This window comes from Biomphalaria glabrata, chromosome 10, assembly GCF_947242115.1.
Source record: "Biomphalaria glabrata chromosome 10, xgBioGlab47.1, whole genome shotgun sequence".
NCBI lineage: Eukaryota > Metazoa > Mollusca > Gastropoda > Planorbidae > Biomphalaria > Biomphalaria glabrata.
The window spans coordinates 7,324,445-7,612,802 of NC_074720.1; the positions used below are offsets into that span (position 1 = coordinate 7,324,445).

At 36.3% G+C, this 288,358-nt stretch overlaps 6 protein-coding genes, 3 long non-coding RNA genes and 1 other non-coding gene across 25 annotated transcripts in view; 4 read left to right on the top strand and 6 right to left on the bottom strand.

Moving 5' to 3' along the window:
• Positions 1 to 16,143, bottom strand: part of LOC106077969 (homeobox protein GBX-2-like) — a 106,557-nt gene extending 90,414 nt beyond the window's left edge. Inside the window, exons 1-2 of the mRNA XM_056044059.1 lie at positions 15,706 to 16,143; positions 2,440 to 2,969 (exon numbers count right to left, since the gene is read on the bottom strand). Of these exons, the coding sequence (XP_055900034.1) occupies positions 2,440 to 2,656 (217 nt within the window). The 5' untranslated portion in view covers positions 2,657 to 2,969; positions 15,706 to 16,143. The remainder of the gene's footprint in view (positions 1 to 2,439; positions 2,970 to 15,705) is intronic.
• Positions 16,144 to 17,992: 1,849 nt separating this feature from the next.
• On the top strand, positions 17,993 to 18,064 carry Trnat-cgu (transfer RNA threonine (anticodon CGU)). The gene has a single exon. It is a non-coding gene; the product is annotated as a tRNA-Thr (tRNA).
• Positions 18,065 to 22,477: 4,413 nt separating this feature from the next.
• On the bottom strand, positions 22,478 to 26,320 carry LOC129928748 (uncharacterized protein K02A2.6-like). The gene has a single exon (XM_056044534.1). The coding sequence runs from the start codon at positions 26,318 to 26,320 to the stop codon at positions 22,478 to 22,480; it is 3,843 nt and encodes a 1,280-aa protein (XP_055900509.1).
• Positions 26,321 to 42,083: 15,763 nt separating this feature from the next.
• On the top strand, positions 42,084 to 49,214 carry LOC106075263 (uncharacterized). 2 transcript variants are annotated; one of them, XM_013236217.2, is made up of 3 exons: positions 42,084 to 42,579; positions 42,900 to 44,415; positions 46,933 to 49,214. In XM_013236217.2, the coding sequence occupies exons 2-3, from the start codon at positions 42,955 to 42,957 to the stop codon at positions 47,140 to 47,142; spliced, it is 1,671 nt and encodes a 556-aa protein (XP_013091671.2). In that variant the 5' UTR covers positions 42,084 to 42,579; positions 42,900 to 42,954; the 3' UTR covers positions 47,143 to 49,214. The 2 variants fall into 2 exon arrangements, with proteins under 2 accessions (XP_013091671.2, XP_055900087.1); XM_056044112.1 differs by having other exon boundaries at positions 42,084 to 44,415.
• Positions 49,215 to 88,898: 39,684 nt separating this feature from the next.
• LOC106075264 (uncharacterized) lies at positions 88,899 to 112,468 on the top strand. 5 transcript variants are annotated; one of them, XM_013236222.2, is made up of 15 exons: positions 89,104 to 89,240; positions 90,170 to 90,451; positions 92,156 to 92,219; positions 93,201 to 93,246; positions 94,163 to 94,191; positions 94,927 to 95,777; positions 95,882 to 96,028; positions 97,241 to 97,378; positions 99,033 to 101,820; positions 103,694 to 103,743; positions 105,491 to 105,603; positions 107,125 to 107,254; positions 109,321 to 109,630; positions 109,802 to 109,815; positions 112,337 to 112,468. In XM_013236222.2, the coding sequence occupies exons 2-15, from the start codon at positions 90,248 to 90,250 to the stop codon at positions 112,370 to 112,372; spliced, it is 4,920 nt and encodes a 1,639-aa protein (XP_013091676.2). In that variant the 5' UTR covers positions 89,104 to 89,240; positions 90,170 to 90,247; the 3' UTR covers positions 112,373 to 112,468. The 5 variants fall into 5 exon arrangements, 1 of the variants encoding a protein (XP_013091676.2); XR_008780245.1 differs by lacking the exon at positions 89,104 to 89,240 and adding an exon at positions 88,899 to 89,033 and having other exon boundaries at positions 109,321 to 109,815; XR_008780242.1 differs by having other exon boundaries at positions 89,089 to 89,184; positions 109,321 to 109,815.
• On the bottom strand, positions 102,443 to 103,758 carry LOC129928783 (uncharacterized). The gene is made up of 2 exons (XR_008780246.1): positions 103,680 to 103,758; positions 102,443 to 102,566 (listed from the first exon to the last, which is right to left on the bottom strand). It is a non-coding gene; the product is annotated as an uncharacterized LOC129928783 (long non-coding RNA).
• Positions 112,469 to 118,790: 6,322 nt separating the features above from the next.
• On the top strand, positions 118,791 to 231,760 carry LOC106075267 (MOB kinase activator 2-like). Of its 9 annotated transcripts, none has more exons than XM_056044704.1 (6): positions 128,895 to 129,097; positions 131,844 to 132,190; positions 214,335 to 214,501; positions 223,615 to 223,711; positions 225,231 to 225,355; positions 225,711 to 231,760. In XM_056044704.1, the coding sequence occupies exons 2-6, from the start codon at positions 132,093 to 132,095 to the stop codon at positions 226,313 to 226,315; spliced, it is 1,092 nt and encodes a 363-aa protein (XP_055900679.1). In that variant the 5' UTR covers positions 128,895 to 129,097; positions 131,844 to 132,092; the 3' UTR covers positions 226,316 to 231,760. The 9 variants fall into 9 exon arrangements, with proteins under 9 accessions (XP_013091684.1, XP_013091681.1, XP_055900679.1 ...); XM_013236226.2 differs by having other exon boundaries at positions 131,982 to 132,190; XM_056044705.1 differs by having other exon boundaries at positions 128,897 to 129,053.
• LOC129928790 (uncharacterized) lies at positions 122,169 to 123,987 on the bottom strand. The gene is made up of 2 exons (XR_008780253.1): positions 123,282 to 123,987; positions 122,169 to 123,007 (listed from the first exon to the last, which is right to left on the bottom strand). It is a non-coding gene; the product is annotated as an uncharacterized LOC129928790 (long non-coding RNA).
• LOC129928791 (uncharacterized) lies at positions 180,270 to 183,406 on the bottom strand. Its single transcript, XR_008780254.1, has 2 exons — positions 183,306 to 183,406; positions 180,270 to 180,381 (listed from the first exon to the last, which is right to left on the bottom strand). It is a non-coding gene; the product is annotated as an uncharacterized LOC129928791 (long non-coding RNA).
• A 4,607-nt stretch (positions 231,761 to 236,367) lies between the features above and the next one.
• LOC106075268 (muscle LIM protein Mlp84B-like) lies at positions 236,368 to 251,550 on the bottom strand. Of its 3 annotated transcripts, none has more exons than XM_056044639.1 (12): positions 251,434 to 251,550; positions 249,735 to 249,881; positions 248,800 to 248,926; positions 247,502 to 247,589; positions 246,710 to 246,803; positions 246,442 to 246,541; positions 245,585 to 245,735; positions 245,292 to 245,385; positions 244,332 to 244,431; positions 243,604 to 243,754; positions 242,445 to 242,538; positions 236,368 to 241,590 (listed from the first exon to the last, which is right to left on the bottom strand). In XM_056044639.1, the coding sequence occupies exons 2-12, from the start codon at positions 249,847 to 249,849 to the stop codon at positions 241,520 to 241,522; spliced, it is 1,185 nt and encodes a 394-aa protein (XP_055900614.1). In that variant the 5' UTR covers positions 249,850 to 249,881; positions 251,434 to 251,550; the 3' UTR covers positions 236,368 to 241,519. The 3 variants fall into 3 exon arrangements, 2 of the variants coding, with proteins under 2 accessions (XP_055900614.1, XP_055900615.1); XM_056044640.1 differs by having other exon boundaries at positions 251,359 to 251,444; XR_008780241.1 differs by lacking the exon at positions 236,368 to 241,590 and having other exon boundaries at positions 244,319 to 244,431.
• Positions 251,551 to 288,358: the final 36,808 nt, after the last annotated feature.

The window sequence follows — 288,358 nt, forward strand, 5'->3', positions numbered from 1 at the left end:
TCTCTCTCCACATAGTGCGGTCTACAGTAGTCCCCATCTCTCTTCCCAGAAGTCAACATTGCTTTCCCAGTTAAATTGCATCCACATATTAGAGGTGTTGTATTACATTAGAATTAATGCGCAAAAGGATTTAGTTACTTGGATTTAAGTATGTATGGTTTTGTAAATGAGATATATCCAAATTATTCATTAATTTATTACAAACTAATGTCCCATTAACCGTTTAATAATGAAACCAATTACGACAAGCCTAAATCTACTCCTATGACTAGCCCTAAGGCAAATATTTTTCTTAATTTATATGTTTTAGTACACTAGACATTCATATTTCTTTGTCACTGTGAAATCAAAAAACAAAATATGGCCAGGATATTATGGGATGGAACCCATGACGTTCGCGTTAAACGCGCGACACTCTATTAACTCTGCTTCAAGTAACCTTTAATAAATGCCTCCTCCTGCACAAGGCGTAGGACGTAATCATCTTCTTTTTTTGAAGTAACGTCTGTATTTTATAAGATAAAATCATTTTAACCCAGCTACCATAATAAGTAAGTAAGATTCCCCTTTTAGACCTTGTGGTCTATAGGGCAGATGATGTAAAGGTCATCTGTTTTTGTGGCCTACGGTTAACGAGGGTGTCATGTAGCCAGCACAACGACCAACCGCCTTTACTTTTCCCTAACTAATGTCAGGTACCCATTAGAGCTGGGTGGACTCAGAGGCGCCCGAAGATCCCGAAATAAAAAATCCCAGTCTTCACCAGGATTCGAACCCGGGGCCCCTGGTTCGGAAGCCAAGCGCTTTACCGCTACCATAATAAATGCCGCCAATTCTAACCCAGATACCTTTTTTTTTTTTTCAATTCCTTTTAGCTATTTGTGGCGGAGGGTGGGTGGACAATATCTCGAAAACAGCTCTAACAATTTTTCTAGCATTGATATTTGACAGTTTAATCTATATATTTCGGGACACAGTAAAAACTCTGGTTTGACTGCTATAATTTTTCAAAATTATTGGGGACACAGTAACAACTCTGGTTTGACCGTTATAATTTTTCAAAATATAACTATGTTAAAATTAAATTTGGTTTACGTCTTATATAGCATTCAGGAATATTTTGTGCAACGTCTAATGTAGAAATTCGGGCTGCTGGAATTTATTTGTGACAATATACTTCAGTTTATAATACTTAAACAATTTATTGATTAACAATATAAATACTGTATCAGATGTATCTCTAACTAGATCCAGTATTCTAGTCTACACTACTGTCTTTTAATGTTTTTTTTTTTTTTATGTCTGGATCTATATCATCAAACTAGAATTTTCTATATTCTGAGTAGATCTATACATTGGCGTAACCAGGATTTTATTTCCTTTGATTGGGGCGGAGTAAAAAAAATCCTTTTTTTTTCTATCATTCATTATTTATTTAGAGCGAAGTAATTGCTCTCACAAAAAGTCATCGGCTCCATAAAGGAGAAATTGTCTTCAAAAATAAAACAAAAAAAAAACTTTATTTTATGTTATTTTTTTAATTTATAAAATAATGTATAATATTTTTTTTTTAAATATACGAAAAGTACATTCATTTTCTGCTTTAGTGAATAAGTAATACCAGATGCAACCCAAAATATAGGTCATTCAGATAATTGAATGGTTAAAAGGAGCAGTTTCAATGAGTTCCTACACCTTGTAGGATGTTAGGGGACGCACCATAATTGACGTACTTTGAACGCGGCATTTGGTAACGTCACGGAAATTGGGGTTAAGATTGCTCATGTTAATAATGTTCAGTTTAAGGCGACAACTTCGTATTACGGACAGAGACTAGACTGTGGCCTTTTCGTATTAAACTTCGTTTAAGTTATTCAACGGTCTGGACTTAGTTCTTCGCTTGTTCTTGTGTCAGAGTATGTTTGTTAGCTCGTGATTGCAAGTAAAACACCCGTACAAAATATCTTCTGAGTGATCTGTCGAAGCCAGACTGCCATTTATAAGTACAAGACACATGTATTGCAAGAATTCTAATAGAGACCGGGGATCAAGTCTGTAATCCAGAGGCGAAGTGTGGGGGGGGGCAAGGGGGACACGATGCCACGGGCGCCACCTTTAGCGGTGCGCCATATGCAGAGAGGCGAAAAAAAAAAAGAATTTTTGTAGATATTTTAGGTAATACATTCTAAGGTTATTTGGATTATGTTATTTTAAAATACTGTTTATTTATAAGCCTATATTTCTATGTGATGTTCATGGAAAATGGGGGGGGGGGCGGGAGAGAGGGCGCCAATACAGTTTCTTGCCCCGGGCGCACGTCTTGCTCACTACGCCTCTGCTGTAATCTGATTGTTTGTTGTTGTTTTTTTTTTTTTTTTGTCTGATCTAGTATTTCTTCGATTCTATGGAATTAGTGTATATATTACTAGATCTACTGACCTTTGAGAGAATTGGGTCCCAGTCGACCGTGTCCAAGAATGCCGTCGATAGAATAACCATTCATCCGCTGGTTAGCGTCCATGATTCCTCGGGCCATCATATCGTCCGGGTGGGCGATGTGTCCTGGGAGACCCTGGCCGTCTCCAAGGCCTCGGGGGAGAGGAGAGAATCCGAACATTCTCGCCTCTGATTTCAAGAAGTCGGCAGTTGTCGCCATCTTCGGAAAACCGGGGAAACTCCGGCAAGTAATAGATCTATGTCTAGAATGAAGCTATTTATTTAAACGAAGGCTTTCATATGTACATCCAATCATTTAACATAGTTGTCATTAATCCTTTAAGTTCGATTTCCGTTGTTTGCCTGAGAAAAATAAGAGTTATAGATTTCCAATCTTCATTTCCTGTTAGAAGATGATGTGACTGATACACGGTACTGGAAACGTTGAATGAAGAGACAGACTTGCAATGCTGATTGAGTCTGATGTTCTTTCCTTAGAAATGTCTCAGTCAGTTGTCTTCTTGGGTCGGACACTGGAGAAACAATAACAGAAAGTGGAAATAATTAAAAATAAAGTAAACATTTTAAACAAGCAAAAGAAAAAAAAAGATTACTTTTAAAAAAAAAGACAAAGCGTATCTTAAGGAATGAACCGGTAATAACTGCTACAAGCGGGCACTTCTGATCCACGACAGTGCTGCCAAGCGTATTAAAGTAAAATGTGATAATCATATTTAAAATCAAGAAAAATTAAAAAATAAATAGATAAAAAATTCAAGTTTCATATCCGGTGGATATTCTATTTCGTTTGGGGGCCCCTTTATTGTGGATTCCCTTAAATCCGACCCTGACACTGAGCCAGCAATCAGTAACCGCCTTTTGTGCTACTTTGGGGGCTTTATTATACAAATCAATATCGCAAACCCTGTACTAAAATCTATGTTACACTTTACAGTAGACAATTTAGACTAATCACCGATTAGAACCATGTCAGTCGTGACGCGTATATGCGTTACGCTACAGCTGACCTTAACTGGAGTGAAAAATTTTGTTGGCTGGAAATCTGATTCAATCACCGGATGTTTAGCATTCGGAACACAACGGGAGCCGGTCGACAGGAAGCGGGGCGTATAAAAAAAAATGTTACGCCGCTACGGTGACGTCAGTCGGCGGTCAGCGCTGACCATCTCAAGCTGGAAGATGGGGCGGAGGGGTGAGTCGGACAGTGCTAGGGAGCCTCCCCCAGGGCATCTGAAACTCTAAACAACATAATCTCCGGAAGACGATTGGGTTACGGTTTGTTGTTGTCTAAGAGGGGAACAAGGGAACTTGGGGAAAAGGGAACACTATCAGTGACCCACTGCTTGCTGTCAAACAAAACATAAATATAAAAAAAGGTTCCTCCCAACTGACCCTTCTCTTCACCCTTGTAAGTCGATGGACCATTACGTAGAGGAAAAATTGTGATGAAAATTTTACAGAACACTAAAGAATTAGGTCAAATCTTAACACCCTGAAAAAAATTTCACGACTATTTTATTTGAAATAAGAAAAAGAAAGTTTCATGTAATTGATTGGTCCAGCTGATGATTTCTACATAAGACTTTACATCAAGAATTAAATAAGAAATAAGAATGTATTCGGTTCAATAAATTCATTACATTCAATGCTGTTTAACAGTACACAGATCAAGTGATTTTAATCTCTCTAAAAAACAAAATTAGACAAAAAGATAAATATAATACACAGTAATATTTTTAAAAGCCAGTTAGAATTATAGATGTTTAAAAATTGTAGATGTTTAAATTGTTATTTTCGCTAGTATAATTAAGTCTAAAAACCTCTTTATATTTATTGAGGATTCAGTTTTTTTTCAGTTTTACATGTTTTGGATATTCCGACAGACCAATGAAACGACAGTCCAGAGCGCTAACCACAGGTCATAAATAATTCAAATGATTCAATTTTTAATCCAATGATGCTTTAAGTTTTTACTTAGTAATTTTAAAAAAATTGATAAGACTGTAAAACTTAGATTATTAGAGTTTAAAAAAAAAATCTAAATCTAAAATATTTTAAACGTATTGAATATATAGATCTAGATGTAAGCCAATTTTTAAATCTGCAAAGCGACTCTAATATATATCTTAAAATGTGTTTCCTAGTACAATGCCACTATGTATATCATTTCATCAAAAGAGACGCATGAATCAATAATGAATAAATCAATAATGAATGAATCAATAATGAATGAATCAATAATGAATGAATCAATAATGAATGAATCAATAATGAATGAATCAATAATGAATGAATCAATAATGAATGAATCAATAATGAATGAATCAATAATGAATGAATTAATAATGAATGAATCAATAATGAATGAATCAATAATGAATGAATCAATAATGAATGAATCACTAATGTACTAAATCTGACTTAAAGGAAAGAACTCAAAATCACTACCATACATTTCAATACCGAAGAAATAAGGTAGGCTACTCTTTAAAGAAAAACAAAGCAAAATTAATTAATTACCACTAATTGATTAGCTAATTGGTCAACTTTTTGATCGATGGATATAGTGTCTTTGACTATGAATAACTCTGTAAAATTTCAACTTGATCCGATAATGGGAGAAAAAAAAAACGTGTACAAAACGTGATATGAGGAATAAGTCCATAAAAAAAAAACAGCCTAATCTCTCAATAAGTAGCATTTCTTTCTCTTATTCGATAACAAACGAACAAAAATTAACGGCCACTAATTAATTAATTAATTAATTGGTTATTTTTTTTAATTCATGTTTTGTTAGATACAATAAATAATTGTGTAAAGTTTCAACTTAATTCGAGATTGGATGTGGGAGAAATAGCATACATGAAAATTATACCAGACAGACAGACAGAGTGAACTGATGAAAGCCTTGTAAAAATTATTAGAAGTAAACTCCCATATTACAAGTATTATGAATGAAAACGTTTGTAAACAAAATAAAATAAATACTTAATGGTCAGTCCACTGAAATGCCTTTGCTTCGATGACTATGGTGGCAAAGTAAAAGGCTTACACTTTTTATTTAATTAATGTTTTATGTTAATTATTCTTTTTAGCTGCAACTATCACAGTAAGCTAATTAGAAGATGTCAATTGAATTATAAGTGTGGAGACAAAATGGAAATACGAGTGGGCAAGGTCGGATTTAAGTGTGTGGAGACCCCGGGACAGAATTTTTGTGAATGCCCCTTACGCTTTTCAAAGGTTTTAATAAAAATCCACTTATTAATAAAAAAAAAAAAATTAAAAAAAAACGAATATCTAAAAGCATGCAAAAATATAAAAGTGAAAGGAGTACTTATAAATTAAATTAAAATTCTCCCTCGTTACAAAAATTAAACTATCAAAATATTCAATATGCATACTTTAGTAACAAGAAATGGGAAGTTTAGGGTCTATGCAATTTAGTAAATCCGGAGTATATTACGAGAATGCAAGCGGACATTTATGAACCACGACAATGTCGCAAACTGTAAGATTTTAAGTATTGTTGGTAAAAATGCGGAAAAAAAAATTAACAAAAAATGTAAAGTTGTTGACCCTTCGAACTATGGATTTTTTTCTATTGTGGGCCCCCTTCTCTGTGCGTATGCAAAAGAAATAATAATAATAATAATGATAATAATAATGAGTTTTATTATCCGTGAGGAATAAGTTTTACAATTGTGCATTACAAATAATAAGACACTATAAGAGCAAACAATTTAAAAGTATGCATATATTTCATGTAATTTATCAATTAGTTATGTGATTGTTTTATTTTATTATATTTCCTAAGCATAAAGGAGATTCAATAACTTGACCAACCCAGTCATGGACATGTTTTCATGTTATGTCATCCAGTTTTTTATTGGTGATTTTCATACCAAAAGTTAATCAGAGTAATCTGCTCTTTGTTTTCACCTTAATTATTTTTAACATCCCGTTGATGTTCTGTAAGCAATAAGATACAGAGTAAGAGTGAGAAACGAGCAAGCGATGTGAAAAAAATGTGGTGGCCATGTAATGGAATCTAATGAATAACATTACAAAATGAAGAGAGAAGTAATTTCGAAATAAATATACACACTTAAACGATGTCATGAGTGCCTTATTGAAGAATCACTGTTGCCAACTGGATTATAAAAATTACTTCAAGCTACAAGAGAAAGTACTTACAAATCAGATTCTACAGTGTTGAAAAGTGACTAAAAAAAATATTATATTGTTTATTAAAACACCTCGCATATTAATTCTTTACATCGGATACCCACCTAAAAACATGTACAATATGGCTTTGCCACCGGAATATAGAAAGTCCTTATCATCTATATAATTTGGAAAAATTTGCTACAAGATTTCGCCCCTTTTATATACAGTGTAAAAATAATTTATTTATTTTTTTGGTCTATAGTACTCTATAGCTATGATTTGTTTAGTTGGCAACAGCGTTCGTTACGTGTGACATCCTTGACATTGTTTAGATGGGTTTTTGTTTTTGTTTTTTCGTTGCTGTTTTTTTTTTTTTTATTTGTTTGTTTGTTTGTTTTCAAAATTTCTCAAAAAATTTCTCAATCTATTTTTCCTACGTTTTTCTTTCGATTTCCTTATATCGCCTCCACAGTAGGCCCTACTCTATATCGTTTTGTCTTCTTTATCTACGTTATTTAACCGCTACTATGAAATGGAGTCAAATAGGACATCACTAAGTTTAACATTTATCGTGCAATATACCCAATCAGTTGACAACCAATATATACATAAATAAAAAATATAAATACACATATGGAGTTATAGCCTATTTTTGTTTCTTCGAAAGGGGAAAAAGCCGCTATTAGTTTTGATTTGTCTGTCCGTTTGTCAGTCCGTCCGCTGTCTATCACGTTTAGATATCAAAAAGTAGAATAGATAGTGAAAATCCGCTTTCATGATAGTTTTCACCGTGCAAAAATGTGGCGAAACTGTTACTTTTAATCATATAAAAGAAACCTTTTTTTTTTTTATTAAATATGCAATAAATAAAAAAAAAAACACCCTTTCTAAATTATAAATATGCAAAATTTAAAAGGCAAGTATTTTTATTTTTCTGTATATTTCTATAACATTTATGCTAAGAGTTTTGTTATTTTAAAAAATGTTATTTAAAAAAATACATTATTAAATTAATTGTTTTCTTTAATACTAACAATTTTACGGAAAACGAATATTTATTAAAAAAAAAGATGCATTTCCAATGTATTACTATATTGCAACAAGATTTATTGAGCAGCGTTAAAAGTGGTGTCGAGAATTGAACATGTACAAAGAAATTCAAAACACCTGGAGCTTAGAGAAGTATTGCTTTCGTTTCCAAGTGAAACATTAAGACCAGATCTAGACCTTTACCCAACATACACCGCGTAGACAAAGTTACCAAGGCCGGTTAAACGTGTAAGAAATCAATCATTATTTGATATTTATATTTATGGTTTAAAAACTATCAAATATCTGGCGTATTGGTGTATCTGGTGTCCCGAATAAAACAACAACTGTTGATTAAGGAATGCTTTGTAAAACGTTTATGATTTGTATATGATTTTGTTTCCACTTTTTAACACTGAGGAATCTAATTTTCTGTTTATAGCATAAAACAATGTCAGTATACAGAGGGTACTACACTTTCACTTTATGACTTTAATCTTATCAATAAACAAATGGGCAACTAACTAACGGTAACCAAGGAGATCCGATGCGAAGATCAACTGTTACGCATTGAGATATCGATAATTTATAGCTGTACTCTTGTGTTATGTGGCTGGCAACAGTGAAACTCCATTGAGCGACCTTGGACATTGATTAGCTCATCGTGAAAATCTTTTAATACGTTACTCAAGGAACGAACGAATGTGATTCGGGGGTTGTGTTTATTTCTTTATTCAAGTTTCATTTTAAAACCAAAAAGTTGAACTGAAAATTTCACTCGCCAACAATCGACTTGGGGGGAACTGTACAGGGCAGGCAGGGGGTTGACGGATGAAGAGTGGAGACCCCTACGCCATGTATCTGCATAGTCCCCCCAGCAGGGGGTCAATGCTCACAATCTTCCCCTTAACATCTGCCCTCAGCAGCACGCCTTAGCGTTTTCCCGCTCCCCCCTCCTCCCCCTCCCTTAATCGTAAAATCAAACTATATCAACCAGTATGGGAGATTGTCTCAGCTTCTTAATGGTTTAGAACGAGCAACAGGAAAGTGAGATATTTATATGGAAGGAGAGAGAAAAAAACAACAACATTCAGACGGGAAGATCTGCGCAATCATCTCTATAAAAGATACAGTCTCGTATGGCCATATTTGTAGAGCACTATCTGATAGATGAACATTGTTACAACGATATTTTGTTCGCAAAAAAAAAAAAAAAGTCAAATATGAAGATGTCTTATCCAAATGCCATGTTGTTAGGTTTTTTTTCGTTTTAACCTTTTTTTAAGAGTTTTTTTTTTAAGCGAACGGAGATTGGGGGGGGGGGGGGGGGAGAAAATTTATTGAGTTTTAAAACTAGACTACTTTAAGTTTGACAAGGAATGCTGGGAACGGAAGGAAGCAAAGTAGAAGTGGAGGGCGTGGTGGTGACTGGAATTATGGGAAGCGGAAGAGGCTTTAAAGAGAGTGACCACAGCAACTACAAAGTTGGGAGGAAGTTTTAAATAAGATGGTGTAAGAGAGACAGATATGCAAATAGAGAGAGAGGGGGGGGGAGTCAGAGAGAGGGAGAGAGAGAAAGTGAACAAGTATAGATTAAGTGTGTGGATTACGAAGAGAGAGAGAGAGAGAGAGAGAGAGAGAGAAACAACAAGTTAATATAGAAGCCGAAAGAGCAGAAACCTTTTATGATGCATTGAAATAGTTTATTACTGGAGGTCTATAGTTTCTTTTTTTTTTACATTAGCCATTACTTATTTCATGATAAACATTACTTAGTGATGGTCACTACGTTAATCTTATTATTTCTATTTATATTAGCCATTATTTATTCCACAATTAATGTTACATAGTGATGTTAACAGAAACATCTGTTCACTAAGTTAATAAAAAAAAAGGGTATTAAGGCAGAACTTGTAAGGGCACCCACTACCCATTTTAGACCTTGTAATCTATTGAGGCAGATGATGCTCATCTGTATGGTAAACCAAGGTGTCATGTGGCCAGCACAACGACCAATCGGCTTTACTTTTCCCAAATTATTGTCAGTTACCCATTAGAAATTGGTGGACTCAGGAGTGTCCTAAAAGAAATTCCATGGATAGAAATTCCAGTTTCTCCGCGATTCAACAATACTTACTACATCGATTAAATTCTCCAATACAATGCCCACTTATTAAAACACAAATACTGTAAAAAAAAAAAAAAAAAAAAAAAAAAACTTTGCTTGGCTGATTTTGTAAGTAAAAAAAAAGTTTCCTTTCCAGACTTTGCGTTCTATAGGGCACATGATGTAAAAGTCATCTGTTTCTGTGGCCTTCGGTTAACGAGGGTGTCATGTGGCCAGCACCACGACCAACCGCCTTTATTATTTTACCCAACTAATGTCAGGTACGCATTAGAGCTGGGGTGCACTCAGTTACGCCCCAAAATACCTAAATAAAAAAAAAATCCAAGTCTTCACCAGAATTCGAGCCCGGGATCCATCGGTTCGGAAGTCAAGCGCTCTACCACTCAGCCACCGCGCCTCTCCCGCTGAGTTTAAGACATTCATTAACTTCTGTCCGAAAAGTTTTCGCCTCTAACGTCGTAAGTCCTGAGATAGTAAATCCTTTGTTTCGTTCATCCAAACCTCCATCTCAGAACGAGGCATGGCTTAAATCATCACTGGTCAGTCAATGTATATACAATCACTTAAAGGGAAACTCCGATGGTTTTGACAATTTTTGATATAATATGTGTTTTGATCTACAGATAATGAATGTATTATTATTTTGTTTTTATTTGCAATAATAACTTAGTAATTGATATTTTTCTGACATAATTTTCCTGCGCATCCAAAAACGGTCAGACTTTCACCGGGTTTCTATGTGACGTCACTCATGCCTATTAATTTAATCTATTGACTTACTGTATAACGGAAAACCATTACAGTAACGTTTACATTCTAGTAAAAGAAATATATCTTCGTCTATGCAGTTAGATCTAGATCTTGTAAGCAAAGAAAAAATGCGTATTAAAGGAGATTTACATGCTTGACTATCCACGGCAGTGTGTATCTTCTTGCCTGACCACTCAACACACAACAAGCACTATCGCTTGGTTGTCTTGTCATGACTGGCTACACGTAGTCTAGACTAGCCTTCCACTGACCAGTTTGTTCGAAGAGCCTAACAGCTACTGTAAGAATGAAGCGATACGATTGGTCAAATCTAGTTTCCCTTTCAGTATTGTTGAGGGAAGTGACGTATGGCTAACCTAAAAACAAAATATCAAAGAACTCTGTTTTTTTTTTTTGTGTTTTTTTTTTGAGATGTCAAGAATTTACTGTCTAATTTATTAAATATAAATGTTTCAAAGCATTTAAATAAAAAAATGGTAAAATATTTACTGTTACAACTTTTTACTTAGAATTTAAATATGTCAATAACTCAAATTTGAAAAACCATCGGAGTTTCCCTTTAAGATCCGTTCCATCCGCTCCCCTTCCCAAATGTTCCCATGTTTCCACAAAGAGAAACAGGTACACTGTCTACTAAAACATACAAAAAATGCCTATCTTGACAGCTACAACCTCCCCCCCCCCTTTACATCTTACCGCTTAGCTTTTAACAGCCTCTAAAACCAAATTAACTACTAACTGCCAACTCTCATAAATTTCTTTTGTCGCGAAGCAAGCGATGCCGGATTATCAGATCTTAATCTGGGACGGAGTAAAACTTATAAGTTGATAAATTCTACGAGATAACAATAAAAACGTAGAAGGTAGATCTAGTATCTAAATCCATTCGCAAATTCGCCTGGTCGTGCGGTTTGCGCGCTGGACTGTCGTTTGGATTTATCGAGTTCATACCCTGCAAAACAAAAAAGGTTTGCTATTCTAATATTACTTTAAAAAAGAGGTAAAGAGAGAGAAAGAGATGAAAAGAGAGTGATAGAAAGAAAAAAGAATTAGATTCAGAGAGAAATAGAGAATAGGACAATGAAAACCAAAAACAAGAGATGGCCAGTATGGTTGCCTGGACGTGCGGTTTTCGCGCTGAACTGTCGTTCGGACTTATCGATGGTCCCGGGTTCAAACCCTACCCATCTCCCGTCGTCCTGCGGGAGGTTTGGACTAGGAAGTAAACTATCTTCAATTCTAAAGGAACATCCGAAACATGTAAAACAAAACAACAAACAAATTAATCACTTAGCAAAACTTGAATTGTACAGCTAGTCCACACACAGCTAAATAAGATAATAAGACAAGACAAGATAACTTTTATTGGTCCAATCAAATGGAAATTCAGTTTGACTACAGTTGACTACAAATATATTTATTTTAGCCTTTTTTTATAGACTCACGCTCGACTGCACAAAGCAGCTATTAACTGACCAGGCTAGAGGTCAAGCAGTGTATGTGTAGAGCCATGATCAAAATATGGGTGTGTAATGCACAAATTATAAGATAAATTTTCTTAATGAATAATAAAGATTATTATTATAATTATTACTATTATTATTAAATTCTTTATGGGGTCAGACTAAAATTTTGGGAAACCTTTTAGCGAGAAATTTTAGTAAATAAATATGCGGGTCTTTGAAAAAGTGGTAACTTAGTGTAAAGATGGACGCATTCATTTCGAATAGTCTATTTGGAGACCAATTGAAAAAAAACAACAGATTAAGATATCGAGGTAATTGTTCGTTGGTCAGTGATTAGTATAATCATTGGTTATGACTGATTTTTCGCCTTCCTTTGTTTAACATTGGGTCGCTTTAACCAAACTACTTTATTACTATGATTTACACAAGTATTTTGTGTTTGTTGTAGACATTAGTTATCGTTGTAGTATTTATTTTATTGGATTGAGTTTGAAGATCCTTTACTCTGTTGGACCGTTTGGGGCACCACACAAGATCTGTAGGCCGTCTTTCTCTATTCTTCTCAATCTTTTGACATTGATAGAATCTCGTTCAATGTCAGGGCCGTCCATTCCTTTCTCTGCCCTGGTACTGTTCCCTAAAGGAAAGTTTTCGCGAGCCCTGATGACCTAGTGATCTGGCTATAGAGTTTTTGTTGCGTTTTTATTTTGACAGTAGTTAGCTGATCATCGTGGGGTTCTATCACTAAACTTATCCTGTATCTTATCTCGTCGTTTGTGATGTGATCTTTGTATGTGAGCTTGAATATATTAAACTCTAAACGCTACTGAGGAGATAGTATAAGATAGGCTTAGGATATGTTTTAGCTACGAGTCAAACTATCGGCTACGTTAAATTTAGGATCTGTTGTAGCTACGAGTCAAACTTCCCTTCGAAGTGGTCATTACACTTGAAATTGACCTGTTAATGTATAGTTAACATCGTCACGTGGTTATCTTCTGTTTGTTATGCCACAAACTGAAGAAAAGAGAAAAACCTACTTCCCAGTTCTGTCATGTTAGTTCCTTTCACTTAGGAAGTTTTGGAAATCAATTTAAAAAAAATCACCAAGTAATAATTAATTAGTCAGTGGTAATTAATTACTTTTCTTTTATATTTTACAAAAGGGAAATAAATATCACAGTATTAAGAGATATTTTTGTCAGTATGCAATTCTTTCCCTTATATAAGCATTCTTCGTTTTTTGTTATTTTTTTTTTTTATTTTTTTTTTATATATTCTGCTTATTTGTATTGTATATGTGACAACATCCAAGCAGGTAATCATCATTTTATCCGGATCAACGATTTTTGACAAAATACAAGTTTGGCTTATCTGAATAAAAACTGATTATTGGAGGCATTGCTTGTAAGAAAAACATTATAAAAGCCGGCACCTACCTTAACTTTAAACAAAAAATTGCATCTCGCTTATGAAGTAAGTAAATGAAAGATGCTTCACATAATTGAAGGTCCTGGCGAACCAAATTGAATCAGGTGTACAAGACAGCGACCAGGTGTTGCCCTTATTTCAAAGCCAACGGAATTGTCTTTTCAATGAAAGTTGTTCGCGCGAGGTGTTGTTTTTTTTTTTTTTTTTTTTTTTTTTTTTTCATTATCTAATATCTCATGATAATTATTTCATCACGTGACAATCCCAACTACTCAAGGGGGCTAATTTGTTTGGCTTTTGTTTGCTATTTCATAAACATTTTTTAAATGTTGTTTTTTTCCCTTTTCTATTATTATCTGTTGTAGTTTCTACGTGTGGTCATTGGATGGGTTATTATTTTAACCGTAATGTTTAATTGTTCTTATTGTTGTATCTGTTGTTACTAATTTAAGTTTGCATAATTTTGATTTTTTTTAATGGCTACTTTATTTACTTATTTATTACTCAGTAGAAGATGACATTGCCCAAAAACACATAAGACAAAACCATAAGTTCCATGTTTTCACAACAATTAAGGTGAACATTGTTCAGAAATTGTTTAAACTTGACGATCATCAGGGTTGATATTAATGTTAATGAGTGATAATTGCCACTACGTTTTAGTTGTTTAAATTGTTCTTATTGTTGTATTTGTTGTTACTAATTTTAGTTTGCATTCTTTTGAATTGTTTTTAATTGCTACATTGGTCGTTATAAATGTTGTTGTTTTTTGTTGTTATGTTATATTTGTTTTGTAGATAATTTTTTGCTATTATTATTGAATTTTCATGTCACAAATTTTGTTGGTTACTTAGTTGTTGTTTTTTTGTTTGTACTTATTTATTGTTACTGTTGTTATTACTTTTGTTGCCGATTATATATTTATATTTTTATAAATTTATTGCTAGATTTTAATTTGTAAAAAAAAAATAGAGCAATGACCTCTGAACCCATTACTTTGGGCATAATTACTTTGAACATTAAGTACTTTTAATATAATTATTTTGAATATCTTGTAATCTTGGTGTGAAAACAGTGTATCATGGTAAGGATTGTCTTTAAAACATGTATCTTAACATATAAGAATGTGTTTTATATTAATCATTAATAAGTCAGTCTTAGAAGTATATTGAATCTCGTCATGTCAGCTACACAAGCGCCCTCTAAAGAGAAGATAACTATGTTCTACGCAAACTCCATATGTTGATCTATTCGTGCATGTTCATTAGAAACTCCTCTAGTTCATGGGTTTCCCTGGCTGATTCAACTTCTTCCACGCTCTAATGGCTCTATCAAAGAAAGAGCACTTATACGAAATCTTCCTAGAATACGGAATAAGAAATCTTTTTTTTTAAGAGAGCTACAGTCACAAGGCTTTGTTAGTTTATTTTATATATTACAGACGTTACTTAAAATAAAAAGTTACATCCTACGCATTTTATGTGTCATCGATGACTTAAACTCTGCTAAGTCGTTGGTTTTCTTGGCTGATTCAGGCAACCATTCTCTAATGGCACTAGGGAAGAAGGAGCACTTGTACGAATTTGTTCTAGCGTATAGAATAAGAATGTGCTTTATATCTGTGTGTTTTTCTGAGTATTTAATTACATTGTGTATTTCTATGTGTAAAATATCTTATCTTATGTAATACAGACGTTACTTCAAAAAAGAAGATGATTACGTCCTACGCGTCATGCATTTAGTCATGCATATTTGACTTAAATTCTGCCAAGTGTCTGGTTTTCCTGGCTAGCTCAGGCAACCCATGCTCTTATAGCACTAGGGAAGAAGGAGTATTTGTACAAGAAGGAGTATTTAAATTTAAATTATGGTTCAGTGTCTAATGTATTATACCTACTTTCATTTTTATTCTTCTGTCCTGAAGTGTCTCTAAGTTTAGTGATTCTACTAATGTTGTTACTCTAATCAAATTGGAATATTCACTTGTTATAGTCTCAAATGTTTTACTAGACGCAAGTTATAACTAACTTTGTTTTGTTGATTTATAATAAGATCCTCATTCTAAGTAAAAGTGTGAAGGAACAAGACTATAAGTTGTATAATCTATACTCATTACGTTGTACAATATAGAATATGTTTTGTAATCGAACTAATCGTCTAAGACTTAATAGATCTAGATCTAAGTATCAGACACTTACAAACTAGAGAAATGAAATTAGCATGCCTGGTTTAATGCCATAACAAAAGGGTTACCTTTCGGTGTCTTTATCAGAGCTAAATCAACTTAAGTCCTCAATTACAGCAGCCCGAATCCAACACGCAAGCGCGCACGCTCTCCCACAAATGCTTTGTGTAGTGTGTGAGGGTGGGTCTCGCAGGCCCCCGGGTGAATTATAACTCCCTGCGTTTGTGAATCAGAAGAACTGGCGTTAATTCACAAGATAATGCTCCTCGGTCCCCGCTCGCTGCGTAATCAGTGAAAAATAAGCGGGAACTCACTGGAATCACAGTGCCTCAAGTTAACTCCTAATGTCTTAATCCAGAAAGAGGAAGAAACTGAGGACTATCGAAGATCTAGAACTAGATCAAGATCTAGAACGTTGTTACGTTTTATTGAAATAAAAGAGGTCTTGATGCCTTTGAATATTTTCCCCTCTCTCTCTCACTCTCTCTTTAGTCTGATGTGCTCATCTTTTTATTTCTCAAGGAAATCGTATCACGTTAACTTATTATTAAGTCGATATGTCACCAGCCTGTAATAGTTCCCGCCCATTTTCTTGACCACTGGCCCCTCCCCCTGCTGACGTAAGCCCCTCCCCTGCTGGTTCTGCTCGAAGCGCTTCCAAAATAACAAAATAAGGATGGGGAGAGAACTCTAGGAAGAGGGGGCTTGGCTTTTTTACCGGTGCCAGAGTTATGGGCCGTGAGATTGACGACGGTGTAAACAAACTGAAATATTCGTGATGAAGCTGGAATAGAAGGAAGGGGGAGGGGTGAGAATAAAAAAAAAAAACAGGGGGAGGTCTCACACACACATTCAAAAAAAAAAAAAAGAACTGCATCTATGTCAGTAGGTGAGAGGCAGAGTGATCGGGGCGCCGGGGCTGGCATTTTGTTACAGACACACCAGCCAACACGCTCTCGTGCTGAGAAGCTCGTGAAAGAGCATGTGCATCATCTGCGAGCCAGTTGGGTGCTAGCATAGCAACAGAGACAGAATACATAAGGAGGATGACCGAGGGGTGGGGAGCGAGAGGGGGGGGGGGAGGCCAAAGAAAGAGGGTCACCTCCCGCTGACACAGAAAATGGTTTTAGTTTTATGGTCTGGGCTCAGCTTCGGTGGATTGCCCATGTTCTTTTTTTTTTTCTTTCTTTCTTGTACATAAGCGGCGCCCCCCTATCAGGCTTCCCCCCGTGACTCCATTACAACTCCGCTCCCCCCTACTCATCCCACAGCGTATTACATGTATAGAGTCGGAGTCGGACAGAGCTATTGTTTCTAGCTTATTGTTTACTCTCTCGAGAGGAGCTCGCTTGTCCGGATGACTTTTGTCAATTTACATCCTAAGTCAGATTACTGAGTCCGCAATGCCTAACATAGTAGACCAAGAGTTTGGTAAACAAATATAGGAACCTGGGGGGGGGGGTATAACAAGTGACGAATTTACGTACGTTGAAGCTTGGCTCATGATATTTGTTGAGAACCGCCGACCCCGTCCCCCCCCCCCCCCCGCTCCTACCCTCTTTCAAAAGTGTTCCTCGAAAATCCCTCGATAATAATACAAGTATTTCATAAAAGGCACGTCAGGTTTAAAAAAAAAAAAACAAATTAAGTGCTTGTAATTTGAATCTTATTTTCTTATTTATTTATTTATTTACTATTCCTCATTGATCCGTGTAAACTCATTTCTTAAAAATATCACATTTATTATTCCATATGCTAGGACAAAGTCGTCCAAGTTCTCTATCTTTCTTTGTGGCATTAGAGCGTGGAATGGCTTGCCTGAATCAGCCAAGAAAACTAAAGACTTAGCAGAGTTGAAGTCTCAAAGATGCATGACTAGATTAACACATGGATACGTGAAGGAAGAAATTATATTCTGTTTTAAAGGAACGTCTGCAATGTATAAGATAAGATATGAGCAACCCCCCCAAAAAAAGCAAACAATACTGCATGTAATAGACATGAATTATTTCGATCTAGGATTTTTGAAACATTATCTCAATGGAAACAAACAGGAAATGGCTATGTTTCATATATATGCGTGAATAAATAGTTCTGTGATTAATAGCCCATTCTTGATCTTATTGATAAAACAACGAAAAAATATTGTCACGTGACAACCATCATGAATTAAACATTAGATCGTAAATTATATTGAAGAGATAGAGCACCACGTGGCTAAATGTTGTTTGTTTACGATTGGTGAATGAGGTCCATTAACTGACTGCATTGAAAATATGACTTAGAAATTTTAAAAGATTTACTGGAATCTGATGGCCAATTATTGAATAAAAAGCAAACTCATAATATTACGAAGCCTTCGTGGCCAAGTGGTAAGGCGTCGGTCTCGTAAACCGAAGATCCAGGGTTCAAGTCCCTGCGGAGGCATTATTTATCCATCGTTACAAGTAACATTTTTTGGTCTTGCAGGTTTCAGCAATATAAAATGTATATGTCATTCATGTTAAATGCATGGGCGTAGCCACGATTTTTTTTTTCGTGGTGGGAAGCGGTCTTAGCCTAGACCTCCTGCAAAAAAAAAGTGAACGACGGATAGAGATTTGTTAAAATGTTTAAGATTAATTTGTGCAGATTTTAATTATCCTGATCACGATCGTATTACGATAAAGCAAAACTGTGCATACTTGGACTTATACCCTCCTACGCCGTTCGCGTCTCTCCACAAAGATCGGTCACTGGCGACTTGCACAGGCTCCTCCAAACTGCTGCCCATTGATTTTAGGTGCTCAAAGACGGCATTTTTTTCGCTTTTCAGCTTCCATGATAAGACTGAATTTGGCAAACGTGTTTCGTCTTGTCTAAGGTTATGTCCCGCGAACCTCAAAGGACGTTCTGTCGCCATTTCAGTCCTGGATCGAGTGCATGTGGGATAAAGAACTTCTCTCTTGGTGACATGATCTCTGTCTGTGATTCCTAGGATCATTCTCAGCCGATGACGTTGAGCCACGTTTAGTCTCGTTTCAATTGTAATGGACGACTTCTAAGTCTCGCAAGCGTTCGTGGCCGATGGACGATGTTTGTATCGTGGAAGTGGATCTTGCTCTCCAGGCGGATTGATTTGTTTGCCCTGATATGACGTAGTTTTTGGAAGATGGCTCCTGCTTTCCCTATCCGATATGCAACATCGTGGTATGCGACTCCATTGCTTGTGATAACGACGCCAAGACCTCACCTTTAAAAGGGGTCCTCCAGATTTCAAAGAAATATATATTTGTAATAAAAATGCAATTTTAAATTTAAAAAAAAAAGGTAAGGGAAATTAGATTAAAATTAAAAGTACTCAACTTTATTCTTCACAAATATGGGCTGATGACCTGTAGTCACGTGCTTTTAAATGGATTAATATTATTAAGCCCATTTATATTGAAGTTTCAAGATGGTGGAGGCATTAGCAACAATCCACCCCAAGGCCTCCCATTACTAAACTCCGGCACTAGAAGTCCTCATAATTTTTATGTATTTGCGTCCATGTCGTAGAGTTGAGTTTATAATTGTATGACCCTCTGATTAATGGTTTCATATTGTCCAATTAAACAAACCAAGAGGGTTTATTAAAGAAATTTTTAGAAATAAAACAAAAGAAAAGTAAAATGCTTTGCGTCTTCTGCTTAAGACCCGTCATAAGAACAGTCGCAAAATAGAGCCGAACAATTTATAAAAAACGAATTTTCACCAAAAAAAAATAAATACAATCCGTTAATTTAAGCTTAATTAAGAGACAATTCAGGACAGAAGACTAAAAAGTAAAGCAGCTACAATACTACAGAGCACAAAGAGTGTCTGTGTAATCACACAAACTTAGATGCGGTTAATATCGGATCCGCCCGTGGACAAGGAATATTGAAGCTATGGACTTGTTTTTGTTTTTTTTTTTTTGGGGGGGGGGGGGGGGCACTAAAAATAAAAAAAAATTAACTTATTAATTGAGACTCTACTGACGGTGTATATATCATTATACATGGAAGGCGCTCTAATGAAAGAATCACGTTGAATAAAAAGTCGATTCTAAAAAAGGTGTGTAATAATTACATAAAAAAGTTCATTATTAGCCTTTAATAAAGTAAATGAAGGTTTTCTAATAACATTTGGTACAACGTATACCAGAATTAAGTGTACGTCATATAATATATTTATACATTTATTTGTAATTTTTGAAAAAATACTAAATATATTTTTAAGAATGAATTTTTTTAAATTACACAAAAATTATCTTTCTTTCATAATGTAATTTCCCTTACATTATGTATTGTTGCATAAGAGTGTATTTCCGTAAAAACAATTACATCAATAAAAAAAAATTCATAAAAACAAAACTGTTCAATGTCAGAAGATAAAAAGTAACCGCTGCACCAGAACTTTGGAGGATCCACTCCACAATATCAAATATGTATTATCTTTTCTGTTATTTCTTGTGAGACTTACGGACGGAGCAGCAGACATATTACACAAAATTAATGGAAACTTTTCCCCTCTCGGGGAACGCTAATAAAACACTGAACCACAACTTACAAATACAAACAGAGCACGATAGAATAGAAAGACTCAAAGTGATGACACATTTAATGTTTTTATATAAGCTTGGACAAGTCGTTTAAGTGCCCTTTGTTTCCAGGATCATTAGATCATGGAGGAAAACCAATGACTTGGCAGAGCTTAAGTCTCCAATTATCTCAAACGTCCTTATCAACACATGGATAGACGTGATGATCTCCCTTTTCCCAAGGAACGTCTGTAACTTATAAAATAAGATAAGGCTACAAGAACACCGTATTACACACTGACCGTATGAAACAATGAAGGCTTCTACGTCATCTACCTACCCCCCCCCCTTTTTTTTCACATTTTTCCATGATATAGGATCGTTATTTAAACTTGTATTTTATAAATTGCACTTTGTGTGTATGTGAGTGTGTGTGATGGCGTGCTTTATTATTATTTGTGTTTACCCGGTGGCGCCAGATTGGTCAAACTGTTCAGCACGTTCTGCCCCAGCGCCCCCTGGTGTCAAGGCTAAGCTGTCAAAACGACCAGGTCCATGTAATCGCCCTGCTGTTTATTTGCTCATCACCCAAGCGTGAGGGGGGGGGAGAGGGAAGCGCGCGCGGGGAAGGGGGAAAAATACATTACCCAGTTACCCCCCCCCCACACACACACACACCTATCGTAACTGACCACATTCCGATTTAACGGAGCTTGAATATGTTTAATAAGGATGCAGATGTGAGCTCGCTTTTTAATTTATATAAAGTTGTTCAATTATTCTTACGCTACCAATCATCGAGATGTTAATTATAAATTGCAGACGTGTCTTCAGCCAAATAAAAAAAAAAGGTGATGATCATGACGTCATACGAGTATCGATGTGTTAATCTCTTCGTGCATGTTATCCGGATAATTACACTCTACTAAGCCATTGCCTCGTTGGATGACCCAGACAACACGTTGTATTCTATATTGACACCAGGGAAGAATTTGTCCCAGCACATGGAATAAGAAATGTGCCTTTATCTTGGCCTGAGTATTTTACTAGGCCTTGTTTTTTTTTTTTTTTTTTTTTTTTGTATTTTGTAAGTTACGGCTCAGTGTTTTTATGTATTATTGGTACTTACAGAGGTCGACCACCACGGACCGAATTCCACTATCAAAGCCTTGATTTTCTGAGGACACATGTCATTATAGAGTTCAGCCACAGAAACAAATACGCAGATCTATAGGTGTACGCGCAATCCATATTTAAATTGATCAATTCAAGACTAGATTATCACAAAGATTTGTCTAGGGCGTAATTATCTTTTTTTCTTTTAAAAAACCATGGAATCAAGGAGACAAACCAATGACTTGGCAGAGTTTTAGTCTTCAATTATCTCTAACGACTTGATCAACACATTGATATCTTATCTTATCTTATATAATACAGACGTTAGTTCAAAGAAGAAGATGATTACGTCCTACGCGTCATGCATTTAGTCATGCATATTAACCAACGACTTAAATTCTGCCAAGTCACTGGTTTTCCTGGCTAGCTCAGGCAACCCATTCCATGCTCTAATAGCACTAGGGAAAAAGGAGTATTTGTAAAAAATTTTCCTAGCATATGGGACGAGGAATGTCTTTCAGAGTATTTTATTAAATTTTGTTTTTGTATTTGAAGATTATGGTTCAGTGTTTTATGTATAATTGCTACTTTACTTTTGAGTCTTCTGTCCTGAAGGTTTTCTAAATTTAGTGATTTTACTAATGGTGTTACTCTAGTCAAATGTGAATATTCCTTTGTTATGAATCTCACTGCTCTATTTTGTGTTTGTTCCAGTTTCTTAATGTTTTCTTGAGTTGAGGGACCCCAAACGGAGGATGTATATTCTATTATTGGCCTAACCAAGTTTAAATAACATTTTAGTTTTATGTTCTTATTTGATTTATAGAAATTTCTTTTAATAAATCCTAATGCTTTTGTTACGATGGACACTCAAATATAAATACACTTGACATAAGAACAATCTCAGGTTAACGTAAACAAGTTTAATCAGCCATCTTGATTACTAGAGTAGTTTCCCCTGTGCATGGGCACAACTCTTCATACAATATCACATCCCATCAACATCCCTTCTCCTCCCCAAAAAAAAAATTAAAAAAAAAAGGAAAGTTGAAAAAAAAAATATAATGAAAAAAATAATTATACAATCACATTGACAAAACTATTTACAACCGTAAATATGTTTCAAATTAAAAAACTACAATCAGATCAACAAAACTATTTCCAACAGTTCACATATACAGTTTTTAAACATAGTCTCCATATCTTGATGGTTTCTGGAGAGTGGCCCTAGGTCGCAGAGAGTACCGGTGAGTGTTTTCGGCGTTGGGCGGACTGTTACTACACTCATTCTCTGCGTCTGGGAAAATGTCAGTACAATTACTTTCTCTATCTGGATAAAAGTCTATGTTGTTAGTGGTGTCAGGTCTTAGGTGCCTTCTGTTTCTTTGGTACTTAAAACCATTTTCACCTTCTACAATATAGGCACGTTCGTTCACTTTCCGACATACTCTGCCTTGTCTCCAGGTAGTATCGTTTGGCGATTGATAGAAGACTTTCTGTCCGACGTTTATAAGCTTCATGTCACGAGCTGTTTGGTTGTAGTGTTTTCTAACACTTTGCTGTCGCTTCTCCCGTTTGGCCGCGGCTTCTTGTTGTGACATTCTTGCAGGATGCTCTCTTCTTGGCAATAGCGTTCTTGTTACCCTTCCAAAGAGCATCTGAGCCGGACTTAAGTTGGTATCTTGCCTGGGTGTATTTCTAAACTCTAATAGGGCTTCATAGGCATCTGATTTACTTTCTTTGGATTTTTTCATCAGATTCTTTAATATTTTCACTGCTGCCTCTGCCTTGCCGTTTGACTGATGGTGTCCTGGTGAAGATTTTAAATGGTGGACACCCCATGCTGCCATAAATGCGGTGAATTCAGCAGATGAAAACTGAGGTCCAAAATCACTGATGCACACTTTGGGGACTCCATATCTGGCAAACAAATTTTTTAGTTTTCTTATAACAACTTGACTTGTTGTTGTGTGCAAATGTTCTACTTCAATAAAATTTGAATAGTAGTCAACTATGGCAAGGTATTGTTGGTCAAATATTTGGAACAAATCTATTCCAACTTTGTCCCAGGGATTTGAACCCTCATTATGCTGTATTAAGCTTTCTTTCTGGTTTGCAGGTTTACTTTGCTGACAAGGTTGGCATGCATTGGCTATTTCTTTTATTCTTGCCGCTATTCCCGGCCAGAAAACTGCGTCCCTTGCTCTTCTCATCATGGCATCATACCCTAAATGTGCTGCATGTAGTTTGGTTTCAACTTCTTTTCTTAATGCTCTTGGGATAATTATTCTCTCCCCTTTCATTAGAAGGCCATCCTCATAGGTCAGTACATCTGCAAGTGACCAATATTGTTTGAGTTCTGGTACAATATGATGTTTGTCTGGCCAACCGTTCAGTATGTACTGTTTCAACATCTGCATCTCATTGTCTATTTTGACTGCATCTTTAACTTTATCTAACATTATATCTGGGAGGGCCAGTCCTACAGTGTTGATAGAAGTGTCAGGAAAATCTTCCTGTTCTGGCAAAGGGTCTCTGCTTAGCGTGTCAGCAATCTGTAGTCTGTTTCCTTTGGTATACTGGTACTGAACATCGTATCGGTACAAGCGCATCATTAAGCTTTGAAGCCTTTTAGGTGCACAACTGAGGGGTTTATTGAGTATATTTTCCAAAGGTTTATGATCATTCTGTATTATTATTGTTCTGCCGTACGTGTACTGGTCAAATTTTTCTAGAGCTACTACTACAGCCAAGAGTTCCTTTTCGATTTGAGCCCACTTTTTCTGAGGCTCTGTGAGTGATCTTGATGTGTATGCTATGGGTTTGTCATCTTGTAGTAGTACAGCTCCTAGGCCATTTTGACTGCTGTCCGCCTGAATAGTTACTTTCTTCTCCGGGTCGAAATAACTTAGGGTTCCATGATTGGATATCTTCTGTTTGACACTATTAAATGCTTTCTCGCAGTCATTCGACCACACAAATAGCTTGTGTTTCTTAGTCAGTTCTGTTATTGGTTGTAGGTCTGCTGAAAGACCTGGGATGAATCTTGATAGATATTGTATCATTCCACAAAATCTACGAACCGATGTAATGTCTTCAGGGGTTTTTAGATTTGTTATGGCTCTCACCTTGTTTGGGTCTGGTTTTATTCCTGACTGGGAAATAATGTGTCCCAGAAACACAATTTCTGACTTTCGGAATGCTGATTTCTTTTCATTTAGTCTGATGTTCTTTTCCTTTAGCCTATTGAGTAATTTTGATAGGTTTTCCTCATGATTTTTGCGAGCCTCTTCTACTGTGTCCCCCTTTCCAATTACCATTATATCATCCACCACGTTAAAACATCCTGTTAGTCCCTCCAACGCATCATTCAAATGTCTTTGAAAGACTTCCGAGCTTACTTTGAGACCAAAAGGAAGTCTATTCCATTTGTATCTACCGAATGGGGTCGCCATTGCAGTGAGACCTGATGAGTCCGGGTCTAGTTTGATATGCCAAAAAGCTTCTTGAATATCGACTTTGCTAAATATCTTGGCGTTACCCATTTCAGCCAAAATGTCTTCTAGTGTTGTTAGGTTGTAGTGCTCCCTCAGTAGTGCCTTGTTCAAGGGTTGAGGATCAATGCAGATTCTGATACTGCCATCTGATTTCTCTACCAATGCCATTTGACTAACCCACTCTGTGGGCTCAGTTATTCTTTCCAGAATTCCTCGTTGAACTAATGAGTTTAGTTGGGCTCTGACTTTCTCTTTTAATGCTATAGGAATTCTTCTACATGGTAGGACTTTGGGCTTCACTGTTTTGTCTATTTTCAATGTAGCCACGCCCAAGTCACCGAGTGTGTCAATGTTTTGATGTTTGTTCCCTGTGGCTTCCACTTTGGCAATAAATCGGTCTTCATTAATGTGAATGAGTTCCATCTTCCTCAGTGTTGATAATCCTAGCAGGCATGTTAGATCATTTGGTACTACCACATACTCAACATTGAATTTCTCATTGGTCTTTAGATTGGTGGTTACCAAGGTAGCTTTTCCTTTTGGCTCCATTACCGTCTTATTCCACATTGTTAATCTCTGGGACGTCGGTACTATCTGGTCTGGGCACACATATTTTTCGTTTATGGTATTGACGTCGGCGGCACTGTCCACTTGGAATCTGACTCTTTGGTTGTTGATCATCATGACGGCAGTCATCCTATGCTTTTTGGGGCCATTCATTGCCATCACCCATTCAGTTTGGAGTGTAACTTCATCTTCTTCTGTGTCTGAGTCTATGTTGCTCCGTGTCTTTGATTGCGTAATGCTGTATATTTTCTTTTTGCAGACTGAGGCGAAATGATTCCTGCCTCCACAAATGTGACATGATTTTCCCCAGGCCGGACATTTTTCCTTTATGTATTCATGGTCGCCCTTGCAAAATTTACAAGTTTTACTTTGTCTTGGCCCCTTGTCACTCTGTTGATATTCCTTTCTGTATTTTGGACCTGACTTAGATGTTGAAATTCTTTCAATTGTTGGTTTGTCCAAAGGTTCGTTTCTTCCTTCTCTGATATCTTTCATTTGCCTTTGTGATCTTTCATATATCCTACACACATCTATGCATTTCTGTAGGGTTAGTTTATCATCTTGCAACAGTTTCATCTTTAAGTGTTCACTTCTGACCCCTAAGATAATTCGGTCTCTAATCAGACTCTCTTCTAGTTTATCAAAGTTGCAGCTGCTTGCCAGTTTCTTCAGGGCAGTTATGTACGAGTCAATGTTCTCGTCCTCTTCTTGTCTTCTCGTATTGAAGACATATCTCTCATATGTTTCGTTAGTTCTCCCAACATAGAACTCTTCAAAACTCTTTAAAATTTCATTTATTTTTGTCTCCTGCCCTTTTCCAAATGAATCAAACACGTCTGCTGCCTCACTTCCAATTATGGTCATTAGAGTTGCTACACGTATATCTTCTGTCTCTGTTGTGAGTTTCGTGGCCTTTTCATAGTTATCCCAGTCTCTTCTGAATCTTTTCCAATTGGCCGCCATATTGCCTGTTTGCAATAGCGGTTGCGGTACTGGGAAATATCTGTTAGCAGTTGCCATTTTAGCTACTGATTTCTTATATTTTCCTCAAGTTACTCTAGGTTATCGTTTACCTTTATTTGATGTGTAAACCGCTGCCACCATGTTACGATGGACACTCAAATATAAATACACTTGACATAAGAACAATCTCAGGTTAACGTAAACAAGTTTAATCAGCCATCTTGATTACTAGAGTAGTTTCCCCTGTGCATGGGCACAACTCTTCATACAATATCACATCCCATCAACAGCTTTGTTTGATTTTTTTGTAGTTTCATCAATATGTGGATTCCATGACAGTTTTTCATTTATTATAACACCTAGGTATTTTGCGTTTTTAGTCTGTGTTACTGGTTTGCCATGAATAAGATAAGTGGAATTAATTTGTTTTAGTTTTTTTGTTACTCTTAACAACTGACATTTTTCTGGGTGGAAAGACATGCTCCAATTTGATTCCCATTTCTGTAATTCATCTAATTCTCTTTGTAAAATATCTGTGTCTTGTGTTGTTTTTATTGTTCTATATATTATGTAATCGTCTGCAAATAATCTGACTTTTCTTCCTGAACTAATGCAATTTGGTAAATCATTTATGTAAATTAAAAATAGTAGTGGACCCAAGACTGTTCCTTGAGGTACACCTGAGTTTACTGTTATCGGTGTTGATTTAGAGCCATTTATTATTACAGTTTGTTCTCTCCCTATCAGAAAATCTTCAATCCACTGATGCAGTGGACCATTAATGCCATAATATTTTAATTTTTTAAGCAAACTATGGTGGTGAACTTTGTCAAAAGCCTTGGAAAAATCTAGTAAGATATCATCTATTTGTTCACTATTATCTAAACCTTTTGAAAAATCATCAATTAGTCCTATTAGTTGTGTTTCACATGATCTATATTTAATAAAGCCATGTTGGTATGGGGCGAGGACATTATGTTTGTCTAAGTGGTTTATGATGTTGCTACATATTATGTGTTCTAGGATTTTACATGTGATGCTGGTAAGTGATACTGGTCTGTAGTTTCCTGAGTCAGATTTTTATCCTTTTTTAAATAGGCTGAGAATGCTGATGCAAAGTATTTGTTTAGGATGTTTGCTTTAGTTTCATTATCATTATGTAATTATGTCATGTTCATCTTTTAATGGCGCTATGCCTGTTGTTTCCATTTTCTTAGACTTAATGTATGACCATAGTTTTTTGTTGTTATCTTTAGATATTACATTGTTTATGTATTCACTCTGCAGCTGTCTGCTTACTTTTTGGGTTAAGTGTTTAATTTTTATATACTTTTTGTAAACTCTTTCTGCCTTAGTTTCTTTAAATTTTCTATATAGGTTTTCCTTCTGTTTACAAAGCTTCTTTAGTCTATTATTAAACCAGCATTTATTTATTTTGTTTGATGTGTATTTAGTTGGTATATGATTTTCTATAATGCTTTTAAGATGGTTTTTAATGAAATTCCAGAGGTCATCGACTGGTAATATGTACAGGGCGTGGTAATCTTTCTTTTTCAAAAGAACGTCTTTAACTTATAAGATAAGAATATTAGAAAACCATGTATTTTATAAGATAAGAATATAAGAAAACCATGTAGGGTTAATTTTTTTTTAAAGAGGAAGCTAAGATAATCCAAGTATATATGAATTTTAAATAAAACGCACCGGAAGACACAAACAAGTCTGGGAATTTCTTCCGGTGACCTATTTTTTTTTGTCCAATTATCTTAGGGTTCCCCTAGCAGACGTACTTGTTTATCAAACATACATTTACTTGTAAATCCAACGTTCTCTTCTCATCTCGATATGTATGTATTGAAGGCTTGTTGTTAATATTGTAATGCGTTTACATACGTAAGCTGTAGATCTAAATATCCTCTTTTAAAAACATTTGTAAAAAAAAAATATATATAAATTATTATATTTTTATTACTTTTGAATATTCTAGATCTTTCTTTTTTTTTTTTTGTGTGGGTTTAAAATGTTTATTGTAAGAGATCTGACTAACACGAGAGCGCAGACGATCTTCAGGACCACGCAATCGTTAGATCAACTCTCCCGCGCGCGCTCTCTATTTACTTCTGCTCGGCCAAGCCTCGTGGACCAGACGCCTTCTCGCGAGCAGACGTTGTAAACCACGGACGGGAAATGAAAGCGGCCATCCCGGCTTCCCCTAATGGCCTATTTTATCACAGATTAGGGATTCGAACGCGGGCTGCCTGTGATGTACACTTACGCGCTGCCAAACAGATGCGGGCGATAAGCGGTCACGTGGTTATCGAAGGCGCAGCTGGTTGTCTGTGTTTGGGGTGGAGCAGTTTTATGATAGCCAAGGGCATCTGAAGTATCTATCAGCAATAGAAGGTGTTTCCTTGCAACGAAACGAAGGCCTGGATCTAAAGTTAATCATTTCATTATTAAAAGGGGCCATCGTAGTTATGTTGTTTCATATTTAAGTAAAAAAAAAAAGGGAGGTGCGGTGGTTGAGTGGTAAAATGCTTGGCTTCCGAACCGATTGGTCCCAGGTTCGAATCCTAGTGGTAAAGCACATTTACCCGCCACAGCTCATCAGTTATTATAACAACTTTATTTATCTGTAAATGAAAAAAATACAAGGAATGAGGGTTGTCGCCTACTAGTGGGAAATTATATTAGGGGGTCGCGTAACTAAAAAAGGTTAAGAACCGCTCTATCATAAGTTTATCATTGCGAATATAGGAGCATGAGCGAGTAGTCAGAACAAGATCAATTTTTACAAAGCTTATATCAACTAATTTGTTTGTGTGTCTGTCTGTGTGTCTGTCTGTCTGGCCAAAAGTTTCTACACGTTATTTCTCCGAGACCCAATCTCAGATTAAGCTGAAATTTCCACCAACTATTTCTTTGACCTGACAACTCGAGAATTTTTTTTTTAAATTAAACAATTAGCTAATTAACTATTGGTAATAAATTACTTTGTTTTGTATTTCAAACAAGGGAAAGAAATAGTACTTGACCGAAGTCGTGGTATAAGCTGAATTAGTACCCTTGATATTGAGCTGCCGCCCGAGACTTAGTGAACGCAAACATGAAATAGAAACAATAGATAACTCTACAATCTTACATGTTCATAGACTCTTCGGTAGCAGAGTGGTTACCGCTTTGGCTTGAGAATACCCACATATCGAATTGAAAAAAAAAAATAATTTAAAAAAGCGATCACCCAGCTACCCCGTTCTTTCTACCCCTTTCCAACTGGTCCAGACAAGTGTTAGGATCATAGCGTATTGAGAACGCTAAAAGCATGAAATTTTGATTAACAAAAACAATCGGTAAAAAAATATTTCTAAACGCCTAGATTTATTATTGTTAGTCTAGATCTATTACAAATTTAATTACACGACTTATCCAAACTAATTGATACACATTAATAGAATTTTTTTGAAAAATGTATATTGCTTGTTAATGTTTATCACAAGGAACCAAGATCCCAGTGTTTATAGTTCATGGTTGTACTATTAGTTATTTGGTTACTATCAAAGCTGAAAGTTCGGCGCCATTCTCATGAGTTATACAATACAAATTATTTTAAAGTTCATATCACTGGCGGATCCAGGGGGGGGGGGCGGTAGGGGCGATCGCCCCCCCCCCCACTCGACCGACGAATTTTAGTATAGAAGTCACACAATTTGTATACGAATTTATTACTTATGTTAATAATATATACTAATTATTTATATTTCAAACTATGTTTAGATTATTTCGCCCCCACCCTCTAGTATGTTGGCCGATTAGGTGGGGTCGGGAGGGGGCGATAGCATCAATCCGCCCCCCCCCCCAACCATAAACTTTTGAGTGGGGGGGGGAGCGGTCCAATTTATTTGTAGAAATCACAGCTTGCCAAAAGAATCAATTAAATATCTATATGATTAAAACTTGTTATTGATATTTTAACCGATCTTTATATTATGTCGTTCCCCTGTTGTCCGATTTATGTGTGTGGGAGGGGGGGGGGCGAACCCTCTACTGCCCTCCTACCTAAACCCTTTGAGTGGGGGGGGGGCGGTCCTACTTTTATGGAGAAATCATAGTTTGTGAGCAAGATTAGTTGCATTGATATATAAATTTGATATTATGTCGCTCTCCTTCAGGTATCTTGGCCGATTCGGTGGGGTAAGGAGGGCGGGGGGCGATTGCATGTACTGCCCTCCCTGCTCTAGCCATCTGAGTGGGGGGGGGGCGGTCATATTTTTATGAAGGAATCATAGTTTGTGAACAAAAATAGTTGAATTTCTATATAATTGATATGTGAAACCATTTCTATATTATGTCGCACCACACTCTAATCTCAAATTTTATGATTAGTAAATATAAAAGGAAAAAGGTGGGAGGGGCCATACATGCACTCTCCTTTCCCTCATCGGACGAAGCAATAATTTTTCTTTTTGTATTATAGTTAAGAAATTACAAAATGGAAAAAAAAAATCAGCCACTAATATAATTTATATATGCAATAAATTAAATTCTCGTATCGAGTGGCCCCACCCTTATTCTTTAATGCCAAATGCAATCATTAGCAGAAATTATAAAAAGGAGCGAGGATAAATCGTTTTCATTCTACCGCCCCTCCCATTTCCAGACAGAGTTTATGTAATTTCACATGAATTTATCATAATTATTTTAAGAAAGACTTTGCTTTGGAAAAGTTAGAGTTCAAACAAAAATTTTCAGTATAAGAGTCACGATTGAGATGAGTAGCCTTTTTTCCAACCTCTACTCAATGTAATATTTTTCTAGTTAAATTTGGGACTATAACTCACAATCTATGCTTCAATTTTATTGAATATTATTTATCAAATTTTTTTTTCGGCGGCGATCCTCAAAGCCTTAATCTAAATATGTGGGGTATCTGATCTTTTCAAGGAACAAATCGGTTTTATTTGCAATGTATTAAGGTCGTCTACATTCAAATTAGAATATTTTTGAAGTACAATATTATTCAAAAGGTCCTTTTTTAATAGGATGAATAATGAACTTTAGGAGAATGCGTTTCTTCAGTGAAGAATGCATGAAAACGCTTTATGCGTCGGGGCTACGCCCCGAAACTCACTAATTAATAATGAGCTGTAGATGTCAGGAGAATGCGTTTCTTCAGCGAAGAATGCAAGAAAACGCTTTTAGCGTCGGGGCTTCGCCCCAAAACTCACTGATGGATAGTGAGCTGTAGTTGTCAGGAGCAGGCGTTTCTGCAGTGAAAAATGCAAGAAAACGCTTTTTGGCGTTGGGGCTTCGCCCCGAACTCCACTGATTAATAATGTGCTGTAGATGTCAGGAGAATGCGTTTCTTCAGTGAAGAATGCATGAAAACGCTTTATGCGTCGGGGCTACGCCCCGAAACTCACTGATTAATAATGAGCTGTAGATGTCAGGAGAATGCGTTTCTTCAGTGAAGAATGCATGAAAACGCTTTATGCGTCGGGGCTACGTCCCGAAACTCACTGATGAATAGTGAGCTGTAGATGTCAGGAGCAGGCGTTCCTGCAGTGAGAAATGCAAGAAAACGCTTTTTGGCGTCGGGGCTTCGCCCCGAACTCCACTGATGGATAAAGAGCTTTAGATGTCAGGAGAATGCGTTTCTGCAGTGAAGAATGCATGAAAATACTGAGAAATACTGCTTATTTATTCTTATATATATATATATATATATATATATATATGTGTGTGTGCTGTACGCACGTTTATGCATAGGGTTAGGGTTTACTGGGCGTTAGGGTTAGGGTTTGGAAAAAAATCGCCCCCCCCCCCACTCCAAAGTTCTGGATCCGCTAGTGGTTCATATAATGTATGCCAGTTGAGCTTTCCTACAAGCAAACTTCAATTATTAGCTAGAAAATGTTTCCTGAAATGTCAGCATATTATGTCATGCTACGAAATAGAAGATAAGAGTTTTAATCATACGAATATGTAACCTATAATATAATTGTAAGTCTGTTCTGGAGACAATATTTTTCATTAGCCTGGATTTCGGAATAAAATGTTTGCGTGGATTTTAAATATATAGTTATTATTAACAGCTTTTTTTCTGGTTTTTATAATTTAAATATATAGGAAATAAATAAATGAATATTTTAATTTTACACTTTTAATTAATCTTAACTAAACAAATCTCAAAGTTTATTTAATATATATGTTACCGGCAAAGTGCGAATGCCTCAAATCGTCAGGCAAAGTACAAAATGAATTCTTGAATACTTTGAACGACTGCGTTGTAGGCCTACTAGGTAAAATTTGAAACAAAAGATATTCTATATTTTGTTATGTTGAAGGAGAATTTGTCGAATATGTAATCAAGGAAACTACAACTACTAAGAATGAATCACTTGACTAGATATTCATTTAAAACCCAATAACACGTTTCGTTGTAGTGATCGAGAAAAACACCAGACAAATTATCATTTTAAACAAGGCTTCATTTTTTGTCTGAAATATTGACAAATAATTACGTCATCAAAAATAGTGCTTCTACCTGATTATTATAAACTTGTCTTCAAATTGAACTTAATAACCAATGCAGTGGCGACTATTTTACACAAAAATAGACAAGTATACATTTTTTTTTTTAAAGTTTTGTTCGAAAGATAGACAGTTCTACGAAGTCATTGAGAAACTGAGGATAAATATATGAATTGTAGATCCTATGATGTGCTAACGATTTTTAAATTAAATACTTTGTAAGTCAAGTTGATTTAACGTTCACACGGACATGTGTTTATTATCTTTCCTCCTTTTGTAAGGCTTTGTCTCTTTAATTGTCCTCCTGTCGGTTTGAAGGTTTCTGGTAAGCCACTTTGGGCATACTTTGCCCGGCGGTTCCGCCCGAACTATGACTCCCGATGCCGCCACTGCGGAGAGAGCGTCGAAACAGTGTCGCATGTCTTGTACGAGTGTCCCCAGCTCCGAGAGCTAAGGGCGGACGTGTCTAGGCAGTCACTCGACTTGTCTGGTAGCTACGAGGACTTTGAATACGAGATTGACCCTTTACAAAACAAGTAGATCAATTAGATAGTCATTATAACACATCAGTTAGGTAAGAGATTGACCCTTTACAAAACAATAACGTCAATTAGATAGTCATTATAACACATCAGTTAGACCAGTTTCATATCTAACCTCACATTCACTTTCACTTTCTGCTGGACCATTGCGGCACCACACATAATCTGTCAACATTCCTTCCCCATTCCTCTCTGTCATTTGCCCTTGATAGAATTTCATTCTGATATTCTTTCTAAAAATATTGAAACAAGCCTTTTTGCGTCCCTGGGTGGACCACTTCGAGGGCCGATTTTGAGTTTGTGTTTCTACACAAACGTCTTTGTAACCTTGTTAAATTTCTTTTTTTTTCTTTTCAGTTTGAAAATGTTTCAAAACAATTTAATAAGATAACTCTCATTAGTTTAATCTAATGAACTACTCTGTTAGTCTAATAATCTATTCAAGATCAGTATAATTCAGTCTAATGAGTTGTTCAATGGCAGTCTAATGAGTTGTTTGCATCAGTCTAATAAGCTGATTTAAGTCATTCTAATAAGTTTCTCACGTCAGTCTAATTAGGTGTTCTAGATCAGTCTTATAAACTGTTGTCAAGTCAGTCTAATAAGCTGTTGAAGGTCAGTCCATTAAGCTGTTCGATGTCAGTCTAATAAGATGTTCTAAGTCAGTCTAATAAACTGTTCAATGTCAGTTTAATAAGATGTTCTAGGTCAGTCTAATAAGCTGATCTGCCAGTCTAATCAGTTGTTCACATCAGTCTAATAATCTGTTCTAAGTCAGTCTAATAAACTGTTGAATGTCAGTCTAATAATCTGTTCTAAGTCAGTCTAATAAACTGTTAAATGTCAGTCTAATAAGCTGTTATAGGTCAGTCTAAATGTGTTGTTTTTGGGGGTCAGTCTCATAAGCTGTTCTATTTCCATCTAACACAATATGGTGAGTCCAGACTCTCGCGTGAAAGCACAATGAGGTTCAAGATGGACATCACCACACCCGGAGAGCTGCACTTTTTTGTGCGTCTGTGTGTTTGGCCAATCTGCAGGCGAGTCTAAACTATCTGAAGTGACCGCTAGACAAAGCACAAACAAAAACAGTGAGGGTCCAGTAGACTGGTCGAAGTATGTCGTCTTAAGAGCTATCTTTATATCAGACTACCGAAATTTAGACTAAACTATAAAACACCATGTTTTCATATTTTGTTTCTTAATCTTATATAAACATGTTTAACCCTCTGGGCCTATCCTATTTATTCTTGAAGTATGGGTATATGTGAAACTCTAGTATGAACGGATATCTGTCTATATTCTGTGTCGTATTGTTATTTGTATGGTTATATGTATAGTACAATTGTAATTGTACAAATATCCTCAAGATTATCAATATTTCAATGGCAAACAGAATACTAAAAAAAATAAATGTATACATAAAGTATATCTTCAACATTTGTTAGATTTAATCATTGGATATTTAATAGGTTTCGTAAAACTAATAAAAACCCTATGTTCTTTCTATATGCACTCATCTATAACTAATCTCTCTAGCTTTTGGTGGGATATGTTTACTGTGTAGGTTTATGAATGTGTCCTTGAATTCTGTCACCCCAAGAACTCTCCCCCACTTAATCCTATTCACTAGGCTTTCCTGTAACAGATTTTTAAGTGTTGTGTATGATTCTTTGGTTTTGTTGTGTATTAAATGTTCCTTACCAGGTAAAATTCTTGAAATAGATCTGTAAAATGGATGAGTGACTGTACCAAAATAGTGAGGAGTATCATTGTGTATTGGAAGAAGACTACTTAATCTTAAACCATAATAGTAAATTGTCAAGGGAAAGTTTGTTGGGTTTCTAACTACTTGACCTACAAATTTTAGCCTTAGCGACTGTATTTTTGTTTTAACATCTTGCAAGTTTATCCCCCCATCCTCTTTGTTTTGAATGAGTGTAGTGTGCTTAATGCTCCTAATAGTGTTTTTAAATATAAAGCTTCTAATTAACTTGTTCAGCTTGTTTATGAATTTAGGAGGTGGCTCTGTAATGTTAGCTAAATAGACAATCTTTGGAATGACCAAACTATTTATCAATACAGCTCTACCAAATATTGTAGAACCTGTGTGCTGATAAAGTTTAATTAAGTTTGAGGCTTTGACAAAAATATTCTCCCACTGGTCTTTACAATAGAACAAAGGATTACAGGTATAGACAATACCACAAATCTTGATTTTATCAACAATTCTGAAAGCGCAATTCTCTTTGAATTTCCATTTCCCTAGTCCCATTACAGAGGATTTATTTATATTTATTTTTGAACCACTAGCTTCTCCGAAAAGTGTAAATTTCTTTAGTATATTCTCAATATCTTGCTCTGAAGATGAAAAAAATGTTGTATCATCCGCATAGGCTTTGACTTTGATGGTTGAGAAGGAACGACCCGGTATATTTATCCCAATAATAGATGGGTCAGATCTTACAGATTCCAAGAAAGGTTCCAAGCAAAGGATATACAAGAAGGGGGATAAGGGACAGCCCTGTCTGACAGACCTTTGTATGAGGATACTCCTACTGAGAGAATGATTAATTATCAATCTACTTGTTGCATTGGTATAGACAAGCTTTATATATCTGATTAACAGGGAACTTATTTTACATTTCTCAAGCACTCATCTAACAATGAATATCTTTACTGATGTGAATTTTCGGATTGCAAAAAAAATTTTAGAGATGGAACTGTTTCTGATCCAACATTACGTTTTAAAGTTGGCACTGTGTCAGTTGCATAATTTGCTGTTATAATCAACTTTTCATCAAGTTCCAAGAGTGACAGCGTTTCTATCGCCAGTAAATCCTAGTCGATATAGTTATTGATCAACTTATTGAAATTCTAAGAGCAAACATCCTTTGCATAAATTACACAAAATGACATGGGGAAATTAATGAAGATGCTAACACGAACCTTCAGTACGAAGTCTGGAAAAGGCCGCGGCTCGGTGGTCTACCCTGACACGCCATCTTATTCTATTCTGGCGGGAAAGTGAAACGTGCATAAGTCTAGTAGTGTAAGATATGCCAAAGTCTGACGGTCAGTGACACGTCAGGAACCCCAGAGTGGAGCGCCGGTATCACACTTCTCTGCCATAGAGTTTAGCTGGACCAGACAACGCTTACCAGCTTATTGAATTAAATGGACACAGGATGTTATGCAGTGGGGTAGCGAGCAATAGTTACCTTTTCTTTTTTTTTTTTAAATCAAAGCACGGAATAGAAACCAGGCGGGAGGGGAATAGGGTGGACAAAAAAAAAAAAGGGGGGCGGTAGGGGCTTCGATGGAGAGTTTTACCTAGTTAGTTATGTTGAATTAGAACGGCGGCATGGCCCATTTAGATTTAGGCCCAACTCCCAGACATGACAAGCAAGGTTAAGGTATGAAAAGAATACAATCACTCACCACTAGCCTGAGAATTCTTATTCTCGTTTCTAACTTTCTCCCGTCACCACTCAAAAAACAACAATAAAAATTGGCATAAAAACACTGACTTTTTCTTCGGCCTCTTAATGTAATAGTATGGTATTTCATAAGCTATATATAAGCGCTATATAAAAAAGCTATAATAATAAGCTCAATGCATCTGGTCAGACTTCCTTTTTTTTTTTTTTTTTTAATTTTCACCCTGGCGTCGAAGTACTCTCTCACTCAAGTATTATTTATTTTTTACTCCACCCTCAAGACACAAAATAATATCTTATCTTATCTTATATATTACAGACGTTACTTTAAAAAAAAAGATATTTTCGTCCTACGCATTTCATGTGTCGATCTAGTCATGCATGTAGTTATGAAGACCTACGTTTCATTTTGGTTGTATAAAATGTGTACACACAAAATACGTATTCAGTCCATGTCGGCTTCAGGTGACATTAGAAACAAATAGTGTCTCGTGCACTGTGTACAAAAGCAAGCTGTACTTTTTGATATGTTGGCTTTAACGTATCGGGTCGAAATCGCGTGTAAGAAATCGTTTTTGTTAAAATTAGCCGCTGCAGTTTCGATTTTGAAAATGGCTTTAGTCGCTCTAGGTCAAGGGTAAGTAATAGTAGGTTAAATGTCCTTATTCGTTCGCTGAGGGCAAGTGGGATATTAGTGATGGTGAGTCAGTGAAACTAAGACAAGCAGATGCCCATGCTGCGCTACGGTCGAAAACTAGTAATATTGAATATGCACGAACATTTCTTTTGGCGCGTCAGTTGCAAGTTTTCTTGTCTGCCTACATTATAACGCCCCCTCACACACATGCTGCTAGCCGTAGAATAGAACCGCCAGAATTACATTAACATCACTTTTTTTTTTTTGACACCCTTCAATAGAAAGGCCTCAGTTCCAAATTTCCAATCACGAACACTTGGGCCGCCCCCACTTTTGTTATCCGGCAAAGGAAAGGATAGTAAAGAACGAATTGTCGTGTGAACGAATTGTCGCGAACCAACTGTTGGTGAAAAAGTTGTCTGTGAGCAAGTTGTCGGTGAGCGATATGTCGAGTGAACGAATAGTCGTGTGAGCGAATTGTCGTGTCCCCGTAAAGCCCAGTTTTAAACATAGCATACACTTCTTTGAATGCCCGTTGCATCCTAGAATATATAAAAATGCCCCCACACTGCACATATTTTTACAGGTTTATATATCCCCTCTCCGGGCAAAAAGAAAAAAAAATTAATATACATTCAATAGGCCTTATGATCACTGTGACAATTTTTAGAATTTTTTATTTAGAATACAGGCCTACTTGTAGATCTCGATCTAGTCGTTCTAAATTGTTCTACACATTTTAATTAACCACATCTTTACATTTCAAAATGTAGTGGGTTTTTTTTTTTCACCAAACACTCTTTCTTACAGATGTTTCGTGTCTTAGTCAAATTACATTTGATAATCACACTGATCTAAGGAGAATGTCTCACATTAAATCTGAGAATTATTTACATCTAGAGGAGATTTCAATCTAGATCTGTGTTGAAATAAACATAGATTTACTAAAAATAAAAACTGAAATGAAAGTTACGCACCATAATAGTGCTAATAAGTGCTTAAAGAGAAAGGACAAGACCACGTGTGGTCAAGACGCGTCTCGCAGACAGGAGACAACCAATGCACAGAAGGGTCTAACACGACTCCGAACTCTATGGAACAACAGGTTTCTGCCAGAGCCCTTGATGGTATCAATTCCCACAATGAATAAGCTAGATGAAGTACCCACCTTAGTAGAATAGACAAGATGGCTGCCGGCATAGCTCCTGGATGCGATAGTAATCCCCCCAGGGCCGGTCTTAGGCCACTACAACATATGCGGCCGCAGTGGGCCCCGCACTTTTATAGGTCCCGCGCGATGCAAATTCTAGGTGTAAATTATTAAATTAAACTATTTTAACTTATTATTTAAAGGTTCCAGCAATTCTCCTAAAATAAAAAAAAAATAAGAAAAAGGCATAAAAATCTCCTGAAATTATTAAAATCTCCTGAAATTATTAAAATCTTCTGAAAACTTATACAAATCTACTTAAAACAGACAAAATTCTCATTTCGGGGTGTCATTCAATATGGAAAACGCCAATCCTACAGCTTTAATTTAATAAAAAATGTAATAATAGGCCGAATTTTAACCAAAACAAGAATTTCAAATACTTAATTTACTTTAATAGTCATTGGCATACAAATGTAGATCTAAATCTATCTCTACCTCTTAGGAAAAAAAAGCGATATTTTGCTAGTCGATTTTAAATCTTAGGGGCAAATCTGAATGTTTATCGGCTTTTTGTTGGAAAACTACTGTCTACTGTAGATGGTTCGCAAAGTTAATTTGACACTGATTTTGTGCTTAGTAAAGTATAAATAAAATGCAAAGACGAATTTATTTTCTAATACAAAATCTTAATTTTAACTTATCACAACCCAAATTAGGCCCCGCGAAATCCGTTTCGCATAGGGCCCCGCAACCTGTAGGACCGGCCCTGAATCCCCCCCCCCTTTTTTTTTTTTTCCAGATCCTCTGAAACAAATACAAAACTACACGAAGCCAACCTCTACGTCAACTGCTCTGCAAAAGTTGGCAAGAAGGTGCTGTGCCACAGGATCTGCGGGATGCAAAGATCATCACCCTGTACAAGAACAAAGGTGACAGAAGTGACTGCAACAACTACAGGGGGATCTTTTCAAAGCATTTTAGGCAAAGGCTTTGCTCAAGTGATACTTCCCAGGCTACAAAAACTCGCTGATCGGGTCTATCCAGAATCACAGTGCGGCTTTCGCTCAGGGAGATCCACAATAGGCAGGATATTCCTCATTCGTCAACTTCAGGCAAAATGCAGAGAACAAAGAATGCATTTGTACATTGCGTTCATTTTTTTAACTTCTTTGGTATCATTGAAATGCTATATTATAAGCGCCTATAAAGCTATTTGACCTAGCCTACATTACAATAGCTTTGGAGTCAAGGGTTATTTTTCAACACCTTGTTGATATAAAGGGCCACAACGTTCAAGTATTAATTTCTTAAAAGTAAACGTAAAATATTGAAATAGAGTGAGTTTATTGAAACATGTGTCAAGGGAACTAATCAAAAGAAAACCTAGCAAGAGTCGTTCACAAATGCTTTATCAATTTAAAGGACATGAACTCTTCCACCGATACAGCGTGGATGTAATTACTCAGTTGTCTTTCTTTGTTCAACTCTTTCTAGAACAGCCTCTATCGGCATGAAATAGAAATATATTTATAATTGAAACTGAAATTTCACAATTCAATCTGCTTTATTTCTTGCCATATTAAAACAAAAGTGTCGAAAGCTGTTTTTTTTTTAGGGTGGAGGGATGTCATGAAGCAGATCAAAGTAAAATATTCCAACTCTAAATCTGCCGACCATAGGTCCATTCTCTGTAGGGTCTTATAGTATGCACCTGTTGTTAAAATTTAGAATCGACAATTACCATTAGAGCTGGGTGGACTCAGAGGCGCCCCAAGATCACGAAATAATAAATCCCAGTCTTCACCAGGATTCGAACCCGGGACCCCCGCTCAGCCACCGCGCCCACTGTATGCCTTATGATGGGGATCAATTCGTATCTGTCCTCATATGTAAAGTTTGGTATTACATTAAAAACTGAACACTCCCATTACTTACACTGTAAAACTTTTTTTTTTCATCTTTAATAAAAGGTCACAGCAGTTAACGGGGTCATTTTATAAGTAGGCCTACTTTTAATTTTTTATAGGCTCTTCTATCATTCAAAGCTACTATTAAACGTTGACCCCCACCGGCCCATTGAGTGCCGGCCCAAAAGCCCTAATGCTCAAGTAGCCAGCCCGTCCCTGCTAAAACCTATTTCAATATGGACCTCAGCTATCTTAGTTTGTTGTTTCGTTTATAAATTCTAGACGTTCTATCATGACTGACGATTATTACATCCAGGCCCATACTTTTGTAGGGCTGCAGGGGGAATGAGAGCAGGGTTCGAACTCAAAACCACCACGACAATATATTGGAGCGCACACCACTCGACCAGTGAGCCATCGTTAGTAATATGTCCAGTTTGCAGTCAAACATCTAAAGCGACAATAGATCAAGGCTTCACTAGTAGAAATAGATACAAGCAATATGCGCGAGCATTGAAATGTTTTGAGACTACCAACTGGCTCTTATCCCCTGACCTTCATTGGGAATGATGGGCGTACAGCAGATGTTTCCATTAACTAGTGGCTAAAGTAGGTCAGTTAACTGCAAGTAAGTGTTAAAGGTCAATGAAACAGACGCGTTCATGAATCTGTTCTATAAGTAATTATCTTGACTTTTTATTTCGGACTAATTAGGCTTACAAATTTAAACCAATAGTGTCTAAGACAATGTTTCCCTGCGAAAAAAAAAAAAAAGAGCATAAATGTAGTGGATTAATAAAGAACAACAAAAAGTGTCATCACATAGCAAAGATGATCATCCTTCTTTGAATTTTAGCATTTGATTTATATTTAGACATACATATCTATTTAAATATAATGTCTTAAAATATATTTCTATGTTTCTATATTTTATATTCTAATGTGTGAATGCTGTTTGTGTTGGTATCTAGGTCAGATCTATATTTGTAATTGTCATATCAAGTGCTTTTATTTTTTTGTTTTGTAAAAAAAAAAAAAATGGGTGCCGGTACTCAGTGATTGATTGCCTAACTTTTAACTACTAATAAATTAATAATATACGTTAAAATACAAGAAAAGTAATATCTTTTCCCCACATTCAAAAGGGTGCCGGTACGCCGCGCCGTACCGGTGCGTATCGATACAAAAAAGCCCTGGTTATAAGTAAACACTGAGACAGTAATTTTTCACATTTGTATCAGTTCGAACCAACCAAATTGTTAGGCCTATATCTATATCGTTGCTTAAAGACATATTTAGCTTAATAGACTAGTATCTAGATCTAATGCGAGTATAAAAAAGTTTCTAAATGTATGGATTAGATCTATATTATTATTACTATTTATTATTATTATAGATCTATAATTCTAGTGAAATCCATGACAATCGCGCATGCCGTCAATTACCTCCCCTTCTTTTCTGTGAAACTGGTTTATTCTGATGCAATCTAGAAGTAGTTCTGATATAAAAATAACCAGAATAAATGCGCTTTCATTTTTGTATTGTTTTTCTAAAATAAATTAAAAAGATGTAGCCAAGTAATAATATAAACTAATATAATAAAATTATAATACTTAAATGGTGCTAATTTTAAAAAATAATAGACACAAAGTTAAGGACAAATATTTTGTGGACTATATTTTTTATCAGATGAACACAACAGCTGTCAGACATCCGTATTTATCAAGTTAACATGGAGAATATGATTAAACAGATTGGATGTGAATTTCTAACAATATAAAGTGACTATTACGATTCATATTATGGATACATTAATACAAGTGACCGATATATTACCTTTATTTGTTATGATTAGCTTTATTTCAACATATTTTGCTGAAAGTTATCTTTGTAAAATCTTTACAACACAACAATTGTTATTTCCATGCGCCGGTGAAAAAATACCGCCAGTTCAACACCATTTCACAGAAAGTGAAAGAAACAACCAAGGATTAGGATACATGAATTTGTGGATGTTTGGAACATCTCCTGGAGTTTGGCCTTCTACAGGTACTGCTTTGGGATCTAGACAAGGATCATATTAGATCTAAGTCTTTCTTTGATAGTTCAGTGTTGTGAATATTTGTCAAGATTAACTGTCTTTACTTAGAATATGAGAATTGTATAAAATTTGTTCAGTTGTTGGCAAGAATTGAATCTTCGGTGTAGTTTTTACACTAAGACGGCCAAGCCGGATTCTAATATATGATCTAGATCTACAAAGTAGATATCTAGATAGAGTCTTGGTGCTATAGATCTTTCTACTCATTGAATAAGAATCTATCTAGATTCTAGATCCAAGTCTAAATCTTCTTTTTTGTTTTTAATAGCTAGATTCAAGATCTAGAGATTCATGAACTTTTACAAGTCATGACTGTCTGATACATGATTCACGTGTTTAACAAGTTTGCAATTTTAATGAACAGCCAACTTCAGAAGTCTTGTGATTTTAAAGATCACACAAAAAGTCATTTACTACCATATAGATCTATGCCTAGCCAAGCATCATCCACGAAACTTTTAACAATGCCTGGATTGTTACGTTTAAATAGTGTTGGTGAAGATTCATCAATCAATCATGTGAAAACCAATGAGATCAGTCTAGCAGGCATACGATCGTTGCCATTGGCATCGATTTTTCAGTTAACACCACATAATCATTTGAAAAAGTCATTTTCTTCTCCCCTGTCTTCAACAACAGTTGGCCATACTTTGCAAGGAAGATCAAGGATGTCTCTCTTCAGTCAGTTAACAAATTCAGGAAAACAGTCTTTTTCTTTAGATCACAGTTTTAAATACAGCCATCACACAGATTCAAGTTTTCAAAGTCCTTTGAGACTAAACATGAGTAGAGCTTTACACAGCTATCACAGTGCTCCCGACTTCAGTTCTGCTAGCCTACCCTCAACATCGTTGGCTAAACTTTTACAGCCTGAAATTCAAACTGCGACAAAAATTATTGCAGAATCATTTCAGCCAGCGCTGGTAATCAGTCCAGATCAGCCTGCTAATCTCTGCAAAGAAGAGAGCCGAAACATGCATACTCATGAAGCAGACGTAGAAGTTAATACTCAGGAAATTTTAAATGCTAGTGACAGCTCAGTATGTAGTATTGAAACTTCTCAGGTTGTCGATGAAGATGAAAGTGACTTGTCAGATAGTTTCAGCTGTAATCATTCGGTTAGTGATATTAGCAGTAGTCATAATAGTAACATTTTAAACAAGCCACAAGCTTCGAACTGTATGGGCCAGCTCTCTGTTCTTTCTACGCAAAGGAAAGTTGTGAAAAAAGGCCGTCCATCATCCAAAAAGCAAAGAAAAAGACAGCGTCAAAAACAGAAACATGCCATGAATTGTTCTTCAAAGGAATCTTCTTCAAAAACTCTTGACTGTAGTGCTGTGATAAATTCTGCATGTAAATCATCCACACCTGTTAAATTTGAATCAAAAATGAGCAAACAGCCTTCCTGTGTTTTATTTACTCTGCAGTCAGATTCGGATCTGTCTGATTGTGAAAGTGAGGACAGTGACTGGTCAAGTTGTGATGCTACAGTTTCTCCAATGAAAGATAACTCTTTCAGTGTTGCCTTAAGTCTTGATGCAATTTTTAAGCAGAAGAACATTCCTAGTCTTGAAAGTGTCATCACCTCCGCTAGTGATAGCTCCTCCGATTCAGACTTTTCTTTCCTGTCTGTTAATGACGAAACAGATGGTGGTGAGCAGTTGGTGAATGGTAATGCAATAGAAGAAATTAATGCCAAGTGGGAAAAGTGCTACCCCTCTGCTGGCTTCAGAAGCTGTGTAGCTATGACTACAAAAGAAAACATTGAGAACCCTCTCATTAAGGTATTTACTTTCTTAATAAATAAACTTTTTCTAAATGCATTCCCAGGTTCCATCCCTGCCAGCCCATCGTCCTGTGTGAGGTTTGGGCCAGGATGTAATTATCTTCAACATCCTAAACAAACAAATTAAGACAAATCTCTCAAATTAACATTTTTAAAATAGGTTCAAAATGTCACCAGAAATAAAAGTATGCCATGTTGTTTCTTTGGCGACTGTTTACAAAATGGCAGTTACTAATGCTTTAACCTAAATCTTTTTTTGGTACAAAGTATTATGATTTAAGCATCTGGTTTCAGAATCCTAAAAATGCTTATGGTTTTTATAAACAATGTTGAAAAGTATGTCTTATAAGTACAATTATTTGAAAGTTTTTTTTTGTGTAAATTAAGCATTTTTTTAATCTTATTTGTATTTAAAAGTTCGCCTTTAAATTTTAACTTTTTATTTAATCTGGGTGATGTAATGTATACTATTGCAGCTCCAGAATTCAATATTATTAAAGACTAAGTTTGAAAAAAATAACAAATCTTAACCGAAGCATAAACATAGACCATGGACATCGAACTTAAAAGGTCAATGTTATACGCACTGGTCTGGACTTACCTTTGTTTCACCGTATTTATCTTTTTCTAAGTCTTCACTTAATGACTGGGTCAGGGACTAGAAAGCCTGTCTTTAATATAGTTGAACTGGTGAATGAGAATACCCCATGCTACTAGAAATTGTTAAGACTTTCATTCCACCTTCCTACTGCTGTTTGATCTTCATCTTAGTGTCTAGGTCTATGGTGTTATTGGGCCTCTTAGCAGAAGTTATACTATTCCTTTCATCAGCCGTGTTGATGGGATGATCTTTAAATTATAATAAAAAAAAAATGAATGCAGTGATGGGAATTTTCCGACAATTGTCGGAATTCCGATAATTTCTTCTGGTCCGATTTTCTAGCAAAAAAATCCGAAGTTTTCCAGACATTTTTTTTTTTTAAATCCGATTTTATTATTTTTCCATTTTCGGAAGAATGCGAAATAAGATTTTTGATTTGTTTTGAACTCCGCACATCCGGTCTTTTGACACAGTTAAAGTTCTATTTTTTTTTTTAAATCTTGTGTTACCGTATTGTCTTATAAGTCTAGATCTCGGTCCAGATTAGAGTGGTTTGAATCAGTCTAGATAGATATCTAGATTCTTTAATTTGAATACTTTTGATCTAGATCTAGACTTCAATGGCTGCTTGCCAGCTTTTGAAAAGTATTCGACTTAAACTTAACTTAGACTTAAGAGTATCAATCATGAATGATGCCCGGTCACTATGTTACGACGTATGTAGCGCTAATCGCCGCTATTACTACAATTCAAGATCTATTATTTTTTCACTGTTGTTACGATGACCCCTAGATTTTTCTAATTTGAACCCTGCCTGCCGACTTCCTTGAGTTCAAATGGGATTAGATTTAGACATCTAGATCTATTATAATAATAATAAGATCTAGATCTACTCATCTAATAGAGTGATACTGTGATAGACCTACCGTGTACCGACCATCTGGATTTATATATAGAATATACTTTTTTTATATAGTAGTAAGTAGGCCTTCTTAAACTTCTTAACATGACTATAGTGAGTTACTGAGTATAAGCCTGACAGAATGTAGATATCTAATAATAATATATTGGATCTAGAATCTAGAAAAGTTATTAGATATAAGTAGTAGTAGCTCTACATTATAGATCTATCTATAGTGAGGGATATGTATATATTTTAATATAAAACTTATCATTACTAATTTTAAAAGCATGTTTTTCAAACACATTTAATCCTTATAGTTGTTTGAGAAAGAAGTTGTTACAATATCTGTAAAGCAGTTATCTATTATAGAATGCTCAGACTGCAAAAAGCTTTCTCCTCCCATCAATATATATACAAACAATAGTGCCATGAATGCATTTTGAGTGCAGTAATGCTAAATGAAGTGCAGTTTGTGTGCAGTAATGCACAATGCAGTGTAAATGTTATGTAATACAACATTAATTAAAGAAAATATGAAATTAAATGATTCTACGTAGTTTAAAAAAATTCAGCAACATCTTTTTTTAAGTCGTCGCCACGACAGGCCAGTTAAAAAACGGGTGGGGGGGGGGGGGGGGTTACAAAATTTCCTAAAATTTTTGCAAAGTCAGTTCCCATCACTGTGAATGGAAATGTTCTCGTGCGTTGATGTGTGAGAAAGAGTGATTGCATTGTTGGGATGAGCTGTCTAAGCCCAGCTTATTGTACACAGCATAACACTGTGTTGCTGCTGCGCCGCGCACTGTACAAAATAAACACCACTTTGCCATCTGTTGTATCTTTGATTGTATATTAGAATTAAATGGAGTCAAAGTGTGGGATAACTTATAGGCGTCTTAAACGACATCATTATATATTCATTCATTGTGTCACACTAAACTTCATGATTTAACCTAATAGTCTTTAGATGATGTTTTTGCTGAAAATTTTTTTATTTATTTTTTTTGCAGGTACGTTTTGCAGCAGAGCCTGAACTGTTGACAGTTTATTTGGTTGGAACCGAAGATCGCTGTGGAACATGGCAGCACTATGCATTAGATAGAGAGCGTTTTGGGAGACGCATTCAGGAAATCAGTAACATAGTTTCACCTATCCTTGAACAGCAACATCGTGCCAAAGTTTGTGAACGAAATATCAAACTTGTCAGCTGTGCAATTTGAAATAAGAAAAAAATGTGGACATGAACTTTGCTCCCCTTATTACTTTCTGTTTTGAAACAATCTAGTCTTACACCTACGTTTTGGTTATATCTTCAAAAGTATCCTCATTAATTTGTTCTCTTTTATTTTTTCCAAAGGAGTTACTTTTTTTTTTAATTTAAACATTGAAATAAAGATTTAATCTTTTTGTTCTTTTTTTTTTTTTTTCTTTTAGTTAATGTACTGTATGTATGGCAAAGGGTTTTGGGTTTAATTGGCTATTTTAAACTGTTTTTTTTTGTTTCCTAGTAAGAGATTGTTTCTTGGTGTCACATTCCACACTTGCTTCTCACACTCCTCATGGTTTTCATTTTACATCCTGCCACATCCCTCACGTGTTGTTCTCTTAGCAATACATAGTCTGTGATTGATTGTAAGTTATTTATTGGGTAAACGTTTGGCTCATGTTATTGCTTACCTGTACAATACTGTATCTGTTTATAAATATGGTTTTCATCATGATCACCTAATTCTCAACTTTTTTTGTTTTTAAACCCAAAGGATGGGTGTGTGGTTGTTCGCTGTGGAATGTTATCTGATTATTACCATGATGGTTCTGGGCTGAACCTTCAGTAATACCTTACTGTCTTGTCGAAGGTCTGGGGTTTGGACTTAATCTTCATTTTTTAAGCAGATTACCAAATCCCTAGGTATAAAAGTTAAAAATGATATTGTACTTATAAATTGACAGCTGCTTGTCTGAATAAACATTTTATGTCCATTTCTTAATGTTGAATGAAGATCTATATATATTCATTGAATAGAAGTTTGTGTTTTTATTAGATATATTTTTTAAAAAAATGTATTTATTTTGTGCACATTATGATAAACTCTAATAAATCTCAAATCTATTAGTTTATTCTATTCAAGGTTTATTTTTAAAAAATCAAATCTACAGCACCCTGTGCGAGGAACACATTTCTAGAGATAACTATTGTGGTCAAATCGATATATGGTATTGGTAACTAAAATATTTCTACTGATGTTCCATGATTCTTTAATTAAGTCCTGGCAGTGTCCAACTGTTACTTTTCATGGGAAAAGGATGTGTCAAACTCAAAATGGTTACTAGTGCATTTTTTTTAATGGTTAAGCTTTCTTAATTCAGACACATTTATAATTTAATATAAAAATAAAAGGGGGGGGGGCATTCAACAAATCCTCACATTGTTTTGTAAATGTTTTCATTGTATAATTCTGTTAGATGGGCAATCTATTTATCCTAGCACTAAAAAGTAGGAGTTGTTTTGATAAAGATGTTTGCTAATAAAATGTTTTTAGATTGCAATACATCCATTCATGTTGCTACAACAATTACATACGTTGGAAATTCAAATTCATATTATTTTGACATTATTTTTTTAGTTATTGTTTAATTTATATCTTTTTTTTTTTTAACTTGGAATCGTTTGTATGTGTGAGTACCGTACTGTCATTTTTATTCAACGTCTTTCATTTGTATAAAATTTAATTGATTCGATTTTCTTGTTTGTTCATCTTTATATTTTCATTTTGATGTATTGGTTTCAAACTTGTTTGTCTGTACAATTTATTTAGCTGCATAAGCCTTCTTGTAGTTATTAATGTAAAGACATTGTACACATCTTAGGTTTTATTGTTGAGATTGTGAACAAGTTGTTTGTGTGTGTGTTAGCAGTGGTTAGTGGGTCACTTTAATTAACCCTCCTCTCCTTATTTTTATTAACTTCTTTAAATTTCTACTTATATCAAATTGGCTATTTTAATTGATTATACCCCCCTCCTCCTTTTTTTTTTTTTCTCATACAAAAAAAAATTATGTATTCCATTATCACAACTTTTATACAGTATGTATGTAGAAAGGTGAAGCTGTTTGCTCAGACTGTTGACTAGTTATATAACTAATTTGTTTTGCTGTAAATAAAAGTTTGAACATTCACTAAGCCTATGTATAGGGTGTGGGGGTAATGCTCATTAATTCACTAATGTCATTACAAACTTCACACACTGTTGTATTGAAGTATTCTTGTAATAAATGCATTTCTAAATCGAAATGTCACTTTGTTGTCTAGTATATTTGCATTGCTGAATTTTGGATTTACTTAAAGGCAACTTAAAAGCTATAGCTTGGTGGCCCTCCAGGGATATATTTCAATTGTTTAGATTACTTTAGAAGAATGAGCACATGTAAAATTACCTTACAAATGGCCCATGTCTCTAATGGTTTTGGTTCTTATCAATTTTAAATCAGGTCCTGTATATAATGTCTCTAATGGTTTTGGTTCTTATCAATTTTAAATCAGGTCCTGTATATAATGTCTCTAATGGTTTTGGTTCTTATCAATTTTAAATCAGGCCCTATATATACAGGGATGTAAGGTAATTAAATTTAGTTTGCTCTACTACATATTTGTAGTTCTTTCTCATGATGTAATTTTTTGTCAAAGTTTCATAAAATATAGATTTGACTGGCAAAACCAAAAATCATGTGTCATTATCGCCCTCACTTGAGATCTTAATTTTTAGGCGTAAATGCGGCTAATTTTAGCTTGTTTGGAGCAAGCCCTTAGTCATGACTCATGTGGCTATTTATAGGTTGCTGACGTCACAAGTAGCAACGCTGTTCTAAGGGGAGAATACCCTTGTGTGGGAAGTTATTTTTAGAGGAACTTGTTTTGTTTACTGTTTTTGTGAACTTTCCTTTGAAATTCGTCCTCAACATGCACGTGATCTGACAGACTTATACACGTCGCACATAAGAGAGTTATTGCAGTATAATTAGTAGTGTGTGCTTTTTTTTTTTTTCAATCATTCTCAAAGTACCTTTTTTTTTTTTTATCTTGGATGAGGTCGAACCATGTAAGATTATCTACATTTTCAACTCGCACTGTTCCAATAACTTTTCTAGTCAATACAAGTTCATTGAATCAATACCGGTATAAGTTCATTTAAAACAAAAAAAAATGGTCGGAGTATAAAATATAATTAGTTCCTACACTTGAAAAATATACCATTAGTTTTGAAGACTTTGGATTACATTGACATGACTGAAAGAAAAGCCCGTTGAAGTCGGTGACATGTGAAGTTCAAACGATCCCAGTGTGTGAGGAATGTACGAGCTGATGTAACAGTTCACTTGTTGAAATGGCCAAAGGGTTGAATGGTTACTCCAGCAAGGTGGTATTGACCCCGTGAACCTGGGAGGATACGGACGGCACGTACTCTGTACAAACTGAAGACCTTTCTGAAGCTTGAAGTAAGCAAGGAACACGTGACCTAGAAGTCAAATTGTGTTTGAAATAAAAATACATTTACAAGAAAATACAGTTTCTTAAACAAATAGAAATATTGGTTATTATAGTACTGCCATCTCAGTCTCGGTATAGTACTTCGAACTTGTGTGTTGCAATTAACACAATGCGATAAACCGGTAATACAAGTAGGGTTAGGTTGATGACAGGTCAAATACAAGCCGAACATGGGTTTCTTTTATTATTATTATTGGTGATTTGTGGTAAACCTACAATCTTAATCGACCACCGGCGGACAATGGGTATTCTTGCCCTGGTGTTGCAAAATATGTAGGTCACAGCTGGGGCTGCGTAGCCACGGGAAAATAAACTGCATACCGGTACCTCATTAATCTTCGAACTCGAAGACCAGCCTTATTATGATTATTGGTTGTCATGACACATATGGTTTTAAGAAAATACCGGTATATACAACTAGAGACAATCACCTATACACACATTCGTTTTTATTGATTCAGTTAAACTAGTGTTATCTTCCCTTGCATCAATGCACACATTATAATTAGAGGTTTAACAGTTTTAACTACAGGTATATATTCTACTAAGATATTTTTATTAGCCATGTCAGGATAAAACCCTCACAAACACACACACACACTTTTCTCCTCCCTTCTTCACCAATTTTTTAAAGATACATTTTGCTAAAAGGTTATAATTACCGGGTACCTGAAAATAGTGATCGCATTTAAATGTATATCAATTATACCGGTATTTTTAAATATTCATCTCTCTTAGCACAGGTCTATTCCATCCACATGACTTGGAATGTCCTATTCATTATCCCACCCCTTTATTTTTGTCTTTTATGTCACCATAATCTGAAGTTCAATCAAACAGAAGTCCCTCACCATAACGTCGCCTTCGGATTTGTTTATTTGGCTCAATATCTTGAGAAAGAATGCTTGTAGATCATAGTGGCAGAAGACTACGTGCCAAGTTGAGGGTGTCAGCAGTGCTAGCTGCTTGTTTATTCTCCGTCTTGAACCAGAAATAACCGCATTGCAGCAGACAAGTTCATAAGGTCACATTCTAAGCAGACCCATATATAGACTACACTGTTCTTGATCTATCTATATCCGTGACAAAAGTTTATACCTTATACATTTCCCGCATAAAATGGTTTTCACAACAAAGACTTTTACGTACGCTATAGAATAGACTCTATATAAACCATACAAAAAATGATTAAGACACACGATTATCAACTTATTTAGATTATATGAATATAAACTACAAAAACATAAAAATACCTTTTAAAAATCCAAGCTTATATGAAGTGTAATTGTATCAATTAGTTAAAATCTTACATGAAATTAAATTTGTAATAGATCAAGACTATTCTAGACCAACAACAATACATCTGTGCAATTAAAAAAAAGCATTTTGACCACTTGTTTTTGTTTAGCGGTCGACAAATCTTGCCTGGTGCTCTAACAGACTAAGGGATAGGTAAAGGTAAAAAAAAAAAGGTAAATTTCATTCATTTAGCATTCTCAACTCTCTATGATCCTATCACTTGACTGGACCAGTTGGGAAAATGGGAGAGGGGTGGAGAAAGAAAGAGATCCATCCCAGTGGCGCTACAGCTCATGGAGGGGGCCCTGGCCTGCTTTAGCACATCTCTCCAATCTGATCTCTCCTGTGCTTTACGTCTCCATGCCCGGACTTTGAGCTCTTGTAGATCCGCCTCTACGTCATCACAGGGAAAAAAATAATTCGTTTTGTGGGTTTTGCAAGTTCCGGATGTCCTTTCAGAATCGATAAGATATTACATCCTAGCCCAAACTTCCCGCAGGGTTCTAACCCGGAGTCATTGAACAACAGTCCACAGCGCATACCGCACGGCCAACGCTAGAGATTTCACCCCATAAAACACGTACAATAGTGTGCATACTTGAGCCAGAAAGTGGACGCGAGGCGACTTATTATGTAGGCCTATTATATAAATACAATGCATATTTACACCGTTATCTGATAATAATGATACATAATGCTTCAAGATAGGCCCCGGACCGAGGCTACATAAGTAGAATGATCATTATGTACCTGTCATTTGTAATATGAATGAAACAGATAACTTAAAATATTGTTTTTACAAGTAGACCCCTATTGTCTATGAATGTAATTCTAAAGCCACCCTTACATGATAAGAATAATAACAATGTTTTATAGAATAGTAATTATCAACTAAATCATTGGAAAATTATTATGAAGCCTATATTCTGTATTCTTATGATTTACAACATGACAGTCACACTGTTATAGTCTACTTCCTACACCCACCCACACACACACATTCCCTAACAACAAGATGTGACGGAGAGTCTGTCCTAATACATTTGCCGGTAGGGTAAATCTAAATATGTTTCTACATTTTAAATCGCAACACCAACTCAATCACTAAACAAGCCAAAGTCTTTTTAACTCTTTCTCTCCGTAATTATTACCACATTCTGGTGGAATCAACGTTGATATCGTCAGTTAAGAGAGAAAGAGTTAAAAAATACTTTTAAAAAAGGTTATACACGGGAAACGAGCAGTACAATTACTGCCATATCTCTATCAATACTGAACGGATTATCTCCCCTTATATATATATATATATATATATATATATATATATATATAAGACAAAGTTAATCATAATTACCTCTATCCGATTAACTATTTGTTTGGTTGTCTCACTGATCCGTGCTTTGTCTTCGACAATTAATAACGGGGCAATGTTGTAACTTCATTATAGAATAGGAAGGGGGAATAAATATCTTGTACAAGATTTGTACCAGACAGATGGTTGCCTGACCGTGCGGTTTGCGCGCTGGACTGTTGTTTGGATTTATCGATGGTCCCGGGTTCATGCCTTGCCCGCTCCCATCCCCCGTCGTCTTGCGGGAGGTTTGGACTAGGAAGTAAACTATCTTCAACTCTGAAGGAACATCTGAAACATATAAAACACCAAAACAGAGTCGATATAGCTTTAAAAAAAAAGACAGCCTGATAAGTAGATCTTATAACTTTGATATTACTAAACAGTTTCGCTCGTGATAGTGATTCAAATGGAATGAAACACTAAGGCAAAGTAGGTTACATAGAGTCATAGACTATTATCAATTCCATATGTAAATTATATAGCCTACACCTGCTAAGTCGTGTGTGTTACTGGATTTGTAGGCCTATTTTATTGTTAAAAATGTCTTTAAACGAGTTAACTGACCATTGTTCTATTTTGTAACCAGAAATAATTAAGGTCTATTCTAAAAGTAAGACGGTTGCTTTGAAGTCTATTGGCGATAGAACTGGAGCACTGTGAGTCTGTGACATTCTTAACCAGTTGACCTAATTCAGTCAGTGACATGTCAATGACACTAAGTGAAGTTTCGAGACTGATTTCATTTTTCCACGCAGTAGGCGTGTCTAAGTGTGTTTGTTGTTGTAGTTGCCGGGGGAGGAGGGGGGAATTCCTGCTTCATATTAATACCGTGTAAAAGCCGCGGAACTTCCTTAACGGCTCTATTTCCTCGGCTGTAGGCTGTAAGCCATTACTATTTGCCGAAGTGTCTGAAAACTCAAAGCCCTAAGTTAATGTACATACTGTAATAAGAAAATTAGGTCAAAGGTTCCAATTATTGATTAGGTGGGCATTAGAGAAGGAAATGTGTCATGTTCATTGACTGCTCAACTAAACGTGAGGATCAATAAACGAATGAAAAGTTGACACAATGCATTACCCCGTTCTTATCACAACTACGTAGTCTTACACTAGTGCGTACAGTTATTGTAAGCTTTACATATAGGTTTCAAATTTTGTCAATGGCGATTCTAGGGAGGGGGCGATCGAACTCCCACTCGATTTAAGGCTTCCGCAGCAGAGTAGGGGTAGGGGGAATTTGGTAGGGGAGGGGGAGTGCATTATGTGAGAGCATTTGTACATTTGGATTTAGTCTAGATCTTCTAGATCTAGTATGTAGATATAATCTATATAGGATTTACGTAAAAATTTAAGAAAAACTTATAAAATTTAATAAATGGTAGCAACTTTAAATTTACTGTTAACGCATTATTACGGTAATACGTCTGACCCCACCATGTTGGCTCTAGACCTAGATAGATTTGTATGTCTGTAGCCAAATTTACATTTATTTTTTTTTTCCTTTGAAAAATTATAACGGTCAAACTAGAGTTTTATCCATGTGGCCAACGAGCTAGTAATTCTTTTCGCAGCGACATACATCAACTGCAAAATTTCTAGGAAAATCGTTAGAGCAGTAGCATATTCTATGAAGGAATGACTTGAATAGAGGTATCGTAAAAAAGAGATTTACAACACAATTTTAAACAAAGAAATACTTGAAATGTAAATTGTTTTAACTCTGCCCCTGTACCGGTATTTATGGTGTGCACCATTTAGAACCGGTTTAAAACACAATTGTTTTTTTTTTAAAAAGAACCTTTATGTCGCCCAAATGGAAAAGTAAAGGAATCACAGCGTCTGGCGTGCGTTCTGAAACAAGAGGAAAGAGGATTCCACTGTCCTTCGTCCTGCCTGGTATCTTTTGGGAGACTGATGCTGTGGACCTGGAGCAACACTGGGAAGTGAGTTATTGGTGCGGCACAGCGGGAGTTGCATGAGTCGTGAACTGGCATGTTTCGCTTGAAGGAGGGGTGAACGTAGCGAGAGAACAAGACTTTGTGTTTGACGGAAGAGAACTTAAGTTTGACAGTCGCTGTTTTGTGTTCTTGTCATCATCTACAAAGGGAGCCTATCATTCTTCATTATAAATAAACATCCATCATAGTCTTCCTCATTCGTTGAGTTGTCTCCCTTAAGTTAAAAATAATATCATATTTATGATTTTTTTTACTATCATCTTCATATCAATTTTAATCAAATGAGTTTTCTATCACAATTTTCGGAACAGACTAAATTACTTTGGTTTTTATTACTTCAACCAGTACAGAATTTTATTATCTTTTTTATATGGAGGCATGACACACAAACTGAATTTTAATAGCGAGCTTAATAGCGAGCTCCTCTACACTTAGTGCTATGTTTCTGTTGTGTTGTCTTTATACGATATAAGGATCAATAAAGCAGTCTTAGTCTTATTTAATCAAACTGTATCCATAGCCCCATTTTCGAAGATATCTATCAAAGTATGAATATATATCACAAAAGAAACCCAACCTCAAAATATCTGGGAATGCCTTTGGGTCTAGTAACCTAAGTAAATCGGTGAACGGGAATATCCAGTACGAGGATACTTGAAAAACTAGTCAACAATACAAACGAATACTCAATTTATAAGAAGCTTATGTTAAGATTACATATTTATTTTTCTAAAAAAAAAATTAAATAAATAAATAGATTTAGTCTATAAAAAAAAAAGAATTACCGAAGCTGATTTTGGTGGGAAAATACTTTCGTAGTCCTAGCTGACGCAAGCGTCATAAGTCTGTTATTTCTACCGTAAATATATTTTGGCAGAATTCGGCACCAGACAAAGTCTTACACTCATATGCTTACCGAGGTATAAGGAGGTCAGAATCAAAGATTACTCCATTTAGAGTTAGATCAGCGGCATGACCCTTATGACGGAGGTCAAAGTTTACAAACCGGCTGGCCAAATGATAGGCCTGAATGTCAGCAAAGTCAGATGAAGGCTATTTATAAAAGACACATGTAAAGATTTAATGGAGGCGCAGTGTTTGAGAGATCTGAAGGGGAACTTTTACCTATAAAGATTTTAGAATGCAATATTATGTGACATATAAATTACACTTTATAAATAGGGCCTACCACGATACGTGGGAGAAACTAAACGAATATTTTGTGTCAGCGTGCAAGACAGTGTTTCCCAAACTGTGTTTCGCGGAACCCTAGTGCACTGCCAAGGCCGCCTCTGTTGTTTATATTGGCCAATTTCAAAACGTCCCGATTGGTCCAATTTCAAAGAAAATGTCATACCGTCATAATGCTTTGGTCTAATTTTAGTAAATCTGCTTGAACAATTTAAATCTATTCCAGTAGGCGCACTAAATATAGTTAAAGGAAACAGATCAGCTACGAAGACTCAGAACAATTTTCTAACTTGTATTACTATTCAATGTAGAACAGAGTTAGAATCATTATAGACACGAGATAAATGACAATAATGAAATAGACTTATTAACAAGAACAAGAATACTTTGGAAAAAAAAAAACAAAGCGTATATTAAGTGTAACTGTATCGATTAGTTTTGATCAGTGGTGTAATTAAATTTATAATGTAGATGTAGATTAAAGAAATCTTCAAAACATAGTCTAGTCTATTCAAGATAACTAAACCAGAATTAAATCTATTGGCATCTGTCGATAATGAGAATTTAATTTAATTTAATACAATCATGATATCTCACTAAAGAGTACATTCCTATATATCTTGCAGAAATTGTATACCGACTTCCTACGACCCAAAGGACTCAATATTCTTACATATCTTCCAGTGGCGTAGCTATGATGGGAATGGGGAGGGGAGGGAATTTGAAAATCCCCCCTCGTGGGGACCCCCAAATGAGAGTTCGAATTTTTTTTTTTTACATTAAACATTAAATATTACGCGATTATCTCATGCCATGATATCAAATGTCAAAATGCAGGGGGCTTTAAAAAGGTCAAGCCACCAGGGCGCCCAAATAATGGCGAAACTCCAGCTACGCCCCTGATATATTCCAAACTATTGGTGACAATTGGTGTAGTCAGTACCAAATAATTGTAGGGGCTCAAGAGATGAGATGCTCAAATGAAAAACAAATATAAAAAAAAACTTCAACCCTCTTGGTAGGCCTATTAGTAAAGACACAATAAATGTTAAGAAATCTTCTACACAAAGACGCAGAGAAGATACGTCACGCTTCACTATAGGGCCTACTGTCTTCTGCGGTTTATTACTATAGTTTATCGGTTACTATAGTTGACCTATATATTAATATTATTTATACTTGTCACAGACTTTTTTTTTAATTGTAACAATGCATACTAAATGGGGAAAAATAAAAATAGCTTTTGTGGTCAAGTAGGCCTTCCCTTGTGATTCACTTCCTAGTAATAATTAGGTCAGTCTCTACTGAAAGAATAGTGTCGCTGAAGGGGTCACCACAAACTTAAATCTGGCACTGAATTTTGATGTAGATATGTTTAAGAAAGGCTTGTATATCAATTAAAAATCCAGATAACGAAAAAAAATAGTCTGTCTCGAGGAGAAATCATATTGACACTTCAAAGATTGCGAATCAGGAATCTGCCGTAACTGTCGATCAAGCAGAACGCTCCAATAACCATGGAGCCAAACACTAGTGGAGAGTATACACACATAAATAAAAAGGGAGAGAACTAATATATGAAACCTATCCTAAACTTTAATAGAGTTTAAGCCCTTGACTTTTTTTTTTTTTTTGTATATTTTTTTTTTGGATGAAAATATGTTCGTAGAACACTTTTAACTCTTTCTCTCCCAATCGACGATACCATCGTTGATTTTGACCTCATTAAATTAAATTAATGTTTAATTTTTTAAACTTGACTTTGAATTGTATAAAAAGAGCATGCATTTCCCTATAAGTCTATATCAAATGTAACATCTTCTGATAACAAACAACAAAGCTATTGAAGCCCAATCATAACAGGGGTAGTGAAATAGTAATGAGCCAAATGAAGAAGTCCGTCAAACGTGGAAAAATAATTGCGGAGAGAAAGAGTTAAAATCAGGTTACACACGAATCTATTTTTTTTTTTAAATATTAGTTTTAACGAGAAGAGTAACGTATTCTGTAGCATCTAGTAAAATTTGACTATATACACCTAGTTCGTCCATCGTGGTTCGATGATGACCACTTTTGTCATCCAGGGGGCTGAGGGTTTTGCACTGGGGTTTTGTGCTTCCTCATGTGGCTGGTGAGACCTATGTGAGCCCGGAATGTTCGGCTGCACTCTGGGCAGGTTATTCCAGCTGGAGCTAGTGTCATTGGCCTTAATTTTCTTCTCTGGCGCTTTTCTTCAGCTGACCATAATAATAAGCGAATATACTAATATTACAGTGGCGTAGCTAGTCATGTGCGGGTGGTGCAGGCCGCACGGGGCTTCATGTGATGAGGGGCATCAAACTAAGGATACATTTTCTCAGTAAAAACAACACATTCAATGCTTCTTGTAAAGTTAACTACCACTGTGCAATGACAACAATATTTCTTATTCAAATAATCTTTTTTACTTTTTTTTTCTTCATTACTAATTAGTTGATGGTAATACTGTCATGTAAACAATATCATGGGAGTTGCTCAAAGTCTGAAAAATCTGGGTAGTGCGCATAGTGCTAGCTCAGATTGAGAAATTGTCAGCTCAGGTTAAAAGGGTTGACGGTAGGGATCAAAGAGCCAAAAAAGGTAAAAATCTGAAAATAGCACATGAAAAGAATCTGGAATATATGCATATACTTGATATGCATATCGAAAAAATTAAAAAACAATGGCAAATAAAAAACTCTAGGTAACTACCAAGTACAATCTACTCTCGAGAGTACATGTTCTCCGAACAATACTAGATCCAGACCAAATACGTACATGTCCCTACAAATATATAACAAAGTTATTGTAATATGATTACGGGTGAAATATTTCTCCATTACTTAGTCAGTACACCAGACATATCAAAACTGGATCAACTTTCTCAAATGTTAAGGTTACGTTGTCATGAGTAATGAAGAGGTATACACACAGAAGAAAGACCTCCAGATGGAAATGTATTCTGTCTTGGATGGGATAGCTCAAGAAATAATCACCCGATATGAGCAATATCATGATGTGGTTGGTAAATATGAATTTTTGTCGCCATCCCAACTATTGAATCCTCAGATCGAAATTAATCTCGATAATTCCCATAGCGACATTGACACAAAAAAATCTCGTCTGGAGCAAAAGATAAAAAGAGACCTCAACGGTTTGCCGCAGTTTTTTAAGAAACCTCTGAACTTCTGAAACAAGGACCGTTTGAGCTCTTGAGTTTAAAAAAAAAAGCTATTGGCTAGATGATTCAGTTCAAAATATGTTGTTGTTTTTTTTTTGTTGTTGTTTTTTTGCATATTTCTGATAATTGCGGTTAGTGTGGTTCTATGCGAGCGAGGTTTTTTTCAGACTTAAGTTGATCAAGAATTGCTATCAACGATGAAAAATTTGCGACTCTAATTTGGCAATTGGTGGTAAAATTACATTTCTAAAAAATTGTTGATAGTTTTGCGAGCAAGAAAGCACGTACGATTTATTTCTTGTATCATTCTGTTCAACTCATATTTTTGTTGCAAATTAATCATACCGGTACTTTAAAAATGAATACACATTAGTTTAAAAAACAAACAAACATGTCTTTTCGCGGCTTCACGTGTTATATTTTATTTTGGGGGGCGGGGTGGGGGGCATCACAAGGATCTGCCGTAATGGGCATCATATAACCTAGCTACGCCACTGTAACATTATATCTATATAATAGTCAAACTGAGACAGAAATTATTTTCATTATGACCGTGCTTGGAGGGTCGCACATTTTAAAAGTACAGTCCAATTGTTTCTGTCGTCTGCTCCAGGCCTCTTTGTGTTATGTCTAGACTTGCAATTCACAGTCTGACATCAAGCTAATAGAAAAAAAAAAGGTCCAGGAAAAAAAAACACGGGGGTGGAAGATTAAAGGGAAAAAGGAGGTTTCATGTCAGATTTCGGCCAGTCAAAATAGACAGAACATAGGCCTCCATTGAGTTGATTATAAAGATCACTTTCAAGATGTGTTAATGTATGTATACACCAATGCTTCTCAAACTTTTTATTAGAAGACCTAAAAATCCGTAACCACTTTAGCTTGGAAGAAACCGAGAATGTGAAGAGAGTAAGTAAGTAAAAAATATATATTACTAATATAGTGTTCCCGTGCTTTAGGAAGACAACCCTAAAGTCTGGCGGACAACAAACTTATTTTTTTTTTAAACTAGCAATCGAGAAATGTTGAGTATAAAGGAACACAAAGTGAACAACACTGGAATAACTCATCAGCAGGCTAGTCTTACTAATTGTTGTTGAACCAAGTTACTTATAATGTCTCGTGATTCTATTCTACTACTATGTAAATCACGTTTACGCCTAAGCGCAGATGTACCTTTGTCTACGTTCTCAATGTGCGTACATTTAGGCGTACGTACTTTGCATAAATTGTGCGCTTATTTTGCGTTATGAAATACTTAATGCTGCGGGTCTGTTCTCTATGAGGTTCAATCAGGGTCGGCCTAACGAATTTTTTTTTAAACAACTATTACTATTAACTAGATTATTATGCCAGTATTTGTTAGACAACATGCATAGTAAGCTACTCAAACGCAATAGGTGCCTGTGGGTTAATTAAAGTTACGTTAATCGTACGATAAGCCTACACTAAATATGTTAACCCTTGAAGTCCTACATCTTTAAAAGTCCGTGACAAGAGCCATGAATGGTAGTGATGTGTTTAATATAAATTGCGGGGACCCGGCCAGGCGCAGGGCTTAATTGGAACAATCGGTCAAATCGGCCCAAGGCCGGTCCTGGGTTCAGTTATTATTATATTTATTAAATACATTTGCTTATTAATTCAAGGAACAGGGGGAGAGGGAAATCACACTTGGCAGTAGTTTCCCCTTGCGATCTATGGGGCAGATAATGTTAAGGTCATCTGTTTCTTTGGCCAACGGTTAAAGAGCAGGGTGTCATGTGGCCAGCACAAAGACCAACCGCCTTAACTTTCCCCAACTAAATTAAGATACCCAATAGAGTTGGTTGGACTCAGGGGGCGAGATTCGAACCCAGTGCCCCAGGTTCGGAAGCCAAGCACTTAACCACTCAGCCACCGCCCCCCCCCGTCCCCCATACTTGGCAGACAAATCATTAAACTACTTTAGGCATTCATACAAGAAAACTATTCCATGCCCAACAAAAAGACTCGGTTAAAAATATTTTTTTATTTTTTTTATAGAAGAAAATAAAAAAAACAACAACAAAGAAACCAGAAACAACTTTGCAAAAAAATATTTTCGAAGTTTTATAGTCGCACACCTAGCTCTAGTTAACAATGCATAAAACCCAGGAGAATAAGATTCAGGATAACAGAAATACCCAGCTTTCCACCTCACCAGGGCTGCACCTCAGAAACTTCAAGATTTAATATGCTAAACAAGCAAGCGTAGGTTCATCTATTTCTATGAAGACACAGTAGCATGGGTAAGAAGATAGAGAAACAGTACCATGGGTAAGAAGATGAACAAACAGTACCATGGGTAAGAAGATGAAGAAACAGTACCATGGGCAGGGGCGTAACTAGGGATTTGGGGGCCCGGGGGGATTGACCTCTTTGGGGGCCCCTTGCATTTTGACATTCGACATATGTCATGAGATAATGTACGCAAAAATATTTAAGCCCCAAATCAAATTGGTTCAGTATATCAGTAAACTTAACAAAAAGTAATCATGAAGACTCTTTTAATGAATAATACCGTTGTTTATTAGTTAAATAATGCACAAGTGACAAATCTAAATTGATATCGCTTCACGTAGTGCATTCTGTGCAGCAAAGACATCTATAACAACATCTACATCGATACTTTCTAGTATTTGTGACTTCACTGACATTAAGGCCATGATAAGCCTTTCTTGCGTCATTGTGCTCCTGAGATAGTTTTTGATGAGCTTGAGCTTTGAGAATGATCTCTCACATGACGTAATGTCGTAATGGAAGTGGCCTGAGTTAGCGGTATTCGGAGGAGGTTGCAAAGTCTGAGCACACGTAATTCCCATATGAAGCCTGTTTCCTCAATATGTCTATTGGTGATTGTATTACTGTTTGTTGATGAAAAGTGCTCGTGCATCAATGACATCATTGAAAAAGCTATTTTCCATTTATTTCATCATACAAACAGGAAAAGTAGCACAGTTTGTCACAAGCGTGTCTTCTAACAGGTGTCTTGGTTCAAGAAGAAACCCAAAGGTATCCATTTTCTTTCCAGCCTTTGGAATCTGCCCTTCATCTCCATATGAAATCTGTCCAGCACTTCTGTCACAACACGTTTGAATTGCAGTTGTATTGACAGTCCTACATTAGAACTCAACTTCCCATCAAGTCTTTTCTTTCATATTGTTGTAAACCTGATGGTGACACAGATGGGGGTAGTGCTGTGTGTTTTTAGCCTACCCAAATCGCCACAGTCCAGCGCAGGACGAGCGGTCAACTGTGACCAGTGACAGTACACGCCAGTTCGGCAACGACCTGTGTGTAAATATTACGCACGCAAGTCACGGCGATTGTGATCATTCTGAGTGGTCAAGAACGTTCCATCCGATTCTAGAAGGCCATTAGAGACACTATATAAGTTTGTTAGAAAGACCTCACTTCACGTTACCTCGCTATGTGACCAGTACGAGGCGAGAACCAGCACGGTGTGTGAAGTCAGGCGGAGCAAGACTAGGTTTTTGTAAAGACAGTGTTAATGTTGTTGCCAATTGCGATGTATTTGAAATTAAACTGACTGATACTTTGGAGCCCTGAGTTGTGAGGTTCTTTAAGTTCGTTGTGTCGTATGGTGCAGTTTGAAGAGAGCCTGGGCAGTTGAGGAGAGATACGTAACAATATGGTTGTTTTGATTACAGGGAATCCATAGTATTCATTACCTTCTTTTGCTTTTTCGATGGATTGGGTTTTTGTCAGTTTCTCATCATTTTGCAGAAAGCATGAAAGGGTACTAATTTCTTTAGCAGATTCCCGTATATGCAGTCCAGACTTTTGTAGTTTCTTCCGAACTATATTAATTGGGCACAGGAGCTTTGACCAGAATTCCAGATAGGCAAAAAATTCTTAATTTTCCACTGCATGAAGAAGATTCTGTGCTAATATTAAATGGCATTACGTCATTGTTGGTTGTTTATGTTTTGTGCGAAAGCAAAAGGATTCAGGGTATACAAAAGTGGGAAAGATCCATATCTCGTTATGCTCGAGTATAGAAATACTCCGATAAGTAGACTGCCGTATTCACCGTCACAACTGCTGACGAGTAGAAGACTCAGGGAATCATTCCAACTGATCACAAACTATTGAAACCATTGGTAGCTGAAAATGCAGAGACATTACTCAACGAACGACAGATGAAAAGCTAAGTGAAATACGATGCAAAAGCAAGACTACCTAAAGATTATTCTGTCGGAGAGTTCGTCTAGGTCAAACAAGGCAGAAAGCAGTTGTCATAAAAAAATTCAGCACCCAGATCTTACATCATAAAGACAAACAATGGAAAAACACAGAAGAAATCAACGCTTTTTACATAAGAGTTTCGATGAAGACATCTCTGGGTACTATGATACCGATGAAGACAATGAACTGCAAACTGTTGCAACAAACGAAACAGACAGTTATAGACCAACGTCTAGAGAACTTGTTCAGTCAAGACAACCAGAAGTGGACGAATTGTTAAAGTTCCTAGTAGACAGTGCCGGTCGCAGTGGGCGCCGCGCTTTCATAGGCCCCGCGCTAATTCCAAGTGTACATTATTAAATTAAACAATTATAACGTATATAAAATAACAGGGTTTTCGCGACCTCTTGATTTTTCAGGGCCTCCAGGAAATCTCATGAAAATGTAAAATGTACGATAAAGTCCTGAACTTTTTTTTTATTTATTCAAATCTCCTGAAGAATAGACGAAATGGACGTTTTAGGGTGCTAATAAATAAAAAGTGGCATTGCGAGCTTTCATTTGATAAAAATTTATTGCAAAGACGAAAGTAGGCCTATTTTCTAATTTAAAAAAATAATAATTTTGACATTATGCTTATCCCTACCCAGACTAGGCCCCGCGCGATCCGTTTCGCATAGGGCCCCGCAAATGCTAGGGCCGGCCCTGCTAGTAGATATCACTATTAAGAACTTTAAAAGGAAGGGTGTGATAACTTCAATAGGAAGGATGTATTAATAATATATGATATTACGTCATTATTTTTTGTTTATGTTTTGTGCGAAAGCAAAAGGACTAGGTCACTAGATCATTCGATGTAAATAAAAAGAGAGTTTCCATTGGATTGAGGATCGAGTGTGAAGTTTAATTCTGAAATTATAGACGCCAAACCCGAAAAATGGACAATTTTAGCATTGTTAAGAATAACTTTTAGTTATACTCGATTCTGTAAATTTTCTTCAAGGTTAATTAGTGTAGCCATATAATACTCGCCATTTAGATCTATTATTAGTAAAGGTAACAAGATACCTGGAATTCGCTGTATATCATGCAGTTTGATTCGTGGCAACAAAGTTTAGAATGGAAATTAGTAGTGTATATTTCATTTTTAAAAACTAATCTCTGCGGCAAAAATATTTTTTAAAATATCTAGGCTTAGTCTTTGTGATAAATTTAATCCATAAATGTTGATTAAAAAAAGACACCCGTTGACACTATTTGTCAATCAAATATATTAATTTATGTATTTACAAATAAATTTCAGACACCCATTTGGGCCCCCCCCCCCTAGGTGGGGGCCCGGGGGGATTTTAAAATTCTCCCCCCCCATCCCCATCCCACCCTTAGTTACGCCACTGACCATGGGTAAGAAGATAGAGAAACAGTACCATGGGTAAGAAAATGGAGAAACAGTACCATGGGTAAGAATATAGAGAAACAGTACCATGGGTAAGAAGATGAACAAACAGTACCATGGGTAAGAAGATGAACAAACAGTACCATGGGTAAGAAAATGAACAAACAGTACCATGGGTAAGAAGATGACCAAACAGTACCATGGGTAAGAAGATGAACAAACAGTACCATGGGTAAGAAGATGAACAAACAGTACCATGGGTAAGAAAATGAACAAACAGTACCATGGGTAAGAAAATGAACAAACAGTACCATGGGTAAGAATATAGAGAAACAGTACCATGGGTAAGAAGATGAACAAACAGTACCATGGGTAAGAAGATGAACAAACAGTACCATGGGTAAGAAGATAGAGAAACAGTACCATGGGTAAGAAGATAGAGAAACAGTACCATGGGTAAGAAGATAGAGAAACAGTACCATGGGTAAGAAGATGAACAAACAGTACCATGGGTAAGAAGATGGAGAAACAGTACCATGGGTAAGAAGATGGAGAAACAGTGCCATGGGTAAGAAGATGGAGAAACAGTACCATGGGTAAGAAGATGGAGAAACAGTACCATGGGTAAGAAGATGAACAAACAGTACCATGGGTAAGAAGATGAACAAACAGTACCATGGGTAAGAAGATGGAGAAAAAGTACCATGGGTAAGAAGTTGGAGACATAAATTATATAACATACTTAACAAGTAAGCGTACCTCCAGCCATTTTCTCCCCTACAGAAATCTACCATTACCTTGGAAAAGTAAGAAAATGCTGACAGACAAAGCGACGGAAAGATAACATTAACGAAAGGCTTATCCTTAATAAAGATTCTAGTCAAGTCACACAGAGAGAAATGGAGAAAGAGGGTGGACAGATCATACTCATCAAATTAAGCCAAGTGACTGTTGAAAATACGAAGACCTACTCACTACCCAATGACCCTGTAATACAATTAAACGTATCTGAAGATTATACAAAATATCCTTACAAGCAACTAAGAAGGCGTGTTCAATAAGTGTATACACCATGTTTACAGAACGAGCTTTTTTATATAGGAAAGTGAAAATTTATTATACAAGTTAATGAAAAAAATTAAGATCTGGATTTCCTCTGAAACGTCAGAGACGTACTTCGAATTTAACATTACAGACATTAACATTACAGACATTACCATTACAGACATTAACATTACAGACATTAACGTCAAAGACATTAACATCAAAGACATTAACATCAAAGACATTAAAATTACAGACATTAACATCAAAGACATTAACATTACAGACATTAACATTACAGACATTAACATCAAAGATATTAACATTACAGACATTAACATTACAGACATTAACATTACAGACATTTTTTGAGATCGGTTTCCCTTTTTTTTTTTTTTTTTGCTTAGTGAAGAGGTAAGCTATCTAGACTATGAATAATATGGTCAACACATACACAGTAATATGGTCATCACATACACATGCAAAAAAAAATTAGATCTATTTAGCAATTTTTTAGCATTAGCATTTTTTTGCGTCTCTATGCTAAGTCGCAGCTAAGTGCCTAAGATTATATCATAATCAATCTGGTCTCTAAACAATTTTGTAGGCTTGAAAAAAACAACGTACAGCCAATGAGGAAATACAAAACAAAATCACTATGGCAATCGGGCCCAGCGGTAACCTTCTAATCAATATCAACAAACGTAAGCTAAGACTGCACGACCATATCATAGGATCCACGGGGGCTTCCAAATATCTTTTATGTAGGGAACAGTACTTATCTTATCTTCTTATCTTAACATTAAATCATTAGTCATATTAATGAAATAAATAGGCCTACCAACTTGGCCATGCTGAGGAACACTTCCAGTAAGAAGATGATTACGTCCTACGCGTCATGCATTTAGTCATGCATATTAACCAATGACTTAAATTCTGCCAAGTCACTGGTTTTCCTGGCTAGCTCAGGCAACCCATTCCATGCTCTAATAGCACTAGGGAAGAAGGAGTATTTGTACAAATTTGTCCTAGCATATGGGACGAGGAATGTGCCTTTATCTTTGTGTCTTTCAGAGTATTTTATTAAATTTTGTTTTTGTATTTGAAGATTATGGTTCAGTGTTTTATGTATAATTGATACTTTACTTTTGAGTCTTCTGTCCTGAAGGCTTTCTAAATTTAGTGATTTACTAAAAGTGTTACTCTAGTCAAATGTGAATATTCGTTTGTTATGAATGAGAAACAGTAGCATGGATAAGAAGGTAGAGAAACAGTGGCATGGGTAAGAAGATGAAGAAGGCGCCCGCATGGTGTGCAAGAGGGTTCGTTACGATTAACATGCTATAGAATATTGAATATTGAATTGTATGAGTATATATGGTCTGACATTAACTACAGATTAGCTTGTTACAGTTTATTACGACAATAGCTTATACTTATTAACTTCTTTTCAGTGGGAAGCACTAATTGATATATTTCTTCCTAGCAGAAGTTGATTTGAAGGTGTAAAAAACTGGCTAAAATTCTGCTATCCAGAATTCAGAGGGGTGCACGTGAATGGTCAGCCATCGATGCCTGATAAGCTTAAGTAGTCTACTACAACTGTACATCAGTAACCAGAGGAAGCACTACTTGCTCAGTTGCTACTTAGATTTTAATTGATCTGATGTTGCAAAAAAAGTGGCAAAAAAATCTGGCTACTCAGAATCCAGAGGGAGGGGGTGCAAGTGAACCCCCTTGCACACCCAGCGGGCGCCAATGGTGATCGAGTAGTCATTTGGGCGATGCCGTGAAGCCATACTTCCACTGAATTGTTTATACGTGTAGGTTGTCCTGTACTCAATCTCTAACATTGCATAATGTTATCGCAACTCTTGGAGTCACTCTGCAGTTTTGTCTCGGGCTGCCACTTCGTTCTCCCAGCACTGAAATGATAAGAAATACGTATCCGTTTAAGATAAAAAAAAAGTTTCTTGTCATTAGGCAGTATCTAAGCATGGGCGTAGCCAGGATTTTTTTTTCGGGGAGTGTGTTTGGAAGGGAGGAGTTTCTCCTACCTTTTGCCATAAATAACTATATATATACATAATAGTATGTGTGTGTACACAATAAATCTATATTTAATCCTGACCATTCATTGTTTCGGAAGTTGTTTATTGTACCCTAGAATAGGTTCTTCCTGGAGTTAGTAAAAAAAAAGTAAAACTTGCCAGAAAAGGGGTCTGTCCCGAAGCGGGGTTCGAAGCGGAGCTCCGCCCCCAGGATCTATTTCCGGTATTTAAAACAAACAAAAAATGCACATTCTGAGGTATCTACATTGCATAATCCTGATATTTAAAAATTGTAGCTCAAAGACCTAATCTGCTTTTCTTACTTACTTAGGACTTAGATCCTCCCGTGCGTTCGGTGCATTGGGCAGCAAGCTGTCTCCAAAAAAAAAATGTGTCTCTGGCAATGTCTGAAACCTCTTCCCACCTGATGTCCACTGCTCCGAGGTCATCCATGAAAACGTGGCGCCAATTTATACGAGGACGTCACTGTTTGCGCTTTCCTCGTAATGTCCTCCATGTCATCGCAACTCTTGGAATGCGTATTTCATTTTGTTGGAAAATATGTCCCGCAAACCTCATGCGACGCTTAGTTCGGTATAGGATTTCCTTGATTGAGACCCAATCTCTATAACTGACTCCTAATATCCGTCTTAGCCATTTTTGTTGAGCCACATTTAGTCTTTTTTTTAATTTCGTCAGATGACTTCCATGCTATTCACTGCACTTTATTAATGGAGCCCAGCGACAGGTAGAAATTTGTAACCTCTCTTGGCTACACTGATCTTGCTGCCTGGTCGTGCGGTTTGCGCGCTGGATTGTCGTTTGGATTTTTCGATGATACCTGGTCCAAACCCTGCCCGATCCCATCCCCTGTCGTCCTACGGGAGGTTTGGACTAGGAAGTAATCTATCTTCAACTTTGAAGGAACATCCGAAACATGTAAAATATTTTACAAACAGATAACGTAACACATTATGGTAATGAAACTAAAGCTAACATCCTAAATAAATACTTTGCATCAGCATTCTCAGCCCCAGGAGACAAAGACCTATTACTTAAAATTAACCAAGCAGACAACATAATAGATATAGAAGTACACGAATAGGGGATCCAAAAACAATTAGAAAACAACAAACCTAATAAAGCATCTGGACCTGATGGTATTCCAGCTAGATTACTCAAAGAACTAAGCAATGAGCTAGCCCCAGTGTTCAAAATACTTTTTCAGGCATCTCTTAACCAGGGCAGAGTACCAAGGGACTGGAAAGAAGCTAATGTCACCCCTCCCCCTTATTTAAAAAAGGAGAAAAATCTGACCCAGGAAACTACAGACCAGTATCACTTACCAGCATCACATGTAAATCCTAGAACACATAAAATGTAGTAACACCATAAACTACTTAGACAAACATAATGTCCTTACTCCATACCAACATGGCTTTAGGAAATATAGATCATATGAAGCACAACTAATAGGACTAATTGATGATTTTTCAAAAGGTTTAAATAATAGTGAGCAAATAAATGCTCTTACTAGATTTTTCTAAGGCTTTTGACAAAGTTCACCACCATAGTTTGCTTTAAAAAATTAAAACATTTTGGCATTGATGGTCCATTGCATCAGTGGATTAAAGATTTTCTAATAGGGAGAGAGCAAACTGTAAAAATTAATGGCTCTAAATCAACACCAATAATAGTAAACTCAGGTTTACCTCAAGTAACAGTCTTAATTCCACTACTATTTTTAATTTACATAAATGATTTACTTAATTTCATTAGTTCAGGAACAAAAGTCAGATTATTTGCAGACGATTGCATAATATATAGAACAATAAAAACAACACAAGATACAGAAATTTTACAAAGAGAATTAGATGAATTACAGAAATGGGAATCAAATTGGAGCATATCTTCCACCCAGAAAAATGTCAGTTATTACAAAAAAACTAAAACAAACTAATTCCACTTATCTTATTCATGGTAAACCAGTAACACAGACTAAAAACGCAAAATACCTAGGTGTTATAATAAATGAAAAACTGTCATGGAATCCACATATTGATGAAACTATCAAAAAATCCAAATAAGAACATAAAACCAAAATGTTATTTAACATTGGTTGGGCCAATAATAGAATATGTATTCTTTGTGTGGGACCCCCCAACTCAAGAAAATATTAAGAAACTGGAACAGACACAAAATAGAGCAGTGAGATTCATAACTAAAGAATATTCACATTTGACTAGAGTAACACCTTTAGTAAAATCACTATATTTAGAAAGCCTTCAGGAGATAGGACTCAAAAGTAAAGTAGCAATTATACATTTAAAAAAAACTGAACCATAATCTTCAAATAGAAAAACAAAATTTAATAAAATACTCTGAAAGACACAAAGATAAAGGCACATTACTCGTTCCATATGCTAGGACAAATCTGTACAAATGCTCCTTCTTCCCTAGCGCTATTAGAGCATGGAATGGGTTGCCTAAGCCAGCCAGGAAAACCAGTGACTTGGCAGAATTTAATTCACTGGTTAACATGCATAACTAGATGCATAAGGCGTAGGACATAATCACCTTCTTTTTTGAAGTAACGTCTGTATTATATAAGATAAGATAAGAAAATGGGAAAGTATGTACCCAAATGAGAGGACTTTATCTTCTTGTCTCGAAGAGTGTCGGCTTGGGAGTGACGGAAACTAAATTTACAGTCCTAAACTTTGATATCTATGTAATGGATGTTAGATCAAGAGAAACAAGAAATAACAAAATTGATGATTGAATTGGTCAGTCGTAGACTCGTAGCCTGAGATGAAACAAATATTTGGCGAGATACGAAATGTGATCGCAAGCTTGACTAATCTTAACACACGCAAGTTTGCCAATGTTGCGGCATGAGACGCCCTGGTTTGATTAAAGAGATATGCAGCAGATAATCAAGATTTCTGACTATATTCTAACACACTTTTGTTACACACATATTATTATATATCTCATATTTAAAAAGGATGACCACATTTCAAAACCTAATTTTTAACAAAATAGATCTCAGGGGCGTAACTAGGAATTTTCCATCGTTTGGGTGCCCGGGGTGCTTGAGCTCTTTGGGGGGCCCTGCATTTTGCGTATTATTTAATTTTTAATGTAAAAAAAATTGGTGCCCCCTCAAGTGGGGACCCGGGAGGATTTTCAAATTCTCCCCCTCCTCCCCACCCTAGCTACGCCATTGATAGATCTATTTATATTAAACTTTTAAAAAGTTTCAGGACTTAACTAGAAATCAAGCCCGTGACTCACTAAAATCAGGTACTTATCATACATAAGTCCACTCTATTTTGTCTTGCATTATTTTGTCTGAAAATTTCGCGTTATTTTGCCGGCGATATTATGTCCGCACATTTTGGTCGGGTAACCCATCTGCCCCATAGATCAAAAGGTCTGAAGGGAGTACTTTTATTTTACATCTATATGTTGTAATCAAAATTCTACATTGCTTAAGACCATGTACGTAAAACCAGAAATTTAGAACCTCTGAAATTCGCACGGGCAAATCTAGTATGCAGGTAATAAAACACTGTATTCAAACCTGCTCTCGGTTGCCAGTGCCCGCTCAGAGATCTACAACTTTTTTTTAAAGTCTCTGTGAAACAACCGTTGGGGGGAAGTGGCAGGTTAAGTTTCTATACCCTTTCTTTAACAAACTGGCTGACCTCGATCTTCTTCCACTTTATAGCTTTACACTGTAAGAAGTCTGATATATAGGCGAGTCTGAAGTTAATGAGATTGTTAAAACGCTCAGCCTAACGCTCAGCCTATTCACAAACTTGACCAGGGTTGGAGATTACGCAAAGAAAATAGGGCCCATGAGATTTGTTTCTTGCTTTAAATTTTAAGACCACATTGGTAAGGTTCAGCGATCAGTAAGCCTATTGTTTTAACATCTGACTTAATCGATAGATTTTAATGTTCTTTTTTTTTCAAATAATTGATTTTTGTATGTCTCAACCTATATCTACTCGAACAAAAGGTAGGTTGAATTTCATTATTACTAGATTTCAGTTTTGACCCTACGTATGACTTTCGGTTATTTGATTGTCGATACTATTCGGATTAGGATTCGATGTCTATAAGGTAATCTAATTAACCCATTTGACTGTACGTACAAATAAATTAAACTGTTGTAGGTGAGAACTAGAAAACTTAGCCATATCTAAAATGAAAAATCCACATCTTCAACAATGGCGACCGGCTTCATGCGCTCTCTGACGTCTTTGGTGTTACCAGACAACTTCATCCCCGTAGGAGGACCAAAACAAACAAAAAAAAAAGGACAAAGCATTATGAGGACCGAAATAAAAAAGGCAAAGCAAACTTTAAAAGCTATCCTTACAGTGGATTTAACGAAATGTGACAATCTATCAAAGGCTGTAAAACTATTGTTTTATAAAGCATCTCATGTCTCAGACCGAACGAACGACTTCATGTTGAAGTAGTGTAGCCTTTGAGAAACTAGACCTATGAATGTAAAGAATTTCTTTGGATTTAACTTTGGGAGAAAAAATGCTTCGTACTGGAGAGTCTATTTCTTTGTTGTTTTTTTGTTTTCCACTGTGTGTTGATTTTTTCACGTGAACATTTATTTCCGGGAATGGAGAAGCTAAAAAAAAATATAGATCTAGATCTCGAAGATCTTTTAGTAACCGTAGTATACATTTTCGTGAAGTAGATTTCTAAACAACAAAATTATTATGTAATAAAATAGGCCTGTCTGAAGTGATTATTTTATTATCTTCTAAATTCCAGGCGTTACTTCATACAAGAGGATGACTACGTCTTAAGCGTGTCCCTTTTATCTATATCTCTGCTCTTCAGTGATTTATCTATATCTCTGCTTTTCAGGGATTTATATATATCTCTGCTTTTCAGGGATTTATCTATATCTCTGCTTTTCAGGGATTTATCTATATCTCTGCTTTTCAGGGATTTATCTATATCTCTGCTTTTCAGGGATTTATCTATCTTTCTGCTTTTCAGGGATTTATCTATATCTCTGCTTTTCAGGGATTTATCTATATCTCTGCTCTTCAGTGATTTATCTATATCTCTGCTTTTCAGGGATTTATCTATATCTCTGCTTTTCAGGGATTTATCTATATATCTGCTTTTCAGGGATTTATCTATATCTCTGCTTTTCAGGGATTTATCTATCTTTCTGCTTTTCATGGATTTATCTATCTTTCTGCTTTTCAGGGATTTATCTCTATCTCTGCTTTTCAGTGATTTATCTATCTTTCTGCTTTTCAGGGATTTATCTCTATCTCTGCTTTTTAGGGATCTATCTTTCTGCTCTTCAGTGATTTATCTATATCTCTTCTTTTCAGTGATCTATCTATTTATCTTTCCGTTCTGCAGCTATTTATAAAAGTTTTAAAGGAAAGGTATGAAGTTCTGAATTCTATTGGTGGATAAAATTATGTAACAGTTTAACATTTTAGTCAGATGTCTGCTAATCAGTGGATATCAACCATAAGATTATTTTTTAAATACAAAAAAAAAATGTCTCCCTTTTGCCGGACGTATTTTGGGTGTTAAATCCATAGAATGTGAAAGATGAATTGGATTAATATTGATGGCCTTACACAACAGAGTGAAAGTTGTACATTTTCACGCTTGAGGCCAATGCCTGCCATAAAAGGATCACGTCTGGTAACCCAATCTGTTCATTGCGAAGACGCCATCATATACAATCTTTCGGCATTAGACCATTTATTTCTTCACTGGTGAAAATATAATTCAAGTGGTGAAACTTATGGATGTAACATTAAGATTATCTGAGTTTAAAAAAAAACAACAACTAACCAATATCATATTTAGTTACAATAGTGTCTGCTTCGTGCTGTACTCCATTTTATAGACAAAAGTTTTTCATAGTTAGAAAAAAAAAATGGTTCGTCTTCGGAAAACACAAAGAAACTGTTGAACTTAAATTGAGCAAGCTACAAAATATCGTGAAATCGGATTTTCAATAGCTTTTCTAGTTTTTTGAGATCAAAACGTGACAGGCGGATGAACAGACAAACCACACAAAACTAATAGCGGCTTTGATTTGAGTTTGATTTGTAGAATTTTTTTAAATTAATAAACTCAAAAGACATTTTTCATTTCTAATTATTTCACGAATTTGGATATAATGGGATTACATTTAATTCATGAATATGCCTAGATTTTGAGTGTTTAGTTTATCCAGATTTCGGGTTTTTCACTCTAATACACTGATGGGCAAACATTTGGAGGAGCGGGCATTTTTTTTTCATGAAGAAAATACAGAAGTTTTGATAACAATCTGGTATAAACTTTGTCACATGTAAATAATGAGTGAGTGAGTCTGGTGTGAATGTACACTTTGGTTTCTTATAGTTATAATGTTTTACGGACAATAAAGATTATTATATTATTATTATTATTATTAATTAGGTTTAGCTTCGGAAGTAGTTGTTATTTAAAATTAACTGAGTAGTCCATTAGTCAATCTATTTCTGACATAGCTTTTTTTTCTAACACAAATATATTTTGATATTATATTCTGATATAAACATTACACATAATTGCATGAGCAATTATATTTGAAAGTTTTCCCTTAGCCTCAGTGGTTTCGAACTTGGAACGTTTAGAAATATTTTGAGATGATTATTACACAGCAGTTGAATTATTAGAGTCGTGGTGGCTGAGTGGTAGAGACCTCGACTTCCGAACCTGAGGGTCCCGGGTTTGAATTTTTGTTTAATTTCGGGCTTTTTAGGACTCCTCGGAGTCAACCCAGCTCTGATATTAGTTGGATAAAAGTAAAGGCGGTTGGTCGTTGTGCTGGCCACCTGACACCCTCGTTAACGGTGGGCTAAAGAAACCGATCACGTTACATCATCTGCCCTATAGAAGGCATCGTCTGAAAGGGGAAATTTACTACTTTACTTTTTTATTTAAATTTTTACAAATTGCAATTCTAATTTCATTACTTATTAATTCACATTAAAAGGGGTAGAGGAAAATATCTAAATCTCTTTCAATAGAACTGAAGTCTTGAAGTCTCCTTTCCAATTCACCAATAACGTTTTTAAACTACCTTCACAATTTATGAATAGCTTTAATTTTTTTAAAAATTCAAACTAACAAAGAGATAATCCTCATCCTATTTGATGTTTCACTCCAATCTGTCGTAATACTGCATTCTCTTCATGTAGGTACTTTCAAAATTCTTAGATTTTCACAAATGCATCATAAAAATATTTGTCCCTTTTGTTGCCCCCTTTAAGAATCGCAAGTAATTGACAAGTAATTGACAAAGTTTCATCGATTCTTTTAATGATTGATTACCAATTGTGCTGTAATAGTAACATCGTTTTGTATTCGTTTCTGATGACACTAAGACTTGTATTAAATGGTAAAAATATTTTGTAATATTCTTTTATATAGGAGCACTCAGACCGTCGTGGTTTACAGACTCTACAGTGTATTAGGTTTATTATTCTGTTTCATTTTTTCGAAATACAGTTCGTATACAGTTCTTCTTATAAGCTTCATCTCTTATAGTAGTTTAACTGATAAACAATCAATATATATTTCTTTTAAACAGGAAATAAAAACCCTGCTTATTTATAACTCCCGGAGCTATTTTGGTTCTATTGGAAAATTACTATTGTTTCTTATAATGCAAACATATTTATTTTTCTTACACAATTAAAATGATCTTGACCTTAACAATTATTATTACGTGACAGAAGATTATCTTTTAGTGCCGTTAAAGGCTAACTACTTCCCGCGGGCCAACTCACAGGCCCCAAGAAAGGTTTAATTCAGCCAGCGACAAGTTTTATAATATTTAAAAATAACTAATTTCATTCACAGTGTTAGGACTCAAGTTTCTAATAGTAGATAAACGTTTGTATTGTACTTAGAGTCTCTTGGAACTTTTGGTCTATGGAAGCTTGCCACCATCTGCCTATCTGAACAAGCTTCTGTCTGGGGGAGTTGCAAGAAGAATTTTTCATCCCTATGGCAAGTAGGCCTATCCCAAGACGCTCGGCTCTGACTAAGGTCAAATGTCATGCACACCGGGTAAAACTCTTCCAACAATTTAACAACAATTTAACAACAAATTAACAACAAATTAACCACAATTTAACAACAGTTTTAACAATTTAACAACATTTTAACAAATTAACAACAATTTAACAATTTAACAACAATTTAACAACAATTTGATAACAATTTGACAATTTAACAACAATTTGACAACAATTTAACAACAATTTAACAATTCATCAACAATTAAACAATTTTATTTGTTATTTATATTTTATATATTATTTGCTACAAAGGATGTCAAAATTCCAAATAATTACAATATAGGCCTACACATGAAGATAAAAATAAATTAAAAGTAATAATAATGAAATTGGTAATAGAAATTATAACAAGAATAATGAACAACAGTACTATGAGATCAAGAGATTCACAAACAGTGAAATGGTTATCCAGCACCTAATTATAATCCAAGCCATCAACATAGAAAAACGCATTATGAGAATAATGATGTCAATAATTTAATAAAGTTCTATATTAAAATATCAATATAAATTTCTTTTGCGGGATTTAGCTTCTAAAAAAAGGTAGAGAATTAACTTTATGAATACACTGAGTTTTTTTATAGTATTTTTAAAGATTTAGAATTTAACAGTTCTATTAATTTTTCAACATTGGGCCTGGAATAATTATACTTTTTTAACGTATCTTATTCTGTATCATTTAAAATGCTCACACAGCAGCGGATAATGAAAGGCATAGCCTGTCTCATGAGTACAGCATGGACATATTCTATCTTCATAATTCGTCCTATTACGACGGCCTAATTCTACTGGAAAGTTGGTATCACTACTTCTAATCTTTAAAATAAGTAAAGCATCTTTAAATGGTAGTTTATTTTAAAATATGGTGGGCCGAATTCCTTCTCCGAACCGCATAAGCCTTGCAGGTGTCCGCCATAAAAAACGTCCCTTGAGGAACGGCGTTGGATAGTGACATGTTCGTTGGGGGTTTCTTTCATCCCCGCCAGTGCAATTAGCACGTCTCTAGGCACCTCACCGGGGTCCTGTTTTTCTTCCCAATTGAACAAATCGTCTTGTCTGACAACTGTTTCCACCTGAGCCTCACGTTGAGACTGGGTAGAATTGAAATACAGTAAAAAAAAAAACAAAAAAAAACAAAAAAAAAAAACAAGCCAAATGTAAAAAAAAAAAAAACTTAAAAAAAAAAAGCTTACTTAAAGGGGAAGAACTCCGTCCTAAAACCATACCTACCAATAATATACAAGCTATTTCCCTTATTCGATATCAAACAAAATAATTAATTACCAATAATTAACTGACTAATTGAGTATTTTTGTTTATTGATTCATGTTTTGTTATGGACAATAATAATTGTTTAAAGTATCAACATGTTGTAGAATTAGCGTTAACAATTATTAATGGGGTCTAAACCCAACAAATTTAGTCATATCTGTGAATACTGACGTATTAGTTTCCCTTGTTGCTATTAAACAGAATAATGAATTACCAATAATTAATTGTCTAAATGGTTACTTTTTGTTACTGATTCATCATGATTCATGTCTTGTCTATGTCAATGACTAACTGTGCGAAGTTTCAGCTTGATCCGAGAACGGGTGTGGGAGAAATAACGTGTACAGACTTTTTACCAGACAGACAGACAGACAGATTGAGAGCTTTGTAAAAATATGACATATGCAGAAATGTGGTAAATAAATAGACAAAATAAACAATACCAAGGACGCATTATTGAAAGATCACTGTTGTCAACCAAATTTTGAAAATACTTTGATTTTCAAGCAAAAAGGCTTAGATATTTGAAAATTGCACATTTGTTAAAAAAAGAAATTTAAAAAAAAAAATTTGCTAAATGAGAAGTCAGTGTGAAAAAATGGTTGGAAAAATGTACCAAAAAAATTCATTCGACACTTTGTTAGTATTTTCAGGAGGTATACTACTTTTTTCATTTTCGTATTTTCTGAATTTTTACAAATTAGTGAAATTCGTTAATAATAGACAAAGAATGTTACGACATCATCCGACTGGCTCTAATCTATACAGAAACGCCTCTGTCTTATTTAACAGTTACAGTAATAGAAATGGTTTCTATAATTAGAATAAAATTCACAAAGAGAAAGAAACGTGAAGAAAGTAAGGAAAAGGAATGAGCGAGAGACAGTGTGGGGAGAGGCAGGGATGGCTGAAGATTTCTGTTATAGTTTCACAGGGGGGTAAAGATAACAAACAAACATGTCAGGGGGCAGTGGCGTTGCTAGCAATTCGCCATCATATGGGGGCCCGGGGGGCTTGAAGATTTTGGGGGCCCCTTCATTTTGCGTAATATTGAATATTTAATGTAAAAAAAAACACTCGTTTGGGGGCCTCCCTCAAGTAGGGGCTCGGGAAGGATTTTCAAATTCTCTCCCTCCCTCCCTCCCCCACCCTAACTACGCCTCTGGGAGGGGGGAGGTGTTATACAGAAGTAACAAATGAATTATTTTTATGTCGTGAGAAAGTTTTCCTTACATCAGTTCCTGCGGACCTCCCCTAATTCACCGAGACCAATCGTCGGAGAAGGCCCGAACACTGATATACGACGTCACAACCTGTGGGCACTTTTTAGTGGGCAATTTATACCAATAGGGTTTTGCCACGTCACAACCCTGTACGACGTGGAAACAAGCTATTGGTCTTCACAGCCCACAGGTTGCGACGTCACAGGTCAGTGGCGAGGCCTTCTATATCGAACTGTCTCGATGCCATGCCAATCAAATACAAACATTATTGATAGTAACCATAAAAAAATAATTGGCCTTGAATAAACCACAAGCCAGAAATATATTTTAAATCAATTTCGGTCCTTGCACATCCTTCAAACTATAATTAAAGCTAAACAACCCATCCTTAGTAGGCGAATAACCATAAAATTATTGGCTTTGAATTAGCCACAGGTAACACTTGAATTTTCACATCGATTTCGTTCATCGTGCCTTCTTCAAACTATAAGTTACACAATTCATCATTTGTAGGCTAAGAACCATTATAGGCTTTGAATAAATCACAAGCAACGCTTATATTTTCAAATCAACTTCGGTCTTCGTGAATAAAAGTAAAGTTAGGCGACCCATTCATTAGTTGGCTAACACGGTGGCGTCACTAGGGTCGGTGTCATCCGATGCGGTTATCTCATAGTGTCAACCCCTCCTTTCCAAAAAAAAACAAAACACCCAAAAAACCTTATCAATTAAATTTCGTAATAAAAAAATATAATAAAAAAAAAACAAAAAAAAAACATAAAACAGTGTAGATGGCATCTACAATCATTAAGTGTTACACAACTGAAAAATGAGAGTTATTTGTATTTTAAAATCTTCTGTTTTAATCAATAGTTGTAATGCATGAATGTCATGTTATTAACTTTAAAAACAGGCTTATATATCATTTGTGTATATTTACTTTAAAAGGACTAAATTTTTTTTACTTTAGGAAACGGCTTTACAATGATACAATCTCTCTCTCTCTCTCTCTCTCTCTCTCTCTATATATATATATATATATATATATATATATATATATATATATATATATGTATATATATATATATAATTCTCTTCATGGCGCAAGAGTTTGGACAAGAAGTAAGGGAAAAATCACTCTTTTAATTCTGCAAGTCGGATTAGAGTTACCCTACGAAAAAAAAAAAGATGGGAAGAACAAGTAGTATTCACCCGTCACAAAATATCAGGGCCGGACTTAACCGTTGTGACCTAGAAGTCACGGAAAGATCACTCTATTTTATTTCTACCCCACGTAATTATGGTGGCAAATAAAAAAGAGAGGGGAAGAAGAACAAGTAATCTACTCTGTATTCACTCATCACTAAATAACAGGGCCGGACTCAACCGTTGTTGGGGCCCTATTTGAAACGGAGCCCACTCTGGGTAGGGATATGAATTATACTTAGACTTAGGTCCTCCCGCGCCGTTCGGCGCATTGGGCGGCAAGCTGTCTCCATAATGATCTGTCACTGGCAATGTCTGAAGCCTCTTCCCATCTGGTGTCCACTGTTCTGAGGTCCTCCATGAAGGTGTGTCGCCAGGTAATACGAGGACGTCCCTGTTTGCGCTTTCCTCGTTTTGGCTTCCATGTTATCGCAACTCTTGGTGTGCGTAATTCATTTTGACGTAGAACATGTCCCGCAAACCTCATGCGACGCTCAGTCACAACCTCACTAAGTGTTCGACTCCCAGTTCGGCAAAGGATTTCCTTGTTTGAGATGAATTATAAGTGAAAATTAATAGTTTATATTAGACTAGACATATGTTACCCGCGACCCGCGGGTCTTTATTTGCGCATTACTTTCGATATAGTCACTGAGAGTGTTTTGTAAACAATTAAACGAAATAATAATGTAATAAGTAAAGCGAATGTGTCAATGTAAAAATAGCTAATAGGCTTAAATCCATTTTTTTTTTAATTAAAACATTTGCTTTTGAATAATCTAGTGGATTGGATTTAGATGTATGTTAAACGTAGCTAATGATCCTTTCACATTATTTCTCTTTCGCTACGAAAATAAAATTAGTTTTGCGAAAATGGTTTACCCGAAGTCGATACATTCTTATCTATTAAAAACGAAAAGAGCGATAGTTTTGTTAAATAAATGGGACTATAAAGTGAACAATTAAACGAAATAATTTTTAGTACGCGATTCATGAATGAATATAGATCTAGGACTATCTCAACTCGGCTTCGCAGCTTTTTAGCTTTAGAAAACCAAATTTGAATGTTTATTTGATCAAAATATGAAATGAATGGACTTTAATTCATATATTTATGTGTTAAAGTATAAAACTATCTGTGCGAAGAGAAGTTTTATCATCTTAGAGTTGGATTAGAGTTTTAGATCTAGGGATGGGATTATAAAGTGAACAATTAAACGAAATTATATTTAGTACGCGATTCATGAATGAATATAGATCTAGGCCCATAGACATATATATATAGACTGGACGATAAAGAACAAATTATTATCGGAAATATTTGGGAAAAGTTAAGTTTGTAGATCCACATCACAAACCTATATATATTTGCCTATGTCTATGATTATGAAACGAAGACAAAATATTGGGAATATGGCAGTTTTGTACTTTTCAAAACTAAAGATCAAAGGTATATATTGGCTGAAATGTTAGTCCTAGAATTTATAGCTCAATCGCCGCCATTTTTTTTTCACATAGATATAGTACATAAAACATATTTGACTTCCCCCAAATAAAAATAACTTCCTACTTCCAGTCTATATTTATTTATGTCTATGTCTAGGCCTATCTCAACTCGGCTTCGCAACTTTCGCAGGCGAATGTAGCTTTAGAAAACCAAATTTGAATGTTTATTTGATCAAAATATGAAATGAATGGACTTTAATTAATATGTTTATGTGTTAAAGTATAAAACTATCTGTGCGAAGAGAAGTTTTATCATCTTAGAGTTGAATTAGAGTTTTAGATCTAGGGATGGGATTATAAAGTAAACAATTAAACGAATTAATATTTAGTACGCGATTCATTACGGAATTGTCTAATGAAAGAATGTTCGTCAGGAAATCTGTAATCACAGATATAAGGAACTAATTAATGTAAAAAATGTTTTTGAAACACAAAATTGAAGGTTAATTTTATTATATAATGAAATCAATGGATCTTCTTTTGTCTTTTCATGTGTCAAAGTAAAAAACTATCTGCGCAAAGTGTATTTCTTAAAATTAGATCTAGGTCTAAATCCTTTCGATCTTTTCTCATGTCAACATTGTAGACATGGCCTAGATCCATAAAATACTATAGTTGTAATAGAGTCGGACAACTTTATTTTTTTTTGAGGGTCTTAAGTTTGTTTTAGGGCTACAATACATACACTACGGTCTAAGTTGGTACCCAAGGAACATTCCTGCCTAGTTTTATCAAGATTGGTCAAGCGGTTTTGATGTCTATAAGTAACATACATCCATACATACATACATACACCTCACATTCTACTTTATAATATAGATACTTCGTCTTTGCATTTTATTCATTCTTTACTATGTACGGAACTACTTTAAGAGCCTTGCTTGTAGCGAAGTCATACAGTATATTGTAATAACTTAAAGGAGGCAACTCAACGAGGCAAGTATGTTTGTTTACAGAACATCACAAGTACACAAAACAACATCTTCTTTTAGCACAGTCTCTTCATATTGGCTCTAGACTTTAGAGGAAATAGTTCTCTTCTTAATGTCAAAATCCTTTTCTGTCTAGTTTCTGGCAGTGCGCACCTTCCGCACTCTCTTGAATGGCGGTGCGCATGGTTGGGTTATAACAATATCCAACGAATTCTGTTTCCTATATAGATCATGCTCAATAGCAAGAATTACCAAATGTTTCAATCTATCTACGAGAATTGTTGACATCAAGTAATTCTTCATTAGTTTGAGGTGCGAGAAGTTTCTTTCACTAGATTCCACAATTACGGGTATTGCATAATGCTGTTTTTTTTATCGCGCGTAGGATTGGCGTTTTCTATATTGAATGACACCCCAAAATGACAATTTTTGTTGATATATTTCAGGAGATATGTATGAGTTTTCAAAAGATTTTAATAATTTCCGTATATTTCCAGGACTTTTTCGTATTTTTTGCAATTTCATAAGATTTCCAGGAGCTCCTGGTTAATCGACAGGAGGCCGCAGGAAATCTGCTATAAGTTATAAAATGATTCAATTTAATAATTTGTACACCTAGAATTATCGCGGGTCTTATGAAAGTGCGGAGCCCACTGCGGTCGCATAGGTTGCAGTGGCCTAAGGCCGGCCCTGCAAAATAGCGGCTTATGCTACGCCGCCGGTCGACTAGTATTCTAATATTTCTTTTACTCGTGGCACCCACCAAGATAAAAAAAAAATTCACGCTTACCACCCCTTTAATTAGCGGGGTGGGGAGTTGAACCACAGCGCCAAGCGTTTTTCTTCATTTTTAGCTTTAGAAACTTATTCTCTTAAGTCTACAAAATTACAACGCACTATTTCTCCAAAATAATAAGATTTCAAATAAAATAAAATTAAGAAATTGTGCACAAGCTTGTAAATCCAAATGAGCCTCATTGTCGTAATTTTATTTTTTTTTTCAATGCCTATTCTGTTAAGCAACACATCTTTTCACGCAAAAGTCGTCATTAGAATGATGTCGCTAGCTTATAGTCGGCGAAAATTTGGAACTTATTTCGTAGCAACGTAAGAAGGTGGTATACTTCCTCAAAATAGTTTTTTTTAAATCGATGATGTTGCTAATGTCTTTTGCGAAAAAAAAAAGAAGGTTCTACTTAGAAGATGAAACGACGTCACTTTGTTTAATTATGTTATTTCTTAAACATCAGTAATATCGCTTTTGCTTAATATTCAAATATTAAAAACTAGGACTACAACGCATATTGAGGCGCGAAGACTGAGTGGTAAAGGTCCCGAATTCGAATCCTGGATTTTTAATTTCGGAATCTTTGGGCGACTCTGAGTCAACCCAGCTCTAATGGGTACCTGAAATCTAGCCCTATATATATTCTAGGAAAAAGTTCTTTTTTTTTCTCCTTAAGTGTCACCTTCCACATGGGTGTCACCCGGTGTTGCCGGCCCCTACCCACAGTGACACCACTGAAATATTAACTTCGGCCTCCTTTCACCAATGAAGCTATAAGTTAAGCTACGGGACTCATCACTAGTAGGCTAAGACTAATATTTTCAAACCTCGCGCATCCTTCAAACCAGGGGCGGACTGGCTATATGGGCATTCGGGCAAATGCCCGGTGGGCCGGTACCCAAATGGGCCGGTAGGGCAACCTAAATGGCTTCATATAGAAGATTTTATAAATATTTTATAATATCCCTTGTAAAAAGAGGCCCTCTAAGCTAATTAAATCTAACACATTATCCGAAAAAATGTAGTAGCCTACATCCGTAGACAGCGCTACTAGCAGGCTTCATTATTTTAGGGCCTATATACTTAGTGACTAAAACTTTACATAAGACCTGTATTTCTTATAAGGATATAATGTTCACTTTATCCATGCTTTTAGTTATCGATACATTTTACAACTTAATGTAATGATTTTGAGGACAGGGAGACCTAAAATTGGATGCCCATCATATGATATACTTTTTGTGGGCTGGGTTGTATAGAAATGCCCAAGCCGATTTTAATTCCCAGTCCACCCCTGCTTCAAACCATATTAAGGTTAGGCGACCTATCATTAGAGCTACTAGGTTACCACTAATATTTACAGGCTATTAGTAGGCTACACATTTCTACTAGTCGCTGAGCTCCATTAATAAAGTGCAGCATGGAAGTCGTCTGTCGAAATTGAAAAAAAGACTAAATGTGGCTCAACAAAAATGGCTAAGACGGATTTTAGGAGTCAGTTATAGAGATCGGGTCTCAATCAAGGAAATCCTATGCCAAATTGGGAGTTGACTACTTAGTGAGGTTGTGATAGAGTGTAGCATGTGGTTTGCGGTAAATTTTCTCTGACAAAATGAATTACGCATACCGAGTAGTTACAATGACATGGAGGCCAATACGAGGAAAGCGGAAACAGGGAAATCCTAGTATAATTTGGCGCCACGCTTTCACGGAGGACACCAGAGCAGTGGAAAGCAGGTGTGAAGGCTTCAGACATTGCTAGAGACAGATTTTTATGGAGACAACTTTTTTGCACAATGCGCCGAACTGCGCGGGAGGATCTAAGTCCTAAGTAAGTAAGAACAGCAGATAAGATTTTTGAACTAAAATTTTTTAATAGTAGTATAATGCACTGTAGATACCTCAGAATATGCTTTTTTTTTTTTATTAATACCGGAAAAAGTGCGTTTTTTTAAATAACTCCATGAAGAACCAAGTCATGTGTACAATAAACTTTCGAAAGAATGAAGGGTCAGAATGGTAATAAAGACTAATTATATCTTTACTGTTACTATTTTTACTATTATATATATTGCGGGGGGCGGGGGTGGGAGCCCTCAAAAAAAAAAAACGGGGGGACCACAAAAAAAAAAACCTCCCCGAAAAAAAATCCTGGCTACGCCCATGGTAAAAAAAAATGTCATTTTAAGTGAGGCACAGCTTTGTTCTTCAACATTTAGTTCAGAACTAATTTTTTAAATGTTTTACATGTAGAGCGGCGGGGGATGCCAGCGGGCAGGGTATGAACTACCGCAGGACCAGGCAGCCACCGAAAGGCATTTAATTACTGCCTTCTTATGTTGCCATTGCGAGTTCTTTAAATGCATTCTTGAACATAACAGCCAAGGCAAGTCTAATTCTTGCAACAACTTCCATGTTCATTAAGACCAATACAGCTTTCTCTAGCTCCCCCCCCCCCCTCCTCCTCTCTCTCTCCCTCCAAAGATACAAGACAATACAATTAAAGTCTACACAATTCTTATCAAATTTATTCGTTCAATCATCAAAAGGGGACGTAATCCTACAAACAGCAATCTTTTTGTTCATGCTAACAGCGTCTTGCAAGGACCCGTTTTACGTTCACCAAATTTACACACGAGGACAATAAACATTTCTATCTAACTGAACTAACTTGCACTTTCTCCTGCTTCCACGAACACATAGCCCTATGTTGTAGCAATAATGAACTCGACGACCTTCACACTGGACCCGAGATAGACTTGATGAGACGCTAAGCTATTTGAGATATGGTGGCCCCTTGTAATAAACACATTGCACATTTTACTTTGCTTTTTTTTAAAATATATAAATGAATGAAAATGTCTCTGGAACTAGTTGGGTCACTAAGAGTGTCGTGGTTTAACAGTGTCTGCTTGTAGTGTGATTGTAATAAGCTGTGAACTTACTGCATTGCTTAAACCCTAAAATTTTCATTTTAGTTACTAAAATTTGCAAACGAAGGAAAAATTGCATTTAATTGACAAGTACTCTCTTTCTTTTATATTATGGCATGCTTTTAGATATTGTCATTTTTATTAAATAATAGATTTTTTTTAAAAAAAAAAGCTTTTCCAAAAAGTGTAAGGGCCTCCACAAAAATTCTGCCCCGGGGCCCCCACATACTTAAACCCGGCCGTGGCTCTTCACCTTAAGATGTTGCACGAGATATAATTGAGATGATCATATCTTTTGAAAGCATCAGAGTTATAACTCTAAATTAAGCAAGAAAAATGCCTTAGAAATAATTAGAATACTGAATCAGCAAGGGAAGAACATTTTTTCAGGCAATTAATTAAAACGGGCCGACCCGCGGCGTAGCATAAGCCCCCTCTTTTTTTTTTTTCTGAGCCTTGCTCTCTGTCACTGCGAAAGTTGGGTTGGGTAACTCTAATCCGACTTGCAGAAATAAAAGAGTTATCTTTCCATGATTTTTTCATCGTGGCGTATCGCATGGTTGGGTCACAAAAAGAATTATCTATCTACACATAAAATTCTCTTCTTCCCTCAACAGTTTGGACGAGCAAAAAGTAAAGGAAAGATCACTCTCTTATTTCTGCGGATAGTAACCCCACGAAAAAACAAGAAAAGGGGGGGGGGAGGACAAGTGGGTATTCACACATCGCTACGGATGGCTGCGCGCTGGACTGTCAAACCCTGACTGCTCCCATCCCCCTTCGTCCTGCGGGATGTTTGGACTAAGAAGTAAACTCTCTTCAACTCTGAAGGAACATCCGAAACATGTAAAACATTTTACAAACACTAAATAGCAGGGCCGGACTTTAGCATTGTAGGGCCCTATACGAATCCAATTTCGCGGGGCCACGTTTGTGTAGGGAAGCGGACAATAAGTGAAATTTAAAAGTTTGTATTAGAAAATAAATTCGTCTATGCATTTTATTCATTCTTTACTACGTACAGAATTACTTTACGAGCTTTGCATGTAGCAAAGTCATACAGTATATCATCAATAATTCTGTTTCCTACATAGATCACGCTCAATATCAAGAATTACCAAATGTTTCAATCTATCTTTGAGAATTGTTGACCTCAAGTAATTCTTCATTAGTTTGAGGCGCGAGAAGCTTCTTTCACATGATTACATAATTAGGCTACGGCTAATGCATAATGCCGTTTTTATTTATCGCGCGTAGGATTGGCGTTTTCCATATTGAATGACACCCCAAAATGACAATTTTTGTCTATATTTTAAGGACTCTTTCGTATATTTTGTAATTTCGGGAGATTTCCAGGAGCTCCTGGTAAATCGACTGGAGGGCGCGGAAAATCTGTTTTAAGTTATAAAATGGTTTAATTAAATAATTTATACACCTTCAATTAGCACGGGTCCTATGAAAGTGCGGGGCCCACTGCGGCCGCATAGGTTGCAGTGGCTTAAGGCCGGCCCTGCAAAATAGCGGTGTATGCTACGCCGCCGGACGACTAATATAGATTACATCTATAATGAACGTGGAAGTCAAGACATGGCATGCACGTTGGACATAATCTTTTGTTATAAGTAAATAAAGGCTGTAACTTATAAGATATGGTATGGAAGCTCAGATGAATATTGACATTTGATGAAATTTAAACTTCTTCAAATTGTGCTTCTTTCTTTTATGAAAGACGTATGTTGAGAAGAACATTATTTGAGACTGACAAAATATGATATTTATTGAATGAATAAGACTTGTCTTCGAGTCCGATGATCAATGCTGCGGATGCTGCGGTTGCTGCGACCACATATTTTGCCACATCGTGATCAAGAGCAGACATAACCAATGTCCGCCGGAGGTTGTCGATTTAGATTCTTTTTTCGCCGTCTACATCTCTCCTCGGCAGTGGATTTTCTTTTGGTTTCAAATTTGTATCCCGCGGCTTTTGTAAGAGATCTCCAGCTGTCTCGTTTCGAAGCCGCCTGCAGCCGGGTGCTCTCTTCTATGTCAATTAAAGCAAGTTGGCTCCTAAGCTGACGCGGGCATCTATGTTACGCCGACCCTCTTTCAGCTCTTCAAAAAAATTGCTCTTGGCATACGTTCGTCCCCCATAGGCCTACGTACCCTGCCCAACGTAACTGTCGGAATTTAAAAAGTCCCTCAATACTGTCCATGTCGGCATTCGCAAGAACAGCGCTGTCTGTAATGCTGTCTTGCTACCGTATAGCCATGATGAAAAGCAAAAATTTTGAGTGAAAGCGTTCAAGAAGCCTTAGTTGCTTCTGTATATTACCCATGTCTCAGATCTTTAGTATGCCTACTAGATTAAGCCTACGTAAGCTAGGGTTACTGGATGTCTAGTAGCCTACAAATGCCTACTTTGCTTGGGGTCTGCACCCTCCTGTACTACATCTAAAATAAACATTTAAAGTCTGGGAACCACTGATGAGCACGGGTTTATTGCTCAGAACTGAGCTCCCTTGTTTAGGCCAGATACATTAGGCTTACCAATCTTCTTGCTTTCTAGTATGGAGAACATTTCTATGCCAATTAGGCCTAGCTTTTTTTTTTTTTATTGTTGCATAGATCGACACATAACATTAGGCTAGACAACTCAGGTCCACCCAATCTGGTCCTTCGGCTAATTTCCCCTTTGTTGAGTGATGAGGCTGTGTCGAAGTTTTTTTTTTGTTTTTTTTTTAAATGTTACCATAGCTATTCTCTAAAACGCTCGCTTATTTAGCTTATTAGTTTTGATCTAGATTAGATCGAGTGAAATTTTAGTTTATTAGTTTTGATCTAGACTAGATCCTGTGAAGTTGGTTTGTTGTTTTTTTTTTGTTTTTTTTTTTTAGTGTATTTTGCTTTTTTTGCTTGAAAAATCTGGATTATTTTTACCTTGAGAATTCTTCAAATTTTAATTTTCACAAAGAAGAAAAATATATCAAATAATCTAATCTAGCGCTACACAATGTATAGATTCTAGATCTAGTTTATAGATCTAGATCTAGCTAGACTATTAAATGATTGTTTGTTATAAAGATTTAGAATATAGATCTACATTAAATTAATTTAGTTAGGTTCTAGACTACTCAGTTACCAGTACAGAGTAGTACCAGTACCAGTAGTACACCGGTACAGTACAGAGTACTCTGTTACACTCTGACTCTGTACTCAGTCTCAGGCTAGACTTATAAAGTTATTGCTTACTAGATATAAGTTATTTTATTAGACTTATCACTAGGACAAGAGATCTACTGCCCCTACTTAACTTATTTAGCTTATTTAATTAAAGTCTTAGTGACTTTAGTTTACTACTTTTAGTGAGTCACAGTAGAGTTGAGAACTTGAGTAGAGTCTACTAGTCTTCTGTTACTGTTACTCTTTAGTCTACTAAAGACTAATTGAAGTAATTCTACATAATAGTTTAGAAGATATATTATTTTATATATAAAATTAAAGCATATTATAGATCTAAACTACTTGAGTTGAACTTGGACTTAAGTTACAGATGTCACACACATATCACACAGAGACACACACATTGCCATTGCTTAGTTAACGACAATCACACATGACATAGGATAGGTTTAGTTTAGATCAATTTCTAGATCTATATTTAATATTGTGACATTCTATGAATGTAATTCAATCATATTCATAATTTTTCAAAAGATATTAATAATATTTGAAAAGAATAGTCAAATAGGCCTGACCTAGATAAATAAACATTAGATCTTAAACTTGAATCTAGATAGATCTATATCATTTTGAATCTCATCTTATAATTTACAGATATGTATATAATATAACCAAGCCTATTGTCCTAGGCCTAACTCAGAATATGTCCTATATAGAAAATTAAAATGGATTTTAGAATTTTCATGATTCCATTTACTCACAAATTTACTTTAGTCAGTGTAGTCTTAGTCTTAGTCTAGACTTTGACTCTTTTCAGACTTCAAGGACAAAAGAGCTCTATTAATATTGAATATTATTCTATTTATTGACAACATTGTAAAAGTATTTCAAATAAATGTCGGACTCGTCAAGCAATTTCAATGCTGCATGGCCGCCTCCACATTTTGTTACTCCACCTCAGAATTTGCTAAATCCATCTCCAAACAGATGTTTGATACAAACTCAATGTCCACCAAATGCAATCTTCGGCTTTGCAGACTTTGCATTTGAGCCGCCATATGCATATATGCCACTACACCTAGCAAGGCCACAGCCTCAGGTATGTCAAACTTACCGGTATAGGTTTTAAATAATCCCACGGGTTCCAAGGGCTCTAATTGTCTGGAGGGAAAGTCAGAGTAAGCTTCCACTTCACAAGTATTTCTTCTATGGCTTGTACTTTTATTTGCCTCTGAAAACCAAATCCAGCTGATGGCCTTCACATTTAACTTTATCAGAAAGCCTGGAGGCTCCTCTTCTTAAGATATGAGAAAGGGACAAATAGGTGGTTCACAGGTGAAGTAAAGACATGCCAGACATTATAATGCAAATGCAATATTTCAGAGAGAAAACACAAACCTTTAAATACTATCCTTCTCTATGTGTGCATTGATGTCTTTAAACATAATAATAATAATAACCCTAAAGCTATTTCAAGAAACACTACTAATGGTGCACTTCTCCCTTCACAATGCCATCATAAACTTTTAGTGGTTTCTTATTTTATCCTTGGAAAAGAAATATTTTTAGAAGATTTCCATAACTGGGATAGCAAGAAGAGACTTGATCAAGGGTATGACAATGTCATAAAAGCAAACCCAGGATACAATCCTATTGCTTCAATCCTTTCTTATTCTTTTTGGAGAGCTCTTTGGATTTGGAGAATGCGGTAACTTTACTTTATCACACAATTGTCTTTGATCACCTCCTTTGGTACTTTTTTTTCACTTTTAACATAGAGACTGCATGGATAACTCACAAATAATCTGAAAATCCCTAAATATGCCCATCATGTATTACAAATGTTTGGCCACCTTCAAAGAACTAATTCTATGTGCTCATTAAAAGTATATATTGCATTTGAATCAAAAGCATGTTGAAACATCATTGCTATGTACCACAGAAGCATGTTGAAACATCATTGTTATGTACCACAGAAACATGTTGAAACTTCATTGATATGTACCACAAAAAGATGTTAAAACATTATTGTTATGTACCAGAAAAAACATGTTGAAACATAGGTATGCCACAAAAATAGTGTTGAAATGTAGTTATACCACGAAAGTTTGTTGAAGAATCTTAGTTATACCACAAAAACAATGTTGAGACATCATAGTTATGCCACAAAAAACTTGCTGAAAAATCATTTTTATTTACCATGAAAAGATATTGAAACATAGATATGCCACTAAAGCATGTTGAAACTAAATTACACCACACAAAAACATTTAAAAATTCTTGTTTACAAGTGCTACATGTTACTTTTTCAACAATTTTATCAAATGCCAGCATAAACTGAGCATAGAAAGAATTACACTATCCTTTAATGATGAGTATTTTGTCTGTGTGGTGGTTCAACCAAGAACACATGACTTTCAATTTTCAAACTTAGTAGAGTCAATTCCATAGACCTGTCCTACTGTAGACACAGCTCCCACCCTTGAGAACAAAATTTCCTTATTGAATGCCCCAAATTATCCCAGAATACATTATCTCAATCAACTTACAAATTAACTTGTGTATGTTTCAGGACATCATTTCTATAGCATAAACTGCAAAAAGTCTGCATGGAAAGTCTAGCTAGATGAAGAATGTTCATCAAATTAACATGCCATGATACCTAATAAAAGCTGTGCTAGGCCATCAAAAAAATGTGAAATAATTAATTACAATATGCACCTTATATGAATGATATAAAAGTTGTCAAAGTGTTTTATATCACCTTTTTATGTTTTTTTTTATTGTTTCTGTCCATATAAAGGTCAGACAAACACTTCTAGCCCCAGGGCCCCCGTCATCTAATATGGAAAAAAACCAAGTTCCAGGTATGTTCACTATATCAGAAGATACGTATACATAGTTTAAAAGAAGGTTTGTGAATGCCAACTAGAAAATTTTTCTTTTGCCTTTTTTTTTACCCTGATAATGTTTAATGTTTGTCTGAGTTAATTTTAAACAGCTATGGTGACTACAACAAAAATAGGCTCAGCATACAATTAAATCTCAACACTGAATTTTTCATGCAATAAAATGTATATTAGTTAATAACTGGAAACTAAGTGGTTAAGCATTGAGATACTGATCTGAAGGGCTTCGGTTTAAAACCTAGTTGAATTATTGGAAAAGATTTAGATCATGTAGTACCTTTACAATGTGTTGGGCACAGACTGCGGTTAAAAAAAACTTAAAATTGATATAAAATATCAATGTCTTTTATTTAATTGTTAATGTGTACTATAAAGAACATTTAATCTAAAATAACTTCTTGTATTGCCTGTTAATATGTTGGTGTGATTTAAAAAAAAACATCAACTTTCTAATTACACATCTGGCAGGCATAGGTCATTATGCTTGCAACTATCCAAGTCTAAAAATAACTGTAGGCACACAACTTCCATGTGATGACACACGAAATCGGGTCATTGTTGGGATACTTCTTTCACACCCTCATCATCATTTGTTGTGTGCCTCTCTTGGTTGCTTGTCAAAACACACATTTTTTTTATCATTTGTTAAAAAAAAAAAAGACAACATTGGTTTGTGAACATTGTTCCAGTTTGTCAGTAAATAAAAATGTAGCTTCCTCATCCCCTTTTTTTTTGTATCATGATTGAAGAACTTTTAGCCCTGATTGTTAACATGCTTCCAAGCTTCAGTAGCTTCTTTACAAATGAAAAGTCAGAATGCTAGATAGTTTAAAATGAAACCTTTCAAAATTGTGTAGGCCTACTGTACTCTTACATTCCTATGTTATAGTTTAAAATAAAACCTCACACTATTTTACTCTTACATTCTTTGTTAAATAGGTAGAGCCATACCAGAAGATCAGAAATGCAAGAAGCCAAGGATCAGGTAACTCTTTTTGTGTCATTCTAGTTGAGGGAGGAATAAAAAAAACTTTTCATTATCTGCATAATAGTTGTGTGCTTATCATCTTTTTTTGTTTTTGTTTTAGATTGTTTTGTTTTTTTAACAGCAAGTGCGAATCACTTATAGCTTCCCTAGAATAAGTTCCTTGTTAGGTGGTTATTTGTTATGTAGATCCTGTTCAATTAAGATTTACATTGTTATAGTTCATTGCATTGAATGGCTAGCCTACTTAACTCCAGCTAGAGTAGTATACTTCCGGGGAAGAAAGAATTCTTTTATTTATTTATGGCATCATATGGTCTAAGAAAAACTTTTTTTTTTTCATAGAGATTTATTAGACAATCATTCTGTAATTGCAAATTAGGATTCATGGAATGTTGTCTGACAGTCAACTTGTGGTTTCTTTTTTCCTTAGTTGTCATTATTCTTTTTTGATAAAACTTCCAATAATTGTTTTTTTTGGGGGGCTTTGGGGCAGTTTGGGTTGATTGTACTTTTCTTTAGTTGACATATGCCTAAACAGAAGATTTAGGTTCTAGAATTGAGGTTAAATTTTATGTCCTTATTTTCTGAATCAAAAGTTTTAAAAAAATAATAAGAGCTTAATCTCTTGATTGACATAAAGTGGATGGCTGTCTGGTCATATATGCACTCTGGACTGTCATTTTGATAGCCCTGGGTTAGAATCTGCTGTCCTGCGGGAGATGTGGGCTAGGATGTAAAAATCTTTAAAAAATGAAGGAACATCTGAAACTTGGAAAATAAAACAAACAAAAAATGATGAATCTAACAAATGAATGGCATGTGTTAGTTAAGAAAATGTATGTACTAATTTGGATAATAGAAGTGGGTGTGTGTTATCTGTTTTGTTCAAAACATATAAACTGTATCGTTTCAGGTTGGAAGAAGTTACTGATGTTGAGAGCGGTAAGCATTTATTATGACTTTTATTTATAGAATATTTAACAGAAACAAACTTTAAGAAATTGTTTATTACTTATTTTATAATGCTCATTTGTGTGTAGTGATTCAAATGAAATATATAAAGTTAATTCATTTCCAGAATCAATTTTGTACTCCGATAAATGCACTCATTATGTGCTCTTTTCAGACTGATGCTATAAACTTTGTGCTTTTTTACAAATCATTGTAATGTAGCCTGTAGCTTTAATGAAAAAAATATTGGTTTTGAAATAAATAACACAATCTAAAATCTGTATTTTCCTTATGATTCATCACTTTTCAACTTTTCATTCTGCAGACAAATTCTTAAAATACTGTTTTTTTTCTCTCTCTCTTTTCTGTCAGTGCACATGGTACTAAGAATAGAATCATCCTTACCAGTTCTAGAACGCATAACATTATAACTTTGCTGATCACACTTACCAGTATCAGCCATCAACCCAACACAATATCATTAAAAAAAGATATTAGAAGACAATGTAAACAATATTTTAATATAAATTTGCAATACAAAAACAAAGTTATTATTACAAGAGCACACATTGGAAGTACCATATTTGTGTTTAAAATGTTATTAATTATTAAATATAATTTTACAATAAGCTTTTTTGTAAGTTTACGTAACCTCCACAAAAGTTATTAATATAAATTTCTCATTAAAAAACATACAACATATTTTGTTCTTTTTTATTTCCCTAGTCACTGAAAGGTTTTGTAAAATTGCTATGAACCATGGCTTGACTGTTGCCATAACAACCGAGCAGAAAGTCAGTAATGAAGTGAATGTCAGTAAGGAGCTAGTTGTTGTCAAAGAAAATGAGAAAAAAACTGATTCGTCTGGTTTGTTGGAGTCGTTACAAGGGAAATCTGAGGCTACAGCTCCGAAGGAGTCTCCTGATGTAGTTGTCAGCTCTACTGACAAGGCTAATGAAGCCCAGTCTGATGATTTAGCAGAGAATGTGGAATTCTTGTCTCTGACTGCTGAAACATCAAAAATGAACCTACTGAATCCAGACATCCCCGAATTCATTCCCTGCAGCCCATCTAAAACTGAGAATGTGAAAGCCAGTAAGACTATAGAAGCCACTTGGGTGAAGTGCGAGGACACTGCACCCAAAAAGAGAGCCTTAAATGTTCCAGGGTGTGTGACTCTAAAGCTTCCGCCCCGGCCTGCTTTATTTGGAACCAAGTCCTCTGCCGATGCTCAAGTTCAAACTGTGGTGTCATTTTTTGAATCTGAATTAAATGAAACATCCAACAATAAAGTCCAGGCTAGCCCACCACTTAGAGAAACCTCTGATGCTACAGTCCAGTCTGATTCATCTTTTCTATCTGTTAAAGAAATGTTGGATGCTCATGTGCAGGTGAGCCCAGTGCCGAAAGAAACATCTGAGGCCTGTATACAGTCAGACTTATCATGGTCATCTGTCAAAGAAACTAGTAATGCAGAAATACAGACATGTGATACAGAAACTGGACCAAACCTTTGTGAGGAATGCAAGAAAATCATCATTGCCTCTGACCAGCGAAGCACGACTCAGCTTTTAAAGGTTTGGTTTTTAGTTTTTTCTTTACTTTATTTGTTTGTTAAAGTTGCTTTAAATTTGTTGATAAAGATTTCATTGCATGCTGTTTTGTCTGTTCTCACTATCAGAAGGTTACCCCTGAACACAAACTCAAGTTTACAGCCAGACTGGCAGCACGCATGGTTAGAGATTCCCCTGATTGGTTGGATAAGCCTGTTGACTTACAGGAAGTGCTTATGGAAAAGCTGTTTGCCTTTTGTGGTCGCATGGAATTGGTAAATAATTTTTATTGCTCTAGAGTAGTGTTCGTAACTTATTTCATAACGGAACACTCGGCACATTAGGAGGATTTAGCTGAACACAGCTTATTTTTTTACGATGGATTTTTTTCTATTTGTTTAGGGAAAAAAAATAAACTAATATATATATATATATATATATATATATATATATATATATATATATATATACATAAATGGTTTCTTGATATCAGCAATCTAAATTCTAAGCTCTCATTTGGCATCAAGCCTTTTTCTATACTTTGACTTTGTTGCAACATAATAAAAAAACAAACTATTGCACACAAATAGCCCAGGCCTAAAGGCTGTAAGAACTGAAGTCCAATAACAAGCAGCTTGTATTCAAAGATTGTGGAACTCTTCAGACATAAATCAGAAATCATTTCTTGTATATTTGTTTAAAATTAGTCAGAATCTATATCAGTTAATAGTGCTGCTAAAGAATTTATTTTGTTACCAAGAAGAGCTAATTAAAAAATATTTTTCTGTATTTACTTAGAGATTAATTTACGTGTAGGGGTGTTAGTTGATTTTTCCAGTAGTTTGTTGAACACCTATTCAGGCCTCATGGAACACTTGGGCTCCGCAGAACACAGTTTGGGAAACACTTCTCAATATAATTCTCCTGTAAATACCTGCTAGTCTGTATATGTCAAATATTTAGCAGAAGTGATGGTATCCATTATGGCACAAAGAAACATCAGGTGGATAAACTATTGTGTACTTGTGATGATGGGGCCAACAGATGAAAGTTTAACTACTCCAACCACTCTGCCAACATGATGTTAATTATCACTCTGCCAATAATTACTTTTTGCCTTTTACAAATACTATACAAGTATGTATTTTTTTCTTGCTGTGTATTGATTGAAAATGCTAGAGTATAATAATGAAACGAGACTAAATGCTTTTTAGAACTTATTGGGAAATGATGTTAAAGCCTAACCTGGAAATATTTGTGTTTCCAACATAAATGTCACCTAAAGTTTGTGTTCTGAAGGAATTTTAATACATATAAACAAATACAAATTTTTAATTTATTTAAATACCTTATTGTAACAATTCATAACTATTGTATTTTACCTAGCCATCGATTTTTATATTTCTTTTGTTGTGTTTTTAGCTTTTCATTAACAACTGACACATATAATATGTTAGTCTTGAGCACTACTTCCCTTGTTTCTCTAGGAGTGTGACAGTAAAGAAGATAGTCTCACCTGTCAAGTTGCGATACAGCTTTTAAATGAGAATTCTAAACTTGCCAGTCTGAAAAAAAGTGAAGAGTTTTTTCAGTGCTTGAAAACTGATGTGGGACATCAACTAGAGGCGAGTACTTTGGTTGTCATTCCTAATTGAACTTTCAATTGTTCTAGACTTAGCACTGTGTCACTACTAACTAATTGTAGCTTCATTTATCACACTGTTAAGTAAACACATGGGATCTGCTGACCAGCTCCTTCCATTTCTCTTTCTGCCACCCCCAAGTATCTCATGTAGTGTCAGACCATTCATTCTTTGATGTTGTAATAGCATCCTCTCTTTTTGCCCAACACTTTTTTTCTAGTACTGTTTCTGCAGAATGGTCTTTAAAAATCCTGTGGATCTTGTCATGTTGTCTAGATCACATTAGCATTTATTTTCACAATGGTCATTAGATTCTCATCAGTCTTGATCCACCTTTGAAAACTATTGCAAACTTCCTCATTTGGGAAGCATTCCCCATAAGTGATAACCGATAAGCTCTGAAAACAACTCATCTGCAAGGGTTATTTTTCCATATTTATTGATGTTTAAATTTAAAAAAAAATCAAGTTGTAAATAGATTTAGAAATTCTTTGGATTACAAGTTACATTTTGATAAATCTAGCTTAGAATCTAGTGATAGACTAATCTTGGTTAAGTTAAAAAAAAAACAACATAACACTAAAAAATGACATAGTCAAGAAAACAACAAGAATAATAAAAGATTCATTTATCTAGAATTTAAATTTGACATATTTGTAGTTAGGATTTAGCATAATATGAGCTCTGTAAAGTGATTACAATTAAATAAATTAAATTTAAGTACATATTATATATTGTAGTTATGGTCTTTTTTTATCTTTGGAAGAAGCATCACGCTCCAATATGTGTTGATCCTAAATATAGATTGTTAGGGTGATTCTGGAAGGAATATGGGGTGGGTATGGAGGGGCATGTAATCATATGACCCTTAGGGCCAGATTTACTGACTTAAAAGGTTCTTTTTTGGGGGGACCAATAGCTCTTTGCCATGTCGTACTGACCTGTGAAATGGCAATGATCTATTGGTTGAAACTGCCCACAGGTTGTGATGTTGCAGGTCAGTGTTTAGGCCTTCTATAACAATCTCGCCTGGATGGTCAAGTTAGAGGTTAGACAGGTACATATTTGCTGCTAGAAAAATGGGGTCACTTTGGAAGTCTATGGTTTGAGTCCTCCTCTAAGCCTGTCTATTGTTTCACCATATTTTCTTCATCTTCTACTCACAATTATGTTTGTACCTTAGTGCTGCCATTCTTAATTGCTTTACTAAACTCTCATCTAGTTGGCCTAAAGAAGTGCAACATAGGGATACCTTTTTTTTTCTTCTAGAAATAACTAGGATTATTATTCATAGAATTATTGTTAGTTTAGCAATGCAGTGAAAGATGCCTGATCATGGGGTATGCGGGGTGGACTGCCGTTTGGTGGTCTGGTTGGTCCTGGTTTCATACCCTGCGGGAGGTTTGGACTAGGAAGGAGAAACAGCTAAAATGTCTTTACACTTTTGTAACCAAAAAAAAAATCAGAAACATAATAATGATAAAAAATCTAATCTATATAAATAAAGTTTCTTATTAATATAATATATATATTTGACATTAATGACTAACTCAACCTTTCTATCTTGTTATTTATTAATTTAGAGATACCTTTTTTATTTTTCTTGAAAAATTCTTTTTTTTTTCTCTACTTGCAGATTGTCCATTCCATCATACTGGATGATTACATGAAAAGAAAGAGGGGCAGTGATAAAGAAATAAATGTGAATACAGTAGAAACTCAAACAGTCTCTTTGGTTGAGGTAGAACACCATGAATGTGACCAATCTAGTTTAGTCCCACTCACTATCGCTCCACAAGCTACAAGTGTGAGTGTGTTGGTAGTTACCTGCCAAAACACCACCCCTGCACTTTCTGTGCTCAACACCTCAGTGATTTCCTCTGTCGGATTATGTGTAGCACCCGCTGCCTTGGACTCATCCCCACAGCAGCCTAGCATTGTCACATGTGTTCACCCTTCGAATGAAACTTCAATCACATGTGCTCACCCTTCGAATGAAACTTCAATCACATGTGTTCACCCTTCGAATGAAACTTGTGAGCCTCTGAATAGCATTCCATTTTCAAGTGCTGGTCTAATTCCTTCATTTCAGAACTCTTTTAAAAGCTTCTCAGTCCTACCAAAGAAACAGATCTCTGGAGGTTCTTTTGAAGTTCAAGCCAAGAGCTTGACTAACTTTCCAAGTGCCTTTGGTTCCCAAAGCAGCACTACCATCCATGATAACCTTTGTCCTGATCATACAGCCCCAAATCTTTCCCCTAGCCCTCAGGAGAAAACATCTTTGGCGTCTTCAGCTACCACATCAAGGAAACCCTTTGATGCAACAATCAAAGACATACTTAATAAAATCAATAACCTAGACTACGCTCGGGATTCCTTGAAACCGATAGAGAAAAAAACCCAAATGGATGCAGTTTCTTCCATCGCCAGCACAACTAAGTTGGTGGATCCAATCAGAGGCGCACATAGTCTGATCATGAACCCTCCTATAGGAGTGGATGCCTTAAGAAATGGCAGCAGACCATCATCTGTCATGGTTGTACCACAAATAATAGTGTCAGCATCTGAGTTTGATAGGAATTCTGCCATGGGCTCTCAAGAAGCTAAGGTTTTCAATCCTTTCAGGGTCTACAATGGTCCAGTTAATAGGGCACCCTTGACTGGTCTTGGTTCTAATCCTGCTCCTGTAAACGTTTCAACTAACTCAAGTAACCAGTCCTCAAAAAAAAGTCTTGCTAGTTCAATCACAAGCAACCAAATTCAAAGCAATACTTCCCCTGAAACTGGGCTATCAGCTTTAGATCAATATTTATTTGAGTCAAATTCAGTTGGGAGTCAGTCTGACAGTTCCTGCTCGATCTTTAGCTATGCAGATAAAAGTGTCTCAAAATCCTCAATATTGAGCTTAAAAAAGAGGCCGCGACCAATTGATTTGAGGCGAAAGCAAACTAATAAGCCAGCTTCTGGTGCACAACCTTTGGAAGTGATTCACTCCTCAGAGTCTGTCTACAAACCGAAAAAAGAAATTGATTGGTGGCTGGCAAACATGGAGAATGTCAACATGCTGAATGAGCAGTCTTGTCCACCTGTCACTGTTGGGCAGAAAGAAACGCAGATCAACAAAGCAATGTCAGTCACCAGTAAAGGTGAAAAAACTAGACAGAATATATACTTGACTCCTATGCAAAGAAAGAGAAAGAGCTTAATGTCTCTGGAGTCAAAAAGTTCTACTAATCCTGGAAATGAAACCAATCCAAACTCCATGCAAGTTTCAAGTTCTCATTTTGTCAGATCTGTGGCTCAAAGTGTTCCAAGCAATTCATATTCTTCTTCATCAATGCTTTCTTGTGCACCGCAGTCTTTTCCTGGTTATGTCCATTCTTCAATAGGAGACCAAACTTTTGTTCCATCAAGAAGTGTTTATGACATGGCAACCGGCCAACCTAGTAAGACACTAAGTCTGTCAGAAAAGGCATGGTCCCCACAAAAATTATTTGGTGATACATATTCAACTATATACCAAACTTCAATTTCGAAAACTTCATTAAGCAATGACAAAGCATGGGTCTCTCAAAGCTTAACTGGCAATGCATATTCCTCATCAGCAGGCCAAAATTCCATTCCATCCCTCATAAATTTATCAATCCAACCGCAAGTTCCATCACTCCTAAATTTATCAAGTCAAACATCGATTCCATCTCTCCTAAATACATCAAGTCAAACATCAATTCCATCTCTCCTAAATACATCCAGTGTGACACATGGCACAGCATCTGTCCAGACTAGCAAGCCACTTAGTTTAAAAGAAAAGGCATGGCTCCCTCATAGTTTATCTTCTAATTTAAACTCGTATGAACAATCCGGCAATCCATCAAGCCTTGTGGGCAACACAGAAAGCTCGGCTAGCAAAGACTGTTCTGCAGCAGTAGTTGGGAAATTAGCCAAGACACAAAATCAAAAAACAAATGTCTTTGCTGAGAGGTATCAGTTACCCACCTCTTGGTCGAACCTCTTTACTACACCAACCAATTCTGCTGGGGCCAATCCTATTTCTGATTTATTTTCAAATCTTGCCACACAAAGTGAACGGTATGACCTTTCCGTCCCACACAGCTTGTCAGAAAAGCCAGAAACTTGCCAAAAATCGACTGATAAGGTTCTCTATTATGACAGCCTTGACACATTTTCTGATAGCTTGGTTCAATGCCGGGACTTTGAGAGAGCCATTAAGTGCCCTAATGTCTTCGCCATTGATTCATTGAGTGATTTCCCATCTTGCAACAGAAATCAGTACCAGGCAAATAGTGTTGCAGAACTGGAGGATAAAGAAATAAAAGACCCAATCCCCTGGAAAAGTGGCAAGAGTGACACAGAGAGGACTAGCTGCTATGGCCTGGATGAAATCAGCTTGACAGATGAGAAAGGTTAGGTAACAATTTTCTTTTTTCTCTTGCATCAAATGTTTATAAATTCCCTTTAAAAAAAAAACTGTGTATAAATTGTTGATACCTATCAAGGTGCTTGCATGTATACCATTGTTAAATTTAAGCTAAGAAAAGGTTATAATGAATTTACAAGCACATTGCTTTGAATGCGTTAGGCATAAACTTTAAATTTCAAATAAAAACACTGAATATAATTTGAGAAGCGTCTAAAGGTATTATTTCTCTTAAGACTTCTGCCATTTATAATAGTCTCGCCTAATCTCAGCTGTCTATATAAATAATCACCATAGAAAAAATAATTTAAGCATTGCATGATAATTTTCAACCTGTATATTTACATGAAGAATAGATGAATGAATAAGGTTTAGGTTGATAATTTAGTAATAACTCACAAAATATGTAATCATAAGTTTCAAAGACTAAACAATAACACTTAAAGTCAAATCACTAGAAAGATGCACAGATTTAATGCATTCATTCCCATGAAGCCAAATCATTAGAAAGATGCACAGATTTAATGCATTCATTCCCATGACTGATATTTGTATGTTTCCAGACATTTCTTCCATTAGTTATGACTGATACTTGTATGTTTCCAGACATTCCTTCCATTAGTTATGACTGATACTTGTATGTTTCCAGACATTTCTTCCATTAGTTATGACTGATACTTGTATGTTTCCAGACATTCATTCTTGAAATGAAGATGTCTTTGCCCAAACCTCCTGTGGGATGAAAGCAAATGGTATTAGGTGGGTTTGGAACCCAGGGCCATTGTGCTGACAGTTCAGAGCACAAACACAAGACTAGGAAGCTATACATGAGAAAAACAAAACCTCTTTAGCATGTGCTACTTAGACTCAGGCACAGTGGGTAGCATAAACTAACCATATTGAAGTAGACTTGCATAAATATGCTTTTTTTTTTTTTTTTTTAAGAATGTTACTATCTTTTGTGTGTGTGTGTGCACAAGTGTCTGTAAATCTTACACATTTTTTACTTTTGCAAATCACCATCTATTTGCTGATCATTGTCTGATGCATATGTTAAATTTACTATAATGCAATATAGGAATCTTTTTGGTTAAGAGGATATGTACTTAAAACCTGAAAATCATTTTGTTCTTATTCACTTATAAACTTAAACTTGGTCATTAAGTTTTTGTGTTTTTTTTTTAAGAAACCTGGCTATCCTTTAAAAAAAATGTTGCTATCAAATCAGATTGCCTCTGTTCTGAGTCTGTCAAAAAACTCAGAAATCATTAGTATCTCGTTTAAAGAACAATAAACAATAGTGTTATTAGCATTGGGATCTAAGTCCCAAGATCTTAGCCCAAACACTCCACTATATTGCAGGGGATGGTGGCCGCCAGGGTTTAAACCTAGGACCATCTGGATGACAGTCCAGAGCACACACCTCATGATCAGGCAGCTATTCATAATACTTGTGCATATTTAATATACATTAATAATAATATTTAGTTATTATTGTTAGTTAATATAATCAATAAATAATAAAATTTACTTTTTAAATTTAAAAATCATCAAGTGCATGTACATTTAGAGTAAATATAAAAATATGTGCAGGTGTGTAACTTTTAGCACTTGACCTATTAAGGGGAAGTAACCCTTTAGGGCACAACATGGCCTAAACTGTGCCAAAAACAAAATATATATATATATATATATATCAGCAGAATGGCTCAATGAGCCTAATAAATTCCACATTTAAATTAGAAACCCAAAATAATTATATAGTATTACATTTTAAAGACATTAGCCTTCTTCAGTAGTAAAAAAAAATGTATTAACAGTATTGCTTTCTAATGAAATGACTACCTTGTGTTCATCAGGTGTTCTAAGAAGCCAGAAACTTGCTTGTGAAGAGGAAACTTGGATAAAGGTAAGGCCTCCAGCTAAAGTCATTAACACAAGTTAAAATTGAAACTGTTAGAGGGATTTTTCTTTTGAATTTTTGTTTTTCAAAATTATTTTTTTTATCTGTATCCACTATCCCTCCTAGTTGACAAAATTCTTTTGTAACTTGAGAGAAAATAATACCATTAAAAAAGTATTTTTGTTTGTTTGTTTTTTTAATTAGAACAATTAATATATTTAAAATGAATATATTAAAAAAAAAAAACATTATTGAAATAACATTGAAACTGGTGATAAAGTTGTTCAAATTTGTGACAATAAAAATCAATTTGAATACAAATACCACATCTGCCAAGTCCAACCAGTTTCATACATTGAAATTCATAATGAATAGTGTTTACATTTTGGGACTGAACCCAGAACTTCTTGTGTCTATAGTCAGGGTATCAACATTTTGACAAACTTCATTTTATTTTAGTAACTTTATTAATGATATCCAATTAATTCTAACAGCATTTCATCTTCTTGGCTTTTTGCTTTTCTATCCAACTCTGCTTTAAGAATTGCCCCATGTCTGAAGAGCTTATTGAAAACTTTTGACTTGACTCGTTTACAGTTTGAATGTGGTGATCAAGTATATTCCTTTGGAATTGATTTGTAAAAGAATGGGAGAGAAAGGAAGTAGAAATAGCTTTAGAAAGGGAAGTCAGTCATAAAAGGTTGACTTGTTCAAGCCTGCTAACTGTTCGGTTCCTACCAGATCAAATCTCAAGCTTTGAATGATGCTGTTGACAGTTTAGTTCCATCTTAGCCTTTATAATCATCTCCCAAAAATCTTTCTATGAAGATAATTTACATACCTATAAAGCAGCCATTTTTTGTTTTGGACACAGTTCTTAATGGATATACTTTTTTCTTACTTTATAAATTATAGACGTTCTTTGGTAATCTGGAATTTAATTTGATATTTAAACTCTTTTAAGTCATTTATTTTCCTTGTTGATTCAGGCAACTTGTTCAATACACTAATGGCACTAGGGAAGAGGAAGAACTTTATAAATTTGCCCCCAACATATGAAAAAGAAATGTGGCTTAATCTTTTTGTCTGAGAATTTTATTAGGTTGTGTTTTTTGTTTTTGGAAGATTCATTTTTTTATCTATTGTAGCTACTTTATTTTTTATTTGTAATCTTCTGTCTTCTTTTAAGTTTGGAGATTTTGAAAATGTTTCTCTAGTCAAATGTGAATAATCATTAGTTATAAACTTCAAGGCTGAATTTTATGTCTGTTATAGTTTTCTTTTAGTTTAGAGTCCTAAAAAATGGATGTTTATATTAATATTGGTCCTACCACAGTTAAATAGCATCTTAGTTTTATACTTTTATTTGATCTATACAAATTAAAATAAATCCTAGTAATTTGTTTGATTTCTAAATTAATTCCTCAATATGGGAGTTCCATGAAAACTTTTCATGTATGACCAAGGTATTTAGAGTTTTTATTCTGTGTAACTGGTTTACCATGAATATGATAAGTAGTTTTGTTTTAGTTGTTTGTTGTTGGTTTTTTTTTGGGGGGGGGGCATTTTTCTGAAATCTTTCATTATTCTTACTATGAAGACAGTTTTCACAATAATTAGTCACTCAGGACTCAGTTTTCTAATAAATGTCTCTTATCTCATATGTATCATTAAATCAAGTAAAACAAAAATGATACATTTTGAAAATATTTTGTGTGCAATGTCAAACATAACTTTGTTTTCAAATCATTAGGTATCAGGTCAAAAAGAAGATTCTGTGGATGATCAATTGATTGATTTTCGCTTGCAAGAAAAATATTCTAATCTAATCAAGGTCATACTTGGCGCTCATGAAGGTCTGACCAGGTAATTCAATGTGTCACTTCTCTCTTAGAGGCAATTTTGTGTCCCTGGAAACAAAAAGACTTTGCCAGTTATCTTTCCTTTGTGAGCTTGGCGGTTCTGTGCCAGCTCATCTTAATGTGCCTTTTACTTGTCCTAAGGATCTTACATTGTCTTGGATGACTATGTAATAAAATAAATTGAGATCCCTCCATTTTCTTTGGGTTGTAAAATCTTGTTTGGCTAGTATCTTTTATTCAAACCAACTATCAAGTTGTAAGAATCATTCAAATATTTTTTTATTTTTATTTTTTTTTCAAATTTACTGATACATTTTTTTTGGCTTTAGTTTTTTATTTTTGATATTCAATTTTAGCCACAATTGAATAAAATAATCATTTTAATATCTTCATATTGTCACCTCTGTATAATCTATTATTTCTTATTTTTTATTTACAGTGTGGTCTTTGGCTAGCTTAATAATACTTAAATGTATATAGTAGTAAAGTTCCCCCTTTTCAGACCTTGCAATCTATAGGTCCGATGAAAGGTCATCTGTTTCTTTGGCCCACGGTTAACAAGGGTATCATATGGCCAGCAGAATGACCAACTGCCTTTACTTTTCCCCAATTTATGTCAGGTACCCATTAGACCTGGGTGGACTTAGAGGTGCCTAAAGATTCCAAAATTTTAAAATCCCAGTCTTCACCAATACTCAAACCTAGGACCCCGCTTCAGAAGCCAAGCGGTTTAACATGCCTCCAAATTTATATAGTGCTATTAACATAATGTAGGCTCAAGGCTTTATGAGCATAACAGAATTTAAAGCGAGCATTAAGATGGCAAACTAAATATGTTTTGAGCAGGTAGGTCTTAAATCACTAAATGTTCTTCTTGAGCGTGGTGAAGTCTCAGTTCAATGGAATGTGAGTTCACAATCTTTGGTCGTGCACTGAAAAAGCTCCCAAGCTGTGACATTCGAGGGGGAAAACATGGTTTCACTAGCAGTGTTGAGTCCATTTAGTCTTTACTTGTTATTAATAAATGTTGAAAATCCATTGGTGTCAGAACTTAAATTCTTAGTTAAAATGTCAATCCCCACTAGAAATCAAGCTATGAACAAACTATAGCTCACCTTTGTCAAGTTTAGCTCACTTTGTCAAGTTTAGCTCACTTTGTCAAGTTTAGCTCACCTTTGTCAAGTTTAGCTCACTTTGTCAAGTTTAGCTCACTTTGTCAAGTTTAGCTGTTTCTGTAACCTAACAGCAAGTGTGTTAGCTTGTGAAATATTTAGTTATTCCAACACATCTCTGTACCTGAGCTGGATGAATTGAGAGATGCCACAAAATACAGGACTTTTAGGATTTGAAATCAATAGGCTTAGCCAAAGCCTTTGCCATACAAATGTTTAAAATAGCTTTTCTATAGTGCAACCTTCATGCTTATAGCATACTCAGAGTGCTATGGTCCAATCTCTTTTATGGACAAGTTAGGAGCTCAGTAAACACACAACTCTGCTCAAATATTTTGTTTTCACATTTTCAGAGAAGAAGCAAAGACAGCTCTAGAGCTTGTATACATTAACACAGACTTCTTGAAGGGCATGCGTCAGCCACAAATTCTAGAACAAGTCAGCATTGCTCTTCAGGAGCTTTATCCTGAGAAAATGAAGGAAGTAAGTAAATCAGTCTCAGCTTTTTTTTTTGTTAATAACTTTGTGTTACCTATTTTGCCTAACAGGAAAGACATACAGGAATCTGGCATAGTTGAATAGTTTAATGATTACATTTGAAACCTATTTTGCTTGCAATAAAACCAGAACTTTTGATTGGCATGAAACTTTTCAAAGTGGAACACAAACACATATATATATATAACTAGCAGGAAATTTTAAAATGTAGACAAAACAAAAAAAAATATAATCATCCATTTATTTTTTTGTGTGTCTTTTTAAATTTTTTTTTTCTTAAATCTGTTGCTTAAAAATTGTACTGTGTTATGTTGGTGTTTTAATTTTAAGAAAAAAACAACAACAATTGACAGGTTGTTTAAAATCTGCTATTAATCTAAAAAAAAAATTTAAAAAAAAGAAAATACCTATATTCAGACAATGTAAGATGATTGACTGAGAAGGGTCCAATAATGCAAATCAAGAACAGCTTATGTTCTTTGTAATTAATTCTTATGTTACCGATAATGAAAAAAAACAAATTTCTATGATGCTAAATGTTTTTAAATGACAGTTTGGAGTGAACTGTCCTTGTCTTAGTTCCTCAGCGCCCTTTTTTCACTTCTATTGGTTAAGTATGGTCTGTGTGGGTGTAAAGGTGATACTATCCATATACATTCTGTAGGCAGTCTAGGAAAATAACAGTGTTGAACACAAACTAATTCGAATCATTTATTCAACTCCCATTGTCATAGAATGATGTGGTAGACTACTAATGCAGTGTTATCCAATAGGAAATTATCAGTTAATTTTTTATTATTGTATGAGAAGGGATCTTTTTCTTATTCAGAATGAGAAGAAAAAATAAACTACTTTTTTTTTGTTCAAAATTTTTAAAGTACAAATATTTTTTTGAAACAAGTCACATTGTTCTATTTATAAACATTTTTTGTGTTTTTTTTTTTTTTTTTTGTTTGTTTGATAATTTTTAACATTTAATATATTTTTTTTTTCTTTAGTTAACTCATATTGCTTTGGAGTTGCAAACATGACTTTTTACAATGTAAATATTATCTGTAGGGATTAATAGATTCTAGGATTTAGACATATTAAGACAAGTAGACAGCTTCAAATAAATTTATCATAACATACAGATAGATAAGATAATTTTAATTGGTCCAATCAAATGGAAATTCAGTTTGACTACAATTGACCACCTCAGTGTAACTACTGTAACAATAACAATATAGATACAAATACGAACAACATTCACGCAGGAAACATATACACACTCACAACCAGCGCTTTATAAATTAGACTTCTATGTAAGCCTGACAACAGAGGGGCGAAAATCGTATACAGGCAAAAACCAAAAGGCAGGCTACTCAAAGGCAGACCCCGAATGCGATGGATAGATGACATGGAAGCAGATCTGAAGCAGCTTGGGGTTAGGGCGTGGAGACGAAAGGCCCAGGAGAGATCTGAATGGAAGGATGTGTTAAAGCAGGCCAGAGCCCTCCATGGGCTGTAGCGCCACTGGGATGGATGGATGTAAGCCTACTTCTCGATGACGACAGATGACCTTGTAGCACTCTGACAGAAAGTGGATAAACGAGTTTTAAAATTTTTCTGTTTTAGTCCTAATGTAAAGGAGATGATCACTTTGTTCAGATCTGATGTAACAGTGGTTTAATGGGTGCAGGTTGTCTTTAAGAATCCTGAGTGTTTTGGAAAGGCATCTTTCATGAAAAAGTTTTTCAAGAGATGGTAGCTGTGTTCTAGTGATATGAAATACTTTTTTTTAATTAGCCTATGTCTTTGTGCCAGTGAATTTTTACCATACGAGCAGGTGATGGCAAAGTTAATTACACTTCTGATGGTTGCTGTATAGAAAAGTTTTCATTTTTGTAATGCTCCTGATGCCTCTGTGTAAAAAAAACACTTCCTGTTTACATTTCTATGGCAACATTGACACCTACATCCTGTTTGTGATTTCCTTAGAAACATTTTACTCTATATGTATTAATCACACAGCAATTATTTCTGGGTTTATTTTGTTGTTTTTTTTGTAGAATGCAAACACTAAAGAGGACAAAGAAATGATGCAGAGGTTCACTACTGTGAAAACAAACTTGGATTCTGCCAAGCCACCCACTGGCAAAGCCAAATCTGTCAAGAAAGTCAAGCGAGCCAAGCTGAGTGAAGGGGCGGGCGGCAAATGTGATACTCAGGGAAGCAAAGAAAGTCGCAGAGACAGCAACGACAGCAGATGCGATGGATCTGCTGCAGAAGAGAGCTCATCCAAGGGTGAGGGCAGAGATGAGCCAACAAGGCACAAGGAGCCTGAAGTCAACATGAGCTCCAGTTTTAGCAGTGATACTGGTAATACCACTTATACTTACAACCCTGCTGATAGACGTTTTAGTCAGTGGGGAACAAAGCCTTCAGCCTCGAAAGAAGCTAATTGCAGGGTTATGTGAAGACCTATTTTTGAACTGTTCTATGAGGTGCCATTTTATCTCACTTTTTTTTTTTGAATTGCTGTTTTTCTAGATTCAGAGTCGGTTGTAAGTACATGTTTGTCTTTTTCTTTTGCTCTGGTTATTTTTTGTTATGATTTTGTTCATGAATTTGTTCGTTTGTTTCTTGTTTCTTTTTCTAATCTTTGAATTAATCATTGACTGTTTTTAGAAGTTTTGCAATCAACACAATGTCTTTTGTAATATTACTAAATAACTGAAATTAAAATATGTCTATTGTGTTGCTTTTTTAATATTAACTATGTTTAGTCACTTGTAGGTTTGTTTGTTTTTTTCATATTTAAGAATAATTTCACATTTATGTCTAGCAACTGTAAATATTTTAAAGAAATTATAAAATTTTATTTTTTATATTTCTAGTCTTTATACAAATTATTGGCGTAACAACATTTCACCACCATGGTAAGAGAGAATCCTCATTGTTAAAAGCATTAAATTGGTTTTATTTTAACCATATTGAACCATATATATTTTCATAATAAGTGCTGAGGAGCTCTTTTGAATTGAGCATTCACATGCTGAAATTTTTAAAAAGCGACATTATAGTAACATTAAATTTAAAGACCATCAATTTCTATCTGGTAATGGTTATCTGTGAAGATTGCATATTTTACAATATTTCTTAGTGAATAATGTTTTGGTTAGTTTGTTAAAGGATTTATGTCCTTTCAGTTGACTTTCAACATGGTTTTGTTCTGTTTTTATAACTTGATAAGTTACCTGCTTTTGCATCTGCTGAAAGTTATAGTAAAATGCGAACTATCACAAGTTTTGTCTTCATTCCTTTAATGCAGTATTTCCCAAACTGATCCACAGAACCCTAGTGTTCTGTGAGGCTTGAATAGGTGTTCCCCGAACTACTGGAATAATTAACTAGTAGGCGATCATGTGAATTAATCTCTAAGTGTTCCGCTGAATACTCAAAAGAAGAGTTCCGTTTACTCAAATCTTTTTTTTTTTGGTCAATTTGATAGATTTTCTTGACTTCATAGCAATATGTTTCATTCAATCTTCCAAAATAGCTATGCATATCAGAGATTTTATTAAGTAAAATAAAATAAGTAAGAAAATTTGATGGATTAAATTAAATATAAAGGAAATGTGATGTATCACATCAAATACTAAAGCAAAAAAAATATTCTAAGCTTACAACACTTTCGACCTTATCGAAAAGTCATTTGTTAATAATGATAATAATAATCTTTATTGTCCGTAAGGAAATTTGTGCATTACACCTAACAAAACATTATAACTACTATGGTAGTATCTTCAAATTCAGACTGAAACATTTATGCATTTCTCAAATAATTGTTACTTGAAATTTTAATTTAAAAAAAAGGATTTTACCTACATATTTCATTATATTTTAATTTTGAAAATTTAACAAATACAGTCAATTTAACTCAACCCACTGGCAATGACAACAGTTTCAATTGAGTATAAGCTATCTTATCTTTGTTTAATTGTGCCATTTTAATGTAAAATGTGGACAAACTTCTCAATTTGTAGATGTTTGGCATCTCAGTATATTAATTTCATTGACCATTGAGAAATAAATTACTTGTAAAATGTATCGGTAATTGTAGTATAAATGTATTATACCTTTGCACAACAGAAAAAAAAATTATTCCTCTGTGAGGTAGGTTAATATCTGTTGGTCAAGTAGAACAATGTTTGTCAGAGTGTCAGGTGACCAGTACAAAGATCAAGAATATCGATTACCTTTAAGGGCCCAGTTTCAAACCCTGCCCGCTGCCATTCTGTGGAAAGTTTGAACTAGGATATAATTATATGAAGGAACATCTAAACCAAGTACAAAACAAAATGTATATCTACATGTTCCAACAAGTGACAAGGTAGCAAACGATGGAAGGAGGTACTTATAAATCACACTGAAGGATAGTTGGCCTTCCTATACGTGTCAGCTCATTAAATTATTTCATAAATGTATATTAAAAACTAAACTCCTAGTCTCTTAGCTTGGTCTGTAGGCAGTCAGAACAAGGGAGGCTACCCCACATCTGCTATTTGTCTCACTAATATAAGCTTGCTAAGGCATTAGATAAACCAATTGACCAACACAATTACATTTAAATATTGTTATTGTCCATTATTCATGCCTTCATTTTTTTTTGCTTCCAATTCAGTTTCTCCTGTGCTAAGGGCTTCACCAAGGGAGAGGTCCATTCCCTTGTGTCGTTTTCTTTTCATATCTTGCTGTTTCCTCCAACACCCAGCCCTCCAAGAAGCATTCAACTCTATAATCTGATTTTGAATGTAAAAAATATGTACACTGCTGTAGACTTTTTTTTTTGTATTGTTGAAGGTGTAGCACACATACATCAAAAAAAATTAAGTTTAAAAAAAAATGAAATTTCTGGATCGTGTCATAACAAGCAGTTGTGTCCCTTATGACACACCCCATCACATCTAAATATAGTTCATTTTTTTTAAATTTGTCATTTGAATGTTTATTTTAAAGGTGAGGGCTCTGTTATATTTGTTTTATCATTGGATTTAATATGCTACTGTTTTATTTTTGACATAGAACTCAACAGAGAGAAACCTGAGTGAACTGGACTAACAGCAGGACTTTTAGGCACATAAGTAGTGCTCTCCCTTACCAGCCAAATTAATTGTGCCACTCAGACATTGCTGTTATTTTTTTTTTTTTTTTTTTTTTTCAACTTTTGTTAGTTGTTTAGTGGGATGTTTTAAAATCATGATTAGTACCAATGATACTATACTTTTGTCATTTTTTAAAACAATTAAGGATCGAGTTACTGTTGTTTGTTTTGTTTTGAAATATCCCTTACAAATTAAACACATTTCATGTTTGTTCATTGATTTTTCAATCCAGTCTTAAAAGCTTTCAGTGTTGCTTTGTGTATTATGATAATGCTGTTTCTTTGAATACCTTTGTATACATCATTTATTTCATTAATAGTGTTTAAGAAAATATATATTCCTATTAATTTTTATGACTAGTCAAAAGCCTTTATTTTTTATACCATGTTTTCAATTGCAAGTATTACTACATACTTTTCAAAATTAAATAGACCTAAGAATGAAATATGCTTATTTGTATATTATTATTATCATGTACTGATATGTAAATATATTATATTTTCAATTTTTTTTTTTTTTTGAATTGGGTTGAAAATAAATTGTTTTACTTAAATGTTGTTTTTGTGTCTTATTTTTTATATTATTGTTGAGATATTTTAATGTTAATTAATATTAGTGATGATTGATATAAAAAAAAAGTGTTCTCAGATATGCACAGTGGACATCTTAATACTTTCAGACCTTCTGAATGATGGGATATATAAGCTCATCTGTTTCTATGACTGGCAGTCAACAAGGATGTTATGTGGCCAGCACATTGACACAACACCTTTCCCCAACAAATGGCTGCTTGGTTGTCTGGTTTGCGCTCTAGACTATCATCGGATAGTCCCTGCTTCAAACCCTGCCGGCATCTATCCCCTATGGTCATGCAGAGGGTATGGACTTGGATGTAAATCAAAATCAACATTTCTGAAGGAATGTACAATACAAACACACTAGAGTTGGGTACACTCGAGATATCCTAAAAATCCACAAGTTCAAAATCTCGTCAAGTTAAAAAGCCAAGCACTTTACTACTGGGCCACTAGTACTTCGAAAATTAGCCATTGCTAATACACATTTAGAATGCAGTTTCTTCAAGTTGATACTGTACCATTTTTTATTTACTATTCACTATCTCTAGAATCTTGCATCTTTTTTTGCCACCGGAAACCTTTCAATTTGTAACAAATCTCTCAACTCGCATTGAATTCCCAGAGATGTGACGTAATGAAGGGGGAGAGAGACATACATAGAGTTTTGTTTTATTTCTTATTTGTAATACTCCAACAGTTGTTTACCAGTGCCCTGATTTATTTGGATAGCATTCAGTTATTTACAGCTGTTTGTAAACCAAGACACTTCAAGGATTTCAAATATAGGCTTTTGTTTTAGCATGCCAGTACCCTGACATAGTGCCCTTACATTAAGAACTACCCGGTATGACCCCGGGCCTTAGTTTGGGTATCACTGATCTAGTGCATTCCAAAATCTACGAACTTATTTTTTTTTTCTACCTTTATTTTATTTTCGCCCTTGGAAATACGAGATAAATACGAGAATGGTCATTTTGGTTCTATTAAAGATGTACCACTCTTACAGACACTTATGTAGATTGACATATAAGGGAATATTAAAAAAAAAAGGAAAATTCGCCAAGGATATGTTTATAGTTATTGTGTTTTGAGTGATTTATAAATTATTAACACTTTAAATTGCGGAGAGCCGTGTAGGTGGTTTTTACTTTGGTGACAAGGGCAATAGAGCCTACTGTAAGATAGTGCGCAAATGTTTAATTAGGACTATTGATTTATTAAAAGTTGCTTGCAAAACAAATGTTTTAGTGTACTGCTGTAAGCAAGTGACATAAGCGGTGTCAAGGTTTTTTTTTTTCTTGCTGTAGGCATTGTGACGTAAGCGATTTCAAGTTTTCCTTTGACGTTCATCGAAACCCTTTCATTCATAAAAATATGTCTATCCAAAATGAATTTTACGATAAATATATAAATAAGGCTTGTCTTCGAGTCCGAAGATTAACGAGGAATTTCCCTTGGCTACACATTCAGTTTCTATTAGTTGTTTGTAAATTTTACGATAATGAAACATTTTTTAAAACTAATATAACGGTCGACCTCTAGTTTTCGCGATGTGGCCAATAAGTTGAGAATTTTATCCCATTTATATACATATATCTTGAAATTTTACAGAAAATCGTTTAGAGTCGTTTTTGAAATAAAATCTATATTGCCATAACCCCGCTCCTGCACCGACACTGATGGTGCGCACCAACCCCGCTCCTGCACCGACACTGATGGTGCGCACCAACCCCGCTCCTGCACCGACACTGATGGTGCGCACCAACCCCGCTCCTGCACCGACACTGATGGTGCGCACCAACGCACCGTTCAACACGAGGAAGAGACATTTTGATTCTAGAGCAAGGATTGTTTTACAACGGGTGAAGGGATCTGCAGGTTTCCATGGAGTCTGAGCTGTCTGGGACTTAGAGCCATCCTTCGTGCTACCAGTGGACTGTATTGAGGACCTGAAGTGACACTGGGAAGTGTGTCGGGGGTCTGTACTAGTGTTTAGGTAGAAAAGGACTGGTGGAACTTAATACAAGACTCCTTGGTAATTGCGGAGAGCCGCAAGCTGAAGTCTAAGTCACTGTCTGTGTGTTTTATAGCTGTAAATACATACATCTACTATTATCCAATCTCTACGTTGAGTGCTTGCCTAAGATTTAAAACAATATATATAAATATACATAGCCTACAAGATTTGCTCGGTTAAGAGAATAGGATCTATTTATAACCCTAGCATGCACACCACCATCCCAATAGTGCAGTAGGTGCGCACTGTCAGAGACTGAGAAAGAAGGAGATATGAAAGTTCCGTTTAAGTCTAGAGCTGATGAAGAAGCTATGCTCAAGGCAGACATTGTTATCATGTGTTTGTGATGACCCGTTAATAAACAATTGCATTTGTTGAGTCGCCTCCCATCAATTTATTACAGTATCTTATCTTCTTATCTTATATAATACAGACGTTACTTCAAAAAAGAAGATGATTACGTCCTACGCGTCATGCATTTAGTCATGCATATTAACCAATGACTTAAATTCTGCCAATAATTTTTTGAAGACATTTTTTTTTCGGCTGCGGCAACCCTCAAAGCCTTAATTTAAATATGTGGGGTATCACCGGGTATCATTCCTTTTCATGGAACAAATCGGTTGAATTTGAAAAGAAGTTAGCGCCTATAAATTCATAATATAATTTTTTTTTTTATAGATTAAAATATTCAAAACACCACAAAAGGTTCTTAAAAATTAGACATTTTGCACACGTCTAAACGGTCGAATACCCAAAGAGCGTTTAACCATCGGTTTGTTGGCGTCTTTTCCCAGACCGACTTCAAGATGTCTCACATAGAATGCAGATAAGTACACCTAATGGACCTCATTTACCAATCGTAAACAAACAACATTTAGCCACGTGATAATATTGATAAAACAACCAAATAAAAAAAAAACTGTCACGTGTATGCCATAGTGTATTACGTAATTTGTTTAGAAGAGAGAGAGAATCACGTGGCTAAATGTTGTTTGTTTACGATTGGTGAATGAGGTCCATTAAGATATACTTACTCTAATTGTGCTTCGATTACCAGTCACAGTATCAGCCCTGCCCCCCCCACCCCCGTTACTTTATTTTAGTTCATTCGACCTGCCTTTTTTAACAGGAAGAATAATCATATCTTATATATTATAGAGGAGGCGCGATGGCTGAGCAGTAAAGCGCATGGCTTCTGAACCGGGGTTCCCGGGTTCGAATCCTGGTGAAAACTGGGATTTTTATTTCGGGATCCTTGGGCACCTCTTGAGTCCACCCAGCTCTAATGGGTACCTGACATTGGTTGGGGAAAAGTAAAGGCGGTTTGTCGTTGTGCTGGCCACATGACATCCTCGTTAACCGTAGACCACAGAATCAGATGACCTTTACATCATCTGCCCTATAGACCACAAGGTCTGAAAAGAGAACTTTACTTTACTTATATAATATAGACGTTACTTCAAAAAAGAAGATAATTACGTCCTACGCATTTCATGTGTCAATCTAGTCATGTATTTTAATCAATGACTTAAACTCTGCTAATGAGCGTTAGATGTCAGGAGAATGCTTTTCTGCAGTGAAGAATATAAGAATACGAACGGCGCCGGGGATGTATGTTTGAGTTTATACATAGTGCTGCTAGGCAGTGCTTTTTTTTTTTGTAAAAAAAAAATAGGTGCCTGTACTCAGTGATGGATTGCCTAACTTTTAACTACTAATAAATTAATTATAAACGTTAAAACACAAGAAAAGTAATATTTCTGTTACCCACATTGAAAAATGTGCCGGTACGCTGTACCGGTGCGTACGGTACCGTCACACACAAAAAAAAGCACTTGTGCTAGGGTTAAAAAAGTTTTGGACCCGCTAGTGGCGACGGGGGTGGCAGCTAGCTAGCGGGCAATGTATGAACCCTGACCCATCGTGACAACCGAACAACAGTCCAGCGCGTAGGCCTATTGACTATTTCCCTAGGCTATATGTTGTCACATTTCCTTTTTTAAGCTCCCAGGTAATTTATTTCATTAAAGAAAATTAAGCAAAATTATAGTTCTAAATGCTTTCCCCATTCTTTTATAAGATTAAATTAACCTTACTTTCCCCATTCTTTTATAAGATTAAATTAACCTTACTTTCCCCATTCTTTTATAAGATTAAATTAACCTTACTTTCCCCATTCTTTTATAAGATTAAATTAACCTTACTTTCCCCATTCTTTTATAAGATTAAATTAACCTTACTTTCCCCATAGACTATATATTACATATAGTCTATGCTTTCCCCAATTACGAAAAAGTGAAACTTTAAAAACTAGGTTTAGAATTTCATTGATAAAACATTTCAGTGCATTGTGGATGTGGTTAGAGGTTAGGGAAATAAAACTGCTAAATTCAACAACATGAAGTAGTGGCCTCCATGTCAACTTCACCATGGCAACAAAACGTCGCGACTAACGAACGGGTTGTCTTTTTGTTTCTAGTGCACTGTAGACAGAAGCATGGAGGGAGCAGACTTGGTCTTGTTCGCGAGTAGTAGATTGAACATATATAAGATGAAGTATATCATTTATCTCAGATAACCTCAGAGGCGTAGTTAGGAATTGGCCATCATTTGGGGGCCCGCCGGGCTTGGTCTCTTTGCCCCCCCCCCCGGCATTTTGCGTGATATTTAATATTTAATGTAAAAAAAACAATTTCACTCATTTTATCCCCCCCCCCCCTCAAGTGGGGGCCTGGTGGATTTTCAAATTCTTTCCCTCCCTCCCCCACCCTAGATACGCCCCTGGATGACCTAATAAAACAGAAAGTCACAAATATAAATTTAAGACACATTTCATTTTTACTATGCTGGAGACACGTTAAGAACAGCAATTGGCCCCATGATGACCTGCTAACTACTTTAAAAAAAAAAAAAAAAAAAAACCGCAAACTAAAACTCTTTGGTCATATTACAAGATCCTTTATTGGGGCTCGCAAAAACATTATTTCAGGGAACAGTACCAGGAAAAAAAAAAGAAGAGGCAGCTAGAGAAAGCGATGGGAATTTAAGACAGCATAAAAGAATGGACGGGCCTGCCATTGAAAGAGATTCTATCATAGGGCATAGGCGAAAGACAGAGAGGAATGGGGAAAAAGACGTCGGTTAACAGATCTTGTGTGTTACCCCAATCTTCCAAAAGACTAAGGGATAGATGAATGTGAAGGACAAATCGGACATTTTCACACTTCGGCCAACACCTTTCTGACAGAGGACACAAATTAAAAAGGAAGACACATGTCCTCATTCGCCGAACGCCCGGTAATCCTAATTATCTGGTAGTGCTATTCAGTTAATCGTGTGGCCTCAACTACTATGAGCTGGAATTTCGTTTGCATGGCTTGCTTCGTTGAATCAATATTATAAGATGAACGGTGCGATTTAATCTGTAGGTTCTCAAGAGGGGTCAACACGAGAGATATAGAGATATACCAGGCACGAGAGAATGAGATGAAATTGTGCTCATCTTAAACCACAAAGGAGAAGCTTCATTAATTTTTTTTCTTTCTTATAGATTTACAGCATTTCGGGGATACCAGACAAAACTATTACAAAAATTGGCATTGATTAAACTATTTATAATAACAATAGCAAAATACAAAAATATATCTAGATCTAAAATCATAAATCTAGATATCTTGGCATAGTTAATAAGTAAAGAAGTAAAGAAGACGAATACAATGGTTAGAAGAGTCCCTGTCAGAATGTGGAGCAACTCCAAACGCGCATCAGTAATGCGCATCAATAAAGTGCCGCCATTTTGTCCTTTTGTTTGGAATAATACTGAGTTTATTTTTGGAAAAAAAAAGTTGAGATAAAAAAGCCAACAAACGAAAGCAGCCAAGCTGGATAAGATACCTGAGTATCTAAGAGATACAATGGATTGGTTCATGGGGTGAGTGTCATTAAACGTAAAAGATCGGTCTAAAATGTAGAAAGAAAAAGAGTCCAGAGAATCTAGATCTAGATCTAATTCTAGAGATCCTACAACACAGTGACAATTCAATCAGCTGATTTTTTTAAAATTTGACCTAGATTTCTCTAAACCTAGATCTATATAGATCTATGAAGTATATGACTCTAGACCTATATTAGTATATAGTATATCATAGAGTATAGATCTACTAATCTACTTCTATAGTATAGTCTATCATGTAATTAGTAATATCTAATCTAGATGTAGATCTAGGTCTATACAACTATAGTCACTATCTAGATTCTAGATCTAATCTATACTATAGACTATCATCACTATGACTAGAATCTATGACTATGAGTAGTATAGAGTAAATTTCTACAACTCAATTTTAAGAACATAAAACTAAACCTTTACCTTGGTTATGGTAAAAGTTGATGAGGCCCTGTTAACTTATACTTATACTAGTTATACACTTATACTTTTAACTTATAGATCTAGTTTAGATCTAGCTGTTACTCAGTCATTATTATTATTAGGCCAATCATGGCCAATGGTGGCAACGGCAATAATTATAATGTATAATAGAATATAATTCAATATGACAATTGTTATTACTTATATATGCATCCTCTGTTTGGGAGCCCTCCTCCACTCAAGAAAACATTAACTTATCATTAAGACTAAGAATCTAGATCTAGAATCTAGTCTTGAACAGACACAGAATAGAGCATTGACATTGAGATTCATTACAAATGAATATTCACATTTGATTAGAGTAACACCTTTAGTAAAAAAAAAAATTCAGTGGCATTCAGGATAGAAGACTTAAAAAGTAAAGTAACAATTAGATCTAGATATACATAAAACATAAAACCTTAATCTTCAAATACAAAAACAAAACCTAATAAAATACTTAGAAAGACACTTTAGAAGATAAAGGCACATTCCTTGTTCCATATATGATTGATAGAACACATTTGTACAAATGCTCCTTCTTTCCTGAACCAGCCAGGAAAACCAATGACTTGACAGAATTTAAGTCATCGATTGACATGCATGACATGATTGGCCTTGGAACACACATAGGATGTAATCATCTTTTTTTTTACAAAGCTCAATCTGTCTGTCGTTAAAAAGTTTGTACACATTATTTCTCCCACGCCTAATTTTGGATTAAGCTGAAATTTTGCACAATTATTTATTTTTTTACCTGACAACACAAGATAAATGATAAATCTACATCCATGCCCTATTTGTAGAACACATTTTCATGTGACTTTAGATCACTAATCTGTAAAGAGACATTTCTGTCCTCATTATTAAAGTAAATGTGGTATTCACTTTGGTAGTAGAGGAAACAGCCATTTTTTCATTTGGCATGCTTTTCTTACAGGGAAAGGGGGGGGACATGACAAAGCCAGTGCAGACACCATTTTCTGAGGATAGCAGAGATGGAAAGAACTATTTGAGTCATTATCTCAGTGTTAGACACTCTTTCTCACCATGTGATTTTAAGGATTCTCTGGAGCCAGCACAAGTGAAATGAATTTAATTTTTGCTCTTGCATTCTGTAAGCAGTCCATGACTCACTGCCCTACATTAGTTTGCTCAAACACATTTTGGTTCAAGCTTTAGGTCTAAGTCTAGCAAAGGTCAACAGTCTTCTTCCCTTTATGTGCTTTTTTGATATCCTCTTCTGTGGACAAGTCATCTTGGATTGTGAAACCCAAGTAATATATTCATGTATGCCAGCTAGCTTGATTTCATCATTGAGTATGGAGGGTGGTGTTGTAGAAGGTGGTCCTATCATGTTTGTTTTTATGCTAATGGTTAGCTCATACTCTTAGCAGGTGAGAGAGAAATGGGGCATTAGTGACCTTAGTTCTTCCTGCATGTGTCAACACTGCTGCACCATGAGCAAAAATTATATATCTCTTATAAAGGTGGTTTAATTTTTGTTTGGCCCTCAGTCTAGCAATATTCAAAAGTTTGTCATCAAATTTGGAATGGAACCAGGTCAAATAACAAACTTATTCTATAATGCTTAGATGAAAGGATTCTAACTTAGAAACCCTCGTTTTCAGTGTTCACAGTCCTAATTACCTAGCACAAATCTAGGCAGGCATTGAAACACTTTATGTTCAAGAAATACAATATATTGCATTGTTCATTAAAATTTTACTGTTATCCACTTGATCCTGGGAAGCTTTATAGTAATGTATCTTGAACACCATGAGAACAATAGTGTTATTATTTCATGAAATATTTAGTAAAGTCAAACATGGGATTATTTTTCTTAATGGTGTTTTTACAATTTAAAATTTTAAAAAGTTTTGAAATATTCCATTGTAACTTACTTAACTTTCTGAAACTTTATCTATTAGATGCAATGCAACAATTGAATCTGTATAGCTAAGTATTCTTTCATCTTACAGGTTCTTAAAAAAAAAAATGTGTAAAAATATTATTGTGGTAAAGCAGATATATATAGAACTCTGTTGATTTTATGAGTTGTTTACTTAAGAGATTCAAATTGTGATAGACTTGGGATTTTAAAAATTCACCATTTAGTTAGAAAGTTAGAAAGATTAACTATATTAGACTATTTATTTAGTTCAAATTGTCTCTAAAGATTTTGAATCCTTAGTATGCTTTAGTTTTTGGATAGACTTATTCCACATTTTATCCTGAGTTTATGAACAATTTAAGTAAATTTAGCTTAATTTAAAGTGTGTCTGAATATAAAGAAATGCATGTTTTCTTTTAAACTTCAATAGAATCATTAACATGTTTATCACATTAGTTTTTTAAATTAAAAAAATGATGTCCTTCACACACCCTTCCACTTATCTTTTATACTTATAAACATTATAAACATTTATAAATAGTGCACTATTTTTTACAAAGCTTATATCAATTCACTTTGTATATGATCGGTCTGTCTGTCTGGTAAATAGTTTTAGAACCTTTTTTCTCCCACACCCATTCTCGGATCAACTTGAAACTTTGCAATATTATTTCTTGTATCTGATAAAACAAGAATCAATATAAAAAAATTAGCCAATTAGTTAATTAATTATTTTGTTTGTTATCAAACAAGAGAAAGAAATCGTACTTGAATGATGTGGCATAATAAGCTGTATTATTCCCCTTTATACTTTGTTGCTTAAAAAGTTAAAAAAAAAACTAACAATAGATAGCAATGAAACCTTTTATTTCCATAAGCACTTGGTATTTGTAAGGTGTATTGGTTTGAGGAGGCCCCTGAGTTGATTATAGTCGTACAACTTAAAAAAAAATATAAATACATTTAAAAAGCTATCACAGTACCTTTCTATAAGATGTATCCCCTTCTTTCTACAAAGTAATTGATACCATTACAACTAATATAAGCTTTGTTTTTAATTTTTTATATTTTTCTTGTTTTGAGACTTAAAGTGTATTTTTTCATTGAATTTAGTAAACATATGTAGGTCAGAGTCTCTCATAGGTCTAAACTATACATTTGTTCTAGCATCTGGAATAACTCTTCTCTTTTATTTGTATGTGTTCTGACTTTTATCAATATTATAATTTAAAAAAAAAAAATTATTGCTAAATACTTTTAAAAAAATTATTTGATTTAAACTTGGTACCTATCCATCAGCCATTTTATTCTTCCTTACGTTTCAAAGCATCCTGCTGATTCAATCTACATGGGTTTGGCTGTGAGCTATTGATTTATTGAAAGGGGAAAATTTTCCGCTCAACTTTCATCAGCTCTATATTTGGCTTGACCTGGCTGTCCCAAAGTTGATTGTAGTCTGATTTCAGGTGTAACCTAAGTAGTAATTGGTTCCAGACATGAAACCAGAGCCTGATACTAAATACTTTGTTAATACTATCATTAAGCATTACTTATTCAGGTAAGGGAAAACTTGCTGATCCCATGCTTATAAGCAGCTTATGTAGGATCTTATATTGTAAAGTGGTGTTGTGTACATATGGAAGCATGAAAATATCTAATTATAGATGCTGTGTTCTTGTTGCTGGTATTGTCTGCAGTTAGAATAAAATAGAAACAAAAAAAAAATTGTATAATGCCTGACATCGACTCTCATAGTTGTATTTAAATTTATGTGTTTTTTTTTCTTCATAATTCTATAGAACTGTTTTAATGAAAAAGATTGACATTTACAATTATGCAATTAGTGTGAGAAGATATGTAAACACTTTTTCTTCTATTTCAAAAACTTCTAACCAGAGTGTTCTTATCGTATTAGTATAGTTTAAATCTCAGATATGGGTCTTGTTGCCATTACTCAATACTTACTATGTATCATAATGTGTCCCGAATGTCCTGTTTTAAATACATCATGTCTAGGGGTTGTAGAGGGATGATATATAGTTGACATGGAATGTGTCTTCATTGTTTTGTGATATGTCTTCTTGACCACTTGAAAGTTGATACAAAAGTAAACATAATCTCCCATACCTTGTTTGAAGCAGCACTCGCCATCACCTGTGACCAAATTTTAAACTTTACAATAGATTTAAGACAGACCTTAAACGTTGAACGTAAACTTTCTAGATACAGGCACCAACAGTTCTAATTCTCACAGACTCATTCTTCAGATTATTTAATGTCAAACTCTTCTTTTGTTAAAACACCCCACCCCCCCATCCTTTTTTTTTTGCCACACATACCAATGTTCATTTTTTTTTTTAAGCTTTGTCAGGGCACAATTTATAACAAAGTTATACAATGGTTATAAACAAAAAAAAAATGATATAGACTGTTGGAAAACAAGAAGAAGAAGAAATAGTTGAGTCTTCTTGCTTGTTAGTTAAAATTGACTAGTTGCAATTAGAGAAAGAGGCCGGGGAGAGAGAGGGGGGGGGGTAAACGAATGGTCCTACATTTAAGCCTCTTACTAAGCCACGTCCACACATACATACACTTTAGCACAGTCTTTTTTTTTTAAAGTGGAAACAACGAACTGATCAGAGTATTGAATTCTGGATGTGTTGTAAGCAGATTGTATTTTGTTGATTACTGGGCTTACACGTTGACAAGTTGGACTGACCCACAGTTGGTTGAATAGTTTGTTGGTGAAGTGATCTTAGAAGCCAAGTCTGAAATAAACAGAAACTTGAGCTGAAAACGTCCTCGCGTTAAGGAACGCATTTAAAGTCCTAACAAAACCCACATTGGTCTCGCTGAAATCTAATGCCTATAATAGTTAAACAAATCTTTACGTTACAGGAAAATTATTTTCATTCCCTGTTTACAAGGTTGTTTAAAAAACAACACAATAAACGGATTAATCTGTTTCAATGATCTCTGGTTCAAAATGTCTGAGAGCACATTGTTATTCGACATACTTGGGCAAGACTCAAATAGGTTGAAGAGAGGTTGAAAAGAATAAACGCGGTTATTGACCTTTGAATAAAGTTCTTGCAAGTGTCCCATTATGACACGATTCGACGAACTGTAGTATCTCTCTCTCTCTATATATATATATATTATTTGAACCGTTAAAAAAATCTTGCTTTTTAATTATTGTTTTTGTAAGATGTCAGAGAATGACCAGCTGACTTTTGCATTATTTCATCTATTATCCATTTATCTATTATTATTATTATCTATTATGACTTATTTTTATCCCCTCCCTCTCTCCCCTTTTCCTCACCCACGGAGCAAGCGAAGGTGATCTATATCTTAAGGATGCGCGTGAATCTGCACATTCTCCTCTTTTACAAACCCTGGACAGACTATGGCATTCGTTTCTGTTTTAGCACTACACTTGCAGAGTATTTGGGGGAGATTTTCGGTCGAGGGGGGGCGGGGGGAGGCGTGGTTGTTTGTGCATAGTGTGACGCGTGAAGACAGACACACACTCACGCATACAATGAAGGGCTCTAATGTTTGTGCATATGCGTGAGTGTCACTATGAATCACTACGTGAGTCAGTACAACACGGCGTGATAACGATTTCTCCTTGTTCACGAGTCTTACGTCTTATTTTGCCAGATCTCTTTTAAACGAGATTCTGTTTTCAAAACAAAAGTGCCTGAAGGTTTTAAACATTCCTAAATCAATAACACAACGACCCATCGGATGAAATATGGATCGACGATTACAAATTCAATGGACCTCATTCACCATACGTAAACAAACAACATTTAGCCACGTGATTCTATATATCTTCTATACAAATTATGTCATCCTTAGTGGTTGTCGCGTGATACGTATTTTTCATTGTTTTATCAATATTATGACGTGGCTAAATGTGTTTATTTACGATTGGTGAATGAGGTCCATTGGTGTATTTTTTAAAAAATGCACTTTTCTACTCCACTCACCTCATCGTCGTCTGCTAATGATGGTTGTCAATCAAACTGATATTTGCCTAGCGGAAGTTTACCTTCCCAGAAGGCAATTCCAACTTAGTCATTCTCAAACATCGATAAAATTTTATTTTTTTATATATATCTTTCCTTCTAATGCAAAGTGAAGTTTTCATCTGGCGAACTAAAACCTGGTCGTGTTGTAATCGTATTTACCTTGTTCGAATTCAGATGCATTGGTTTAGATAAGAGGTTGGACTGCTTTCGAGCAGCGGGAGGCCTTCAGCACAGACAAGAACAGGATTTTTTTTTTCATTTTTGTCAACCTTTTGTTGTTTTTAACGATTTCTCTGTAATATTTTTAAATTGCTTCTTGCGTCTGTCCTGACCCACAATGTTTTTGAGATGAATAGTGTTTAGTCTACAGAGGAAACTGCAATTTCGAAATACCGTACACAGATAGTGGAATATAGTGTTCTGGTCTAGGTATTACAGTTCGAACGTAAATTAAAAAAAAATAGCTGCACAAGAAAATGCTTTCGCTTAAGATTCTGAAGTTCAAAACAGATTCTGATTAAAGCTAAACATACAATAAAATACAGCGTCCAGCTCAACTTGAGAATGGATACATTTCATAGACATGTATGTGTGAGTTAGTCACATGGGAAGTGGCAAAAGGAAAAGGTCGTCCACCAAGACGTACAATAACCACAGAAGGAAATACTTTCAGAACGCTTCCAAAAGCTTCAAACAATGACGTGATATTATTCTCACCTATGTTTAATACGATTGGACTCAAAAGTAAACAAAAAAAAAAAAAAGAATCATAACTCTTCATTATAAAATGGCCTTTGGAAGAGGATGTGTTTTCGCATTATCGGACTTGGAGATTTGCATAAAGTAAATTGCAAGTTTTCGGGAGATTTGCATAAAGTAAAATGCATGTTTTTGGATGTATTGAATAAGGAAGTAGTGATAAACTATGCATTGAAAAACAAAACAAAACTTTTTAGCTTTGTAGTTTGAAATGAAAAAATCAAAATGTTAAAAAAGTCAATTACTGTGACTTTTAATGTGAAAATCTCCAATAGATATTTTAAACGTGCGTGCTAAATAAGAATGTTTCTAAATTTAATCTAGAGTGAATTATTAGTTCTACCTTTTTGGGGTACCGTAGACCTTCCCTGTTTGTCCGACTACTGTGTCTAGTTGAATATAAACATACTCCAATTTGTTTGTGTACAAAATGGGTGCCAGTGCCAACATTATGTGTTGACTTAATGGGAAGCATTGCTGTTTGTTCTACTTGAATTATTTTCAAACTATTTTTTTCCAGAAGTGATTTAAAAAAAATAATTCTATCCAGTTTGAAATGCGAGACACTGTCACGTCTTGTGACGTTAGGGTGGGGTGTTGATCAGTTATAATTACCTCTTATGTCTTGTTGACTTCTAAATGTCTACAATTTTGACGTGACTCATTTGACCTCTCCCCTCCCCCCCCCCCCCCTTCTCCAGATCTCTTGCAACGCCTCGAATGAGATCACTTGACTTTCATTATGGGGGTTAGTGACATAGGCTTTTTAAAAAAAACACTTCCATGGAATCTACGCTCGGATTGAAAAACATTGTCGGCAATATCCGTAAATAGCTTCGTGACCCAGCAGAAGTTCTTGCTTTTTATAGCATGACCGCTCCGCAAATGTCATGCAGTGAGTCGATGCTATTGTTTTCACAGTAGGCCTGTTAGTTGATTGCTTCATATTGGAAACTTTAACTTCAAGACTATAAGTGTTGCCTTAACAATGAACGGAAAAATAAAAAGAATACAATCTACACCCCCCTTGATGTTCAGTATGTCTCTTTTAGTAGTGGGGAATTAGACTTTTGAGTTGTCTTTAACTCTTTCTCTCCGTTATTATTTTTCCACTCTTTGAAGAAGTTCTTCTTTTAGCTCATTGCAATTTCACTCCCCTGTTATGATTAAGTTTCAATAGCTTTGTTGTTTTTTTTAATCAGAAAATGTTGTATTTGGTATAGAATTAATCTTTTTATATAACACAAAGTCAGGTTTATAAAATTAAATTTTAATTGAATTTAATGAGGTCAAAATCAACGATGGGATCGTCGATTAGGAGAGAAAGAGTCAATGTGATTCGGCTTCCGTTATCAGAACAAATGTTGGAAGCCTAGGTATGGAGATATCGCTTTGACCAAAATAAATGCGTTCATCAAAGAATCGTAAGGGGACTATGTTGATATGCAGATGTTTCAATCAAACAATCGTTTTTTTAGATGCATTGAAATGCGCTCTAAAGATCTGTTCCCATATATTAATAGTTGCGCAGTGCAGGACGGAACATTGTCCTATTGGGGCATACTTTGCCCGGTTCCGCACTAACTTTGACTCCCGATGCCGTCACTGTGGAGAGAGCGTCGAAACAGTGTCGCATGTCTTGTACGAGTGTCCCCAGCTCCGCGAGCTAAGGGGGGACTTGCCTGTGCAGTCACTCGACTTGTATGGTAGCTATGAGGCACTACGCCGGACGGCTAAGTTTCTTGCCAGAGCACTACGGGAGGACTAGTCCTTCCTGCTCTGATTTTTCAATAGGAGTTCATCTCAGGTTCCCATATATTCACAAATAAATTCTTTCCACTCATTCAATGTCACATATCCCTTACTTTGCTGGACAGTTGGGGGCACCACCTCTTTTTGAATCTTCTCATTCGTGATGCGGTGATGATACCTAGAATCTTTCTGTAGATTCTCAATTCCATGGCTTGGATCCTCTTCTCTAGTTCTAAAGTAAATATTCAGAGTTCGCAAGCGTACACGTATGCAATGATCCAGGAGCGCATCAATCTGATTTTAGTGTGGCACCCTGGGCATGCTGCACCCACTCCTTTTCCCTCCCCTTCTCACTACTCCTCTGCCACATATATTTATATATATATATATATATATATTATAGTTTTTTTTTACATTTTATCTCTAATATATACATTTTATTTTAACAAAAGAAATATTTATATTAAAATATTTTAAACCTTTGTATGCCAAGGCAGGGATACCACTAACTATTACGAGGTTTTGAAACATTTTCTTTAAGGAAAAAAAATCAACAACAAACTATGCACCAGAATAAAGAGACGCTTTAAAAAACACAGTTTGAGACTTAGTTTGATTATCGGAAATCAAGCAATGTAATTATAGATCGGATCACATGACCATGCACACTTCAAGTTCTACATTGGGTAACTATGTCGTCTGCTTGTTCGGTTTCTATTAATAGAAATCACGTGCTCCTAGTTCTCCATTATAACAAGATCTAATCTACGTACAACTTCTCACAACAATGCTCCCGTCTTTCAATCCTTTCTATGCGTTGTAAAGGTTTTTATGCCCGTGTGGAGGGGACTCCACACCTAGTGTACAGCACCAAACTCCGTAATTGTCTCCCTTTCTTTCTTTCCTATATAGGCTAGTGCTATTTTTGGCTAAGGGGCTTGCGCTTTATTATGTCGGATCCGGGGTAACCCTAGTAGACTGCTTGAAAAAAAAAAAAAAGTCGTACGATGACACCACGTGATCGGAACATAGCGGTTTGTTTTTAAACTATCAGAAGGGAATGTATTCTGGCCAACCGCTGGCAGTGTTTACAATATTTGCATAGATCTAGACGTCTAGATACAAGATTTGTTGTTTTTTTTTGTCCATGTGGTGCTAACAAAGACGCGTGTTTATATCTTTCATAGTAAGACGCGTGTTAAGTTTAATAGTTCAGCCTGGTGTTCAATGGTGATTACTCTGTATAAAAAATATAAATAAGTGCTTATAGATCTAGTCATCTTTTAGGATTTGTGCATTTTTTTGCTATAGTTCTGTATAGGTCTAGATCTAAATATAGTAGAGACTGTACATTTTATTAATAATATTGTGAAGTGTTTATAGTTGTCAACATATGATTATAATGAAACTGTGAAATTATTTTAGTAGGCTTGATATCGTTGTACTGTAAAATTACTATATTGTGCTAGCGTGATGTTTCAGTTTCGTACTGTGTTATTATAGTGTATAAGTTATGAATTTAGAAACATACCGTTATACAGATCTGCTCAATTAAAGTGAAGTTATTAATGTAGCTACATTTAGGTAGAAAGCATGTAGACCCAGATATTCGTATATGTAGAGTGAAATTATTATAATGCATATAGGCAGGTGAAAATTCCAAATTAAAAGATATTTAACAATTAATGCAATTGATAAGAGTTTGTTTTAAAAATGATATTTTTTTTTGTCTTAACTTCTTGACACTCTATTGTAGATCTGTGTAGGTCTTGATTTATTTTTTTTTTTATTTTTGATTTCACTAGCTGAGCTAGATTACATGATTGACTCATTCCATTGACTCGATTCCACGTTAGGCTCAGTGACTCATTCTTGCAAACAAATCCGCTCAGTCCATGACACTATTATATCTCTTTTGTTTAATGTAATGACAATGAAATGTGTTTTGTTTATAAGGAGTGGCGACACGGACGTTCAAACATTTCGGCTATTGGGTACTCAAGTGGTTCTCAAAACATTTTCTACCGAAAAATCCCTTATTCATTTTAGGGCACTACGGACATGGGTTCTCAAACATTTTCTGACTCGGCATTGCCTCATTGATTTTTGGTTTGTAGTACATGGCACTTAGGCTTAGGCCATCAGTTCTCTATTTGTTTGTGTTTTTATATTCCCGACTTTAGTTTTTATGGATCAAGGACTATTAAGCTTAGGGGCATTGAGTAGTAAGGTCAAGGTCAGAGTTTAAAAAAAACCTCTGAGCCCCTCCCCCCCCCCCACCCCCCGGGCCGCCTCTCTTCACAACATGCCTGTTGGGTAAGAAAAGCTTTTCAGGGTCGGATGGAACAGTTTGGTCTTTATTCACTTGAAAAATGAAGCACTAACGAGACACTACAAATCGAGAAGCTCCTCTGTCAGTTGTTCTTTTCTATGCGCGTTTTTAACTTCAAATTTCTAGACCACCAACGAGCAAAACTATTCCACAGTCCTGACCAGCCATACAAGGGCAGTGCTCAGTTTGAGTTGTCTGTCTTTGCACGGCCGTCACCGGGAAGACCCAATAAGACAGGCGGCTGCTAATTGTTAGCGAGAGCACTAGTCATGCGAACGTTAAAGCACTGTCACTGACACCGCCTTGTGTTGACTTAAACCTGGCCAGCTCATGGCGTTTGACTGACGGGCCTAATTGTTAGTCATATCTTTGGGCGTTGTCGCCTGTGTGATGGATGGCGTCTCCAGGAATATACGTGCACTTTGAGGAGATTCTCGTTGACCGTCTCATCCTCCCACCTCCTTTGTTTTGACAGTCCATCCAAACAGTCTGTCCGTCAGGGTACCTGTTCATCAATTTGTCCGTTCCTACGCCTGTCAGTCTATTTTCCTTCCTGCTTGTAGAGTGCTAGTTTTGAGTTCGGCAGGTCGATAGCGTGAAGTATCTCTCTTTGACTTTTAGGGAGATATTTCTCTTTCTTCTACTTATTTTGTGTTTCATTCATTCATTCGTTCATTGATTCTTTCCGGCTCATTCCTAATTTCTTTTTTTTTTCTATCAATTTTTTTTTATTTCCTTTTTTTAATTTCTTTATTTTATGTTTTCTTTCACTCTCTTTTGTTATTTCTTTTTTTTTTTTTTACTTTCTTTTTTTTTTACTTTTTTTCCTTTGTACTTTCTTTTTCTGTACATCAATTATGTCCTTCATACTTTTAAAAATATTCTTTTATTTTTCTCTTTCTTTTTTTTTTCTCTTTCCTTCTTTTATTCTTTTTTTTTTTTAATACATTTCATTCTTCCTTCTTGCAGGCTATCTTTCATTTCATCCCACTTGGTCTCTCAGCCTTTCTCGTCTTTTAGCTGTGTCATAAAGATCTTTGGTAATACTTTCGTTTCTGTGTTTGTGCGTATGCGCGCCCTTGTCAAGTCTTAACGTTGGAGATAGATACAGTGGGACGTCTCAAAGCAAACCAAAAAAAAAAAAACGAGGTCGGTGCAATGGGCTCATCCGGTGGGTATTTCTTTTGTGTCTGAACCCAGCCGAGTGTGTGTTAGTGTTACATCAGTCGTCAGTCCGTTTATTGTACTTTCTGTTCGCTACTAGAGTGCTGTTCTTTGAAGTCTCGGTGCATGTACTTTTGACATTAGTCACTTCTTGGATTGTAGCATAAAATAACCTCCACACGTAATAAGTGGTCGATAAGTTTATTCTAGTCTAGTAAGCATTGTTCAAGTCTCTGAGCAGAGGTTTCAATGTCAAGTTCTTGTCATCTCTTGTCAACTTTCGAGTGCCCCTTTGTCCCCCCCCCCCTCCCACCCCTCAAAACTGATTCGTGTAGTCCCCCGCGTACCGGGTACCTCAGATTGAGAAGCGCCGTCCAGTTTGGTAGAAGAACGATTGCAGTGCAGTTCTTTCTCAGCGGCTTCAATGTCATTGGAGTTAATGTGTGTCTAAAATTAACTCTACGGCCGTCTTTTTTTCAGGAAATTTTAGTATCAAATATCTTTTAAATTGCCTCGTAATTCTGAAATTCAGCTAGACAAATGGTTAGGTCCACATGTTGGAGACATAAGGGTGACGATTGTTCTGTGTGCTTATTAGAATTCAACTTGTATTCCTAGCATAGGAACACATACACAGAAAAGCACTGTAAAAAAAAGTAGGATAGTTTAAAAACTAAAAAGAACACTTGACTAAGAAACAGTGGTGACTAGATTTTGTGTTGGTGTAAGATGGACAGTATCAACTATTATTTCAAATCCGAGACAAAGAAACTGAGTGGGATGAGTTACGTCATACAGAGCTTCTACATTTTACAGAACAGATTCTGGTGAGTAGTGTACTATGTGCTCAAGCGAAACACGTTACGGAATGTATGAGAGAGAGAGAGAGAGAGAGAGATGTGATACCTGTATTTTGATTGAGACTGTATTGTTAAACTCACAGTATCATATATGCATGACAACTTAATTTTTTAAATTGATTTTGTATAGCGAATCTCTCCTGCTATAGCATAGCTCAGTACGCTATGGTCCAATCTCTTTTTGAGGCTATATTTTGGTGCTCAGCAAAGCACAACTCGTATCGAGCTTTGATTTCAAATCGAGCCCTCTTGATAGGTAGCTTAGCGTTTCATTTCACTCAGCCACACATCCCACAGTTTATATTACAATATATATTTGTCGTTGTCCTATAATGTATTTTCAAAAAAATAATTCCTTGTGAATCGGTTATAGTTTTTATTTTCCGTTGTATAGACCTGCAAGGATTGTTCCGGAAATAGATCTAGTTCTAGTACCGCACTTTAACAAACCTATTTAAAATTGAGTCAAGTTCAAAATACATTTGCTCTTCAAGAGAGAGAGAGAGAGAAAGATTGAAATACCACATTGAAAACGAAAGTGAAACACTTGAAGCTTAGTGTATGGGCATACTGAGACCCGGTGGAGTTAAATGTCTCCAAGTGCAAGACGTATACAGCAACAAGTGGTTGAAAAATGTCTCCAAGTGCAAGACTTATACAGCAACAAGTGGTTGAGAAATGTCCACAGTTCTAAGACATACAACCACAACTAAAGACAAATGCCTCCAGATATCCAAAACGTCCTGACATTGATATAAATATACAGCGCTTTTTTTTTTTTTTTGTGACGGTACGCACCGTTACGGCGTACCGGCACCTTTTTCAATGTGGGGAAAAAATTATTACTTTTCTTGTATTTTAACGTTTATTATTAATTTATTAGTAGTTAAAGTTTGGCAATTCATCACTGAGTACCGGCACCTATTTTTTTTTTTAAAGCACTATATACATATTATGATTTGAATGACAAGCTTTTCTTTGTTTCTATTTCATCTGTCTTCTTTTCATGTTTTAATTGAGTAAACCTATCTAGACAGGATATCCAGTTACCCATCCCTTAATTTCAAGTAATTGTCTTTTTTAAAAAAAAAAACAACTTTGGATAGCAGTGTTTATGAGCGAGATGAATCTTATATCTTTGGCCCCAGTCCATAGATACAATCAGCGAACATAGAGGAGATTTATCGGATTGCTAAGCTGTGAAAATGATAGAGTAAGGCACATTACAGGTGTATATTCCCTACGTCTGTAAGGCACATTACAGGTGTATATTTCCCTACGTCTGTAAGGCACATTACAGAGGCTATTACCTGCTACTTCGGTAGCCTTGGTTGAAAGGCAAGCGTTGCTCACTTAGCTGGAGACTTGTTTATGGCTGCCTGATACTTAACCAATTTAGCCAGACCGTTAATTAAACGGTATGGCCTCTTCAAAATGTCTCTTTATTTTTCTACCCATGGTAAGGAGACGGATAAGGGTCCTTGAGCTCGTAGGTTGCGCAGTCGAGCGGATTGCTGTGTCCTTTTCGGGAAAAAAGAAGTTGACAGTTTCGGTCTTTTATATGTGACAGTGGTTCTCACATTTCTGGATTGCTTGTTTATTATGCTTGTTTATGCAATCGTTTGGACTGGTGATTTGTATTGCATACATTTTTACGTAGTCATTTTTTCTCCTCATCTTTGTATATACCCACTGTATTATATTATCATCATATTACAATCATACACATTCACCTATCCCTTAGTCTGATGGGGCACCACACATGATCTGCCGACCGTCGGTCTCCATTTCTCTGACTAGAATCTCTTTAAATGACATGCTCGTCCATTCTTTGATGTTTTCTTCACATCTCTTTCTCTTCGTCTTTTTCCTGGTACGAGCATACACAAGACCTGATAAAAACATTATCTATCGAAAAAAATAACAACACCTCAACATATTTGATCATATTTATTATTAATATATAATACAAAGCAGAAAGTAAGGCGTATTGACCAATCTGATGTAACTTGGCATACATTTTCCTTGGGTACTAACTCGAACCGTGACGTATGTATAGTAGTCCTAAAACAAACTTAAGACCCTCAAAAAAAAAGTTGCCGAACTCTATGAAAGTATTAGTATTTCATGGATCTAGGCCATGTTTACCGTGTTTAGATCGAAAAGATCTAGATCTAATTTTTAGAACTACACTTTGCACAGATTGTTTTTTATTTTAACACATGGAAATACAAAATATAGTCTATTGATTTCATTATTTAATAAAATTAACCTTCAAATTTGTGTTTCAAAAGCATTTTTACATAAATTCGTTCCTTATATCTGCGAATTTAGAAGTCCTGACGTACACTCTTTCATTAGACAAGACTGAAATTTTACACATCTCTCTATTCCTAGGTCTAAAACTCTAATTCAACTCTAAGATGATATAACTTCTCTTCAGAAAGATAGTTTTATACTTTAACACATGAACATACTAATTATATTCCATTCCTTTCATATTTTAATCAAATTAACATTCAAATTTGTTTTCCTAAAGCATTTTTTCATACATTCTTTCGCTGTAGCTGCGAAGCCGTGTTGACACACATTTTAATAGTTCATTCATGAGTCCCGTACCTCTAGCAAGAAAGTCACGGCTGCGTATAGCGAAGGTTCCACTCACGCGCAGAACGAAATCTGTCCAAGCCAATTGTCACCACCTCAAAGTTGGTGCCATAGAGTAGAAACCCTAATTCTGTATTGTGTATGTTAATTCCATATTGTGAATCTTATTCACAACCCATGTAGCACTAAGGTGAACACTTTTGACCTTAGGTGAACCAGAGAGTTAAAGGCAGTCAGTCCACATAGAGATCTTGTAGCAAGCACTTGTATTGAGTCACTTAAGATATAAGCAGTAGAGTTAGATGTTTAAAGTAGTTGGTTATAGAATAAGTACTAAGTTGTGATATTCGTATATTACTGTTGGATTAATACTGACCATTCCTGGGTCGAATTGTATGGTGTATTCACTATGTGGTGTTATATTAAACTTATTGTATCTGCTACACCCAGCGTCATTTCATTATTCAGTGATTTGTAACAAGAACCCAATGTCACCACCACGCCTACATTGATAACCACAGCCACATTCATAACATATAAAATAACTACGGTGACATTTAATGGTGTCAGAAGTGGTGTCAGAAAACGACATTTATGGTGTCAGAAGTGTCCAAAGCGCAAGCCATTCAGTGACATTTATAGTGTCAGAAGTGTCAGAAAATGATATCTTTGGTGTCAGAATAGTGTCAGAAGTGTCAGCAAACGATATTTTATGATATCAGAAGTGTCAGATCTACTAACTTAAAGGATTTATGAGCACCAGAGGAACAAGTCAAGAATTTTTTTCCTATTGCTGTCAGAAATATTTTAATACTACAGTTACTTACAGTAACATTTATACGGATATTTTTGAAGTTGGCAAGTGAACTATTTAGTTAACACATGAAAAAGTAACTCTAAAAAATATTTGTTTACACAAATCATGACGCCACTCAACGAGCAAGAAAGCTAAAACCTGATTATTATAGACTCTACTATTTTTCTCATTTGGTCGTTCAGCGACACAATTTTTCAACATTATAGAGATGACCTAGATCTACATTTATTGAGACCAGCACACAATTTTTCAAGTGAGATTCACGTGATCCAAGAGTGACATTATTATTATCTTCAGCTAGTCTAACACTACTAACAGAAAACAGAGCTGAAATTGAAAGTTAACTGTGCCTACTATTTTAACTTGTACTTCAAGATTGAACTATACATGAATTACAACGAATCCAGAATTTATTAAATTTTTTTGACTACACACTTGGTATCTAGAGCTACTACTACATGTCACATTGACCTGCCATGACACAGTTAACGTTAGCGAGCTATTTTTTTCATCTGTGATGAACTGAACAATTTGAACTGTTCCTGTCTGAGCTGTATTTTCAACTTTTCCAGTTGACTACTGTCCTAAGTGTCATTTATCTGGAAGCCTGATTTATGTGGTTGTACTTTTACACCAGTTGAGATAGCTTTAGGAGCACAGCATTGTTCAAAGTTACTTTAACATCATAAGCGAAAGAGATCAAACATGATATGCTGAGACAACCTGATCTTACAACCTGTGTGGGTGAAACTAGACAACCGTGATACTACAACCGGTGTGGGTGAAAATCTAGTACTACAAGTCATTCAAGTCATCGTTTGAAGACAGCTGATATATGGTCAGTCGAAGTAGCTGACATATTCAAGAATCATCTACATCGAGTGCTCGTCATAATTCTAATGACACACTCCTATTGTCGCTGTCTAACAGCACATTTAATAAGAGAGCGCTCTCACTCTTAGACCTCTCTTGTCGTCACTACTTATGGTCATTTTTAGTTATTTATATTTGTTTCAGCAACTGTACGAAACAGTGGATTACCTATCAAGCACATGAATTATTTAGTGGATTACTTATGAACTGTAACATTGTACTGTGGATTTAACAAGTGGATTACTTATGAACTGTACCATTGTGCTGTGGATTTAACAAGTGGATTACTTATGAACTGTACTGTTGTGCTGCGGATTTAGCAAGTGGATTACTTATGAACTGTACTGTGGACATATTTTATGTGGAGCATCACCGGAACTTTATGTACAAGTCAAGCATCAAGTGAATATTTAAGGGAAGTAACTTTAATTACCCTTAGTATTATCAATATTGATTAGTTCTCTTTGAACTACACCACAATTTTTTTCATTGTTTACATTAGTATTTATAGATACATTTGACTTTAGGGACTAAATTTAATTGTCTATTGAGTCTGAGCATTTATATTTTTTTCAAGTAAGCATCCAGGTATTGGTAGGGACTCTTTTAGATAAAGTAAATACTTGATCGTATAGCTGTATTAGTCAAGTTTGTATTTCGTCAAGTATCTATCATATTGTTAAACTCTTGTATTGATATTGTCTTGTTTACATCTGTTGAATTTTCTTTTGCGTCATAGTTATTTCTCATTGTAATTCTTTTGTCTACTATTTCTACTATCTTGTAATGTCTCTTTAAAGCAGACTGTTTAGTATCTATAGTGTATTTATGTTTGTCTAATTTCTTATTAATATATATATTTATTTTACTTCTTATTTCAACCTATTTTTTATTATTATCAACACTACACTACACACTTGATACACTATGGGATATATTTTGATTTGAGATTGTGACAAGATTGATTGTATATAATATATACTTTGAGCACATTGAACTATTTTGATACTATTGATACATTGATCACTATTTATCAGACTAATAAGGCTCACATAATTGTGAATTATTTGTTGCAATAAATTTTTACATTGCAAGTGGAGATACTAAAAATACATAATCACATAATTGATCAGTAAAGTATTACATTACGAACTAGACAAAGTACCAAGAATAACTGAAGATACCTCATAACCTCAATTGTTTCGCACAAAATATATATCTACTATTACCTGCAATTACTATTTGAGCTATAATAATTATTTATCGTACAATTTCATTTACAAATATCTAGTACACATATCTATTACTAAACTATATTACTAATTTGAATCTTTGAAAATGGCTGAGTATGAAAAACTAATAGAGATAGTGGATAAACTAAAGTTAAAAGAAAATGATAGAGCTGCATTCATTAAAATTGAAATAGATAGAATTAGAGTAGAAAAAGACAAGCAACGGGAAGAAAGGATACATGAAAGAAGACTCAGAGAGAAAGAACAAGAAAACTTAGAGAAAGAAAAAGAACGCCAGCATGAAATAAAATTAAAAGAACATGAAGAAAAAATGGCCAAGCTAGCAAAAGAAAATAAAGACAATTCAGCAAGTCAAACTTCATCTCATCATCAGTATCATAGCAAATTTAGGAACTTTGACCCAAAAGAAGACACATTGGAAAATTTCATAATTCAATTTGAATACATCTGTCAAACAGCAAATATGAATAGTGCACAAATGGCTCAACAACTTTTAGCTAACCTAAGAGGTGAACCACTAAACATCATTGACACACTAACTATGGAGCAGAGAAAAGACTACAACACAGTAAAACAAAGACTTATTGAACATTTTGGCAAGACAGAGGAGCACTATCGAAAACTTTTTAGGGAAATAAAACTAGCCAAGAATGCAGATTTAAAAAGAACAATACATGACATGCGCCAGAACATGACAAAGTGGCTACAACTCGCAAACTGCAACTTAGATGACCCCAAACAGATCTTAGATTTCTTTCTCATTGAGAATGTGCTAATTAATGTTACAGATGCAGCATTCTCATTCCTGAAGGAGAGAAAAATAAAAAATGAAGCTGAATTGATATCAAACTTAACAACATACAAAGACTCACACCCAAACATCACCATTGACAAAAGGGAATTGTACAATGTAGCTGCAACAGTGACAGAAAACCATCCAAGAACTACAAATAAATTTAAATATGCCAAGAGCATACAATGTTTTTTCTGTGGCATATTGGGTCACACCAAAGCAGAGTGCAGAAAGAGAATGGCATCAGAAAAACAGCAACATGTAAATAGAAACCATAAATATGGAAGAGATAACAGAACTTTCCAGAGCTTCAGTCCTAACTACAATAGATCCTATCAACAACAATATAACAGAAGAACATGGCAAAGCTACAGTCCAACTAACAGTAGATCACATCAAACAAACAGAAGATGGCAAAACAACAGAATGTCTAGAAGAGACCAATTTCAAGATAGACAACATACTTACCACAATAACAATCATACCAGACAAAACATAGCAGCTGTAGCAACTGAAAGACCAATAGAATATGAAACAGTAGCATATATACAGACAAAGGTAGCCAAATTAAAAGTGTATCCTGCCTATGTGGATGGCATTAAGGTATATGCATTACGTGACAGCGGCTGCACCTCAATCATTGTGAAGAAATCACTAGTAAAACCTGAACAGATCCTAAAAGACAAGGTCACACTGACTTATGCAAATAAAGACTTATGGGAAGAATGTGAAACAGCATTAGTTTTCATTGAATCACCATGGTTCACTGGTCAATACAAAGCCATAGTAATGAACAACCCAGCTGAAGAACTAATTATAGGGAACATAGAGAATATAGTTGAACTGTCAGAAGAAGCCTTAGTAAAATGGGCTAATAGTGTAAATCAAGAAAATATAGAAGTAGCTGCAGTAACAACAAGAGCTCAAGCTAAATTAGATAAGGAAAGCAGAAACACTGACACAAGTGAAGTGACCAGTGAAAGAAATAAAGGCAAACAGTATATTTCAAACAAAGATACTGTACATATAGAGTGTCAAACGGAGAACACATCAAAAATAAAAAATGACAAGAAAGACAAATCTTTTATGGCCATAATTCCAAACATGAATGTCAACAAAGATGAATTAATTGAGATGCAGCAAAATGATCCAACAATTTCGAACATATGCAAGAATTTATGCAACAGAATTGAAGGACCATACAGCAAAATAAATGGAGTAGCTATAAAGCATAAGAAAATAAGAAATGGAAATGAAGTGCTACAAATAGTAATACCTCAGCAATTGAGAAAAAGCATCATTGAAACATGTCATGACAGTCCCTTGGCTGGACATATGGCTTACACAAGAACACTAGAAAAAATAAGACACAACTGTTTCTGGCCTAAGATGGAGCAAGAAGTGAAGGCATATACTAAGAGTTGTGTACAGTGCATAAGAAGAAATCCAATCACAGGGAAACACAAAGCACCTCTACAAGAAACAGATACAGTAGAGACACCATTCGAAAAACTAGCCATGGATATAGCTGAACTTCCAACTGTAACAGCTAAAGGAAATAGATACATATTATCATTCATGGATTTTGCCACACGCTGGCCTGAAGCTTTCCCATTAAAACACATTGATGCAAGTACGATATGTCAGACGTTATTACTATTATTTACCATGATAGGCTTTCCTAGAACCATTGTCAGTGATAACGGAACTCAGTTTAAAGCGGCCCTAACAGCCGCATTCGCAAAGTTAACAGAAGTCAATCAAGTCTTTAGTACAGTTTACCATGCACAAGCAAACAGTATTGTAGAACGTTGGAATAAATCTATGAAGATTATGTTGGACAAAGTATGTATGGAAAACCCAAACAACTGGGATGAGATGCTACCATATATATTGTTTGCGTACCGTGAAGCCAAGAACGAATCAACAGGTTTCTCTCCATATGAATTAGTACATAACAGAAAAATGAGAGGACCATTACATTTATGGAAACAAAACATGCTTGAGATTAAAGAAGAAGATTTCCCACTTATAGTGAAGAACAAAAATCAGTTAACATATGCGGTCAAAACGGCACAAGAGAATATTAAAAGAAGCACAAAGAAACACAGAGACATTAAAAACAAAAATAGAGTGTTAAGAGAATTTGAAGAAGGAGATACAGTTTACGTAAAAATGCGAGATGAGGAAGAATTTTATGATGGTCCATATACTATTGAAAAGAAAGTAGGAAACGTAACATATGAAGTTGAGATGAATGGAATAGTGAGGAAATTACATGTCAACAAACTGAAAGGTAGCCCCAGAAGAGAACATGCTATGGTAGTACAAAGCAATGATGTGGAAGAATGTGAGATATTTGAAGATGAGACAGATAGCGAACTAAATTTTTTTCTTCATGCCTGTGCTGTATCACAACATATTGAAACACCAGCAGCAAATGAAGAGCAAGTAGAAAATGTATTGAGAGAGTACAAGGATGTGATTACAAATCAACTAGGGAGGACAAGCATAATTCAGCATAAAATCAGATTGAAAGACTATTCTGCAATAAAGAAAAAAAACTATACAATACCAACAGCATACTGTGACAAAGTTAAAGAAGAATTAAATAAGCTACTGAAGGATGGAACAATCAGAAGGGTAGATGAACAAAGTGAATATGTGTCCCCAATAGTAATAGTCAAAAAGAAAGATAACACTCTACGTGTGTGCTGTGATTTTAGAGAATTGAATAGCAAAACAGTGATTGATGCAGAACCACTACCTCTACCAGAACAGTTGATAGAAAAAATAGGAAGCTCAGAAATATTTACCACTTGTGATTTGAACCGTGGGTTCTGGCAAATAGAGATGGAGGAGAGATCCAAAAAGTTTGCCGCGTTCAGCTGCAATTTGCCAGGTCTAGTAGGAGTGTACCAATGGAATGTGATGCCATTTGGCTTGGTGAACAGTACGGCAACATTCCAAAAATGTATGGCCAAGTTGCTGGAGGGAATAGAAGATGTAGTTTTCTACGTGGATGATATCTGCATATTTTCAAAAACTTGGGAAAATCACATTAAAACTCTCAAACAAGTATTAAATAGGCTGAGGGAGAACAAGTTGACTATAGCCCCTGATAAACTACATATAGGGAAAACTAAAATAGAATTTTTAGGCTATGAAATAGGAAACAAACAAATAAGGCCTACTAGAAGCAACCTAAATAAAATAATGCAAGTTAAACCACCAGAAACTAAAAAAGACATTCAAGCCATTATAGGATTATTTAATTTTTACAAGAAATTTATTAGTAACTATACACAATTAATATCTCCTCTTTATGACTTATTAAAAGTAAAGAACAGCAACAAGGACACATATAAGAAAATAATTGCAGCTTCTAAAGAATGTAGAGAAGCAGTAGATAAACTCAAAGAAATATTTAATGATGATAAGAGATTACATATACCCAGTAAAGATAAAGTATTTGAATTATACACAGACGCATCTGACACTGCCATAGGAGCATGTCTTATGCAGAGAGATGATAAGAATAATCTGGTCCCCATAGAATATCTTAGCAGAAGATTATCCAGGGCAGAAACAAGATACAGCACCATAGAAAAAGAATGTTTAGCCATAGTGTGGTGTACACTGCGACTAAAAAGACATCTGTTAGGCAGATTTTTCCTAATATTTACAGATCATAAACCATTAACCACTCTAAATGTTAAAGCAAATACTAATAGTAGAATTACAAGATGGACCATGATCCTAGCTGATTTCCATTTTGAAATAAAACAAATAAAAGGGAAAGATAATGTTATTGCTGATTTTATGTCCAGATATATTCAAGATAATCAGAATGACTTAGATAATGATCTATGTCATGTTAGTCAAAACTTGTATTGCTAAATGTCAAAGATTTAAGATTCACACCTTAAAGTAAAAAATTATTTTTACAACCAGCTATGATGTCATTTTGTAAATATTGAGCATTATTTTGTAAACAATGAGTACTATTTTTAAACATTGAACTAGAACTAAGACTTCATTTTTTTAAACTCCATTTGTAAACAAACTTTGGAATTTGATTACTTCATTGTAACCTACATTTTTTTCACATTCTTTTGTCAACAAGAAAAACATTTTTGTACTCAACAATGTAAACAAACATTGAATTTTTTTCCCAACTTATTCAGTACCTAGCTTAATTTTTTTTCCATACAATGTAAACATTATTTTTCCCATTGTATTGAGAACAACTGTGACAAATGTTTTTTCTACAGCTATTGTAAACAAGATTGCAATTTTTTTACTGTGTCATTTATCACAATTATATAACTTAGTCACATTTTTCAATACTATTGAAAAAAGGAGATTGATTCATAATGTAACTTATTTATTCAATGTCAATTAGTGTAATTAAATATTGACATACACTTGTATTTTTTGAAAACATTTTTGTCAAACTATTCTTATGGACTATATTTTTTGTAACAATCATTGATGTAAACAAGAAGATTGTTGTACAAACTTTTTGATATTTCAAGTACTGAAAGAGACACTTGATATTATTTTTTAAATTGGACTTACACATTTTTTCACAACAGATTAAAATAAATACAACTAAACCATAACTCTAGACGATAGAGCTACTTTATACTTTAATACATGGACATACAAAATAAAATCCATTTCATATTTTAATCAAATATATGTAGGCCTACAAGAAAATATTTTTATTTCAAAAAATGAATTTAGGTCGATTAGCTATTTTGATAGCTCCGTTCATACAATTTTTACATTCACGCTTTCGCTTTACTTATAGCATTTTTATTTCGTTTAATTGTTTCCAAAACACTTTCTCTGATCTCAGTGACTATATCGACAGTGATACGCAAATTAAGACCTGCGGGTTAAATATGGCTATTCTAATATATATTTCAGAATGTAAGGCATATGTATGTATGTATATATGTTCCGCATGGAAATCAAAACAATTTGACCAATCTTGATAAAACTTGGCATCAATGTTCCTTATATCATGGAGGAGACCGTAGCCTATGTTTAATGCTTCCTTCTTTTTTCAAAAACAGGGGGGGGGGGGGGCTAAAAATAAAATAAAATACCTAAATTTTTCTCTATTAAAGAGAAATTGGGTAAACCCGGCCGCAAACCGCGGGTCATATTTGACTAGTAGTAAATAAAACACGACTCAATTAGTCGAATATAGTTACATGTAGTAATAATACTAATAGTAATAATATACAGATATACACTTTCATCATTCAGTGGCCCAACAGAACCATATGCTAATCATAGGCTTACAATGCCGACATTTTGTATTCGCTGTTGTCAATAATGCATCATCATCTTCATCAGTTCCTTGACTTGGGTCGTAGTGGTGTTGGGAGAAGGGGGATATGACGGTTCACGTAACCCAATCTCTCATTTTTTCCCCAGCAGTTCTTAACAGAACGTTGAAAGAAGTCGGTCCATTCTTCGCGTTGTCCAGTCGGCTTTTCGTTGGACGACCTTTTCTTTGTGCTCCCTTCACTGTACCTTGAAGGACGACTTACGCAACTGAGGCATGTTTTACAATAGGACCGAACCAGCTCAGATTTCCTCTCTTCGCAGTATTGAGGAGTTTATCCTTCCCCCCCCCCCCCGGCCAGCCAAAGTGTTAACTTGAAAAGTACAAACTCATATTCCTTTTTTCCCCTGGTATCTGATACTCAATACAACTAACCCACATTCATTTGTAAATCAACAAAACTATAGATCTCTCAACACTGTCATCAGAACACATGACGTGACACTAGAACAGTGTTTCTCAAACTTTTTTGTCTGGCGGCACAGTAAAAAAACGACAAAAATTTCGCGGCACACCACTAAGAGCAACAGTTGTTTTATAATAAAAAAAAAAGATTTTACCTGTTCTTAAGTATTACATTTAATGTGTAGGGTATGCCTGTTTTTGAGAGCAAATGCGATCTAATCAAGTCTCCAGAGTCGACAAACAAACTCGCATTTCATCGTTTATTGTAAGAAGTTTCTCTCTTTTCTTAGACTTGATTTCAGTCAGTGCTGAAAATTCAAACTCACAAAACCATAAAGATGCAAATGGAAGAATTATTTTGATTGCTTTTAAACTGATTGCAGGGTATAACTTGTTGATTGAAATCCAAAACATGTCCTGGCTGTTTTCCCCAAAAATTTGACTTTAGAGCTGCATCATTTTTTAATTCTTCTTCATTTTGTAAGATTTGTAGCTTCATTGTTTCCGAATGGAGAGCTGACCCATCCATACTCATTACTTCCAACTGTTGGAAAGTAATGCTGCAATGCTGACTGCAGATGTGTCAAAGTGTCCAGAATTTTGGGGCTCATTTCTTTATTTGAAGCACATTCATTGTAAGTAGGAAAGCAGTCCTTTCGAGATCTTACTTTGCATCAACGACAATTTTTCACCAAATGACTTCAGTTTTGAGATGCAGTGATGATGGTTTCCGATGGTCCTTTAAAACTTAAATTCAATGAATTTAATTTGTCAAATAAATCAAAGAGAAATGTCACCTTAACCCACCAGATCTCGTCATGAAAAGAAAATCCAAATTTTTTTTTTCAGCCTCCAAGAAGGAAATTAGCTCAGCCTTAAGTTGGACGACACGCTTTAACACTTTTCCCCTGGAGAGCCAACGAACGTTGGTGTGATACAGCAGACATGTAGTCTGAGTCTATTGCTTCACAGAGCTGAGAGAAAAGTCGGGATGCAAGCGGTCGAGATTTGATGAAGTTTACAACTTCAATCACTTGATCCAGAACAGACATCAAATCTTTCGGCCAAGACTTGAAGGCAAGAGCTTCTCTGTGGATCATGCAGTGAACAACTAATACATTTGGATTTTCTTGACGCAAAAGAGTGACGAATCCCTTTCTATTTCCCTGCATTGAAGGACAGCCATCGGTGCAAACGCTGACACAGTTTTTCCACTGTAGTTTGAATAGCAAAATGTTTTCATTCACCACTTTGAAAATATCTTCGCCTTTGATCGTAGTTTGTAAGTCTTTTCAAAATAAGAATTCGTTGACACATTTTTCATTCTTTATGAACCGAATAAAAGCTAGCAGCTGGGCTTTGCCGCTAACGTCTGTGGATTCATCAACTTAAAGAAAAAGACCACATCAGAGAAACTTTATCGTCAATCAAGTCGAAGTGTTCGCAGATTTGATCTTGTAAATCTGATAATAAGTCTGCGCGAGATAGTATCATTGGACAAAGGAAATTTCTTAACTTTTTCGGCAGTATCGGGTCCAAGGATAGTTTCAACAACTATTGCTAAAGCTGGTGTAATGACAGATGCAGCCTCTGTGTGTGCTTTCTTGCGTTTCGCTAATAACTGAGCAACCTTATGACTTGCAATCAATCCCTTTTCTGGCAGCTTTAGGTAGTTGGTAAGTTTCTTAGCTTGTTTATTTTGTTGAGCCCTGATGTTTTCCAAGTATTCCTTAGGTTGGCTTTTACAGCTGGATGTTTTGTTTCCAAGTGTCTCTTTAATTTGCTTGGAACAAGCGCCACATTCGACAGAGTTGCATTGCAGATCAGACAGAATAGCAATGGAGCATCTTCAGGTCCAGAAGATATAAAACTATATCCGATGTAATCTTCTTTGTACCTTCGTTTGGTTCCTTGCTTTTCATTTAATGCTTTCGCAGTTTCATTTTTGCTAACGTATTTCTCCATGGATAACTTTTTTTTGTTTTGTTATTATTAGCTTACACCTAAACAATTTACACGAAACACATCGCTTATTATTATCGTTACCAATTCAAGAACTGCTTTGCGTCTGCTAAGGCGGCCTACATTTGAGGCATTATAATTATGTATAGTGGAAAATTTCATAACCTAAAGAGCTAACACCCCTTTCCGTCAATATGGAGCGACCCACTACTATTACTGGTCGTTGTAAGTGGGAATGTCATCGCAACGTAAAATAAAACTTTAATAGTAGGCAGACCTGTGTAACGCTGCACGTGTGGCGTTCTGAAAACTCCCGCGGCACACCTGCAAATCTTCGGCGGCACACTAGTGTGCCGCGGCACACAGTTTGAGAAACACTGCACTAGAATGAGATGCACGCGAAACCAATACCAAAGGTTTCCTTCAGGAACAGAAACAATATTAGCTCATCAGGACAACGGGTTTTCTAGTTTAATTTTCTCTTTACATTTTTTTCAAATCAACTTTTCGTGTTTTTTAAAAATCTATTTTATTGATCTCTAGAATGGTCTAAGCAATTATCATTGGATCGATGGCAGTTAGTATACAAACTCGTAGTTATTTATAGCAGGCAATATTTGCAATGAGATGTTTTGTAAGATGAATCGTTAAAAAATCTTATTAGCCATTGGAAACGCTTTTTTATTTCTTTTTATTCATTTTCGTTAATGCATTACTTTATTTTGGGGCGCGGTGGCTGAGTGGTTAAGCGCTTGGCTTCCGAACCTGGGTTCGAATCTCGGTGAAGACTGGGATTTTGAATTTCTGGATTTTTAGGGCACCCTTAAGTCAACGGAACTCCAATGGGCACCTGACTTTAGTTGGGGAAAGTAAAGGTGGGTTTGTCGTTGTGCTGGCCACATGACACCCTGCTCGTCAACCGTTGGCCAAAGATACAGATGACCTTAACATTATCTGTCCTATAGACCGCATGGTCTGAAAGGGAAACTATTTCTTTATTTGCATCTTTAGGAAGAGAATATATTCATACTTTTTTTTTTCTTTCCAGCTTTTTTTTTCCTTCTTTTTTTTTAAGCTTACTTTTCTTTCCTTCCTTTTTTTTTTCTCTTCTTTCTTTCATTATGCGGCGTTGTTTCTTGGTTACATTGAGCGTTTTCTCACTTTGATTGATTGCGCTGTTTGTTGAGACTCTTCCGTCACAACGCATTGTGTCTAAATGTTGCTTCTTCTAGACACATTGGCCAACACTAGGATAATTCAAAACTGTGTGCACAGGATTCAGTCAATATTTATCCATTAAAAAACAACATTCAGTTTTAAATACATAGTAAAATACCCCTTTCAGATATTGCAATCTATAGTGCAGATGATGTAAAGGTCATCTGTTATTATGGCCGATGGTTAGCGAGGGTGTCCTCTGGCCAGCATAACGAACAGCGGCCAGAACTTATAGAATACATTTTGGACGAACTTCTTTTTGAACAAAAAATGAACTTAACTTTTGTTGATAATGTGTACAGCTTTGAAATTGAGTGTAGAAACACGTTTAATTATAAGTTTCCCTTTCAGACCTTACTATCCACAGGGCAGATGATGTAAAGGTCATCTGTTCTGTGCTAGCATAACGACTAACCCCTTTACTTTACCCCAACCAATGTCAGGTACCCATTAGAGCAGGGTGGACTCAGAGGCACTCTAAAGATCCCAAAATTAAAAATCCCAGTCCAGTCTTCATCAGGATTTGAACCCGGTACCCCGGTTCAGAAGCCAAGCGAATTACCACTCAGCCACATCCATGTGTAATTATAAGATGACGAGAATGTGAAACAAAAATACAGCTCACTTGAAAGCTACAAAAAAAAAAAAAAGCATACGTCCTCTTGTCTCACAGTCTCCATTGATCAGTCCTACAATATATTCAGCCAATACAATCATGTGTAAACACTCCACAACACACATCAAGAGGCTTGAACATGGCTACGTTTTGCAGGTGGTTTAAAAAAAAGCAACACCTTTAACATTAAAAAAAAAGTACTCACTAAAGCATAGTATTTGACCTAAGAGATAAAACTTGTTGATTGAGTCGGTCTCTATTCTGACTCGACTCTGGTTTCAGTCGTTGATCTCAGCACCGTCCTATCAATCGCGACGTCACTGCTGAACACTAATTTTAGCCTTATAAACAAATGCATACATTTATATGCTTGCCTGTGCACTACAGAGGTACTTTGAAGACTACCCGATACAATGAACTAGACAAAGATAGATGTATTGCTGTCACTGGAGGAGAGTTAGAATTGATTGTTGTGGTGTGTGTGGAGATTGTAGCGTTGTGTGTTCGTGTGAGATTGCGTGCGCGCGTGTGTGTTTGGTGGGGTAGAAGGGTGCTTCAAACGAACGTTTCTTAGGTCAAGAAGATTATTTCTTCTGACCTCACAAGAGCCACAACGGTCATAAGAAAAAAAAAAGGGCTGACGTCATGTTTATGAACACTTCCTGTCTGGCCCCGTCAGCACAAATCAAGCTTGTCAAGAAATTAGGTTGTTGGTCGACTTTCAGAAGAAAACAAAATACATATATATGTATATATAGATTTGAAATGTTTTTTTTTTAAAATCACACTTTTATTAAGAGTGCAATCAATTAAAAGGGGAGTACAATGGTCGGAAATAAATTAGCGTGGCGCATTGTGTTTGAAATTGAGTGTTTGGTTCATATTTTTTATTTCGTAAAATATTCACAATATTTTTTGTTTCAAATATATTTCTTCCAGTATTTTTGTTTTTAGCTCAATTAACAACTCTGGGAATGAAAATAACAATTTTGCTTGGTAAACCGGGCTGGACAGACTGGAGCGACAATGGCGTTAAACAACAGCGTTTCAAAAGCTAGTCAGTATCCAAGCTTAAAACGTTTGTTTTGGAACATGGCCCTTAAAAAATTAAAAGTAAAAATTACCTGTCTTCTGTTGAAAAGAAAAACAGGTTAAGCGCTTAAAATAAACTCTTTAATCTTATCCGTGCAATTAAATTATTTAAAGAAAATGCGCAACCATAATTTTCATTTTTAATTATCCCCCCTTTGATGCTGAACCTTGGACTTGACCACCGCGCGAGCACAGAGACTTATATTCTAGCTCAGCAGTTCTCAACCTTTTAAGTTCGTCGACCCCTTTTTTTATAATCCCCCACTCTGACGCGACCCTCCTCCCACACACAGATACAGCAATAGAAGAATAGACAATACAAATCCATAGTTTCGATGGTCTTAGGCGACCCCTGGCAAATCGTCAATCGACCCCTTAGGCCGCCTTAGGGGGTCGCGATCCACAGGTTGAGAACCCCTGTTCTAGCATTTTTAAATACAGTCGGAGATATTCAAGCTCATTACCATTTTCCGCCACACCCCTTTCATTATTATGTAACTTGGGGAAGCCACCTGGTAGATTTATTATAATGTAAACAAGCGGAAAAACAACAGAATGGATGTTCCGCGTTTCTTACACATTTGACCGTTAATTATTATTTTTTTAAATGAAAAAAACAAACAAAACTGGACTAAAGTAGAGAACTAGACGGAATGTTAATTTACTGACATAGCATAGTGTAACGGTCCAAGAATGTTAGGGTTAATTAACTTGGGCTACTTTCTGAGAGGTTTTTCTACACATAGGCCTAGCCATGTCATTGTTAATTAATACGGTGCAATAATAATAATTATTTTTTTTTAAACTTTGACCTTCATTCTGCACTCATTTCTTCGAATCGATGTTCATTTCTATTTGATAAAGTCAAAGGTCCAAGTTATATCTTAACCGTACAGGTTGTAACTTATATCACAAGAGTAGAACATTGGCCTGATTAGTTGGTTTATTTGTACTGCCCGAATTAGGATCGAGAAAGGTATCAAAGTTGAAACTGAGATTGCTTAGGTCAGGGACAGGGATACCAATCGGTCTTACTTGGCAGAAGTGTTTGTTTGTCCTCTTTTTACAATTAGGCAGAGATGTTTGTCCGCTTTTTACAAATAGGCAGAGATGTTTATTTGTCCGCTTTTTACAATTAGGCAGAGATGTTTGTCCGCTTTTTACAAATAGGCAGAGATGTTTGTCCGCTTTTTACAAATAGGCAGAGATGTTTATTTGTCCGCTTTTTACAAATAGGCAGAGATGTTTATTCGTCCGCTTTTTACAAATAGGCTGAGATGTGTGTGCGCTCTTCTTGCGTTGTTGGACAAGTTTCGGACGCAACTTCGGAAATGTAGATACGTCCTAATCGAATCCTCCTGCATGGCAGCAGGGGATAACAGGGCTTGAACTCGGGACCGTCTTGACTAAAGTCCAAAGCACATATATCACAAGACCAGGCTTTCAGCTAACACTTGTTTAAAAAAAAATGTGCATGCTAATACTAATGCCCGCCATCTGGACGTTGAACGGGCTGCTTGCTTGTGATCACAACACAGTGACAATTAACCTCTTTTTTTTTTTCGGTCAGGGGACTAAATAATTTCTGGTTTACATACAACATCATAGGCGGTAACAAATCCTTATTTCGTTTACTGTGAGCACACTTTTCTGGGAGACGTGTTAGAGGCCGAATATAGCCCGCGGGCCTTAGTTTTGGGCAATACTGAAATAACATTTGAAAACATCAGTTCTTACCCGGACTGTTACCTCTCTTTAGAAAAATAACAATGTATAATGAGTGTGTTGTCAACACCAAGTTGACTGCTGGAGTAGATCTAGATCTTAAGAGAGGCATACAATTTAAAAACTTTAAGTTACAATTATTGAACAAAGGCTTTTTGTTTAAATAAAGTACACTATTACAAGTTTGGAACCTCTGGTTTGATGGCCGATGTATTGGCCCTGTTGTTATATTCTTATTAGTCTCTTTAGGTGTGGCCTTAACGCCTAGGCGCCACCTAAGACAATTACAACTTTGTCTCCTGTTCGTTGTTTTTTTTTTTTTTATGTTTATGGATGAAGTTGGAAAGTACAGAGAGGCTTACTCCTGGGTGCCAGTATGATTCATTAGTTCGCCCAAAGTTTTTATATTTCCCGCCTCTCCCCCCCCCCCCATTTTTTTTCTTCGTTGAAATGAAACAAGGGGAACTAAGTAAAGGTGTCGACCAAATGGAGTCGCTAGATACTTGACTCATACGTGTTATCTGCCCTTCAAGTTTCCAGGCTGAAGATTAGGGACTCTATGAAGACTGCATTCGTTTCTTTTTTCAATCGTAAGCGAACTTTGGTCTACGAAACTTTAACAAACAAAAAATGTGGTTCTCGTAGAGATACAGCGATTACAGTCCGTTTTTTTTTTCACTTTATTCGTCTTAGCGCCTTATTTCTGTCTTAATTGTCTTTAAATAAGTTGCTCGTTCCCCTTGTTGGATATGAGCAAACTTCCTAGAAATTATTTGCAATGTTAGACTTACTTTGGCTTACACCCCCTCCCTTGCTCGGAGCATTAGACGGCAAGCTGCCTCCATAAAGATCTCCAGCAATGTCTGCAGCCTTTTCCCAGCTGGTGTCCACTGCCCTGGAGTTTTCCATGAAGGCGCGGCGCCAAGAGGAGCTCCCTGTCTGCGTTTTCCTCTAATCGACCTCCGTGTTATTGCTATCTTTGGGACTCAAGCAAACCTCATGCGACTGTCAATCACAACCTCATTAAGTGGTTAGGACCCAGCTCGGTATTTCTTTATTCCTGACCAGATCTCTGTAAATGACTCCTATAAGCCATCTTTGCTGACCATTTTGAAGTTTTCCCTCGATTTTTGCACACGTCTCGCGTCGCCGTTGAGATGACGGTTGTGTCAAATAAGAGGATTTTAGTCTCAAGACCAATAGCTTGGCTTGTAATCCATGGGGAATCGCTCCTGCAATGTTTGCCAGATTTTAATATTTTCTACTTCAGCCGTCACTCAGCATAGAAGTCTTAAAGCAGATGCTAATAGATTAACATTTTATAGTTTGATTGCTACAACTAAGTTTGCTTAGCTCAATTAATTGGGCTTCCCACACAACAAGAATCGTGAGTTTGAATGATGGAGGATGATCCCACATGCTGATGTCATTTCTGAATTTGAATGAGGCATCAGTTAATGCACATGATGTGGCGTGGTGGCCGGGAATTCAAATGTTGGTGAAAGTTGGAATGTTTTCTTCACTCTTGAGATTTCAGATTTCACCTGGTAGCCTCTAAGGATATTATGACAGTTGTTACTCTTTGGCTGGTTAGGTCTTAATCTGAAAACACGCACTACTTCACCCAGGCACAATCGCGTTTTGACCTACTTGCTCACATAGTCTGATTATTGGGCCACCACCACAGATCTTCTAATCAGCACTTTCCATCACGTCTCATTTGTCCAGTTTTTATGTTCTCTTTCTTCTTTTCGCCCCTAGCTTTGTAGGAAGTCTGTTGGGCCACCACCTGCCGGTCTGTTTTGTTGGGCCACCACCCTAGGTCTTCTAACCTGCCGGTCTGTTTTGTTGGGCCACCACCCTAGGTCTTCTAACCTGCCGGACTGTTTTGTTGGGCCACCACCCTAGGTCTTCTAACCTGCCGGTCTGTTTTGTTGGGCCACCACCCTAGGTCTTCTAACCTGCCGGTCTGTTTTGTTGGGCCACCACCTGCCGGTCTGTTTTGTTGGGCCACCACTCTAGGTCTTCTAACCTGCCGGTCTGTTTTGTTGGGCCACCACCCTAGGTCTTCTAACCTGCCGGACTGTTTTGTTGGGCCACCACCCTAGGTCTTCTAACCTGCCGGTCTGTTTTGTTGGGCCACCACCCTAGATCTTCTAACCTGCCGGTCTGTTTGTTGGGCCACCACCCTAGGTCTTCTAACCTGCCGGTCTGTTTTGTTGGGCCACCACCCTAGGTCTTCTAACCTGCCGGTCTGTTTGTTGGGCCACCACCCTAGGTCTTCTAACCTGCCGGTCTGTTTTGTTGGGCCACCACCCTAGGGCTTCTAACCTGCCGGTCTGTTTTGTTGGGCCACCACCCTAGATCTTCTAACCTGCCGTTTCCATCTCTTTTATCGCACTATCTCCCATTCTTGGCGTCTTATCCGGCCCTTGGCTACGTCCTCCCCTTATTGGTCTGTCATTTTCGCCTTGTAGGAAATTCTTTGCAATTCTTGACAAACATTAAGTCTTAGTACCTAAGTCTACTTTTTATTTTGGCCGCAGTGGAAAGCTCGTCGTGAGTTCCAACGACCTTAGGATCCCGTGCCTTTGGTGCACATGTACAACTGCTTTCAATTGCTCTGACTTGTATCCATGTGTCGGAGTTACGAAGAAATCTGTTTATAAACCTTTTTTTAGACAAATTTGATCCTAATACGTATTCAACATTGAACCTGAGCTGTCAAGAAAGTATGGTCCATCTAGGAATGCAAGTCGTAAACACCAAGAAAGTATGGTCCATCTAGGAGTACAAGTCGTAAACACCAAGAAAATATGGTCCATCTAGGAATACAAGTCGTAAACACCAAGAAAGTATGGTCCATCTAGGAATACAAGTCGTAAACACCAAGAAAGTATGGTCCATCTAGGAATACAAGGCGTAAACATCAAGAAAGTATGGTCCATCTAGGAATACAAGGCGTAAACACCAAGAAAGTATGGTCCATCTAGGAATGCAAGTCGTAAACACCAAGAAAGTATGGTCTATCTAGGAGTACAAGTCGTAAACACCAAGAAAATATGGTCCATCTAGGAATACAAGTCGTAAACACCAAGAAAGTATGGTCCATCTAGGAATACAAGTCGTAAACACCAAGAAAGTATGGTCCATCTAGGAATACAAGGCGTAAACATCAAGAAAGTATGGTCCATCTAGGAATGCAAGTCGTAAACACCAAGAAAGTATGGTCCATCTAGGAGTACAAGTCGTAAACACCAAGAAAGTATGGTCCATCTAGGAATACAAGGCGTAAACATCAAGAAAGTATGGTCCATCTAGGAATACAAGTCGTAAACACCAAGAAAGTATGGTCCATCTAGGAATGCAAGTCGTAAACACCAAGAAAGTATGGTCCATCTAGGAGTACAAGGCGTAAACATCAAGAAAGTATGGTCCATCTAGGAATGCAAGTCGTAAACACCAAGAAAGTATGGTCCATCTAGGAATACAAGTCGTAAACACCAAGAAAGTATGGTCCATCTAGGAGTACAAGGCGTAAACATCAAGAAAGTATGGTCCATCTAGGAATACAAGTCGTAAACACCAAGAAAGTATGGTCCATCTAGGAATACAAGTCGTAAACATCAAGAAAGTATGGTCCATCTAGGAATACAAGTCGTAAACACCAAGAAAGTATGGTCCATCTAGGAATACAAGGCGTAAACATCAAGAAAGTATGGTCCATCTAGGAATACAAGTCGTAAACACCAAGAAAGTATGGTCCATCTAGGAGTACAAGTCGTAAACACCAAGAAAGTATGGTCCATCTAGGAATACAAGTCGTAAACACCAAGAAAATATGGTCCATCTAGGAATACAAGTCGTAAACACCAAGAAAGTATGGTCCATCTAGGAATACAAGTCGTAAACACCAAGAAAGTATGGTCCATCTAGGAATACAAGGCGTAAACATCAAGAAAGTATGGTCCATCTAGGAATACAAGTCGTAAACACCAAGAAAGTATGGTCCATCTAGGAATACAAGTCGTAAACACCAAGAAAGTATGGTCCATCTAGGAATACAAGTCGTAAACACCAAGAAAGTATGGTCCATCTAGGAATACAAGGCGTAAACACCAAGAAAGTATGGTCCATCTAGGAATACAAGGCGTAAACACCAAGAAAGTATGGTCCATCTAGGAATACAAGGCGTAAACACCAAGAAAGTATGGTCCATCTAGGAATACAAGGCGTAAACACCAAGAAAGTATGGTCCATCTAGGAATACAAGTCGTAAACACCAAGAAAGTATGGTCCATCTAGGAATACAAGTCGTAAACACCAAGAAAGTATGGTCCATCTAGGAATACAAGTCGTAAACACCAAGAAAGTATGGTCCATCTAGGAATACAAGTCGTAAACACCAAGAAAGTATGGTCCATCTAGGAATACAAGTCGTAAACACCAAGAAAGTATGGTCCATCTAGGAGTACAAGTCGTAAACACCAAGAAAGTATGGTCCATCTAGGAATACAAGTCGTAAACACCAAGAAAGTATGGTCCATCTAGGAATACAAGGCGTAAACACCAAGAAAGTATGGTCCATCTAGGAATACAAGTGGTAAACATCAAGAAAGTATGGTCCATCTAGGAATACAAGTCGTAAACATCAAGAAAGTATGGTCCATCTAGGAATGCAAGTCGTAAACACCAAGAAAGTATGGTCCATCTAGGAATACAAGTCGTAAACACCAAGAAAGTATGGTCCATCTAGGAATACAAGTCGTAAACACCAAGAAAGTATGGTCCATCTAGGAATACAAGTCGTAAACACCAAGAAAGTATGGTCCATCTAGGAATACAAGGCGTAAACACCAAGAAAGTATGGTCCATCTAGGAATACAAGGCGTAAACACCAAGAAAGTATGGTCCATCTAGGAATACAAGTCGTAAACACCAAGAAAGTATGGTCCATCTAGGAATACAAGTCGTAAACACCAAGAAAGTATGGTCCATCTAGGAATACAAGTCGTAAACACCAAGAAAGTATGGTCCATCTAGGAATACAAGGCGTAAACACCAAGAAAGTATGGTCCATCTAGGAGTACAAGTCGTAAACACCAAGAAAGTATGGTCCATCTAGGAATACAAGGCGTAAACACCAAGAAAGTATGGTCCATCTAGGAATACAAGTCGTAAACACCAAGAAAGTATGGTCCATCTAGGAATACAAGGCGTAAACATCAAGAAAGTATGGTCCATCTAGGAATGCAAGTCGTAAACACCAAGAAAGTATGGTCCATCTAGGAGTACAAGTCGTAAACACCAAGAAAGTATGGTCCATCTAGGAATACAAGTCGTAAACACCAAGAAAGTATGGTCCATCTAGGAATACAAGTCGTAAACACCAAGAAAGTATGGTCCATCTAGGAATACAAGTCGTAAACACCAAGAAAGTATGGTCCATCTAGGAATACAAGTCGTAAACACCAAGAAAGTATGGTCCATCTAGGAATACAAGGCGTAAACACCAAGAAAGTATGGTCCATCTAGGAATACAAGGCGTAAACACCAAGAAAGTATGGTCCATCTAGGAATACAAGGCGTAAACACCAAGAAAGTATGGTCCATCTAGGAATACAAGGCGTAAACACCAAGAAAGTATGGTCCATCTAGGAATACAAGGCGTAAACACCAAGAAAGTATGGTCCATCTAGGAATACAAGTCGTAAACACCAAGAAAGTATGGTCCATCTAGGAATACAAGGCGTAAACACCAAGAAAGTATGGTCCATCTAGGAATACAAGGCGTAAACACCAAGAAAGTATGGTCCATCTAGGAATACAAGGCGTAAACACCAAGAAAGTATGGTCCATCTAGGAATACAAGTCGTAAACACCAAGAAAGTATGGTCCATCTAGGAATACAAGGCGTAAACACCAAGAAAGTATGGTCCATCTAGGAATACAAGGCGTAAACACCAAGAAAGTATGGTCCATCTAGGAATACAAGGCGTAAACACCAAGAAAGTATGGTCCATCTAGGAATACAAGGCGTAAACACCAAGAAAGTATGGTCCATCTAGGAATACAAGGCGTAAACACCAAGAAAGTATGGTCCATCTAGGAATACAAGTCGTAAACACCAAGAAAGTATGGTCCATCTAGGAATACAAGTCGTAAACACCAAGAAAATATGGTCCATCTAGGAATACAAGTCGTAAACACCAAGAAAGTATGGTCCATCTAGGAATACAAGTCGTAAACACCAAGAAAATATGGTCCATCTAGGAATACAAGTCGTAAACACCAAGAAAGTATGGTCCATCTAGGAATACAAGTCGTAAACACCAAGAAAGTATGGTCCATCTAGGAGTACAAGTCGTAAACACCAAGAAAGTATGGTCCATCTAGGAATACAAGTCGTAAACACCAAGAAAGTATGGTCCATCTAGGAATACAAGGCGTAAACACCAAGAAAGTATGGTCCATCTAGGAATACAAGTGGTAAACATCAAGAAAGTATGGTCCATCTAGGAATACAAGTCGTAAACATCAAGAAAGTATGGTCCATCTAGGAATGCAAGTCGTAAACACCAAGAAAGTATGGTCCATCTAGGAGTACAAGTCATAAACACCAAGAAAGTATGGTCCATCTAGGAATACAAGTCGTAAACACCAAGAAAGTATGGTCCATCTAGGAATACAAGTCGTAAACACCAAGAAAGTATGGTCCATCTAGGAATACAAGTCGTAAACACCAAGAAAGTATGGTCCATCTAGGAATACAAGTCGTAAACACCAAGAAAGTATGGTCCATCTAGGAATACAAGTCGTAAACACCAAGAAAGTATGGTCCATCTAGGAATACAAGGCGTAAACACCAAGAAAGTATGGTCCATCTAGGAATACAAGTCGTAAACACCAAGAAAGTATGGTCCATCTAGGAATACAAGGCGTAAACACCAAGAAAGTATGGTCCATCTAGGAATACAAGGCGTAAACACCAAGAAAGTATGGTCCATCTAGGAATACAAGGCGTAAACACCAAGAAAGTATGGTCCATCTAGGAATACAAGTCGTAAACACCAAGAAAGTATGGTCCATCTAGGAATACAAGGCGTAAACACCAAGAAAGTATGGTCCATCTAGGAATACAAGGCGTAAACACCAAGAAAGTATGGTCCATCTAGGAATACAAGTCGTAAACACCAAGAAAGTATGGTCCATCTAGGAATACAAGGCGTAAACACCAAGAAAGTATGGTCCATCTAGGAATACAAGGCGTAAACACCAAGAAAGTATGGTCCATCTAGGAATACAAGGCGTAAACACCAAGAAAGTATGGTCCATCTAGGAATACAAGGCGTAAACACCAAGAAAGTATGGTCCATCTAGGAATACAAGGCGTAAACACCAAGAAAGTATGGTCCATCTAGGAATACAAGTCGTAAACACCAAGAAAGTATGGTCCATCTAGGAATACAAGTCGTAAACACCAAGAAAATATGGTCCATCTAGGAATACAAGTCGTAAACACCAAGAAAGTATGGTCCATCTAGGAATACAAGTCGTAAACACCAAGAAAATATGGTCCATCTAGGAATACAAGTCGTAAACACCAAGAAAGTATGGTCCATCTAGGAATACAAGTCGTAAACACCAAGAAAGTATGGTCCATCTAGGAGTACAAGTCGTAAACACCAAGAAAGTATGGTCCATCTAGGAATACAAGTCGTAAACACCAAGAAAGTATGGTCCATCTAGGAATACAAGGCGTAAACACCAAGAAAGTATGGTCCATCTAGGAATACAAGTGGTAAACATCAAGAAAGTATGGTCCATCTAGGAATACAAGTGGTAAACATCAAGAAAGTATGGTCCATCTAGGAATACAAGTCGTAAACACCAAGAAAGTATGGTCCATCTAGGAATACAAGTCGTAAACACCAAGAAAGTATGGTCCATCTAGGAGTACAAGTCGTAAACACCAAGAAAGTATGGTCCATCTAGGAGTACAAGTCGTAAACACCAAGAAAGTATGGTCCATCTAGGAGTACAAGTCGTAAACACCAAGAAAGTATGGTCCATCTAGGAATACAAGTCGTAAACACCAAGAAAGTATGGTCCATCTAGGAATACAAGTCGTAAACACCAAGAAAGTATGGTCCATCTAGGAATACAAGTCGTAAACACCAAGAAAGTATGGTCCATCTAGGAATACAAGTCGTAAACACCAAGAAAGTATGGTCCATCTAGGAATACAAGTCGTAAACACCAAGAAAGTATGGTCCATCTAGGAATACAAGTCGTAAACACCAAGAAAGTATGGTCCATCTAGGAATACAAGTCGTAAACACCAAGAAAGTATGGTCCATCTAGGAATACAAGTCGTAAACACCAAGAAAGTATGGTCCATCTAGGAATACAAGTCGTAAACACCAAGAAAGTATGGTCCATCTAGGAATACAAGTCGTAAACACCAAGAAAGTATGGTCCATCTAGGAATACAAGTCGTAAACACCAAGAAAGTATGGTCCATCTAGGAATACAAGTCGTAAACACCAAGAAAGTATGGTCCATCTAGGAGTACAAGTCGTAAACACCAAGAAAGTATGGTCCATCTAGGAATACAAGTCGTAAACACCAAGAAAGTATGGTCCATCTAGGAATACAAGTCGTAAACACCAAGAAAGTATGGTCCATCTAGGAATACAAGTCGTAAACACCAAGAAAGTATGGTCCATCTAGGAATACAAGTCGTAAACACCAAGAAAGTATGGTCCATCTAGGAATACAAGTCGTAAACACCAAGAAAGTATGGTCCATCTAGGAATACAAGTCGTAAACACCAAGAAAGTATGGTCCATCTAGGAATACAAGGCGTAAACACCAAGAAAGTATGGTCCATCTAGGAATACAAGGCGTAAACAACAAGAAAATATGGTCCATCTAGGAATACAAGTCGTAAACAACAAGAAAATATGGTCCATCTAGGAATACAAGTCGTAAACACCAAGAAAGTATGGTCCATCTAGGAATACAAGGCGTAAACACCAAGAAAGTATGGTCCATCTAGGAATACAAGGCGTAAACACCAAGAAAGTATGGTCCATCTAGGAATACAAGGCGTAAACACCAAGAAAGTATGGTCCATCTAGGAATACAAGGCGTAAACACCAAGAAAGTATGGTCCATCTAGGAATACAAGTCGTAAACACCAAGAAAGTATGGTCCATCTAGGAGTACAAGTCGTAAACACCAAGAAAGTATGGTCCATCTAGGAATACAAGTCGTAAACACCAAGAAAATATGGTCCATCTAGGAATACAAGGCGTAAACACCAAGAAAGTATGGTCCATCTAGGAATACAAGTCGTAAACACCAAGAAAGTATGGTCCATCTAGGAATACAAGGCGTAAACACCAAAAAAATATGGTCCATCTAGGAATACAAGGCGTAAACACCAAGAAAGTATGGTCCATCTAGGAATACAAGGCGTAAACACCAAGAAAGTATGGTCCATCTAGGAATACAAGTCGTAAACACCAAGAAAGTATGGTCCATCTAGGAATACAAGGCGTAAACACCAAGAAAGTATGGTCCATCTAGGAATACAAGGCGTAAACACCAAGAAAGTATGGTCCATCTAGGAATACAAGGCGTAAACACCAAGAAAGTATGGTCCATCTAGGAATACAAGGCGTAAACACCAAGAAAGTATGGTCCATCTAGGAATACAAGGCGTAAACACCAAGAAAGTATGGTCCATCTAGGAATACAAGTCGTAAACACCAAGAAAGTATGGTCCATCTAGGAATACAAGTCGTAAACACCAAGAAAATATGGTCCATCTAGGAATACAAGTCGTAAACACCAAGAAAGTATGGTCCATCTAGGAATACAAGTCGTAAACACCAAGAAAATATGGTCCATCTAGGAATACAAGTCGTAAACACCAAGAAAGTATGGTCCATCTAGGAATACAAGTCGTAAACACCAAGAAAGTATGGTCCATCTAGGAGTACAAGTCGTAAACACCAAGAAAGTATGGTCCATCTAGGAATACAAGTCGTAAACACCAAGAAAGTATGGTCCATCTAGGAATACAAGGCGTAAACACCAAGAAAGTATGGTCCATCTAGGAATACAAGTGGTAAACATCAAGAAAGTATGGTCCATCTAGGAATACAAGTCGTAAACATCAAGAAAGTATGGTCCATCTAGGAATGCAAGTCGTAAACACCAAGAAAGTATGGTCCATCTAGGAATACAAGTCGTAAACACCAAGAAAGTATGGTCCATCTAGGAATACAAGTCGTAAACACCAAGAAAGTATGGTCCATCTAGGAATACAAGTCGTAAACACCAAGAAAGTATGGTCCATCTAGGAATACAAGTCGTAAACACCAAGAAAGTATGGTCCATCTAGGAATACAAGGCGTAAACACCAAGAAAGTATGGTCCATCTAGGAATACAAGTCGTAAACACCAAGAAAGTATGGTCCATCTAGGAATACAAGTCGTAAACACCAAGAAAGTATGGTCCATCTAGGAATACAAGTCGTAAACACCAAGAAAGTATGGTCCATCTAGGAATACAAGGCGTAAACACCAAGAAAGTATGGTCCATCTAGGAGTACAAGTCGTAAACACCAAGAAAGTATGGTCCATCTAGGAATACAAGGCGTAAACACCAAGAAAGTATGGTCCATCTAGGAATACAAGTCGTAAACACCAAGAAAGTATGGTCCATCTAGGAATACAAGGCGTAAACATCAAGAAAGTATGGTCCATCTAGGAATGCAAGTCGTAAACACCAAGAAAGTATGGTCCATCTAGGAGTACAAGTCGTAAACACCAAGAAAGTATGGTCCATCTAGGAATACAAGTCGTAAACACCAAGAAAGTATGGTCCATCTAGGAATACAAGTCGTAAACACCAAGAAAGTATGGTCCATCTAGGAATACAAGTCGTAAACACCAAGAAAGTATGGTCCATCTAGGAATACAAGTCGTAAACACCAAGAAAGTATGGTCCATCTAGGAATACAAGTCGTAAACACCAAGAAAGTATGGTCCATCTAGGAATACAAGGCGTAAACACCAAGAAAGTATGGTCCATCTAGGAATACAAGTCGTAAACACCAAGAAAGTATGGTCCATCTAGGAATACAAGGCGTAAACACCAAGAAAGTATGGTCCATCTAGGAATACAAGGCGTAAACACCAAGAAAGTATGGTCCATCTAGGAATACAAGGCGTAAACACCAAGAAAGTATGGTCCATCTAGGAATACAAGTCGTAAACACCAAGAAAGTATGGTCCATCTAGGAATACAAGGCGTAAACACCAAGAAAGTATGGTCCATCTAGGAATACAAGGCGTAAACACCAAGAAAGTATGGTCCATCTAGGAATACAAGGCGTAAACACCAAGAAAGTATGGTCCATCTAGGAATACAAGTCGTAAACACCAAGAAAGTATGGTCCATCTAGGAATACAAGGCGTAAACACCAAGAAAGTATGGTCCATCTAGGAATACAAGGCGTAAACACCAAGAAAGTATGGTCCATCTAGGAATACAAGGCGTAAACACCAAGAAAGTATGGTCCATCTAGGAATACAAGGCGTAAACACCAAGAAAGTATGGTCCATCTAGGAATACAAGGCGTAAACACCAAGAAAGTATGGTCCATCTAGGAATACAAGTCGTAAACACCAAGAAAGTATGGTCCATCTAGGAATACAAGTCGTAAACACCAAGAAAATATGGTCCATCTAGGAATACAAGTCGTAAACACCAAGAAAGTATGGTCCATCTAGGAATACAAGTCGTAAACACCAAGAAAGTATGGTCCATCTAGGAGTACAAGTCGTAAACACCAAGAAAGTATGGTCCATCTAGGAATACAAGTCGTAAACACCAAGAAAGTATGGTCCATCTAGGAATACAAGGCGTAAACACCAAGAAAGTATGGTCCATCTAGGAATACAAGTGGTAAACATCAAGAAAGTATGGTCCATCTAGGAATACAAGTCGTAAACATCAAGAAAGTATGGTCCATCTAGGAATGCAAGTCGTAAACACCAAGAAAGTATGGTCCATCTAGGAGTACAAGTCGTAAACACCAAGAAAGTATGGTCCATCTAGGAATACAAGTCGTAAACACCAAGAAAGTATGGTCCATCTAGGAATACAAGTGGTAAACATCAAGAAAGTATGGTCCATCTAGGAATACAAGTCGTAAACATCAAGAAAGTATGGTCCATCTAGGAATGCAAGTCGTAAACACCAAGAAAGTATGGTCCATCTAGGAGTACAAGTCGTAAACACCAAGAAAGTATGGTCCATCTAGGAATACAAGTCGTAAACACCAAGAAAGTATGGTCCATCTAGGAATACAAGTCGTAAACACCAAGAAAGTATGGTCCATCTAGGAATACAAGTCGTAAACACCAAGAAAGTATGGTCCATCTAGGAATACAAGTCGTAAACACCAAGAAAGTATGGTCCATCTAGGAATACAAGTCGTAAACACCAAGAAAGTATGGTCCATCTAGGAATACAAGGCGTAAACACCAAGAAAGTATGGTCCATCTAGGAATACAAGTCGTAAACACCAAGAAAGTATGGTCCATCTAGGAATACAAGGCGTAAACACCAAGAAAGTATGGTCCATCTAGGAATACAAGGCGTAAACACCAAGAAAGTATGGTCCATCTAGGAATACAAGGCGTAAACACCAAGAAAGTATGGTCCATCTAGGAATACAAGTCGTAAACACCAAGAAAGTATGGTCCATCTAGGAATACAAGGCGTAAACACCAAGAAAGTATGGTCCATCTAGGAATACAAGGCGTAAACACCAAGAAAGTATGGTCCATCTAGGAATACAAGGCGTAAACACCAAGAAAGTATGGTCCATCTAGGAATACAAGTCGTAAACACCAAGAAAGTATGGTCCATCTAGGAATACAAGGCGTAAACACCAAGAAAGTATGGTCCATCTAGGAATACAAGGCGTAAACACCAAGAAAGTATGGTCCATCTAGGAATACAAGGCGTAAACACCAAGAAAGTATGGTCCATCTAGGAATACAAGGCGTAAACACCAAGAAAGTATGGTCCATCTAGGAATACAAGGCGTAAACACCAAGAAAGTATGGTCCATCTAGGAATACAAGTCGTAAACACCAAGAAAGTATGGTCCATCTAGGAATACAAGTCGTAAACACCAAGAAAATATGGTCCATCTAGGAATACAAGTCGTAAACACCAAGAAAGTATGGTCCATCTAGGAATACAAGTCGTAAACACCAAGAAAATATGGTCCATCTAGGAATACAAGTCGTAAACACCAAGAAAGTATGGTCCATCTAGGAATACAAGTCGTAAACACCAAGAAAGTATGGTCCATCTAGGAGTACAAGTCGTAAACACCAAGAAAGTATGGTCCATCTAGGAATACAAGTCGTAAACACCAAGAAAGTATGGTCCATCTAGGAATACAAGGCGTAAACACCAAGAAAGTATGGTCCATCTAGGAATACAAGTGGTAAACATCAAGAAAGTATGGTCCATCTAGGAATACAAGTGGTAAACATCAAGAAAGTATGGTCCATCTAGGAATACAAGTCGTAAACACCAAGAAAGTATGGTCCATCTAGGAATACAAGTCGTAAACACCAAGAAAGTATGGTCCATCTAGGAGTACAAGTCGTAAACACCAAGAAAGTATGGTCCATCTAGGAGTACAAGTCGTAAACACCAAGAAAGTATGGTCCATCTAGGAGTACAAGTCGTAAACACCAAGAAAGTATGGTCCATCTAGGAATACAAGTCGTAAACACCAAGAAAGTATGGTCCATCTAGGAATACAAGTCGTAAACACCAAGAAAGTATGGTCCATCTAGGAATACAAGTCGTAAACACCAAGAAAGTATGGTCCATCTAGGAATACAAGTCGTAAACACCAAGAAAGTATGGTCCATCTAGGAATACAAGTCGTAAACACCAAGAAAGTATGGTCCATCTAGGAATACAAGTCGTAAACACCAAGAAAGTATGGTCCATCTAGGAATACAAGTCGTAAACACCAAGAAAGTATGGTCCATCTAGGAATACAAGTCGTAAACACCAAGAAAGTATGGTCCATCTAGGAATACAAGTCGTAAACACCAAGAAAGTATGGTCCATCTAGGAATACAAGTCGTAAACACCAAGAAAGTATGGTCCATCTAGGAATACAAGTCGTAAACACCAAGAAAGTATGGTCCATCTAGGAATACAAGTCGTAAACACCAAGAAAGTATGGTCCATCTAGGAGTACAAGTCGTAAACACCAAGAAAGTATGGTCCATCTAGGAATACAAGTCGTAAACACCAAGAAAGTATGGTCCATCTAGGAATACAAGTCGTAAACACCAAGAAAGTATGGTCCATCTAGGAATACAAGTCGTAAACACCAAGAAAGTATGGTCCATCTAGGAATACAAGTCGTAAACACCAAGAAAGTATGGTCCATCTAGGAATACAAGTCGTAAACACCAAGAAAGTATGGTCCATCTAGGAATACAAGTCGTAAACACCAAGAAAGTATGGTCCATCTAGGAATACAAGGCGTAAACACCAAGAAAGTATGGTCCATCTAGGAATACAAGGCGTAAACAACAAGAAAATATGGTCCATCTAGGAATACAAGTCGTAAACAACAAGAAAATATGGTCCATCTAGGAATACAAGTCGTAAACACCAAGAAAGTATGGTCCATCTAGGAATACAAGGCGTAAACACCAAGAAAGTATGGTCCATCTAGGAATACAAGGCGTAAACACCAAGAAAGTATGGTCCATCTAGGAATACAAGGCGTAAACACCAAGAAAGTATGGTCCATCTAGGAATACAAGTCGTAAACACCAAGAAAGTATGGTCCATCTAGGAGTACAAGTCGTAAACACCAAGAAAGTATGGTCCATCTAGGAATACAAGTCGTAAACACCAAGAAAATATGGTCCATCTAGGAATACAAGGCGTAAACACCAAGAAAGTATGGTCCATCTAGGAATACAAGTCGTAAACACCAAGAAAGTATGGTCCATCTAGGAATACAAGTCGTAAACACCAAGAAAGTATGGTCCATCTAGGAATACAAGGCGTAAACATCAAGAAAGTATGGTCCATCTAGGAATACAAGTTGTAAACATCAAGAAAGTATGGTCCATCTAGGAATACAAGTCGTTAACATCTTCCCATATCGTCTAATATTAATAATATATTTCTTAATGTGCTCGTTTGAAAAGTCTTAATCGATTTCTTGATTGATTTCATGTCCTTTGCATTTGCGAGGCCCACGTGACGTGGGTGCACAGGCTGTTGTCAACTGGGTGACTAATAACCCTTGAGCCATTGTTTAGTGTCAACACTAAGTTTATGTTTGTGTACTGCAGCCCCACAGTTGTTTTGTTATGTCATCAGTTCATAAAACTTCTGTTTACTTACTGTAGCAGATCGAAACCTTTCACCCCCAATAGTGGCACTCAATACAGAGAAGTGTTGTGTTCTGGGATTAGACTAAAACATGCTTTGTATTCAAGTGTGTGTGTAATTGGATCCGAGGTTTTTTCAAAGCGGATTTCGTGAAGTACTTTAGTGAGAACAACAGCCACTTAGTGTCATTTTAGTTGTGGGACTTCCTACAGTTTTCGTTGACTGTTTGACCAGGATGTTTGTTGGCTTTAATCACGTTTTTTTGCTTCGACACTAGATCTGGCTGAATCATGCAGTCGTCAGTTCTTCGGGGCTTATCCAGTGTTGCTTTTTGAAAGAAAACTTGAGAGCGCTGTCCTATCTTTAGTTGAAAAATGTGTGTTGTGAAGGGCCCACACATATATGGAGAGTGAATCATATCGCGGTATAGACATGAAAGGAGAGCTTCTGGTTTCCCTTAACTAAACACTGGGGTACGGTGCATTAGAATATGATGAATGTGTCACACTTGGGAATAAGACAAAACACACACACACACACACGCTAAAAGTCTCGTGTATGAGACATATGACTTACAGAGCAATTAATTAGTTGGAATGTTCACCAGAGCAAGGGTGAGGAGATATTAAAGGCCGTATAGCTAATTTTGAAACCCCCTACTTTCGCTATGCCTCTTTTTGTGAAAGCCCACGGCAAGACGACCGTCCGGCGAGCAGCGGAACATGTGGATGACACCGTGCATATGCTGCTGCAGACTTTTTTTGTTCTAACCAAGAAAATGTAAGTGCCAGCGTCTCTTCTTATTTAGCAAAGGAACTTAATTAGTAAAAATAAAAATATCAGATACTGGATACGTATAATTTATATAAAACAGATGACTCTTGTGAAGGAATGCTACATCCTTTCAAAGCACACGCACTATCATTTCTAATTGTACAACTATCCTTTCCAACAGGGCCGGTCTTAGGCCACTGCAACCTATGCGGCCGCAGTGGGCCCCGCACTTTCATAGGCCCCGCGTGAATTCTAGGTGTAAATTATTAAAAACCATTTTAACTTATTATTAAAGGATTTCTGGAATTCTCCTGAAATTGTAAAATATACGAAAAAGTCACGAAAATCTCCCGAAATTATTAAAAGCTTCTGAAAACTAATCTCCTTAAAAACAGAGAATATTGTCATTTCTGAGTGTCATTCAATATGGAAAACGCCAATCCTAATAGCAATTAAAAAAAAGGGCATTGTCAGCTTTCATTTAATAAAAATGTAATAATAAAGCGAATTTTAACCAAAACAAGAAGTTCAAATTCTTTTTGTTGAAAAACTACTATATATATATATCTACTGTAGATGGCTCGTAAAGCTAATTTGACAGTGATTTTGTACTTAGTAAAGTATGAATAAATGCAAAGACGAATTTATTTTCTAATACAAAATCTTAATTTTCACTTATCCTTATCACAACCCAGAATAGGCCCCGCGCTATCCGTTTCGCATAGGGCCCCGCAATCTCTAGGACCGGCCCTGCTTTCCAAGTGCTCATACTATTATTTTTTTCTAGCAACATGATCAAAAATACCGAACAATTTCTTACATTTCTTTGTGTGTAATTCTACCTTTTCATGAACTAGATCTGTAGTCGTTTACAAAAGTGTTTGGAGATTTGTTTGATCTGTTTAGTTTCACTCGTTGAAAAATGGAGAAATCATTTGCTGTTTTGAGCGAATGGTGAATGGTCTCGGTTTGAGTTAGGTTTCACATTTGTTCTTCATATCCGTAGCTCGATATTGTCAACTTATGCATAGTCTAGTTCACCTAATATTTGTAACAGAAATTGTGATATCTAAAAACAATACCACCAGCAGTTATGCAACCTATAACATATAGCCATCATTCGCTGTTGCACTTTTGAAGTCTTCACTACTGACTGTACTCTTGCGTACTCTTGATATAAGCTCACTTTGGCAGTTGATTGTGCTTCCATGTTCAGTGAAGTATTTGAGTCCAAGGTAACAATATCTCTTTACATTTCTCTTTGTTGTATATGCCGTTCCCAACGTCAGAGTTGGATCTGATACATAACTGAACTGTAGAGTAATGAAAACACTCAAAGTTGATCATGTGGGAACAATTCCCTTGGAAGTGTTGGACGAGTTTTTAACTCTTTTTTTTTTCTTGAGGACTTTTCGCTGGTGATCTTCTTTCGAGGTGTACTTGGTGCTCACCTCGTTAGCCTCTTGCTAATCTTTTAGTCAGAGAGTCTCCCAAATGTTTATTTTAGGACCTGCCGAGGACAGTGTGTAGGCCAGGCACACCCCCCAGGCCTCTTGTTGTGGTCACTTGAGTCAATATTTAACAACCAAACGGCTTTTAGAACTAATTTTTGTTTTTGTTCCCGTAACAGCATACACTTGAAGTGGTTCTTCTAAGTCTATATCTTGCTTCCTAGTACTTGACTAGGAAGATGGCGAGCCAACACAGTGACCTAATCGGTGACCTAAACTATCGTGTGTACCAGTTCATAGAAGTTCATTCTATGGAAAATGTGAAAGATTCTTATAAAATATCTCATACCGTCATAAAAAAAATAAATTTAACCTACTTTTTAAAAAATGCTTTTTGTAGCTTGTTTAGTCAAATAGAAAATAAACAATACGTTTTTCTTTTTTCAGATATTTTTTGTTTGTTTGCTTGTTTTAATTAAGTTAATTTTATGTAACTATCTGATATGATCTGTTGTTTTTTTTTTAAATTGAGAAATGGATTACATAAACATCTATAATAATGCTGATAATTTAATCTGTTCCCATTGACGTAACTAAATTAATTTTGCGGGTTCTCCCCGTCCCAATTTGAGAGAAAATGTTCTATGGTTTCTGTGTTTATTAAATCTAGATCTATGAGGAACAAACTTAGCGCTGTTAGAAATTCCATTTCTTTGCTCAGACCTTCTTTAAAGACAAAACAAAAACATAACAACCCGACTTTATTGATTAGCAGCGTTGACGCAGAAGTTGGTAGGTGAGCTCTTGGAATCTCTCCTGGGCTAATTGGGATCATTGGAGCGCTCCAAGAACAGATGCACGGGTGCAATAGCGGACTAATTCAATTCGATCTCATTTTCATTGAGCTTTGCTTCTGTGGTTGGGACAAAGTTTTCTTGTTCTGTCTGCTTGAGTCCCCGGAGTTCTGTCCCCTGGCTGGAGGTATTTAAAGAGTTAACTTAAGCCGTTTTTCTTCTTTACTTTACTGGATCTTGTTCTCTCCCTTTCTAGATGTTGTTCTCTCCCTTCTTAGAGCTTGTTTTCACTCTTTCTAGATCTTGTTCTCTGCCTTTCTAGATCTTGTTCTCTCCCTTCTTGGAGCATGTTTTCACTCTTTCTAGATCTTGTTCTTACCCTTTCTAGATCTTGTTACTAGATATTGTTCATCCCTTACTAGATTTGTATTGTCTCCCTTACTTCATCTTCGACTTTCTCTCAATTTGAGGTAGGTTTTTTTTTTTTTTTTTAGGATTGATCATAAGTTCTATTTAGTTGTTAGGCCCTAGGGGGTAGGCTTTTCCCAGTACTCAACATTTCCGAGTGTAGCTCTCAAAGCCTACATGAACGAAGATGCTGTCTTAATTTGTATGGCCCACTCTCGTTGTGTCACGTCGTTTCTAACCAATCGTTCGAACGAAATCTCGCTGCATTCAAATTCATGAAACTAAGAATCCTTTCAATTTAGTTAGCAGCGTTTCTAAGTAGCTCAGTCAAGTGGTTAAATAATACAATAGCGTGGGAACACATGTCAAGTTATGCGCATGCATTGTAAGCATTTTAAAAGTAGAAGCAGTATCCTTAAGAAAAAGGAGTGTGTTCAAATTGTAAGATTTGTTAGAAAAAATAATTACTATATTACTGTCACTAGATCTCATCCATTGCATTAACCCTTGCGCGGTGACTGAGTGGTAAAGCACTTGGCTTCCGAACCGAGGGTTCCGGGTTCGAATCCTGGTGAAGACTGGGGTTTTGAATGTCGGGATTTAGGGCGCTTCTGAGTCCACCCAGCTCTAACGAGTACCTGACAATAGTTGGTGAAAAGTAAAGGCGGTTGGTCGTTGTGCAGGCTACATGACACCCTCGTTATCCGTGGACTACAGAAACAGATGACCTTTACATCATCTGCCCCATAGATCGCAAGGACTGAAAGGGATACTTTATTTGACTGTTTTATCTGACATGGTTCATTTAGAAACGTATAAGACGCCATTTTAATTTTAGATCCGTTGGAGAAAGTTCATCGTTTTTAGTTCTTACTTCGTTCTCATCCTGTTGGAGCCGTTCACCCAATGTCTGACATGAACTGTGCAGTGGTCCCCAGATCAGGAAGCTCTGCATAAAGATTTTCTTCTATATGTCATGTGTTTTTTTTTTTTTGGGGGGGGGGGGGGCAAGCGTCTTGTTTCGGGCATCCCGATACACTGTGCATCTTTCAAGGGCATTGGTCGGCACTTAACAGGGGGTGAAGTTCGCTAGTCCCAATGTTCAGCTTCCGGACCATATGTTGTTCTATGCTTTTAGGTCGGGCTCGGTGGTGAAATGTTATACGTTGGTCGTGTCGGGATAGCTTGTTAAAGGCTTAATTAATTTATTTCATTACTATACCTGAGCATCAGGCAGACACCGGTGGTGGTCCACTGCTGGGTAGGTTTACCTTGGGCTCTCTTGCCTTGTACAGAGCCTAGAATGCTCTTCTAGTCCATCAGAACACAAGTCTAACGTAATCAGCAACTCATTGTAGCTGTTCCGTTTTTCTGGAAGCATGCTAGGGCGATGGCCAACCTCCTGCGAATATACAGATTGTAGCACTTTATTGTAGATTTTTTTTTAAATTACATTTTTTTAAAGTTTTCATCTGGTGGTTTATCTCACTCGACCGCCGCTATGGTCTATTTTTAGCAACATATAATAACAATGCCGACGCGCTCTGCTCTTCAATCATTTCTGCTGACCTCGTTAAAATTCTATTTTTAGCCGCGCCGAAAATACCGCGTGAGGTCGTCGCTCGTGTTTTCGAGATACAATTTCATAAGACCTTTTCAGAATAGTAATACAAAAATAATGTTAAAGTAACTCATATCTTAGATTGGATCTAGCTCATTTTTGGAGCAGGCGAGTTCATCTACTTTTCGCGACCAGGTGTCGCTATGTGGCCAGCACAATGACCCAACTGCTTTCGCCAAAGCAACGTCACATAATACACTCAGGGTGGGATGGTTACAGCTCTGTAAAACCCCGATTTGCCGGGATTCAAGCTAGCACTAGCAGTTTTATATGACATGTGGTCGTAATATTGTTAACGTAACAGTTGAGGCGCTAGAATTGTTAACGTAATAGTTGGGGCGCCAGCATTGTTAACGTAATAGTTGGGGCGCTAGTAATATTACGTAATTGACAGGAGGCTAAATATGTTTAAAAACACGGAGATAATGCACATGGAAAGGGGGGGGGGTCACTAGAAATGTAAATATTGGGTAGTAAGTAAAATGAAGCGTAATTGGGGGGGGGGGTAGATAATATAAGGAAAAGGGGTGTTGTTGACTGTCGTTGACTCGTAGCACTAGACCGCTATAGGCGTATTCTATCTTAACTTGAACAGCTTCTTTTGTAAGCAATACTAAATAGAACTTTCATTATAATATAGACGAAATCGAGTTTACATGAGATGTGTATGTATGAGATGAAATGTATACTAGACTTTAGTAATAATATTTTGTAACAAAATCTAACTCATTACTGCAGCACAACCTTTCTGTCTCACGTTCTGGAATCGTCTGTCCTAACTAAGACCAAGTGACGACAATGCCACCTATCTTGCATCATTCACAACCAATCGCTAACCTCTTCCCAACGTTACCATAGAAGCACACATACACACCCACACACTCCATAACAAGGGGTCGCTTAAATACTACACGATTTTAAAAGAGGGGGGGGGTGAGATAGAAATGATATACTGGTTCGTCATTACAATTTTCTGTAACTTGATTGTGTCTAGGAATGGATGGAGATGTCAGCTGAAGGGGCCCTAACTGACATGGTCCAGTAGATGACTGACGGGTCGTCTGGTATTGGAAGACCAGCAGAAAATGGACACCGTGTTTTGGGTAACGTTGCAAATGAGTTTTCTATGTGCCGGAATGAACTGAGTCTGTACGTCTATGATGCACCGATGCACCGATGTCAAGTTTAGGACCCTGTGTTTTTTTCTAAAACATGGTTTGGCGGAGTTTCAACATGAAACAAGATGAGCTGATATAAACTGTAGCTCGTGATTATTTTATTTCGAGGTGGATTCTGTTCGCTTGCGGTTTTAAGCCTGAAACGTTACGATCCGGACATGTTGACCCCATCTAGTACTTTCACTGGTGCTATGTTTGTAATATCTAGAACCTAGTCCTAGACTCGACACACCGGGTTTTTTTTAAATCTTTTTTACAGGCTGAATGATATTAGCATATCACAGAGCTTGTTTCTAATATTAACTTATGGGAATCCCCCCCCACTCCCAGATATTGGATAAACTACTTAGTATCACTGCAACTCTCTTGAAAAATTGTATTTACACATTGATATTGACATGGTAATAGGTCGCCTGATCACAACAGAGAAACAGGAAGGCAATACAAAAATACTGTGCCACTTCTCTTGTGTGACACTAAACTTGCCGATACAAAAACAAAATATACTTCCCTTTGAGACTTACGCCTGTACTACATATTCTATACAAAACAAGACTACAAGAACACTTTTTTTCCGGCACAATTGTATTGACAATTTTATTGTGTTTCCTGTTGTGAATATTATAAAAGCTGCACCTCTGGATGAAGGGGGAAGCCAGGTGGAGTTGTCTTCTGCTTTCTATTTTTTTTTTTTGACACGTAGCTGTGAACTATATAAAAAGTTTGACAGGCCCCGATGTCTTTCCGTCGTTCTTCCGTCGTAATTAGAATGAAGAGATTGGCAATAAAACTTTTAGTGTCTCATTTGATAAGCGAGCTAGCGCTGCTGCAGTGTCTGGACTAATGTACAAAAAGTTCACTTTCATGTACCGTGTCCGTCTGGTCACTTCCTCCATTTGGGCTTGTCAATATATGAAAAGAACTGTCGGCATTAGGACCTAGTCCGGTAAATGGATTGTTTTTTTTTTTAAAGGGAAGTTTTCATGATATGACTACTAACAAGCAACAGAAAAAAAAAGACATTTTGACTTAATGAATATATGCAATTTGAATTTAAATGACGCAAAAAAATGTCAATGTCCCAATTTCAAATCTTCACAATCATCTCGGCGAAACTTCATGAATATCTCTGCAAAACTCCTGGAATATCTCTGCGAAACTTTACGAACATTTCTGAATCCATTAAAAAAATGCATCGACAAAGCTCTTAGGATGAATGTAAGAAGAATTATTGCTTACGAGATGGTTGTACCTAAATGTCAATGCTGTCAAATATCAACATTGCTGAGATTAATGACATTGTCTTTACCATCTTTTGTCCTACTGCTTTCTATCTAATGTGAATGTCCTTTTTTTTCCACACGACAGACTCTAATCATTTTGGAGGTTTTTTTTAGGTGAATGTTTTTTTGTATATTTTTTTTTTCCAAAAAAATATAATTAAATCTGATGATGGGAGAGCTAATTCGCGCGTCCGCTTTCCCGCACTCTCACAGACACAGACACTGTGGCAAGGGAAAAGCAATTTCTGGACCAACTTCTGGTAAGCGTAACATCAACACGGAGTTTCAGCCGGATGCCAGACAGAGCCATGCCAGAGTTGTTATCTTTGAACTTATGGTTAAAGTTGCCGGTCGAACCACGGACATCGATCTCGAACTAATAAAAAAAAAAAAAGAAAGCATGACAAAATAAGGAACGGGGTATCACGCACCGTGAAAGTTTGTCTGTGTGTGTCACTGGCCTGAGCATTCATTGACAACGCTTAATGTAGACACGAGATCTTAGGGACATCCAAACCTGGTCTAGTTCGTCACGTAGAATTCTGAAGGACAGGAAGATTGAAGGGCGGTGGAGATGTCTATAAAAAAAGGGGGGGGGGTGAAATTTTTTTTTTCGAAATAGGAAACGGCACGCCCCCCCTCCCTCCTTCCAGCACCGGGTATGGAAATATGCGGGCCTGGAGGAAGAGGGGGTAGATGATTAGGTTTCGCTCGTGCTAACGCTCAAATCCAACAAGTACCCCAGCTAAAACTGTCTGCTTTGTATCTTACGTCCTCCTGATCAACTTGTCAATCTCACAGCAGGAAATCAATCCATGTTTATTTTCTTCCTTTCAGTTCGGTAACGTCCTAAACACCAGATCTAGTGATTTTAACCCAAGTTCTCCAAGGCGACACCTTCCGACCCCCCCCCCCCGGCTTATATTAACAGGACAGGTAATAACCACGCCGGATTACTGTCGGGTGCGCAATCTGTCACTCGCGGAAATATGCGACCCGCCAGAGAATTTAAACGTGGTCTGTACGTTATGGGCATACAAATGGAATTGAAATTAAAAAAATATTGCATAAATTTTTTAACATCTCAGGATACTTTTCAAGGCAAGTAATTAAATAGAAGACTGTCTTCGACGAAGTTCTATTTCATACAATGTGTCCAACTGGACATTTTTGTAACACACAAACCACTTTATTTGTCAATAATATGTGTTTGTGCTTCATTACAGATATTTGAACACTAAAGAATTCATACAGGTATTACTATTCAACACAGGAATTGCCATCTATTATATAAAGTATACAAATAGAAAATAATGTTGTACGTGACACCGATAAGAGTGGTCGGTAAAATTGGCTGAGTAAATTTTGACTTTCATATACCCATGCATTCTTTGTCCGGAATGGAACTGACCATCTGATATTCTGAAATTGACCAGATGCCCTTGCTGAGAGTTTGCTTTCAGGCCAGACATTGAAATTGGAAGTGTAATTTTCTTTCTTTCTTTCTTTTTTTTTTTTTTAAAGTTTTCTACCTGACAGATCTATTTTCATATTTCGAAAAAGAATGAGACAGAGAATGAGAGAAAGAAAGAAAGAAGTTTGGGGGGGGGTGCTGCAAGAGTCACGCGTGAACTTTGTCCTCCCTTTCTCCACCTCCCTTACGTCGTTCACCGTTGTTTGCCTGCTTGATTCATATTTCGACATTGCCTCCTCCCAAATCAATACAGCGAACTCCCTGTGTTTCTGTGGTAGACCAACCTCCCATCTCTGCTGGGTCGTGTTAATGTGGAGAACATCGCCTAGATTATTTCCATTACATTTCTTCATTCGTAACAATTATTCATCACGAAGGTTTTCCACTCCGATGGATCCACCCTCGGGTCACTAGTTCGATCTGTTTAGGAAATATTTGTAATAGTGTTTGTTACCATTTTTTTTTTTTTAGAGAGGATGGTCAAAACCAAACAAATGAGCAGCCAGATGTTGGTACGGCGAGTTGATTTGAAAATACTTTGGGGGGGGGGGTATTATTATTTTTTTTTTATGATCATTATTTTTACAAAGCTCTTATCAACTCACTCTGTCTGTCTCAGATTGTCTGTGTGTCTGGCCAAAAGTTTGTACACGTTATTTCTCCGATCAAGCTGAAATTTTGCACAATTATCTCTTTTACCTGACAACACAAGAATCAATAAAAAGGGAAAGAAATAGTACTTGACTGAAGTGGTGGTGGTATAAGCTGAACTAGTCCCCTTTATATTAGCTTGTCATCATGACAAGAGAAAATAGCGTAATATTCAACGTAAAAAATTTCGGACACTCATTTGGGGGGCCCCACTCAAGCGGGGGCCCTGTGGGAGTTTCAAATTTGGACTCCCTCCCCCACCCTAGCTAAGCCACTGTGTGTGTGTTTTAGTGTGGAGTCTTTAATGGCTTCTCTTAGGCAAAGTGGACACCGCTTATCCACAAACCATTTAATTTTCAATTTGGTAGTTTTGTGAGAATTGTGTATTTCCGTGAACCTAAAATGTTATCGAAGAATCGTTATAGTGATGCTGTTGAACTAAAGTTAGCGAATCGTAGAGTTGATTGGGCCAGTCAACGTTGATTTGAGAATCTCTTTTCAAATTGTTACAGATCTTCTAGAAAAATCAAAGTTGATAGCATATAGACTTATTTGGCAGGCTGCTTGCAGACTTTGTTAGGCCAAGACTTGTGGGAAATATTATAGAGTCATTCCAAGTCTGTCTTTATGGTGGACAGTGGGAGTATATTTGTGTGGTTGTGTGTGTTTGGGGTTGGGGGGGGGTCAAAGCTGGTTTATTTCCCCTTGTTGACCTGGTTTTTGTTAGTTTTATTGGATGCTTGGTGTTTTAAACGTTTTATTGATTCGTCTGAAGTGAAAATAGCCAAGCAACAGTTGACTCCTTGCTGCAACATGTTACAAAGTCAATAAGTTTCCACACACACCAGACACATTTTTCCCCCTCTCTCTACCATCTTTTCAGTCAGTGTTTTCAAAATGTATATTTGCATTTTGTCAAAATGTATTCAGCAATATTTGTGTGTGTATGTGTGTGTGTGTGTTTGGTTTTGAGGCTTAGATTTAAAAAAAAAAATTTTCCTGGTTTTGTTGAGGTTCGATCCCGTCTCAAATGCCAACCGATTGTTGTCCCAAACAAAGATGATTTTATGCCTTGAACTAAGTCACGTGGTACCAACATATACCAGTGGTAGAGAATGCGGTGAATAGCTCACACACCTAACAATAACTGAACTAGCGATTAAGTCTTTTAGTCTGAGTCTGTCTGACCTGTAGCTACTGTAAGATCCTATGTGAGCACTGGACGCTTGAAAGCTGAACTCCCGACATTTAGAAATTCTTATTTGGTTTGATTATTTAGAATAGGCAGCACGGAAAACCAACTCCTAGATACCCCCCCCCCCCCCACTGGTCCACAAATGAGATTGGACCAAAGCGCTCTGAGCATGCTATAAGCATGAAAGTAGCGCTATGTAAAAGCTATAATAATAATAGACGGACACAAACTTTTGGCCCTAACAAAAACACTTTCGTGTTTACAAATGTAATAGGGTGCCCTCTGGGCTTTCCCATTATGGGTATGCCCTTAACGTTTCTAACAAAAATCTTTGCTAGGCTGAACTCAAAAAAGAAATAACCCACTGATGATTTGGTCCACTAAAATTTTTAATACACACTTTATGGACGTGGTCTTCATCAGATGCCTTGTGAAAATAAAAATTTCTTTAGCAGGTTTAGGCGCTACTCTCTATATTTCAAAGATTGAACTTCATTGTTGAAAACTTTTATCATATTGATGACACAGGTTATCTCCAATTGTTTCTTCCTGTACACGGGATACTGTCTTGGCAACACTGCAGTTCATCAATTCAACTGTACCAGTACCGGTCTATTGTAGGTCTAGCGCCAGCAAATATTACGCGAGTACTTTCAACGCTCGCAGTGAAGGCATAACTCTGTCAACACTAGCCTCGGGCTGAATCAGGATAAAAGCTTCGGACTCTTCAATTTGATTACATACCCTTTTTTCTTAAATTTCAAATTTGATACTTTGTACAAATCTTGATAACAAATTTGATTATGGACTTTTCCTATTGTTCAATATTTTGATTCATCTTGTTTCGTCTACACCTTCCCACTGGGCACTGACCTATCACAGAGTATCTTGAATTGTTGCAGCAGCATAAGCGTTATTTTTTGTTGTTTTTGTTTTGTCTCTTTTGCACTCCCATCATTACATAATCTGCCTCTACTCACATTGCCTGGTTCTGTACCTCGCAGGAAATCCACGGAATATTAGGACACGGCCGTAGCACATCTGTTGGCTTTGTATTTTTCCAATGAAAAAAATTATTGACTTGTTACTTGAATATGTTGGTACATATTTTGAAAATCTGTATTTTCATATAAGTCTTTTAAATTTTATTAATATATAATGCGTTTATATTGGTTTAATATAAGTAGATATTTATTTGTTCCTCTCCCCTCCCCCATTATTTTCCCATAGTTAATTGCATTATTGTTTGGATTTTTTTTCTCTCAAGCGTTATGTTGTAACTAAAAATAACAACTAATATACACTTCGCACATATTTGAATCTAATAAAGTAACCAGTAATGCACTTGCAAATGTTTAGCCGCTTTAAAGACTTAGTTTTGAGCAGCAATTTTGTTTGAAACCGTCGGCCATTCGATCAGTGTTCATTCGCGTGTAACGTCTGTCACGTGATTGCATTTTTTATTTTTAATAAAAGGACAAAACAATGATTTGAGAAGTAGGGGAAGAAACTCTCGCAGTGCAGAATAAATTGGCATCTCTCCCATTAGTAGTCGCCACCTAATTGATTTCATTGATTTTGATGTGAAATTCTAGTTGTTACTGGATGTATATTGCGGACTAGCGGGCGGAAATTAGTTATGGCTTCTATGTCACTGATGTCCAACTTACAATCCGTGGGTCACATCCGGCCTCTGGCGCTATTATCTTTTTATTTTGAAGGAACGTCTGTACTGTATTCTATAAGGCAGTGTTTCCCAAACATTTCCCTTAACGGAACTCCTCGCACATTCTGAGAATTGAGCGGTACACTTTGCTTAGCTTTTTAGAGAGAGAGATACATTTACGTGGTGGCCTACTAGTTAATTATTTCAGTAAGTCTCGAAACACCAGGGTTCATCAGAATACAGTTTGAGAAACACTGCTATAAGTCGTGCTGCTCTTTGGTCCCTAGAAAGATCTGACTTGGTGCACGATGAGGCTGCAGAGGTTTGGACTCCACGATCTTTAGTCGGTGACGAGACCCGTGACACGCATGCCGGAGTTGTATGTCTCCCCTCCAAGCCAATTAAGGTTGGGCATCACTGTCCTATATCACCAGTTGAGTTGAACCGTGACGCCCTGTATCTAAGTGGTTCGGCAACTTGGATGTTTCTGGTTGATCCAAGTTTCAGCCTCGTTGATGATTCTACTCCATCCCTGGGATGCTTAACCGATATACTCTACTATACTTTTCTATAGTTCGTCCATCGTGGTTCGATGATGAGACTTTTGTCATCCTTTTGTCATCCGCGGTGCTGAGAGCTTAGCACTTGGGTTTTGTGACTCCTCGTGTGCCTGGCGAGACCTATGTCAGCACGGAAGGTTTGGCTGCGCACTGGGCAGGCAATTCCAGACGGAGCTAGTGTCACTGGCCTTGTTTTCTCTGACGCTTTTCTTCTGTCAGAGCTGTTCTCTTGTCCTCTGCAATTTGTGTACCAGTTTTCACGGCGCGACGCCATGAAGCTCTATCATGTGCTTCTGTCTCCCTTAGTGGCAGGGTCAATGCTGAAGGCTTTACGAGACGCTTAGAGGATGCCCCTGAAGCGTTGAACATAACTAAGGTTAACTGCTACTACATTCACCGTGTGTTCATACCTGGGTTAAAGAGCTCGCCAGAACTCACTGCGCCCCGAGTTTGTTACGTAGGCCGTACATTAGAGTGTGCAGGGTTGGTCGTAAATACACTCTGTCTCCCCCTCCCTCGGGCAATGCACTTTGCTTTAAGTGTGACAAAAATATCACTGCTGATATATGATGTTCTCAATCTTATCTTGGCGTGCGAGCGACAGGGGAGGGTGGAGTCAGGAGCTCGAATTAGATTTGTTCAATACGTTAATATTGGGGTCATGGTGCTCTGTGCACTGTTGTAGGCATAGCTACATCTGGTGATAGTGCCCCCCCCCCTCTTCCCTTTTAGACATTTTTTAACAAATTTGATTCACAAATGAATATACATAATACAACGAAGAAGAGATTCTGACTTAAGATTAGTTTGTATATTTTATTACAGTTTTTTTCGCGTTTTATTCAGATACCATGGTCATGGTCGGTCTAAGATAATTGTAGGCCCTAGGAGAAGTGAATTTGGTGGTCCTAAATGAAATAGAAAAATATAAAGTTAACAGCGAAAAAAAATAATTATGCCAATGTATTTTACAATGTATTCCAACAATAACATTGGGCGCAAGTTTCGCTATTTCGTCTCTAAAAAAAAAGTGTTTAGAGTCTTTTTCGAGGCTCCCACCAATCCGAGACCTTTGCCTATGCAAGCCATTGTTTCTGTTTGACAGAGTTGAGTGATTCAAAAGTGAGTTTCAGAATTAGCTTGAAAAAAAGCTTAATGCTTATAAACATCAGATACGTTATTGGCGTTCTCGATAAAAGTAATGCAGTTTACAGTTCAAAAAAGAAAAAAAAAGAAAAATAAAAAAAAAAAATACTTAAAAAAAATAATTATTAATAAGTATTAGTATGAATTAGCTTGGATCAGTCATTTAATTAAATTTGTAATACGCTTCAGACGACAATCTATAAAGGGGACTAATTCAACTTCACCACCACCACTACGTCAGTCGAGTACTATTTCTTTCCCTTGTTTGAGATACAAAATAAAATAACTTATTACCAATAGTTAATTAACTAATTGGCTATTTTGGTTTTAAAATATTGATTTTTTGTCTTGTCAGGTAAATAATTGTGCAAAATTTCAGCTTGGCCCGAGATTGGGTGTCGGAGAAGTAATGTTTACAAACGTTTGGCAAGACACACAAACAGTCTGAGACAGACACACAGACAAACAGAATGAGCTGATATAAGCTTTGTAAAAAGAAATGACGATGTTTGTTGTCAAAATCACCTGATAAATTTTATAAATCTACCGCTATTTTTTCTAATCTTAATATTTGCGTTGTGAGGGAGGAAGTGGTTGATTTCTCCATTTCTCCATGTCTTCCTGTATTAGAGGCTTTGATGCAGAAATATCTCCGAGCGATAACAAGGTGGCCAAAATGTTTACTGTCTATCTTTCGTGATAAAACTTTCAACCATTCCAGGAAACCGCTTATCGGTAATTCCCACAAAAACATCGCCTGTGTGATTTATGAAGAGATGCATAGAGAGAGAGAGAGTGTCGCACATCACACATGGGCTCTTCTCTCACACAATACCTCACAGCAACTCAAATATTTAGTGGGGTGTGTGTGGGGGAGGGGGTGTGTGTGCAATAGTTTTCGTTTCAATATGGCTGTGTGCTGTGCAGGTCTGTTTTTATGGAAACATCTTATGCAGGTCCTTCTAGTCAAACACTCTTTAAGTCATTCGAATGTGTTCTTTCTTAAAAGTGGACGCCTTTGTTTACTCCCCCCCCCCCCGGGCCCAGATGGCTTTAAAAAAAAATAATTAAGTAATCGTGCTAAATATTTTGAGAAGCACTTTGCGATCTATTGGGCAGATGTTGTAAAAGTAGTAGTAGTAGTAGTATGTATGCCAAGGGTTAAAGAGCAGGGCGTGATGTGGCCAGCACAACGACCAACCGCATTTCCCAAACTAAGGTTAGGTACCCATTAGTTTAGTAGACTTAGGGGTGTCCTCAAAATCCCGAAATATAAAATCCCAGTATTCACCGAGATTCGAACCTGGGACTTCTCGCTTCGCCACTCAGCCACCACACCCTCAATATTTTGAGAATAACAAGAAACAAATGCCGGAAACCTTAAGATAATATAGCCATTAGGCTGTATATACTTTGCAGCCTTTGATCAACAACACCCAGCACCCATGTGTGACTGAATGTGAGATAACACAAAGTCCCTTATTAGGTATAAATCATCAAGTCCATGTGTGAGGGATTGAACAATTCCAAGCCCATGTGTGAGGGATTGATGACTTCCAAGCCCATGTGTGAGGGATTGAACAATTCCAAGCCCATGTGTGAGGGATTGAACAATTCCAAGCCCATGTGTGAGGGATTGAACAATTCCAAGCCCATGTGTGAGGGATTGAACAATTCCAAGCCCATGTGTGAGGGATTGATGAATTCCAAGCCCATGTGTGAGGGATTGAACAATTCCAAGCCCATGTGTGAGGGATTGAACAATTCCAAGCCCATGTGTGAGGGATTGAACAATTCCAAGCGGATTGAACAATTCCAAGCCCATGTGTGAGGGATTGAACAATTCCAAGCCCATGTGTGAGGGATTGATGAATTCCAAGCCCATGTGTGAGGGATTGATGAATTCCAAGCCCATGTGTGAGGGATTGATCTACAATATCCATCCCGCCTGTGAGGGATTGATCAGCAACACCCAGCCTATGTGTGTGGGACTGATCCAGGAAGAAACTCCACCGGCACGAATAGTTTGACTCATTTGATCCTCACTCCACTGGGACTTGACATTCAGTCTCTGGCAGCCGTGTATTCCAGAGGAGGAGGAGGAGGAGTTAGTGTTACTCCTTCATGGCCCTCTTTGAAGTTTTTACCTCCCCTCCCCCTAAAAAAAAGGCTTAAATGTCATCTATCAATGCTAGAAGAACTATTTTTTTTTTTTATTGCGGAGAGAAGCAGTTGTCACGCTTGTTTTCCAGAAAATAAAAGTAAAAAAAAATTGTTTCGAGGAAAAATAAAAGTATTGTCCCAGATATTCTTGGCTAGACTGCCACCCACCCAGCCCATATACATCCGTCTGTCACTATACACACGACCTTTTATTCTCCTTATTTTGTTTTATTCTTTTAAAAGACCTGCCTGCCATTGTCGAGCTTAAAATAGTCCTTCCTGATCTGTCTGCAGAGTCATTACGTTTAGTCCAGGTGGAGACACACTGTTTAGTCCAGGTGGAGACACACTGTTTAGTCCAGGTGGAGACACACTGTTTAGTCCAGGTGGAGACACACTGTTTAGTCCAGGTGGAGACACACTGTTTAGTCCAGGTGGAGACACACTGTTTAGTCCAGGTGGAGACACACTGTTTAGTCCAGGTGGAGACACACTGTTTTACGGCATTGATTTGTGTTCTTACCTAATTAGACTGTATGGTGTCCAGATCTAGATCAAGAGGTTTCTCTATTCCACGCACTTTTTTCTTCTGTGTCCGCATTTCCAAAGCACAAACACGTTAGTTTTTTTGTTTTGTTTTTCTTTTAAACCGCGTCCTTGTGACGCTCTTGTCGGGTCACAGTCACACTGCGTACATAATATCTAGTTCCTGTCTTGGCTTCACATTGGAATATTAAGATCTCTCTCTCTCTCTCTCTCTCTCTCTCTCTGCTCTAACCCTGTCAGCACTTCTTTATCTTCACAGACACAGATTTTATCTCTGAAGACTCCCATAGACCAAACCGGAGATAGGAAGTCAAAAACTAGAACATGTGTATTGTCATGTCATTGTTCGCCCAGTAGTTGTTCGTATCCTGGTGTGCAAAGTACTTTGCTTGAAATGCACCAAACGCTTAACATTGCACGATGAATACTTCATCAGGCAAAGTATGACTTATAAATATGCGTAAATACTTCAGAACCTAGCTGTTTTCATTCTCTTGTTCCGCTTGTATCAAAGGAATAATTCAGAATTAGGCTAGAAGGGAAGTGGGATACATTCGAAATGATGATATTAATAAACTAGGGAGGGCGCGGTGGCTGAGAGATAAAGTACTTGGGGGTCCCTGGTTCGAATTCCCTAATGAAGGCTCTGATTTTTTAATGGACCTCATTCACCAATCGTAAACAAACAACATTTAGTCACGTGATCTTATTGATAAAACAATGGAAAAACTGTCACGTGACAACCATCATGAATTAAATATGAGATCGTAAATTATATAGAAGAGATAGAGCACCACGTGGCTAAATGTTGTTTGTTTACGATTGGGGAATGAGGTCCATTGCGGGATCTTTAGTGCATCCCTGAGTCCACCCAGCACTGATGGGGACATGGTAATAGCTGGGGAAAGGTATAGGTGTTTGGTCGTTGTGCTGGCCACTTAACCGTGGGCTACAGAAACAGTTCCCTTCACATCATCTGCCCTATAGATCGCAAGGTCTGACAGGGGAACTTTACTTACTTTTTTAAATGAAATAGCCAAGATGTGTGTTTTAATTCTAGCTGCATGCACTTTCTGGAGTTAATGAACTTATTTTCAAACAAAAACCTTTGGTTTTGGGTTGTATCCAACGACTTGTGTATCCTGGGGGGGGGGGGGGGGTGTTCGTCTTTGCCCATCCTAATCTAATGGGTACTGTCGCTTTGGAATGGTTGCATCCATTGCCAGACTTCACAAAATATCAAGTCGTTGGTATGGCTTTCAAAACTGCATCCTATTATACAAACGAACACATGCTGAGCCTGGCAACTGAACTGCTAGCCGTCACTTCCTTTTTGGAATTATTGCTACTTCACATCTCCGACAGTGCAGGTGGCGCTAGTTCAATTAATCCTCTCATTCATCGATTGATCTCCCCCCCCCCTCCCCCCACTTTTTTTGTGTGTGTGTGTTTGTTTTAAAGCAGTACTGAAGAAATATTTTCCCGAAATGGAAACGTTATCAAGCATGACCCTGACCCAGTTTCACCCTCGATTATCGTGTTAGCACCGAAACAATGAAGGTTCGTGTTGTCGTGTTCGGGCACTATTTCATTAAGGCCTAGATCTAGAGGTACATGCGTGCTACGCAATCATTATTCACTTTCTCTATTAATCCGCTTGTCTTTAACGCGAGGGAAAAAAAAACAACACGTTTCTTTTTAACGCTGCGTTAAATGCCAACATGGCAACTCCCTTTTTGCCACGCTTAGTAACGTTAGTTCACATCTTGGCCAGGTGTTTTACGTGGACGGAGGTGAAAAAAATAAAGAAAATCGATTATTGATTCATCTGGAATTTTACATGCATCTGTTTCTCGCTTTGTTTATTGGGGAGGGGCGATTTTTTCAGAATGTACTCCGTCAAAAAACTATTTTTAGTTTCTCTATTGAACCACCCCGCGTTGGACTGGGCGCTGAAATCTCCAATATTGATTCTCGCGTGCAATTGAATCCCGGTAAGAAAGGTCGTGGTAGTTTGCGAATGAGCAGGCTCGCGCTCTCCGCACGTGAAGTCCGTTGGCCTGAATGAGGCTTGGTTCAGTCTTTCTTCGAAGTGAACGCTGGTTTGTTTACAAGTGTGTGCGAAAGTGTGGGGGTCGTAATCAGCTGTGTGTGTTTTAACCCGAGACCTGTGGGCGAGTTGAAAATGTGTGAAGTGTGTTTTAAGTCAGCTGTCTCTTCGCGTGTTCCATAGCTAGACCAGTGTCAGCGAAAATAAAGTGTGTGTTTTCTTTTTTTAACTAGCGTTTTTTTTTTTTTAAATTCGTTATGTTCGCGTATGAATTGGCTGCTAAGGCTGCGGGCCAGATGGTGTACTTTTGGTGGTTCTAGGACACTCTGTTTTCCCTGTGTAAGCAGAGCACATGTTGCGATGTTTAATACTGGCTAAAAGTTACAGAAGTCCTCGGTTCGCACACTCATTCTCGGGCTCGTGAATCTGGACGTCCATGACAGCTGTCTTTTATTGAACACACAAAAAAAAATAATTCTGAATGAGTGTAGCTGTGTAGTGTGTACAGGTGGATGTTTACCGGATGTGCCACACACGGATACGCACGTGTTCCTCTCCCGTGTCAGATGTGTCAGACTAATTTATTCCACCGTATCATTGAGTGCAATAAAGCTGTTAAGCTCGATGGTCACACGTGACGTGTAAGGCGCTGTCATTGTTTCACGAAGTATTGAGCATTAGGCAAGAAGTCTTCTCTAAGGACTAACAATGTTTTCATGGTGAGTACCATTAGAAAAGCTTTGTTTTGTTTCCCTAGGTAGAATAAAGTTCCCAATAGGACAGATGATGTAAAGGTCATCTGTTTCTATGGCCCACTGTTAGCAAGGATGTTATGTGCCCAGCGCAACGAACAACCGCCTTTACTTTTCTCCAACTTATGTCAGGTACCCATTAGAGCTGGGTGGACTCAGAGGCGCCCAGAGATCCCGAAATTAAAAATGACAGTCTTCACCAGGATTCGAACCCCGGGATCGACTTCGTATTAATGTTCCCAAATTTTAACGTATGCCTTTTTTTTTTTTTTTAAACGTATCCATAGTATCATTGTCATTCTTAAGTGCTTTATGTCCTCAAACGTTCTACGAAGATACAAATGATTGAAGTTATTATCTTCTACAAGGTAGAATTATGAATGAAATAACGGCAGTAGTTCCCTAACATGTTCAGCTAAGTAGAGCCTTTACATTTCCCGTTCCTGACCACGTCACCACGTACAATCAAGTCCAATGGAACTGAACTTGTGCGGCTTTAGTTGTCCTGCAGACATATCCACCGGCCCGTAGTTTGGTCAGCATCGAACTAACCTATATATGTCTAGAGCCAAAAGACAAAAGTAACTCCTATGCGGCAAGATGGTAGTTACTTTCATGTCTCCTATTTACAGTTTTAAATATGTTAATTTCTATCAGCAATCTTTCTTGTCGTGCCTAGATAATTCAGAACGTCATGTCCCCAAACCTTAAAGTTATCGTCTACAGTTTGTAACCCCCCCCCCCTTTTTTTTTTTTTGTTTAATGTAGGCTTGTTCATAGGGAATAATTGATCGTATTTCAGAATTGATATGCGACTGCGGGGAGTATTTTATGTGAAGTGTTTTAAGAGATTACGCTGTCAGACCTGATCCTATTTGTCATGCATGTTCATCTCATCCAGCGCTAAATCTGTTAGGAATCTAGAATCACTGAAAGCTCGCGTGAGAATAGCTTGATTGCTGGGGCGGCGCGTTGCTAGGGAAACGTAAACATTTTCAAGTTCTAATATCGAAATGAAGGTAACAGGAACTATCTTCACTCCAATGATAAAATACAGCGCTTTACCAAAATACATGTTATTGTATAAGTCAACTTGTATAACCTGATAAAATTATAGTAGGGTTTTCTTACAAGCTCGACGTTATCTATTGCCTTTCAAAAGTAACATGTCTCCGCATTATACTTTAAACTTGAGATGATAGTCTACTTATCTCATGTCCCTTTGATAGTCTACTTATCTCAGCATGTCTCTTTCATAGTCACTCAATTTGAAGTATGAGGAGTATGTGATGTAGTGATGTCTGCCACGTCATTCCCTCTTGTGAGTTTTTCTTTATCTCCACATATTGAGCACACCTTTCTTGACGCGCTGGGTAGAGCTCACTCGTTAGGTTATGCAGAGAATGTCCCCACTCCCTCGTGTACCTCACTTAAGATGGGCGTAGCTATAAGGTTTTAGGTACATTTCCTAAGTTACATCACTTTATGACTTTATGGTTCTGCCAATAAAGATTTACCCATGAATACATCACTGCATGGTTCTGTCACTAAAGATATACACCTAAGTAGCGTAAAGGTATAGACATATGATCATCCGTTTTTTTTTTTACAAAGCTTAGGCTATATCAACTCACTCTTCTGGTAAACAGTTTGAAAAATTTTCTCCCATTTCCCATTCTCGGGTCAAGTTGAAACTTTATGTGACTTTTCATTGTACCTGAATCAAAATATAAAAATTAACTAATTATTTAATAAATTATTGGTGATTAAATATTTCATTTGCTATTGAAATGAGGGGAATAAATGCTACTTAGAGATATGGATGAATACATGGATTCATTCCCCTTATTACGTTCCGTCACGTTTTTTCTCCCACTTCCCATTCTCGGATCAAGTCGAAATATTGCATAATCATTTCTTAGTCGATGACAACACACGAATGAATAAAAAAAATTAGTTCATCAATTGGTAATAATTAATTTTGTATTATATAATAGAAAGGGAGTTAAAAACTGTTATCTTGAGATAAATGGCAGTGATAAGCGGTTCTTTCCCTTATATATATATATATATATATACTTTGATTGTTTATTAAGTATTCTTTCTTTTGCTTGTTTAATCACTGATCTTGTCAATCTAACGTTCCACAAAAAAAAAAAACAAAAAACAAAGAAACTTACCAACATAGCTATACAGTCATTCTTTGTGTCATCAGCTATACAGTCATTCGTTGTGTCATCTACCTAGAGATTTATCTACTTAAAAGTTTCACTCAAGTCTAGATTCTAGACTCAGCTTTTGTTGTTTGACTCCGTCAGTACTAGCACGACTTCGGCTCATCTTGTCTTCCGAGTCTAGGCTGGAATGGTTGAAGCATTGTCCTCCAAACATTAGCCTCCTCTCAGCTCCTCTCTACTCTGTCGAGGGATAGAAAGAGGAAGTCACGCTACCTCGCTGGTACAACATGGAGCAAAATAACTAGTTGGAGGTGTCACAACATCGAGATTGACACATGACGTCTTACTCAAGTCCAACATCGAGATTGACACATGACGTCTTACTCAAGTCCAACATCGAGATTGACACATGACGTCTTACTCAAGTCCAACATCGAGATTGACACATGACGTCTTACTCAAGTCCAACATCGAGATTGACACATGACGTCTTACTCGAGTCCAGCATCGAGATTGACACATGACGTCTTACTCAAGTCCAACATCGAGATTGACACATGACGTCTTACTCAAGTCCAACATCGAGATTGACACATGACGTCTTACTCAAGTCCAACATCGAGATTGACACATAACGTCTTACTCAAGTCCAACATCGAGATTGAAAAGATTTCATGTCACAAGTTTTCCGAAAACCGAAATTTTATGTTCTAAGAATTCAAGAGAGAAGATATGTACCTAATAAATTATTTAAAAAGACGTCTGTTATATTGGGAGTAGGTAAGTATAGGCCATACATAAAGTCACATTCCTCGTTCCATATGCTAGGACAAATGTGTACAAATGCTCCGTCTTCCCTAGTGCTGTTAGAGCATGGAACTGCTTGCCTGAGCCAGCCAGGAACACTACTGACTTGGCAGAATTTAAGTCATTGGTTAACATGCAAGACTAGATGCATGACGCGAAGGACGTAATCATCTTCTTTTTTGAAGTAACGTCTGTATTTTATAAGTTAAGAAGATATACATATAAAAAATTACAACAGTTCTTGCGCTAATGTCTTCAAGGAGAAACATTTCTGTTACAGTCCTGGTCCTGAAATGTGTCTACTTTAGGTTTGTGTGTATGAGCGAGTGACCCAGCGTCACTCCTAATGCGTGCATTGTCTTTGTTCTGTTCCTGCTGTAAATCTGTCGCGATCCACTTGCAGGTGCACGGCCTGGGTGAGCACGATGCAGGCTTTATAGTGAGTAAAGCTTTCTTTCTCGATACACTAGTTCGCTTGCACCCGAATGTACTGTTGTGCGTGTGTGCGTGTATTTTTTTTTAAAGGGGGGGGGGGGTATGGGGGAGGCTGAAGGTGTATGGTACAAGACCAGAATGGTCTCCACCTGTCCTGGGAATCAAGAGCCAACCTCTCCTCCACGTTACATAATCTTTTTTTTTTTATTGTTTTGTTTTAACTGGCAGCTTATTATTAGCCACTGCCTAAACGTATGACAATTAGGGTGTCTGGTAAACTTAAGAGAGATCTAAAGAAAGAAAAAACCCGGAGTCTGGTTAATGTTATGAGCATCTAGACACGGAACATGTTTTAAACGTTTAAACTCTGATGGCAGGAACGAAGGGCTTTGAGAAACGTCGAGTGGATGTGCTTAGTATTCAAGATTTATTTGGCCGGCTCAACGTTTTGACTCATTATTATTGCGTTACACTGGCGCCCAATGAATTGAATATATGTCATATGTGAGAATTGTGCTACAAACCTATTGCCTTGTATGGATAAGGTCAAGTTGAAAGCATGACTCGGTATAGTGAACAAAGAATATGATGATATGCCATTCTTGGTTATGCTTCTCAACACACCGAAGCAGTTAAGTCCCCCTGCTGCGCTAGGATCAATCTAAAAATAGTTCTCCCCTTCGTTCCCGACTTCTTTGTCGAAAGTCATAATTTTCTTTCATTAAAAAAAAAGTTTAATTCTAATTATTATTTTATTATAAAAAAAAAAGAAAATGTAATCCAGTCCTTGTTAATTTTTGCCTCGTTGATTATTTTATTTGTTTAGATTCTGCATTTATATAATTAAATTTACCGATTGTATGAAAAGTATTACAAAGTAATACAGTCTTCCATTTTATTATATTAATGACGGAATATGAGATTCTACTACTAACTATACTAATAATAATAATAATAATCTTTATTATCCGTAAGGAAATTTGTCTTACAATTTGTGCATTACACCAAACAAAAACATTATAACTATAAGAAACCAAAGTGTACAAAGTATACATAAATATTAACCAAAAGTGTACGTTAACGTACTGTCTCTAGCAGTTTGAAGATTTAAGTTTGATTCCGAATGACTCAGTCTCTCTTCCACTTATTGTTATGAAGGATTACAGAGCGCTCTCCTGCGTGGAGTTTTAAAAAGTGGATTTAGGGCTAGAGTCCACTGGCGTTACGGATGGAGGGGCAGATAACTGCATTTTCCTGTAATACCAAAAGTAGGTAGTGCACGGCGTCAAGTTGACGATTTCTCCAATCCTTACCGAAACTGAGTTCCAATTGAAAATATGATTATTGTCGCTGTCGACTGCTTCCCGTTGATAGAAAGCAGCAGTTAGTCAAATGAAAGATCTTCGGGGCTCGCAAAGACCCTCCTTCAGGGAACAGTACCAGGGAAAAGAAGAAGAGGCAGACAGAGAAAGCGATGGGAGGACAACATAAAAAAAATGGACTGGCCTGCCATTGAAAGAGGTTCTAACTAAGGCTAAAGACAGAGAGGAATGGAGAAAGACGGTCGCCGAGTCTTGCATGGTGCCCCAACGGTCCAATAGACTAAGGGATAGGTAAAAAGGTAAAAGTAATCCTGTCTTTAAAAGTACAGGCTCTAATGTAGTTAAATTGAGAATGAGATACAAGCATGTAAGATGTGTGACAAACTGGCCTAGACCGCGTAAGGGGCTTGAGTTCGAATCCATATATAGATTAGGAATTATTAAATAGAGATTTGTCTTAAAGCTGAGATCCCTCAAAGGCGGCACAAAAACCTTCTCCCAGATACCCCACCTCCCCAAGTCATTAGACCAAAGCGCACCGAGTACCGGTATGCTATTACAAAAGGAGGACGCGTAATACAAAAAACAGTAATATTAATAATGTCAAAACATCCTCAAAGAAATACACCGAGTTTCCCCCCTTGGGGATATCAAGGTTTAAAAAAAATGTAATATAATAAATTGACATTTATTTTTTAGCTAAATTGAACTTCCTCTCTTCCCAGGTTACTAGGTAACAACAACAACACTCTATTTCTTCGTCCCTAAACTGTGACATGTTAAATTGAGTGTCCTTAACGATGTCACATGCAAACATCAATTAAATATACTAAAATGTCTTTTCAAGTTTCCAAGCGTGGTAATTAGATTCGTTGCTACGTCGTGTCAGACGCTTGAAGGAATTGAAATCTTCCATTGGTTTCGGATTTTTCTTTTCACCTTCTAGCCTCTTTAACGTTTTGAATAGTTTGGCCTCGTTATCTGATGTCATAGCTTAGCGTCTTGGTGTCTCCATGGTTTGAACACATTTAGAAATAGTTGTACCAAAAAGGCTAATATATTTTTGACTTAGCTGTAGTTAGTCACTTGTTTCTGTATCTTTTTAAAATCCTCAGTTCTAGAGTTGCTTTTGAAAACTGGCAATAGATATTAACATAGTGATCATTATAGATGAATAAATACAAGATGGCGTAGCTAAAGGAAAAAATCAACATGCATTAAAAAGGGAGGGGGGGGGAGATTAAGTTCTACTTAACGCTAAGCACATCATCCATACCTGACAGCCAGACTTTTCACTCACCTATATATTAAATATCCGCACTCTCAAATGAAGGCAATGAAACTGAAAGCACTGACCTCCATAACGCATGTGACATTTGTTTTTGTTTTTTTTTGTTTTTTTTTTTAAATTTTCTATATGTATTTCTTTTGTGTTTGGAGTTTTCTTTCTAACTATTGGTAGAATTAAAACAAAACAAAAAAGAAACTAATCAGCTTTCTGACAGCCATCGAGTTTTCTGGTGCTTTCGAAAGTTGGCGAAGTTGATTTCAATTATTGTATACTCTTAGTTGTCAATGTCCTTGGCTCCTCAATAATTGTTTTCTTACAGCTAAAGGCGTCTCTTCGATTATTAAAAAATAGTTACTTGATTTAACAGCTTCGAGATAAAATTCCCTGCATTGCTGGACGCTTTGAGAATTGTTCGCATTTAAAAATAGATTGCTGTTGTCAACCTTTAAACAGCGGTACTTTTTTTTTTTGACTTTCTCTACAGTCTAAATATTTTGTGTGTGTGTGTGTGCATGAAACATTAATTGGTTAGAAAGTAATTTACATTTTTATTGTCATTGATCTTCGTGTCTTAACGTCCGTCACCTACCAATATCCCAAGCTCTGTAAACTTAGCATCACCTTGAATGTGGAGATGTAGTTTCTCCTGCAGGTGGATGTGGAGATGTAGTATCTCCTGCAGGTGGATGTGGAGATGTAGTTTCTCCTGCAGGTGGATGTGGAGATGTAGTATCTCCTGTGTAGTATCTCCTGCAGGTGGATGTGGAGATGTAGTTTCTCCTGCAGGTGGATGTGGAGATGTAGTATCTCCTGTGTAGTATCTCCTGCAGGTGGATGTGGAGATGTAGTTTCTCCTGCAGGTGGATGTGGAGATGTAGTTTCTCCTGCAGGTGGATGTGGAGATGTAGTTTCTCCTGTGTAGTTTCTCCTGCAGGTGGATGTGGAGATGTAGTTTCTCCTGCAGGTGGATGTGGAGATGTAGTTTCTCCTGCAGGTGGATGTGGAGATGTAGTTTCTCCTGTGTAGTTTCTCCTGCAGGTGGATGTGGAGATGTAGTTTCTCCTGCAGGTGGATGTGGAGATGTAGTTTCTCCTGCAGGTGGATGTGGAGATGTAGTTTCTCCTGCAGGTGGATGTGGAGATGTAGTTTCTCCTGCAGGTGGATGTGGAGATGTAGTTTCTCCTGCAGGTGGATGTGGAGATGTAGTATCTCCTGCAGTGGGTCTTCTGTGGGAGTCTTTGAGGGTCACCGTGGATGTGAAGATGTAGTATCTCCTGCAGGTGGATGTGGATTGTAGTATCTCCTGCAGTGGGTCTTCTGTGGGAGTCTTTGAGAGTCACCGTGGATGTGGAGATGTAGTATCTCCTGTGTAGTATCTCCTGCAGGTGGATGTGGAGATGTATCTCCTGCAGTGGGTCTTCTGTGGGAGTCTTTGAGAGTCACCGTGGATGTGAAGATGTATCTCCTGCAGGTGGATGTGGATTGTAGTATCTCCTGCAGTGGGTCTTCTGTGGGAGTCTTTGAGAGTCACCGTGGATGTGAAGATGTATCTCCTGCAGTGGGTCTTCTGTGGGAGTCTTTGAGAGTCACCGTGGATGTGAAGATGTATCTCCTGCAGGTGGATGTGGATTGTAGTATCTCCTGCAGTGGGTCTTCTGTGGGAGTCCTCGAGAATCACCGTGGATGTGAAGATGTATCTCCTGCAGGTGGATGTGGAGATGTAGTATCTCCTGCAGTGGGAGTCCTTGAGAGTCACCGTGGATGTGAAAATGTATCTCCTGCAGTGGGTCTTCTGTGTGAGTCCTCGAGAATCACCGTGGATGTGGAGATGTATCTCCTGCAGTGGGTCTTCTGTGGGAGTCCTCGAGAATCACCGTGGATGTGAAGATGTATCTCCTGCAGTGGGTCTTCAGTGGGAGTCCTCGAGAATCACCGTGGATGTGGAGATGTATCTCCTACAGTGGGTCTTCAGTGGGAGTCCTCGAGGATGTCTAGCATTCTTCATCCAGTGTAGTAAGTTCAGTTGTCTAGTAATGTAAAGCAACACGAGTGCAGTTTCCACGTTTACCCTACAAGAAAACAGTGTCACTGGAATGTTTTGCGAGTCAGTGTTTTCAAAAGTAATTCTATTCTACTTAACTTCAATGTGTGTTGCCATTTTAAAAAAGTCATCCTATAGGTCTTTTTTTTTTCTTCGGATGACATTTCACACACATAATCTAGTATATTTTTTGTTCTTTGACTTAACGTGTGTTAAGTTTTATCTCCCTTCTTTGGCGTTTGTTTCTATTTATAGCGTGACTCACTTCTTTTATAATCTCATTTAATCTCCCCCCTCACAAAGTATGAGATGCTATCGGACTGCGCATTTAGATCTAGTGGTAACATCTGGAGACGATGCTTAGTGCTCACATTTCTCACATAGACCAGTATGAGTTGTTTACCACTAGGTCTAACACAAAAAAACAAAATATGTTCGATTTGAAGTCAATAACATTTTGATCTTTCATTAGTACATCGTGGGGGAAAGGTCGGCGTTAATTATTGACTGTCGTCAGATAACCTTTATAAGAAAGTGTTTCAACTTTGCTGATATATTATCTTCCTATTTTTGAGATAAACTATCTTCCCATTTTTATAGATATTTCATCTTCCCATTTTTGAGATATTTCATCTTCCCATTTTTTTTTTTAGATATTTCATCTTCCCATTTTTTTTTTTTGTGATAGATTATCTTCCTATTGTTTGAAATAGATTATATTCCTATTTTTTGTGATAGATCATGTTCCCATTTTTGAGATACAAGTATTTTCCCATTGATAAGAAATTATTTGTAGCCTTTACATTTAATAGACCATACCATTAACTTTGATATATAGGTAGGTTATATCTAAATGGGATTATTGGACGTTGGTCTTTGAATATGATACACATATGCGCCATGGAACGAGGGGATGGGAGGACCTTGCCAAGGAACAAGGGGTGGGGTGGGCTGGCGCCCGAAATGAATATTGTTCGCATTCCTTTAATTGTAAACCGGGCGTCATAGCGGCACTATCACTTTACACATGGCCAGAGACCACAGGGGAGATGGGGAATGGATGAGAATGCTGTCTCTAAAACGAATCTGGAATCGGTCTGTTATTTCCACCAGGTCACGATGCTCCTCTAAACATTTTGTTGTGCAAGTCTTAAAATACGAAATGTGCCCTCGTGTCATGCAAAACGCCCAGATGTTGTCTAGCGAGAGCTGTGCACTTTAAGATAATGCTTGCATGTATTTCTATTGTTCCTATTATCTGTATGGTGCGAGCATACGGCCTCCCTTGTTGGTGCATATGCACTATGCATGTAATATTTCAGTGGTTCATTTGAAGCGCTTCTCTGCTTCCTCTAGCCGCCCCTAGCTCTAGCGTGGTGGGACTTCGTATGTTTAACAGTGAACCTGTAGATGTTACATGGAACTAATCCAATCAGTTGGCATTTATAGAATTGATGGTTTTCTTCAATACAGTGATGTCTTCTTCAGGAAAACAAAATGCCTTTTGAAAGGTCCAAATGTACTATGATTTTTTCATTGCTTGGTGTTGATACTAAATGATTGGTTTAGTTACAAGTCTTTCCATGATCATAGATCAACTTCTTTGTCTACATGCGTGAAATAAAAAAAAAATTTACTTCAAAGATGTGAAATGCTCATAGATCAAGTGGATAACTATTTGAATAATATAATAATGAGAACTAAATGTTACATACAATTGTAAATAACTATCGAATTTTTTTTCTATTTTTGATGTAGAACAAAACTGATTGTGATTGGATTTCTCTGCCTTGTTTCTGGCGTTGTTGCCAAGAACTGTATCCTTGAGTGACTATACTTGGAATAGATGCTTTCAGAAACTGCCAGTTCCGAGAATAAAAAAAATAAATGCAAACTTGTGCTGGCCAAAACTTGACTGACATGTACTGTGATTCGTTGTGCTAGCAGCGGTTGCTGGTTATTTCCCCTGCCGTAGTATTGATTTAGCTTGGTCAAATGTTGCTTAAGACTTACGATGGCTTATTCTCTTTCTTTTAATAATCCTAAAATAATGCGTTTTGAGTTTTTCTGGGTTTTTCAAACTTCGTGATGATTAACTAGGATTGGTGCTGGTAGACAACCAGACCGCTGAAGGCGTAATATATCCTTAGTAATACAACCTCAAATAGCTTGAATAACTTCCTTTTGTGAACAAACTAAATAGAACTTTATTTATTCTATAGACATAATTAACTTGTGGTAAATGAAATAAATGTAGTAGACTTTGGTAATATCTTCAAGTCTAAACTCACTACAATAACAACCTTCCGTCTCACGTTCTAGAGTGGTCAGTCTTAAGACCAAATGACGACAATGCCATCTATGTTGCACCATTCGTAGCCAATAGCTTAACTCTTCCCACCGTCATCATAGAAACACAAGCACTCCATAACAAGGGTGTTATGTGGCCAGCACAACGACCAACCGCTTTGCTTTCCCAAATCCTAAAATTAAAGATCTTCACTGTGATTCGAACCCGTAACCCCTCGGTTCTGAAGCCAAGCGCTTTATCACTTTCACACCACGTCCGCAAAGCTACTTATTGATATACAAGAATTTTTGTGTTACAAGATTTATTGTGGAGGACAGAAAAAAAGGCATTACCCATTCAAACACCCATGTGAAAGTTATCTCGTCATTATGAGAGTTTCTTTTTAAAAAGTTTTGTTTTAAAGGAATCTAGACTCTTCGAATAAATGACATTAATGGCCACGTGTAGCACAGATAGAAGGCCGCACCCAGATGATCAATGATGTCCCCTGGTTCAGCTTTGTATCCTCGGACTTTTATACAATAAGTTTGTGTGTGATGCATGGCTTGAATGGATTGAATGTCAGCTGTTTGGACACGTTCAATGATAGCCGTGTTCTTTTATCTCAAAACTTGTGGGCTGCGGTGCTAGTTGCATGTCGTGTCCGCGATGCTATCTTTGAGGGATTATTTCCATTCCCAATACTTTTTCTGTTGTTTTTTTTGAAGGAAAACCTCAGTTTTTGCGCAACCATTACCATTATCTTTCGTTTGTTCCTAAACGTGTATCAATGTCGACATACTATTAGTCCAACGTAATAAACAAACATTTGGTTTTAGCGTGGATGAATAATTAATTCTTTCTGTTCGTGATATTATGGTAAAGCTTGTGTCTCTAAGGAAGTAAATGGATACAATCCGCCTTACAAGCAGAAGATCTTGACTGGTGGATTCCTTTAATGGCGATGTTTTTGAAGAAACATCAGAGGCAAACAAAAACAAACAATAATAATAATCAAAACAAAAACAAAACATTAAACAATGATAATGGTGGATCCAGGACAGCTGAATCCTTTGGGAATGTTTACCGACCATCGTGGCGCTGATATCTAGATTTGACATCGCCTCCATTGACCCATTCAAAACGAAGAATCATCTTTTTTTTTTCTGTTCATTAACCTGATTAAAATGTAATCAAGACATCACATGCCAGTCACTTGCTATTCCTTTTAAGGCTCATAGTTTGAGATCACTGTTAAGTCTGTTGGTGGTTTGTCTAGTTGTGTGGCATGCGCTCTGGACTATCGTCTCGGTGGTCCCTGGTTCGAACCCCTCCCACCCTTCACCCCCACGTCTGTGGGAGGTAATAATCTTTAATTCTGAAAGAATACAAAAAAACAACAACACAAAAATAACAACTGTATAGTCGTATGGATGTTTGTAAAATGTTTGACATATTTCGGATGTTTCTTCAGAGTTGCAGATAGTTTACTTCCTAGTCCAAACCTCCCGCAGGACGACGGGGGCTGGGAGCGGGCAGGGTTTGAACCCGGGACCATCGATAAATCCAAACGACAGTCCAGCGCGCAAACCGCACGACCAGGCAGCCATCCAAAAAAACAACAAAAAAAAAAAAACAGGGACGGATACAGTGTTTAACTAGATCTATATAGTCTTTTGGATAATCTGTTTATTTATATAGTCTTTTTTCGATATTGCATGACCCATCTTCTTTTTTTATATAATGTCTGTGTTATGTAAGATAATATATAGTTAAATGTATACTACGTTTAACTATATAGTCTAATGGATGTATAGATTCCCCAGTTCTTTATTGCAAAGCTGTACATTTTCTATACGGACTATTGACGTGAAGAGATCACTTATGAAAGACCTTTAATTAAAGACGCACGCCTCGCTCGCTACCTTTAAAGCTTCCCTTTAGAAATCTCGAGTCTTCAGGCGAGAAATCGTACACTGACGTACCTGATGTAAAGGCTTCAATTGAAACTAAAAATGTGTGTGTGTGTGAGGAAGTTCTGGTGGAAGTTTGTGTGGGTTCGAATGGGTTTACATTCATTTTTGGCTAGGTTGCTGTGACAGTTAATGAAATAGGTTCCACTAAAATTGTATATGCCGGTATATGATTATGTCCGGATTTATTTTTTTTAATGGCGGTTGCATTAGGTTTGAAAGCGTCGCTGAACAGTCGATCGTTAAAATTAGTTCCTTTCATAAGTATCTGTTTTTTTTTGTCAAAGTTATTAATACTGTGTTCTTGTAAATGTACTTTGCAAATAGTCCTTGACCTACTTTCTGACGTAACCTTGTGCCAGTTTCGTTTGACCTTCAAAAGTTAAAAGTTCTACTGTTGTTAAGATACTGCAGTCTTCTGTTGTGACATTTTGTTCTCTCTGTCAAACTCCGTCACTCTAGAAACATTGATTTCTCGTATCCATATAGATCTAGTTCTCCCCTCTCTGGAGCAATATTCTCTCCGCATCGTGTCTCTTAGTTTGAGCAGCGATGGCGACTCTTGACTCATCTAGATCAACATTCGTTCAGTAAAACAACGACTACAACATTGTCCGCATGCTTCTAAAGCAGCCTTTAGCAAAGTTATTTAGGTCTCACGAAATATTGTCGCGTTAACAGCGTTCTAATGAAGACCATGTTCCAAGCGTTTTTCTGTCATTCTACAAATGATTGAACATTTCTAGGGATGACTTAATATCTAGTTGAAGACTGTTGGAGACGTCACGATAAACATTGTAGCGATTCTGGCTTTCAAGATTTTTGGACAAGCCGCCACAGTGGAGACACGAGTCCTTGAAATTACTCAAAAAAAAAACAAAAACATAAAACAACATTATTTTAAGTACTATGGTTGAAATCAAGGTCATCACGCACTTTGTCAGATCTAGTTCTGAGATCTGGAGCTAAGTTTTCAAACATTTCAATTTTAGTGAACAAAAACGGAACGCTGTTTTTTTTTAAGTTTTGTTTTGTTTGTGATGTTGTTAAGAGGACCAAACTGTTTTGTTTGTGATCTTTGTAACAGGGCCAAACTGTTTTGTTTGTGATGTTTGTAACAGGACCAAACTGTTTTGTTTGTGATGTTTGTAACAGGACCAAACTGTTTTGTTTGTGATGTTTGTAACAGGACCAAACTGTTTTGTTTGTGATGTTTGTAACAGGACTGAACTGTTTTGTTTGTGATGTTGTAACAGGACCAAACTGTTTTGTTTGTGATGTTTGTAACAGGACCAAACTGTTTTGTTTGTGATGTTTGTAAACAGGACCAAACTGTTTTGTTTGTGATGTTTGTAACAGGACCGAACTGTTTTGATCAGATTTCTGGTCACACATTATTCATTTCCTAGCTAAACATCGTTTGCCCCTTTTTATTTCCATCTCGTGTCTATGATTGTGAAACACAGACACTAGAACTAAAGAATAAGAGACAACTCTTGCTAAAGTGACAAGTCCTGCTCACCTGCTCATCCATCACTTCTGATTTGTATTTCATCTAGTTCCAGGCGTTGCGTGGTTCTAAGCGCGCCCCCCCCCCTCCCCTCCACACACTTCCTGACGACTTGACGCACCCACACGACCCTGGTGCTGTGCCAGGTGGGGAAGACATTTCAGGTCATGTCACTGGTGCATTGAAGAGACGTTTCAACGGGTAGAGGCGCGAGCGCCACACAGGTCGTTGCCGAGGCTGATGAGCAGCAGCGCCGTCTTCATCTGGGACGTTCAAGTAGTCGTGGTGGTGGGGGCTGTTTACGACTTCAATGGCAGGGATGTCTGTTTACGACTTCAATGGCAGGGATGTCTGTTTACGACTTCAATGGCAGGGATGTCTGTTTACGACTTCAATGGCAGGGATGTCTGTTTACGACTTCAATGGCAGGGATGTCTGTTTACGACTTCAATGGCAGGGATGTCTGTTTACGACTTCAATGGCAGGGATGTCTGTTTACGACTTCAATGGCAGGGATGTCTGTTTACGACTTCAATGGCAGGGATGTCTGTTTACGACTTCAATGGCAGGGATGTCTGTTTACGACTTGCCTTTGTCTCTTGGAGAACTTGGATTGAAGACATCAAGTCTTTAAGGCAAGACAGCAAGTCTTTAAAGAATCGAGTTTTTTTTTTGTTTTAACTCTTTCTCTCCGTAATTATTTACCACATTCTGGTGGAATCAACGCTGGTATCGTCAGCTAGGAGAGAAAGAGTTAAGTCAACATATCAGGTGATTTTTTATCGCCAGTATCGACCTGGATATCACACAATCTACCCTTCTTTCTAGAGTCAGTCATGAGCGCATTATGGTCATTTAAATTTGAGTTTATTGAAATGTCTCTGTGCATATTTGCAAACTACAATTGTATTTTTCTATCCTGTATATTTTCATGGTATTTTCATGTAATGTTATCACTTTTTTTTTTTTTTTTTTTTCAATTTCCTAGACCTGTGTTTCCCAAGCTTTTTCCTTGGCGGAACACTTCACACATTCGGAGTATTTAGCGGAACACTTTGCTTATTTTATTTTTAGAGATTAATTCGCGTGGTGGCTTACTAGTGAATTATCCCAGTAGTTCAGGCCTCGAGAAACACGAGGGCTCCAGGGAATACAGTTTGGGAAACACTGTCCTGGACAAATGGACACATTTTGAGATGAACACAATTCTAAATACACCTGAAACTTTTCTTTACTTGACCCAACATCTTGGAAGAAATGTTTGTCTTTGTCCGCTAAATGTTTGTCTTTGTCCGCATAAAATTTATGTTTTTACCTTCTTGGGAAGAATTTTTTTAAAAAGGCTATGGCTGTTTCATTCTTTTTGCTCTTTATTTGTACAATATTGGTTTACGAAATTTCCTTGAATATGATATTTAAAAAGCTGTCATTTACCAGTTGTTTTAAGGCCTCATGGCGTGAAGCCGTGAGTCTCGGAGTCTTGAGATTTGAAGCAAGAAGAGTGGCCAGGGTGAAAGAGCGTCGAACCAACAAAAAGCTGAGAGAAGCAGCAGACCTATCTGCAACTGACCAAAGCCACCCATGCCACATCTGCGGCCGGCTTTTTAAAGCGACGATTGGACTTAAGAGTCACCTTCGAGTCCATAGGAAATGAGAAATGTGCTCATCTTCGATCACGAAGGAGGAGCTTTATATATATATATGTCAGGTTTCATTAAGATTGGTCAAACGTTTTTCATTATAAAGGACATTCATTCTCATTACATTCTCCTAACATTCTCCATACTGTAGCAGTGGTGAGCAACTTGTTTCTGCATGAAGGTCATGAGAATTTGACACACGTGTCACGGACAGCTACAACCAGGGGCGTAGCTAGGAATTTGCCATCATTTGGGTGCCCGGGGTTTGACCTTTTTGGGGCCCCTGCCATTTGCGTAATTTTTAATATTTAAAATAAAAACCACTAATTTGGGCCACCTCCTCTAGTGGGGACCCGGGGGATTTTCAAATTCTCCTCCCCCCACCCTAGCTACGCCACTGGCCACAACACCGCTAAAAAAAAGTCCAATGGAACCGAGGCTTCTGAGGCCTCATCATGAACTATGGGTGGATGTTTGAGAGACGGATAGTACCTTGTCACTTGAAATTGGTTGGGCATTTCTGGACTAATTAAGAAAAGCAACAACAAAAAACAACGTTTGGTCACCGCTGCGTGGTCATTAAATCACACCAGCAACATATGTCCACACACTTTCATTATCTCTAAATATATGCATCCCCCCTTACTTTCTCGCATTCGTTAAATAGATCTAGATAAACGTATTAGCTCATCACATTATTGTGGCGACCAGTGTTTTCCTCCAATGTGAACACACTGTAGGTATATTCCATTAATACCTCGCTCCGTTTCCATTCTTCCACTGAGCCTTTTATTCCGTTACAAATACTTTGGATCATACTTCATTATATGTGTGTCACGCATGGAACATAATGTACTTACCAATAGGACGTTCCATCGTGTTGTTGATACATATTTCTGCATTTGTTGCCAAATTATGTTTCATTCTGCGTAATTGGCCCCGATTCTGAACCGAAGCAAAGTAGTTTTTGGTTTTTTTTTTTTTTAAGAAGTTTGCATCTGACGTTTTGGCAAGCAGCATGGAATCTTTCTCAAAGTGAGGCTGGCAGTACATTGCTGACTGTACCCGAAAAAACCTGCTAGGATTAATCTCGTTTTGTGGCGCTTACCTGGTATCAATCACGGCCACCAGTGCAGGGAGGGGGGCGGGGGGGGGGGGTTGTGACCATATCGCTTCAATCAAACCCAACAGAATTGAGCAACAGAGAGCTAATTCTTAGCAGCATGTATTATTCGGTCTTGTCAACGCCGGGCTGTATTTCCCGAGACGATTTTTTTGTTTATCGCACTAACATGACGTACTATAAAGGCGTTATGATTTATATCGGTTTGGGGAGGGGGGGGGGATTGGGTATACTATACTAAATTATCCAAACCATATGATCCAATGTCTAAACTTTCTTAACAATTTAAGCAGCGTTCTCCTTCAAAGCTTTATTTTTTAAAATATATTTAACAATTTAGTTTATACTATGAGCTACTGATTGGTAAAATAAAATCGGCTTATTTAATATTAGTATGTAATGTTTTTGACAAATCTCTTTACAACCGACAGCAAACAAGACATTGTATATAAAGCTTATTTACTATGCTCTCCTCCCCCCCTCCAAATTAAACTGCTTAATCCAACGGCGTGGCCGCCGTAACAAAATCTTTCAGCTATTTTAGCTACTAAATCGGTAGTTTGATACTTCCTGAGCTACTTTTTAAACATCCTGTTCATGTTCAGTAGTAGACCACATTCGTCAGTTTCTCTTTCAGTTTCTTAACTGTTTGAATTGAATGCAAGTTTCGCAGACGACTTCTGCTGATTGATAAACTTCCCGCCCTTCACCAACACACACACACACACACACACACAGTATAGCCCAAACTCTATCCGGTGAACTGGAAAGTTAGGACCCTTTTTTTTTACATTGACGTCACTGGTCGTTCCGCGCTATTTACTTTCGAAATGGTCATTTGAATATCTAGTTTTACAAGTGTGTATACCAGTGTGTGCTGTACTGTTTTATTGAACGACCCCGTTGAAAAACAAGGCCGACTAGAAATGACGTCTGTTCATATATATCTAGTTTATCTACTTCCAATGTAATCTACTACAGTTCCAGATCTTTAAAAAATAAATCTTACCGGCAAAACAAAATAGTTTTCAGAGACCTCATTAAGAAACAATACCTTAGGGCTAGTTTTCAGAAAGTCTGGGCAGTGACTGTGTCCTTGATCGACAGTTAGGGCCACAATACCATGTCTGTTTTTTCAAAGATTTGAGCATTATTGTCATGGCATGACACTAACTTGTGTTTCCCTGGATTGTATTCACTTCAATAAAGACGGATGTCACCTGGTTATAAACGGGATCTTAGATACATATTTTAAAACTGATCAAAACAAGATTGCGCAGAGATGTTAAGTAACGTGGGGTCATAAAGGTCAAGCATGAACAATTTAGATTAAATCTTGGTTTTGAAAGCAGACGTTTTGGGGGGAAAGATGGACGCCTGTGGTGTGTGTGTGTTTGTGTGTGAAACCAACTGTGATTGTTCTATTCAATGATGAATCACTTTCCAGCTCTCGTGAATGATCTAAAATCAAGCCAGTGATAAATGATTAAACGTTTGATTGACTCTAACCCTGCATGTCCACTTTGTCCAGATCATTAGCTAATTAAAGTCTAAAACTGAGGTCAACAATTGAACAGTCAGCGTCACAAACTTTAATAATTTTCCTTTGAGGCTCCGAGTCGAATGATTTTTTTTTTGTATCCTTCTGATCGTAAGTATTTTTCATTTAAAGCGTAAGTTCCCCAAAAACTCAAGGTCCAGGTTTGATTTCTTGAAAGACGTTTTATTGGAAAATGTTGACAGTCATATGAGCAGCTTAGAAAACGCTCGCCACGCTTCAGTGACTTTCACAGAAAGTTGGTTTGGGTTTGATCTAAGAAAACGTTCCAGTTGACTTAACCGCTAGATGCGTACATACTTTTTTATTGGTGGTGTTTCGCGTTGTTCAGGGACCTGACACATTTGTCTGCACAAAGTATTCATTAACCAACTTACAATATATATAGCATGATTCTGGATGTAATAGCATGGCCTATCAAAGTAAATTACGTGGGTAAAGAGATTATTTATGTAACGAGACATGAGTAGACGTTTAACGCCTTTGTGCCGAGCGCGCGCTGCAAACCAAAAACACGAAATAATGTAACCTTCCGCTCTATAATGTAATATCTCCTGTGGCCTTTGACATGGAGCTACTTTTCTTTCCTGAGCCACTATTGGCCTGCGCTAACCGGAGCTCGTCATGCAGTCCCTTGCGCAGCGTGCACACAACATTTAGATGTGCAGTGGCAGATCAAGTCAATGTAGATGTTTGATTCTCGCCTACATCTTCCATTGTCAAGATCACATTACTCTCTTGTCTTTAAGATTCCTGGTTGGCCTGGCCATGGAGTTGTTGTTCTTTGTTTACACCGATTTCCTCCGCTGTTGTAAGATTAGTTTTGCTCTCTTGGCGCAAGCAGGGCAGGTCCCTAGATAGAATGTTGGATTGAAGAGTGTGTAACAATGTTGTAAGTGACTACACGTTCTTACTCCTTGCTGAAGAGGATCTTCATTGTAATGTTTGAGCCTTGGCTCGTGTGCCCCTTTAGTTCAGGCAGGATGTACTCTTGACTGGAGTCACGCGGGGAAGTAAGGTATCCCCTTTAAAACCTAGCTAGGTCATGTAACATAATCTCTTTTATGCGGAAAACGGTTTAACGAGGGTGTCACGTGACCCACTGCGCCCCCACCCTCTCTCTCTCTTTTTTTCTCCTCCCCCTCTTTAAATTGTCTGATACAAATCAAAACTGGGTGGACCCAAAGGACGTTCCAGCCTTTACCTGAATTTTTTAACTCAATATCGTCTGAAGGAACACCCAAGATCTCTCTATCACACGGCCACAGCACACCCTCCTTGTCAGTAGCGATTCATTTATTTAAAATCCTATAGATAATCAGATTGATGCTATAGTTCCACTATGAGACCTTGCTGTCTATAGGGCAGAGGATGTAAAGGTCATGTTTCTGTTAACCCACGCTTAACGAGGGTGTCATGTGGCCAGCACAATGACCAACCGCCTTTACTTTTCCTTAAATAACTAATGCCAGGTTAGGGGTGGACTAAGAGGCTCCCAAAGATAAGTCTTCATCAGGATTCTAATCCGGGACACCTTGCTCGGAAGCAAAGAGCTTAACCGCTCTGCCACCATCGCGTCCTGACAGATTAATATTTCATATATTTCAATAGATAAAAGCGCTTTTTTTTTTTTTTCGTGTTTCTAGGTTCAGTTTTCAGAGGCATTAGCTTTAGAGAAATCTCACAACTGATACAAACTTTTCTTCAAATGGTATTAGTTTTGACTAATAGGTTTGACAGGTATGTAGTTCAGGTGTAACATCTGTAACAAGCCAGTTTTTTTTCCCTCTCCAGGGGGACAAAGGTTGTCTTACTTCTACCCCACCCCCCTACCCCATTGTTTAGCTGGAGATTAGCACAATAACTTAGAGCTGTCTGGTTCAAATCTTCTGCATGTTTGGTTTACTTAAAGCCTCCTCCTGGAACTGATACTGGACGTGCGCTGTTTGACTTGTTAGACAAGCAAACATCGAGGTCAACTTCTTTGTATGTGTACAAGCGCGCGCTGTGGTGTGAACTAGACTAGAACGTATTCGGAGAAGCTTGATGTTAGTTTGGTCGTGATCTTTATGTATAAATATATTTAAAATATATATCCGGGGAAGGGGGGAAACTTGTACCGTTTCAACCTTATTACCCTAATTTAAGGTTTCTTGTCTTAAAAAAATATTTAAAAAAAAAATATTTTAGTTAAGTTTGTGACTCCTTTCAAGGCATATTTTCACCTGTGCTATCTCGCCTTTCGTAAATTACCACGGGCTAGTAAATTTGAAAACTAATTGGTCTTGCTAGCGGCTATCATTAGGCTATTTACAGATCTACATCTGTTCTACATGCACAAAGTTCTCGGGCAATTAGACATGTCCGTGGCGAAGTAACTTCAGTCATTTAACATTGAGCAAAATGTAAAAAAAAAAAAAAATGCCCTTGTTATGTATCATGACTTTTTTTTTCTTTTTTTCCTAAAAAGTTTTCTATTTCGACGTCAGGCTCTCAGTTACTAGATCTTAAAGATTGGAACTGTTAGTTAAACGATTTTGTTTCTCTCTTACCAATCTTTATTTCAAGTTAGGCCTACTTTGGCAACCACTGGCTTGCTCCGCGCCTCATTCGCGCCGATTCGCCGGGCACTACTTTCAATAGGGAAGTTTACCAACGTAGCAGACGATAGGTTCGTGTTTACCGCGAAAAGAAAAAAAAAAAGAGGAAGAAGAACGGGGAGACCAAAAATGAATCTGAGGAAGAGAGTATCATTAAAGCGGTCTCGTTGCAAGGGGAGGGGGGAGGGGAGAGCACCGAAAGTGGCCGGTCCGTGGAGCAAGAGGAGAGGTCGTTGGTAGGCCGGAGTCACAATAGGATGTTTTTTTTTTCTTTTCTTAGTGGAAGTCTATATCTGGCCAAGTGTTTTGAAGCTGGGGGTTGTTTACTGGCTTCTTTTACGTAATCTCAGGGATTTGTTAAATTCGTAGCTTATGTTTTGTGTTGTATTTAGTTAATGCTACAAAGCAGAGTCGTGTCGGCTTTTAATTACATGAGTAATGGAGTAATGTGTATTTCCTAGGTGTTTTTAATCGCCTCAGTGATTAGTTTGTAGATTTATTTTTTTTTTTTTTTTATAAGAGCGGTGAAGATTGATTGGGATGACATTGGGTTAGATTTTTTTTTTTAAACGTCGAGAGTTGACAACAGCCAGCAGGCACATTCAGTGACAGGTGGGTGGAGACCTCGTTCGTAAGGTTGACAGTTGCGTACGCCGCCCCCCCCCCTCCTCTCCCTCTTCACCCCCCCCCACCTCGTGTTGTGTTTCCTGACATCGTGAATCTGGATCACAACATCCGGCTAACTTTAATGTGACAGGAGGACACATTTTTTTTTTTTTTGTGGAAATAAATATTCGTGTGTCATAGGATTAGACAGTAATTGGGATCAACGGCGGAGCCCACTGATCGTGATCTTGTGTTATATTCCATTGGAAGTGCCCCTGACAGCTGTGTGCCAGGCTAATGACCATGGTGCCAATCTGCCCTGTGTGTTGCCGGTAAACAATGACATCCGGAATGTTGTTCGTCATTAATTTTTGGTGAGTTCATTAGCACCTTTAGTAATTACTCCAGTCATTAGCGACTTCTCTGCGGCTTTTAAGATATTCACTCCATCAGGAGCTAAAGGCTGTCAAGTGATCTAAAGGCATTCTTTTTAACTCAAGGTTTTTTTTTTTTTTTTTTTTTTTTAACGCTAAGAATTATTGCGAAGAAAAAGATTTTAAATTTGCATAACTAATTCATTGAGTATCTGATGATAGTATCAATAGTATTATCTAATAGTGCCAGTGTATCTTGCAACCGTATCAGAATTATCCCTTAATGTTATGGTATCTGGGATTTGTTTAGTAATGATTACTTATTAAACTCTGAAACGCTCATAAATTTTATTTTGGAAGTTTCCATGGAGACTTGCTTGCCCCTGGGTCGATCAAAGTTAATTACTGATGTCTCTTAATGCAAGACTTGAATGAGTTTATTGTATTTCGACTATATCTAGGTCTAGTAGTCTAGCCATAGTTAAATTTTGTTTTTATCTAAATGAATTGATAGACTTGAAGACAACATGTTTGAATGAGTTATCCCTCAAGCTATCGACTCCACACAAGACAAACTTCTTTGTTAGTGTGATTGTTTTACTTAGCGGAAAAACAACTGATATGTTGACAGTTATCTTTTCTGTAAAGAGACGTTATATATCTACACTGTCATTTTACATTCAGAATCCTAGTCCATACACACATTCCTTTTGATCCCTTGGCAATTAGACCATGGATTACAATCCAACTGTCTAATGTCAATTTCACAAAGTACTTAGAAGAAACTGTGCTATGTTACTATTTTAACTGTGAATAGACCTTGATTTTAATGATATGACTGTATAGAATCTGGCCCTTGTTGTTTAGAGAGAGAGGGATCCTTAAGGGACTGCAGGCACGACATGGCCTAAATTGTGCCGATGTGCCTCAAATCAAAATCAAATCAGAAACTGTGCTATGAACTGCTATGAACATATATTTTGTGTGTGTGCGTGTGTGTACATACATAGATATACATATGCATACATATATATATATATATATATATATACATACATAGATATACATATGCATACATAGATATACATATACATACATAGATATACATATACATGCATAGATATACATATACATGCATAGATATACATATACATACATAGATATACATATGCATACATAGATATACATACATAGATATACATATGCATACATAGATATACATATGCATACATAGATATACATATGCATACATAGATATACATATGCATACATAGATATACATATGCATACATAGATATACATATGCATACATAGATACACATATGCATACATAGATATACATATACATACATAGATATACATATACATACATAGATATACAAAATAAAAACATATGCATACATAGATATACATACATAGATATACATATACATACATAGATATACATATACATACATAGATATACATATACATACTTAGACATACATAGACATACATATACATACATAGACATACATATACATACATAGACATACATAGACATACATATGCATACATAGATATACATATGCATACATAGATATACATATGCATACATAGATATACATATGCATACATAGATATACATATACATACATGTATAGATATAGTCAGATATATAATATACATATCGTTTGCTTGTATACTGTATTTGTTTTGTGTGATGCACAGTTATAAGACAAATCACCTCACGGATAAATAACGGTTACAATAAACCTGTGACATTTTGTTTGTGTGTACATGCATAAAATACTTGTAGGTTTGTCACAAATAAGTACATGTATAACCTCATGGCGTGGTAGAGGAGTACATTCCTGGGGGGTTCTTTTAATATTTTTAGAAAAAAGGTTTTACAGATTCATGAACACAATTCTACAAGTGACACTTTCCTAAGGAGGGTTAGTCGCACAGTTTCAATGAGGTTTATTTTTCTTGTGGAAATGTGCTGGGCTCTTACGTAACCTGTTCACTAACCCAGTTTCTGCCCCCCCCCCCCTTTGCCAACCTGGTGTCTTGGATGTGAGACCTTTTCGTCTGTAAACACCGTTGGTATATTTAAAGGGTGGGCGTGGTACTGGGACCCTAAACCTCGTGTGCATCCAATCGATTGATCCCGCCATGTCTATAAATAGTGCTCACGTTGGTGGAAGCACGAGCCACAGCTGACATGTGTGTGTGTGTGTGCTGGGTGGTGTGCTTTGTTCAGAAGCGCATTAAGAAACCATTTTTGTTTTGCGCTTTTTAGCGCTAACTAGACATAGAATATAGAATCTAGTCATCGATATAAAGCAGCACTAAAGTTTATAAACTTTCATATTACTAATGTATTATGTAGAACTGTCTATGTCTTGGATATAAATCGAAAGCCGTGCTTGGGGTAGGGAAAGCTAAAGGTGTAAAATCTGACTCATGATAGTTTTTGAAATCTTCATACATCAGTCTTTTAATTGAGCCACATATTGGAGCCAGCTGTCTCTTTTTTAACACTTAGCTGGGCGCCCGATTCTTCTCTCTAGCAATTAATCTGTATATTTACTTACCTCCATTACAATTGCAGTTGAATTCCTCCCTTCGGCTGCTACAACCCATGTTCTTTTTCTTGTTTGATTATGTGAAACTGTTACTCTCAGGAGAAGCCCTCCTCCCTTTTTTTTAGTGGGGGGTTAGTTTGAAACTCTAGGGATCTCCAAGCCTTTTCTACGATTTCTTTGTTCCCTCCTCTCCTCTGTTCCTACTGGAAGTACTTTTAGTGTTATGGTCTATATTGACCTCTAAACGTCTTAGTATGACCTTTCTCTGCGACCTGATTCCCCCCCCCCCCCACCCCAGTTCAATTCCTACGGCAGAATTGAAAGGAAAAACAAAAATTCTTGTCACGCCATTCGCCGAGTTTGTCCGACTGGAAATAGAAACCTGGTTGAAAGACTTTCACCCCCCCCCTCCACCCCCTCCTGCTGCCTACTTCTGTACTAGTCCCCCCCCCCTTTAGTTCTCCGTATTTAAACGAACGTATTAATGCTTTCTAGAAGGAAGTCGAGAGTGTGTGTGTGTGTGTTTTGATCACCCAAGGACATTTATTTTAAGTTTATGATGCAGAGACTATGATGACGTTCTGATTCAAGACTTGAAATTTATTGCCATCAAATGTTGGGGGAGAATGTTCTTCTCTGATAGTCCAGCTAAGACATTCGTATATACAAATTAACTATTTCATTACGAGCCCTGCCCAGCGTAACGTATTCCGTATGGGGTTTGCCAAAAGTTGATTTTTTATTTTTTTTTTGGTGTGGTCGACGTAACAGAGGCTCCTCACGAAAACGCTTTAAAGACCAGCTTAGGCACCAGTTCTTTAACTGACATAGAAGAGAGCACCTGGCTGTAGGCGGCTTAGAACGGGGCAGATGGAGATCACTTACAAAGGCCGCGGGATACACATTTGAGACCAAAAGAAAATCCACTGCCGAGGACAGACGTAGACGGTGAAGAGAGAATCTAAATCGACCACCGCTGGGGGGATGCTTATGAGCTAAAATAGTGTAAACAACTATGAAATAAATCTAGATCTCTAATTCTTCACGATAACATTCACTACAATGATTATGTAATTACTATGATTCACAACTATGGACTAAGTCGTCGCTAAGTACATCTCGTGAAAGACCCCGAGATCTAGACGACCTCTCGGCAGTTCATTTCCGGATCCAGTGCGTCTAGCAGACGGCAATGTTGAGTACCCAGTACAGAAAGCAGAACAGTCGTTGGCTACTAAATGACACAGAACAGAATCCTCTTAATAGGTCACGACTGTTGAGGGTGAAAAAAAAAAGACTTTTTGTTTCCAAGACAACGTCTTTGACCTTATTCCAAATTTGGCGTTGTTTTTTTATTTTTTTTAATTTTTATTTTATTTGAATGGCAGAAGGTGACCAAGCATTTAACGCATGGTGGGCACGATGGCTGATGGTTAGGGGGTGGGCTTCCGACCCTGAGGTCCTGTGTTCGAATCTCGGTGAAGATTGGGATTTTGAATTTCGGCATTTTGAGGGGCCCCTGATTCAACGCAACTCTAATAGGTATCTGATATTAGTTATGGAAGTAAAGGTGGCGGTTGGTCGTTGTGCTCGCCTGCTCGACACTCTGCGCGTGAACCGTTGGCCATAGAAACAGATGGTCTTAAGATCATCTGCCCCATAGATTGCAAGGTCTGAAAATGGAACTTTACATTGTGGAACTGTTTCCTCACACAACTCCCATTCCTGATACCTAATTATCCCCCCAGTCATTGTGTAGTCTGTTGAGTTGATTACTGTTCTCGCTACTGGTGAGTCTGTGGCGCTACATACATAGCAAATAACATTGATTGCTTTAACAAGAACACTTAATAAACACACTGCCGTTCCATGGCATACACACACACACACTTACACACACGCAAGCATCTCACTCACTCCACACAGACTTGGGTTGAACTTGTCTGTCAGCCGGTCACCTCGACTTCCGTTAGTGGCTGGCATCGACCTTTTACCTTACATCACCTGTTGAGTATAGACTCACTTCGTCTCTCTCTCTCGCTCCCACTCATCATCGCCCCATTTCTCCTCCTCTCTTTTCTTTGACTTCTACATAAACGCCCGTTTTATTCCTTAGCTTTTTTTTTTTTGAAATGTTTATTCGATGACATTTCATTTAGTGTCTCGTCTTCAACGTTAGTATTCCAGCGTCCAACTTCTTTATTCTGTCTGCTCTTCTATCGCTCACTCTTCAAGACTAGCGCTAGTAATGAAGTTATCTCTTTTTTTTTCTTTGATTTAAAAAAAAAGCTTCTTTACATAGTTTCAAATCTGCTTGGAAGGCCTAAGTGGGTCGACTGCACCCGTCTCAGACCTGCTACACGGGTCACAGACTCGTCACAAATCTGCTACACACGTCGCAGATGTGTTACACATGTCACAAATCTGCTACACGCCACAAATCTGCTACACGTCACAAATCTGCTACACGTCACAAATCTGCTACACATGTCACAAATCTGCTACACATGTCTCAAAAGTGCTTCATGTCACAAATCTGCTACACATGTCACAAATCTGCTACACGCGTCATATGTCTCCTACACGCGTCACATGTCTCCTACACGCGTCACAGATCTGCTACACGCATCGCTGGCCTGCTACACACGTCACAGATCTGCTACACGCGTCACTGGCCTGCTACACACGTTGCTGGCCTGCAACACGTCACAGATCTGCTACACGCGTCACTGGCCTGCTACATCTCATTTCCCAGTTATCGTATTTCCACATGTACTTTTCTGTCTAGCTTAAAAAACAACAACAACACACACACACATCCCTTGAAAAGCTCATTCACAGACCAGGAAGTTGTACTAGAAACCTTCACCTGTTGCTGATTAGGTTTATTCCCATTGAGCTGTTGCTGTTGCGGTTCTCACCAGCTTATCATTGCTCATCCACCTAATCCAGGCTGCTGTTGGATGTGGTTGAAGGTGGAGTCTACCTTTATCTCTTGGCCTGCTCATAGAGAACATAAATCTAATGGATGTCATTATATCTAGAGGCTTGCTGTCCATATTACATCGAAATTGTACGCAATTCTGTAGTTTTAATTTATTAAAGGGCAGACTTTAGAGGTATTTAGTTTTACCTGACATGTTGCACACAAATATTGTAACGACTTTTTGCTTAGATCAGCTTCAAGTGCTTCACTTTGTAGGTCTTTACATAGTCAAATGAAAACTATTGTAGCTTTTTTTACAAAGCTTATATCAACTCACTCTATCTGTCTGGTAAAAAGTGTGTACACGTTATTTCTCCCACACCCAATCTCGGATCAAGCTGAAGCTTCACATAATTATTCATTGGCATAGACAAGACATAAATTAAAAAAAAAAAAGTAACCAATTAGACAATTAATTACAGATAATTCATTAATCTGTTTAATAACAAGTGAAACAAATATTTCAATACTATACCTCTGTGACTGCATTTGTTGGGTTTAGTCCCCTTAAATAATTGTTAACGCTATTACTCCCTCACGCTTTCTCGGATCAAGTTGATACTTTAAAAACTATTATCTATTGTACTTAACTAAACATAAATCAATAAACAAAAGTGCTCAGTCAATTAAATTCTGATAATTATTTTGTTTGATATTGAATTAGGGAAATAACTTGTACATTATTGGTAGAAATAGTTTTAAGGACGGAGTTCTTCCCCTTTTGATAAGCTTTGAATTAAAAAAAAATAATTTTTAAATGTGTTTATTGCTTTGTAAGTTATCTTGTGTATACAATTACCACACCTCAAGTTATCCATTCATTATTGGAAAAAAAAAAGTTTGTTTGAGTTTGAATATAAGATTTATTCACTTTTGTTTTGTTTTTTCCTTTTGTGTTTAGGAAGGGGCGCAGAAAGGATAAAGACTCCCCCACACCCCCAAATGCAGAAGAACAAAAAGAATATCTGGAGGACCCTTATTTTCGAGATCGGATCTCCGACGCTGACTTCTTTAAGTTGGTGGCTCTGCCGAACATGTTAGACCTGAACGAATGGCTGGCAACTCACAGTAAGTGCAATCCTTGCTTCTAATGGTGACCTCTGGGTTTGTTTTTTTTTTTTGTGTTTTTTTTTTAGCCAACTAGATAACGTCTTTCAAACATTCAGCTAGGTTTTTAGTGAAGATGTCCAATAACACCGAGCAAGCTTCTACCTAGATCTGGGTTTTTTAAAACATTTTTTAGCAGCTGTATCAGCGCCCTACTTATTAAAGTGCAAGTTCAAAATGTATATTGATCTAGTTATAGAGTTACAGTTCTTTTTAAGATTTATCAGACTAGTGGTTCAAATCCAGCGGAATGTTTCAGTGATTCACTGGTGGTCATTGCCCTGGACACATCTTTGAGTGACCGAGTTTTCCAAAGTTACAGAATGTCTAGAAGAAAGTATTTAGTCACTTCTTTGTCAAGTCGTCAAAGACTGGAGAGGGAAATGAGAGTCTTAGTGTTACTGTACCTTGTACTCGTGTTGGGCTTACTCTATGCTACGTAGTGATAAAGTGATAAGCGTAGTGATAAAGTGATAAGCGTAATGACACTTTTTTTTACATTATTTAGGTCTTGTAGCACTTTGGTAGCGCACTGTTTGGTCGATTGTATTTTGTTCTACATTTAGTCTAACTGTAATTTGTTCGTTTAATCAAATTTTACTTTGTTGTACGTTTAGCCTAATTGCACTATGTACGTTTAGCCTAATTGTACTTTGTACGTTTAGCCAAATTGTACTATGTACGATTAGCCTAATTGTACTATGTACGTTTAGCCTAATTGTACTATGTACGTTTAGCCTAATTGTACTATGTACGTTTAGCCTAATTGTACTTTGTACGTTTAGCCTAATTGTACTTTGTACGTTTAGCCTAATTGTACTTTGTACGTTTAGCCTAATTGTACTTTGTACGTTTAGCCTAATTGTACTATGTACGTTTAGCCTAATTGTACTTTGAGGGTCTGACAAGGCGTGGTAGCACAACCATGTCCAGACTTAGGATTGGCCACACCTACATCACGCACTCTTTTGTACTGAAGAGAGAGGAGCCCCCACTTTGCGAGTACTGTGACTCTCGCCTCACCGTGGAACATATCCTCGTTGATTGCCCCAGATACCAGGATGTCAGGGCGAAATATTTTAGAGCCACTAATCTAAAAACACTATTTAATAATGTCGACCCTGGGAAGGTACTGGGCTTTATTCGGGAAGTGGGGCTATCTACGAAGATCTGATTTCTGAATTTGTGAACATGCACTATTTACATTAGATTTTTACCAAATATTTAAATTTTTACTACCTTTACTATTTTAACTGTGAATAGACCTTGATTTTAATTATATGACTGTATAGAATCTGGCCCTTGTTGTTTAGAGAGAGAGTGGTCCTTGAGGGACTGCAGGCACGACATGGCCTAAATTGTGCCGATGTGCCTCAAATCAACAAATCAAATCAAACCTAATTGTACTTTGTACGTTTAGCCTAATTGTACTTTGTACGTTTAGCCTAATTGTACTATGTACGTTTAGCCTAATTGTACTTTGTACGTTTAGCCTAATTGTACTTTGTACGTTTAGCCTAATTGTACTATGTACGTTTAGCCTAATTGTACTATGTACGTTTAGCCTAATTGTACTTTGTATATTTAGCCTAATTGTACTTTGTACATTTAGCCTAATTGTACTATGTACGTTTAGCCTAATTGTACTATGTACGTTTAGCCTAATTGTACTTTGTACGTTTAGCCTAATTGTACTTTGTACGTTTAGCCTAATTGTACTATGTACGTTAAGCCTAATTGTACTTTGTACGTTAAGCCTAATTGTACTTTGTACGTTTAGCCTAATTGTACTATGTACGTTTAGCCTAATTGTACTTTGTACGTTTAGCCTAATTGTACTTTGTACGTTTAGCCTAATTGTACAATGTACGTTTAGCCTAATTGTACTATGTACGTTTAGCCTAATTGTACTATGTACGTTTAGCCTAATTGTACTTTGTATATTTAGCCTAATTGTACTTTGTACATTTAGCCTAATTGTACTATGTACGTTTAGCCTAATTGTACTATGTACGTTTAGCCTAATTGTACTTTGTACGTTTAGCCTAATTGTACTTTGTACGTTTAGCCTAATTGTACTATGTACGTTTAGCCTAATTGTACTTTGTACGTTTAGCCTAATTGTACTTTGTACGTTTAGCCTAATTGTACTTTGTACATTTAGCCTAATTGTACTATGTACGTTTAGCCTAATTGAACTATGTACGTTTGCCTAATTGTACTTTGTACGTTTGCCTAATTGTACTTTTTATGTTTAGCCTAATTGTACTATGTACGTTTAGCCTAATTGTACTATGTACGTTAAGCCTAATTGTACTTTGTACGTTTAGCCTAATTGTACTTTGTACATTTAGCCTAATTGTACTATGTACGTTTAGCCTAATTGTACTATGTACGTTTAGCCTAATTGTACTATGTACGTTTGCCTAATTGTACTTTGTACGTTTAGCCTAATTGTACTATGTACGTTTAGCCTAATTGTACTTTGTACGTTTAGCCTAATTGTACTTTGTACGTTTAGCCTAATTGTACTTTGTACGTTTAGCCTAATTGTACTTTGTACGTTTAGCCTAATTGTACTTTGTACGTTTAGCCTAATTGTACTATGTACGTTTAGCCTAATTGTACTATGTACGTTTAGCCTAATTGTACTATGTACGTTTAGCCTAATTGCACTTTGTACGTTTAGCTTAATTGTACTTTGTACGTTTAGCCTAATTGTACTTTGTACATTTGCTTAATTGTACTTTGTACGTTTAGCCTAATTGTACTATGTACGTTTAGCCTAATTGTACTATGTACGTTTAGCCTAATTGTACTATGTACGTTTAGCCTAATTGCACTTTGTACGTTTAGCTTAATTGTACTTTGTACGTTTAGCCTAATTGTACTTTGTACATTTGCTTAATTGTACTTTGTACGTTTAGCCTAATTGTACTATGTACGTTTGCCTAATTGTACTTTGTACGTTTAGCTTAATTGTACTTTGTACATTTAGCCTAATTGTACTTTGTACGTTTAGCTTAATTGTACTTTGTACGTTTAGCTTAATTGTACTTTGTACGTTTAGCCCTAATTGTACTTTGTACGTTTAGCCCTAATTGTACTTTAGACTATACCCCCAACATGACTTAGCTTAGGTATGGCCCGCAAGTGATGTGCCTGTATTAAATACCAATTAGGCTGGTAGCGACTTGACCCAATGTCTGCTGGGCTAAGATTCCCTCCGCCTGAATCCAAATATCTCTCTGATGTACAAATGTCAATATGATAAAAATTAAGTTGACTTTACCTCTAGGGATTAGCTGAGCTGTTATTATTAAATGGAGGCACGGTGGCTGAGGGGTAAAGCGCTTGGCTTTCAAACCGGGGGTCCCAGGTTCGAATTCTGGTGAAGACTGGGAATTTTTACTTTCGGGATTTTAGGGCGCTTTGAGTCCAACCAGCTCTAGGTTGGGAAAGTAAAGGCGGTTGGTCGTTGTGCTGGCCACATGACACCCTCGTTATCCGTAGGTCACAGAAACAGATGACCTTTACATCATCTGCGCCATAGATCACAAGGTCTATTAAATGTCAATCGTTGGCTGTTTAATTACTAACATATGTGTTGATTTACTAAATTTATTGCAATTGACTCGTGTTAAAAAATTAAATCTAATAAATGGTATGTTAGTTGAGCGTGAAATCACATCATCTGTTACTAAGGCTTGGTGACTTACTTTTCAACTAACTTCTAAAGAAGGCTCTTAACTTCTAGGGACGATTCTATCCGTATATCATGTGGACATTCTCGCCCCAGTCAGTGTTCATTTTGCGTAAGTTTGGGGTGACTAGCGGTGGACTTGAAAAAAAAAAAGATGGTTAAGATTTGAACCAGAAACCTTCGGCTCATCGCAGTCTCGCTATGTTGCTCAGTAAGCATATTCCATTGGACAAGTGCTAACAACAAGTAATAACAACCAAAAAAAAAAAATTACTATCCAACGAAACAAAACAACGGAAACTCGCGATACAACAGAATTTCAAATCCCAGTGGAATTATGTCTGACTACTCTACAATGACTCTGGCTCACAATAGCTGCATGAAATCTAAGTGGGTAGACTCTACGTCATCTACGGTTGTAATTCTGTTGGCGCATGTTCAAATTTTAAAAAACTAAAATCCCAGACTTCATTTTGTTATTCGACTTGTATTCCTGCACTCTATTATCAGCTCTAATTTTAAAAAAAAACCTTCTCGCACTGTGACTATTGAGTTAAATCTTGTCTGATTAGTTCTGTCACATTGCCACGTTGACAGTGACATTTATATTGTTAATGTCAGCTACCCATTCAAAGTATGAACCACTACCACTCGGCCCCCAGTGACATGGTGTAATGCAGGGCCGGCCTTGGGTGATTGGAGGCCCTAGACGAAGTGAACTTTTGGGTGGCCCCAAAATGAAATAAAAAAAATTAAAAAAATAAGACCGAAAAATTCGAAACGAATTAAAAAATTTCCTGTTTCTTTTTCTAAATCAACACAGTTAAATTCATATAGCGCCGATAGCACGTTAAACCAGACTAGAAAAGAAAAAACAATGGTCTTCGAACATAAGTAGTCATAATGTAGATCTAAACATTTGTGAATAAACCTTGTATCAAGTAGAGACTTAGAGAGCTTGGCACAGAGGCACACAGCCATAGAGTTCTGCTATGTCTGAGAACGAGGCTAGTAGTCACAGAGCCCTAGAGTTCTGCTATGTTTGAGAACGAGGCTAGTAGACATAGAGCCCTTGAGTTCTGCTATGTTTGAGAACGAGGCTAGTATACATAGAGCCCTTGAGTTCTGCTATGTTTGAGAACGAGGCTAGTATACATAGAGCCATAGAGTACTGCTATGTTTGAGAACGATTCTAGTAGACACAGAGCCCTAGAGTTCTGCTGTTTGAGAACGAGGCTAGTAGAGATAGAGCCCTAGAGTTCTGCTATGTTTGAGAACGAGGCTAGTAGACACAGAGCCAAAGAGTTCTATGTTTGAGAACGAGGCTAGAAGACAAAGAGCCCTAGAGTTCTATGTTTGAGAACGAGGCTAGTAGACACAGAGCCCTAGAGTTCTATGTTTGAGAACGAGGCTAGTAGACACAGAGCCAAAGAGTTCTATGTTTGAGAACGAGGCTAGTAGACATATAGCTATAGAGTTCTATGTTTGAGAACGAGGCTAGTAGACATATAGCTATAGAGTTCTATGTTTGAGAACGAGGCTAGTAGACACAGAGCCCTAGAGTTCTATGTTTGAGATTTGATCCATGTTTAGCAATGTTTTCTCTAAAAAAAAATTGTTCGAGTCCTGTTTGAGACTTTCACCTGAGGCCTTATGAGGCTGCCTGGTTTCCCTATGCCTAAGGCCGGCCCTGTGTAATGCATTGTACATTGTGTACAACTTGTAGATCTATTAGTGAGACAACATCGCGTGACGTCAAGGAACTTCCGGGTGTTTACCGCCGGGCTCCTTGCCCTGGCTGAAACTCTATTAGGATATTGAACACGGTCAAGCGAAATCTATCCGCCCCTGTCAGTCCCCACACGGATTTAGATCATGTCCTATCACGTCTACGGGAATATGGTTTTGGAAATGCAAACATTTGGTACGGTAGCCAGTAAACACGTCAGCGCCCCTTGCCCCCCCCCCCTCCATCCCCACTAGAGAGAATTTGTATTGGCACCACCAGTACCAAAACTTTGACCACATGGTATAGTGTAGAGTTGATGACATCGCATCATGGGCGTCATATGCAGATGTTCGTTTTCTATTTTGTTCTGACGTCGTGAAGTTTTAAAGTACAGAGGAAGAGCTGGAACAAGTCACGTGGTCTAATAACACACCACCCTTTAGTCCCCTTGTAGTAATACTTTCAGTGAATATTTCGGAAGAGCTAGAACAAGTCACGTGGTCTAATAACACACCACCCTTTAGTCAACTTGTAGTAATACTTTCAGTGAATATTTCGGAAGAGCTAGAACAAGTCACGTGGTCTAATAACACACCACCCTTTAGTCCCCTTGTAGTAATACTTTCAGTGAATATTTCGTTGTATTAGTGCAGTGGTGCTCAAAATACGGCCCGAGGGCCAGATCCGGCCCGCGACGTGGTTCCATCCGGCCCGAAACGTCGGCACAGGGTGTGGAAATTCTCCATCCAAACAAAAAAAAAAGGTTAAAAAAAATTTTGCCTACGTTTGGACCCTCACTTTTTCTATGATGGATCGGTATCATGATCTTTAACATTTGTGTGTATATGAAATGGGACTCTGGATATAGAATCTACCAGGAAAAGTATACATATCTTTACTTTGTTGTTGAACATTTTAATAACCCAACATATTTATTTTATAAGGAAAGTGTGGCTGTCTAATAAAACAACAACATAAAAACGTCATTATAAAATAAATATGGCGGCATTCTTGGTTTGAGTCGCAAATAAAAGATTGGAGGTTCGATGGGAATAGTTACCAAAAAGAGACCACAAAATGTGTCGTTGATAAAGCTACTTACACTGTTGCCCGCATTTTAAGTAGAAATGAAGCTATTTTCTGACGCGTAAAAAATATAATTGTCAAATAACCTATTAATTAAGTCTTACACCCACAGGTTTCTATCAAAATAGTTACAGAACAATTTCATTTCGTTTTTGTAACTTTTCGCTCATGTGGCCCGCGAGACGAGTGTTGGAAATAAAAATGGCCCGCGGGTCGAATAAAGTTGGGCATCACTGTATTAGTGTATCAAGCTAATGTTAAGTGTTGATTTGGCTGAGTCGCTCTAATTGCAATAATACAATCTAAGACTCCCGTACATGATAACCAAACATCTGCTGAGTAATTGAAGTCTTACAACATTTAGGCAATCCTACATAGAGGCACAACGCTGATTACACAACACACACCTTAATAACTTCATGTCAATTTATTGACATCACATGAACCAAACAAACAAAAAAACGAGATCATTTTATGTTCAGTTCTCGACACAGACGGGCCTGGTGGCTGAGTGCTTAAACGCTTGGCTTAAGAACCTGGGGTTCTGGGTTCGAATCTCGTTAAAGACTGGGATTTCGAATTTCGGGGTACCTCTAATGGGTACCTGACTTTAGTTGGGGGAAGTAAAGGCGGTAGGTCGTTGTGCTGACCACATGACACCCTGCTCGTTAACCGTTGGCCATGGAAATACAGAAACAGATGACCTTAACATCGTCTGCCCTGTAGATCGCAAGGTCTGAAAGGGAAACTTTACTCTCACTTTCTCGGCACAGCCCTGGTAGTACAAACGTAATCTTCAAGACACCATGTCACTTTTTGCGATGTCACCAGAACTAATTGGATTCCATAGTTTAATGATCTTCCTATTGCTTCATGAAACAGGGATGATCTATTATATTTATATAAAAAGGTTTATCTGTAAGAGAGACAGAGGAGAACATTCACTTCAACTGTTTACGACAGGGCGAGAAAAGAAATATTTCGATTGTACTCCAGGTGGCCATCTGTTTACCTTCCAATTTGTATCTCCCACTTCTGCCTGGAGAACATGCAGCAGGTAGTGCTGGCTTTGAACAGAAACTGTTTATCTTGTCTTAATACACTCCTCCCCCCAGCCACTCCCCCCCCCTCCCCACCCCTCTCACATTTTTTAGTTCATTAAAAGTATCTTCTTGCCATGCCGTTAATAGACATATCCAGTTTTTTTTCTTTTCATCTGGCTTCGACTTTTTTTCTTTTCCAGTGATTCTGTGTTTTCCCGAACTGTGGTTGGCCCCTAACCCCCAGGGGTATGGGAAAAGTTTGAAGGGGGTAGCGGTGCACCTCATTAACTACGCTGATTAAAGGAAAAAAAAACATATTTGATGTTTTGTAAAAAGATTAAAATAAAATAGCAATAAGTTGTAAAGCCAATTGAAAAAAAATAATTTTTTTTTATTTTTACAAATTCAAAACCATTTAAACAATACATTCTACAAAGACCAGAAAATTGATAGGGATATTCTAAATTCCGCCGGCATTCCCATTTTTTTTTAAACATTTAAAAGAAGAAAAAGGTGCCGATTTTTTTTTTGTACACTAGTTGGAATATACTACAGAAAAGCACAAAAAGAAATCCACTAATTGAATACTTATATGTTGTATTATTTCATGTACCATTTGGGGTGAAATGTGACAATATTTATTATAGAACTTTTCTTTATATGAGTAATTTTATTTTTGGTTCTTATTCATTAGAGCCCATGTATTTCACGGCTGTTCTATTTATTTGGGTTTACACTTCAGTTTAGTGTGTATGTGTCGTTTGTGTCTGTGTACATGTTCTCTTGTATCTTTAATTGCTGTGTGTCTGTGTACATCTTCTCTAGTATCTTTCGTTGATGTGTGTCTGTGTACATGTTCTCTTGTATCTTTAGTTAATGTGTGTCTGTGTGCATGTTCTCTTGTATCTTTAGTTAATGTGTGTCTGTGTACATGTTCTCTGTATCTTTAATTGATGTGTGTCTGTGTACATGTTCTCTTGTATCTTTAGTTGATGTGTGTCTGTGTACATGTTCTCTTGTATCTTTAGTTAATGTGTGTCTGTGTACATGTTCTCTGTATCTTTAATTGATGTGTGTCTGTGTACATGTTCTCTTGTATCTTTAGTTAATGTGTGTCTGTGTACATGTTCTCTGTATCTTTAATTGATGTGTGTCTGTGTACATGTTCTCTAGTATCTTTAGTTGATGTGTGTCTGTGTACATGTTCTCTTGTATCTTTAGTTAATGTGTGTCTGTGTACATGTTCTCTTGTATCTTTAATTGCTAGAGGGGAAAAAATTCAAACTAAGATAACGGCTAAATCTAGCCGGCAAGAATTTTTCTGAATTAATGTTCTTACATAATCTACCGGATGTCGTCTGCTTATCTCTATTTTGACCTTGAAGACTGTAAACTTGTAAGTTCAGTTGCTTCATTCCGAATTGCAAAATACGTTAATTATCAGTGTGTACATATTTGGCCCAAGTACGCCAGTCCTATCAAAGTAATTAACTTTTTGTTTTGTTTTGCTTAGCTATTTCCTTCTTCAATCATGTCAACCTGATCTATGGTGTGGTCTCAGAGTACTGTACAGTGGACACCTGCCCTGCCATGACTGCCCCTGATAACGTGTAAGTAGTGGGCATGCTGTTTATCCAAGTCACAATACAGGGGTCACATTGCCCTAGTCTCTCTCTCTCTTTTTTTTTTCTCTGTGACATTACTTGTGCTTTACAAGTATAAGAACCTGAAAAATAAAACTTTATGCCCAACATGTCGGGGGGGGGGGGGCACTGTGTGATAAGTTTTTTTTTTTTTTTTAGGGTTAGGATTAATATTATAAGTAAATAGAGGGTTATGGTTGAGCCCAACCTATACAATTTCAATGGAAGTTAGTTGAATGAAACTTTTTTTTTTTTACATTATTATCATAATGGAATAGTCTATGTTAATACATCTTTTTGTTCCTAATGATTTATTGATGGTGTAAAATACAGACTTTAAAACCCTATTTTTTGGTCAACTTTAAATGTTTAACCCATTTTTTTTTATTTGGTTGGCCACTTCCACTCATTTAATATAAATAAATGTACAGCTTTCATTTTTTTTTTTTCATACTGATTTTATGACTCTAAGTTTAATATCTTTTGGAACAGTGTCTGTGATTGTGTCTGACCTGCTTCTGATAAATCCAGTTAACTATTTGGGAGAAAAGGGGGGGGGGGACTAATTTCATCATTGGCATAACTTTGGGTTTAATTGTGACCAATCAGTGAGCCCAGCAGTGTGGAGTGCTGCCAATTTAGTTGGATAACTGGAAACACTCATTGGATTCAAACTTGAAAAGGGAGGGGAAGGGGGTAACTCATTATCAGAATTGTATTTTTTTTTAAAAGGAGACCAATAATGCTTGAGAAGGGCAGAGGAAAAAAAAACATTAAAACTTTTCAAAAACACCAGAAGAAATGAATCACATCAGAATTTGCTCAAAGGTTCCCCCAAAAAAGTTTGGCAGCAGAAGTTCCTTTTCTTTCTCACAAAATACTTTATAAATTTGTTACATCTAATGCACTGCTAATGTTACAATTCTAATGGTCCAAAATGTTCCATGCTTAATAAATAGAGGAAGGGGGGGGGGATGGGGTCAGTCTAATGTCCCCTTGGGTTATAATGAAAACAAAAATTGAAGCTAAAAGCTCAGGTGGAACACTTTAATCTGCTGTGAATGGATGATTTACCCTAAGGGCAGGGTTTGGCTGTTTGTGATTATGGATGAAAAAAACAACAACAAATCACTAATAATGTTAAAAGCACACGCTAATGAAGCCATTATCAAATTTTAATTCTTGTCTTTTAGTTACCAGCAAGCCATCAATTCTCATTGCATCCAGTTTCATTATTATTAATGATCCATATACTAAATTATTCTTTTTAATTAACGGAAATTTGTTACCACAGTAACCATTTCCTCATTAAATTAGATTAGTAGTTAGGCTCCTCAATGTTTGTTTTCTTGAGGCTAAATCTGACTTTTTATTATTAGATCTCTTGAGACTAAATCTGACTTTTAATTGTTGTTAGATCTCTTGAGACTAAATCTGACTTTTTGTTGTTTGTTCTCTTGAGACTAAATCTGACTTTTTGTTCCAGCCAATACTTCTGGTATGATGAGAAAGGCAAGAAGAGCAAGAACACAGCCCCCCAGTACATTGACTATGTTATGACTCATATACAGAAACTTATCAATGATGAGAATGTGTTCCCAACCAAATTTGGTAAGCGCAGGGACATGGATATGTTTTTACAAATATTTTAACACACAATTAGTATTTTTCAAGTATCAGTATTTACTTGACCTGATTGCTTTTTTAGGTAATGTTCTTAGCTTCTAATTATTTCTAAGAAATTTATTTTAAAAATTAATATATTGTTTAGAATTATATGCATACATTATTATGTACCAGTATATAAATTGTTTAATATATAGTGTTCATTTTTCTGTTCTTTTTATTAACATGATACATTATTTGCTGATTGAAAACATCTTTTTAGTCATTAACTTACAATCAAATGATTGTTTTAAGAAAACTTTTCTTTTAGTTCATTGAATTTTTTTTTCTTTTCTTTCAGGGCATCCGTTCCCGCCAGATCTAGTCGATGTAGTGAAGCGTATACACAAGTACCTGTTTCATGTGCTGGCCCATATATACCATGCCCACTACAAGCTTCTGCGCCAGCTTGGCCTGCATGGCCACCTGAACAGTCTCTTTACTCATTTCATGGTTTTTGCTTCCAAGTTTGACCTCGTCCAGGACAAGGAGTCGGACATCCTGCTTCAGCTTTTCTCACTCCTCTTGAAAAACCTGGCCGACCCCAACCAGAACCCCAAGGTGCGGGAAGGCCTCGGCATAGGGGAAGGGATGATCGGGCCTCCATACGATAGTAAAAGTAAAAAGACGGACGGAAGCGTCAGCCCTGTGGATGAGGGCAAATCATCTCAGCATAGCCAAAGACTTAGTAACGGCGGTAGCAATCTCAGACCCACTCACTGTGATACAGATATTAGTGCAGACCAGAAGGATTCCAAGACAGAGCAAGGGGACTCGAAGAAAAGCTCTCCAACCACTTCTCAGCCGCAGCGATCCCCTCACAAAGGGCTTGGGGAAGGCATGGACAGTGGGGCCTCAGAGCTCCCTTCGGAATGGCTGTCCAACCTACAAGTCTCTGCCACTTGATGATTGACTCTGTCATGGTCACTGGACATCGGCTGGAAGGAAGCGGGACAGCTGTAGCTCTGGTTTTCACACCCAGAAGTGACCATATTGTCTCAGGTGCCCAAACTTACTCAGATCTTTCAACCTTAACTTTGTTCAATATTTGCAACATTTCCTCGACCACTCAATAGAGTTGGTTCATCGCCAATCTGCTATTATGAATTCTACAAAAACAAAAACTCCAAAATCTTTTTTCATTTGAGTTTGAAACAGAAATCCATTTTTTTTTCCTTTGTAACTATCCAGTGTGTGGCAGGCAAGGGAAGTCATTCAAGACATATAAACAATGTTGACAATGGATAGTGTTTTAGTTGCTTTTCTTGGATATCACTTGAGTTGCTTGGCATGGAATGTATTAAGTAAAAGAGTAATTTTGGAATTTGATGTGGGCTTATTGAAACTATCTGAAACTGGGCTCAGATTCAAGCTTTGATTTCACTCACATAATACTTGGTAGTGTTTTTATTATATATCTGATTGCTATGACACGAAAGTTAATAAGCTAGATTCTTAATAAGCATTTTTTTCAAGGCTTAGAAAGAAAACTGACTTGGCAAATGAAAAGATGAGAATCCATTTCTAGTGACAGTAGCTGAGATCAGTTCATTTCCTAGAACAAAAACAATTTCAACAAAAGTTTGGCTTTGGCATTTTTTCTGTATACAAAATAAGTCTAGATATGTACACTGCTTTTGAACAAGTGATATTTTTGTGCCATGCTATCTTGTACGTCTAGGTTTGTCAGTGGATTTTTGTATGTGTACAAGTCTTTTATTTTGTTTGTTTCAGCCTATCATGTTTGTATTCCAAACTCCTGCAGTTAATTTTTGGTCATTTTCTAGTATAAACTTTTAGCTTATCTCGGCACTGTAGTGGAAGAATGTATTTTTTTTTTTATGACTATTTATGGCTAAACTATGTGCAATATTACTCCAAGTTTCTCAGGCATAGAAGACATTGTCCTTAGATGTTTGGTCTACACTTCAAGTTTGGATGTATACTCAAGTCTACACATCAATTCTGGTGTGTACTACTCAATTCTGGTGTGTGCAACATTAATTTTGGTGTGTGCTACACATCAATTCTGGTGTGTGCTACACATCAATTCTGGTGTGTGCTACACATCAATTCTGGTGTGTGCTACACATCAGTTCTGGTGTGTGCTACACATCAGTTCTTGTGTATACTGCACAATTCAGGTGTACTACACATTAATTCAGTTGTGTGACTTGTATCTCATTTTCTCATTGAGCTAGAATGAGAGTGCCACTAAGGACAGTGTCAATAACTGACACAACAAAACCTTCTTGCATTTCCATTTCATTTTTTTTTGTCCCTGGTCATTTCTTATTTAGTGTTTGCTTATTAATCTTAAATGTTTTCATTTTATTTCCCATCATTGAGAAATTGTATGGTACTCTTAATGAAGCATAATTGCTATCCTGATCAAGGCTGTAGTTAGTATGAAGCTTTCGGGCTGACTAACTTTGTAATACTAGCCTACCAAGTAATGTAGCTGTATGACCAAACATTCCCTTGTCATCTCTCCAGATGATCTTAAAAAAAACGTTTCCAATATTTATATCCTTATTAACCTACTTGCCCCCTCCCCCATCACAAATGCCTTGTCAATGTAATTATCAACTGTGACAAACCAAAATCTGAGAACTGAGCCAAAAGACTCGTAAATTTGAAAATTAAATTATTAATTTCATCAGTCTGACGTGAATGCATTAAAGAACACATGGTAAATAAATTTTAGGCTTCGGATTGTACATTTTAATATTCAATGAGGTTGATAAAATTGATGTTTATAGAACAATGTGCTTATAAATATATATATATACATTCTTTAGAATTTCAAAATATCTTGATGTAGCCAACACTGTATGTGCCTATGAGGTCAACTGTAGTGCCCAAGGCAGATATTCGTGTCTAGTAGTCAAATTAAATAGAAAGAATATCCTTTCAACTTAATATGCAACCTGCATAATGAGTTACCTCCATTCTTAAGGTCAATTGTTTATAGAACTTTGTTAAATCATGCCATTCAATATCATTAGATTAGATAGATGTTTCTGTTTTTTACAAAATGAAACCTATCTAAAATATTTCTGCTCAGACTGTACTATTATATTAAAATTTTGTAAGAAACATTAAAAAATAGTTTAGTTGTCCTAAATTTATAAAACCCTATCATATCTTCGTCATTTGACTTCATCTGTTAAGTTACATTCTTTGAGATTTCTGTGTTCACCAGTAATAGCTTTAAAACAATGACTAGTGTTGTGCCTTTTGCCAGGGGGAAATAATAGTGTCAGTAATATCAGAGAGTTGTCTAGACTTGACTTGTTGAAGGATTGCATTGCTTGCTTTGCTTCCCTTGCTATTGTGTTAGTCTTTCATGCTCTAAGAATGTGTCTTAGGGAGAATGGACTTCTTGTACATGTACTCCCACCAGGGTTGTCAAGTGCTCAGTAAATGTAGAGATGGTTTTCCCAAAGCAGTCTTGTGTTAAGGGTCAGATTGACTTATAAAATTGGCCAGAAGATCAAGGAAAATTACAGTGTTGCTAATTTCAAGGAGAATTTAGCAGCACTTGTAAGAAAAAAAACTTTTTCTGTAACATTTTTTTTTTTAAATTACTTTCTTTTACATGTTTTGGGTGTTTCTTCTGAATCAAAGATTATCAAATACTAGCCCAAGCCAGAGGACAGCTGGGGGATTGCGGTGTTCAGGGTTTGAATCCAAGTCCAGAGGCATACCACATAACCAGGCCATCTTTTATGTAGCTCCATTAAATAAACATAATGTAGGCTGAATGATCTTTAAGAACACTTGACATAAATGCTATAAAAAGGGAAATAATTCTACAAAATATTTTGAAAAGCTAGTTTTCAAGGGCAGCAGAATTTTTAATATTCAGTAATAAATGACTAAACCAGTGAAGTGACTTCTTCTGTTACTTTCTACTGCTGGTTGATGCATAATTAGACAAATGTTCCTTGGGAAAACCTTTGCTGACAGGCTGTTTCCCCTTACTTGATATTTGAAAGAAGATTGTGGAGATAGGTTTCTGCTGTGTCCCTGATTTTTCAAGGAATCTTCCTTGAGTTTGAACAAATGTTTGGGTCTTACACTCATTGTGTTATAGTTTGTAGCATGGAATGAATCATGTTGGTGTGTTGCATGGAATGAATCCTGTTGTGAGGAGAAATGTTACTATTATGCAGCACTGCCTCAAGGCACACAATTTATGAACACAAATCTCCATAGACTGTCAAGCTGCCCATTCCTTTGCAAAGTGAAATACTCTTGCGTCTTTCATCACTATTTGTACACTGAACTCTGTCTTTGTTGTAGTGTGTTTCTCTTTCCCTATTGATTAGTGGGTTGCTTAGGCTGCTCCTTGTAAGAACACTTTAAACCATGCATAATTTCTTTCCTCACCAAACTGTATGACATGGGGAGAGAACTGCACCACACATTTGTATTCAAAATGAAGTCATTGCCCCTTTAGTTATCTCATAGGTTTTCATCTTAAAGCCAATCTTGGTTATAATGTGTGTAGATATTGCAGTGTATTAGCTCAGATAATAGATGTATTTGTTCTGCCAGCTTGTTCTGGTAATATGAAAGCACTAATGACAGGAATGGTGAGTTTGATGAGACAATGTTTCATTTCTGTGAAAGTGTTTTGTCTCTACAAATTTAATTGAATTTTGAACTTTTGTTCTCAGGCTTATGAAATCCTAAATTTTGATAATGAAATGAAGAAAATGTCTGAAAAATATTTGTTTCACAGCAGCACCAGAAGAAACATGACTAGCTTATTGTTTTTGTTATTATTTAATTATTGCTAATACATTTAATGTTTCTCATATGTTTGAGCTATAAATGTTCATTGGTGGATAGTTCCCCCCCCACCCCATTTTTTGTTAGCCTTTTTTTTTTTTAATTTTGAGCACTGTCATAGTTTTACCTTCCAATGACACACATCACATTAAGTTTGCAAAGACAAGTAGCTAAGAAGGGCCAGCAACTCTTACCAAGTCTCCTGCTCTCACCTCCCACCCCCCCCACCCACCTCCAAGGTTTGACTAAAGCACCTCTGGGTTGTCATCTTCATTGAGAAATAAAAGACTTGATTCTAATCCAATTATGAACAAGCTTTGGAGTGATGTACCTTCAGTTGTCTTAAGAATTTCACTGGCTTTTCTCACCAGAGATTGTCAAGTCAGTTTATGTATCCCTCCCCCCCCCCCCCCATTCGCCCCTATGTAATCATTTCTTGGCAGTGAGGAACAGTGGGCTATGGAAAAAATATCTTACAATTCTACACTGACTTCCTGTTTCAGTTAGATGAAGTTATGTCAGTAATTTCTCATTTCTAGAGGTTTGGTTTTTTTTTTTAAACCTTTGTTTTGAAAAAAACTGTCCACAATATATGACAAGCTTTCACTTGTAGAGTGAAATATATGTCAATAGATGTTGGCCTGTTATCTGGTTCAATATTTTAACTTTTTATTTTGAAAATATCAAATAACTGCCACTAAATCTGGATAATAGTGGTAAATGTTTTGTTTAGAAAATGATCAGCTCTTATAACTGTAAAACAACACAGTTAGCAGTTTATTACAATTATTTACAACACTGTAGCTGCCTCAATTGCTTGAGTATATGAAGAAATATGTTTAACATTATTTGCTTAGTTTATGTGCTAAAATATCAGGAATTCCTAATTTATTGAATTGATTTGAATGAATGAGCTAGTGCAGAGCATATTTATGACTTCAATAGTTTTACACTCTTCAGTTGTAGATATTTGAATTGTTACAAAAGGGGTCATTAGTTTCCTGAATACATAGCTGGAGATGTAATAACAATGAATTGAAAATGAATTATTCCAAATTTTGATATGGAAACATTTACTTGTAGAAATGTGCATTTTTATTGTTTCAATTAATGGTTTGATTTACTATGTTGACATGACCTGTATTTTCTTTACTTTTTTTTGCTTCTTGGTGCTTACTTTATTGACTTGGTTTTATTTGTGCCTGAAGTTATGTGAGGTTGTTTCCCTTTTCAAAAAAAAAATGTTACAAGTTTATTTAACTTTAAAAAAAAATGTTAACCTAGTCAGTTGTTTACCACTAAAAACTAAAAAAACAATGACAAAAAAAAAACAAATTCATTCAATAGCCACAGTGTACATTGGTGAGTCTGTGTAGATTAGATTTTCTGTAAAAAAAACAACCATTGAGGATGGTGTTACATTTTTGATGAATTGATTGTGTGCACAATAAAACAAACTGTTTTGTGTTAAGCGATTGTCCTGTGAGAGGCTGGTGCAGACTGACTTGTTTAATACTTTACTTGGTGAAATAAAAGTCTATAGACATTGAATGGACTTAGTTTTGAATTCTATCTAGATGTTCTATCTAGTGACAAGTGTTGCAAGAGCATAGAATGTATGTAAATTAAATTAAGTCAATAAATGAGTAGGTTAATGAATCTCACTAGCTGCTAATAAAATTATCTATTATATACAACATTTGCCAAGCTACCCCTGTCATGCTGCAGTCTGGGGTTTTCCTGACACCATGTTGACTGTTTTCTTAGTGCCCTGTTGATTGAGGCCAACTATCATGATAAACAGTTGACCCTTATTATCTAGATCTAGTTTTCCTCTCTTCAAGTCAAAATAAAAAAAATGATTTTCTAACTATGTTAAGTTTAAAAGAATTTTTTCAAAAATTTTAAGTGTACCGGGGTATTAAAAAAATTCAAATATTGAATAAATGTTGAAATACTTCCAGACTTCATATCAGACTTGTGATGAAAGAAAACTTTAAAAGGTTTTAAACTATCACAAGTTATTGTATCATCAGATCACTCACCTCCTCACCATCTCTTTCATCAACATGAAGTCAAAGAATCTGTTCTTAGAGAACTACAAAGACATTTCAAAAAGGATTGGCACCTCCAACTACTGGTCAAATCTCATTTCTGAGAGCTATGGAATCATGGAAATGAGATGGATGCTTAGCTATGGGTAGAACCATGTCACCTGCACAGAAGTTCTGCCCTCTCCTATGCAGCTTATCTATCCAAAGGAACGGCAGATTGTGGCCTGAAAAGGAAGTTACTCCTCTGAAATCTTAGGAATCTTTTCCAGGAGCAGCTCCCTAGCTCTTAAATTAAAACTTTGCTGCTAAACTTTTTACATGGTCCACATTCATCTTGGAACAAGTTTTTTTATTTTTAAATAAATAAGTGTAAGAACAAGTCAATGCTGACTGACTGTCAACTTAGTGTTGTAGTAAACTTTTCTTGTAACTTTTAATTTTGGGGTGCAAAAATAAAAATTAAATTTACTTGCAGTGGCATAGCTAGGGATTTGGAGGCCCCCCCCCCCTGCATTTTGACATCATGACATGATATAATGTCAAAAGGTTTAGATAATAGTGAACAAATAGATGCTATCTTACTAGATTTTTCTAAGGCTTTTGACAAAGTTCACCACCATAGTTTGCTTAAAAAAATTAAAATATTTCGGCATTAATGGTCCACTGCATCAGTGGATTAAAGACTTTCTGATAGGGAGAGAACAAACTGTAATAATAAATGGCTCTAAATCAACACCGATAACAGTAAACTCAGGTGTACCTCAAGGTACAGTCTTGGGTCCACTACTATTTTTAATTTACATAGATGATTTACCAAATTGCATTAGTTCAGGAACAAAAGTCAGATTATTTGCAGACGATTGCATAATATATAGAACAATAAAAACAACACAAGACACAGATATTTTACAAAGAGAATTAGATGAATTATAGAAATGGGAATCAAATTGGAGCATGTCTTTCCACCCAGAAAAATGTCAGTTGTTAAGAGTAACAAAAAAACTAAAACAAATTAATTCCACTTATCTTATTCATGGCAAACCAGTATCACAGACTAAAAACGCAAAATACCTAGGTGTTATAATAAATGAAAAACTATCATGGAATCCACATATTGATGAAACTACAAAAAAATCAAACAAAGCATTAGGATTTATTAAAAGAAATTTCTATAAATCAAATAAGAACATAAAACTAAAATGTTACTTAACCTTGGTTAGGCCAATAATAGAATATGCATCCTCCGTTTGGGACCCCTCAACTCAAGAAAACATTAAGAAACTGGAACAGACACAAAATAGAGCAGTGAGATTCATAACAAACGAATATTCACATTTGACTAGAGTTACACCTTTAGTAAAATCACTAAATTTAGAAAGCCTTCAGGACAGAAGGCTCAAAAGTAAAGTAGCAATCATACATAAAACACTGAACCATAATCTTCAAATACAAAAACAAAATTTAATAAAATACTCTGAAAGACACAAAGATAAAGGCACATTCCTCGTCCCATATGCTAGGACAAATTTGTACAAATACTCCTTCTTCCCTAGTGCTATTAGAGCATGGAATGGGTTGCCTGAGCTAGCAATGAAAACCAGTGACTTGGCAGAATTTAAGTCATTGGTTAATATGCATGACTAAATGCATGACGCGTAGGACGTAATCATCTTCTTTTTTGAAGTAACGTCTGTATTATATAAGATAAGAAGAAGATAAGTAATATTTAATTTAAAAACAAATTTTGAATACCCATTTGGTATCTGAGGATTCTCAAATTTGGACCCCCCCCCTCCTTTTAAAAACTTTAAACACCAACCAAGCTACGCTACTGTGTACTTGCATAACGCAAAATGAATGTGAATAGTGAAATGACATTATACATAGCTTAAATATAAACATTCATATTTTCCTAAGTTGGACTGTTTAAGTACACACTGAGACACTGACACATTGAGTCACTGACACATATGCACGCACCCCGCATTTCAAAAGCAAATGTTTTTGTGGCTGTCTATACCAAAGTGATATCTCTGCTTTACATCCATAGTAAAAAAAAAAAAAAAATTTTAGTGTACTGATTTGTACCAAGACGATTGACGTGTCACTTGGTTACAAGAAAGTTTTAAAATGTCCACATATATAACTTCTTGAGAAAGTCCGAGCTATAAATTTCCTGTGGGAGATTTTATGTGAAATCAATAACTATTTATATATTTTTATTGGAGAATAGGGGAATAACTTTTGTTTGCCTAAAACATGGCCTTAGGCCTAAAAAGTTATACCCTTTATACGACTCTATGTGAATGGTACATATGTTACAAAGTTTATAACACATTAGATGCATCAGAGGAAATACGTTTTAAATAAAGTGTTCAATGAGCTTCTCTGTGAGTTTGTTCCTTTTTGTGGAATGTTTTGTTGTTTTAATTGAAAAATAAAGAGTGCTAGTAATGACAACACAATTCCAATAAGCATCAATAATGCAGCCAGAGTCTTAAGAGAAACACTTCACCTTACAAGAGTTATTTCTTTCCAACTGCAACAACATTTGGTATTCCAAAACACTGGCTGATGTCAAAGCAAAGCTCCTAAAGTTTTTAAATGTTGCCTTCACCCATAGCTAAAATCAACACAAAATACATCAGCCTATTCCAATTCCTGGCAAAAGCAATGATAGACAATGTCTTTGCCTTTTCACACACAAGGAATCCAAACTACCTTATGTATATAGACATTGCTGTTATTGGTCCTATTTAATAAGTGAATATATTCAGTTGAAAAAATAACAATGGATCACCTTATAGGATGAGATGAAAGCCTGATAATTAGGAGTCTTATTATCAACATCACAGCAGTGTCCTCCTCTATAGCAGTGTCCTCCTCTACAGCAGTGTCCTGCTCTATCTCCTCTATAGCAGTGTCCTCCTCTATAGCAGTGTCCTGCTCTATCTCTATAGCAGTGTCCTCCTCTATAGCAGTGCCCTCCTCTATAGCAGTGTCCTCCTCTATAGCAGTGTCCTCCTCTATAGCAGTGTCCTCCTCTACAAATAGTTGTTCTATCCAATGCAATGGTAAAACCAGCAAAATATAAAAATCCTTTTTTTAAAAAAAATAAAGCTTATCTAAAAGGGAAGAACTCCATCCTAAAAACTATATTTACCAATAATTTACAAGCTATTTCCCTTATTTGATATCAAACAAAATAATTAATTACCAATAATTAATAAACTAATTGAGATTTTTTTTGTATTTATGTTTTGTTAAGTAGAATAAATAATTGATTAAAGTATCAACTTGATCAGATAATGTGTGAGGTGAAAATAGTTTTTAAAAATTATTTAAGGGGACTAAACCCAACAAATTTAGTCATGTATGTGAATATTCTTATATCAGTTTCCCTCATTGCTATTAAACAAAATAATGAATCAAAAGTAATTAATTGTCTAATTGGTAACTTTTTTTTGATTCAGGTCTATGTCAATGTCAATGTCAATGAATAATTGTGCGAAGTTTCAGCTTGATCCAAGAATGGGTGTGAGAGAAATAATGTGTACACACTTTTTATCACACAGACAGGCAGAGTGAGTTGATTTAAGCTTTGTTAAAAGAAACACCATTTGGGATCTGTCAGATTATAGCTAACTGCTGAAGTATCACAGGCTCCTTTTTATTTTACTAAGGGACAACTCCCAAACCTTTCTCATATTTGGGTTTAGCTGCAAGGCAGCAGACGTTTGAATTCAGAGTTTTCTTTTGCCTAGGTAGTTAAGCAATGCCTAACAAGTCCCCCTTGTTAGTATTTACAGTTCTGCCAGGGCCTATATATGAACCAGGACTGCTTGTCAGAGGGTATTTTAGACGCATGATGCTTCTAAACCCTGCTGCTTCCAATAATAATCACATTAAGGAATCTGTTGAAATATAAATGAAGAGCCATAGTTAGTTGATTTAAGGAAGACAACAGGCTTGTGGATTTCCAACTCTGGTATTTTTAATGGAAACATGGATAGATTAATAATCTCCTAAACTAACAAATAATGGTGGGTTAACAAATGTTAAACCAAAAAAAAAAAACAACAAAAAAAACTTCACTAAAACAAGTTGGCAGTCAAGAAGCTGTTTATTTCATTTGAATATGTTCTATACTGGAATACAAGTGGAGAGTAATACAACACCTAGCTTAGTGTAACATTCTAGGGAAAACAAGATAAGATAAGCTGGTTAACAGGGGAGGTTACTGTGACATGCAATACAATAAAAGTGTTTAAATGACTAAAAAAATTACCACATCAACAAATAATTTCAAATATTACACAAAAAGGTTTTAATTAAATAACAAAGACCTTGAAACATTGAAATACAGTTGTTTGTTTTGTAACCCATTTTAAAAATCTGACCTTTTTGACTTAGGGAAACGTAAACAGACACTATGCCAAAAAAAAATAATAATTTCTACGCAAACATGATCTACTGCTGTACAAGGCCTGAGAGTTGACAAAACATGACTTAATAGTCTTGTAATGATCACATGTCAAATATTCAACAAATAGACTGTCTACAAGTTTGGAGTTTAACTTTCATGTGAAAACAAAACAAAACAAAAAAAAAAGCCAGGTCTATTTTCCAAATTTAAAAAAAAAATCATTTGTCAAGACAAAAGTATTGGGACATTGAATGGTCCACAAAAAGACATACAACAGACACAAGTGTGATATGTTTTATTCAAGTCATTCTAATGACAATAAAATCAGCAAAGCCAATCTATAGTACCAACTTAAGGGTCATCATTCAAATGGTTTGCATTTTTTTCATAGTCAAATAGCTTTAAATAAATGTAATTATTATTATTTTTTTTTTAATTTATAAGATATCTGTCAAAAGATCTCTAAGAAAAAATGAAATATCTTTTACCAATTTACTATCATGTTTGTTTGAATGATGACCTAGAGACCTATAGACTTCATTTCACTACTGCAATTTTACTTTTATGTCTATGGTCTTTGAAATAATGCTCAATTAGGATATACACTTTAAAATACTATGAAATAAAATGTTTTTCATTTTCCATCATGGTTATTAGTCAGAAGTTTACAAGTAAAAGGTCATAGTAGTCATTTTGGACTCAACATTTGGGCTCAAAAAGTTTTTTAATAAAAACAAATTTGAAAATAATTGCTAATAAAACAATATGTTCTGAAATTTGAAATCCAGATTTTAAAATAACTTTGGAGTTTGTTTTTTTTTCTAATTAGAAATCTAGTTCTACAAACGTCTGCAATAATAAGATGGCTGCCTGGTCAGGGGGTATGCGCTTCAGAATGTTGTCTTGATGGGCCTGAGTTTAAACCCTGCCATCCTGCAGGAGGTTTGGGCTAAGACTTCATCATCTTCATTTCTGAAAGAAAATCCAAAACGTATGAAACAAAAACAATCTAAACAACATCATTCAATTTTGTGCAAAATTAGGCATGATAAAATAATTAGGCATGCTAAACAACTATTTATAAAACAACAGAAAGCTGTTACATTAAAAAAATGTGGAGAAAAAAAAATTTGAAAAAAAAAAGAAAAAACTTTTTTCGCTTGTCAGAAAAATTTCATGAATACATGTTTTCAGTTAATATCAGAAAAATAAAAAAATAAACATGAGACAGAAATGTGTGTCTAGCAAGGAATTAAAAAAGAAAAAGTACATTACACAAAAAACAATATTTAAAGAATGCCTACTTGTGTACATTGAATCTGGAATATATTAGCCCCATCTGTCCATAATATACTTAATAAGTGACCAGGTTAGCAAATAACGAACAGTAGAATATGTTAGATGTGTCCCATGCTCATAAAATAAGTCCAAATGTTATAGTATATGTCGGTAGGCCCTGTCTATAGTGACACTATAACAACATTTCATGGTCCTGTTAGCCAATAAAACAAATATAACAACATGTTGGTCACTTTAGTTTATAATAACAATATATTAACATATGATGGTCCATAACAACAAAAAGTATAAGGAACTGCTGTGGAATGATTAACAAGTATTGGGGTGGAAAAAAAAACCCAAAGCCACACTAACAGTTGCATGAAACAAACTTTTAAGATGTAACAGACAGTGAATAAGAGTTTGATTATTACTGTGGACAATAACATACAATGGGAGTGTGAGCTAAACACAAAGACCTGCTCACCTTCAACGTACACAGTCAGATGCACCTGTAATGTACACAGTCAGATGCAAACAAATTTGGGTAGACAAATGCTTTCATAGTTGAAATAAGAAAAACACTATAACTATGTATTCCCTAAATAGATTTTGAAACCAAAGCTTCAAACAGACAGCTGATGGCTACAAATGTTGTAACAAACAGACATTCAGTCAAAATTTCTTTTTACTTGTGTGACAAATTCTACAAAAGTGGATTATTCTTTAAACAGGACACAAACTATATGTTACTTTTTGTCAAACATACACATTTTTGTTTCATAACAATCTAAAAACAAATATTAAAGGTGCACTTCTTTCAACCAAAAAAAACAACAAAAACCAAGAGCATAAATGTTAACAAGTAGATGTCAGTAGAACATGATTGCAGCATGTGAAAGATTTTGGTGGTCTAAACTCTCCCAGAAGTAACAAGATTGAATACCATTCTTTGGACAGGCTTTTGCTAAGCATAAACATAAAAAAATTATGTGATCTGAGATATGAAAGGCAAAGGGACACAACCAAAGATCACTAAGTTATTTGACACAACCAATGTTTCAATTTGTGGGGCATCCAATAAAGAAAACGTTCCATAACGCTGAGAAGAGAAAGCACAGCAGAGAAAAGAAACAATCCCTATCTCCCAAACTGTGATGAAATGATGAGAATCAAGTGTCACAATTTAATTTTCAAAACAAAAATTCACAAGTGACTGACAGTAGTTCAAGAAAATAATGGTTTTGGGAAAAAATATATAAAAAAAACACGATTGCTTTAGTTTGAAATAGTATAATAACAAGAAAAATACCATTTGGGAATGTTCAGACATTACAAACAACATCCATCACTAAACTCATGATATTTTCAATGATGATTAACAAAGCACATTTTTAGACTGATCAGATCCACTCAGGCCACTTTGATCAAGTGTCAATAATAAGTTATAGGCTGAAAAGTTTCTAAGGGGAATCATTTATTTATTATTCACTAACCAAGCTTGCCAGTGCAAAACTGTATACAAATATTCCTTAAATAAATCTCGTCTTAATGCATTCTTCCAATCAATCAGTTCAACACTTCAAATCAAGTATTAGTTTAAATGAAAAGCCACATTAATGATTTCAGATTTGTCTTAACAACAGAATTACATTGTCAGCTCAAACCATCTCTGGATATACTGAACAGAAACTAGTCTTATGAATCCCTGCGCTGTAGAACAACATTATAGACTTGAACAGTATCTGACTTCTTTATACCAGAATTTAATTTTTTTATCATAGGCCTAACAAACATTGAAAGAACATCAATAAATACAAGAGAATAATTACAAGATTTATACAAAAAAAAAAAAAAAAAAAAAGAATAAATTAATTTTTGGCATTAAAGATGCCAGTGTTGAAAATTGAATAAAATCAGATATTTGTTAAAGTGCGTCAGTGATGAGTTTGTAAATAAAAAAAAAAAAAGCCAAATAAATAAAAATTGATTCTAGTTAGTTCTAAAACAAAATGTGCATACATAAATATTCTTTAGCGGATACTTAGCATTAAATCAAATAGTATCTGGATAATATGAAAAAAACTTTTTAATACTAGATATTACTAGCATAGTTACATCTATTTGTATTTATCATTGTATAGTTGGTTTGAACAAATAAATTGTCTTTTGTGGTGCGTGCACTAGTTATATTTCAATGAGCAAACAAAAAATACATTTTGAAAAATCACCAATATCTGTTGTGTAAGGACTTAGCACCAGAGTGAAATATAAACAACATGTTCAGTAAATCATATCAACATTATCATCTTTTTTTTTAATAAAAAGTAACGTCTGTATTTTATAAGAGAACCAAAAGGGATGTACGTAAATAGAGAATACAAACAAACAATAACAACAATGTCAACATTTTGGTTTCATTTTTTCTTATCAATAGACTGAACAATTTGTGTTCACCAAAAAAAATCTACAAGCTTTTGAGTTGAGTTCCACAAAACTTTCACACTAATCAGTAAGACTCTAGACTAAATCAATTATAGCACAAAAAAAAAGGTCATGTAACAGGGAAGGAAGCAACTACAAGTTGATGACTGGTTATTTGATTGCATTAGCCCCAAACTAGATTGACAACAATATTGTTTTAAAGAAGGCAAGTGCTGGCAACATTCAATAAATGTTCAATGACAACAGATCTGCTGCTCATATCTGGCATGTGTGTAGCAAGTATAACATATTTTGTATAGAACAGATGACATTCCATTGACAATGACTGAGTATTAAGAAGCCAAATGTTCTGTCTCTTATATAAGTAATGCCAAAGTATTGTATATTTCAAAGAACATATGGGAAATAAAACTTTTTAACCAATAACTTACTACAAAGGAAAAATGTCTACAAAATCTGACACTAATGTATTTATCTTGAAGCAAATGTTTAAATATATAACTAGAGATGTTACATCTTCAACTCTATAATACTGTTATTATTACCCTTTGATAAATTCATAATAATACATTATTTAAGAACTCTATAAGCAATCTATATGTTATTTTGTTTTAAATGTGTTTCTTTGAGACTATGAAAAAACAACAACTCAATCCTCAATACTGAAATATTATAGCTGATATAGCTATATATAGCTGATTGATATTTGGATGCAATCAAATTTTAACACAAATTAAACCTTCATTTATTACATTTCCCTTGCTGCTTGTCCATTGTATATTTCCGAGAACAAGGAAATGCTTCAGGAATCTTCCAATCATATTTCCTGAGCCCAGAATTTTTTAATTTACATAAAGTAACTCATACATCCTGTTGTTAAAATATTGTTAAAAATTACAGTTTCGTAAATCCTATAGAAGACAGTTTCACAATACTGTACAAGATTCTTCTGACAATCCTATAGAAATGATTGTAAAGTATTGTGTGTTTATATTTACTGAAGCCATTTAAACTGTACTGAAATACTATTAAGGTGTTTACACAACAAGAACAAAGAATTGGTGATCTTTAGAGCCTAGCTGTGGGAGAGACTTCACCCGGCCAAATCTAGGCCTGTTCTGTGACCATGGAAATTCCAAATCCAAATCCTTTAGGTCCAAAGTTTCTAGTGTAGCAAGCTGGAAATGAAAACAAATACAGTGATATAACATTGACAGGTAAGAAACTACACATGATGTGTATTTCAAATGTAGCAGTGATATAACATGTAGGAAACTATACATGATGTGTAATTCAAATGAAGTAGGGCTACAATACAGCCACCCTTTGATACAATGTGTGCTTATGACACACAAACACAAAACTCATGTCTCTCATTTCCAGCAAGCAGCAGTGTACCAAAGCATCAGAACAAAATAGGCAAGTCAAATATGTTTATTTGTGTATGTTCCTTATGCCATATTAACCCCTAAAGTTAGTGTAGCACTAGATCACAAGTAAGCTATTTGCTAACTTTAAAAAAAAAAAGTAAATTCAATACTTCTTTCTCAATGACAAGTGTTTCTTCTATATGGTATGTAATATATAATATATAACAATCTGTTATCAATACATTAAAACAAACTTAGCACAGCGAAAATAAAATTAGTTACAATTTTTTTTAGCTTTTACTCTACTGCTGGGAAGATGGCTGTACAAACATAAGATAGGTGAAATAAAAGCCAGATGTCATTACTTAAATGTTGAAAAAAAGTCAATATAATGATCTAGTTAGAAAATTTAAAACAAGCTACAAATACTACACCTGCCTTGTAGCTAAAACTAGTAGTCATGTCATTGTGGAAGCTTCTTTTTAAATATTAAAAGCTTGAACTCATTTTTTCTATATTAAAGAACAGAAACTTTATCTTCACGTATGTTAACCTCCAATTGTTTCACACCAAAATAATTAAACTACCAAGCCAGTTAGACTAAATACCCTTGCAATATAAATTTTGTTTGGCTAAAGGACTAAATAAAAACCGTCTCTAACCTTTACAATAAACTTGTCCAGCGTGTTCAGTAACTGTAGTCGAGTCCAAACTTTTACTACAGTTGGAGCACTTAAAACAGATCTTGTGAAAAACCTTCACATGGAAAAAGAAATTTTCCTTGTTACAAAACAAACAATTTAAGTTCAAATATTTCAAGAATTCTCATTTTGAATTGTTCAAACAAGCAATGAAAAGTTGAATTTACAAAACAATAAAAACTTCCATAACAAAGATAAATTAGTTCAATAAGTCAATAAAGATGATGATTACGTCCGACATGTGTTCCTAGTCCAATCTAGTCATGCATGTTAATCAATGACTTCTGTCAAGTCATTGGTTTTCCTGGCTGGATCAGGCAACCAATTCCATGCTTTAATAGCACTAGAGAAGGAGTACAAGTCCTAGCATGTGAACGAGGAATGTATCTTTGTGTCTTTCTGAGTATTTTATTAGGTTTTGTTTTTGTATTTAAAGTTCAGTGTTATATGTATAATTGCTACTTTACTTTTAAGTCTTCTATCCTGAAGGGTCTAAAAATTTAATTTAACTATTTTACTAAAGGTGTTACTCTAAATGTGAATATTCGTTTATGATTGAATATCACCCAACAGACGCAAGAGGAGTTTATTTAGTAAAAATGTCAGTCATATTACCATACAGCAGAACAATATACTAACAAAAGATGGACCACCCCAAACTCTCTTTGGTAAAACTCCATTTTTTGTTCAATTGAGAAAAAAACAACTAAAGAAATAGCCCATAACAATAAAAAACATTATATATATATATATATATATATATATATATATATATATATATATATATATATATATATATATATATATATATATATATATATATACATGTGATATATATATATATATCTTATGATATATCATTTTTTTTATTATAGTTAATGTAAAAACTAATAATGTTCATATTATAAGTAAGTATGTCTGTTGATGTAGATAATCATAAAATGTTCTTCGCATGAAAGAAATAAAAAAATTTTGTTAAAAAAAGTTTTCTGAGTTACAAGCCCAGCAGTAAAATTCCTACTAAATCACGCCCTTAATGTATGTAATATAGTCAAAAATATTTTAAGATTTGCACATAATAAATAATATTAAAAAAAAAATAATTCCTTATGCGTATCACCTTGCCAATGCCTGTTATTCTCTCTGCAAAATAAACAACTTTACGACAGCGGCTACATCGTTCTTTGTCATCATTACAGTCCTCTGTTCCTTGACCATTTTCTTCTCCCATGAGTGGAGCCGTGAGAGCCTGGGCAAGTGAGGGAATGTGGCTGTAAGTAAACATCAGATAAAATATCATTCAAGATATAGGAAGGAGAGATGATCAAACAGTCAGTTTATATGGTCTTAAAACTCCTCTAGCCATGTCTAGCCTCAAAATGTGATACAAACATTTTTACCTAGCCTCAAAATGTGATACAAACATTTTTACCTAACCTCAAAATGTGATACAAACATTTTTACCTAACCTCAAAATGTGATACAAACATTTTTACCTAGCCTCAAAATGTGATACAAACATTTTTACCTAGCCTCAAAATGTGATACAAACATTTTTACCTAACCTCAAAATGTGATACAAACATTTTTACCTAACCTCAAAATGTGATACAAACATTTTTACCTAGCCTCAAAATGTGATACAAACATTTTTACCTAACCTCAAAATGTGATACAGTATTGCCTACTCTCAAAATTTGACAGTCTTATATAACCTCAAAATGTGATACAGTCTTATATAACCTCAAAATGTGATAGTCTTATGTAACCTTAAAATGTGATACAATCTTGTCCATACAAATTAATGCTCTGTTTTGGATAATGCTAATGCTCACTTCCTTAAAATACCTGGTGGGAATGTCATCCAATTTCCCAGTATCCATAGACAATCCTGAAGCTCCACCTGCAAATCCATAACCTTTGGGTCCAAAGTTTTTCCCGTAACATGCTAAAAGATGAGTAAATACATTATCAATAGACTGAATTATAAGGCTAAATATTAAAGGTTTTGCTTGAATAACTACAGAGATACAAAAACAATTTTTAATTAAACTTCACTAACAAATGTCTACAATAAATCTTTAAAAACAAACTTTTATGAGAATATAAATGTCTATTAATGAAAATAATAAAATGTCACAAAAAAATAAAATGAAAGTTTGTATTAGACAACAATGTCGGCATCTCCCATGATCCACTAAGGATTAGTTTGTTGTAGGTGCATATTAAGTTACACACTAAAACCTAAACCACTTAACAGTTGCTGACTAACACGACCAGATTTTTCAAGCTCTTTTAAATAGTTTATACATAAGTGCCTACAATATGCAGACTTGTTGAAGACGAGTGCAGAAGATGAAAAGTAAACTTAAACAGATTCCCGGCTGACAACAAATTAGTCTGCATCAGATTTGGAAAATATGCAAACTGGGTTGGCGTAGTCATGTGAAACACAGCACTCTTCTTTAATCTTTGGAATCCAAGACATTGCCATTATTATCATGCAGACCTAAATTTTTAAAAACAAAAGTGCCAATTTAAAAAAAAAAAAACAGGTTTGTTGTTGGACCAAAATGAGATGAAACAGCTCTCCTTGAAAACATGTCAATTGCTCATTACACTAACAACTCTTTCTTTCCACGTTTTAAGTTTTTGATATATCACTGGAAAAGACAAGCTTGAAAATCTCTTGTCCAAAAGAAAATAAATCACATTTACATTCAGGAGCCAAAAAAAAAAAAAAACATTGGGGAAGAATGTCAGTGCTCACTTTAAACCTAAGTAGGACAAAAAGGACAGGGTGTTTACCTTTGCAATACGCTTGTCCCCCATGATCAGTAACAGTAGTAGAGTCTAAAAGCTTGTTACAGTTGGTGCATTTAAAACAAATCTTGTGGAACACCTTGGAACAAGAAACAAAAAGTGTCACATTTACCAAACAGCAGGACAGTAATGATATACTCTATACTAGAGATGCATGGGGAGGGGTATGGAAAGGTTGGGACCTTATAGAACATGTACCTTTCCAATGCCAGTAACTCTCTCTGCAAAATAAACAACTTTCCTACACCTATTGCATCTGTCACTTATAGAACATGTACCTTTCCAATGCCAGTAACTCTCTCTGCAAAATAAACAACTTTCCTACACCTATTGCATCTGTCACGATCGTCAGTCCAGTCTCCTTCCTCCAGTTCTCCCCCTTCACTCATCAGTGGCGCTGTGTGAGCTTGTGCCAGTGATGGAATATTACTAAGGAAACAGGAAACAACAGAATACATACTACAGTTGGGTGGAATAATGCAGTACAACGTTATGTAAATGAAACATTAAAAAAGATATAAATGATTTACATAATTGTAGCAGTATTAAATGTAATGGGCATACACCATTATAAGATTAGTAGACACTATAAATATATGTGGAGATGAGGTGGCTAAGCGGTAAATCGCTTGGCTTCTTAACTGTGGGTCCCAGGTTTGAATCCTGGTGAAAACATGGATTTTTAATTTCGGTATCTTTGGGCGTCTCCCACCCAGCGCTAATGGGTACCTGACACTAGTTTGGGAAAAGTAAAGGCGGTGTTGGTTGTGCTGGCCACATGACACCCTCGTTAACCGTAGGGTCAGTAGGCCAGAGAAACAGATGACCTTTACATCATCTACCCTTAAGATCACAAGGTCTGAAAGGGGAACTTTACTTTTATAAATATATATACTATAGTGTTTAAAAACAACAATTTTTAAATAGTTTTTTACAACTAAAGCTAAAGAAAGTCTGTTAAGGGATCTAAATGCCTGACCTAGAAAATTTTAATTGGTGTTATGTTCTTCCGATAGTATTAGTGCCTATAACAAAAATGCAATCTGTTTAACACAAGGACTAATAGTCAGAAGTTTCCAAATCAGAATTGAAATAACTGTTTATCTACATCAGCACAGTCAGCCAATCAAAATACCTAGTCGGGATTTCATCCAGCTTCCCAGTATCCATGGATAACCCAGAAGCTCCACCAGCAAATCCATATCCTTTAGGTCCAAAATTTTTAGCATAGCATGCTGCAATCAGAAATGAAGAGATAAAACATCAACTCTTTCTCAATTCTTTACAATGTCCAACATCCTTAATTATGGTTTCCATGTCAAATCATTTGTCAAGAGACAAATTTAAAAACATTAACAGCAGTCTGACTAATGACTTAGGGTAGTTCTGAAATCAAGGCTTACATTTACAATAGATCTCCTCTTCCCTGACCGAGAGTCTGTTAGAGTCTAGACTTACTCCACACGCATTGCATCGGAAGCATCTCTTGTGAAAGTACTGAAACAAGTCATTGCAGATTCATACAGTAGATACAAAGCTATTTTCCTAACTACAAGAGTCAAACCGGATTTCATTGGAAGTTAGGGAACTGTTTCAACAACATTTGATATAAATCAGAGCTCAGTATGAATGGTGGGGAAGTACCAACATGTTGTGTATAGTAACAGTGTCAAGTCATTAGAAGAGGAATTGTGCTTTGTTGATGAAGTGTGAGAGGGATGTTAATGTTGAGCTCGCCAGAAATAAACTTGAATACATTTACATTTAAGTAGTTCATCGAGAGCACTTTGCCGGAAATATAATAATATCATTAATACCATTGGAATAGGCACGCCTCAACAACCAAGAGAAACGGCCGAGGTCAGTCGGGGTAGCCCCCTAGGACATATCTATACAATAACCAGCCATCAGCTTCAATAAACTTTTTAAAAAATGAATAATTCTATCTCTGCCACAGCAAAAACCTTTCTTTAAGATATAATATACTTGGGTTGATGAGCAACATGTAATAACATTCTTTTATAAGCAGCATTCAAATTGTCACAATTACAAAATGTACACTATTTCATCTTAGATAAGTAACAACAGCTTGTCATTTTAACCTATAATTGATGTCATTTAAATAATTTAAAAACAAGTCTATATTGCTTTCACATGGTTTGTTTACACCTGACAATGCCAGTCATGTGACGTACCTTCCCTCCACCAGTACAACGCTCCGCCATGTATACAGTCTTCCCACATCGTTGACATTGGTCAGAGCCAAGTGGTGACTTCACTGCACTGAAAGTAGTTAATAAATAGCTTGTCAACACTGCTGACACCAGTAAGCTTTGTTAAAATAATTTGATTGAACACAGAATAAAGAAATTATTAGCTTTCCCTCTAGTACAAACATTTAAAAAATCTGATTTTAACCAGACTTTTTAAACGGGAAGTCCAAACATGAATGGACATCAAATCAACCAAATACCAGTTAAAAAACTAAAATACATCAATATAGAATATGTTAGCTGTTTTAAATAAATATTTTTATAATCTAGTGAATCTCTAGGGGCACTTTTCTCAAGGTATATATAAATGTACAGTTTTCAACAGATGCCCACTTAAAATACATTTCTAAAGTGAATATTGTCCCAAGAATCTAGTAGAGATGGAAACAGCTTTCTGATAAGGAAAATCATAAAATCTGAACTTTTATAGGCTAAGAAAGATTGAAAACAAACAATCAAACAAACTGAGGAGACAGTACAAATGATAAGAAAATGAATTGTTCAAAACAAGAAAATAAAAAAATCCTTTTTTTTTTAATAAAAAAAAAAACAACCACAAAAGCTTATATTAAGCATAGTTGTATCAATTAGTTTGGATTAGTCAAGTAATTAAATTTGTAATAGATCTAGACTAACAATAAAAAGGCATTTATAAAAAAATTTAAAAAAAAAGGTGGAGGGAATAAAAAGAATTCTAACTCATGGCTCAAGCCTTCTCAGGCTTCTCAAGCCAACACGGTAACGACTCTGCTAGTGGAGAGCTTATGAACATGGAAGATTATATAGTTATCTATGGCTTCTATAGTCTTGACCTATTTTTTTTCAGGTTAGTTTTCACTAAGACTTAGTCGACGGACTATAAAGGGGGCTTATTTGTCTAATGCAATGACTTCAGTCAAGCACAAATTCTTTCCCTTATCTTATATAATACAGACGTTACTTCAAAAAAGAATTACAAACAAAATAAATAATTACCAATATTTAATTAACTGTTAATTTTTTTATTGACTCTTGTAAGGTAAAAGAAATAATTGTGCAGAATTTGAGCTTGATTCAAGATTGGGTGTCAGAGATATAATGTGTACAAACTTTTTACCAGGCACACAGACAAAGTGAGTTGATACAAGCTTCGTAAAAAGAAATAATAATTATGCACTTGAGCTAACTAGAATAATGTGATCACAGTGCTGGAGACAGCTGGTCTGCAAACAACAACTTACTCGATCTCTGGGACAGCAGCTGGTGCTGCTGAGTTGGGTCCAAAGTTTCTCCTATAACAGGTGTTACAGAAGATGTCATCCTCGTGGTCATTACAATTAGTGCTGTCTAGGAACTTGCCACATTCAGCTGAAGTAAAAACAAAAAAAGGACATTAAAACTAATTTAGTCCAAAGGTCTGACAAATTTAGGCTTTATTTATGTGATACAAATCTGCCACCCACTTGCTAAGTCAATTAGTAAATGTGCTTATTTTAGTAATTGAGAAGAATGAAAGGACTGGTAGCTTTATGTTAATCAAAACAATATAATAAAAAAGTAAAACTTTATTTTTGGCCTTTTTAAATAACAAGACTAAATGAACTTTAGCAAGTAACATAAAAAAATTCATTCTTTGTGAAGCTGATGATTTTTGTAATAATGATTACTTTGAAGTGATCTTAATAACTAATGAATGATAGAGATTTAAAAAAAAATGCAACATTTTTTTACCCCGCGCCAATCCCCTACCCTTGAAAAAAAAAAGGTAAATCGCATGTACGTGTATAAATAAATTTAGTCAGAGTATATGTATATAAAATTCTAATGATATTTCTATAGATCCACACTAATCCTGACTTACAAAACGATGCTTAATATGCATTCATTTTTTTAACTCATTTATAAATACAATGACATATGTATGTTGAATAGACCTCCAGACAAAACTTAATTTTATGAAGATTATAATTTTAAAAATAATAATGATCAAACCAGAGTTTTCCCTTGTTTGGCCAATTAGCTGGTAATTTTTTCCCAAAGATACATATACTGTCAATTTTCTAAAAAATAAATCGTTATGGTCCGTGTCCAGGTTTTGCAGACAAATAATTTTCAAGCTGATAAGAGGAGACATAAAAAGACGTGTGAAAACACAAGAATGAAAAGGTAAACTCACTGCATTTCAAGCACTGTTTATGGTACTTTCTACCAAGTGCTCGAACTTCCTCAGCAAAGTAAACATTTTTACTACAGCGTGGACATTTATCCGCTCCACCAAGAACAGGGGGCATTTTAAATATCCTCTAGTTGGTTACAAAAGTATCTGAAATTAAAGATATAAAAACAATACTGCAAAAAATGTATTTTATATTGGTATTTGAAAATGACCATAGCAAACTAAACAAACAACAAGATGATAGGAGGACTGTATTTAAAGAAAAGATATGACTTAAATATATATGACTTAAATATGACAATAAATATCCAGAAGGAATCTCTAAAGAAAGGCAGATGGAGTGATGTGATTTAACATTGAGTGACAGTAACCCTACGCTCTTATAGGAAAGTTTAAGAATAGATCTAGATCACTGAATCACACAATAGTTTTTATAGTGTAATCAAAAATTAATAAGTAAAGTAAGTCAAGTTTCCCTTTGAGACCTTGTGGTCTATAGGGCAGATGATGTAAAGGTCACCTGTTTTTACAGTTTATGAGGGTGTCATGTGGCCAGCACAACGACCAACTGCCTTTACTTTTCCTCAAATAATGTCAGGTACCCATTACAGCTAGGACTCAGAGGGGCCCAAAGATCCCGAAATTAAAAATCCCCGTCTTCACCAGGTTTCGAGCCCGGACCCCCGCTTCAGAAGTCTAGATCTACATTCTAGATATAAGATATTTATTATATCATATTGATATTCATATCATGTCATATGATTTATAATAACTAATAACTTTATTAGTTTATTATACTTTATAGGGCTATCATACTATATGATATAGTATATATATGATTCTGATAGTATACTATATGAAGTATATGCAAGGCTATATAACTATGACTAGAGTCTAGATCTATATGACTATTTAATATATTATAGACTTCCACTAGTAGTACTAGTAGTACAACAATATTACTGGTATATATAGCATCTAGTGACATAGATTCGGATAGACGTCACATAGTCATAGAATAATAATAATACTAGAGACTAGTAGTCTGAGTAGAGATAGAGAGTAGAAGTGTAGACTAATAATAGATCTAACTAATCTAAGCATTTTAATTATTAATAGATCAGATCTACTACTAGACTAGTCACTAACTTAGGCTAACTACTATACTAGACTAGACTTATAGTCACTACGATAGTTTGCTATAGATATATAATTTATATACTAATTTAGTAATTAAATTAGATAATTAGACTAATAAATAGTAATACTAGTCTAGAGTCTAAGTCTAGATCATTAGATCTAGATCTAGCTAGATTTCTACTTAACACTTATGACTTAGCCTTGCTGCCTTACACTTACAGTTACACTACACTACACTACAGTAGTCAGTGGTCTACAGTTACTAAGTTACTAATTACTACTACATCTACTACTTTACTAGATGTAGACTCTAGATCTAGATCTAGATCTACTTAGGACACTTAGACTTAGGCCTTAGGCGACTTAGGTCTACTATTAACTCTAGTGTCTCTAGACTCTAGAGATGTAGTCTAGATCTACTCTACTCTGTAGATACTAGACTAGTAACTAGATTAGATGATAGATCTCTACACGATGAATTTACCAGAAACTATACCATAATATATTATTGACATAACATCTAGATTTAATTAAGACGCGTAAGAGCAACACAACAAACCTTTGCGGTGCACAATCATGCGATAGTGACAAAAGGGCGAGGCAGGTGTTCCGTCATTCATCGATACAATAGCGGTCTATAATTTTGATTGTTTTTGCACACGTCGCGATGTGCCGCATTTCTTTGAATTATATCCCTTGTTTTCAATGACCTATAAAAAGGATGGGAGAGTTTTTCAAATTATAGAACTATACATTACATACATTGGCCAGTGGGCCGGGTCACAATGGGCCACTTTGAATGATATTAGGCCCTTAAATATAGATCTCTTTCCCCTCTTCTTACATATGTTGATGGCTATAGAAAAAAACGTTCAACGAGACATTGATTCAGAAACAATCATAAACGTTGTATCAGCGACTATAATAGTTTATTGATGTATTCTTATCTTATCTTAAATAATACAGACGTTACTTCAAAAAGATGAATAGGCCTACATCCTAAGCGTCATTTAGTCAGGCAACCCATTCCATGCTCTAATAGCACTAGGGAAGAAGAAGCATTTGTACAAACTTGTCCTAGCATATGGAATGAGAAATGTGCCTTTATCTTTGTGTCTTTCTGAGTATTTTATTAAATTCAGTGTTTTATGTATAATTGCTACTTTACTTTTGAGTCTTCTGTCCTGCCCCGCCTCGATTTATCTCTACAACAATCTATTATTTTGCTTTTTTGAGCACCGATTTCCAAGCCAACTGCTTTAGCTGTAAAATTCAGTTTGGAAGCGAGTTCTTGTACTTGACTTGCATGTTCTCCTATGAGATCTAAATTGTGTGCAGACCTGACGTTGGAAGTCGGTCATCCGTTTATTTTGACGCTAAATCATTCAGAGGCTCCATCATAAGTTCATGAATAGTATTGAAGGGAACCAAGGAGAGAATGCCTCCTTGCAGAACTCCCATGGATCTCAAAATCGGTTTATCTAGAATTGGGTTAAGCTAAGAGAAAACTAATTGTTGGAAAGTCTAAAAAGTTCCGTCATTAATAAATTAAACATTAAGACCTACAAAAAGAGATAAAAATGCTATGTACGATTGCCTGGAAACACACGTTAAGAGCTTCTATTTTGCATAAAACAATTAATCACTCTGTACGTTGCAATTATTCAAGAAGGGTAATAGACGGCGATTTCGTTGTCTATTTTTGTACTGTTGTGCATTTTGTCATGGAAATACAACATATTTTGCTATTGTTATAGGAAATAACTTTTAATATAATATTGGTTTATATTCAATATGAACAATATTTAAAGTTTTTAGATTTTGTTAAATTTTTTAATAAGTAATATATTTTAAATCCTGTAAATTTTTAAATACAGAAATCTAATATGCTTTTATTAAATTTTTATTGTTTTGACTATTTAATTAGAGTAGGCCTACTGATATTTATTCATAAAAAATGCAAAAAATGTGTTCTTAAAACATCTATTGAGTTCTCTTTGTTATTGTACTACGAAAATAAAAAACTCAAAGGTTATGCTTTCAAAGATAACTGATGAACAAGAAGTATTCTATTTTTCTATGTATATAAATAGTACTAGAGTTAGAATTTTAAAGGTCAGCTAGAGATTCAACATTAGACATCATATTTTATTTTACTATTAATGTTTAAAGCAATAAAATGTTTTAATTTTGAAAAAAAGTTTAATATTGTGAAGTAATATTTTCAAAATATTGCATACAAATGTGTAGTTTTATCTTTCCGATGGAAGTTTATTTCAGGGTTTGTATAATAAGCTTTGACATTCCAAAATGTACACATAACGTGTAGTCCAGTGGTAATTCATGCGATTTCCAAGCTGATTTTCCTGACTTTAATTCTCATAGAAAGCATTTTTTTTATACCAACTTTTTGTTTTCTATTTTATGCAATTAATGAAAATCTGTATTAAGATAACCTTATAATGATAATACTGTCTGAATTTTAAAATATTTTTTGTTTATATTTGTTTTCAGATTTCAGACATGTGTACGTTTTCATCATCATCACTATTATTAACCGTTGACCAAAGGAACAGATGACCTTAACATCATCTACCCCATAGATCGCAAGGTCTGAAAGGGGAAACTTTACTTTTTTTACTTAACGCTTAATATAAGCTTTGTTTAAAAAAAAAAAGGATTTTGTATGTTTTTCGATTTGCTCGCTAATACAACCGTGGTGTTTATGATACGTTAGGATAGCGCCTTTAGCCACATTATAACAATTAACATCGCTGTATACATTAAAGGAAGGGTCACAGATTGCAGGTGTCATACACATTAAAAGCAGAAAGAAGGGTGAAAATGCAACGGCGCATGGTGATTATATATGCCCAACCTGCGATCGCAGCTGTGTATCAAGGATTGGCCTCTTTAGTCACACAAGAAGTTGCAAAGGGAAAAGATCGTCTCTCGAGACGTAAAATGCCACAGAGATACATTAAATTATTATTATTATTAAGAATTGATTTTTTCTTTTAGCTCGAGGGTTCAGAATCTTTCAAAACAATCTAGGAGCGTGAAATACACTTTTAATTTCACTTGGGCGTGGACTTTTGTTTTCTTCCAGATTTCCCACAGTTCAACTTGTTTTTTTTTTAAAAGTCTCTTTTAGTGATCTTCCATTACTTGTTAATCTAAAACTTTTGTATTTAAATGAGCCAACTTCTTGTAGTGTTTGTTTATTAAGCAAAATGCAAAATCTTGGGTCAGGGGCTGACTGGCCATATGGACGTTTGGGCCACTGTCCGGTGGGTAGACTCAAGAGTGGACCACTTTGAATGACAGTAAGTCCTTAAATGTCTTTATATATTTGATCTTCATGTTGATGACTGTTGTAGACAGTCGTTGACTTGTAGCACCAAACTGCTGAAAGACAACTAAGCTGATAGCAACTAACTTGTTAAACTTGAAATAACATAAATAACTTATATGTGAACAAAACTTAATATAATATTTTATTAAAATATAAAGAATGAATTAAATGAAGTAGGCTTTAGTAATAACATAAAATGGTATTCTGAACAAAATCTAGCTCACTACAATAACACTTCTTTCCAGTCTTAAGTTCTGGAGCTGTCTCACCTATCTAAAACCGCCAGGGACAATATTTTGCATAATTCACAATTAATCGCTAACCTCTTCCCCCCGTCACTCTGGAAACACACAAACACACACTCCATAACAATGGCTTTAGGTAAAAAAAAAAGTTCTACAAGAAATTGATTTCGACACAATCATAAACGATGCAACAGCGACTAGCGACTCTACTCAGCACCGATTGCCATGCCAGCTGCTTTAGCTGCAACATTCAGTTTGGTAGCGAGTTCTTGTACTTGTATTTTGTACTGAGAGATCTTAAATCAAGTGCAAACCTGAGATTAGAAACTGACCTTCCGTTAACGTTGAGGCTAGGAGTAAATCCTTCTAGTTTCTATCATGATATGTTCTAGGAAAATATTAAAAAGAACCGAGGAGAGAATGCATTCTTGCACCATTCCTATGGTCAGGGCCGGATTTAAGTTAGTGGAGGCTCCGGGGTAGGGTTTTTGTTGGGGCCCTTACTCATTAAAAAAATCCACTTAATAATGATAATCCTTATGCCTATATTTAAGAGTAAGCCAAATTTTTTGAAAATTTGAAATAGAGTATTTCTGAATAGAACACACTCATAGAAAGAGAAAGAAAGAACTGACTGTGGAAGTGAATGCACGCAGATAAAGACGTGCAGTGAAGTCTTAAACAAAAGTTATTGATCTAACTCAGCAGTGCTGCTTCGTTAATTCCTATAGCAGTCACGACCAATACTCCTGTCTCATCTTTGGTTCTAAAGATCACTTTGTGCAAAGCCTTTGCTGGCCGATGGACCGTCTCTTTACAGACTTCCACTTGGACCTTCTCTTTACAGACTTCCTCTTGGACCGTCTTTTTACAGACTTCCACTTGGACATTCTCTTTATTTCTTGTTTCGTCAACAAATGTCTTGGCACTTGCTTGCAGGTTTGAGTTTATTGGCGAACATTTGTGCTCGATTTGGTTACAATGATCCTTAGTAAGGGAATAATTCTCTGATGTAAGATCTAGTGATGTGTGGAAAACGCCAATTTGTAATTCTATAGACTCATTTAATAAATCCGAAGAATTGATTAGCGAATCGTGTGTCCTAAATTGACTTGTTGTGCCGGTATTTCTGATGGAAGTCAAATTGGGCTCTTCATTCCTCAATACGCTGGTTCCAGGCTCTTTTATTTTTGTAAAGTAACTGAAGCTGTTCATTGTTGAGGATGCAGGCGAAACCTCTGACAGTCCAGCTGTAGCATTAAACTGTCCTTTGAAATGTGCATTCGACACCAATGAAGATGATTGGTGAATGTGTGGTAGACTTAGTGGTAGCAATGCCTTCTTTGTAGTTCTGTTCACCACATTAGCACGAGCACGTTGGGCCTTAATTTTTTCTTTGCTGCTACCACTTCCGGAAGTGGTTTTTGGAAGGCAGCAACTATACTGGCTCCTAATTTTAGATGTCCAAGCTACATCTTCTGGTTCTGACAAGCAACTTCTGGAGCTTAAATGTTTACCAAACATTTGTTTACCATTCTCTTCCACAAATTGATGGAACCCTCGAGTATCCAAATGATCTTTTCTAGATTTCACACTGTAGTCTGTGTCTAAAGTAAATGTTGGCGTCTCTTGAAATCGTTTCGCTAAAAAAGATGAAGCGCTTTGGTTTGATGCATTGTCAATTTCTTGGTCCCCGCTTTTCTGTAAACGCTTATTCCAAGCGTTGGCCAGTTTTTTGTTTAGGTATTCCTTGTACATTAATCTATTCATGTGGTATTTTCTGTTGTAGTCATGATACGTCTTGTGGAGATTATCCATACTAGTGAAGGTGTGGAAGATCAAAATGTAAAGATGCTACTTTTGTAGAGCAAAAACCTTCATCCAGTATTTGTCTGCCTGGTATGATTTGAAGATGCTTTCTTGGACGTTACATTGTGCATGATTGAATCAATCATACTGTTTCTAACAACGACGTTGAAAATGGGTAACGGTTAGAGAAGTGATATACACGTTTGATTGATGCAAAGCTTTTATACACGTTTGATCGATGCAAAGCTTTTATACACGTTTGATCGATGCAAAGCTTTTATACACGTTTGATTGATGCAAAGCTTTTATACACTTTTGATCGATGCAAAGCTTTTATACACTTTTGATCGATGCAAAGCTTTTATACACGTTTGATTGATGCAAAGCTTTTATACACTTTTGATCGATGCAAAGCTTTTATACACGTTTGATCGATGCAAAGCTTTTATACACTTTTGATGATGCTAAGCTTTTATACACTTTTGATGATGCTAAGCTGCAGTTAAAATAATAGTTTTAGAAAAAGCAAATCGACACCTGAATAAAGTAAATTATTGAACAGGTCACGTGAGCATGACAGCGAGCAAGGTTTAAGAATATAATCGCCGGTAAAGACAATTCCAAGAGGATCTACACAGCCAACAGGACATCTATATATAGGCGTGTACCGGTTTGATGAATAGAATGAATCGAAGTTCATGATTTCTATTTTGTTTTCTTTCTTTGTAATAAAAGTTGTGAATAGATGTACATGAACACGAAAGCTAAAGCGAAATGCGGTTAATGTCTCATTTCATTTATCTACACTGCCTGTAATGTCAATTCTAAATTTTTTATCCATTGCAGAATCACATTTTCTGATCTCTTCCGGTTGTTGTTTTCATTTAATTGGCGATATTGAAGTTGAATTAAGTATCCTTGACCCTGTTATGTTTATCTTGAAAATCACCTATCTCGACTAATCAAGATTACGAGGTTGAAAATCTTTAAATAGTAGATCCTTTTGAACGTTTCACTTCGCTATATCGTAGTTATGTGGCTCGAATTTTATGTTGAACCCATTTTGACGTCATCCATAAGCGCGGTCTGGACTTGATTGTTTTCTCTCGCTTGGTGACATGTACCAATGAATGTATACTTTATTTTAGGCCCTCCAACACCGGGCAGACGTCACGATATACCTGGACATGCATGCCATCACTTCTTTAAAATCAAGACTTCGATGGTCCCAGGTCGAGTTTAACGAACTGAGGTTAATTAACGTGTCGATGTCCGTGAAACGACTCATGTCACGTGATAGAGGTCATGAAGTGGAGTTTCTCATAGCCCGCAGACATGTCCTAGATTTGAACTCATCTAAAGAAAAAAAAAAGAATTATTGTTAAAATATATAGAGTAATAAAAGTATTTTATTTTTGTTTTTGTAGAAATTGCAAAAACACTTTTGGCCTTGGCCAGATAATTATCAACTTGGACTATTCATGATTCCAAGCGAGAGTGTGGCTGAATAAATCGCTCCCCCTGTCTAAATAAAATCAGTTTCTGCCAGACAGTGGTTCTCTCAATGCATCCATATGGATCTGAGACTATGGATCTGGGTACTATACTATACAAAAAGCAACAAAGATTTCTTAAAGAATTTAATTAATTAATTTTCATTCTCTGGCACTGCCAGGGTTGAGCTTCGTTAGAGGGAAACAAATTTCACAATAGTCCCTTCATTAGTATCGACTGAGTATTTTTTTTAGGCAGCGGTCCCCGGTGGGCAGTGGGGCCAGTGGAGTCTCGCCAAAAGGATCATTTAAAATGATAGTATGTTTCGTAAAAGATTTTGTACTATTATTCTACAAAACAGCCCCGCTGACAGACCTTCTTACATATCTTTTAATGACTTTACAGTCAGTGTCGTAGGGGGCGCAATGGATGAGTGGTTAAGCGCTTGGCTTCCGAACCTGGGGTCCTGGGTTCGAATCTCGATGAAGACTGGGATATTGAATTTCGGGATTTTTAGGGCGCCCCTGAGTCCACCCAACTCTAATGGGTACCTGATTTTAATTAGGGAAAGCAAAGAATGTTGGTCGTTATGCTGGCCGCATGACACCCTGCTCATTAACCATTGACCAAAGAAACAGATGACCTTAACATCATCTGCCCTATAGATCGCAAGGTCTGAAAGGGGAACTTTACTTTTACTGTCAGTTTCATAGCAAACAGGCCGCAAAGAGACTAATACGTCTAGATACATGACCAACATGGCTTTAAGGGCTCTTGAAATAAAATTAGGAAAGAATGGGTTCAAATGTCTAAAAAAAAACCTACAGAACTTATTGTTGTTTCCACCAAAGCGAGACTAGGCCGAGGGAAAGAGTAGATACACGAAGGTAGGGAAAACAAACAAACAAAGTGTTTGATATATAAGAAGAACTAAACCGCTGACTCTTTGTACAGACATTATTTTAGCACAGAGTATAAGGGAGCATTTTGAATACTCTTATTACAAAGCTTATATCAACTTACTCTGTCTGTCTGTGTGGTAAAAAGTGTGTACACGTTAGTTCTCCCACACCCAATCTCGGACCAAGCTGAAATTTGGCACAATTATTTCTTTTACCTGACAACACAAGAATCGATAAAAAATTTACCAATTAGTTAATAAAATATTGGTAATAAATTATTTTGTTTGGTATCTCGAACAAGGGAAATAAGTTGACTGAGGTGGTGGTATAAGCTGAATTATTTTTCTTTATAGGTCGTCGTCTGAGGCTTAGTGAACACTAACCTGAAAAATAGAACTAGACTATAATAACAATCGATATTTAAACAATCTTCCATGTTCAGAAGGCTTAAGCCATGAGTTCGAATGGACCTCTTTCACCAATCGTAAACAAACAACATTTAGTCACGTGATTATATTGATAAAACAAAGAAAAAATCTGTCACGTGATAGCCATTGTGTATTAAAAATTAGATTGTAATTTGTATAGAAGAGCTAGAGAATCACGTGGCTAAGTGTTGTTTGTTTACGATTGGTGAATAAGGTCAATTCAGGTCATTCCTCTCTCCTCCCCTTTTTTAAATATATTTTTTTTATATTGTTAGTCTAGATGTATTACAAATTTCATCACATGACTGATCCAAACTAATTGATACAAATACGCTTAATATAAGCTTTTTTAAAAAAAATATTTTCTTGTTAAAAACATATCTCAAAGAGTAGGCCTATATTTTGTAGAGAGAGGGGTAAGAGAAGGTAGAGCGGCTTACAACGTATTCAAATGAAACATCAAAAGTGTTTACAATCTTCAGATACGAATGACTACTGCGTGACTAACTCCTGCATGACTCTATTCACCCAAGTCAACAAGTATTTCAAACCCGGAAATACTCTTCAACTTTACCATGTGAACAATGAACACTAATTTTTTTTTTCTGTTAAGGGCGGTAAGACAAAATAATTTTATCCTCTCAGGTAAATAAAATTTATCTCCCTTTGCTAGCATAATTAAACACGGTGTTTCCCATATTGTGCTCTATGGAACACTTGTGTTTCAATGTCACACGAGGCCTGAAGAGGTGTTCTGCGAACTGATAATAAGGATTGTCTTCGAGTCTGAAGATTAATGAGGAATGCAGTATTTCCCGGGGGTACGCAGCCCCAGCTGTGACCTACATATTTTGCCATATCGAGTGCAAGCATAACCATTGTCCACTGGTGGTCGATTAAGATTTTCTCTTCGCCATCTACGTCTGTCCTCGTCAGCGGATGTTCTTTTGGTCTCAAATGTGTATCCCAGGCCTTTGTAAGTGACCTCCAGCTGTCTCTTTCTCAAGCCGCATGCAACCAGGTGCTCTCTTCTATGTCAACCAAGATAAGCTGGCGCCTAAGTTGGTATTTAAAGTGTTTCCGTGGGGCGCCTCTGTTACGCCAACCACATTTTAGCTCACAAAAAAAAAAAAGACTGCTTTTGGCATACGTTCGTCCCCCATACGGGATACGTGCCCTGCCCAGCGTAACTGTCGGACCATAAGAAGTTCCTCTATACTGTCCTGCGAACTATTGGAGCAAGGAACTAGTATAGCTTCACGTGTGACTACTTCAATAGTAAATGCAGAAAATAAAATACACATGAAAAACAAAACAAAAAAATACATTTTTTCAAAACAAAGCTAATACGAAGTGACATTGTATCAATCAGTCATGTCATTAAATTTGTAATAGATCTAGACCAGGGGTGGCCAACCTATGGTGCATGCTCAGATCGGCGTATTGTATGATTACAAGTGGCGCACAACACCCCTGAGGTAAAATAGATATAAAAAAAAAGCAAAATAAAAAAAAATACTTAAAAAAAAAAGCTTATATTTAGTGTAGTACAAATTTGTTTGGATCAGTCATGTAATTAAATTTGTAATAAATCTAGACTAACAATAATAAATCTGCGCAATTAGAAACATTTTTACCAATTGTTTTTGTTTGGGGTAATTATGTCATGCTTTTTTCTTTGTCAATGTGCTATGATCTTATTACTTTGTCTGGACCGTTTGGAAAGGGCTAGGGGGAAGAAAGAAAAGGTTCTTGATCATTGGTTCTAAAATGTATTTCTAATATAAAAAAAACTGCGACCTGAATTCGAACTCGAGGACTAGGGACTCCTCAGTCTCCGTGAGTCACCACCGTAGCCACTGAGCCAAGAAGCTGCTTATAATTTTTTAGTTATATTGTTATAGGTTTTATAGTTATTCATTTTTTTTCTCTACAAGCAATGAGGGGGACTAATTCAGCATACATCATCGTATCAGTCAAGGAAAATTTCTTTCCATTGTTGGAGATACAAAACAAAATAATGAATTACTGATAGTTAATTAACTTATTAGTTAGTTGTTTTTTTTTTATTATTCTTGTGTTGACACGTAAAAAAAAGTTATTGTGCAAAATTTGCAGATTGACTTGAGAAAACAACAAAGCACGTATTATCGTGAAAAATAAGAAAGCCGATCTACAGAGAATACAATAGAATAGAATAGCTATTATGACTCCCAACACGTGTCAATACTAATGGTGCCCACTCCAAGATCATGAATAGCGAAGGATATTGCTTACGGTTTTCTAAGTCATAGTTGGGTCTTACCTCAATGGCTTAATTTTTTTTTATTTCCCTTTCCAAAAGATACATTGCATAAAAAAAATTACTAATTCTATGGTATCACAACAACAAATGTAAGAACTTTGTTCAGAATTGTTCATAATTTTCGGTTTCCTTTGCTTGTCCCTTTTCAAGCCCTAGACATACAAGCCACATGGGCTTTCATCTCAAAACGAAATGCATGTTTTGAGTTTTGAAGCTCAGTGTCTTTTTTTTTACTAGTAAAGTCCAACAGTTCTAGGACACATACACACCCAGAAGTAGTCGCAGATATATAGTAGATTCTTATACCTGAACACTGACTTACGGGAACTAGGTCAAATTTTTATTTTATTTTTTTATTTGGTGACGGTTTAACTTACAAAAAAACTGAAAGCAGATTCTTATTCTGCAACTAAAGGACTATAAAAATAGCTGTATTCCTTTGTATTACCACTCATAGTCAAGATTTTATTTTAAAATAAAGTGGGTCACTTCATGCTCCTATATTGAACGCAGTTTTTGGGCTTTCTCCTCAATTGGACAGTGAGCACCGTCATTGTACACCACTATGTAATTGCTAATAAATTATATCTGTGTTACTTAATTTTTTTTAGATTGTATTAAAAGAAGTAGATTCACTTTTGCAATATGTATTTATAGTCTATTTCCTCATATACTCTCTTTCTGTCTCTCTCTCTCTAACTCTATAATATTATAGAATATAGATCTATATAGAATATATATATATATATATATATATATATATATATATATATATATATATATATATATATATATATATACTAGACATATGTTACCCGCGACCCGCGGGTCTTTATTTGCGCATTACTTTCGATATAGTCACTGAGAGTGTTTTGTAAACAATTAAACGAAATAATAATGTAATAAGTAATAAGTAAAGCGAATGTGTCAATGTAAAAATAGTGTGAATGAAGCTATCAAATCAAAATAGCTAATAGGCTTAAATCTTTTTTTTTTTTTTTCAAATTAAAACATTTGCTTGTAGGCCTACATATATTTGATTAAAATTTGAGATGGATAGACTTAATTTTGTATGTTCATGTGTATAAAGTAGATCCTGAGGTAGACATAGATCTAGATCTAGACTAATCTAGAGTTAAACATTGGCTTTTATAGAGTTCATTCTGTGCTCCGCATGCGTGAACTTTTTTTCATGAATGAAAATAGGCCTATCTCAACACGGCTACGCAGCTTTAGCGAACAGCGAACGAATGTATTAAAAATGCTTTAGAAAAACAAATTTGAATGTTAATTTGATTAAAATATGAAATGAATGGACAATAATTAGTATGTTTATGTGTTAAAGCATAAAACTATCTTTGCGAAAAGAAGTTTTATCATCTTAGAGTTCAATAAGAGTTTTAGACCTAGGCCTAGGAATAGACTCAGTAGAGAGATGTGTTAATGTGTAACCATTTGGTAATAGTAATATCTAATGAAAGAATGTTCGCCAGGAAATCTATAGTCACAGATATCAGGAATTAATTTATGTATAAAATGCTTTTGAATAATCTAGTGGATTGGATTTAGATGTATGTTAAACTTAGCTAATGATCCTTTCACGTTATTTCTCTTTCGCTACGAAAATAAAATTAGTTTTGCGAAAATGGGTTTACCCGAAGTCGATACATTCTTATATATTAAAAACGAAAAGAGCGATAGCTTTGTTATATGAATGGGATTATAAAGTGAACAATTAAACGAAATAATATTTAGTACGCGATTCATGAATGAATATAGATCTAGGCCTTTAACTCGGCTTCGCAGCTTACGTAAACGGATGTAGCTTTAGAAAACCAAATTTGAATGTTTATTTGATCAAAATATGAAGTGAATGGACTTTAATTAATATGTTTATGTGTCAAAGTATAAAACTATCTGTGCGAAGAGAAGTTTTATCATCTTAGTGTTGAATTAGAGTTTTAGATCTAGGGATGGGATTATAAAGTAACAATTAAACGAAATAATTTTTAGTACGCGATTCATGAATGAATATAGATCTAGGCCTTTAACTCGGCTTCGCAGCTTTCGTAAACGAATGTAGCTTAAGAAAACCAAATTTGAATGTTTATTTGATCAAAATATGAAATGAATGGACTTTAATTAATATGTTTATGTGTTAAAGTATAAAACTATCTGTGCGAAGAGAAGTTTTATCATCTTAGAGTTGAATTAGAGTTTTATATCTAGGGATGGGATTATAAAGTAAACAATTAAACGAATTAATATTTAGTACGCGATTCATTACGGTATTGTCTAATGAAAGAATGTTCGTCAGGAAATCTGTAGTCACAGATATCAGGAACTAATTTATGTAAAAAATGCTTTTGAAACACAAAATTGAAGGTTAATTTTATTACATAATGAAATCAATGAATCTTCTTTTGTATTTTCACGTGTCAAAGTAAAAAACTATATGCGCAAAGTGTATTTCTTAAAATTAGATCTAGGTCTAAATCCTTTCTATCTTTTCTTATGTCAACATTGTAGACATGGCCTAGATCCATAAAATACTATAGCTGTAATAGAGTCGGACAACTTTATTTTTTTTTGAGGGTCTTACATTTGTTTTAGGGCTACAATACATTCACTAAGGTCTAAGTTGGTACCCAAGGAACATTCCTGCCTAGTTTTATCAAGATTGGTCAAGCGGTTTTGATGTCTATAAGTAACATACATACATACCCCTCACATTCTACTTTATAATATAGATATATCGTTTATAGTTTATTATTTATATACCTATGTAATCTATGTGTAGAAACAGACAGAAATAAATCTATATAGATTATATATCGATAAATTAATTATTATAATTTAATAAATAAGATATTTTCAACTAGGCTACATTGGCTACATGTATTTCCTCTGTCTTTCTTTTAATTGCCATCCAAGGACCCTCTTCTTGTTTTCATAAGTTGGATGTTCGTTTTGTGACACATTAACACCCCCCTCCCTCCCAAAGATGCTTATAATTCTTTTCATGACTCTCTCCCCCTTCCCTCCACTGCCTGTTGGATAGTTTGTGACACTACAAGCTGAGTGTATACTTCTCCTCACTGCCAGCTCATCTGGAGTGATCACCTGCAGTGGGCATGGTCCCTGGCTTCAAATTAGCAGCCCGCACTTTTTCTTTCATTCATAAATTATATATTATAGACATCTCGATCTAGGTCAAGCTTATTCATTGAAAAAATCATAGATTTATTAATCCCAATAATATTTCTTATTACGATTTTGCTGTGTCCAATGAAGGAGAATGAGCTGAATTCATTATTATTCGTTGTACACCCCCTTAATAAATTTTATTTAACAGCTAACGGTATAAATGTGATTGGAATGTCTTTCTAAAGATGTTTGGAAGCTTATTTTGATATGCCCATCAGCCTACGATCAAATAGGCTCATAATATAGCCTTCACCCCTTATATGGGTATGAATTGCCGGGGGAGGTTAAAACAACAGCTTTACATACATGGTTACCGAGAATCTAAAAAACTGCCATCTGCTTTGGAAAAACGGAACAAAATTACCGGAACTTATCTAAAATTGGACATCCGCAGTCCCGAAACGTTGATTTTTGCTCCAAACATAAAAACAAATGAATTACAAACAAAAAAAGCGACCCGTTCATTGAAGGAGAATTTGATGGGGTGTCCAAAATATAAGAAGCTATATATAGGAGCACCAGCGAGTGGCCAAAAAAAAAAATCAGTCTTCCATGTTCATTACAAGGTCGAAGATCCAAAACTATCAATAGTCAATGATTTCCTCGGATCGTTCACCAGCTGACAGATCAGCCTGAAGGCCCATGGATCTGATGTTTTTATGTCCAACACCCAAAGCTGGGCTAATCAACGATGCTCCTGGACATCACGTTGCGGAACTCTACAATAGGGCAGACCGGTTAAATTGTCGTCAACCCAAGTCTGAGGCCAAGCAGCACTACAATGAGCTAATAAGGAGTTTAGAGGACTATATATAATCTAAGATTGATTACTCTTTACAAATTGTCTGGTCTGGCGATAATTTTTTCCCCAATGAAATCCCAGGACGACTAATCTTCACCAGTTGACACCGAGAGGTCCTGAAGTTCTGTTAGAATCACCACAGACTGAAATGATAAAACATAGTATATGTGAGTAATTTGTATATAGTTTTTTTTTTAAATAGTCCCCAGTATAAATAAAGCTCCACGAGCCTCTCCAACATTCTTTGCTATGTAACACTTCCAATGGGTCTAACTCCTGCTTTACAAAATTACACTAATAATAATAATAATAAAAATAATAAAAAATTATAAATTAAAAGCAAAAGATATACCACATAACTATTGAGACCATCAGAGACAGAAAAATGTTACAAAGATTAGCATATTAGCAAACAAAGGATAACTAACCAAGAATAAAGGTAAATACAAACCAATATTTACACCCTAATTCACTCATACCCACATACCAAAACTTGAAAGATCCACACAATCATCTTAGATACATACACACTATTATCTTGTACATGGACCAAAGGGCTACAAAACAAGGTGTCGAGGACTTCTGAGGGAGCAGTCCAACACATTAAGTGGCTACCCCAGAACACATACAAATACATCACAATAAAAGCCCGGCAGTTCTTTTATGTAAATAATTCTATTATTTCAAATACATTTGCAATTAAGAACCACTACTGTGGGCTAATACTGAAAACTACCTTACCGAATACACTAAATCGTACAGAAAACCTACTTGCATATAAAAATATATCATTCACCAATATTACATGTGTATGTGTATATATGGCGTAAATATTATTAAATGCTACCAGATATTATGAACGGTATAGGAAGAGTGTTTGTTCTACCAAATTCTACTACAATTGAATAAACTTATATTTGGTGTTAATGTTTTTAAATGTTTTTGTCATCCTAAGAAAGAACAAAAAGTTATACTGTATACTGTGATGATCAGTGATATTTAATGAAAAAAGAACTACAGGGACACTATATAAAAAAAATAGTATATTTAACATAAAAATTAGCTGACAACAAAACACAAACTAAACAATGAATTAAGATACAGAAGGATTCTACTCAGAAATGACCAAATATTTTCTGAATGTCATAATGAATAAATGGTCCCTGAAACCTGACAACGTTATAACCTCTTCGATTGTAATTTAAAACAAGTCTATCTTTGATTCTTCCCTTTCTTCCACAAACACTGCACAAATTATTATTATTATTATTATTATAGCTTTTATATAGCGCTACTTTCATGCTTATAGCATGCTCAGAGTGCTTTGGTCCAATCTCATTTGTGGACCGGTGGGGGGGAGGGGGTATCTAGGAGTTGGTTTTCCGTGCTGCCTTTAGGCGCTCAGTAAACGCAACTCTGCCCGAGTCGGGTGTTGAACCTCGAGCCCCCAAATATGAACAAAAGAAAAGCAGAAAGTGATAGCAAGCGTCAGTTGAATGATATGTTGAAAAATTCATTCTTATACATTTCGAGTCCATTACGAAAACCAGTATCCATTGTTTGTGAGCCCAATTTCTCGAATAACAGAAGATATTTTTTCAGATCTATATTTATAATTCTTCTCTTCCCTCAAGAGTTTGGACGAGAAGAAGAAGTAAAGGAAAGATCACTCTCTTATTTCTGCGGATAGTCACCCCCTCGAAAAAAACAAGAGGGGGGGGGAACAAGTGGGTATTCACACTTCGATACGATGGCTGCGCGCTGGACTGTCAAACCCTGCCCGCTCCCATCCCCCTTCGTCCTGCGGGAGGTTTGGACTAGGAAGTCAACTATCTTCAACTCTGAAGGAACATCCGAAAAATGGAAAACATTTTACAAACACTAAATAGCAGCGCCGGACTTAACCATTGTGACCAAGAAGTCATGAAAAGAGAACAAGTAATCTACTATGTATATTTACAGGTCACTAAATAGCTGGGCCGGACTTTACCATTATGGGCCCTATGCGAAACGGATTTCGCGGGGCCAAGTTTAGGTAGGGAAGGGGACAATAAGAGAAATTTAAGAGTTTGTATTAGAAAATAAATTCGTCTATGCATTTTATTCATTCTTTACTACGTACAGAATTACTTTACGAGCCTTGTCTATATATTTCCATATATTTTATGGACTTTTTCGTATATTTTGCAATTTCAGGAGATTTCCGAAAGCTCCTGATAAATCGACAGGAGAGCGCGGGAAATCTGTTTTAAGTTATAAAGTGGTTTAATTTAATAATTTATACACATTGAATTAGAGCGGGTCCTATGAAAGTGCGGAGCCCACTGCGGTCGCATAGGTTGCAGTGGCCTAAGGCCGGCCCTGTAAAATAGCGGCGTATACTACGCCGCCGGTAGACTAGTATTATATAAAACATGAAGTTGAAATTGAAGAAAATGAGAAGATAATGTCCGACTCTGATTTTAGCAAAGAAAAATAGAGAACATAAAAGCGGCTAATGCTCTTTGTTAACAGAAGTTGTGAACGATGCAATATTTGAAGCAATACTTGAAGCAATACTTGAAGCAATACTTGAAGCAATACTTAAAGCATCTTACGAAATTGAAAATAAGATCAATGAAATCGCTCTCTCAATGCAGACCATTTTCAAGACACATTGAGGAACTTTCTCATGATGTATCTGAGACAATCTGAGTATGGTCTTTATTTCACTTTTCTCCAACGAAGCTGGTGATATTTGTGATGTTGCCTAGTTCAGCATTTTGTTAAAGGAATCGATACTAATTTAAACATCTTTGAAGGATTGATTGATTCACTCCATACAAAACAACAAGGGAGCCCAACAGAAAGCGGAGTCATGTTTGAAAAATTATGAATTACATTTTAGTATTCTCTTAAGTGTCTGTACTGATGGAGCACAGCCAATGATTGGTAGAGGTAGGGCCTACTTGAACAGTAAACAAACTTGTCCTCAAGAAAAAAAATTTCCGTAAAAAAAATAATTTTCCTTTAGTTTAGTGTTCTATAGCTATAGTGCAGTGCTACAGTTCCCATGATAATATGACAAACTACTTATTAATTGTTGTTTTAAATTATGTCCAACTTATATGCATACTAAATAGATTTTTTTTTCGTAAATGTAGTAGTTTGTATGATAGAACTTACTTAACTTAACAATACAAATGTAAAAAAAAATATTTTTTTGACAAAAAATACGGAACGACTTGCCTACTAAAGAGCCTTCCTGCTTGCATAAGTGATTTAAAAAAATAGATTTTTCGCTTTCAGAAAAGAAAAAAGTAGCCGTTGCATCAGAACTTTGAATGGTCTGAAATATTATGATGTGGGATTTTCACTATCTTTTCTAGAGAAAGACTATCTAGAGATCTAAACGGGATGGACGAACGGACGGACAGACATTCCACACAAAACTAATAGCGACTTTTCTCCTTTCGGGGGCCTCTAAAAAATCTATACGCATAGACACATTTAGATGGTAGTTTAAGGCAAAAAGACACAGAACAACGTTATACCATTTCTGTTTCAAAGTATAACAAAGTAAACCTGATCAGGTGGTGTTAAGTCTGTTTTTAATTTAATTAAATTACGTTATAGACATGCAGTAACAATTGAATAAATGTCATAAACAGTGGGATTTTATAATAGAATAAACATTCATTTTACATTTGAGTGAACATTAATAAAAGTAGGTCATCAGCTCACTGTATTGCTCAACAAAAAGAAAAGAACTAACTAGCAATAGTGTTTATTGGAACATATTGAAGAAAGTGTTGATTGGGGGGGGGGTGACACCCTGATCTAACCGCACCAGCTGACACCGACAATAGTGACGCCACTGCTACTGTGGACTTGGGTCAATCTGTCAAGGATTTTCCCTGCTACTGGCAGAAACGCCACGGTATTCGGAGCAGTCGCCTATTTTATACAGTAATAAGGATACTCAGATATATATTTTCAATATGAGTGTTTAAAACATTATCTAGTTTCTAGACAAACATCATACTCACTAGCTAGCCCAGCTTTGAGATGGTTAGTTTTTAATACATCGGTTAAAACTCCGAACTGCACTAGGCTACAGGGTACTCAGGGAGAAACACAAGTTAGTGTAGACCAACAATGAAATCCTACAATTATACTTGACGCATACAAATGACAGATTGCATTATATCTTTGTACACATACACCTCACAAACGTTTCACACACACACACACACATACACACACACATTCTTTCAGAATGGATACATTGTCTTTAAAACGAAATATGAGACATACAAGGGAGGTGATTCGATGAGGTCAAGGTTGGGTGACGGTTCCTAGTTCGTTACAAACATGGTCATTCAAAACACAGACTAAAGGATTAAACAAAAAAAACAAAACAAGTAAATTAAATTAGTATTACTAGTATTAGCGACCTTTTTTAAAAAGCATTTCTTTTTTGTTTTCTACTAACTCATTATCTTGTTCCCGCCATTTATAAAAAAGATACGCCCCTGCACAAAGCCATCTATTGTAATTTATCTGAATCGATCAAAGAGGCCACAGGGGGGCTCCATTTAACAGCAATTGCACAGGCCCCTCCCTCCGCTACCAACTGATTCCAGGTGCTAAGAAATTATAAGTCATATTGATTGAACTAATAGAGGCAATTATAAGTTGATAGTCCGATTAGGTGCTTAGCCTTTGAAGGTAGGCTTATAGTCTCTAGGCTGAAGAATGGTGACTTGAACACGCAAGGCGAGACTAATTCACGAAACCTACTTATAGGTCTGGGGTGGGTGGCTGAGTGATAAAGCGTTTGGCTTCAGAACCAGAGGGTCCCAGGTTTGAATCTTGGTAACGACTAGGATTTTTAGTTTCGGGGTATAAGGGGCACCTCGGAAATCAGAAAGCGGTAGGTCGTTGTGCTGGCCATATGATATCCTCGATAACCGTGGGCCACAGAAACAGATGACCTTTACATGGTCTGAAAGGGAACTTTACTTTACTTACAGGTCTATAAGTGTATTTGTTTGTGCGTGTGTGTTTATGCAGTTCGTATTTTATGAGTCAATGTCCAAAGAGTTAAGAGAAAATGGTCAAAGAAAATAGTTTGAAACACCAAGGGACATTAGCACTTGACCAATGCTGTCTGTGTGTTCTCGCTGGACACCGACTCCCTCTCTCTTAAATTTTTTTTGTTCTTTAATAAGGCGATCAAACGACTAATCGATTTGTCTATCTATGTGATCCAATGGACTTCCACTTTGATACAAAGACAAGATCAATACGACAGTGTAACGTCAACCTCCATTCAGGAATTGGTTTAGGATTTCTTTTAATTGATTAGACATTCTGACCTCGTTTGTATGAAAGAGAATTATATATCACGTGATGCACGTAGACAAGGTCAAATTCTAAAAGGAAGCAAAAAAAAAAACAACAACAACATAGAAGTAATTCTTTTAACAATTCCTCTTTTCAGCTTGCAAACTTTTCATCGGTAAGAAAAACAAAACAAAAGGGTAGATGGTAGGACATTATTCTCGAAAACGGCATGAACGATTTTCCTAGAAATTTGACTGTTTATGTATATCTTTGGAAAAAAGAATTACTAGCTAATAAACCACACTGAGAAAACTGGTTTTAATTTTTCAAAGTAAAATTTATAAAAAAAAGAAAAAAATACTTTTAAAAAAGCTTACACGAAGTTTAGTTGTATCAGTTAGTTTGGATCAGTCATGTAGTTAAGTTTGTAATAAATTTAGACCAACAATAACACATCTGAGCGATTAGTAATATTATTTACCAATTGTTTTTGTTTAGTTTTTCTAGCTTTCTCAATTCGCTATGATCCTATCACTTATCTGGGACCAGTTGGGAAAATTCTCTATGACTTAATTTTATTCACTAACTTTATATTATTCACTCTCTCTCCCCCCCCCTCTCTCTCTCTCTCCCTCTCTCACACACACACACACACAAACAAAAGGTAATGTAATCCCCAACCTCTTGACTTCCCACTATAGAGTCCCAGAATACTTTGCCTTCCCAGAATACCTTGCCTTTAGTTTCACTCTCAATACTCTCAGACAATAAACACAATTGGTGTCACGTGACACTTCTTTGGAGTTGTGAGTCTAATATCCTGAACGACCTTCACCTCAAGCCCAGACCTGACAACTTGTGAGACTTCCGGGTGGTAAAGAAACCCGCCATGAAAATGGAGAAAGAAGAAGAAAAAAAACTGCGCTAGAGACTATCAAAATGTCAAGATACAGCGTTTGCCAGGAGATAGTACTAGATCGAGTCTAAATCAGGAATAGCCAGACTTTTGTAGTGTGTACACTAAGTTACACACCATGTGAGTCGACATTCTAGTTGATAACTTTAGTGCATATCAACAATATATTAGAAAATATTAAAAGAACATAATTTGAATGTCTGGCGGTTGAAACAACTTGAGATTTTCATTTGTTCAACTCAATACACAAAATCAGCTTTATAAAGAAGGAATTGATTTAAAGAAAGAATTGATTTAAAGAAAGAATTGATTTAAAGAAAGAATTACCTGACAGTGCTGTAACATGCGCAGCGACAACACCACCGGAAAGGGCTTTAACTGGCCGGGTAAAGCGGGTAGCGTGGATCTGACGTGCCCATGACACTAAGTAAACACTGTGGTTCTGTCAAACCTAGCATGTGAAGTCTGGACTTGGCGGCCTGTGCGCAACGTTACCATTACTAGACCAATCGAACAGAAAGGTAACGACCAGCACAGCGCTGCGAATCACTATAGAGCAGGTCAAGGTTGGGCATCTAAGTCATATAAAACCTTCCTCTTTGCCAGAAATGTTTTGAGCTTGGAACAGGCAGAGAAACTCTGTCGATTAAAACCTTGTGAACTAGCTGAGCTTATTTATCACATGTATAAATAAATAACACTATCCCTTTCAGACCATCTATAAGACTGATGATGTAAAGGTCACCTGTTTCTATGGCCGACCGTATGGCTAGCCCAAGCACCACCAGCTTCCACGATGTACGTCAGGTACAGATCAGAATTGGATGGCCTCTGGGGCGATGTTCAGAGTTCTAGTCTTCATCAAGATTCGAACCTGAGGCCTCTCGGTTGGAAAGCATAGCGCTTTACCGCTTCGCCATAAAACCACTTAAATAAAGGACATGCTAAACTTTTTTGTTTCTTTTTTTTGGAGCGTCGATATCTTATAAGATAAGGGGATGTTATCTTACCACTAAATTTACACAGGTTCTTTACAGTCAACCTTAACAGACTCCAACATTTAGACGTAGTCGACATTAACTTTAACTTGTATACAAATGTGTTTAAATTGCCCAAAGACACAAATAGTTATTTTGTTTTCCATTCAATATATTTTTAAGCAAAAAAACAACAACAAAACAATAACATTCAATTTTACAAAGCTCATATCTAATCACTCTGTCTGTCTAGTAGAGTTTATATAAGTAATTTCTCCCACACCCAATCTCGGATTAAGTTGAAATTTTGCACATTTATTTATTGTACCTATCAAAACAAGAATCAATAAAGTAACAAGAGAAAGAAAACGTCAAGCTCAAATTCAAGTTGTACATTTTTTAAAATGCATATAAAAAGTGATCACCGCAACATTCATGTGGATAACCTCTTAGTTTTTTCTTTCTTTTGAAGATCCATTTAACGACCTGCAAAGCACAAAAGTAGAGTCCATTTGGGAGAGCCAATTCTATATAGGACCCATGTCTCAGCACTCCTCGATCAGTCATTGGTGGCCGAAGTGGTTGACCGTTTGACTTAAGACAAGTGCTAATAAGAAACGGCTTACACTTGTGGTGGGGGAAGCAGGGTGGGGGGGGGGGTGTGAGGTAAAAGGGAGGTCTAGAAGAGCTAAATATTAGGGCTGACATTAAACTCTTAGCTCCGCCTGCTGTCAGGACGACTGAAGTGACCGAGACGGGGCTGAGTGATCTGACACACGACGTAGATTGAGTAGCAAGAGTGGGTCTCACTTTGGTAGACATGGAACCCTCCCTGAGCGCTGGTCCTGTGAGGTCAAAAGCAATTTTTTAAAACTAGATTTAAAATTAGGCTGAAGGGCAAGGTATATATCTGTATCGGTAGAGCTAGACCCCTGTGAGTGTCATGGTGTTTCAAAGTATTGACATTGTCTTTACAACGTCAAGCTGCTGGGGATTGACCCTTCCCCTCCCGTATTCCCTTTGTTAAAAGAGAGAAGAATGTATGAGTTATTGTCTGCTATTGTGTGAATAGGTTTGTGTCATGATACAGTCCTGTTCGTGTGTGTGTGTGTCATTATACATTTCTGTTCGTGTGTGTGTGTGTCATTATACATTTCTGTTCGTGTGTGTGTGTGTCATTATACATTTCTGTTCGTGTGTGTGTGTCATTATACATTTCTGTTCGAGTGTGTGTGTGTCATTATACATTTCTGTTCGAGTGTGTGTGTCATTATACATTTCTGTTCGTGTGTGTGTCATTATACATTTCTGTTCGTGTGTGTGTGTCATTATACATTTCTGTTCGTGTGTGTGTGTGTCATTATACATTTCTGTTCCTGTGTGTGTGTGTGTGTGTGTGTGTGTGTGTGTGTGTCATTATACATTTCTGTTCGTGTGTGTGTCATTATATATTTCTGTTCGTGTGTGTGTGTGTCATTATACATTTCTGTTCGTGTGTGTGTCATTATACATTTCTGTTCGTGTGTGTGTGTCATTATACATTTCTGTTCGTGTGTGTGTGTCATTATACATTTCTGTTCGTGTGTGTGTGTGTCATTATACATTTCTGTTCGTGTGTGTGTGTCATTATACATTTCTGTTCGCGCGTGCGCGTGTGTGAGTGTCATTATACATTTCTGTTCGTGTGTGTGTGTCATTGTGTCATTATACATTTCTGTTCGTGTGTGTGTGTCATTATACATTTCTGTTCATGTGTGTGTGTGTGCCATTATACATTTCTGTTCGTGTGTGTGTGTCATTGTGTCATTATACATTTCTGTTCGAGTGTGTGTGTGTCATTATACATTTCTGTTCGTGTGTGTGTGTGTGTGTGTGTGTGTGTCATTATACATTTCTGTTCGTGTGTGTGTGTGTGTGTGTGTGTGTCGTTATACATTGCTGTTCGTGTGTGTGTGTGTGTCATTATACATTTCTGTTCGTGTGTGTGTGTGTCATTATACATTTCTGTTCGTGTGTGTGTGTGTCATTATACATTTCTGTTCGTGTGTGTGTGTCATTATACATTTCTGTTCGAGTGTGTGTGTGTCATTATACATTTCTGTTCGTGTGTGTGTGTCATTATACATTTCTGTTCGTGTGTGTGTCATTATACATTTCTGTTCGTGTGTGTGTGTCATTATACATTTCTGTTCGTGTGTGTGTGTGTGTGTGTGTCATTATACATTTCTGTTCGTGTGTGTGTGTGTCATTATACATTTCTATTCGTGTGTGTGTCATTATACATTTCTGTTAGTATGTGTGTCATTATACATTTCTGTTCGTGTGTGTGTGTCATTATACATTTCTGTTCGTGTGTGTGTCATTATACATTTCTGTTCGTGTGTGTGTGTGTGTCATTATACATTTCTGTTCGTGTGTGTGTCATTATACATTTCTGTTCGTGTGTGTGTGTCATTATACATTTCTGTTCGTGTGTGTGTGTCATTATACATTTCTGTTCGCGCGCGCGTGTGTGTGTGTGTCATTATACATTTCTGCTCGTGTGTGTGTGTGTCATTGTGTCATTATACATTTCTGTTCGTGTGTGTGTGTCATTATACATTTCTGTTCGTGTGTGTGTGTGTGCCATTATACATTTCTGTTCGTGTGTGTGTGTCATTGTGTCATTATACATTTCTGTTCGAGTGTGTGTGTGTCATTATACATTTCTGTTCGTGTGTGTGTGTGTGTGTCATTATACATTTCTGTTCGTGTGTGTGTGTGTGTGTCATTATACATTGCTGTTCGTGTGTGTGTGTGTGTGTGTGTGTGTGTCATTATACATTTCTGTTCGTGTGTGTGTGTGTCATTATACATTTCTGTTCGTGTGTGTGTGTCATTATACATTTCTGTTCGTGTGTGTGTGTGTGTGTGTGTGTGTAATTATACATTTCTGTTATTTCTGTTCGTGTGTGTCATTATACATTTCTGTTCGTATGTGTGTGTCATTATACATTTCTGTTCGTGTGTGTGTGTGTGTCATTATACATTTCTGTTCGTGTGTGTGTGTCATTATACATTTCTGTTCGTGTGTGTGTGTCATTATACAGTTCTGTTTGTATGCGTGTCATCATAATTACTGTTTGTGTGTGTGTGTGTTTTAATATCTGTTTGTATGCGTGTCATTATAATTATCGTTTGTGTGTGTGTGTGTGTATGTGTGTGTGTGTGATTTTACATTTCATTTTGTATGCGTGTCATTATAGTTTCTTTGTGAGCGTGTGTGTGTGTGTCATTATACATTTCTGTGTGTAACTGTTTTTATTGTTAACACTGGGTCGTTAGTTTGTAGGTCCAAACATCTAGTACAATTAAACCGATATATGCGTATTAAATTCTTAATATAGAGCTTTAAATAAACACGAACAAGATGCTTTAAAAAATAACAACTGAATCTAACTTTAATAAATACAAAGATTCAATTTGAAAGTAGATCAATGCAGAAACACAATGGAAATAGTTTAAACAAGTTATAACTCACTGCTAAAAAATGTCTTTACTAGTCTCTGAATTCATCAACTTACACACCAATTTATTAACCTGAATTTTTAAAGACACCCTCGTAGTTGCATGAAAAAATAGACGGTACCGGTTTCACGAAGCTTGATTTCATAATTCCAAACATATCTCATTCTTAACATATACAATTACTAAAGCTGAAATCTAATCACTCTGAAAAAAAAATCATAACATATATAATACGGACGAAAGAAGATGATTACGTCCTACGCGTCATGCATATTAACCAACGACTTAAATTCTGCCAAGTCACTGGTTTTTCTGGCTATCTCAGGCAACCCATTCCATGCCTAGGGAAGAAGGAGTATTTGTACACATTTGTCCCAGCATATGGAACTGTAAATGTGCGGTTATCTTTGTGTCTTTCTGAATATTTTATTAAATTTTGTTTTTGTATTTGAAGATTATGGTTCAGAGTTTTATATATAATTGCTACTTTACTTTTGAGTCTTCTATCCTGAATGCTTTCTAAATTTAGTGATTTTACTGAAGGTGTTAATCTAGTCAAATGTGATTATTCGTTTGTTATGAATCTCACTGCTCTATTTTGTGTCTGTTCCAGTTTCTTAATGTTTTCTTGAGTTGAGCGGTCCCAAACAGAGGATGCATATTCTATTATTGGCCTAACCAAGGTTAAATAACATTTTAGCTTTATGTTCTTATTTGATTTATAGAAATTTCTTTTAATAAACCCTAATGCTTTGTTTGATTTTTTGATAGTTTCATCAATATGTGGATTCCATGACAGTTTTTCATTTTGCGTTTTTAGTCTGTGTTACTGGTTCACCATGAATAAGATAAGTGAAATTAATTTGTTTTTAGTTTTTTTGTTACTCTTAATAACTGACATTTTACTAAGTGGAAAGACATGCTCCAATTTGATTCCCATTTCTGTAATTCATCTAATTCTCTTTGTAAAATATCTGTGTCTTGTGTTGTTTTTATTGTTCTATATATTATGCAATCGTCTGCAAATTAATTTGACTTTTATTCCTGAACTAATGCAATTTGGTAAACTATTTATGTAAATTAAAAATAGTAGTGGACCCAAGACTGTTTCTTGAGGTACACATGAGTTTACTGTTATTGGTGTTGATTTAGAGTCATTTATTATTACAGTTTGCTCTCTCCCTATCAGAAAATCTTTAATCCACTGATGCAATGGACCATCAATGCCAGAATATTTTAATTTTTTAAGCAAACTATGGGGGTGAACTTTGTCAAAAGCCTTGGAAAAATCTAGTAAGATAGCATCTATTTGTTCACTATCATCTAAACCTTTTGAAAAATCATCAATTAGTCATATTAGTTGAGTTTTAAATGATCTATATTTCCTAAAGCCTTGAAGGTATGGATTAAGGACATTATGTTTGTCTAAGTGGTTTATGATTTTACTACATAATATGTGTTCTATTATTTTACATGTGATGCTGGTAAGTGATACTGGTCTGTAGTTTCCTGGGTCAGATTTTTCTCCTTTTTTAAATAGGGGGGTGACATTAGCTTCTTTCCAGTCCTTTGGTACTCTGCCCTGGTTAAGAGATGCCTGAAAAAGTATTTTGAACACTGGTGCTAGCTCATTGCCAAGTGTGCCCGTGTTCGCTATTCTGCCTTAATGTGGCACTCTGGTGGAAACGATGGCTAGAGGAAGTTATTAGGCTAAATGAATAGCAAAACAAAACTCCTGTGGGGGTGTCTAAGGGAATGCGAGAGCTTTCCCATTGCACGGTGCGGAGTTGAAAGAGAGCTTAATCCATGCTTCGTTCCTCAAGGGACCGTTACACTAATGGCGAGTCCTGCGCGATTAGCTTGATAAAACATAGGAAAATGGCGGGGGTTCCCGGTATGCTCGGCCTTCGGCCACGTATTCTAGTCCATGCGCCCGGAGTGCCAGAAATATCGGAAATAGCGATGTCTTACATAGACATTGACTTGGATCTCTACCAGACTGAATGGTTTGTTCAAGCAGGCTTACACGCCTAGAGTTCGAAGAGCCTTCGGCTCAACTCTTTTGACATTCAAATTGTTACACGTGTGTACGTGCGCGTGTGTGTAAAGTTATACATTTCTGTTTTTGCGAAGTCTCCAATGCCGATTTTTAGGATGTGTTCTATCTCATAACTCCGTGGAAAGAGACCTCAGGGCTCTGATGATGACTCTTTTTTTTTTTATTTCCCACGCCATGTCTTTTTCTTCTGCAGTGGAGAACAAAAATTCATCAAATATGCTGGCTTAACCAGGCATACGTCTTCTTATGTCTTCCCCTCTACAATAAAGGTTTCTATATGAAAGGACGTTTGATTTTGTATTAATCAAGACTTTTTTTTTTTCGGCCATAATTATTGCGGGCATTTTACAAAAGGGCAATCTATCTTTTATGGCTCTTAATTTCTATCTGTTATTTATGTGGTTTTTTTTTTTTAATTTGTAGATGTTGATTATATGATACAATAAAGGAATCCCTTCGAGTTATATTCCAAATACAGACACGGAAAACACCGCATAAAGAGCTACGATTGTTTAATATATACGCTTATATCAATACATATAGATTTACTGCGTTAGAGGAGGGGATAGAAGGTCGACCTTTTCCTCTATCCTAAAATATTCATACAACACAAAAACAATGAGAAATCTTGCAGTGAAACCAAATTAAAATGACAGACTTTACATTAGAATGAACTATATACAGCCTGATTAGTTGCCTCCCATGTAGGCCTATATAGCACGGGAAGACAGAAATTAATGAAGTCGATATTTTCATTCTTTTTCCAATTCCTAAACGGTAATATTTGATGGCATCTTTTACAATGCAATATTGATTACCGACCCCAGCACACACAAAAAAAAATCAAATCTAAATAGAGCAGAATCATATAAATACTTATTAATCATGGAATGCACTGATTGCTACCGGATCAATTCTAACCCAATACTTCAACTATTATCTAATCGTCGTTATGTTCTGAGCATAGTCTACAACAGTGGTCTTCAACCTTTTTTGGCCTACCGCACCCTTTTCGAATTTTTTCTTTAAAAAAAATCCGCCAACGCCCCCTCTAAGAAAAAAAAAGAAGCGTGAGAAGGCCAATTTGAACAAAATATCATCTAATTATTAATTGTTATGCTGTCAATAACACTTATCCCGCTTGGGAGACGACCGCATGCCAAAGATAGCCTCTGAGAGAAACAGTTCGAGAGCTCTTACAAAAACTGCGGGACAGACATTTGAAATTAAAAAAAAATGCAGCATACAACGGCTTTGTCTGCATAAAATTCGGGAAAATATGTAGGTCGCAGTTGGGTTTGCGTAGTTATGTGAAACACTGGACTCAGCCGTAATCTTCGGAATTAAAGGCAAAAAACAGCCAATATTATCATTATGCAAAAATAATGTCAAATAATTTGCAGTGATTACACACAAAAATTAATTGTAAAGACTTTCTTTCAAATCCTAAGAATAGTCTCCGTTTGAAGTTTTGAATATTAGGGCCTACCGTTTTTAGGTTTAATTGTAAATTTAGTTTGAATTTTTAATATAAATATTATTATTGCTGAATTCACTACAAAATGAAATTAAGCTAATGGTAACCTTGTGCTTCCGTAGTCTGACAATATTAAAAATTTCAAGCTTTAAATTAGCCAAGGCAAGGCCAAGGTCTCCTCTACTGCTACATCCCGTCTATTTCTTTGCTTATTCATAAACTTTGCTAAGCACTAAATCTAGGTTAACCATGTATGTTGATGGAATAGCTAAAACATAATTCCATTTTCGACCAAAGTTTGGAATTTTACTGAAACATTTAAATGCAACCACATCTCTGTTGTGCCTCAAGATGCGAAGCTAGTAATTTCCATCGTTTGGGGGCCAGGGGGGCTTGACATCTTAGGAGGCTGATGCATTTTGCGTAATATTTAATTTAATTAATTAAAAAAGCAATAATTTGGTCCCCCCCCCCTTTCAAATGGAGGCTCGGGGGATTTTCAAATTTCCCCCTCCCCCCACCCTAGCTACGCCACTGTGTGCCTCCTATGTTTACATTCTTTTTTACTGAAGACATGATTTTGTAAATTTATTTTTTCATGCAACTCAATTTGAACATCAGTAACAGATGTTTAATAATTGTCATTTATATATATATATTTTTAATTTTAGAAGCGAATCTTAATTTCTTCATAGAGCATTGTTATGTGAATTGCATAGATATCGGTGTCATTGGGCAGTAATTCATTTGTCAACAAACAAGTTATGTGAGATTGTAAAACTCTTTAAAATCGATTTAATATCTCGATAAAAGAGAAAATGATATTATCAATAAAAGTCAATCTCTTTCCTATCAGTCGGAGGTTCGTTTCATTCATTTGTATTAAATGCTTACCATGTAAAACAATGTTTTTAGCCTGCTTTAAGTCATCGTCAACCGTTGAATCTTCCCGTTTCTCAAAAAAAAAATGTATTTAAGAGCTTAAAAAACGAGCCATAACCATACAAACCCCTTTCGAAATCCAGCGAGCTTCAGTTTACAACAAGGGTCTTACACCTTTTTCATAATTTAACAAAACTGTTGAAAGATGCGCTTATTTTCGGCATGGGTTTGTATTTTATTTACAGTTTTATAATTAGATTCAAATAGAAATGAAATTGCGGGCTAAACTTTTCTTGTGTATCATAACTCACAATGTGAATAGTGAATAGATGTGTTCTTTATTCTATATTACTTATGAAGTTATTGTAGCGTCCAACCACTGATGGTTTCCTATATGTCCCCATAAGCTACATAACAAGACAATTTTGAAATAATATTTTATCTCTAACAGAAAAAAAGTCTTTTTGTGTTACACATGTTTTAAAAAGTTAGTTTTAATCAATTTTTCAACAATATCATAAGAATTTTTAAAAAGCTATGCATTTTTCTATGAAGCCACTAAAACATATCCTGCTTTGCTGTTTTTTGTTTTTAATATTGTTTTAATTGTAGATGTTTATAATTGTTCATGAGTATTCTTAAATTATTTTTGGATATCGCTATATGTTCGTGAAGCCGACTTGGTTTCATAACCTCATCTGAAAATGCCATCAAAGTAGAACTTACTTTTTTTCTAGTGGCAATTCACTAAATCTCAAGGAAATGTTACATGACATCCCAGTGAGTTTTCGTAACATTTTATCAATGTTTTTTGTTTTTAAAAATTTAAATTATTTTATTAAATGTTACCTGTAATGTTTTTTGCAATTAACATTTACATATTAATATATTAACATATGTAGATAAAATAAACTATAATCTTAAAGGCGTATTACCTACTTTGTTTATTAAATCTTAAACGTTTATATGCGCGAGATCCATGAAATCCTCTTGAATCATAGCAAAACAGTGAGAATTTTAAAAATAGAAAATGGGATTCCCGAACTGAATTTCTAACGCTGTTCCTATTCTTAAATTAGAAGCAAGTTAACTATAATTTGTCTATATTTAGTTTAATGTTGAAGAATTTTAAAATTTGTTCTTTTTCAGAGCACCTTTAGGTTCTTCTTTCTGCCTTTATGCCCAGCGCCCCCTTACCGCCCCATTTTGTGCCCAGCGCCCCCCTACCGCCCCTTTGGCTCCCAGCGCCCCCCAAAATCTCGAAAACGCCCCCTAGGGGGCGATATCGCCCCCGTTGAAGACCACTGGTCTACAATCTACATCATACATAAAACTAACATGTAATTACTTTTCATATATGTACTGGAGACCTATATTTCAATCTAAGCCATAGTTATAGCACGTTACGTGAACTCTTGAATGTAAATTGTATACGTCATATAGTGCCACCAAAACACTAAATGTTGGGCAATGTCTGGATTGAATAATAAAGACCAGGGATTCCCAACAATTTTGTTTCTTAAAGAACCATTAACTAATCCTTTTTTTTTTACAAATAGCGCCTACACTTCCTCCACCATCTCTTTTTTCACAAATATAAACCCACTCAAACATATACCTCAAACATATACCTCAAACATATACCTCAAACATATAACTCAAGCATATATCTCAAACATATAACTCAAGCATACACCTCAAACATATAACTCAAACATATAACTCAAACATATAACTCAAACATATAACTCAAACATATACCTAAAAAATATAACTCAAACATATAACTCAAACATATAATTCAAACATATTACTCAAACATATATCTGAAACAAACATATACCTCAAACATATACCTCAAACATATACCTCAAACATATAATTCAAACATCTAACTTAAACATATAATTCAAAAATATAACTCAAATATTTAACTCAAACATATACCTCAAACATATACCTCAAACATATACCTCAAGCATATACCTCAAACATATAACTCAAACATATAACTCAAACATTTAACTCAAACATATACTTCAAACATATACCTCAAACATATAATTCAAACATCTAACTTAAACATATAATTCAAAAATATAACTCAAATATTTAACTCAAACATATACCTCAAACATATAGCTCAAACATATACCTCAAGCATATATGCTTGATGATGGAGGTCATCTCTGTTAGACGTGCGGACCCGCAGAGGAGCTGATATCGGCTCAGACCACTACCTTGTCAGTGGCAAATGTAAGCTCCGATTGAAACGCCAACCAAAACGAGCCACACGACCCCGCCCATTTAATGTAGAGAAGCTTAAAGACGGCAATACTGCAGCACAGTTCCAATTGAAACTAACGAACCGCTTTGAGGCTCTTGCAGATATATTGACCCTTGAAGAAGAGTGGGCCAACTTCAAATATACCACTATTGGGTGCGCAGAAGAAGTTATCGGAAGGAGGCGAGGTTCATACAAGGAACGGTGGATACAAGACAGAACATGGAAATTGATAGATGAGAGGAAAGAGGCCAAACGTAGACGAGATCAGAAAAATGAAACACAGGATCGCAGCCTAGCGGAAGAAGCCTATAGGGAAGCAGATCTGAAAGTAAAGAGAAGCTGTCGGCAAGATAAACGGGACTGGATTGAGCAGAAGGGACAAGAGGCACAAGCAGCTGCAAGCAGAAATGACACAAAAACCCTCCATCGTATTGTCCGAGATCTCACTGGAGCAAAGAGTGGACATGGGGCACCAATAAAAGACAAGCAAGGCAAAACTTTGTTAACGAAAGAAGAACAGGATGCAAGATGGGTAGAGCACTTTAAAGAGACCCTTAACCAACTGTCGCCAGACCTAACTTACATATTCAAGGACCCCTCTCCAGACAATGATCTCAAGGTCAAGACAGACCCAATAACTGCTGAGGAGGTTACCATGGCCATTGCAGTGCTAAAGAATAACAAAGCACCAGGACTAGACATGATATCAGCAGAAATGCTAAAATATGGGGGACAGTGCATTGTTAACAGAATGACTGATCTTTTAAATCTCTGTTGGCGAACTTCAAAAGTCCCAGAGGACTGGCAAAAGGGAGTGATTGTAAAGCTTCCAAAAAAGGGCAACTTGGCAGACTGTAACAACTGGAGGGGCATTACTCTCCTCTCTGTCCCAGGCAAAGTTTTCAGCACTGTTTTGTTGAGACGGCTTCAACAGTCTGTAGATGAAAGGCTCAGAGAAGAACAAGCAGGTTTCCGAAGAGGCAGATCATGTACAGAGCAGATTTTCGTTTTACGAAATATCATAGAACAAAGTCTTGAGTACCAACAACGGCTAACGATCAGTTTCGTGGACTTCAAAAAAGCGTTTGATAGTGTCCACCGAGAATCACTATGGAAAATAGTTAGAGAATACGGTATACCAGAAAAATTCGTCCAGATCCTACGACACCTTTACAGTCAGTCTAGTTGCTGCATTAAAACAGAAGAGGGAACAACAGAGTTTTTTACAATCGAGACAGGTGTTAGACAGGGGTGCATCTTATCTCCCTTCCTTTTCCTCCTAGCCATCGACTACATAATGAGGAGAGCAATGAACCAGACTGCCTTTGGTATTCCATGGCATGAACAACTCCAATTGACGGACTTGGACTTTGCTGATGATGTTGCACTACTCGGGGCTACAAATAAATGCATTCAAGAAATGACGGAGAGCCTAGACAGAGAGGCACCCAAAATTGGCCTCCGCATAAACTTGGATAAGACTAAAATTATGCGAGTGGGATATAAGGCAAAGGGTGTCCCCGTCAGACTTGGCGAGTCAAAGCTTGAAGAGCTGGACAAGTTCACGTACCTTGGCAGCATCATAACAAATGATGGAGATGCTTACCATGATGTAGCGTGCCGAATAGGAAAGGCAGGGAGCATTTTCCAAAGGCTGCAGCCTATTTGGACTAGCCAAGCCATTGGACTCGAGACAAAAATACACCTTCTCAACACAATCGTCATTCCAACTGCTACATATGCATGTGAGACATGGAAGTCATCTGTCAAAATTGAGAAAAGACTAAATGTGGCTCAACAGAGATGGCTGAGACGGATTTTGGGAGTCAGTTACACAGACCGGATCTCAAACAAGGAAATCCTTTGCCGAACTGGGAGTCGAACACTTAGTGAGGTTGTGACTGAGCGTCGCATGAGGTTTGCGGGACATGTTCTACGTCAAAATGAATTACGCACACCAAGAGTTGCGATAACATGGAAGCCAAAACGAGGAAAGCGCAAACAGGGACGTCCTCGTATTACCTGGCGACACACCTTCATGGAGGACCTCAAAACAGTGGACACCAGATGGGAAGAGGCTTCAGACATTGCCAGTGACAGATCATTATGGAGACAGCTTGCCGCCCAATGCGCCGAACGGCGCGGGAGGACCTAAGTAAGTACTAAGTAATATACCTCAAACATATAACTCAAACATATAACTCAAACATTTAACTCAAATGTATAACTCAAACATATAACTGAAACAAAAATATACCTCAAACATATAATTGAAACAAACATATACCTCAAACATATAACTCAAACATATAACTCAAGCATATAACTCAAACATATAACTCAAACATATAACTCAAACATATACCTAAAAAATATAACTCAAACATATAACTCAAACATATAATTCAAACATATTACTCAAACCTATATCTGAAACAAACTTATACCTCAAACATATACCTCAAACATATACCTCAAACATATAATTCAAACATCTAACTTAAACATATAATTTAAAAATATAACTCAAATATTTAACTCAAACATATACCTCAAACATATAACTCAAACATATAACTCAAGCATATACCTCAAACATATAACTCAAACATATAACTCAAACATATAACTCTAACATATAACTCAAACATATAACTCTAACATATAACTCTAACATATAACTCTAACATATAACTCTAACATATAACTCTAACATATAACTCAAACATATAACTCTAACATATAACTCTAACATATAACTCTAACATATAACTCTAACATTTAACTCAAACATATACCTCAAACATATACCTCAAACATATAACTCAGACATATACCTCAAACATATACCTTAAACATATAAATAACTCAAACATATAACTCAAACATATAACTCAAACATATAACTCTAACATATAACAAACATATATCTCTAACATATAACTCTAACATATAACTCTAACATATAACTCTAACATATAACTCTAACATATAACTCTAACATATAACTCTTTAAATATTTTACGTATTGTATTCCTCCTTTTTCTACAGGATCTCAATTGTGTGTCCCGCGAACTTCGTGAGAGTTATCCAATTGTTACTTTTAGCTGCGTTCCTCTATGCCAGTGAGGGCAAAATGGCGCCCGAGTTAATCTTAATGTCTGTTAAGCCGCCGTCCTTGAACATCGCACAAAAAAAGATCACATTTTGGCATGCGGTCATCACCTATACAGGAATTTACAGGATACATGTTCGACCCAGAGCAGCGGAACAAGATTGTTTGTAAGTTTTTTTTGCCAGCGCTTGCCCATTAAGGAGCGCAGGTACATTTGATGGAAGCGTATGAGAACACTTATGTGCCTCCTATAGGCTACTAACGTCTCAGACCTATAAAAAAGTGTGTTGAGAACCACTGCACAAAGACGTAGTATAAATATTCAAACAAGCTCCAGGTGTGACTAGAACTTTCAATACAAGCCACGTGACTAACAGCCGCCTCGGATAATCTAATCATCGAAGTGGAAGATACTGTTCCACTCTGCAAGACTGTAAACTTCATGCAAGCGCCGGGCAGTTCAATCTAATCAAGTCTCTTTTGGAATACATGTAACATACCTTAGCCACTTCCTTCATTTCATGATGTTTTTAAAATGAAACGGCGAGAGTTATTCCCCATTCCCTTTTGTTTGAACGGCCTTTTTGATTTAATAGATGGAAGAAACGCCACTTTGTTCTTAGTATTGAAATTATAGACATATATAGGATTGAAATTCTTATGTTACCTCCCTTTAAGGAAACAAAAAACAAATCAAAATTAAGCTGTATTCGCGTGACACAGTAGGTAGGAAGTTTGAGCATTATGGGCAAATTATTTGATCTTTTAAATTTCAATGTTTGCATATTGATAAAAGAATATCGCTTTTTTAGGAAAGAGACATTTTTTAAAATGCAGTGGCGTCGTTGGGGGATGGTAAGGTGCGGACTCACCTGGTGACATTCACTGAGTGTGATATCTGTGGATACTCGGTCGTTGTGTTGTAGCTTAAGACATTAAGAAGAATTAAATCGTAGTAGGAATATTGATTTCTTACTGCCGAACTTAAAAAAGAAAACTTTACAAACGTCTTTTCAAACACAAATGAATGTAACTTTGATTAGCAGTGTCTACACAGCTTCTGACTTCATTGAAGATGTACGTAGAAACACAAGGGAAAGAAAGGTAATAAAATTCACTGCAAAAAATAAAAACAAAAAAAACACACACAAAAAAACAAAAAACAAAAAAAAAAAACAACGTTTTATCGTCTCTCGTCTCTCCTTGGTTCAAGTCCCACTCTCTATTTAATAACTTGAACAACCGAAAACCACCACTTGGTTTCATCAGAATCTATTCAGCCTACACAACCAAACCATCCGCTCACCTTTAGTAGAATACACACACACACAGTGTCACATTATTTCTTCAGACAGTAATAGACATGTCACAGGAATATATACATTGATGTCCTTCGTGTAAATAAATAAAATGACACCCATCATTATTACAATTTCAAGTATTTTGTTAATGTATCATACAACTTATTCCAATATAGCTTTGAATGTATATTCATAAAAGAAACAGAATATACTTTGTATTCACTGGCTGTTACTGACGGTGGTTGACTTGTAGCACCACACTTTCGGTAGACAACTAAACCGCTGAAGGCGTATTTTATCTTAAATTGTAAGACTTTAAAAAAGCTAGAAAATATTATTTTGTGAACAATATTTAATCTTATTATAATATTGGCAAAATCAACTTGTGATGAAATGCAATAAATAGAGTACATTTTGGTATTTTTAACAAATTCTTATTCACTACAATAACAATTCTTTTCAGCATCACGTTCTATATCCATATCTATATCTAAATCTATATCTATATTAGGGGTGCACCGGATAGTACAATTAGATATTCGACCGGAGCCGGAGCCGGATACCTACATGACTCTAACAGCTCGTTTTACTGAAGTTTTTGCAAATCTTCTATATAACATACCTATATTCATATTATTTTGTTATTTACTTTCTTACTTTAAACTCTATCACTGATTGATAAATTAAAATAAACAGCATTTTTTTTTACAGATATGCTTATCATAAACTAATCTTTGTAACATGAGATGGTGTGTGCGTATGTATTGTAAAGTAGAATGTGGGATAACTCATGCAGAATATATAAACATATATGTAACTAATGTAAATCTTTCAAAGGTAAAGTTCACTCTTGGTTTTATAGCGTAAATCTTTCTTAAGTACAATCTAAGTTGTATAGTGGGTAGATGTTCAGCGCCCTAATTGACATTTCTCTCCAAGTAAACAAACTTAGTGTCATCATCTAGTGACCTCTAGACAGTGTCAATATGTCTAAACAATTTGGTTTGTGGACCAGACCCTTGATTGACAACCTATCTCATAATAAACAAACTCATACCAGATTAACCTTATAGAGATTTGGCTTGTAG

Bases quoted from the DNA above. Each gene is read 5' to 3' on its own strand.
- LOC129928748 (XM_056044534.1), bottom strand. From the start codon at position 26,320: ATGGCGGCCAATTGGAAAAGATTCAGAAGAGACTGGGATAACTATGAA.
- LOC106075263 (XM_056044112.1), top strand. From the start codon at position 42,955: ATGATTCACGTGTTTAACAAGTTTGCAATTTTAATGAACAGCCAACTT. The intron at 44,416-46,932 runs GTATTTACTTTC...TTTTTTTTGCAG, and splicing joins TTGAGAACCCTCTCATTAAG to GTACGTTTTGCAGCAGAGCC.
- LOC106075264 (XM_013236222.2), top strand. From the start codon at position 90,248: ATGTCGGACTCGTCAAGCAATTTCAATGCTGCATGGCCGCCTCCACAT. The intron at 95,778-95,881 runs GTTTGGTTTTTA...TCTCACTATCAG, and splicing joins GCACGACTCAGCTTTTAAAG to AAGGTTACCCCTGAACACAA. The intron at 107,255-109,320 runs GTAAGTAAATCA...TTTTTTTTGTAG, and splicing joins ATCCTGAGAAAATGAAGGAA to AATGCAAACACTAAAGAGGA.
- LOC106075267 (XM_013236224.2), top strand. From the start codon at position 167,086: ATGCCTCTTTTTGTGAAAGCCCACGGCAAGACGACCGTCCGGCGAGCA. The intron at 167,199-214,334 runs GTAAGTGCCAGC...TTTTGTGTTTAG, and splicing joins TTTGTTCTAACCAAGAAAAT to GAAGGGGCGCAGAAAGGATA. The intron at 223,712-225,230 runs GTAAGTAGTGGG...TTTTTGTTCCAG, and splicing joins ATGACTGCCCCTGATAACGT to CCAATACTTCTGGTATGATG.
- LOC106075268 (XM_056044639.1), bottom strand. From the start codon at position 249,849: ATGCCCCCTGTTCTTGGTGGAGCGGATAAATGTCCACGCTGTAGTAAA. The intron at 247,590-248,799 runs GTAAGTTGTTGT...AACTACTTTCAG, and splicing joins GCTGCTGTCCCAGAGATCGA to TGCAGTGAAGTCACCACTTG. The intron at 246,804-247,501 runs GTACGTCACATG...GACTTGTTTCAG, and splicing joins GTTGTACTGGTGGAGGGAAG to TACTTTCACAAGAGATGCTT.